Consider the following 238103-nt stretch of genomic DNA (forward strand, 5'->3'; position numbering starts at 1 on the left):
GATGCTGCCACCTCACTGCAGCAGGCTTGATGCTCCATGGTTGCCGTGGTCGCATGTTTATTACCATTGACCTGCTGAATGCTGAAATGTTGCGTCATTATTGCATTTTAATAAAAAAAATTATAAGTCACCGACAAGTTAAGTGACACACAAGATAGTAGCCATGTGTCCAATTCATATTGGAGATCGTTTCCTATTCGGGTCTTTAAAATGCTAAACAAACAAAAGCTGACTATCTACACACGATTATGGACTGGACTGCATTCACACTGTGATATATTGCTGTGGCGAAAAAAGGCTGAACTGTAAAAGAGCTGTCTGCTTTTTTTAGGTTTAACATTTCCTACAACACCCCGCCTCTTTCCGACTAAGCCCCCTGTATAAGACCTGAGAAACGAAGTGTCATCACATTGAGACGATCAAAGACGACACGATGAGGGGCTTCACGGTGACGACAGCTTTACTTCTCTGCAGTCTCAGTAAGTTCTTAGACATCACTCAATATCCACTGCTGTGATAAAACTACTGATTACAGCTGTTACTCATTCTCCTGTTGTGTGTTTCAGGCTGGATCTCTGTCTCAGGTTCTCAGACTGTGAACGTCCAGCTTGGTGAAGAAGTCACACTGATGTGCTCCAACAACTCTGGTTCTCCAACTCACACATTCTGGTCCAAACTGGACAACACAACCAAGATCAGCTGCATCTCTTCTATGTACGGGTTTAGTGGCACTCCTGAGTTCTGTACGGGATTTCATAATGGAAAATTTCACATGAGCTCCAACATTTCCGTTGTCTTCCTCAAAATCAAACAAGTGGATTTATCTGACTCTGGACTGTACCTCTGTGGATATTACAATGAAGGACACACAATCATAGATGTGAGACAGTTAAATGTTCAAGGTAAGAGTGGAGTCTTGGTGCTCTTTTTGTCCAGAATGTCCTTTTAAGTAGATTCACATTTGATTCTCAAAGTAACTCTAGGTAAAGGCAATGATGAACCCCCCAGCAATCATAATGATCCCCAGTGTGAAGGTAGGAATCTTAAAAATGTTTCCACGTAGGCAGATTGTTGTTGTGAAATGTCAAACTTAGATGAATCCAGTTTTGTCCATTTGAAAGTTCTTGTAGAGCCTGATGGGGTTACAATGCTGACGAGTGTGATCCTGGCCGCCCTGGCTGTTCTTCTTATAATGGTCGTCGTTGGTCTTTTTATCAAAGTGAGGAAACTTCAAAAAGGTACATTTGACAATCTATACGTGGTTCTGGTTTGGTTGGTTGTGTGGTTGAATTTTCTCAAACTTTTTCTTTTTGCCAAGACTGTCTTGATACCTAACTGATTGGAGATTAGATTTTTTGTCACTTACCTGTAGCTGCTGGTGAAAACCCCAATCCGGAAGAGCTGAACTATGCAGCGCTCAGTTTCCAAAAAAAATCAAGAAGAACCCATAGGCCTGCGCCGGAGAGACAGCTGGAGCCAAACGTGGTGTACGCTGCCACCAGATAGACTCAACTGCAGAAGAAGAAGCTCTGAGCAGATCTCAGGCTTTCTCACATCAGTCTGGAAATGCAGTGACTGTTGTCGGATTTGTTCAACCTGTCCAACAATGAGACTTTCTGTCATTTTTTTTTCTTCATATTTTTCTTATTTTATCTGAGGAGAAAACACCATGATTGAAGTAGGTATAGTCGTTAGATAGTTAGATAGAGGAGAGACCAATGTAAAGATTATTTTCAACAGGAAGCAGAGCTGATATATGCGTGCGGGTAATAATGTGCATGAAGAAATACTCATTTTCCATTGTGGTGATAAACGTAAGTGAAGTTCCAACCGCAGGCCTTCAGCTGACTGCTGCACAACCACGAACAATCGAAAAAACAAAAGTTTTATCTATTTTCACCATCTTCACCTGAATTTGATCCACTTGATCTTTTACTGCGCATGAAAGATGTCTGATGGAACCACGACTGAGCACGTACAAAACCACAACTGTGTGCTGCTTTGAGGCTACTTTGATGTTTCACCACAGCAGAAGGTGAAGGAGTGCACATGTAGTACGTTCGTGTGTCTCGATTTTACAGATTTTACGCTATTTCATTTACATACACAGATCAGGCATAACTTTACAATCACCTTCCTAATATTGTGTAGGTCTACCTTGTGCCTCCAAAACAGTTGTGACTCATCAGAGAATGGACATGGACCTTCTGAGGGTGTCCTGTGGTGTATGGCAACAGATTCTTGCTAGTGGGGGGCCTCTGAGTCCTGTGGGTTGAGGGAAGGGGCCTCTGTGGATCATACCACAGATACTTGATCAGTTTGGGATCTAGTTCTGTTCTTGTTCTTGTGTTTTGTTTTTAGTTGTTCATAAAGCGTTTTTGTGTGTGTATGCTGCTGAGTGTCATTGCTATGGGGTACTTCATCTGCTGGCCTACAGTGGTACCTGAAGACAAAGACAAGACTACTTGTAAAAAATATATATAGTTTTTCTATGTTTTTTTATAAAATTATTTCTGAATGTGATTTGTGATAACTTGTGTGATAATGTGATAACTTTAAAAGAAAGCTATCAGTGTTTAGCTTCATTTTTAACCATAGCTGGGTGTAAAACTAAAGCCCTTTTATGGTAGCAACCAAAGTGTGTTCCTATGTTGTGGAATCCTCAACTGTAACATTAAAAATAAATCTTGTGGTGGAACAAAGGAGTGGAAATGTCTTTTTTTTTTTTTTTTACAATTTGGTTGATATTTTTAATCTGGATCCTTTCTATATGCAGTCTTATTTTCAGGGACTTAAATAAAATGACTGTTAGCAGAGATGGTATTCAGAGGAAGCAGGCTACCTCCCACTCTCTTTATTATTAACACATGATGAAAGCATAAACCACTAGGCATTCACATTTCCAATACATGACATCAAGTATTTTTTCCCTCAAATAATAGGATATTTGAATGTAACCCTAACCCTAAGGTTCAAGCTCGTGGGTGATTTTTCTTTAACTCCGCCTCTTCAAAGCCCTTTATAGAGAACACTCTGTTGTGAAGCGGCATTACAGACAGACAGTCATTGACAGAATGAGGAACTTTATCTTGGTGACACTTCTCAGCCTCAGTGAGTACTAAATTGCTGCACAGAACTGAGTGCATTGACTACATTGATATGAAAGCATTGCTTTGGATTTTGTTGTTTTATCAGCCAAAGGATCATCAGGTGTTTGATGGTTGTTTCAGGTTGGATCTCTGTCTCAGCTTCTGTGTTTCGCACCATGGAGGTTCAGTCTGGTGAAGAAGTCACTCTGCTGTGCTCCAACTTTACCAGTATTCCCACACAGATACACTGGTTCAGAGTCGTCAAGAGATCCAACCTCCACTGTGTCGCTTTCATGTTTAACTCTGTTCGCTCCGCTTCACATTGTGATGGATTTATAAATGGAAAATTTGACGTTAGTTCCAACATGACCACTATGTTTCTCAGAATCAAATCGCTGAATTCATCTGACTCTGGACTGTATTTCTGTGGCTATTACACATCGATGGATCCTGTTATTGTGGAGGCAACTAATTTAGAGGTCCAAGGTAAGAATTTTATCTACTTTCATTTAATATTGTCATGTGGACATGAATCCCAGTTTAAGGTTTTACATTCATGAGAAGATCTAGATTCTTCCTTTCCTCACATTAAAATTGCTCAACTGTATTGTTCAATTTTTTTCATTAATTACACTTAAAGCTAGAAGACATATAACATTTAATTTAATTTAACAATTTGTCTTGTAGAGGCAATTCAGGAGTTAACATATCTGATGAGTGTGATCCTCGGAGCTTTGACTGTTTTCCTTGTTGTGATCGTCATCAGTCTGGTAGTTAAAATCAAAAAGCTTGAGAAAGGTACTTTAGTTTTAGCTGATGTTGATGATTTTGATGTTTCACATCTCTTTTTTAGTATTACTGACCAATCCACAACTTCCTAACCAAATCTATGACTCTTTACAGTAGCTCACATTGAAGAACGGGAGTCGCACGAGACACAGGTAAAGTTCATTAAGTATCTACATTCATGTGTTTCAGCAATCACGACACTAATCACTTTGTCATTTGTCATTGAATGTTTTTCTTGACTGAAAATGCTTTCTTTCTTTCCACAGAGGCAGAGCTCAGACGACCTGAACTATGCAGCTGTGACTTTTCATCCCAAAACTGAAAGACTCTACATACATGCCTCAGACAGAGAAGTGGATCCAAATGTTATTTATTCAGCCACAAAATAGTGTCAGGAAGCACCTGGAGCTGCAGAACAGAGTGGAACTGCTGCTTTGTCACAAGTCCACTGGTTGGTGTGTTCCACTGCATTTAAACAAAAAGTTTGACTTTTGACAGAGTTTCACACAAAGTGGATATTACTCTTTTTATGTTCCTGTCTGCTTCTGCTTTTCATTCTGTACGTCATAATCTTGACATTTTTTTTTAATACGATTGATGTTTTGTGGATACAGTTGAACAGTGACCTTCTGTATATTCTCTTACACTGAGAGTGTATGCAACGGTGCAGTTTCACACTTAACTGTCATTCAGCCATAAAATGCCAACTGTGGTCGACGGTCATCTGTCATACAGACAAAAAAAGAGCAGACTTTACAGCCGGTCTAGAAGCACTGCGGAACTGTAAATGCATTGACACTATGGTCAGAGACACTCTTGCGAAATTTGTGAAAATATTCTGCACAGGCTTGCGGGAAACTTATTAACTGAATGTTGCATGCTTGAACTGGTAACAGCAAAGCCACAGCAGAAGTACTTAGCATCCATCTCTACGGAACAATGCTGAGGTGTGTTTGCAGCTATGTGGTAGATGTCTGTCACACATAAATAGTGTGAAATGTGAAGCACTATTTATCTGCAGCTTCATATTTGTCAGAATGCCTGACAGTATATAATGTTTAAACCTGCCTATTACTGTCCTCTGGCAGCTATAAGCAACATTTGAAGCAAAATATATAATATTTTTATCGCTTTCTTTGAGCCGATTTATGGCGATAAAGATATTGGTTATGTAAGAGAGAGTAGGACAGTGTAATATTAGGTAAGGCAGCTTAGTCCTTGCTTAATTTTGTTCGAATAAAGGTCCGGCTTCAGTCCAAATTGGAATATGTGGTTTCTTACGACCTTGAGTACCTTTGTTTTGTTTGTTTGTCCATGTCTTTTTAAATTGGGGTTTTCCAAGAACTAAGGCAAAAAGCTGCTTTACACGGGGGTTGGTGTTTCTTATTATCCTAGTTAGAAGAATTAAGTGTCACAACACTGAGGAAACAGCATGAGATGGTGAATAACATCTGTGCTCAGCGTAGTGTGAGTGGGAAGCTGTGTCTGGTTTTAGTTTATCAAAAATAGATCTGCATTCTGGGAGGGTCATGAAACTTGCTGCAGTGGAAGTGGATCCCTAAGCCTTATTGCATTGTGGCCAGCATACATACTTCACTGCAACAAGACAGTCCATCAATGGGCAAAGCATGTTGCATGTCTCACCTATTAATTGCAGAAAATACTTCATAGAGATATGATGTTGAAAATATCATAGGTGTGCCAGGGGAAAGGGAGGACCTAAATGCAGGCCACACTCACAGACACAGAGCTAAGAGAAATATTAAAGTGCAGTTTAATGAGACGTACAATGAAGGTAAAAAAAAACACTGCAGAGTGACGCAAGGTAACCCAAAAAGAAAACAAAAGACAGAAAAGAAGGGAAAACAGGTAAGGAATAACAATTAATAACAGAAAAACCTCCAGGCAAGAGCACAGGCCAAGTGGTAAAGTGAGAGGTGGGACTATATATAATGTACACTGAGGACTAATGAGGGAAGGAGACACAGGTGAGATCAATAAGGGAGGAGCAAGGGAACGTAGACAAATACAGGAAGTACAAGTAACTGAAAGACACAGGGTAAGAGACCATTTCAAAATAAAACAGGAAACAAAGAAAACCAAAACTCAGTACCCTGAAGGAGCAGAAAAGGTTCAAAAGTCAATATCGTGACAGAAAATGGAAGCAATGTTTTCAAAGCTTCCGTGGCTCATGTCAGAATATTCAGGCCTGACTTTTATGCAGAAGGGAAACAATACGTTTTTCTGTAATATTCTGTAAAGTGGGATCATGTGGTTCAAGTAAAGAGATTGACTCTTTACCAGCAGAGATTGTCACAAAATACTGTGTAATGTTGGAACCACGTCGCCATCCACACGGTTCCACTTTGGATGCAGACATGTTATACAAGTTCACTGAGCAAGTTGAAGATGACTTACCATCACCCAAATGTTGTGCCAGTGGAAATAAATCTCTATAACAGTTTAAAAACCCTCACCAGTTGTCTCCCTTTGTGGTGAGGGGAAGATGCAGCGCAGACTGACTGTTAAGAGTAAGTTAAGAGCAATTGCTGCACAAACAACCTAATAAGGTATATCCTTATTATTCAGGATAACAGACACTTATGGAGAGTGGGAGTTCCCACTTCTTATTGAGGTTTTTCCACGAAAACAGAAAATGTACTTGTGGACAACTGGAAGATCATTCTTCAGCAGTGTCGACTAGCTTCTGAAAGTAACTTAAAGCTGAAAAGTTAGAATATGAGGGGTCTGATAGCAACTTTTAAGATTATTCTTTAATGTTAAAATGCTTGTGTGATTGTTGTGTGAATGTTGTGAACAACGAAATAGGCATCAAAGACTCCACGACCTCTTTCGACGTCTTCACAACGTGTGATTGCAGTGACACCATGTAATGCAAAAACATGATCCTCCCTTTGATAACAGCTTCACTTCTGTACTGCCGCAGTAAGTGCCAGCACTGAATTACTGTGAATTACTGTACAATGTGTCTTCTTTGATGATTATTGAAATAAGGATTTTGTGGAATAACTGTAAAAAATAGTATCATATGATTTCATATCATAACTCTGAAATGAGCTCTGACCTGTCTTCCTCTTCACAGTCGTCGTTTGTCTGGTTGTAAAAATTAGATTGCTTAAGGCACGTGTTAGTCAATATGAGCTTTCTTGTATATTTTATCACATTTGTGCATCCTTTTAACGCTGTGCAGTTTGTCTTTTAGCTCATGGAGAACAGAATATACACAGGATAGAGTACTTCAAAAGTTTCTTTAAGAGTGAACTGCGACAGACACAAATGGAGCTAAATGTGAGTTATACTGCCACCTCACTGATTCAGGAAGCAACTGGAATTGCAGCTCAAAATAACTATCACTCCCTCAGGAAATACACGGAACCAGGGTTGTCAATTACTGATAGATTTAATCGCAGCTTCAGTCATCATCCATGAAATCCACCGTCGAACTACATGAAATACATATAATCGCACACAGAATATACTTATTACACACACTGTAACGTTCAGACAGACACGCATCTGCTAATTAACTTAACGAGCAATTAAACATTCGCAAACAATGCGTGACCGGCATATTCAGACATAAAACACATATACCTCGCTAGCTGCAATTCACCATGAGGGAATGAGAAGCAAAACGGAAGGAACGGGCTTTGTCTTAAACTTCTTCTAATCAAGGCGTAACAACTGCTGCCATTCATCAACTTGGTTGTGTGTATAACCATTGACTGTATGCTGTATATGCGTGTATAACGTAAACTTCCTGGTTGTTACTACTTTAAGTGTCCCCGTGCAACACAGAAATACATAAAATAAACGTTCCTCTCATATAATTGCATCAAAATCGGTCAGTATGCATTAAACAATAAACAAAAAATAATACATGCAAACTAACAAAAAATAACAACATAAATAATATTTATGGCAGTTAAAATAACTTTTCATCCCAAAACTGAAATACACTACATACGTTCCTCAGACAGAGAAGTGGACACAAATGTTGAGCTGATGTTTAATCTACTGAATCCACTGGTTGGTTTGTTCCTTCGCAGTTCTCAAGCCAAAATGGAGCAGGATCCAGCTGAACTGTGGCCTACTGTAGATTCTCTTACAGTGAGTGTTCACTTGAGGTCTGCAACAGTGCAGTTTCACATTTAACTGTTCATCCACTCAGCAGCAGCTTAATGCAGTGCGACGTGGTGTAGCATTAATATGAGAAACACCCTAACCTCTAAACACACAGTGTATGAAACCCCCAGAGCAAGGGCCTAAGATTGTTTGGTCTACATATTGATATACCCATACTCCAGTTTTGTCTTTGCATTTCAATTTCTTGACGTTGCACTTTGCAGTCTTGACACAAGCCCTGTATTTAAAAATCCTCTCCTGGAGGCTGTCTGATGGACTGCAGCAAGAGATCATTTTGGGTGGGGAGGAGCAGCCATCACCTGAAGCTTATGTAATTTTCTTCTTCTCTGTCTCAGTTGTACTTATTTTTTATTTTTTATTTTTTTTGCTTGAGATTTCAGTCAGATGACAAAAAAAGCATGGTTTTCTCTGTCTTTTCAATGTGATTTGTGTTTGGCGGGAGAGAGGCTCTGAGTGAGGCTCATGTCACTTGTTGACAGGAAGAGACAGCACAGTGTGGTCTGAGGTGAAGGTTGGGTGGTCAAAGCTGCCTTTAAAGGAATAAACAATGAAGCAGTAAATACTGTGTGGCTTTCTTCGATAATGGAAACTGAATTTTCAAAGTACATACATTGCCAGCAGCCCACGGTGGAGTGCTAAATTGAACAACAAAAGATACAGCTTATAGGAACTGAGTGCGTGATTGAGTGTAAACACAGTGAAATCTAAACCACAGGAAGAGGTCGTGAGCTGCATGGTATTTCTTCCTGTGCATTAAGTTCACATTGCAGCAGCCTCAAAGTAACCTTCATCAAACAGCTAGTGAACTCATAGCCTCCCTGCCAGCCTGACTATTCCCACTCACAAAACTTTTAAAGATTGGTCTGGAGTCACTTTGTTGGGAACTGATAATACTCCGGCAAAGACCAATCAAATTGTTAAAATTGTTTTGGCGGGCTTTATGAGGTGAAGGACAAAAAAGCAACATCAGCACACATGACATCTGATTAGTTTTCAACTGGATTGCTCTGACTGGCTGTAAGAGCATCCCATTGCATGCAAAGATATATATGTTTTTCCAAATCCAAATGATGTGTTACCAGACTCATATTCATGTGGACTTGTTTGTTCTGTTGAGTTGCACTGTTGCTTCCTGCAGCAGCTTTCAAACATTGTACATTGAGATTCTTTAAATTTTATTTCATCACAGTCATAGTTCATATTTAATGTAAAAATTTGTGATATTTGTCCCTCTAGTTTAGCCTTTTAAGGCCTGGACACACCCACTCAAAGAACTGACGGAGACAAAGGCCAGTGTTACCTAACGTTGCTTATGTCTGGACTAAAAAGTTCCATTCGAACACAGGGCAAAGACTAAAACCAACTGCCAGCGAGCACTTGTGGTCTGCACCTGTGCAAGAGGAAATAACTCTCCATACCAGCATGTGGCAGCAGTCTGTACTTGTCATTCAAATACACTGCCAGGCCAAAAGTAAAAGAAAAGTTGACATAAAAAAAAAGGTCACACACTAATATTTCGTTGGACCGCCTTAAGCATTACTTTTTGCACACATTTGCTATGGCATTGTTTCTAGAAGCTTCTGGAATGTTGCAAGATTTATTTCCATCCAGTGTTGCATTAATTTTTCACCTCTGTACTGAGGCAGCAGGTCAGCATACAGGCTAAGCTTTGAACAGGCGTGCACCAAGTCCAACTTATTCTTTAGCGTTAAATATTAGTTGTGTATGTTGACCATTTATTTGTAGTTTTGTAAATTATTTGACAATTAGAGAAACATTAGATGCTCAAATACATCACAGGCTGACGTATCCCTCAGTGCAGAGTATGTGCTGTACTTAAAACAACACCCCGCCCCTTTCCAACTATAAGACTTGAGAGAAAGTGTCAATGAGAGGACCAAATGCACAATGAGGAGCTTCACAGTGACGACAGCTTTATTTCTCTGCAGCCTCAGTAAGTTCTTAGACATTACTCAAATGCTGTGATAAAACTATTGATTACAGCTATTACTCACTCTCCTGTTGTGTGTTTCAGGCTGGATCTCTGTGTCAGGTTCTCGGACTGTGAACATCCAGCCCGGTGAAGAAGTCACGCTGATGTGCTCCTTCTCTGGAACTACAACTCACACATTCTGGTTCAAACTGGACAACACAGCCAAGATCAGCTGCATCTCTTCTATGTACGGGTTTAGTGGCACTCTTGAGTTCTGTGAGGGATTTCAAAACGGAAAATTTCACATGAGCTCCAACCTTTCCGTTGTCTTCCTCAAAATCAAACAAGTGGATTTATCTGACTCTGGACTGTACCTCTGTGGATATTACAAGGAAGGACAGATAATCATGGATGTAAGACAGTTAAATGTTGAAGGTAAGAGTGGAGTCTTGTTGTGGTTTTGCAGTCCTTTGTTCTAATATGTTCTTTTATATTTAGTCTCCCAATTGATAAACTAAAAGACAGTTCATATGATTTTTATCTCATCAAAGGCATTGGGGATTCCTGTAATAGTAATAAGGATTATATTGAGTGTGAAGGTAAGAATGTAGTTATTATCTTATTGTGCAAATGACAGGTAAGAGTGGAGTGTTGGTGCTCTTTTTGTCCAACTTCTTGTCCTTTTGAATAGATTCACATTTCAGTCTCATAATTAACTCTAGGTAAAGGCAATGACGAACCCCCCAGCGATTATGATGATGCCCAGTGTGACGGTAGGAATCTTATAAGTTTCTATGTAGGCAGATTGTTGTTGTGAAATGTCAAACGTAGATAAATCCAGTTTGGTCCAACACATTGTGCAAACTGTTAATGTAAAATTTGATGTTATTTCTAAAATAAAACGGACTAAATAATTAAATAAATGTATCTTCCTTGTAGAAGAGTCTGATGTAACAGCAAGGCTGACGAGTTTGATCCTTGGTGGAGTGACTGCTCTCCTGGTACTAGTCACCGTTGTTCTGATTGTTGAAAACGGGAAACTTCAAAGAGGTAGCTTTTCAGTGCTGCTGCGTCTGTCTGCACATCTTCATACACTGATCAGCCACATAATTATGACCACAGACATAAGTGAAGTGAATGACACTCATTATCACGGCACCTGTCAGTGGGTGGGATATATTAGGCAGCAAATGAATGTTTTGTCCACGTAGCTGATGTGTTAGAAGCAGGAAAAATGGCCAAGAGGATATGGGCGACTTTGACAAGGGCCAAATTGTGATGACTGGACGACTGGGATGGAAGATATCCAAATCTGGAGGGGGGAGGGGTGATTCATATCGGAATAAAATCCACATAAACACCAGTCCCCATGTTTCCCAGAAGCACAGTGCATCGTAATGAGATCATCTGTGTTATTTATTTCACTAGTTGGTGGTTTTAATGTTGTGGCTGATCAGTGTATATGCTGTCTAATCTAGTCATGTTTATGTCTAATTATCTCTCTTTTAGCCAACAATGAAAAACAATATCCACAGAAAGATCCGGTGAGTCCATCTGTCCGTTTCAGGATCATTTGTGTTCTGTACATTCAATCACCTGAAACTGTTTGTCTCTGAGTGTGAGTTGATTGACTCTTGTTCACAGGATCTGGACTCTGATGAGCTGAAGGCTGCAACCATAAGAAGGAGGATGAGGCCTGCATCAGAGAGAGAGGTGGAGGCTCATGTCATCTATACTGCCAGCAGATAGACTCAGGCAACAACTTCTTCAGCAAAGCTTTGTCGTATGGTTTTGTGTAACCGAGGGGAGGGGTTACATGTTGTCCAAACAAATCTGAAACTGCAATAAAGATCCATTTTACTCTTGAATGGTATGGGAGTTTTAATTCTTCCTCATTGTCTCTCTTTCGCTCTGTCGCAAAAAGTCGTATTGTATAAAGACTGTGATTGGTGCCTGATGGAGGAGGAGGTCCAGACAGTGTTGCAGTCAGAGCGAGGTGGACGTGTGCAGCAGTGGAGGAGTGATTGTCGTGCAGAGCAGCTTCTTAGACAGGAAGAGACAGTGCAGTGTGGTCTGAGCTCAGACGAGTTGAAGATCATGAGGCGGTGAATCTGTGCCCACTGTCTCGTGCACAAGGAGACCAGCATGTGCACCTATCGACCCCAACAGCAGAAGATGGAACTAAACCGATGCAGAAGAATCAGAAAAAGTTTTTCTGTCCATCTTAAATTAAAAACCTGGTCATTCAGTATATTCAGGTAGTCAGCTGACCTCATTCTTTGGGCACATAATGTTGCTGAACCTAGACCTGAGCAACTGCAGCAACCCCAGATCATAGCACTGCCTCCACAGGCTTGTACAGTAGACACTAGGCATGATGAGTGCATCACTTCATCTGCCTCTTTTCTTGGTGATGGTTCCTCTACTATCCTTCCAGTTTTTAATAATGTGTTGAACAGTTCTTAACCCAATTTTAGTAGTTTCTACAATCTCCTTACATGTTTTCTCTGCTTGGTGCATTCCAATGATTTGACCCTTCTCAAACAGACTAACATCTTTTCCACGACCACAAGATGTGTCTTTGGACATGGTTGTTCAAGAAATGAGAAGCTACTCATTGCATCAGTTGGGGTTAAATAACTTATTGCCAGCTGAAAGATAATCACCCATGCAGTAATTATCCAATAGGAGGCTCGTACCTATTTGCTTAGTTAAATCCAGGTGGCGACTTCTTTCCTGGCCAGGCGGTGTATTTCTGAATGAAAATCTGTTGAAGCCGGCCCCTAGTGACCATCAGTGGTATTGCACCTTAAGACACTTCTTCATTAGATTCACTCTTCAGATTTAGTGACTACTGCCATCTTTTACATACAGTCTATGAAGCCAATATAACCTCATACGCAGTAGCTTCTGATCAAAATGCTGAAAAGCTCTTTTAAGCAACAGATACATGGGTGTGCACCATTTGTCGCTCGTGTGATCACTTCTCACCTTCACCTCTGTACTGAGGCAGCAGCTCAGCATACAGGCTAAGCTTTGAACAGGCGTGCACCACATTCACTTTATTCTTTTGTGTTAAATGTTAGTTGTGTATGTTGACCATTTATTTGTAATTTTGTAAATGAATTGACGATTAGAGAAACATCAGATGCTCAAATACATCACAGGCTGACGTATCTCTCAGTGCAGAGTATGTGCTGTACTTAAAACAACACCCCGCCTCTTTCCGACTAAGCCCCCTGTATAAGAGCTGATAAATAAAGCGTCACTGCAGTGAGAGGATCAAATGCACAATGAGGGGCTTCACAGTGACGACAGCTTTACTTCTCTGCAGTCTCAGTAAGTTCTTAGACATCATTCAAGATCCACTGCTGTGATAAAACTATTGATTACAGCTGTTACTCACTCTCCTGTTGTGTGTTTCAGGCTGGATCTCTGTCTCAGGTTCTCAGACTGTGAACGTCCAGCCCGGTGAAGAAGTCACGCTGATGTGCTCCAACAACTCTGGTTCTCCAACTCACACATTCTGGTCCAAACTGGACAACACAACCAAGATCAGCTGCATCTCTTCTATGTACGGGTTTAGTGGCACTCCTGAGTTCTGTACGGGATTTGGAAATGGAAAATTTAACATGAGCTCCAACATTTCCGCTGTCTTCCTCAAAATCAAACAAGTGGACTTATCTGACTCTGGACTGTACCTCTGTGGATATTACAAGAAAGGACACACAATCATGGATGTGAGACAGTTAAATGTTGAAGGTAAGAGTGGAGTCTTGGTGCTCTTTTTGTCCAATATGTCCTTTTGAATAGATTCACATTTGAGTCTCATAATTAACTCCAGGTAAAGGCAATGACGAACCCCCCAGCGATTATGATGGTGCCCAGTGTGAAGGTAGGAATCTTATAAGTTTCTATGTAGGCAGATTGTTGTTGTGAAATGTCAAACTTAGATGAATCCAGTTTGGTCCAAAACATTGTGCAAACTGCTCATGTAAAATTTGATGTTATTTCTAAAAGTAATTTTTATTTCCTTGTAGAAGAGTCTGACGTAACAGGAAGGGTGACGAGTGTGATCCTTGGTGGAGTGACTGCTCTCCTGTTCCTTGTCACCGTTGTTCTGATTGTTGAAAACGGGAAACTTCATAGAGGTAGCTTTTCTGTGCTTCAACGTCTGTCTGCATATCTTCATACATTGATCAGCCATAATATTGTGACAGGTGAAGTGAAGAAGGTGGCCTGGTCTGATAAAACGCATTTTCTCTTACATCGTACAGATGGCTGGGTGCGTCTCCACACAGCCCCTCCCCCCATGCCAGTGCCATGAGGGGGAGGGGGATAGGTGATTCATATCAAAGTAAAATCCACATAAACACCAGTACCCGTGTTTCTCAGAAGCATAATGCATCATAATGGGATCATCTGTATTATTTACTTCACTAGTTGGTGGTTTTAATGTTGTGGCTGATCGATGTATTTGCTGTCTAATCTATTTATGTTTATGTCTAATTATCTCTCTTTTAGCCAACAATGAAAAACAATATCCACAAAAAGATCCGGTGAGTCCGTCTGTCCGTTTCAGGATCATTTGTGGTCTGTACATTCAATCACCTGAAACTGTTTGCCTCTGAGTGTGAGTTGACTGACTCTTGTTCACAGGATCTGGACTCTGATGAGCTGAAGGCTGCAACCATAAGAAGGAGGATGAGGCCTGCATCAGAGAGAGAGGTGGAGGCTCATGTCATCTATACTGCCAGCAGATAGACTCAGGCAACAACGTCTGCAGCAAAGCTTTGTCGTATGGTTTTCTGTAACTGAGGGGAGGGGTTACATGTTGTCCAAACAAATCTGAATCTGCAATAAAGAACAATTTTATTCTTGCATATATGTGGTAGAGTTTTAATTCTTCCTCATTGTCTCTTCCTCTCTCTCTCTCTCTGTCTCGCTCTGTCGCAAAAAGTTGTATTGTATAAAGACTGTGATTGGTGCCTGATGGAGGAGGAGGTCCAGACTGTGTTGCAGTCAGAGCGAGGTGGACGTGTGCAGCAGTGGAGGTGTGATTGTCGTGCAGGGCAGCTTCTTAGACAGGAAGAGACAGTGCAGTGTGGTCTGAGCTCAGATGAGGTGAAGATCGTGTGGCGGTGAATCTGTGAATACTGGCCCACTGTCTCGTGCAAAAAGAGATCAGCGTGCGCACTTATTAACACACATTTTAACATCCTAAAAACTCAATGAATAAACAGCAGAGATCGTAGACGGCTGACTCTTCTGGATGAGGGTATTACCTGGAGAACTGAGTGGCAAAAGTGGGAAAGATTACGCATTAGACAGCGGTAGATGGAACTAAACCGATGCAGAAGAATCAGAAAAGGTTTTTCTTTCCCACCTAAGTATTCATCTCCCTACCTTCCTTACAGTGCAACCTGAATGCTGGCAACTCTGTGTGTGTCACATGCAGCGAGCGCACAATCGACTCATGTCTAAAGCAGAGGTGTGGAGCAGACCACAGACACCTGCTGAGATCATTTCTCATTTCAACACCACCCTCACTCCCCTGGTTGTTTTCATTTTCAAACCTGCCACATCCACGTTGCACAGCTCCCTCTAGAGCCAGCAACGGTTCACACAGCTCTGTTCACATGCAGCAGTCCCTGATGTAAACACCTCTGCATGTACTTTAATATTAACTGTGGTTGCCTCACATTTATATGCCTCTTTGTTTGACCACACTCAAAAGATACGGCATGTGCAGAAAACTTTGAGGGAAATGAATAAAAGTGTTTTTGCAGACGGTCATAATGGTGCAAGTGAAGTTGACCTTTGACCTTTTGGATATAGTTTAATTTTTTTGTCATTATAAGTTCATGAATGCTTGACTCATGGCCAGACACATGTATTATGAGGTCACTATGACTTTTGACCTTTGAACACCAAAGTCAAACCACTTCCTTCTCGAGCCTAAGTTTATGGGATGGACAGACAGCGTGTGAATGCAAAGCCTCCAACCACATGTGTTACCTGTCGCCAGCTTTGAGTCATCAATGTGGAAACTAAACATTGTTTTCTAGCAGTGAGAATAAAACTACAGGTCTCATGGCCTTAAACTTTTCTGCTGGTCAAGTTCATTGAAGACCAAGGGAGCCCTCACTACACCACCTCCACAAAAGGCAGGAAATACCAGGAGATGCTGCCACCTCACTGCAGCAGACTTGATGCTCCATGGTTGCCGTGGCCGCATGTTTATTACCGTTGACCCGCTGAATGCTGAAATGTTGCGTCATTATTGCATTTTAATAAAAAAAGTTTATAAGTCACTGCCAGCTTAAGTGACACACAAGTTAGTAGCCATGTGTCCAATTGATATTTTAGATTGTTACCTATTCGGGTCTTTGAAATGCTAAACAAACAAAAGCTGACTATCTACACACAATTATTGACTGGACTGCATTCACACTTTGATATATTGCTGTGGCGAAAAAAGGCTGAACTGTAAAAGAGCTGTCTGCTTTTTTTAGGTTTAACATTTCCTACAACACCCCGCCTCTTTCCGACTAAGCCCCCTGTATAAGACCTGAGAAACGAAGTGTCATCACATTGAGACGATCAAAGACGACACGATGAGGAGCTTCACGGCAACGACAGCTTTACTTCTCTGCAGCCTCAGTAAGTTCTTAGACATCATTCAATATCCACTGCTGTGATAAAACTATTGATTACAGCTGTTACTCACTCTCCTGTTGTGTGTTTCAGGCTGGATCTCTGTCTCAGGTTCTCAGACTGTGAACGTCCAGCCCGGTGAAGAAGTCACACTGATGTGCTCCAACAACTCTGGTTCTCCAACTCACACATTCTGGTCCAAACTGGACAACACAACCAAGATCAGCTGCATCTCTTCTATGTACGGGTTTAATGGCCCTCTTCAATTTTGTAAGGGATTTCGAAATGGAAAATTTAACATGAGCTCCAACATTTCCGCTGTCTTCCTCAAAATCAAACAAGTGGACTTATCTGACTCTGGACTGTACCTCTGTGGATATTACAATGAAGGACACACAATCATAGATGTGAGACAGTTAAATGTTCAAGGTAAGAGTGGAGTCTTGGTGCTCTTATGTCCAGCATGTCCTTTTGAGTAGATTCACATTTGATTCTCATAATAACTCCAGGTAAAGGTAATGACGAACCCCCCAGCAATCATGATGATCCCCAGTGTGAAGGTAGGAATCTTAAAAATGTTTCCACGTAGGCAGATTGTTGTTGTGAAATGTTAAACTTAGATGAATCCAGTTTTGTCCATTTGAAAGTTCTTGTAGAGCCTGATGGGGTTACAGTGCTGACGAGTGTGATCCTGGCCGCCCTGGCTGTTCTTCTTACAATGGTCGTCGCTGGTCTGCTTATCAAAGTGAGGAAACTTCAAAAAGGTACATTTGACAATCTATACGTGGTTCTGGTTTGGTAGGTTGTGTGGTTGAATCTTCTCAAACTTTTTATTTTTGCCAAGACTGTCTTGATACTTAACTGATCGGAGATTTGACTTCTTGTCACTTACCTGTAGCCGCTAGTGAAAACCCCAATCCGGAAGAGCTGCACTATGCAGCGCTCAGTTTCCATAAAAAATCAAGAAGAACCCATAGGCCTGCACCAGAGAGCCAGATAGACTCAACTGCAGAAGAAGCAGCTCAGAGCAGATCTCAGGCTTTCTCACATCAGTCTGGAAATGCAGTTTCTGTTGTCGCATTTGTTCTGTGTGTCCAACAATCAGACTTTCTGTCATTATTTTTTCATAGTTTTCTTATTTTATCTGAGGAGAAAACACCATGATGGACGTAGGTATAGTCGGTTAGATGGATAAGAGAGATAGAGGAGAGACCAATGTACAGATTATTTTCAACAGGAAGTACAGCTGATATATGCGTGCGGGTAATGATGGACATGAAGAAATACTCATTTTCCATTGTGGTGATAAACGCTGAGGTAAGTGAAGTTCCAACCACAGGCAGACATGCCTTCAGGTCACTGCTGCACAACCACGAACAATCGACAAACAAATCTATTTAATCTATTTTTACCATCTTCACCTGAATTTGATCCACTTTATTTTGTACTGCGCATGAAAGATGTCTGATGGAACCACGACTGAGCATATACAAAACCACTACTGTGTGCTACTTTGATGTCTCACCACAGCTGAAGGTGAAGGAGTGCACATGTAGTACGTATGTGTGTCTAGATTTTACGGATTTTACGCTAACATGACTATTTCAATAACCTTTACCTTTGGGTCTTATGGTTTGAGGGAAGGGGCCTCTGTGGATCATCGCACAGGTACTTGATCAGTTTGGGATCAGCAAAGCTCGTTTCTGTCCATTCATACATTTTATTCAAAATGACTCAAAGATTTAAGGAATAACGTAGCTGGTTTCAAGAGAATTCGACTGAGGAAGCTTTGCTCATACACATGAGCATCAGAACTGGACCACAAAGCAACAGAAGAAGGTGTCCTGGTCTGAAAAATCACATTCTTTCTTAAATCGTAAGTATGGCTGGGTGTGTCTCCAGCCCCTACCCCATACCAGTGCGGTGGGGGAGGGGTGATTCATATCAAAGTAAAATCCACATAAACACCAGTACCCATGTTTCCCAGAAGAACAGTGCATCATAATGGGATTATCTGTGTTATTTACTTTACTAGTTGGTGGCTTTAATGTTGTGGCTGATCAGTGTATTGCTGTGTAATCTATTTATGTTTATGTCTAATTATCTCTCTTTTAGCCAAGAATGAAAAACAATATCCACAAAAAGATCCGGTGAGTCCATCTGTCCGTTTCAGGATCATTTGTGTTCTGTACATTCAATCACCTGAAACTGTTTGCCTCTGAGTGTGAGTTGATTGACTCTTGTTCACAGGATCTGGACTCTGATGAGCTGAAAGCTGCAACCATAAAAAGGAGGATGAGGTCTGCATCAGAGAGAGAGGTGGAGGCTCATGTCATCTATACTGCCAGCAGATAGACTCAGGCAACAACTTCTACAGCAAAGCTTTGTTGTATGGTTTTGTGTAACCAAGGGGAGGGGTTACATGTTGTCCAAACAAATCTGAATCTGCAATAAAGAACCCTTTTATTCTTGCATATATGTGGTAGAGTTTTAATTCTTCCTCATTGTCTCTTCCTCTCTCTCTCTCTCTGTCTCGCTCTGTCGCAAAAAGTTGAATTGTATGAAGACTGTGATTGGTGCCTGATGGAGGAGGAGGTCCAGACTGTGTTGCAGTCAGAGCGAGGTGGACGTGTGCAGCAGTGGAGGAGTGACTGTCGTGCAGAGCAGCTTCTTAGACAGGAAGAGACAGCGCAGTGTGGTCTGAGCTCAGATGAGGTGAAGATCGTGTGGCGGTGAATCTGTGAATACTGGCCCACTGTCTCGTGCAAAAAGAGATCAGCGTGTGCACTAATCAACACACATTTTAACATCATAAAAACTGAATGAATAAACAGTAGAGATCGTAGACGGCTGACTCTTCTGGATGAGGGTATTACCTGGAAAACTGAGTGGCAAAAGTGGGAAAGATTACACATTATACCCCAACAGTGGTAGATGGAACTAAACCAATGCAGAAGAATCAGAAAAAGTTTTTCTTTCCCACCTACATATTCGTCTCCCTACCTTCCTTACAGTGCAACCTGAATGCTGGCAACTCTGTGTGTGTCACATGCAGCTAACGCACAGTAGACTCATGCCTAAAGCAAAGGTGTGGAGCAGACTACAGACACCTGCTGAGATCTTTTCTCATTTCAACCCCACCCCCACTCCCCTGGTTGATTTCATTTTCAAACCTGCCACATCCACGTTGCACAGCTCCCTCTAGAGCCAACAACAGTTCACACAGCTCTGTTCACATGCAGCAGTCCCTGATGTAAACACCACTCCATGTACTTTAATATTAACTGTGGTTGCCTCAAATTCATATGCCTCTTTGTTTGACCACACTCTTAAGATACGTCTGTGCAGAAAACTTGGAAGGAAATGAATAAAACTGATTTTGCAGACGGTCATAATGGTGCAAGTGAAGTTGACCTTTGACCTTTTGGATATAGTTTAATTTTTTTGTCATTATAAGTTCATGAATGCTTGACTCATGGCCAGACACATGTATTATGAGGTCACTATGACTTTTGACCTTTGAACACCAAAGTCAAACCACTTCCTTCTCGAGCCTAAGTTTATGGGATGGACAGACAGCGTGTGAATGCAAAGCCTCCAACCACATGTGTTACCTGTCGCCAGCTTTGAGTCATCAATGTGGAAACTAAACATTGTTTTCTAGCAGTGAGAATAAAACTACAGGTCTCATGGCCTTAAACTTTTCTGCTGGTCAAGTTCATTGAAGACCAAGGGAGCCCTCACTACACCACCTCCACAAAAGGCAGGAAATACCAGGAGATGCTGCCACCTCACTGCAGCAGACTTGATGCTCCATGGTTGCCGTGGCCGCATGTTTATTACCGTTGACCCGCTGAATGCTGAAATGTTGCGTCATTATTGCATTTTAATAAAAAAAGTTTATAAGTCACTGCCAGCTTAAGTGACACACAAGTTAGTAGCCATGTGTCCAATTGATATTTTAGATTGTTACCTATTCGGGTCTTTGAAATGCTAAACAAACAAAAGCTGACTATCTACACACAATTATTGACTGGACTGCATTCACACTTTGATATATTGCTGTGGCGAAAAAAGGCTGAACTGTAAAAGAGCTGTCTGCTTTTTTTAGGTTTAACATTTCCTACAACACCCCGCCTCTTTCCGACTAAGCCCCCTGTATAAGACCTGAGAAACGAAGTGTCATCACATTGAGACGATCAAAGACGACACGATGAGGAGCTTCACGGCAACGACAGCTTTACTTCTCTGCAGCCTCAGTAAGTTCTTAGACATCATTCAATATCCACTGCTGTGATAAAACTATTGATTACAGCTGTTACTCACTCTCCTGTTGTGTGTTTCAGGCTGGATCTCTGTCTCAGGTTCTCAGACTGTGAACGTCCAGCCCGGTGAAGAAGTCACACTGATGTGCTCCAACAACTCTGGTTCTCCAACTCACACATTCTGGTCCAAACTGGACAACACAACCAAGATCAGCTGCATCTCTTCTATGTACGGGTTTAATGGCCCTCTTCAATTTTGTAAGGGATTTCGAAATGGAAAATTTAACATGAGCTCCAACATTTCCGCTGTCTTCCTCAAAATCAAACAAGTGGACTTATCTGACTCTGGACTGTACCTCTGTGGATATTACAATGAAGGACACACAATCATAGATGTGAGACAGTTAAATGTTCAAGGTAAGAGTGGAGTCTTGGTGCTCTTATGTCCAGCATGTCCTTTTGAGTAGATTCACATTTGATTCTCATAATAACTCCAGGTAAAGGTAATGACGAACCCCCCAGCAATCATGATGATCCCCAGTGTGAAGGTAGGAATCTTAAAAATGTTTCCACGTAGGCAGATTGTTGTTGTGAAATGTTAAACTTAGATGAATCCAGTTTTGTCCATTTGAAAGTTCTTGTAGAGCCTGATGGGGTTACAGTGCTGACGAGTGTGATCCTGGCCGCCCTGGCTGTTCTTCTTACAATGGTCGTCGCTGGTCTGCTTATCAAAGTGAGGAAACTTCAAAAAGGTACATTTGACAATCTATACGTGGTTCTGGTTTGGTAGGTTGTGTGGTTGAATCTTCTCAAACTTTTTATTTTTGCCAAGACTGTCTTGATACTTAACTGATCGGAGATTTGACTTCTTGTCACTTACCTGTAGCCGCTAGTGAAAACCCCAATCCGGAAGAGCTGCACTATGCAGCGCTCAGTTTCCATAAAAAATCAAGAAGAACCCATAGGCCTGCACCAGAGAGCCAGATAGACTCAACTGCAGAAGAAGCAGCTCAGAGCAGATCTCAGGCTTTCTCACATCAGTCTGGAAATGCAGTTTCTGTTGTCGCATTTGTTCTGTGTGTCCAACAATCAGACTTTCTGTCATTATTTTTTCATAGTTTTCTTATTTTATCTGAGGAGAAAACACCATGATGGACGTAGGTATAGTCGGTTAGATGGATAAGAGAGATAGAGGAGAGACCAATGTACAGATTATTTTCAACAGGAAGTACAGCTGATATATGCGTGCGGGTAATGATGGACATGAAGAAATACTCATTTTCCATTGTGGTGATAAACGCTGAGGTAAGTGAAGTTCCAACCACAGGCAGACATGCCTTCAGGTCACTGCTGCACAACCACGAACAATCGACAAACAAATCTATTTAATCTATTTTTACCATCTTCACCTGAATTTGATCCACTTTATTTTGTACTGCGCATGAAAGATGTCTGATGGAACCACGACTGAGCATATACAAAACCACTACTGTGTGCTACTTTGATGTCTCACCACAGCTGAAGGTGAAGGAGTGCACATGTAGTACGTATGTGTGTCTAGATTTTACGGATTTTACGCTAACATGACTATTTCAATAACCTTTACCTTTGGGTCTTATGGTTTGAGGGAAGGGGCCTCTGTGGATCATCGCACAGGTACTTGATCAGTTTGGGATCAGCAAAGCTCGTTTCTGTCCATTCATACATTTTATTCAAAATGACTCAAAGATTTAAGGAATAACGTAGCTGGTTTCAAGAGAATTCGACTGAGGAAGCTTTGCTCATACACATGAGCATCAGAACTGGACCACAAAGCAACAGAAGAAGGTGTCCTGGTCTGAAAAATCACATTCTTTCTTAAATCGTAAGTATGGCTGGGTGTGTCTCCAGCCCCTACCCCATACCAGTGCGGTGGGGGAGGGGTGATTCATATCAAAGTAAAATCCACATAAACACCAGTACCCATGTTTCCCAGAAGAACAGTGCATCATAATGGGATTATCTGTGTTATTTACTTTACTAGTTGGTGGCTTTAATGTTGTGGCTGATCAGTGTATTGCTGTGTAATCTATTTATGTTTATGTCTAATTATCTCTCTTTTAGCCAAGAATGAAAAACAATATCCACAAAAAGATCCGGTGAGTCCATCTGTCCGTTTCAGGATCATTTGTGTTCTGTACATTCAATCACCTGAAACTGTTTGCCTCTGAGTGTGAGTTGATTGACTCTTGTTCACAGGATCTGGACTCTGATGAGCTGAAAGCTGCAACCATAAAAAGGAGGATGAGGTCTGCATCAGAGAGAGAGGTGGAGGCTCATGTCATCTATACTGCCAGCAGATAGACTCAGGCAACAACTTCTACAGCAAAGCTTTGTTGTATGGTTTTGTGTAACCAAGGGGAGGGGTTACATGTTGTCCAAACAAATCTGAATCTGCAATAAAGAACCCTTTTATTCTTGCATATATGTGGTAGAGTTTTAATTCTTCCTCATTGTCTCTTCCTCTCTCTCTCTCTCTGTCTCGCTCTGTCGCAAAAAGTTGAATTGTATGAAGACTGTGATTGGTGCCTGATGGAGGAGGAGGTCCAGACTGTGTTGCAGTCAGAGCGAGGTGGACGTGTGCAGCAGTGGAGGAGTGACTGTCGTGCAGAGCAGCTTCTTAGACAGGAAGAGACAGCGCAGTGTGGTCTGAGCTCAGATGAGGTGAAGATCGTGTGGCGGTGAATCTGTGAATACTGGCCCACTGTCTCGTGCAAAAAGAGATCAGCGTGTGCACTAATCAACACACATTTTAACATCATAAAAACTGAATGAATAAACAGTAGAGATCGTAGACGGCTGACTCTTCTGGATGAGGGTATTACCTGGAAAACTGAGTGGCAAAAGTGGGAAAGATTACACATTATACCCCAACAGTGGTAGATGGAACTAAACCAATGCAGAAGAATCAGAAAAAGTTTTTCTTTCCCACCTACATATTCGTCTCCCTACCTTCCTTACAGTGCAACCTGAATGCTGGCAACTCTGTGTGTGTCACATGCAGCTAACGCACAGTAGACTCATGCCTAAAGCAAAGGTGTGGAGCAGACTACAGACACCTGCTGAGATCTTTTCTCATTTCAACCCCACCCCCACTCCCCTGGTTGATTTCATTTTCAAACCTGCCACATCCACGTTGCACAGCTCCCTCTAGAGCCAACAACAGTTCACACAGCTCTGTTCACATGCAGCAGTCCCTGATGTAAACACCACTCCATGTACTTTAATATTAACTGTGGTTGCCTCAAATTCATATGCCTCTTTGTTTGACCACACTCTTAAGATACGTCTGTGCAGAAAACTTGGAAGGAAATGAATAAAACTGATTTTGCAGACGGTCATAATGGTGCAAGTGAAGTTGACCTTTGACCTTTTGGATATAGTTTAATTTTTTTGTCATTATAAGTTGATGAATGCTTGACACATGGCCAGACATGTACTATGAGGTCACTATGACTATTGACCTTCGAACACCAAAGTCAAACCACTTCCTTCTCGAGCCCAAGTTTATGGGACGGACAGACAGCGTGTGAATGCAAAGCCTCCAACCACATGTGTTACCTGTCGCCAGCTTCGAGTCGTCAATGTGGAAACTAAACATTGTTTTCTAGCAGTGACAATAAAGCTAAAGGTCTCACGGCCTTAAACTTTTCTACTCATCAAGTTCCTTGAAGACCAAGGGAGCCCTCACTACACCACCTCCACAAAAGGCAGGAAATACCAGGAGATGCAGCCACATCACTGCAGCAGGCTTGATGCTCCGTGGTTGCCGTGGCCGCATGTTTATTACCGTTGACCTGCTGAATGCTGAAATGTTGCATCATTATTGCATTTTAATAAGAAAAATTATAAGTCACTGCCAAGTTAAGTGACACACAAGATAGTAGCCATGTGTCCAATTCATATTGGATATCGTTTCCTATTCGGGTCTTTGAAATGCTAAACAAAGCAAACAAAAGCTGACTATCTACACACGATCATGGACTGGACTGCATTCACACTGTGATATATTGCAGTGGCGAAAAAAGGCTGAACTGTAAAAGAGCTGTCTGCTTTTTTTAGGTTTAACATTTCCTACAACGCCCCGCCTCTTTCCGACTAAGCCCCCTGTATAAGACCTGAGAAACGAAGTGTCATCACATTGAGACGATCAAAGACGACACGATGAGGAGCTTCACGGTGACGACAGCTTTATTTCTCTGCAGCCTCAGTAAGTTCTTAGACATCACTCAATATCCACTGCTGTGATAAAACTATTGATTACAGCTGTTACTCTCTCTCCTGTTGTGTGTTTCAGGCTGGATCTCTGTCTCAGGTTCTCAGACTGTGAACATCCAGCCCGGTAAAGAAGTCACACTGATGTGCTCCAACAACTCTGGTTCTCCAACTCACACATTCTGGTCAAAACTGGACAACACAACCAAGATCAGCTGCATCTCTTCTATGTACGGGTTTAATGGCCCTCTTCAATTTTGTAAGGGATTTCGAAATGGAAAATTTAACATGAGCTCCAACATTTCCGCTGTCTTCCTCAAAATCAAACAAGTTGATTTATCGGACTCTGGACTGTACCTCTGTGGATATTACAAGAAAGGACACACAATCATAGATGTGAGACGGTTAAATGTTGAAGGTAAGAGTGGAGTCTTGGTGCTCTTTTTGTCCAGCATGTCCTTTTGAGTAAATTCACATTTCAGTCTCATATTTAACTCTAGGTAAAGGCAATGATGAACCCCCCAGCAATCATGATGATCCCCAGTGTGAAGGTAGGAATCTTATAAATGTTTCCAACTAGGCAGATTGTTGTTGTGAAATGTCAAACTTTGATGAATCCAGTTTTGTCCATTTGATAGTTCTTGTAGAGCCTGATGGGGTTACAGTGCTGACGAGTGTGATCTGGGCCGCCGTGGCTGTTCTTCTTATAATGGTCGTCGTTGGTCTGTTTATCAAAGTGAGGAAACTTCAAAAAGGTACATTTGACAATCTATACGTGGTTCTGGTTTGGTTGGTTGTGTGGTTGTATTTTCTCAAACTTTTTCTTTTTGCCAAGACTGTCTTGATACCAAACTGATCGGACATTTGACTTTTTGTCACTTATCTGTAGCCGCTGGTGAAAACCCCAATCCGGAAGAGCTGAACTATGCAGCGCTCAGTTTCCAAAAAAAATCAAGAAGAACCCGTAGGCCTGCACCAGAGAGACAGCTGGAGCCAAACGTGGTGTACGCTGCCACCAGATAGACTCAACTGCAGAAGAAGAAGCTCAGAGCAGGTCTCAGGCTTTCTCACATCAGTCTGGAAATGCAGTCGCTGCATTTGTTCAACCTGTCCAACAATCAGACTTTCTGTCATTTTTTTCTTCATATTTTTCTTATTTTATCTGAGGAGAAAACACCATGATTGAAGTAGGTATAGTCGTTAGATAGTTAGATAGAGGAGAGACCAATGTAAAGATTATTTTCAACAGGAAGCAGAGGTGATATATGCGTGCGGGAAATAATGGGCATGAAGAAATACTCATTTTCCATTGTGGTGATAAACGCTGAGGTAAGTGAAGTTCCAACCACAGGCCTTCAACTCACTGCTGCACAACCACGAACAATCGAAAAAACATTATCTATTTTTACCGTCTTCACCTGAATTTGATCCACTTGATCTTTTACTGCGCATGAAAGATGTCTGATGGAACCACGACTGAGCACGTACAAAACCACAACTGTGTGCTGCTTTGATGCTACTTTGATGTCTCACCACAGCTGAAGGTGAAGGAGTGCATGTGTAGTACGTTCGTGTGTCTAGATTTCACGGCTTTTACGCTAACATGACTATTTCATTTACATACACGGATCAGGCATAACTTTATAACCACCTTTCTAATATTGTGTAGATCTAGCTTGTGCCTCCTAGGTAGTTGCAACTTATCAGAGAATGGACACGGGTCTTCTGAGGGTGTCCTGTGGTGTCTGGTAACAGAATGTTGTTAGTGGGGCCTTTGGGTCCTATGGATTGAGAGGAGGGGCCTCTGTGGATCATCCCACAGATACTTGATCAGTTTGGGATCTAGTTCTGTTCTTGTTCTTCATGTTTTTTATTAGTTGTTCCTAAAGCGTTTTTGTGTGTGCATGCTGCTGGTGATGACTGCTGCCATCAAGGATGGCATGGGGTGGGGGTGCCTGGTCTGGTCTAGGTGGGTGGTTCATGTCTAAGTAACATCCACATTAATGCCAGGTACAAAAGTTTCCCGGCAGAACACTGTATTGTCACAAGATGGTCAATGTTATTTACTTCACCTGACAGTGGTTTTAATGTTGTGGCTGATGTGTGTAAAACTCTGTTAGCATTATGTAATAGGTCTTATCAAGAGCTGGGTTATCTCACAGAAAATAACAGATAATTAGAAAGCAGGAGGAAGTAGTGTATAATGACCATACTCCATCTGCTGGCCTACAATGGTACCTGAAGACAAAGACAAGACTACTTGTATTAAAATATATACACTATATTACCAAAAGTATTCGCTCACCCATTCAAATGATCAGAATCAGGTGTTCTAATCACTTGGCCTGGCCCCAGGTGTATAAATTCAAGCACTCAGGCATGCAGACTGTGAAACAAGACATTTGTGAAAGAATGGGCCGCTCTCAGGAGCTCAGTGAATTCCAGCGTGGAACTGTCATAGGATGCCACTTGTGCAACAAATCCAGTCGTGAAATTTCCTCGCTCCTAAATATTCCACAGTCAACTGTCAGCTCTATTATAACAAAATGGAAGCGTTTGGGAAAAACAGCAACTCAGCCACGAAGTGGTAGGCCACGTAAAGTGACGGAGAGGGGTCAGCGGATGCTGAAGCGCATAGTGCAAAGAGGTCGCCGACTTTCTGCACAGTCAATTGCTACAGAGCTACAAACTTCATGTGACCTTCAGATTAGCCCAAGTACAGTACGCAGAGAGCTTCATGGAATGGGTTTCCATGGCCGAGCAGCTGCAGCCAAGCCACACATCACCAAGTGCAATGCAAGGCGTCGGATGCAATGGTGTAAAGCACGCCGCCACTGGCCTCTAGAGCAGTGGAGACGCGTTCTCTGGAGTGATGAATCACGCTTTTCCATCTGGCAATCTGATGGACGAGTCTGGGTTTGGAGGTTGCCAGGAGAACGGTACATTTCAGATTGCATTGTGCCAACTGTGAAATTTGGTGGAGGAGGAATTATGGTATGGGGTTGTTTTTCAGGAGCTGGGCTTGGCCCCTTAGTTCCAGTGAAAGGAACATTGAATGCTTCAGGATACCAAAACATTTTGGACAATTCCATGCTCCCAACCTTGTGGGAACAGTTTGGAGCGGGCCCCTTCCTCTTCCAACATGACTGTGCACCAGTGCACAAAGCAAGGTCCATAAAGACGTGGATGACAGAGTCTGGTGTGGATGAACTTGACTGGCCTGCACAGAGTCCTGACCTGAACCCGATAGAACACCTTTGGGATGAATTAGAGCGGAGACTGAGAGCCAGGCCTTCTCGACCAACATCAGTGTGTGACCTCACCAATGCGCTTTTGGAAGAATGGTCACAAATTCCTATAAACACTCTCCTCAACCTTGTGGACAGTCTTCCCAGAAGAGTTGAAGCTGTAATAGCTGCAAAAGGTGGACCGACATCATATTGAATTCTATGAGTTAGGAATGGGATGGCACTTCAGTTCATAGAATGAGTAAAGGCAGGTGAGCGAATACTTTTGGTAATATAGTGTATATATATTTCGTGTTTCTATGTTTTGTTTTGTTTTTATATAAATTTATTTCTAAATGTGATTTGTGATAACTTGAGTGATAATGTGATTAGCTTCATTTTTAATGAGTAGGTGTAAAACCACAGCCCTTTTATGGTAGCAACCAAAGTGTGTTCCTCTGTTGTGGAATCCTCAACTGTAACATTAAAAATAAATCTTGTGGTGGAACAAAGGAGTGCAAATGTGTTTTTATTTATTTTTTTTTATTATTATTATTTTTTACAATTTGGTCAACATATTTTTCTGGATCCTTTGTATACAGAGTCTTATTTTCAGGGACTTGACACAAATGAACACAGTCAAAAATAAAATTACTACTCTTCAAATAGGATATTTCAGTGTAAATTAGATTCAAGTTTGTGGGTGATTTTCTTTGACTCCGCCTCCTCAAAGCCCTTTATAGGGAACACTCTGTTGTGAAGCGGCATTGCAGAGAGACAGAGTCATTCACACAATGAGGAACTTTATCTTGGTGACACTTCTCAGCCTCAGTGAGTACTAAATTGCTGCACAGAGCTGAGTGCATTGTTGACTACATTTAAACGAAAGCATTGCTTTGGATTCTGTTGTTTTATCAGCCAACTGATCATCAGGTGTTTGATGGTTGTTTCAGGTTGGATCTCTGTCTCAACTTCTGTGTTTCGCACCGTGGAGGTTCAGTCTGGTGAAGAAGTCACTCTGCAGTGCTCCAACTTTACCACTGTTTCCTCACAGATACACTGGTTCAGAATTGTGAATAGATCCAAGCTTCACTGTGTCGCCTTCATGTTTGACTCTGTTCGCTCTGCTTCATACTGTGACGGATTTAAAAATGGAAAATTTGACATTAGTTCCAACATGACCACTGTCTTTCTCAGAATCAAATCGCTGAATTCATCTGACTCTGGACTGTATTTCTGTGGCTATTACATATTTAACAATAAACCTATTATTATGGAGGCAACCAATTTAGAGGTCCAAGGTAAGAATTTCATCTACTTTCATTTGATATTGTTGAACGTCATGTGGACATGAATCCAAGTTTTACATTCATCAGAAGATCGAGATTCTTCCTTTCCTTGCATTACAATTGCTCAAGTGTATTGTGCCATTTTATTTATTAATTACACTTAAAGCTAGAAGACATATAACATTTAATTTAATTTAACAATCTGTCTTGTAGAGGCGATTCAGGAGTTAACATATCTGATGAGTGTGATCCTTGGAGCTCTGACGGTTTTCCTTGTTGGGGTCGTCATCAGTCTGGTTGTCAAAAAGTGTGAGAAAGGTACTTTAGTTTAAGCTGATGTTGATGATTTTTATATTTCACATCTCTTTTTTAGCTGTTTTTGTGATGACAGACCAATCCACAACTTCCTAACCAAATCTATGACTCTTTACAGTAGCTCATACTGAAGAACAGAAGTTGCACGAGACGCAGGTAAAGTTCATTAAGTATCTACATTCATGTGTTTCAGCAATCACTACAATCACTTTGTCACTAAATGTTTTTCTTGACTGAAAATGCTTTCTTTCTTTCCACAGAGGCAGAGCTCAGACGACCTGAACTATGCAGCTGTGCCTTTTCATGCCAAAACTGAAAGACTCTACATACGTGCCTCAGACAGAGAAGTGGACACGAATGTTATTTATTCAGCCACAAAATAGTCCCAGGAAGCACCTGGAGCTGCAGAACAGATTGGAGCTGCTGCTTTATCACAAATACACTGGTTGGTGTGTTCCGTTGCAGTTATCAAGCCAAAAATTTTCACACAAAGTGGACATTACTCTTTTTTTATGTTCTTGTCTGCTTCTGCTTTTCATTCTGTACGTCATAATCTTGACCGCTTTTTTAATACGATTGGTGTTTTGTGGATACAGTTGAACAGTGACCATACTGTATATTCTCTTACATCGAGAGTGTATGCAATGGTGCATTTTCACATTCAACTGTCATTTAACCATAAAAAGTCAACTGTGGCCGAGGGTTATCTTTCATACAGACAAACAAAGAGCAGACTTTACAGCTGGTCTAGAAGCACTGTAGAACTGTAAATACATTGACACTATGGTCAGAGACACTCTTGCAAAACTTGCAAAAATATTCTGCACAGGCTCGTGGGAAACTTATTAACTGAATGTTGCATGCTTGAATTGGTAACAGCAAAGCCACAGCAGAAGCACTTACCATCCATCTCTACGAAACTATGCTGAGGTGTGTTTCCAGCTATGCGGTAAATGTCTGTCACACATAAATAGTGTGAAATGTGAAGCACTATTTATCTGCAGCTTCATATTTGTGAGAATGCCTGACAGTATATAATGTTTAAACCCACCTATTACAGTCCTCTGGCAGCTATAAGCAACATTTGAAGCAAAGTATGTCATATTTTTATTGCTGTCTTTAAGCCAGTTTATGGCGATACAGATATTGGTTAGGTAAGAGAGAGTAGGACAGTGTAAACTAATATTAGGTAAGGCAGCTTAGTCCTTGCTTAATTCTGTTCAAATAAAGGTCCAAATTGGAATATGTGGTTTCTTACAACCTTGAATCAGTACCTTTGTTTTGTTTGTTTGTCCGTGTCTTTTTAAATTGGGGTTTTTCCAAGAACTAAGGCAAAAAGCTGCTTTACACGGTGGTTGGTGTTTCTTATTATCCTGGTTAGAAGGATTAAGTGTCATAGTTATTGTCAATGAAAGGTTGTCTGGTCTTACAAAATTGAGGAAACAGCATGAGATGGTGAATAACATCTGTACTCAGCATAGCGTGAGTGGGAAGCTGTGTCTGGTTTTAGTTTATCAAAAATAGATCTGCATTCTGGGAGGGTCATGAAACTTGCTGCAGTGGAAGTGGGTCCCTAAGCCTTATTGCATTGTGGCCAGCATACATACTTCACTGCAACAAGACAGTCCATCAATGGGCAAAGCATGTTGCATGTCTCACCTATTCATTGCAGAAAATACTTCATAGAGATATGATGCTGAAAATGTCATAGGTGTGCCAGGGAAAAGGGAGGACCCAAATGCAGGACACACTCACAGACACAGAGCTAAGAGAAATATTAAAGTTAGTACAATGAAGGTAACAAAAAACACTGCATAGTGACGCAAGGTAATTCAAAAAGAAAACAAAAGACAGAGAAGAAGGGAAAACAGGTAAAAATAACAATTAAAAACACAGAAAAAACTCCAGACAAGAGCACAGGCCAAGTGGTAAAGTGAGAGGTGGGACTATATATATGTACACTGAGGACTAATGCGGGAAGGAGACACAGGTGAGATCAATAAGGGAGGAGCAAAGGAATGTAGACAAATACAGGAAGTACAAGTAACTGAAAGACACATGGTAAGAGACCATTTCAAAATAAAACAGGAAACAGGGAAAACCAAAACTCAGTACCCTGAAGGAGCAGAAAAGGTTCAAAAGTGAATATCGTGACAGAAAATGGAAGCAATGTTTTCAAAGCTTCCACGGCTCATGTCAGAATATTCAGCCCTGACTTTTATGCAGAAGGGAAACAATACGTTTTTCTGTAATATTCTGTAAAGTGGGGTCATGTGGTTCAAGTAAAGACTAGACTGACTCTTTACCAGCAGAGAACCACGTCGCCATCCACACGCTTCCACTTTGGATGCAGACATTTCATAGAAGTTCACTGAGCAAGTTGAAGATGAAGGCTTACCATCACCCAAATTTTGTGCCAGTGGAAATAAATCTCTATAACAGTTTAAAAACACTAACCAGTTGTGTTCCCCTTGTGGTGAGGGGAAGGTGCAGCGCAGACTGACTGTTAAGAGTAAGTTAAGAGTAATTGCTACACAAACAACTTAATAAGGTATATCCTTATTATTCAGGATAACAGACACTACATGGAGAGTGGGAGTTCCCGCTTCTTATTGAGGTTTTTCCACGAAAACTGAAAATGTATTTGTGGACAACTGGAAGATCATTCTTCGGCAGCGTCGACTAGCTTCTGAAAGTAACTTAAAGCTGAAGGATTTAGAATATGAGGGGTCTGATAGCAGATTTTAAGATTATTCTTTAATGTTTAAAATGCTTGTGTGATTGTTATGTGTGAATGTTGTGAACAACGAAATAGGCATCAAAGACTCCACGCCTCTTTCAACGTCTTCACAACATGTGATTGCAGTGACACCATGTCATGCAAAAACATGATCCTCCCTTTGATAACAGCTTCACTTCTGTACTGCCGCAGTAAGTGCCAACACTGAATTACTGTGAATTACTGTACAATGTGTCTTCTTTGATGATTATTGAAATAAGGATTTTGTGGAATAGCTGTAAAAAATAGTATCGCATGATTTCATATCATAACTCTGAAATGAGCTCTGACCTGTCTTCCTCTTCACAGTCGTCATTTGTCTGGTTGTAAAAATTAGATGGCTTCAGGCACGTGTTAGTCAATATGAGCTTTCTTGTATATTTTATCATATTTGTGCATCCTGTGCAGTTTGTCTTTTAGCTCATGGAGAACAGAATATACACAGGATAGAGTACTTCAAAAGTCTCTTTAAGAGTGACCTGCGACAGAGACACAAATGGAGCTAAATGTGAGTTATACTGCCACCTCACTGATTCAGGAAGCAACTGGAATTGCAGCTCAAAATAACTTTTCATCCCAAAATTGAAATACACTACATACGTTCCACAGACAGAGAAGTGGACCCAAATGTTTTTTTATACAGCACCTGGAGCTGCAGTACAGAGTGGAGCTGATGCTTAATCTTGAATCCACTGGTTGGTGTGTTCCTCCGCAGTTCTCAAGCCAAAATGGAACAGGATCCAGCTGAACTGTGGCCTACTGTAGATTATCTTACAGTGAGTGTTCACTTGAGGTCTGCAACAGTGCAGTTTCACATTTACCTGCTGTGTCACTCACTCAGCAGCAGCTTAATGCAGTGCGACGTGCTGTAGCATTAATATGAGAAACACCCTAATCTCTAAACACACAGTGTGTGAAACCCCCAGAGCAAGATTGTTTGGTCTACATATTGATGTACCCATTTTTTATTTTTTTTTGCATTTCAATTTCTTGACGTTGCACTTTGCAGTCTTGACACAAGCCCTGTATTTAAAAATCCTCTCCTGGAGGCTGTCTGATGAACTGCAGCAAGAGATCGTTTTGGGTGGGGAGGAGCAACCATCACCTGAAGCTTATGTAATTTTCTTCTTCTCTGTCTCAGTTGTACTTATTTTATTTTATTTAGATTTCAGTCAGATGACAAAAAAAGCATGGTTTTCTCTGTCTTTTCAGTGTGACTGGTGTTTGGCGGGAGAGAGTGTAATAACTCGAGGGCTCTGAGTGAGGCTCGTGTCACTTGTTGACAGGAAGAGACAGCACAGTGCGGTCTGAGGTGAAAGTCAGGTGGTCAAAGCTGCCTTTAAAGGAATAAACAATGAAGCAGTAAATACTGTGTGGCTTTCTTTGATAATGGAAACTGAATTTTCAAAGTACATACATTGCCAGCAGCCCACGGTGGAGTGCTAAATTGAAAAACAAAAGATACAGCTTAGAAACTTAGTGTGTGATTGAATGTAAACACAGGTGAAATCTAAACCACAGGAAGAGGTCGTGAGCTGCATGGTATTTTTTCCTGTGCATAAAGTTCACATTGCTGCAGCCTCAAAGCAACCTTCATCAAACAGCTAGTGAACTGAGATGAGTGATAGCTTCCCTGTCAGCCTGACTATTCCCACTAACAAAACTTTTAAAGATTGGTCTGGAGTCACTTTGTTGGGAACTGATAATGCTCTGGCAAAGACCAATCAAATTGTTTTGGCGGGCTTTATGAGGTGAAGGACAAAAGAGCAACATCAGCACACATAACATCTCATTAGTTTTTAACTAAATTGCTCTGATTGGCTGTAAGAGCATCCCATTGCATGCAAAGATATATATGTTTTTCCAAATCCAAACGGTGTGCTACTCTTCTTGTGTGTTCTGTTAAGTTGCACTGTTGCTTCCTGCAGCAGCTTTCAAACATCATACATTGAGATTCTTTAAATTTTAGTTAATCACAGTCATAGTTCATATTTAATGTAATTTTTAATGTTCCTAAATGCCAAAATTTGTGATATTTGTCCCTCTAGTTTATCCTTTCAAGGCCTGGACACACCCACTCAAAGAACTGACGGAGACAAAGGCCAGTGTTACCTAACGTCGCTTATGTCTGGACTAAAAAGTTGCATTTGAACACAGGGCAAACACTAAAACCAACTGCCAGCGAGCACTTGTGGTCTGCACCTGTGCAATAGGAAATAATTCTACATACCAGCAGGTGGCAGCAGTCTATATGTGTCATTCAAATACACTGCCAGGCCAAAAGTAAAAGAAAAGTCGACATCAAAAAAAAGGTCACACACTAATATTTCGTTGGACCGCCTTTAGCATTAATTACAGCACGCATTTGCTATGGCATTGTTTCTAGAAGCTTCTGCAATGTTGCAAGATTTATTTCCACCCAGTGTTGCATTAATTTTTCACCTGTATATTGAGGCAGCAGCTCAGCATACAGGCTAAGCTTTGAACAGGCGTGCACCAAGTCCAATTTATTCTTTAGCGTTAAATGTTAGTTGTGTATGTTGACCATTTATTTGTAATTTTGTAAATTATTTGACAATTAGAGAAACATTAGATGCTCAAATACATCACAGGCTGACGTATCCCTCAGTGCAGAGTATGTGCTGTAATTAAAACAACACCCCGCCTCTTTCCGACTAAGCCCCCTGTATAAGAGCTGATAAATAAAGCATCACTGCAGTGAGAGGATGAAATGCGCAATGACGAGCTTCACAGTGATGACAGCTTTACTTCTCTGCAGCCTCAGTAAGTTCTTAGACATTATTCAATATCCACTGCTGTGATAAAACTATTGATTACAGCTGTTACTCACTCTCCTGTTGTGTGTTTCAGGCTGGATCTCTGTCTCAGGTTCTCAGACCATGAACGTCGAGCCCGGTGAAGAAGTCACGCTGATGTGCTCCGTCCCTGGAACTACAACTCACGTATTCTGGTTCAAACTGGACAACACAACCAAGATCAGGTGCATCTCTTCTATGTACGGGTTTACTGTGGCACTCTTCAGTTCTGTGAGGGATTTCAAAACGGAAAATTTCACATGAGCTCCAATATTTCCGTTGTCTTCCTCAAAATCAAACAAGTTGATTTATTGGACTCTGGACTGTACCTCTGTGGATATTACAATGAAGGACACACAATCATGGATGTGAGACAGTTAAATGTTCAAGGTAAGAGTGGAGTCTTGGTGCTCTTTTTGTCCAGCATGTACTTTTGAGTAGATTCACATTTCAGTCTCATATTTAACTCTAGGTAAAGGCAATGACGAACCCCCCAGCGATCATGATGATCCCCAGTGTGACGGTAGGAATCTTATAAATGTTTCTACGTAGGCAGATTAATGTCGTGAAATATCAAAGTTCGATGAATCCAGTTTTGTCCATTTGAAAGTTCTTGCAGAGCCCGACAGGGTTACAGTGCTGACGAGTGTGATCCTGGCCGCCCTGGCTGTTCTTCTTATAATGGTCGTCGTTGGTCTGCTTATCAAAGTGAGGAAACTTCAAAAAGGTACATTTGACAATCTATACATGGTTCTGGTTTGGTTGGTTGTGTGGTTGAACAGCCTCAAACTTTTTCTTTTTGCCAAGACTGTCTTGATACCTAACTGATCGGAGATTTGACATTTTTGTCACTTACATGTAGCCGCTGGTGAAAACCCCAATCCGGAAGAGCTGAACTATGCAGCGCTCAGTTTCCAAAAAAAATCAAGAAGAACCCATAGGCCTGCGCCAGAGAGACAGCTGGAGCCAAACGTGGTGTACGCTGCCACCAGATAGACTCAACTGCAGAAGAAGAAGCTCAGAGCAGATCTCAGGCTTTCTCACATCAGTCTGGAAATGCAGTTACTGTTGTCGCATTTGTTCTATTTGTCCAACAATCAGACTTTCTGTCATTTTTTTTCCTTTATATTTTTCTTATTTTATCTGAGGAGAAAACACCATGATTGAAGTAGGTATAGTCGTTAGATAGTTAGATAGAGGAGAGACCAATGTAAAGATTATTTTAAACAGGAAGCTGAGCTGATATATGCGTGTGGGTAATAATGTGCATGAGGAAATACTCATTTTCCATTGTGGTGATAAACACCGAGTTGAGTGAAGTTCCAACCACAGGCAGACAGGCGTTCAGCTCACTGCTGCACAACCACGAGAAATCGAAAAAACAAATCTATTTTATCTATTTTTATCGTCTTCACCTGAACTTGATCTTGTTTTACTGTGCATGAAAGATGGAACCACGACTGAGTATGTACAAAACCACAACTGTGTGCTACTTTGAGGCTACTTTGATGTCTCACCACAGCTGAAGGTGAAGCAGTGCACAAGTCGTGTGTCTATATTTAAGGGGTTTTACGCTAACATGACTATTTCAATAACCTTTACCTTTGGGTCCTATGGGTTGAGGGAAGGGGCCTCTGTGGATCATCCCACATCAGTTTGGGATCTAATTCTCTTCTTGTTCTTCATGTTTTTTTTTTATTATTATTTTTGTCTATGGGTTGGGGGTGCCTGGTCTGATCTAGGTGGGTGGTACATGTCTGAGTAACATCCACACAAATGAATGCCATGTCCAAGAGTTTCCCAGCAGAACATTGTATTGTCACAAGATGGTCAGTGTTATTCACTTCTCCTGTCAGTGGTTTTAATGTTGTGGCTGATAACTGTGTAACTGTTTTATGTGATAGATCTTGTGAAGTGCTGGGTTATCTCATGTGACACGGCTAATAACTGGTAATAATTAGAAAGCAGGAGGAAGTTGTGTATTATGACAATAGTCCATATGGTACCTGAATGACATCTGAAGACTAAGACTACACCCACTGATTTGGTATCAAGAAAAAAGGGGACGCTCTTATCTGGATAAAGTTATAAATATTAAAAAGGAATTGATTGTTTTGAATTATATTTGTACATATATATATATATATACACTATATTACCAAAAGTATTCGCTCACCCATTCAAATGATCAGAATCAGGTGTTCTAATCACTTGGCCTGGCCCCAGGTGTATAAATTCAAGCACTCAGGCATGCAGACTGTGAAACAAGACATTTGTGAAAGAATGGGCCGCTCTCAGGAGCTCAGTGAATTCCAGCGTGGAACTGTCATAGGATGCCACTTGTGCAACAAATCCAGTCGTGAAATGTCCTCGCTCCTAAATATTCCACAGTCAACTGTCAGCTCTATTATAACAAAATGGAAGCGTTTGGGAAAAACAGCAACTCAGCCACGAAGTGGTAGGCCACGTAAAGTGACGGAGAGGGGTCAGCGGATGCTGAAGCGCATAGTGCAAAGAGGTCGCCGACTTTCTGCACAGTCAATTGCTACAGAGCTACAAACTTCATGTGACCTTCAGATTAGCCCAAGTACAGTACGCAGAGAGCTTCATGGAATGGGTTTCCATGGCCGAGCAGCTGCAGCCAAGCCACACATCACCAAGTGCAATGCAAGGCGTCGGATGCAATGGTGTAAAGCACGCCGCCACTGGCCTCTAGAGCAGTGGAGACGCGTTCTCTGGAGTGATGAATCACGCTTTTCCATCTGGCAATCTGATGGACGAGTCTGGGTTTGGAGGTTGCCAGGAGAACGGTACATTTCAGATTGCATTGTGCCAACTGTGAAATTTGGTGGAGGAGGAATTATGGTATGGGGTTGTTTTTCAGGAGCTGGGCTTGGCCCCTTAGTTCCAGTGAAAGGAACATTGAATGCTTCAGGATACCAAAACATTTTGGACAATTCCATGCTCCCAACCTTGTGGGAACAGTTTGGAGCGGGCCCCTTCCTCTTCCAACATGACTGTGCACCAGTGCACAAAGCAAGGTCCATAAAGACGTGGATGACAGAGTCTGGTGTGGATGAACTTGACTGGCCTGCACAGAGTCCTGACCTGAACCCGATAGAACACCTTTGGGATGAATTAGAGCGGAGACTGAGAGCCAGGCCTTCTCGACCAACATCAGTGTGTGACCTCACCAATGCGCTTTTGGAAGAATGGTCAAAAATTCCTATAAACACTCTCCTCAACCTTGTGGACAGTCTTCCCAGAAGAGTTGAAGCTGTAATAGCTGCAAAAGGTGGACCGACATCATATTGAATTCTATGAGTTAGGAATGGGATGGCACTTCAGTTCATAGAATGAGTAAAGGCAGGTGAGCGAATACTTTTGGTAATATAGTGTATATATATATATATATATATTTAGGGTTTCTATATTTTTTTTGATGTGAATGAAGCATTTAACTTTAAAACAAAGCCACCAGTGTTTAGCTTCATTTTTAACCATAGCTGTGTGTAAAACCACAGCCCTTTTATGGTGGCGACTAAAGTGTGTTCCTCTGTTGTGGAATCCTCAACTGTAACATAAAAAGTAAATCTTGTGGTGGAACAAAGGAGTGCAAATGTGTTCATTTTTTTTTCTTTTACACTTTGAACCCATTTAAACTTAGGTAATGATTTGCCTATACCTCCCAGAGAGTGTTGTTCACTCGGCTGGGTGCTGTGAGTCGACTTTTCTTGTGGTGCCCTCAAATGTCAGATGATTGTGTGATGATTGTGAGGTGTTGTAATTCTCAGAAAAATCACCAGAGGGTGATACAATATCATTAATATGATTTTATCACAATACTTAAGTCACAATCGAGTAATATTTAAAAAAGTTTAAAAAAAATACATTTCTTAAATGCAAACTTCATCATGTTTTACATAATAAAAAGTATAAGTAATAAGCAGTCTGTTAATCTAACTTTAATCCAAAAAAGTTTCATCACTTAGCTCTTAAGCACTGTGGGATTGTACAGTACCCCCCCCCAACAAACTGTCATACATACTTGTCATAAACCAAGTGATAAAACACCCCTTACATATTGAACAGTTTGTATTAGAGCCTCCTCTAAATGAATCGAAAAGTGATGCAACAGCACCACCTACTGGACTAAACGGGCATGTCACACAATATCCAGTTATTCCAGTAGATTTAAGTTTTAAGAAATGTTAGAACTGACAAATGTAAATTATTCTCGTCATGTCCGTTCTCTTGTAGAAACAGTTACCTTCCAAATACTATGAGTGGCACAGAAAGAAGACAACACAATGTGATGTGAATAAAAGAGGTCAACTTGTTCAGCATATTACTCAACAGAGTCCATTTTACTGTTTGAAATATTTTATTCGTGCAGGTCAGAATCCAAAACTGACAATACAATGTGAAGTACTGCCATGTCTATAAAAACAATGTGTAATATAAATGTTTTATTGCATTGCTAACTCTGTTTAAATGTATATATGCAAATCAACTTGTAGAATTTGGTGCTTTCTTCAGTCTAAAATATCAGCTCTTGTGCAGCTTAGCCAAAACTATCTACACTGGATGCACAACTAATTTATTTTTAAATTTCATTAAAACATTACTTCCTCTAAGGCTCAAACATGGTCTTCATAGTCTACTGACCCTAGCCCCGCTACCGGTATCTTTTTACTGGCCTTACTAAAAAAAATAAAAAATGACCGCTACACCGATCAGCCACAACAATAAAACCACTAAGAGGCAAAGGGATTAACATTAATCATTTTGTTCTAATGCAACGTTCTTAAGGGAAACCTTTGGTCTCCCACCAAAAACACTTTCCAACAGCAGGAGCCATTCTCAGGACAACTGCACATCACTAAAACTGCTCAAAAACATCAAAAGTAGCCCACAGTGTTGTCCACGCCTCCAAACTGATGGGACTAACATCAATAACAATATCAATGTACTGGTGCCAGACACCACGAGACACCCTCGGAAGGCCTGTGTCCACTCTTCGACTATTTTTGGAGGCTCAAGGTAGAAAAATACAATTTTAGTAAGTTTGTTGTGGTTGATCAGTGTATGAAGAGGTCAAAATAAATAACTAACGAGCAGAAGATTAACAGCTGCATAGTGCTAGCTAACACTCCTGGACCTGCAACTAAACACACTTCCACTTCTACAAACCTCTATATTTAACAAAATTAAACAATTAAGTAGTTGCATGCGCTGTCTGCATCAGTGTCTAATCCAGTATTCCTTGACTTACCTGTAACCTCTGAAGGTCTCCAGCAGCCTCTGATGTGATCTCCCCCACCCAGATTCAAGGTAAACTAGTTCAAGCTAGGTCGTCTCACCTGGTTGCGTGCACAACGCTTACTAGAAAGGGGTTAAACGTTCGAAAGGCCCCGCTGACGAGCACGTCACACAAGATCAAATACGACAAACTTTTTTAAATCAACGAGACGATTTTAATGAGCTGCCTATACGTTGTTTTGTCACCAACAAACGGATGATGATGATATTTTCTTTTTCGAAAGACAGTATTTGAATCAGTCTGAACGGTCACACTGAGGCGCTGGACTTCATTCGGATCACATCTGCGAACAACACTGCTGCACAAATCGGTTTTATTAAAAATGAAAGTTTGACAGTGGTCATATAAATACGCTTTGTCCGGCTAAAAACTGTTTTAGCGTTATCAAATCCTTCCGCTTAGTTTACGTTTTCACAGCAACGCCACAAAGAGAGATTAGGGGTTTTTTTTTTACGATTGGGAAAGTTTCACATGATGGAACCAACGTGCAGATTAGGTTCAATACCAAACATAATTCAGATCAGCTAAATCTACAGTCACAAGTAGATCGCCTTGAAACTGCCGCTGAAGCGGTTTCAGCTCTCTAAAGTCACACACAACATCCAAACGAAAAAGTCCAAATAAAAAAAAATACGCCTAACTCAGACGTCAAGCAATAAAAAAATTCTACAGCACAATTACATACTAAAACAATCAGGAGGAGGAAAAAAATAAAAATGTGCGAGTGTAAAAACTATCTCCAAATTATATTTATAACAAAAACAGACGAGGACGTCGGTCGGCAATTCGGTTCCTCCTGTGAGCGCCGCAGGGCGAACGTAACGCGCTCAGCCGCAGACAGGAAGAGGATAGTTTCACGTGCATCAGGAGGCGGCGAGCGGCGACGCAGGCGTTCGACAATCCTGAAAAAAAGAGCAAATGACACACATGAACGATCTGCAACTGTTGAAACACAGCACGTTGTTCCATCTTAGTTGCCTGCACGGCTTTTTGAGTTCTGCGTCTCCGGACCTGAGATCCATGTGAACGAGGAAATTATATTTACTGAAATTCCAAGTTTATGCATCGACTTGCAACAGCACCTTGTACGCGTGGTTTTTCAAAACCTTGTTTACCCCACGAGACCTAGAGCGTGTTGTACAACTCACAAGCTGCCTCTGCAGGGACGATGGGCAACTTTGGGAAAGATATGAACACCAGGTTACCTCAAACCTATTCTCACCTTCACATGCCGAGGCCTTTGCTTAATAAGCGTAGCGTGTAGGCGGTGGCGGAGGCAGACGCTCGGCGTAGGGGTCCCTTGCACGTGGAACTCCGTATGCAGGGACACGGGAAACCGGGGATAGCCGAGAGCGCTCGTAGGAGTAGCCATTACTGGCAGGGGGCATCGGTGCGGTCGGCGCCCTCCTGAGGGGGCTGCGTTCTCGAGCGTAGTATGAGGACGGAGGAGGAGGAGGAAGGGGTCGACGGTCATACGGGTCAAGCGACGGGTTCATAAGACGGTCTCGGACGACGGATGCGGGAGGAGGGGGAGGAGGAGGAGGGGCGCCAGCACGCTGATCCTCATAGGAGGCGATGCCATACGGACGGGCTCTGTACTTCTCATAGTAATCTACCACGCCGTATCTGTCCCTCTCACCCTCATAAGGATAAACGGCTCGTCTAGGGGGAGGGGGCGGCAGAGGAGGGGCAGGGTAACCTGGGGGTATGTGGCCGATACGGCCCCTCATGTAGCTGGGTGGGGGAGGCTCAGGCCTCTCTCCTGGATAGTGTGGGGGCCAGTAGCCGCCCCTGTCTGGAGGGGGAGGAGGGTAGTCGTCCCGTTCATCGTGTCTGGGTCGGCTCTTGGAAATCTGGACATGGATCCGTTTCCCTTTTTTAAAAAAAACAACAACAGCAAGGATTAAAGATAAAATATCAGGTTTAAATCAAGACTACTTAACTAGTTTCGCTTATAGATCTGTCGTACCTTGAAACTGTGAGTTGTCCAGTCCCTTGATGGCGTCCATGGCCTCGTCTGAGTTGGACATGTGCACGAAAGCGAAATTCTTAACAACCGCACACTCCGTGACGGAGCCGTACTCTTCGAACAGCGCGCGGAGCTCGTCGTCAGAGCCCTTCTCGACGTTTGCCACGTGCAGCTTCACCGAGCCCTGGTTCTTCCCGCGGCTGGCCTCCACGTTGATCGGCGTGCCGTGGAGCTTGTAGAGGTGCAGGTTCTTGATGGCTTTGGTGGCGGCCTTGCGGTCATCCATGTGGACAAAGGCGTAGTTCTTGATGATGTCGCACTCGGTGACGGTGCCATACTCCGTGAACAGCGCCTTGATCTCCTCTTCGTCCGCTTCCCGGGGCAGGTTCCCCACAAAGATTTTGACCATTGTTGAAGATCTGTTGCAGACAAAATTGAGAGACAAGAGGGAAATGAACAGCTGGAGGAGACAATGAAATATTCAACAACACGAATGTGATTATATATTGTTTAAAAAAAAATAAAATAAAAAGGAGTCTGCTTATATAGGGTACAAAATAATATGCCCATTTTTTCTCTGATAGGCTTTAAAGGCCTGCTCATTGTTAAATGGCTGACGGTGCACTAAATTATTACAGAAATAAATGCAAATAAAATAAATTCACTTGAACAATAAAATGTATTTGCGGTATCTTTACTCTTATACGTCTTCTGTGAGTAAAATTACCTAAATAAGTCCAGGTCATGCCTTTTGGAAATGTGCTACTGCTAGCCGTTAGCTTGCTAGCCAAACCACGCTAATACACAACGTTACTACAGCCGATGCTAGCACACGGAGGCAAGAAACACATTAAACAAAATTAAAAAATACGCTGAATTTGTGATATTTAAGACGATAATGCTTACCTTTTTTGTTACCGTTTAGCCTGCGGCCTTCACAGAGTATTCCTTTTACAAAGAGTTCCTATGGCCGACCTCCGTTTGCTGTTTTTTTTTTTTTTTTTCCCCGTTTACCGCAAAGCTACTAAGCTAGCCAACAGCAGAGCGCGACTCTTCTTCTACGTTTGCTCTTTCCCCCGGCGTGACAACCACACCGCCACCAACTGCCCAAGCGGCGCCATGACAGGTGTGTGATAAACGACTACCAAGTTTGTTTACGTTGTTTTTAGAATACGTAAATAATTATTTTACACATTTTTATACATATATATAAACATTTATATGACAGTATTACTATAAACTATAAAATCCTTCCAGTAACCCACACCCCTTGTCCAAGTGTGTTACACTCACCCGGTCTAGTATTTATCAACCAGTCTCTTTTTTTTTTTACTGCCGTATTCTCAGGGAACGAAAGGAATGCGTGTTTACGTGGGTTAATGTGTAACAGGGTCATTTTACGGGCACCGTGGTTCTCCATTTACGGTTGTCAACTTTCTAATAACGAATGTGAAAACATGCAGTTGACTTCCTACTTGTTTCAGGTTGTGTTAGAGGGGAGTTTCCAGTGTTGTAAATGTGGCGTTCAGGAACCTACCAGAAAATAGTTTATTTTAAATAGGCACGCCGTGCATTAAATATTTACTTGAAAGTAAAGTTAAAAGTTAAAAATAATAATGAAAAAAGTAGTAATATTAGTGTTAGTGTTGAATAATGTGTTGGCTATGAGTCCAAAAAACAAGTCGGTGAGAGGCGAGGGGCAACGCTTTCACACTCTTGAGCGACACCAGCACAAATAAATAGACTAGACCATAAACTGGCTAATAATAAAATGTCCTTAATGATGATGGGACATGCCTTGTGCGCTTTTTTTTTTTAACAAATATCTCGAAAACGTGCGCTACAATTGCGTTTACGTCATCCACAACATGCAGCAGTGACATTTCCCAATTTGTACCTGAAAGCAGCATTCCTGTTGAATGTCTTGTGAGAGGATGACGACGTGAGTAACAGATAACAGCTTTCACTGAGCTGCAGAGACCTTCCTGTTTGCCTTGCCAGCAGCAGCAGCACCGTTACTTAGTTCCTCCTCGGTGCTTACAGCAGGCGGTCTCTCGTGCTTCTTTCCTGTGTACAGAGTAAAAGAAACTTCATCTTCAATTTAAAAACCTTTAGGTAAGGCATAAACATTTAACAGAGAGTGTGTTTTGTGTGTGTTTTGGTATGTTATGCTTTTGGCTGGCTGGTGTGGTCATTTTCTTGCATCCCTAATGTGTTTGTCTCAACAGGACTTCATCCCTGGACGTCAACTCTTAGTCATGAATGTGTCTCAGACAATAGAGACAGAGGAGGACCTCCTGACTTGTCTCCAGATCAAGTTTTACCACCCGCAGCAGCAATGTAAGGCCCCTTATGGTTCCCTTCCTTTGACTACCATCAGACACCAAGCCAGTGACCCTCTGAGGTTTGGGCGTGACGCCCAGGCCTGCACCTACACCCTCAACGACCTCCGGGTGTCCCGCAAACAGCTGGCCATCCAGGCCTACCGCACGCCCCAGAGCCCAGACATGCTGTTCGGCATCCAGAACCTGAGCGAGAGGGGGCGGCTCTTGGTGAACGGCTCGCCGCTGGGGTTCCTAGAGAGGATGGACCTCCCTGACAAGGCTCTGATCCGCTTCGGGGAGTACGAGATGGAGATCGTCCGCAGGGCAGGCGAGGCCAAGGCAACCTTTGAGGTGGCGTTTGAGGTGCTGGTGGTGTCCCCCTACAGGGAGACGTGCATGGGCGTGCCAAGCATGGCCCCCGTCATGGACACGGGCTCGAGTTTGATGAACAGTTTCCCAGCTGATGTCAGAATGCGCGCCCCCCAGGAGACCGACGAGACTCTGACAAGCTACTCGTAGTGAACTCTCTGTGGTTATTCAGACTGTTTCACTACTCCTACTGAACTTTCATGACAGTTGTTACATTCCCTGCAGGTCTGGGTAAGATCCCTCCATGTAATGTGAAATCATAACAATACTTGGTACATATCAAATCATGTCCACAAGCTGTGCTCTTAATTATACTTACTGTACATTTTATTTTAAAGCGTAAATCTCATACATTTTTAACTAAAGCTGTTGTTTCTGCCTTTCTAACACGAACAATTAAATGAAACATTTTCTCTACCGTTTTGTGCATATTGTGGTTGTTTTGACAGCCAGTTTAGTTCAAGTGGATCATTTCTTGATCATTTCTAAAGTCTTTCTAGAGCTCTGCTAAATATAATCACCTCTTATAATGCTTCAGATCACATTTCAAGGAAAAAGTGACCTGCACAATACTCATGAACCAGGGCATCAGTGTTACTCACTGGCGTAAGGAGCATTCAAGTATATTCTTAACACAAGTTAACATGTCCACGACTACATTACACCTTAAAGCACTTATAGTTGGATAAAGATAAATTGTTAATCTTGGAACAAAGCCCAGCCTGTTTAGAGATTTATAATCTTACTTTATTGACTTAACAAACAGGAAAGGTGATGTGAGGTATTGATCAGAGTTGGCTTTATCAGAATCAGCTTCATTTTACCAAGTATGTGTGCACATACAAGGGTTAGGGTTACTCTGGTAACCTTTGCTATATTGTACAAAAACACACGAAACTTAAATAAGCGTAGTAAAAAAAAAAAAATCTGTACACATAAAAGACAAAGAAATTGAAAAATAAAGGATAAGAGCAGATATATACAACGATCGAGCGACAGCCCGGGGGAAGAAACTGTCTTTGTGGCGGGTGGTTTTGTCACGTCACGTCAGACCATGATGAATGTGGTCAGGACAGACTAGATTATTGCACTGTAGAAACTGAGACAGGTTGAACTTCCTGAGCTGATGCAGAGAGTACAACCTCTGCTGGGCCTTCTTCCGTACAGAGTCTTCGTGGAAGGTCCACTTCAAGTCGTGTGCGATTGTGGACCCTAGGAGCCTGAATGAGTCTACAGTAGGGACCGTTCTGTTGAGGATTGTGAGAGGAGGGGTTGATGGGGCGGCTCTTTCTGAAGTCCACTGTCATCTCCACAGTTTTGAGTGGGTTTATCTCTAGGTGGTTCTGACTGCACCAGAGGACCAGCTCTTCCACTTCCCCTCTGTATGCAGACTCGTCGCTGTCCCGAATGAGTACAGTGACGGTGGTGTCGTCTGCAAACTTCAAGAGTTTCACAGAAAGGTCCAGTGAGTTGCAGTCATTAGGGATGTACCCGCATGAGAGTTATCATGCAGGCAGTTGTTGGACTGGTCAAGCAAACATTATAAAACCACCCACGTCCACCATTTCCCTAGAGGATTTATTTTAATTGAGATAATGTTTTCTCTAATAACACTATTAACTCTCACAAAAGGCACCCTGGGGTAAACTTGAGCCAGGTAATCTTTAAGTCTATTGTTCAGGGATATGCAATACCTAAGGAATGCAAAGTTATTTACTTTGGACAATGATCGTACACGGTCACCACCACCTGGATTTAACTAAACAAATAGGTACGAGCCTCCTTTAGGATAATTACTGCATGGGTGATCATTTCTTGATCATTTCTAAAGTCTTTCTAGAGGTAGGTATATCACCTCTTGTGACCTGCATAATACTCATGAACCAGGGCATCAGTGTTACTCACTGGCGTAAGGAGCATTCGAGAATACAAGTAACATGTCCACGTCTAAATTACACCTTAAAGCATTTATAGTTGGATAAAGGTAAAGTGTTAATCTTGGAACAAAGCCCAGCCTGTTTAGAGATTTATAATCTTACTTTATTGACTTAACAAGCATGAAAGGTGATGTGAGGTATTGATCAGAGTCGGCTTTATCAGAATCAGCTTCATTGGCCAAGTATGTGTGCACATACAAGGGTTAGGGTTAGGGTTACTACGATAACCTTTGCTATCTTGTACAAAAACACACGAAACTTAAATAAGCGTAGTAAAAAAAAAAAATTAATCTGTACACATAAAAGACAAAAAAATAGAAAAATAAAGGATAAGAGCAGATCTATACAACGATCGAGCGACAGCCCGTGGAAAGAAACTGTCTTTGTGGCGGGTGGTTTTGTCACGTCACGTCAGACCGTGATGGATGTGGTCAGGACAGACTGGATTATTGAGCTGACGCAGGGAGTACAACCTCTGCTGGGCCTTCTTCCGTACAGTGGGAGCTCCACTTCAGGTCCCGTGCGATTGTGGACCCGAGGAACCTTAATGAGTCTACTGTAGGGACCGTTCTGTTGAGGACTGTGAGAGGAGGGGTTGATGGGGTGGCTCTTTCTGAAGTCCACTGTCATCTCCACAGTTTTGAGCGGGTTTATCTCTGGGTGGTTCCGACTGCACCAGAGGACCAGCTCTTCCACTTCCCCTCTGTATGCAGACTCGTCGCCGTCCCGAATGGGTACAGTGACGGTGGTGTCGTCTGCAAACTTCAAGAGTTTCACAGAAAGGTCCACTGAGGTGCAGTCATTAGGGATGTACCCGCATGAGAGTTATCATGCAGACAGTTGTTGGACCGGTCAAGCATACATTATAAAACCACCCACGTCCACCATTTCCCTAGAGGATTTATTTTAACTGAGATAATGTTTTCTCTAATAACACTATTACCTCTCACAAAAGGCACCCTGGGGTAAACTTGAACCAGGTAATCTTTAAGTCTATTGTTCAGGGATATGCAATACCTAAGGAATGCAAAGTTATTTACTTTGGACAATGATTGTATACGGTGAAAAAAAAAAAAAGTCGCCACCTGGATTTAACTAAGCAAATAGGCACGAGACTCCTGTTGGTTAATTACTGCATGGGTGATTACCTTTCAGCTGGCAACGAGTTATTTAACCCCAACTGATGCAATGAGTAGCTTCTCATTTCTTAAACAACTATGTCTAAAGACACATCCTGTGGTTGTGGAAAAGATGTTAGTCTGTTTGAGAAGGGTCAAATCATTGGCATCAAGCAGAGAAAACATCTAAGGAGACTGTAGAAACTACTAAAATTGGATTAAGAACTGTCCAATGCATTATTAAAAACTGGACGATAGTGGGGAACCATCGTCTTCCAGGAAGAAATGTGGTCGGAAAAAAATCCAGATTGATCGTGATCGGCCATCACTTAAATATTTGGTGAAATCGGATTGAAGAAAAACAACAGTAGAACTCAGGGCTATGTTTAATAGTGAAAGTAAGAACATTTCCACACGTACAATGTGAAGAGAACTCAAGGGATTGTGACTGAACAGCTGTGTAGCCTTAAGAAAACCACTAATCAGTGGCTAACCAGAAAGAAAGGCTTCAATTTGCTTGGGAGCATAAAGATTGGACTCTGGAGTAATGGAAGAAGGTCATGTGGTCTGATGAGTCCAGATTTACCCTGTTCCAGAGTGATGGGGGCATCAGGGTAAGAAGAGAGGCAGATGAAGTGATGCACCCATCATGCCTAGTGTCTACTGTACAAGCCTGTGGGGGCAGTGCTATGACCTGGGGTTGCTGCAGTTGCTCAGGTCTCGGTTCAGCAACATTATGTTGCCCAAAGAATGAGGTCAGCTGACTACCTGAATATACTGAATGACCAGGTTATTCCATCTATGGATGTTTTCTTGCCTGATGACATGGGCATGTTACAAGATGACAATGCCAGGATTCATCGGTCTCAAATTGCGAAAGAGTGGTTCAGGGAGCATGAGACATTAGATAAGATAAGATAGGACTTTATCCTCATAGAGAAATTAGGGCGGCAACAATGCAAGATACCAAAAATAGACTAAGGTAGGCGAGAGAAAACTATATAAAAGTAAATACACTATGGTACAAAACATATTTACATATTGCACCAGGTTTTAAGTAGCAAACCTAAAGTTGAAAAATCCAACAAGTGTAAATTGAGGGTTGAGGTGGTAAGGAGGCTGAATGTACATATTGACATTCATGAATATTATGTATAAAACAAACTCCAATAGTCATCATCTTCACATGGATTGGCCACCACAGAGTCCAGACCTTAGCCCCATTGACAATCTTTGGGATGTGCTGGAGAAGGCTTTGAGGAGTGGTCAGACTCTCCCATCATCAATACAAGATCTTGGTGAAAGATTAATGCAACACAGGTTGGAAGCATAAGCTTATCAAAACAATGCCACAGAGAATGCGTGCTGTAATCAACGCTAAAGGCGGTCTGACGAAATATTAGAGTGTGACTTAACAAGCAGGAAAGGTGATGTAAGGTATTGATGTACCCATGCCCGCATGAGGGCCATCACAGTGTTACTGGCGCAGCACAAGAACAACTGCAACAAAAGACGTGAATCTGGAATGTGGCCACTGTTATGCAGGCAGTAGTTGAACCAGTCCAGCAAACTTTAATAAAACCACCCACGTCCACCATTTCCCTAGAGGATTTATTTTAATTGAGTTAATGTTTTCCCAAATTACACAATTACACTATGTTATCTACCCACGATCTAAGATCCCTCTCGTAAAAGGCACCTTGGGGTGAACTTTAAGCCTGTTGTTCGGGGAGATGCAACCCTAACCCTAACCCTAAGTAATGCAAAGTTATTTACCTATATAAATGATCGTATACGGTAAATATACGAATTAAGTTATATAAATTGAAGAGATTGGTGATTTATGGCACAGTGGAAAAAGTGCTTTTAAACTGATGTATTGTGTTTTCTGTTATTTTTGTAGTGGCTGTAAGAAAAAGTTTACATTTAATACTTGTAATTGTAGTCAAACGGCTTTGTGTTAGTCACCGCTGAACAAGAACATCTGTGATCTTAACCAGGAAACATGACAGATTAAAATAAATCAGATGAATTTCCCAATATGCCACCTGAAGGAAACCCTAGAAGGAAGTTGCTCAGATAGAAACTGGAAGAGTTACTCAATAAAGGTTTGACGCTGTGGTCATGCATCGATACTAACAATAACTCAGCGAGTGAAGAACCCTAATAAACCACAAGATTATTGCTCAAGACTTTGCACACTGTGTATTTTTATGTAAAGAAATTATGTAAAAATTCTTATTAGAAACGCGCAGCTTGAATAAAACAGGATCCGAGATGTTGTTTCCAAATGCAGTTTATTCACCGATATCAAAATCAAAGACAAATAACAAGAAAATACAATTTATTCAAAATAAATCAAGTACTACGTATGTTAGTACCGTGCAGTCCGTATAAAATAACATCACACGAGTAAATATTCCAGGTCTTAAACTGCATGACATGATTTTATAGCGCATCTTTGGGCAGATTTATAATCCCGCCTCACTCTCCTGACAATTTAGGACTTTTCTTGGTACCGTCCTTTGGCCCAGATTATCTTGTAATGTGAGGTGTGCGCAGATCTCGTCTTAACTCTTATGGACCGCACAAATTAATAACAAACATGTTCGACACTTAATGAGAGAGAGAGGAGCCTACAAGGACACGGAGCATCCGACAGTGACGTCGAGCGAAAAGTAAACACGCTAACCCTTGAGGCTAAACATTAGCTTGCACAGCACTGTTGACAGATCCCTGTTGGTTGCACGCCAAGTCTCATCAGCCATTCTTTATCCTCCTGCTCTTATCTTTGTCTCGTTGCACAATTTTAGTCTCGGTTTTGTTTCCAACCACTTCCCTGTGAGATCAAATGAGGCTGCTCCCGGATCTGGATCTGTTTTTTTTTTTTTTTTAACCCCAGCTTCAGGAGGAGAGGTCAGGTTATAGTCCGTCATGTCTGAGACGACGTGAGACAAATCAACCACATGGTTTTTGGTGACATCAGCTGCAGAAAACAAAAAGGTTCAGTCCAGCTCTTCTAAGAAACGAAAGCATCAAGAGGCCCAAAATGCACCACCTGTAAAAGCACAAGTACATAAAATCAATGTTTACACACGGGACAAAGCTCCGTGGTACTAGGATGTTATGAAGCGAAGACATGCTGCTTTACCTTCACTATGGGACAGTCTGCTTGCGTCTTTCTCAGCGTGTAATGTCCAGAGGGCGCAACATCTTTCGAGGAAGCCTGTTAAAGACAATGACGTCAATGCTTCCCTGACTATTAACACAACAATACGTTTATTTTTTTATATCTTTGAGTCAAGCAATATTAACAAATTCTAATAAGATACAATCAAAGCATCATAGGAGAATGCATTAATGGGGAATAGCTGACAAAAAATATATTGTTTCTAAATATTTTTTATGGCTTTAAGGGTGGAAAGAGGAGCAGCATGAGTCCAAGAACATAAGAGCAGGATATTATTCATAGTTAGCAATAGTAGAATGGTAATAGTTGCACAATATCTACCTCTTTCCTTCAGGATGCTGGACATCTTCCGAGGTTGACTTACCATGAGCTGGCATCTCCTGCTTAGAGTCTAACAACCTACAAAGAGCACAAATACTAAGAACACCAAGACTGTGCGCAATTTGTGCTTCACATACACACACACACACACACACACGAGGCAAAACAGTGATGGAGAGTGTGAATAAACACGTGGCGTGGACCGAAATGGAGAATGCAATTCGTGACTTTTTTTGCACCGTCACGAGACGACAGAAATACGGGTTCATCGTAAATGCTCGGGTTAATTATAGAGCCGCCCGTAAGGGGCTCGACACAGGGTAGGTAATGGGAGATGATCGAGAGAAGATGCAGCGTCGCCGCGTGCCAAGCGTCTCTCGGCGCGCTGCAGTCGGTGAACGGCGGCTCAAGAAAACCCGCAGTGTAGCCCAACACGGGAAGCGCGAAGTCATTCGTTTGGTCGTCACTTCTCGGTCTGCGGACACGTTTTGGGTTTCAAACGTGGAAATCAAAATAAAAGATTTACTTTTAGTTAATAGTCCTCAGGAAACCGCAAATGTGATTCAGGCTGTAAAGAAACAAAACAAAAAAAACATATCACCTACCATGTGTCAAGCTGGTAACTATCAAGGAATGTGAAGAATGAAAGTGAAAGTGTGCGTGTGGAGGTGCGGTTAAAATGTATCAGTCACCGGGATCGAAGCGCAGCGAGGAATAATTTCACAGTTAAATGTGTTGTGTTTGGTTTCATTCGTTTATTAAAAAGCCTTCAAATAAAAAGCATCTTGTGAAGGAAATAAAGTCATACATAACGATGCTATGGATTCTACTGTCGCAAGAAAAGATAACACAAAGTGTCAAAAGAACAAAAACCACACTGGAGCCTTTTGATGTCATGCCAACATGTGTTTCGCAAAAAAAAAACCAGTTGCACAGCCTCCCACAAGGATTATATTAAAGCAATTCTTCACCGACTGTTAATTTTAATTCCTTTTGATGAGCAATCAACAATCTTGGTTTGAATACAATAGCTGTGTTTACAGAGACTACATATATTCCTATTTAAGTGAATTCCCTTGTTATGAAAAGTATGTCACAGTTTCCCCAGAGGCCATGTTTACTTAGAAAGATTGAGTAGCAGGGTGTATAGCTTCTGGCCACAAACAGTATCACACTGGAATAGCCTAAGCACCTGCCCTGCAAAAACATTTTTTTAAGGATTTGAACAGTGAAAACAAGCAGAGGAACAGAAAAGGCATGACCAGCTCAGAAGAACTGTTGACGTGGATTCGTATGGTTTTTTTAAGTACGGGGGTCTGTCCGCAATAGAGTATCTTCCAGTTAGTCTCAGGCGAACGCAACGCAATCCGCCATAGACGTGTGGGGAGAGGGGGGGGTGTGTATAGCGCCACGTGCATCAGCAGACAACGACGATCTTGTCATATTCTAAACCTGGAAAAAGAGCACACCACACATGTCAAGGAGCGCGTTTTACTCAGGGTTTCGCGCAAGACTGATCTCTGATGTCAAAGCAGCAATGTTTCAGGACTTTAGCAGCAACGTTTAATGGCTGTATGTTATCTTGGGAGGAATTAGGAGCTCTGGCTGATGATTTAAAAGCGTGACTCCCACTTCAATTTACGGCTTCAGCTCTGATTCATTTTTGATAAACAGTTACGAGCAGTGTTTGTTTCCTAATCCTGTCTACTTGTCATCAGTGTGATTTATGAGGTCATGAAACAGCCACTCTCTGCGCTCACCTTGTATTATACTCTCGGCGACTAATAGCCCGCATAGCGAGGCGGCGGTGGAGGCGGTGGAAGCACTCTGTCGGAAAACGCGTCCCTGGGCCGGGCAGCTGCGTACATCGGGGCCCTGGACATTGGGGAGAGCCGAGAGCGCTCGTAGGAGTACCCGTTGCCAGCCGACGGAGCAGGCGGCGGGGGGGCTCTCCGGATGGGGCTTCGGTCCCTGCCCATGTACGCCGACGGAGCAGGGAGCGGGCGGCGCTCGTACGGGTCCATCGACCCCATTCCGAGACGCTCCCTAACCAGCGCCGGGGGAGGAGGCGGAGGAGGGATGGCGCTGGGGCGCCTGTCGTCGTAGCCCGCCGCCCCGTAAGGGCGGGCTCTGTATTTCTCATAGTAATCAACCACCCCGTAGGCATCACGCTCGCCGTAGCCGTGGTCGGGATACGCTCTTCTCGGGGGAGGAGGGGGCGGCGGCGGCGGCGGAGGAGGATACGCGGACATGCGGCTTCTGTAGGGAGGCTCGGGCCTCTCCATCGGATAGCGAGGAGGATAATAGTCTCCCCTGCCCGGCGGAGGTGGATACTCCTCCTCCTGAGGTGCCCCTCTGGGTCTGCTTTTTGATATTTGAACGTGTATGCGCTTCCCTGAGAGAAAGAAAAACATTGTCCCCTCAAATCTAAATGCCTAGACACTGACAGCTCAGATACGCCCCAAGAAAAAAACTTCCAACCCAGGCCAGAATATCACCTCTACATACCTTGAAACTCCGTGTTATCCAGGCCCTGCAACGCGTCCATGGCTTCGTCCGAGTTGGGCATGTGCACGAAGGCAAAGTTCTTGACGATGGAGCACTCCGTGACCGTGCCGTACTCCTCGAACATGTCCCGGAGCTCCTTCTCGAAGCCCTTCTCGACGCTGGCCACGTGGAGCTTGACGGGGCCCTGGTTCTTCCCCCTGCTGGGCTCCACGTTGATGGGCCGGCCGTTCAGGTTGTGGAGGTGGAGCTCGCGGATGGCCCTGGTGGCGGACTTGCGGTCGTCCATGTGGACGAAGGCATAGTTCTTGTACTTGGCGCACTCCAGCACCGTGCCGTACTGAGTGAACAGAGCCTCGATTTCATCCTTCTCCGTGTCCTGAGTGAGGTTTCCTATGAAAATCTTCACCATTGTTGCTCCTGTGTCCTTCTCTGCAAGGGGTAAACACGGCAGATGAGACACCAGCGCACACACACACACACACACACACACACACACACACACACACACACACACACACACACACACACACGCGGCGTAGTAACTGACAGAAACCAGTCAGGTGGCAAATAGTGAATCAACAACGTCATAATCCGGAAATAGAACTAGAGCGACTCTTAGTGGACTTCAGAGGCCCGCCAAACCAAAACCACAATTAAATCCGTCACTAGCTAACATATTTATATTTAATAATACTCCAGTATTATTGGCATTACCCCTAAACATATAATACTCAAAATACAGCAGGTTTTAGAAACGCTTAAGTCGAATAAGTTTCCGTGTTTACACTTCCTGCCAAGGGAACCTGCTAGCCCGGTTGCTACTGCAATGCTAACATCAGCTAGCAAACAAACCGAAGTGGCAAGATAGCATTAGCTACCAAATAAAATCCGGTTCGGCCACGGGCAGCGTGTGCAGTTGCCCGTTTCTTTTCGCGCAGAAGTTAAAAAAATTAAATTCAAGAAACGAAATAGAGAAAGTCCCCGGGAGCAACGCTACTCACCGTTGCCGACCGGCGCAAGCGAAGTCGAAACTAACAAAGAGGAGGCTCCAAGGATCCCGTATGGCGGTATGCGCACATGTAGCAACCTCATTGGTGGACAGAGCTGTCACTCAAAAAGCTCGGGCTGCGATTGGCTGATCACGTGGAAACGACTTTTATTCGGACCGGAAGAGAATTTCCTCTGCGTGGGTTGGTCTCACTGTGTACAGGTTTTGTAATACGGTTACTTTCACCTGTAGAAAAACGAATAAGGTTTATGCTATAATATAATTGAATACTAATAGGAAATTGGGAATATTACATACTATCCACTCTTTGATAAAAAACGTAATTACAACTTAATTATTAATTCAGAAAGTGTCTTTCATTCAGAAAGTTTATTCCCATATGTGGGCTGTTTTTTTTTAAAAGTACATTAATTAATTTCATAATTCATACAGTATAAAATGGCTGGCAGTTTGCTGATATAGTAAATTTATAAATTTCACGGTCAATTTCCTTTTTGCATCTGTGAAATGTGTGTAAACGTGTGCAAGGGAGAAAAAAAAACTAATCTTAAAACAAAACTGAAACAAAGGGAACTGGTCATGTTTGAGTTTGGCTTTGTTCTGGATAAGTCATGACTTGGATGAATGATAATCTTCACAGGCAAAAAGCTTTTTATAAAAAGAAGCGCATGCACGATTCATGAGCTGTGACTGACTAAGTTTGTAAAACTTCAATCTTGATTGATTTAGTCGCGGAGGGAGTGGCCACATGTCTCATGGCTGATGCAACCTGGATGCAATCCATGAAGGAAAAGTATCACACCAAGGCGCGAAACAACAATGGTGTAAAACACCATAAAATGAACGACCAGTTAAAGAAATCGCAAATTAAAGTCTTATGTAATGACAAGTAATGACAAATCAACTCTTCTCAAGCTTCTGTTTTTTAAATGTACTTTATAATGGATCGTTGCTACTTACTCATATAAAGTTGTGACTGTTGTGTTGATTGGTTTACCATGGACTTCAAAAGACAAGTCATTTGTATTTGCCCTTCTTAACAGATAGAGTTAAGCCCATTTGGTTAACTCTTCCTATTTTAAAGCACTTTTTTGACATTGAGTAATGTCTTAGTGACATTAAATGATATGAAATGAATTCCCTTTAAATGTTTAGTTCAGTGGCTCAGTTTTATCAATATGTGTATAATATATGCCTTTTAACCATGTTTACTACATTTTTATTTGATGAGCCATCAAATGAGCCAGAAAGGATTAACAGCAGTAGGGAAATACTTTATAAATCTCCCTTAGGGGAATATCCTTAATCTATTAAAAGTCACTCATATGAGCCTGTCTCTTAAACTCCACGCGACTATTTTAGTCCAATTTTATGGCCTTTAACCAGGAACTCATGACTCACTGAAAAATTACAATGTGAATCATAACAACATTAACTTACCTAGAAAGCCTTACAGACCGTGCTGAACTATTTAAAATGTAAAGCTGCATTAAGTGGTTTTTGTCGTTATTCTTTCTGTTTCTATATTTGAGATTAGGCGTGTCACGGCCTTGTAAAAACACAAAAGTGCTTAGCAGTTTCTACAGAGTCTACAATAATTATTGTCATTGACAGTATTACATTAAGCTCAGTCCCCACATACATTGTTCATGTAAAAACAGATACAAGTGCAGCTTTAAACGCGTATTGCCGGATGTAATTTATGACAGGTTGTGTTTTTTGATCAGAAACAACAGATATAAAAAGTAATTTTACCCTTAAATATTACTATTAAAACTTGAACAAATGCAAATATTGTTAGAGCAATTAACTAAGCGGATTGCATTCACTTAAGTCTAGAAGTTTATGGATTATTATTATCCAACTACTAATGTAAAGGTGGAAATTAGGAATTTGTGTGTACTGTTTCTAAAAACAGGACTTCACTGTCTTTAAAGACATATATTAAAGAGATATATATTCAAATTGTTCTGTTCAAGACATTTTTTTGTGCCAAATTCTAGAGAATTGAACTCATTGAAGTAAATGTCCAGTAGGGGGAGACACAGTCCAACAGAAGAAGACTCAACAGGACGTCCTCCAATTCAACATGTTGCTTCAAGTTCACATCAATGGTTCACATCCATCTCCTAATTCACTTCACCAGAAAATAAAAATCTAAGCTCTAAGCAGAATTTGATGCATGATAATTTTATGAATACTCATGTGAAGTATTCATCAATTTAATTAAAACACACATTGGTCACATGTCTGGGAACCTAACAACTGCATTCAAGAAAGCATCAAATAAACCAAATAAAACAGTTTTGATGCTCAAAGAAATGAACTACCAGGTCAGCAAATCAAATAAATACAATATAAAAATACCTTTTCTTGGTTTCCCTAGAAACCAGAGAACAAATTAATGAAATTATGTTAATTTTACTTAACGTTTAGATATTATTTTTGCTAATTACTCATTAAGCTGTGGCATTAATTGGTGTACCACATCAATGTAAATACTGTTTATCCTGAATTTCACAAGATATGTCATTTTAACGTTATAATATATAACTATTTGATTTCACCACTCATCCAAGTAGCTTCTATAGCTTTACTAGTACAACCAGTTTTGACAACTAAATATAACATGATATTTTAAGTGTTTTATCCCCCAATGAATGGTATTCTAATAACACATTAATGGCCAGAAACTCCAGGCTGAAGATATGAACAGACGGGTGACCGGTGTTGAGACTGTGTTGGGAGTGGTTGGTCACCTTTGTAAAGTTTTGCAAAGTCCCTAGCGTACAGGTCTGTACATCCTGAACCACAGGAACTACTCTGCTCTGCTTTTGCTTGGATGTTTTGTCTTTAGCTGAACTAGTTTCTGCCCCAGTGTGTTGATGGGCTTGAAGTGTGCGGGGATATGTTAATTGCAGATCCTCTTGAGTATCTCTGATAGAGCCAGAGAGTTTATTTTGGTTTGTTGTTCTCCTCCTCCTCTCTGTTCCAGCTTTTCTTTGAATGCTTTTGACAAAAGCCCAGTTCGGATATTAACATGTTCTGAGTGTTTGTCTCATGTTGACAACGGTCTGTACCCACAAGGACAGAAGGTAACAACGCATCCGACAACATCTGTAGATTATCTGAGGCAAACTGACCCTAAGCTTTCCATTTTAGGTTTACACACACTGATATAAACACAGCAAATGTCATGAGTCTTGGAGGCTGCATATGGGTTTTCCCCCAATTAATCCACAAATTAGCTCAAATTTCCCTCTGCCTTCCCAGGACGGCTGCAGGGGATTCCCCACGACATGAAGCAGCCACCGCTTAAAGTAGCAGCAGTAGCTATTTGACTTCCAGGTTGTGGAATACGATGCATACAATGACTGCCTCTCTAGCATCATGTTCTAGCACAGGGGTGTCAAACATGCAGCCCACGGGCCAAAACCGGCCCGTCAGCGGGCCCAATCTGGGCCGAGGGATGAATTTAAAACGGAAGAGAAGAAGACAAGGGGAAGGCGAAAGACAGAAAAGAGGATGAGGAGGAGAAGCAGATGGGGGAGGAAGAAAAGGAGAAGAGAGACGAAAAGGAGGAACAAGATTAAATTAATAAGAAGAAAGAGGAAGAAGAATAAGAAAAAGGGGAAGAAAGAAGAAGAGGAAGACAGGAAGGAAGGAAGGAAGGAAGAAGAAGCCGGAAGCAGAAGAAGAAGAAGAAGAAAGGGAATGAGGAAGATGAAAGGGATGAGGAGGAAGTTAAAATGAGAAGGAAGGAAGGAGAAAGACAGAAAAGAGGATGAGAAGGGGAGGAAGATGGGGAGGAGGAAAAGGAGAAGGAAGAAGATAAAAAAAAATGAGGAGGAGGAAGATTAAATGAGAAAGAGGAAGATGAAAGGAGTAGAAGGAGGGGAAGGAGAAAGATGAAAAGGAGGAGGAGGAAGACAGAAGGATAAGGAGAAGAAGTAGATGGAGGAGGGGTGGAAGAACAAAATGAGGAGTTAGATGAAAAAGGAGGAGGAGGAGGAGGAGTACAAGAAGAAGAAAGGGTGAAAAATTACATAGAAAACATTAACCGAAAATCTTCAAACTGGAACCTATTCCTAATTTGTCCACTAAGAGTTGAAGACATGACACAAAGCTGAGAGACCCAGAACTAAACAGCAGGGGGCAGCAATGAGTCAAAACCACCACACTTACTTTTCTTAAAAAAAAAAAGGTTCTTCATTAATAGTTTTAGTAAAATAATAGTCCATTAAATGTAAACATCTCCATAAAGTATGTCTTTGCACTAAAACAACAGGGAAATATCTGGAGCTGTTGTTATTTCTAGGCTATTATGAAATTATGGGATGTGGATCCTGGACTAATACGTTTTTTTCTGTCTATATAATTTCCAAAACTGAGAAAAAAGTGAATTCTAAATTTCTATGTGGATTAAGTTATTAATGAAGCCTGTACATCATTTAGCAATATCAGAAAGAATAATATCCAGACTTCACTGACGCTTCTTTAAACTCAAAATCAGGACTTTAGGTTTAAAAACAGCTCGGGACAAATTTAAATTAAAATCACAAGGAGTTTTTAGATCGGTTACGCACCAAAGACGACAAACTGTAGCGAAAAACGTGTACCAAACAATGAAAAGTCCTTTATTGCCATCAGAACATGAGTGAGAAAACCAGAGACAAAATCTGACAAGAGTGAGGAGTCGACTGTACAACCAGCATCCAAACACACACACATATCCGCAAACACACACACACACACTTCCACAAACACACGGCAGCCTTTCAACGGGACGGTGAGGCGGCGGGGGGGTGGATACAAGATACATAGGGGGGAGTACAGTACTCACACAATGAGGTATAAAGGTAAACACAAACATACCACGCAGGGCTTTTTTTTTTGTTTTTGTTTTTTCTTATTCCCACTCGCACACATGCAACTGAACCGAGGTACAAATACTCCAAGTGCTCGTTCACGCGTTAAAAACACAACGTACAGGTGAGCAGAAATGTATAACAGCAGCATCTGGGTCGTCTCGACCGCACCCCCCATTCGTCTGTCTGACTCTCAAAACCTTTGGTCACGTGGACGCTCGCTTGTCATGCACAAATGTTGCCCTTTTAATACTTTGCGAGGCTCAAACTTCCTCGACTACGTGGGGGCGGGGGAGGAAATGTTGCTTCAGTCACAGAATAAGGTTTTTGTTTTTTTTTTTCTTCCTTCTCTTCGCGGTAGAGTTTCTACATCAGTTGGACATTCAATGTGTACATTAGCAGCAGTTCTAGTGAATGAAACAATGGCTTCGTTAAGTCGGATTAATAATAAACACCCCCTTTTTTATTTACCCCTCCCCTCCCCTCCTCCTCCTCCTCATGCACAGGACAGGCACCACCTACGGCTCGGTAAACTAAATGCCATGCAAGTTAGAAAAATAGACTGCAAACCCACAAGACAAGAGAAATCAAGGTTCGTCTCCACAGAAGAGGTTGATTTCACTTCAGTTTTTTATTTCATATTTTCTAAGATGTGGAAATAGCAACAAAAAAAAAAAAAAAAAAAAATTTTTTTTTTTGAGAGCGGTAACCAAGACAGCAGTAACAACATGAGCAGAGAGCCACTGAGGTTTTTCATTTTTTTTTTTTCCTCTTTTCCTCGAGTCCATCTCTTACTCTGTATGCCAACCCAAACTGCCAGGTACAAGACAGACACCTCGCCTCTTTTTTATATTTTTTTGTTTTTGTATTTTTTGTGTGTGTGTGTGTGTGTTTTATTATGTTTTCCTTTTTCGGTCCTGTTCTTTTGCGCCACGCGGGCGACCACGTCCACTTGCACGCACTCCCCCCGCCGCCGGTGTGTACGCCTCGGTGTGTTGTGTACCTGTAAGTCATGTGGCTCTCATGTCATTTGAAGCTGTCCCAATCCCACAGTCTGCAGTCTCCAGGCCCCTACCTACCTACCCCCCCCACAACCCCTCCCCCCTTCCACTAGCAGCACCCCGTCCCAGAAAGGTGGTCGCCCTCGTGTGCAGCTGGAGCTGCGCGCTGCAGTGGTTTATCAAGACACTAGTGTGGCTGGAAGCTAGCACCGCCGCCCCCCTCCTCCTCCGCCGCCCCCCTCCTCCTCCTCCTCCCCGTCCTCCTCCTCCTCCTCCTCCCCTTCCTCCCCCGTGTCAACGCAGAGAAAAGAGGCACGGTTGTAGTTCTCTTTTTTTTTTTTAAGTCGAAATCTAGAGTTCCAAGTGTGAACTGTCTGGTCTTGGCCCGTCCCGTTTACAAGGCCGCACGGGTGCCACCCCGGTACCCTCGACGCGCCTAACGCAGGCAAGAGGAGGAGGAGGCGACACGTCACGTGACAAACACCGCCCCCCACGTCCTCCCGGATCCGCGCCTCCGGCCCCGGCCAGTTGATAAACAGAGATGCCTCACCATGTGACCCCCCCCCCCCCCCCCCCCCCCCCCCGTTCAGGGCTACGTTTTTGTGGTTGCCAAATATCTCAACCGTGCACACACAAACACACACATACACGCGCACTGACCCCTCCCCCGATATACACCTTCCGCCTCCGCCTCCGCCTCCACTTCCGCTTCCGCCTCCGCCTCCGCCACTAATCATCCATTCTAACGCGGAATGAGGACAAGCGCCTTGAATTTTGTGTTTGGCACCAGACTTTTTTTGTGTTTTTTCTCCTTTTCCACCCCCCCCCACCCTATCACATTGGCCGGCCACTCTCTGTTTCTGTATCACTCATCACTCCCTCACAGGTCTGTTCTTGCCTTCAAACCAAAAAAACAAAAAAAAAACAAAAACAAAAACATAACAATCAAAAACAAAACAACCTGGAAGAACAACGCTCCTTTCTCTTCTTCCTCCTCTCTGGACACAAGAACAAACTTAATGGAAAAACTAAAAAGTCTTTTTTTTTTTTTTTTTATTTTATTTTTTTTTTCCAAATTCAAGGCACAATGTCTATCAGTATTCCAATCTGTCCGTCCATCCGTCTGTCCGCCCGCCCGTCCGTCTCTACGCCCAGGTTCAGTGTGCGAACATCGCGTCACATAAGCTATTGGACCGTCTGCTCATACGCCACTACTCCCTACAGCTCACGTCTCTCCTGTCTGCTCGGTAACACTGTTAAGAGACGTTTTGGTTGAGAGAGAGAGAGAGAGAGAGAGAGAGAGCGACCGCCGCCGAGTCCAAACCAGTGATAAACAATGAACAAAATAACGTTAACGAAACAAACAAACAAAAAAAAAAATAATAAGACACAAATAAAGACAACCGTTTCGAAAAACAACGAAAAAAAAAAAAAAAAAAAAAAAGAAAGTCTCGTCCTGTTACTCGTGTTTCTCAGTATTCTTAAAAATCAAGTCATTATCCACCAGCTCTTTTTTGGCAAGCTAGTTGTTTTTTTGTTTTTTTCTTTAAATAAGCACTAAGTACTGATAGATAGGATAGCATACACCGTTACCGTGTGTTTTTAAGTAGATGCGTTTGTCGTTTTTTTGTGTACTTTTTCACTCTCATAGTATGAATTCAGGTATTTTTGTCAGGTACTTTTCACTCATCTGTTTAAGGTTTAAGTTAATGCAAGCAGGGACAGAGTTTGCCATGGAGTCTTGCTCTAGACTTGGGTTTCGCGCGGGGCGGGGCCGTCTCTTTATGACACCCCGTTGACCAAGGTCAGGGTCTCGCTGGCGGAGGTCACGCCATTGCTGGGGGAACGCTTGGAGGGCGTTCGCTCGTCCTTTTTGGCACTGGTGCCGTTCTCCTGTGGGTGCGACGGGTTGAGAATCATCATCACCTTTCAAATTTTTGATTTATAAAAAGTAACGCCGGGGGTCAGTGTGTGTGTTGCTTCTATCTACCTTGGGCTCGGGGCCAGCGTGGTTTTCTTTCTGGGGTAAATTCTGTCTGCTCTGGGAGTCGGCACGGGATATGTAGTCGGCAACGGTCACTGCAAACATTGAAACGTGTTAACAAAGAGCTTGAGGTTATTTTCATCCTTAAGGGACAAAAATACTCGTAAAAAAAACAAAACACGGTGACTCACCACTTTCACCTGGCTGCCTGTCACGGCTGGCCGAGCCTCCCTCCGGGCGGTTGCCGCGGTTACGGCGGCGGCGGCTTCGGTTGCGGCGCTGGGGTCGGGCGTCCTCGTCTAGTGTCAATGTCAGAGATTAACGTCCAGTTATGAAAAGCAAAGCGACAAATTTGCGAGTTCGCGAGGCTCGAACGGGGACACTGAAGCGCTCACCCAGGCCGTTCTCGCTGGGGCCCGCCTGGCTGTCCGACTCGGCGGCGGCGTCCATCACGCTGGGCTCCTGGTCGTTGCGGCGGCGCCGGGATCGTCTGCGGCGGTCTCCTCCCGCGCCTTCACCCACGTCGGTTTCGGCAAGCTCTCCCTCGCCCTCCAGCAGGGAGTATGGGTTAATGTCTGGGTCCCTCAGCACTGGACAGGACAAAAACGGACGTTATGAAGTGTCCAGAAGAGGATTACGCTTATTTTAATTTTGAAAAGCTCTCAAATCTTAAGGGGAGTAATGTGATTTGTTGATTTAGAGCAGAACATTTGTCTACCTGAGCTGATGGAGTTGGAAGGCTTGGCTCCTGGCCCTCCACGGCCCCGTCCGGAGTTAGAGCCTCGGCCCCTGCCACCCCGTCGGGAGCCCCTCTCATCGCTGCCTAGGCCACGGGGCCTCTGGTCTCGGTCATTAACGTCCTCTGACTCAGAAGCGTTGGACAGCTCCGAGTTTGTGCCTGCGTCAGGCAGAGAAAAATGTCATAAACGGCGATTACACAAAGCCTACGACTCAAGTCGACGTCACTATTCGGTTCCGTCATTCTCACCGTATCCAGAGTACTGGCTGTTGGAGGCCCTGCGTCCCCTGCCGCGGCCCCCGTAGGTACGAGAATTGTGGAGCGAGTTGCTGCTCTCATCCGTCAGGTAGCCTTTCTCCCGCTCCACACCGGGGCCCCCGGTTCGGCTGGGAGGCGCGCGGTACCCGACCCCGATCTGACGGAGCTGCTCGTCAATCTGGAGACGCTCGAGGCGCAGCTGCTCCACTTCCTGGGGGACGGGGAAACGGATAGTAGGGGATTAAGCCGAAATATTTCAACAGCACACAACGAAACACGCTCTCCCCCGGCACGCCACCCTACACCTAGATGCCCTCCTCTTATTGACGTACATGTTTGGGAAACAATTGCGCAGATGAACATATACAACTTGTTAAATTTGTGACCATTACAACACAGAACCTATTTTATCCGTGACTCAAGATCATGCCAAAAGATTAAAGCAACATCGAACGCTATAATGATTAAAGTCATATTTTTATCTGCTCCCTTTCAGACTCCGAACGTAAGAAGTACAGCCGTTGACATGGAAACTGTCCCCTCACTTCTTTAAACCTCTTTAAACTAGGGTTGGGCGGTATGACGGTATTACACCGTGTGACGGTATAAGAGTGTCTACCGGTAGAGATTTTGCAACACCGTTTATACCGGAGAAAGAGCAGATGTCTGCGGCGTCTCTCCGAGTCACTGTAATTACACCGCCTCGACACACGGGGCACTGCGGGCACTGCAGCAGACTGCTCGGCGCGGTCGCATGAGCACGAAGAAGAAGAAACAACTTTACCTGAGTCATAGACATATATAGATAGACGCGTCATTGAGCGCTGCCGTCTACTAGAGCGGCGTGCCTACAGGGCGGCCATCTTGGAACAGGGCCACTCGCTCCTACAGTGCATTACATCCATGGAGGAATGGGGTTTCTACACAATAAAAGTGATCATAAATCGCTCAGTTGAAGTCCGGCATCTTTTCTTTACAATCCTCTGTCAGAAGCTAGTCTGCTGATAACATTAAGTAAAAATTGTATTTGGGTAGTAAAACCATATTTTCAGTTCAATACGTTTTGAAATCGGTCCAAAATTCGGCGAATAGTTCTACTTTGAGATTGAGGAGTACCTCTTTCCTTCGTATGTTCATGCACCGCTGCCTCTGCGAGCCCTGTACCAAGATGGCGGCGCTGTAGGCACGTCCCTCCACAGTCAATGACGCGTCTATCTCTATACATGTCTATGACCTGGGTGGTAACAATCATGGCGGAGGCGGAGAGTGAACGTCACGAGGAAACGGAGGCAGCCCGACCCACCCATGTGGAACGGACAAAAAGTGCAAAGGGTGTTGCGCGACTGTTGCTTGGAGGCGGAAACACCAATAACCTCTTCCACCACTTAAAGTTAAAACATGCGAAGCAGTATCATGAAAGCCAAAAGATATTTTCTTTAAAAATAATGTTATGCTGCTGTGAGCAAATAAAAATAAAAGAGGAAAACGATCAAATGCGTCAGTATGGTTATTTTAAAGGAACCGTATGTAGGATTGTGGCCAAAACTGGTACTGCAATCACTTTCTAAATACTGTAGAACGGTGTATCCCCTCCCCCTCCCCCCTGACTCGAGGTTGCCAGCTAAGCTGCAGGATCCGGCAGGAACGTAGGCTGCTACAAGGAGCTTCCAATGGCAAGTGACGAGTCCTACACAGTAATTTTTTTTTTTTCTGTTAATAAAGTTTATGCTTCATGAGAGATGTTTTGCGAAGTAATTACGTATCGCAAAAATTTACTAATGGCGATTAGCCAAATATTTCGTAAAGATGTACTGTAATACCACATTTCAGTCGGAACGTAGATTGTTTTCATACCCTGCTAGTGGTGCGATATAAAGCTTTTTATGAACGCATTTAGCACGGGCGAACATGGAAAATCCACTGTCTATATGTACGGAAGCACGGGGCTTTTAGCCTACACCAACAAACATGGTAGAATATAGCATCCAAAAGTCGAGGGTCAATTGACCTTTGGCTAAGCCCCGCCCTAGAATGTAGATTGACCAATCACAGCTCCCACAGGGGTCCGACACTTTTTCCACAGCGCTCCATTGACTTTAACGCAGGCGTCTCATATTTTCGGTCTCGGCAGGCTATACTGTCGATATATATCCAGGGTATGGATAAGCCCAATGATGTGCGCGCAAAACCCTGTGGAGCTAACCAAAACATCACCGTTACAGCTTAAGTTGCATAGTTGTTGATACGCTAGCACACGCTGAAGAAATACAACGTTATACGTGCGTAACGTTAGTCCGTTTGCTTCGTAATAACGATTATAGAAGTGAATAGAGACGTACCCAGCTTTGCATGAACAGTGTTGCTCCTTGATATTGTCAGTCCCAGCCTCCGTCTCGATTAATAGGATATGCGGTGGTTAATTTTTTGACTGTGACCGGTAGCTTTTGCCTCTGTTTGGATGCCTTGTTGTTCGTTGCGTTTCACTTGTATGTCCTGAATATAGCCTTCGAACGCATATTGCAGCCCCTTTTGCCTACTTCTATCGGACACTTTATTTGCTGCTTTATAAAAGTTTGACAAAAGTTCAGCAGGAAGAGCTGTCACAGCATAAGCCATGTTGATACCAGAGCCTTATAGATAACCAGAAAACCACAGCCCAGAAGAGAATGTCGGACGTAGCAACAGTAACTAAGGGGGGCGGGGCTTAGCCAAAGGTCAATTCCATGCCATTCCGGACTTTGTCACGACGTAGTTCGGATTCATAACGAGGTCTTTTAGGTTTAGTAACGTTACACATGTTTTTATCCGACACGTTCGTAGCTGCAGCTGCGGTAACTAGAGCAGAGCTGGCAACCCGGAAGACGAAACTCTACTGACCGCGACATATACCGTTACCGTGATATGAAATTACTCATACCGTGATATAAGATTTTGCTCATACCGCCCAACCCTACTTTAAACAACAGACAACCCTTATAGCATATCGTGCGGTGTAAGAACAGCTACGAGAGCGTCACAGCTCCTTTGAGTCAAAAGGTTTGGACGGACTACTCATCTGGTTAATTCACCAGCTGAACCAAGGGGAGGGGGATAATGACTAATGCTAAATTGCAGTCATATAACACCGACAACCAGTACTATCCGTCATAGGCCTCTAACAAACAAAACGGAAGATTAAGGATAAAAGTAATTGTAAAAAAAAAAAAGGACAGCAATTAACTTCTGGGGGTATCATCATTCCACATGAGGCAACTTCATAAATGAGGGGAGTGAGTAATGGTGTCTAATGGCAGCAGAGCAGTGACAGCAGCAGTTTCTATGGTGGTTTATTGGTGGGAGATTTGGAAGTGGATGGGATAGGGGGTCTAACTTCACGTCGTGACAGCTGTCTCCACCAATGACAGCTGATCCTCAAGGGAGGTGTTGGAGGCGGGGGTGGAGGAAGCGAGGCCCCGAGCAGAGGGGTCCAATGTTATTTTAGGAAGCCGAGGGTCCAGATAGCTGGTAATCTACACTCCAGCGTACCCTTCACCCCACCCCAAAGAGAGAGAGGAGAGGAGGGGAGGGGAGGGGGGCTATTTATAAAAGCACATGAGGTAAGGGCAAAATGAGGCGCTCTCAGCAGCTTTTCCTCATGTGGTGCTGGTGGGAGGAGACAGGTGACCAATATGAGACGACCCCCGCACGTACGCCCACCGTGCCACAAATCACATTAACGGGAATTGTGCTTCTAAGAAGTATACTTCTTCTTCTTCTATCAAGTGCACACAGTTCAAATGGAGTAAAAGAGGATCCAGTGTAGATCCAAAGGGTGGTGCTGCCATCTACTGGTGAAAGCGAAAGGCTGTCTTACCTGCAGATAGGACACATGGTACTCCAGCAGAGCCTGAGCATTGCTGATGTTCTCCTTGGTGCCCACAAACACGAAGGGAACCATGCCCTAATAAGGCACAAAGAAGAAGAAATTAAGCAGGCATGCAAACTGGTCAGGGGTCAAAAAGGTGAGAAGAGTGTGAAGAGGGAAATGGCCACGAACACCCCCCCCCCCCCCCCCCCCCCTTGGTAAACAGAGATTTACAAAGACAACAGACTACAAATTCACTAATTTTTACCAAAAAAAAAACTTTTGAAACTGTTTTTCCTCGGGCCTGAAGGGCATATTTCACTGCCGGGCCTTTATTTTACTCAAGCACATCGCGGTCCAGGCCTTTATTGGAAGGAGGCCAGAATTAGAGGCAGGCCTTAATTTCTATTTGAGCAAAACGAACTACGAGTAGAATGAATAAAAACAAGATTTTGTGTCTATTTGAACCTATAAAATACTAGGTTCATTTATTGAAAACGTACCGTTACCATAACATGGTATGCATACAGAATATTAACAACAAATGAGCGGCGCGACGCGGTCGGAGCGCACTGAGGACAGTGAGTCCGCTGCCGGTCGGCAGTCGCGCCGGGAGCGAGTGGGACCCGTCCCTCCCCGCACGGAGAGAGGGCGCAGTGAGCACTGATTCCACGACCCCAGGGACCCCAAGTGAGATGCGGGGGGTCGCTGTAAAGCTCGCGGCCGGAGCCGACGAGCCACCTTCGCCCCGAGCACTTCCAGGTCGACCCAGAGCCGGTCGCGGCGCACCGCCACGGAGGAAATGCGCCCGGCGGGGGCCGGCCGACGCCGGGGAGAGGTCCCGCTGAGGGGATCCTCCCACACCGTGCCGCCGAAACCCTGACCCGCCGAGATGACCGGCCTTTATTTACCTCCGCTGACAGCGAGACCGGCAAATGTTGGAGACCCGGCCGCTAATGGAATACAGGCCAATATTAGAGGATTTACGGTATATAGAACATTATATTATTATATTATTAAAATATATTAAAATAAAAGTCAACGAGTAGGCTACCCCCCCCCCCCCCCCCCAAATATTTTCTCCTCGGATTTGCACGAATCACATAAGTCACCCAATTTGGATTGAAAACGGCGAATTTCGCCGAAAGGTGAGGAGTTTGCATGCCTGTTAAGAGTTTAGTCTCTAGTAGTTTATTTATTTGTCTTTCAGGAAGGCTGACGATCAACATTTTAAATATTCAGAGCCAGTGTCGGGGGAGATTCAGTTCGGAAACAGTTCAGATCACAAAAAACATTATTGTTAGTGGCGACTTACAGACCATTTCTGGAAATGACTGCTTAAAAACTACATGGAGCACACTCACAAACAGAAACAACGGTTAGGTCAGCTAAGGGCCCACACATCCTCTATAGGCGACACACGCTGTGCGGCGGGGGCTGTGTGCGCGCCGAAAGCAATGAAAACTTAAGTGCTCGTGACAAAAAAACAAGAGAGACGAAGCAGCAGCATGGAAGAAGAGTGTCAAAAAGCAGACAGCACATGGGACGTTTACACTCTGCTGCAGTTAGACGGCTTTGTGTTTTAGAGTGTGGAAGTGTTGGGTGGGGGGGGAAGAGAGAAGAGAGAGGGAGGGGGGGTTGTAGGAAACTGGGAGTCCGGCCGAACGGTCCATTCACCTCTTTGCCGTTGGCAGTGTCGTCCCTGCCAGCCCCCTGCCTGCCTACCTCCTCCCGGGGAAGTTTTTTGTCGTTGTCTCCCTCGATCCTGACGCGAACCACGCCCGACTTGTCCACGATCTCCTGGATGACTTTGCCGCTCTTGCCGATGACTTTTCCTGGGGGTGGGGGGGCGGAATAAAAAGAAAACGGGCGTCACAACGAGGGAGGGAGGGTGGTGCGGCCGTAACGGGGAATTTGCGGCGTGGCGACGAAGCGAGATGTCATCGCCGAGAAAATGAGCTCTCTCGGGAATGTTGCGCCGGGCTCACTCACCTACGAGATTCCTGGGTACCTGAAAGTAGTCTTCCTTAAACTCAAGATACTCTCTAGCTTGCTTCACCGCCTCTGGGGTCTGGAACACAGAGCACGCAACTTCAGGCCGGGACAAGAACAAACGTAGCCAGGAAAAAAAAAAAAAACAGCAGAGGCTCGTTAAGAGGCGTACCTCTCCGTAGATCCTAAACGTGCAGCTTTCCTCCTCCAGCTCGATGGCGGTGACGCCGGCCACCTTCCTCGCCTGCTGGATGTTGGCGCCGTGGGAGCCGATGGCGAGGCCCATCAGGTCCTCCCTGACCTTCACCTCTTCTTGGTATGCAGACGCTAGCTGCTTGCTCGTCTGGAAAAGTGGAAAACACATAGTTGTTGTTGGGTTTTTTTGTTTTGTGCAAATCCAAGCTACGGGTGTGTAGAAAAAGAGTAAGCTCACCTCCAGATGTTTGGTGGCCTCTTCGTTGCGGGACATTAGCATAAGCTTGGTACGGATGCTGCGGAAGTGCATGTCACTCAGAAGTGTTGCACGCTTTACTGTGGTTTCATTTGTAGACTGTGGAAGAAGACGACAGTAAAGGAATTCAATTTAATTCATTTACATTAAAGTAAACATTACAAAACAAGTTAAGAGTCTTGAATGTTTGTTGCTCCTTCTTATAAAAAGACCTCAGAGGAACAGGTAGAGGGACATAAAACTGGGTGCACTGCGTCATCTTGCATTCTCATTTATACATCTGAAGTGTGCCTCTCCAGAGCGCGTCTGCTCCCGAGTACTCACCAGCACAATGAGTTCGTGTGTTTGGGTACTGTAGAAGATGCAGTTGGCGCCGATAGCTTTCCTGAAGTCTTTGTGGATGTTGTCGTTTGCGCAGCTGTCGACGAGAAAAAAAAAACAACAAAACGGGACAGTCAGTCGCTTCGGCTTTCGTTTGACGTTCAGAGGCAGAATTAAAGTCAAGCATGTAACTCGATAACGCCAAGACTCACATGTCCCTCAGGTCTTCCGGGACGGGTATGGGGACTTTGTGGAAGGAGTTTCGAGAGGAAGGGCTGTTGGGGTTGAGAGGCCTGATGCGCTCCGCCGTGACGATCTCGTTGTACGTGGCGTCGCACGCCGCGTATTCGATGACGTAGAACTGGAAATGGCGCAAAGGGAGACAGATTTTTTTTTTTTTTTTTAATAAAAACACAAGAAATATCAGATGAAAACATCACCGTGCCTCAGTCAAATTAATATTTACTGATGTCTCTCGACGCATCTCTCACTTTGAATGAAATACTTTAACTAAAATGTCTTTTTTACACTCCTTTCCCATCATCAGCATCATATCCTGGCAACCGTCTCCAAAGAAACACGTGCCAGAGGATAAGATGCAGGGAAAGATGAAAAAAAAATAAAAATAAAAAAATGTAGACAAAGAAAAAAAAAACATAAGAAGAGCGCAGCGGCGAGATGAACACCGCACACTCCGCGGCTCAAAGGACCGAATTAAAGCCATCAGTCAGTGCTAGACATTCCTGCAGGCTCTTATCAGACTGCTCCAAATAACAGCAGCGACTCCCACGGCACGTAGTACCGCAAAGCCGTCCTTTCCATATCCCACTGACCCACTATTCAACCTGCAGCTCATGCGAGTCAGTATTGGTTGAAATGATCAGGAAAAAAAATTAAAAAAAATAAGCCACATGTACTTACTGGACAGAGTCTAGTGTGAATTCATTTTGACACAACAAGTCAGCGTGAAGAGGGAGCATGGGTGTAAAGGCTAGATTATGCTTCCGCGTAGTGATCACGCAATGGCCACGCAGTTGCTCGGACGCAGTCGTGAGACCGTGATGGTTCTGCGTGGGGTTTACGTGTCGAAATGCAATTCAATGCCACACCGGTAGAGGGCGCTATGGTTTTTTGTGACCGACCGACCGACCAAGACTCTTGTGACGTATCTCGCTTCGTTATTTACCTTCCGGCTTTTGCCGTAGTCACAGTGAACGATGGACACCGAGACAGAGAGACTGGCGTTGGAGCTCCAAATTATTCAAGCAGAGGAAGAAATACTTCTATTGCAAATTAGGGCACGACAAAGGAGACAATTATGTTTATGAGTGGAAACCGGAAAAGCGGTCTCCAGCGGATGTAGTTAGCGGACCAATCACAGCCAATGCCGCTGCGTTGCCGCTGCGTTGCTGCTGCGTCGCCTCGACGCGCGTCGAGGATTTTTGGGAGGTGCACGTCTGGCCCTTGCGTAGGACGCACGGGGGTCCGCAAGGACGCAATAGGTCCGTAATAGGTCCGTACGCACGGAAGCGCTGTGTCAACGCGGAAGCATAATTTGGGCTTAAGAGACGTGTCATTTGAAGGCACAACATGAGAGACACAATCAGGACTCCTGATGCTACCGCTAACCACCTGTACTCACCCTACACGGAGCACACTGCAGCACTCAGAGCTCAATAAACACTTACTGGCAATGCAACAGAGAGAGATAGTGAAAGGTGACTGCTTAGCCTCTATTAGGGATTATTAAATACTGACAGCAAAGAGGAAGCTAGCGCAGCCGGATCTTATCACCGACAGAAGGCATCGTGTTCTCAACGATGTTAGTTCTTTTCAACTGAATTGCTCGCGTATTTCCAACGCCGAGCCGAGTGGAGACTGGGGGGGGGGGGGGGGCGAACGAGGAGCGGATTAAGTGACAACAGTGCGGGTTTTAAAAGTATTTCTGCACATGAAAAGCCGGCTTTAGTAGCAGCAGCATTATCTTAGCGTAGTTTGGTGGCGTTTTAATTAACGGGGGGAAAGGGATACGCTTTATTTTCCCCCGACGTATTGCGCATTAAAGCGGTTATCTGAAAGTCCCCTAAAAAAAAAACCCAGGCTCTTATAAGAGAGCACTTACCTCGCCCTTCATCATTCTGACCCGGGCCAGCCACCAGCCACATGGCTCCTGCTCGTTGGCCCTGGAGTAGACCTGGAAGGAGACGCACTGGTGAATGAACAAAGAAACTGCTCGGGGCACATTAAATTGTGGCGGAGAGGAAGACGCGGCGACAAGAGGAGAAAGCCGCTGCGAAGTCAGCAACCAAATGACCATTTCCTGTTGTAAATTTTATCACCACTGAGTATTTAGTAAAGCATTCAGGATGCATAACTAATATGGGCATACTTGCAACTTCTACAACAGACAATAACATTTCACATCATCATATTAGGTTCTAATCTGCTGCCGTAAAGCACCAGAAAATGCTGAAAACATGGATTGTTTTGCCTGCTGCTTTTAAAAAGCACTACTCAACAACACCCTGTCTGATAAAGTGCAAAGAGAGCAAGGCCCCGGCGAGACGAGGCGCGCGCAGTGACTCAGACAGATGCAAAAGCGGCAGGCCTCACCTCCACCTCCTCTCCTTCGCCGATATCCTTGTTGTAGTCGGCCGGCGGAGGCAACCGCACGTCGCTGAAGGGCAACTGTCTCTCCGGCTGCCAGCTACGGCGAGAGACGAGGGAGACAAAAAAAAAAAACACTTGTCAGCTTATCAACACAGTCGCAGGTAACGCAATTAAACGCCGCCGCCGCCGCACGGTTCGAGCGCTCTCGTGTTTTGTTTCTTGCTTCTGTCATTGTGAGATCGGATCGCCGTGTTTACCCACTCACCGCCGCGCAAGCACACATTATCAGACGTAATGAAAATCAGCGGAAAAATGGCCCATTAAGTTTAATGAAGAAGTTCAAGAAATTACGTCCGGACAGTTAGTGGCTATGTTCATCGTACGCCGTCCTTTTAATTAATTCTTTATAAACTGGAAATAGCTCAAAAGGGCGCCATAAACGTCTCCTGCTCGTATTGAAGACTTTTAATTTAAAAGCCTTTCTTTCCTGACATTAAAGACCCAAAGTGTGGTTCATTCATTCATTCATTCATTATCTTATCTTATCTTATACAACACGCTAGTCTGACACCTCCATGTGCTCGGGGGAAAGTAAAAGGAGAAGGAAGGGGGGAACGAACCATCCCAAAAATGACACAGGCCGCCGCTGCCACCCCCTCCTCTCCTGCCTCGCATACCTCGCTTCACTATTTTTAGGAAGACCCTGATCTGCACTCGGAGCCAAGTAGATAAAGAGGGACCAAGAGGGTGGATGGGTGGGTGGCAGAAAGGGACAGTAGGTGGGACTATCGGTATAGGAAAGCATGCCGACCAGGAGGGGTGAAAAAACCGCTAGAGACGTGTATGGACAGCTGCATCCCAAGCACATGTGCTGAAGGGGACAGTTTTAAAATGCCTGGGTACAATCTGTGACGAGTCGTCGGAAATGTTCACTGAAGTGCGGGAGGAGAGATTAAAGATTGAAACAAAGAGCAAACTTACTTGTTTTCGAACACGATCGTGAGCGAGTCTTCGTGGACATCTTTGATATAACCCTGAAAAGAAAAACCAGACGGAAACAATTTTATTATCCCTCGAATGCACAAACAGAGAGACGGGGGGGGGACGTTGGTTGGGGTGCGGCTGTTGATTTTTTTTTTGTGCGTGTAAACAACAGCTGGTTTGTAAAGCCAGGCTAGACCAAACACTGTGACGAGACAAAAAAAAGAGCATCTAGGGGCTCTTTTTTCAGAAGCCAAGACATCACATCGCTGACACTATTCTCTGGCTGTGAATTGTGTTGCCGGATAAAGTGACGAGGAGGAACACTGACTCCTCCTGACAGCGCAGACAGCCTGGAAATCTCTCTCTCTCTCTCTCACTCGGTACACAAGCGGGATTAAAAAAAATAAATACAAAACGCACACAAGCCTCCTCTATTTTTGTTCGGGAAAGCTGGAAGACAATAGTTTAACACGGGGAAAGGTTTCATGAGAGCAAAGGGGAAGGCAGGGGCTCGATCCTATATGGACACATTCTGCGATAGTCTGCAGACGGCTATTACGAGAGATGTCCATCACGACCGTCCACAAATCTGTCACGGCGTGCTATTAACTTTTTTTTTTTACTAACACCCCCCGAGCAAAGTGCCGAGCAAAAGACGAGACAGGAGGAAACCGGTGGGTGTGGCAGGTCTCTCGGTGTGACACCGCCATATACGGGACAGAGCGGATTGACGGCGTCTGCAGCTGCAACCGTGCTCGGGGGTTTTAGAGGTGGTGGTGTAGGTGGGGGTGTGTGGATTCACCTGCTCAGAAGGTACCGGCTTTGCACCCGGAGAGAGCGCAGCAGTTGGGTTTTTACACGCTTTTAAAACAGTCGAACAATCATAAACTACGATTACGACTCACGACTTCCTTCGTGTTCTAAGAGGATTCAGGTTAATGTTCACGGTGTGCCCCGGCGCCTACGCCAGTGGCGGAGGGCCCGTCTGCTGCTCACATTGCAGAGTCACGCATTTGAGCCGACCGGCTTCTGGAAAAAGCGGTGACAACAGGTCTGACTGAAAAAAAAAGTGCTCATCCTCCAATTATTTCCTTGGGGGGGGAGGGAGATGGGGGTCACGTTAGGAGAGGAGACAGCTGCCTTGTGCACGGTCCCCGCCAAGCTAAGCTAAGTTTCGCTTCCACCAGGGCAGGGGAAACTGCCAGGTTAAAGGGCAGGCAAGCCCTCCTTCTAGCAAGACGAGGGGACAGAGAGCGGCCGTCCGCACAGGCCTCTCGTCCTCCGCGTGCCGTCCCGCGCGGTGACCAACGTCTGGGACCGAGATGTCGACCTTATTCTCTCCCAAACTGATAAAACGCACGCTTTCAAACACAAGTGGCCAACAAAATACACAATAACTTGAGGTCTGCATCAGAGTTAGCCATTAAGCAGAAGTGTGGAAACAAAAAATAAGACTCTTAACTTTCTCGTGTCCTATAAGACAGACTATAAACAGACTGTGCTGCCCTAACAAGTTCCTAAACATGATCTTGATTCATGATTACACAGGAAAAAACGGTGACGACAAGTCGAATGAGGCAAATTAATATCCCTTTCACACCTCGCATCAAGGACAAAAGGTATATCATGACATTTAGGCTCAACGCGTCCACAGAACGAGAGGCCGTGACACTAGGGGGACGAGTTAGTGGAAAGTGTTCATCCACGCCAGAGCCAAACTGTCACCCTGTTAAAAAACAGAACAACAGGTGAAGCAGCAAGAGAGAGAGAGAGGGAGGGAGGGAGGGAGGGGAGTAAATATAGGGTCGCTGAAACCGCCATGTGGTTCGGGGGGCCGACCGGCCTGAAGGGCTGAAGAGAGAGGAAAAGACGGAGCACACGGCCGTGTATAGGTGTGTTTTAAAAGGAGGAATGAAATAAAATAAAAACAGCCTAGAAAGAAAGAAAGAAAGAAAGAAAGGGAGGTGGTTATTTGCAAATTCATCGACAAATTAAAGGGTCAGCTCAGGTTGCAAGCAACTTTCTTTCTTTCTTTCTTTTCTTGAACATCATCTGCACGGCCCACTACTAGGCAAACATGTGAAGTCATCATAAGGCCACCTTTACAGGGTTATGTCTTGAACAAGCAGTGACACAGCAGCAACAGTGGCTTTAAACAATGTGCCTGGAGGTTTAAGTATTGGTTTCTCCCTCAGATCTGGCAGAATTGAAACAGAAAGTGTCCCTTCTAGTTGTCTCTGTCCGGGGCAATAAACAACAAACAAGGTACAATGGTGTAGCTAAAAAACAAAAAACAACAACGTGGGCTGGGCTACAAAACAATCATGAAGTCTGGTGAGCTTCTATGTAGCATCACATCACACTTGCACGCAGAAAAAACTGCTATCTTGGTTAGCTGCTGGTCTCCTGCTTTCACAGCGAACCGGTGTGTTGAGAGAGCACGTTAAAAGCTACATAACCTTGTTGTGACAGTCGCTAAAAACGAAGAAATACAGGCCATGCACGGTGATGACAAGTGTACCTAGCTTCGCTGCTAGCCACAGCTAGCTGCCCACCCTACAATGGCCAACCCCTGATGGAAGGCAAAACCATCCCCGCTCGCCAGGTCCGGACCCAAGCTAGCGTTAGCCGAGCAACGGGTTAGCAAAGGGCTGGGCTCGGAAGAGCGAAACCTAACCGCCGCCGCTCGCGAAAGAAAACTTTTTCAACGTGCACGAATGGAAGCCACGACCCGTTACCAGGTTACCTTGTAGAAGGCCCCGTTCGAGCCGCGAACTTCAACGGCCAGCCCGTCCATACTCGTCGGCAGCTCCCCGCGGCTGTGCGCGTCCGTCGCCGGTAAGACTCCCGGAGAGTCCGGCAGCGGTACGAGCCCCAGCTTCGCCGGCTCCTCGCCGCTCTCCGGCCGCTTGTGGATTTCCAGTGTGTCGGGTGGAGGAGAAGGGGGCAGAGGTGAAAGGGGTTGGGGGGGGAGAGAGATGGGTGTGATGGTGTCAACTAATGCAACGCAGACGCTGTCTCCAGCTACGGCAGCAGTCAGTTGGTGGAACCGTTGTCCGTTTTTTTTCTGAACTGGAGGAGGGGAAGGGGAGGGGGGGGGGAATTCGGCGCTCGCGACCTGGAAACAGGCACCGCCACGAGCTGTGGTGAGGTCTCGACGTGCGCGAGGAGGAGAAAACGAGCTAATGATGCTAGGGGGCAGGAGGATGCTAGCTGATGGGCAGTTAGCTGGGAGGCTAGCTATCAACACCTTGATTCCCGTCAGTTTTCAAGGGGGGGATGCTAGCAGGCTAGCATTTGATAGCCCGGCTGCGTTTTGCTGGTCGTGCGAGTGGCGCAGTCGCGGCGTTGAACAGTTTCACAGAAGTCGTCACCGGGGGCCGTTTCTTCAGTCTGCGGTGCAGTTGTCGGCGTCTCCAAAAAAAAAAAAGCGTCGGTGATGCACTACCGCCCGGCGACTCCTTACTCCAACTACCCGTCCCCTCAAACACACGCTGATAGAGTGAATCAGAGAGGGACTGAATGACCTCGAACACCCCACCCCTCCACGCTAAGGCCCGCCCACTACAGAACCTAAGCTTATGATTGGCCGAAAGCAGCGTCAATCAACTTTGGCTGTCGCTGATTGGCTCAGAAAATAAGGGCTGGTCCCACAACCGTGACCAATAAAACCCAGAGAGTCGCGTCCTAACAGAATCCATAGGCCTCATCCCGTGTCAATTATAATTTCACTCAAAGTGACTGGCTCCCATATCTGATTTTGCCCACTCATTGATGACTGAGGACCACCAGCTATTGTGTAAACAGCACTGGAGTGAAGTTACTATACTGAGAAAAAGTTACATCGCATCATGGCAGAAACACACATGTTCACGCTGAGGAAAAAAAGAGAAGAAAAACATTACATTTACAGGGTTTTCTATGTGTGGAAAATTATATCACCTCACGCGAGTCCACAAAACTACTGCTGGTCGCTTAGGTAAGGGCACCGTTGCAAAACAGCAAAAAAGCTGCACCGAGACCGAGGACCACATATGGACAAGGACTGTTGCGAGGAAACAGCTGCGAGGAGCACTCACGAGAGGCCAGAGGTCACGGGGGAAGGCCCACGCAGTACAAGAATAATTGTAGCACCCCAGATGTCATATCATATGCAATGTGTAAGGATCCTTTCTCCATCAGGAGTACAAGGGGTCTGATCAGATGATTGAGCCTTTGCACAGTGTCGCTTGACTTGACAGTCCGACAAATAGCGAGGCATCCAAAGTAATTTGTCCCCCGAGCTGAAATAATCATTTCAAACACATGTCGTAAAGAATAAAAAAGGACATTACCACTCGATCAGTTTTCCTTTTCGTATCAGCAATGACGGAAACAAGTGGAACAAATTAAGAGGAGTGCAAAAACTTTATTGAGATCTTAATAAAGCAAAGCAAGACATCTGCTTGAGATATTTACCTAGTCAGCGTTTACCTAACAGCAAACCAACATGCCAGTGCCAGGTGATGCTCCAAGCCAGGGGCATGAAAACATCAAATTTAAGATTTGTGGACGAGGAAACGAATGCAGGGAACAAATGCAGCTTAAGGTCTATGAAGGGTGAGATTTAAAGAGCACGTTTCAATTCCTTGGGACCCGAAATCTCCTCACATCGATCCTAAACATCTCCTTCATCCAGTTTGTTTTTAAAGAAGCACTTATTTTTGTGTGTGTGTGTGCTTCTGTTCAGTCTTATTTTGGAGCAGTAACAGTCAACGCAGCAAGGCCCAGATGGTTTGGGTTAAGAACAATCTGAGATTTACATAATATGGATGAGAACATGCATCAGAAACGACTTTTACTGCCTTCGCACGCAGTACAACGAGGAATACACGGTCTGATCAGATGATATATTATTAATTTGCAGCTCCAGAACTGACAAGACTCAAAAAATGAGAAGTTGTTTGACTGGAAAATGTTTGAGGTGATGAACGCCTTTACCTCCTCCTGATCCTTAGGTACTGATTATAAGTAGCTGAGTGTTTATGAGCAACCACACATTTCCATGTTGTGTGTGGAGGTAGGATAAGCTACTGACATGATCACAAGTGTCAAAGGAATATGAAAATATCTGAGCTGATCTGTGAACGCAGTTTTAAATAATTTGTTTTTACATTGGATTGTAGTTATGTTGTTGTTATATATATATATTTTAACATTTATAGGAACATTGGCCACACTTTATTTAACCATTATTGATTTCAGTGAAGATTGTATTGTGCATTAATGAGATGATATTGTTATTATAAGGTAGTTTTCATTCATCGTTTTAGAGAAGTTCTGGATTTTCGTGTGCGCGCTCCCCGGTGCGCGTACGTCGAGAAGCTGTAGTGACCACGTGGGCCAGCGCCAGCAAATGGGAACGCCTCCTGAGAGACGCGCGCAACTTGATTCAGGAAGTGCCCGTTTTTTCGTTTCTGGCGTTTTCAGAGCTTTTCTTTTTATTTCTCGACTACCGGGGTGGAAACAGTTAGACCGAAAATGTCAGGTGGCGCCGAGATAACGTCGCTCGGGAAGGGAGACAGTTTACATCAGCAGGGTGAGAAAATAAAAAATAAACTGTTGCTTTACGCTTCTGTATTTCAGAATTAGAGCGAAGTTACCTTTTGTTTTTTTTGCATTTCCATAGCTTTTAACTAACGATGTGACGTTTTGAACGTATGTTTTGTAGTTTAAGTTGTGCTTTTCTGTCTGAAACCCCTGACAGTGACAGTGTAGTCTAGCCCCTGTTGTATATGTGTGATAATAAGTCGTATTATTTACTGTCGTCCCGGGTCAGTTCTCGCATCCTTCCCGCTGTGTGACATGACAGAGGAAGACCTGACCCAGAACCCGCAGCTCTGTAAACTCCTGGCCACCCTGGCTCAACACGTGGACCAGACCGGACTCACCGTGCCCCTGCAAACAGAGCTGGACAAGGTAGCCGTGGTTATTCACCTTCTACGTTTTCACCATAGAAACTCAATCAAAACAGTAATCTGTGATTTACTGACCTCTAGTGGCGGACAACGAGAGCTGCAACAACATTTAGAGAACCCTGCTACTGCTGCTACTACTACTACTACTACTTGCACAGTGCACAGGCTGACTTCAGTATGTGTGGCTGCCTCTTCTCTAGGCTGAACAGAAGCTGCAGAGCCAGAGGTGTCGCTGGCTGCGCTCCGAGAGCCTCCACCGGGGTCTGCAGGAGATGATCCAGGATCACTGTGTCAGGAAGCACCACACTACTGTGCCCCCAGACCAGAACATGGTAGGTACTTTCTTGCACAGGGGTCGCGGGGGGTGCTGAAGCCCGAGAGGCGGAGGTACACCCTGGACGGGTCGCCAGTCTATCTCAGGGCTAACACAGAGAGACAGACAACCATTCACACTCACACCTACGGCCAATTTAGAATCACCAATTAACCTAACAAGCATGTCTTTGGACGGTGAGAGGAAGCTGGAGTACTTGGAGAGAACCCACGCAGACTCAGAGAGAACATGCAAACTCCACACAGAAAGGTCCCAGGCCTGAATTCGTATCATAGACAACACGTTTTTATTTTTTTTGCACATTAAAAATATAGTTCCCAGTTGCAGCCGGAGGTCACAATTTGAAATCCTTTTAAAGAGCAGCTATATCTGTTTCCTTGGCTAGATTTTTAAAATAAAAACATAGGTTGCAGCCTACAAGTATGGGATAGAAGAAGTGTTTTAACTGATGACGCTTACTGGTGGTAAAAGAAACGAACACAACCGTAACAAATCACTTTGTGTTTAGTTCTTTGAGACGATGGAGAAGTGTCTGCTGGTGTCTCAATGCGTCAGGCAGCTGGATCTCGGCAGCACCACAAACCAGGACCAGCCCACCGTGCTGGGGCTGACCGCTCGGCACGTGACGGACCTCGTGCCATCGGAGAAAGTGAGTCATGGACGCAGAAGTCCGTCGGCGCGCAGAGTTATGATCCAATTAGCCGTTTTTCCCGAGATCTCCCATAAAACCGTTGGTGCTGTTCTTGTCTTTACCAGAATGTGCAGAGAATGAGGCAGAGTCTGCCCAGACAGCTGGAGAAACATCTCAAGGAGAAGTGTCTGAGCCTCCTGTCGTACTGTCAGCCAGAACGGGGTACAGTAACCGAAAGCAGATGAGGCTGAGCCGCGGTGAAGTGTGAAATTCGACGTCTGTGTTCGCTTTCAGAAATATTTTATCATTCTCTGTGCTGCGTTGAGACAGCGGCTGCAATTACAGGTCGCATTTCACTGCTAATATGATAAAAATGCCTTAATAAGACTAGACTGACCAGATCTGAACCAGTTTTGTGATTAAGAGCGGTGGTGATAAGACATTCATAATCAAAATGTTAGTGCTAGTGTAATGTTACTATTTTAGTTTGGCAAAAATACGTTCTTTCTGTGCGTGTTTTTTCCAAATATGGCATAAAACAACAAGTTGTTCAAAAATGACGTGGGCAGTGAAGTTGAAAACATCTAATTTTACTCTATTAATGACTTCAGTGCTGTCTATGGTGTTTGGGAGAAAAGAACTTCTTATTCTATTGTGTTCTTGAAAGATTCAGTACTCGTTGTGTAGAACAAGTTCTGTTCTCATTGAGGTTCTGGTTAAGTCAATCTGGCGTCTCCGTGTTCAAGATGCTGCACGGTGTCTTTTAATCTTGTCTAGAGAACGAGAGCGAGGGTCTGAAGACCAGCAAGCTGTTTCATCTGTCGGCCCAGCTGGACAAAGACAAGAAAAGGGCAGAGAGCCTGGAGGCGAGCTGCCGGGAAAACAGAGTTCTCCTGCAAAGACAGACGCAGCTCTACCTCTCTGTGAGTGCTCCTATAAACTGTTATCACAAACGGGTGCGAGGTACAATCTGAAAACTGAAGCGGAAATTGCTTCTAAGCTAAAACATTCAGACGAGCTCAGCCCACAACCGGTGTTTCGTGTTCTTTCTCTCCCCGAACCAGGAGCTGACTAAGTGCATCCGCCTTCTCCAGTCTCTCGTCCTGGACCACAGGCTGAAGGTCCAGACGGAGTTAGACGGGAAGAAATTGGATTACTTTGAGGGCAAATGTGAATTAGTCTTACAGAAGATAAAGTAAGCTCTTCTCAGGTCTTTTGCCTGCTTAAATACATGCGTCAGTGACGTTGCTAAAATGCTCTGGTTACATTTATAAGGAGCATAAATACAGAATGAAAGGATTAGATGCTTGGGAAGTTCTATTTACTGTCCAACATCTATCTGTGGACATAAAAACACCTCATAATGCATTGTTATCAACTGCTATTGCTAACGATGGCTAGCCTGGCTAGTGAGCAAGCCCCCACTGCATTCTACCTTGGTTTCTTTTTGTACTGAAATACATTTATTGTCGTAGTTCCCAGCTCTAACATCTAAGATAAATGAATGTTGGCATATGCAAGTGTTGACAGTCAGTAGTATTTCCTTCCTGTAGTGGTTTAAATTCAACAACATGACACACAAGCGGTCCTGTTCCTCATGTTTTATTGTTTCCTTCCTCCCAAGGGCTGAGATGGTGGAAATCCAGCTGGACACGTACACACCCGACTCCATAGCCGCTCATAGAAAAATAAGGTGACGTCTGCGTTCCTGTTTGATTGGTTTTGAGACGACGTTCCTGCAGCTCTAACGCGCTTTTTTTTGTCGGTTGCGCTCCAATCGCAGGGAGGCGCTGGAGTCCGAGCTGAGGGCCTGCAGAGCGGAGAAGCAGTCCGTCGAGCTGAAGCTGGCCTCCTTCGAGATCCTGGGCAAGGAATTCGAGGCCCTGGCCGAGGAGTACTGCAGGTTACGGCAGGAGATGGAAATGAAGGACTGGGCCCTGAAGGAGTTCGCTCAGTACAGCGAGAAGTAAAGATGTCGCGTCTGATGCTGAGACAAGCGGCTCGCGTTTAAATGTCCACAGTGTGTGAGAATGAGATGCTAAAATGTTGTTTAATAAATTTTCTTTAAGCTCCTCAACATATCTGCTTTATTTACGTCCATACAAACCGAATTAGGGATCAAGGCAGTTTTATCTCACGTTTCTCAGATGACAGAAGCATCTGTTTAGAGATTTGTCTTATAAACACCTTACCTCACTTTATACATGAATGTACAATATTATTAGGTGAGAAAATTAATAAAGATCACGACACCTTCAGGGCTCTGAATAATATCCTACTTTTATGGGACATGCTTCTTCTTGGCTGACTGCTGTTCTCACTGCATCTGTACGGAGGGAGTAACGCATACAAGACAGGCCCGGGCACGTCGGTCCTTTCACATACTGTAATGGGTGTCGTTCAAGTGCATCGGCGCTCATCCGCTCCCTCCAGGAGGTGTAAATGATGCTGCTAATACGTTTTCCCCTTAGAAGACACAGTGCTGTATAGAAGATGAATGAAACTGTGTCCTCAAATGCTCCTATTTTCTTATTTTCCAGTCTTTTCTGTTGCTTATTTTTAGGGATTTTATCCGTGACGTCACAGTGGGTGCGCTCGGTGTTTGGAGAAGAAGCTTTAATAAGAGAAAATTTAGGACGTATTTGTGAAAATGGAGCATGTCCTACATCCTCTGCCTTCGGCGCAATACTGTATATGTAGGCCAAATATCTGAGAGTTTCTACTGCAGTTTGCAGCCTCGCCCACTAGATGGCAGTACACTATCAATTTAGATGGAGTTCAACGGCAGAATTTCTCACATTTTTATCATTTGCTGTGGCTTTTAACCACACACATTTTATTCATTAATAACTTTCAGTGTTGCACAGAAGTTGCAGCTGCCACTGGACAACACCAGTGTTTTATAATTGAAATGATCAGCCACTGATCAGGCATAACATTATGACCATATATCCTAACATTGTGTAGGTCTCCCTTGTGGCTCCAGAACAGTTGTGACTCATCAGAGAATGGACATGGGCCTTCTGAGGGTGTCCTGTGGTGTCTGGGAACAGGATGTTGTTAGTGGGGGGCTACTTCGAGGGGAGGGGGCCCTCTGTGGATCATCCCACAGATACTTGATCAGTTTGAGATCTAGTGAATTTGGAGGCCAGGTCAACAACTTGTGCTGTTCCTTATGGTTTTTTGTTTTGTTTTTAGTTGTTCCTAAACCGTTTTTTTGTGTGCCTGGCTCCCATCAAGGAGTGTCAGTGCTATGGGGTGGGGGTGCCTGGTCTGGTCTAGGTGGGTAGTACATGTCTAAGTAACATCCTGGACACTCTATCTTCTCTCTACTGCCATCAGGCCGGCGTTTCCGATGCCTGAGGACAAAGACTGAGAGGCTGAAGAAGAGTTTTTATCCTCATGCCATCCGCCTGCTCAACTCTGAGCCTTAACTGGACTTAAATATCACTGCACTTTATTCATGTAGCTGCTAAATACTGTAAATTTATGTACATATACAACTACCCCCCTCTAAGTTTACACTTGAGTCTTACAGTCTATATTTTATTTTATTTTATTTCTCTCGGTGTACATTACACTTATATTGCTTACCTTGTGTGCATACTACTGTTTACTGTAGTACTTATATTTTTTTACTACTGGCTGCAGGTACAACAATACATTTCACTGTGCATTGTACTATGTATAACTGTGCATGTGACAAATAAAACCTATCTATCTATCCATCTATCTATCTATCTATCTACCTACCTATCTATCTATCTATCTATCTATCTATCATCCACATGAATGAACGTCAGGTCCAAAAGTTTCCCAGCAGAACACACTGAATTGCCACAAGATGGTCAATGTCATTTACTTCTCCTGTGTCGGTGGTCATAATGTTGTTGCTGTATCGGTGTGTATATATATATATATATATATATATTTTTTTAAAAATCAATGTTACACAGGACTTGCAACTACGACTGGATGTTGGCTCCTCTTTTAAATAAAAACAAATACCATATGGCACACATATACAGTATCTTCTAATTTAATTAAATTAACTTTTATTTTTTAATAACTGGTAAATTAATCTTTTTCATAACTAGCAGAGGCAGTTTAGTTGGAAATTGTGTAATTAAAAACAATGATGCACAACCTATTGTAAGAAAAGGTGCTTTTTTAAGTTATTTGCGTATTTGCTGCGTTTGCAGAGAGTGACTCCTCCCTCGTTGACGATCTTTGATGAGTCTGCCTCCGCCGGGGAGAAACGGAAGTGGGTAGGAGTGAAGCATCTCGCTTTGCTCCCCGCACCACCTCTCTCTGCTCTCCTTTCATCATTACCATCATCATCACCAGCAGCAGCAGCAGCAGCAGCAGACCCGGCCCCTCCTCGCCTCGCCTCTTGAACCGCTGGCTGGTTCACCTCCCGACGCACTGAACTCCAAACATCTGGCCCGTCACCAGACAAGCGCCGCCGCTGCCTGCCCCTGCTCCGTCCGGTATATACACGCGCGCGCGCGGCATGCGCTCACACCCGCGCGTCCTCCGGTAAAGAAGTGGATTATAACCGAAAAAAAGGGGGGTGGAGGAGGAGGAGGGAGGGACAATGTCCGAGGTGCGAAAATTCACGAAGAGGTTAAGCAAACCCGGGACGGCCGCGGAAGTCCGGCAGAGCGTGTCGGAGGCGGTGAGGGGCACCGTGGACCTGGTGGTGAGTCTCGGTCGTTTTTAAGCAAACGTGTGTGGTGGAGTGGATGTTACTAAGTCCCCTTGTGTCTGTCCCCCCCTCAATGAGGAAGGCGTTTAAATGTCTAAATGTCAGTTTATCCTCACATAATCCACACTTTTATTTCTTATATGAATTAATTCCACACTTTTTTTTATTCACCTATCCCGTTATAGCTGCATTATCCCGTGCGCTGTTAACACACAGGGGTCATTATGGAGAGATTATAGGCTACACCACGAGTTCAACTCCCATATGTTTTTTGGTTTTTTTTTCTTTTTTGCCGCCATTACCAAATAGTGTGACATTGTCCACGGCCACACATGTTTTTCTGTCTTTTCTTTCTTTCACTGCTGTGCTTCTCCTTTTGTGCGCTGGCCCGGCTGCCTGGACGGATGAGGAGCAGTGCCAGTTGGACAGCTGCAGCATGGCTTCCCTGTCCTCGCCTTGCTTTGCCTTGAGGAGAGAGAGAGGATGGGAGCTGTGCTGTGTCTCTTTATTGGCTGCTGGAAATTGCAACACCCTGCACAAAAAATTAAAATAAAATAAAAAACAGCCCGTGCATTGTTTGTGCAATTCATGCACGGCGGTTGTGCAAGACAAACGCTTTGAATGAATGAGTGAGTGAGTGGCAGCTCTCCTGGATGATGCTGGAGCCGGCTGCAGTAATGAGGAGGAGGAGGAGGAGGAGGAGGAGGGGGGGGGGGGTGGATTAGGAGCAATGGCTTGATATGAATATCATTTAGGAGCCTCCCGGGGCGGCATCCGTGTGTGGGTATTCGTGCATTTGCCGGGGTTGACGCTGGCCTCGAAACTTCACCACAGTGATGTCAGGGCACGTCGCTGACATCTTGTTTTGTGTTTTATATATATATATATATATATATATATATATATATGTTTGCATATAACAGAAACCATCTGCCATCTCTCTCATTCTGTGACAGCCAAGAGCTGCGACTTAAACACAGCGCTCCCAATATATCTTTGGGTTGTTTAGAGAGCAGAGCAGGGCGAGTTTGTGTAAGAGATAAACTCCGGCTCCCCCAGGGGACCCGTCTGCAGTCTTATGATGATCATCTTGAGGAGTGTGACGCAAAGAGTTTCCCTCCCGCCACCCCAACCCCGCCACCGCCGTAACAATCTTGTGATGAGGCTCTAATTTCCGTAACAGAGGTGGGAGCGCTTGCTTGCTTGCTTGTGTGTGTGTGTGTGTGTGTGTGTGTGGTGTGTGTCCGTCTCCTTGCAGCCCCGTGTGACATGTTCCAGGGAAGTGAGGATGGGGGCCGCTCATGTTGTGCGCTGCCAGCCGAGAACAAATGCCGTTTTGTGGTGGGTGCGTGGCCTGTTTTCACCCCCTCAACATGGGGATTCCCTCAGGCGTGCTGTGACCACGCTTCCTCCGTGACTCCGGCCGGGTTGTTCATTCGTTATTGCCTCCTTCGCCTCTGTAAACTCGGCGGCTACTGGAAGAGGAGTCCGCTTCCAAGACGAGAAAGGCGACTACTTGTTTCCAAGTAGAAACCAAACACCAAAGCGGAGAACACTTGTGTGTGTTTTCTTTTTGTTTTTTTTCCCTAAACGCTTCAGACAACCCCTTGAGCCACTTAGCACTGAGTTGATTTAATGGGAATTACTTTCAGCTGATGTGTCAGTGATTATTTGTATTCCTCTTAGTCATAGAAGGTTGCGTCTGTGTTTAGTTTTCTGTTAACTTACAATTGGACACTAATGGAGTTTATCTGCACATGTATTTGAAGAATCAAGATCCTGGAAGCCTTCTGGTTTCTTGCCTTTGCGTCGTTGCGTTCGGGTAATCAGTCCGTGTGTGAAGAGCAAATGTCTTCCTTTGTCGAGAAAATAGCCCTTGTTGTGGTTTCTGTCTGATCACAGACGCTGCCTCTTGACTCTATTCTTGCGTCTCGAGATGCTAGTCGGACCGTGATCATTAGCCCGGATATCTGATCGTACCTGTTGTACGGATGTATGTATGTGTGCAGGCTGCTACGTAGGCTAAGGCGTCAAAGAATAGTGACGGGTTCCTAAAATCTGTGAAATCTCTCGTCTGGGCTACTTATGCACAATGTGTTTCTGGTGTTTTCCCACGGGGAAGCCTGCCAATGAAGCTTTACTCTGGTTTAATTGTAGTTTTGCAGGAAGTCCAACAGCAAGCTGCTACACATAAGAAACAAAGCTATTAACCAATAAGACCAATATGAGATTCTCATCCAGGTCAGAAGCCGCTCCAGTGAGTAGTCCAGCTGCCTTTGTCTTGGCCTTTGCCTGTCTTAGCCCATTAACCAATTCTTTCTGATTTATATTCATAGACCGATAGAGAGATACTTTATTTATCCCGTGGGAAATTCGGTATTAGAAAAACAAACTAGAGAGAGAGAGCTACCGGGAAGGCTTCCACTTGCGTCAGCGCCTAAAGAAGATACCCATCTAGCATTTGACCTTACAAAAGCTATTAAAATTATTAACCGATCAATCATTGTGTTCATTAGCAAAATGGGAACCATGTGAATAATTGATTAAAAGTAATTTTTCAGTAAATTCAAACATGTGCAAGTTACAGATTTTCAAATTTCTTCATCTTTATGACAGAAAACTTAACATGTTTTGGAACAGTTTCCTCGCTGTTGGTAAAATCAAACAAGGACTGTGTTGTTTTGACGATTTTCTGACATTTTATAGACTAAACCTTAAAATTGAGTAACTGAGACTCAGACTAACCCATAGAAAAATACACTTCAACCTTAAATGGTTCCCAAACAGAGGAGGAAATGACTAAAAAAGGTTTGGGAACCACTCTGGAGGAATGCGCTGTTGACGTTGACAGTGTAGAGGACTCAGAAACTCATGCTGCCGTCAAATGGAACTCGTGTGCTTGTGGTTACGACATGGGAAGTCACATACAAAACAAAAAAAATGTTTGACATTCACATGGTCCGCTGCTAGGCAACTGGGGCTAACAGTTAGCAAAGCTGATGACCGGGTAACTTAATGTAGGGAACATAAAGGCATGAGGAAAAGCTGAGGCTGTTGGGATTATCAGTAAAACTGCTGAACACCATGAAGAAACCTCTATTCATTCATTCATTCATTCATTCATCTTCTGTAACCGCTTGTCCTGTGAAGGGTTGCGGGGGGGGGGGGGGCTATCCCAGCTGTCATTGGGTGAGAGGCGGGGTACACCCTGGACAGGTCGCCACAACATGACCTCCTCAAAAATGTCCAGTCCACGAAGTTCAGTCTGTGTATTGATATTGTTTGCGTTGTTTAATGTTTTGACGCCTCAAGTTTGACGTTTGGCCGTCGCCATTTTGTTTCTTTTGGAGCCAGTGGAGCTGGGGAGGAGCTGGGGTGGAGCGACGGGTGGCTCTGACCTGAAAACCCCAAGTCCCGTTTGACCAGGCATATTAATCAAGCCGGCGGCACAGTGGCGAGGTGGTAGCACTGATGCCTCGCAATGAGAAGGTCCTGGGTTTGAATCCATCGGCCGACTGGGACTTTCTGTGTGGAGTTTGCATGTTCTCCCTGTGTCAGCGTGGGTTCTCTCCGGGTACTCCGGCTTCCTCCCACCGTCCAAAGACATGCTGGTTAGGTTCATTGGTGACCGTAGGTGTGAATGCGATGCCCTGCGATGGACTGGCGACCTGCCCAGGGTGTACCCCACCTCTCACTCCACCCTGCGACCCTTCACAGGAACAAGCGGTTACAGAAAATGAATGAATGAATGTTAATCAAGCCAGCACGCCTATGAGAATCAGAAATTCATTGACTTCAGTGGAGGAATGGACTACTATTCTTCCGCATTGGCTTCTTTCTTTCAGACCTGCTGGCTGCGTCCATATTTACGTACAGTCTATGCATTCTAAATATCCATGTATCAGAAATTTGTCTCTGCCACATTACTGTCCACTGAATATTATTATATTATCCCTAATATGAAAACATATTGGTGAGTGTGGCAGTGAGCTCTGTTTAAACATTAATACATCTCTTTAGGATAGTCCTGGAGCGATACAGGGGCGTAAGAGGCTTGCTAGCAGTGAGCCGGTGCAGCTCATTCGCGCACAGATTGGAGCACTTAGCCGGGGTCAGCCACGGGACATCGATGCCGTTTTAAACTGCGCCCCATCCATTCTGTGTGTAACGTGTCAGCTGCCCTAGCCCATGTAATAAAATGTTTTTTCTTTTTTTTTTTGTCGGAGCTTCACATCTGCAGACCCATAACGGGACGCAGACATCTGGAAACGCACCCTCGCTCACATCATCACTATCACCATCGCCGCGGTTCCCTGGAGGCGTAACTTGTGGAACTTGTGCTTTGTACTCGGCGTTTGGCGTTTGAGTGTTCCCCAGCCAGAGTGATAGTTGAGAGAAGGAGGCGCGAGACGTAATGGGAGCTGGCGACACAGATACGATGGGAAAGTGTCTTGGTTGTTTTCTAGTTACACCCAAGTGTTGTGCCACGTCCTTTTTGGTGTTTTACCACCTCCGGGCCTTTCTCAATCGGCGACGACTTTGGTTTCACAGCAGCATGACTCTGATTCTCTGCTTCTTTCTGTGAAAGCAGAACCCACTCATCTGCCTTTCCTCCTCTTACTTTGCTTCCTCTCACTCCCTCTGCCTCGCTGTAACGTGATCGGCGTCGCAGCCTCCAGCCCTGCATCGCTGCCGACAGCCTCCTCCGACGCGTAGCTCTGCGGTTCGGCTCGTTGCACATGACAGGAAGCAGAGCTGCTGTGCGTTGGGTGCAGGGGCGGTACAGCCATGTGTAATGGTTTCTGCAGACTTGTAGCTGTTGCGTTGTGCTGCTGCTGCTGCTGCTGGTAGTAGTCCAATAAGTAGCGGCTCTGTGTGGGAAAAGATTGCAGTGATTCCACACACCACAGAGAAGTAGGAAAATATTCAGACTCACTCGTACCATTAGGAAGTTTTTATTTAGATTAGTGGTTCAAAAAAAAATAATAAATAAAAAAAATGCGAGACAGAGGGTTTCTGTGGAAAACAGAGAAAGTGAGCGTCTGGTGGAAAAATCTGCAGAGAACACGAGCATGTAACCGGCTTACTTCAGCGGTCGAATGACTGGTTACAAAACGTGGCTTGTGCACAGATACTAGTGTGCTCAAGAAGGAGACGTTAGCCTCTTAACACACATCCCTGCAGCCAGATACTGTTTAAGTACCCCGAGATAAAATTTTCGTAAAATTCAAACGGAGCTGAAGATACAAAATTTCTGCAAAAAGTGCATAAAATGATGCACAACACAACTTGCATTGTGGCTTTAAGGCTTGGCTTCTGTGGAGCTGTCACAAGTTGATAGACGACATACAGAATACACCGATACAGCCACAACATTATGACCACTCACAGGAGAAGTAAATAACTTTGACCATCTTGTGTCAATCCAATGTTCTGCTAGAAAACGTTTAGACCTGGCATTCATTCATTGGTGTGGATGTTACTTAGACATGTAGCACCTACCTAGACCAGACCAGGCACCCCCACCCCATAGCAATGACACTCCTTGATGGCAGCACACACAAAAACGGTTTAGGAACAACTAAAAAAAAAACATGAAGAACATCTCAAGGTGTTGACCTGGCCTCCAAATTCACTAGATCCCAAACTGATCAAGTATCTGTGGGATGATCTACAGAGGCCCCTCCCCTCAAAGGCCCCCACTAACAACATCCTGTTACCAGACACCACAGGACACCCTCAGAAGGCTCATGTCCATTCTCTGATGAGTCACATCTGTTTTGGAGGCACAAGGGAGACCTACACAATATTAGGAAGGTGGTCATAATGTTATGCCTGATCGGTGTGAGTGTGAATCGTTGCAAACAATAAACTGTGCATCTAAACAGTCGTATTGACATTTTCAGATGGCAAGGTGAAAAAAACAAAAGGTGCCTTCCGGGTTCACCAAAGGTGCGATACAAAAACAAAGGTCCACATCTCAGCTGCAACACTTCAATGGAAACATGACAGAGTACAAGGTGGAAAATCACTCAGTCACACTCCCCCAGCTGTAGTGCACGGTCAGCTTTATAGAGCCTTTCTCCTCCTCCACCGTTCGTCTGCCCTCCCTGCTTTCAGACCCCGGCAGCGGTTCACTAATGTGGCACCAGAAGCCGATCAAGTCCACACGGTCTGATTTTCCTCTGCTCGGCTAAGCTATTCATCACCGTTTTCTTTTTTTCCTTTCCTCCTGCTCAGCTTGAGCTTAAAGTGGCACTTTTTTGGAATTAACTTTGAATCCTTCCAAGTGGTTTAGGTTTATAGTCGAGATCGCGTCCTGACCTAGTTGTGGGAGGCTGGCATTTAAGCCCATCGGCCCCTTTAAGACACAACGGGGGAAGATGATTTCATTTCATCCTACTTCTCTATGAAACCTAAAACAGGAAGTTTTGATTTTTTTTAAAGCTGCAGCACGGGATCCAGCCCTTTTGTTTCATCATCACACATTAACATTATCCACAGTTGAGTTGTATTTCATTGCATACACCTGTTAAGTCACGCACCATGACTTTTCTGCTTTATCTCACCTGTTTTTCTGTGTGAAGTTATTGTCGGCCTCTACCCCTTTGTCATCATGTTGTGTTTTTTTTGTTGCCTGAGCAACAGTTTCCCTGAACTGTGACATCCTCTGAACTTTGTGGTTGCCTATTTTATCTCGCGCGTATCCGCTGCTCTGTAGGTGAACGCTACTCTCGAACAGCTGAGAGGGGGCGGGTTGAGGCCCTACAGTGTTTTTGTTTTTTTGTTTTTTTGTTTTTTTTTACGTTGCAGTAAAGGCAAAAATATCCCAACCTGACGTCAAATTGAAACTGCTCTCCTTTCCCGTCTCCCCACCTCTCAGGAGCAGCCAAAGATCATCGAACCGCTCGACTATGAGGCGGTGGTGTTTCAGAGGAAGGCCCAGATCCACAGTGACCCCCACCGAGACCTGCTGCTGTGCCCCGTCGACGATGTCTCGGTGAGTCCCCGCCTCCTCCGTTATCAACGAGATGACACCTCTCTGAGTGTTTTTGCAATGTCAGCAATCCTCTATATTTGTTTTATTGGATAATTAACTTGTCACTGCTCTTTAGGGTGAAACTATGGGATGGAAACACGGCCCTTGAGTTACATTATGTCTCATGTCTGGCTCTATTTGTGCTGTATTGTAACGGTCAGGAGCAGAATCAGTGGATGTAGTAGCATAAGCACTTCTCACATTTCTATCTTGACAGTTTTTTTGCACATACATATATAATATATATATATTAATATGCACTCATCTGACAAAATATTAGGTACACTAGTCAAAATGAATGCATTCCAGCGTTACAGTCCTGCACTAAATCCCCTAAATCCCACCTGCTTCAGTTCAGAAAGGTGGTAATTATTTCAACGGGATGCAGTTTGTGGATTGAATTAGACATAAAAATGTTTCTGTAGGACTCCAGCTTCCTCCCACCGTCCAAAGACATGCTCGTTAGGTTAATTGGTGATTCTAATTTGGCGACTTGTCCAGGGTGTACCCCGCCAGTCGCCCAATGACAGCTGGGATAGGCTCCAGCGCCCCTTGACCCTTCACAGAACAAGCGGTTACAGAAAATGAATGAATGTTTCTAAACCACTGACGAAAATGAAGTTGCCAAAATGATAGAAACATGTGTCAGTACAATGCAGTTTAACAGCACTACCAACCACGGCCTCCAAAATGAAATGAAAACACAGTTATATTAAACAAATGCTTCATTTAGCTTCATGCCCACTTGAAAACCCCAATGACATGCTGCATACTGCTGTTGTTTAGGCCAGGTTCCTGATGTCTTCATATTGCTTGGTAGCTATGGTTAGCTGCTGAGCGGGCCATACAAGCTTATGTTTCACAATGTTTGAATTATCCTCTGCTGGTGTGTGGGCCTACAAGCCAGCAGCACTTACTTAGTTCATTTAGATTTTAGGTTAAGCTAGCCAGTAGCATTTGGTTAGCTTATACTTCACAAGGTTTGAGTTAGCGTCTGCTGCTGAGCGGGCCATACAAGCCAGCAGCATTTACTTAGTTCATTTAGATTGTAGGTTAAGCTTCATATCACATGACTGTAGGTTTGTTAGGGTTTCTCATCTGGACAGGGCCTCTAATTGTGTTTTGCCTGGGATTTTGGCACAAGGGATTGTTTCATCTAATCCTGTGTATTGATGAAAAACATAAAGACAAGATTTAGTGCATGACTGCTGCATTAGAATGCATTCATTCTCACTAGTGTACCTAATAAACTGTCCAATGGGTGTACGTTTCACATACGGCGCACATTTTTCTTGGACGGATATATGAAGACATCGCCGCTCACTGAATCAGTGGGAGCCCCGGGCTGTTTCTCACTAGGTGTTAGGGAAGGTGTTCAGTGTAATTAGCACACTAATAGCTTTTTATGGCCTGGTGGCAGATGCTTTTCAGCATGGGGCTAATCCATGAAGCCCGGTGGCTCAAAAACATTGTTTAAAATACATAATGTTAAATGTCAGTTTTCTCTTCTAAGCTGTTTATTTGGACTATGAAATTGGCTCCACCTTTATTCCAAGCTTATGCGCCCATCACCTCTACCACTGGAGCTCAGTAGCTTGTAGCTGATGTACAGATGCTTCATGCTTTCGGGCGCTTGTGGTAAAATCTCCACAATAAACGGCCGAATCAGCAGCTTATTTCTGTCTTGAGTCAGACTGAAACAAGGTAGCTGTAAAATATCACTTCCTAAAGAAAGGCTTCCCATCGTAAACAACTGCTCATCCACGGCACGGCGGGGCACGGGAGGCTCAGTTATTTATGGGTCAGACAAGTACGATCCAGCCAGGTACCTCTGCTCTGTACTTACCGCTCCTTCTTCAGACACATGTGGTTCCGCTTAGTTGCACGTCTTGCTTCTTGCCTACATGTTTTTTCCCCCCGTCTTGAGAGAATTTGTTGACTCTGCCCCCTGCTTTCACCAATTCAGTCCGCTCCTCTGACCCAATTCCCTTCTACTAAGCACCTTTAAAGATTCGTCATCATCAGTCATTTCACGTCCACATGTGTGACTCGCTGTGTGTGTGTGTGTGTTTTGTGAATCATGCAGGAGTCTCAGATCTCCCGGCAGAGGAGGACCGTCGTTCCCTCGGTGCCCCAGAATGCCGAGCGGGAGGCCAGGAGTCTGTTTGCCAAAGAGGTACTTATAACCCCAGCGCGCCCACGTCCATGACACAGCCCACCTGGTGCCAAACGCTGCGCTCACCAGCAGTGACATGAAGTCGGTTCTAAAAATAAACGGGAAGTTTTGGAGTGAAACAACCGAAGCTTGGCGGTTCAGAGTTGACTTTTTTTGCTTCCTTATATTAAAAAAAACACGGTGCAGCGTGAATTCCTCCCTTTAGCAAACATGCCAGATGACTCCCTGATTATTTGACACCGACGTTTGACCGTCACTTGAAGCTCTTAGAGGAACACTCTCCAGCAGTAAACACACACTGTTCTTATGAAATACAGACTCCTCTGCTACTCTGCCAGGCTCTAAATCTGTGTTCGTCAGCCAGGCCTCATGACTGTGATGTAGCATGGAAACAACTGTCATAGGGATTGTCAAAACAAACGCTGCCTCGCTCGGGATTTATCGAACAGAGATCCGTTCGGTACGGTGGCCGGGAGGTGCAAACCAGCGTTACAAAATGTGAAACACTTTTACAAAGCTTGAAGTTACATTTTAAAAAACATTTTTACTTGAGGTGGGACTTTAACGCGTTAATTCTGATTAATTAATTACAAAAAATTGACGCGTTCATAAAAATTAACGCATTTAATCACAGTTTTCATTCCAAACAACGCAGAACTTTTGTCAGTGCACGATTTCCTGGTACACCGATTACACTGATGCATACGTCAGAGCTCGATCGGATAAAAGCACGTTGCTAGGACTGATGGAAGGCAAATTTTATTTAAAAAAACTACCTGATGGAAGCCTTGATAAAAGCGGGGTTTTGTGCAAATTGTACAAAAAAAAGTTTGCATACCACGAAGCACTTCAACACTACGGTACCATCGAAATGCAAAACATGTGAGCACAGAAACCGACGGCAACCCAAACATTTTTTTTTTAACCATATAAAATCAATACTGTTCTGAAAAACTACTTAAAGTTCTTCCAGTGGCACTTTAACTTTAGGGCTGTTCAGTGTTGGACAAGGATATTTCTTTCTTTTTCTACTGTTTTGATTTGAAATGCAAATAAACGCATTGTTCCAGACTTTAAAAGAGCTTGAGTTTAGAATATTCATGTCTGTGTCTATTATTCGATTCAGCCATCCACTAAAATCCATTTAAATTAAAAAATGTTGCTAAAAAAAAAAAAAAAAAGTTGCTTTTTGGGCCAAATTTTGTTATGCGATTAAAATGCGATTAATCGAGATTAATTAATTACAAAGTCTCTAATTAATTAGATTAAATTTTTTTAATCAGTCCCACTCGTAGTTTTTACATATCATAAAACAAAATTACATTGCCAGAACACATTTACAAGTCCCGAAACAAATTTACAAATATCAACCGTCAACCGAAAAGGGAATGTACCAACTCTGGGGTTGAACAGGAAGTGATAACGGGAGCGGCCAATACAGGTTGTTGTTGTCGTTGATGGAGTTCATTTTGTGGCAAACACATGAGCAGCGTGTTGCAGAAGTGTTTCGGTGTCGTGTTCATTTGTTTTCTGAAATGTAAATTTGTTTCGGGACTTGGGCGGCACAGTGGCGAGGTGGTTAGCACTGATGCCTCACAGCGAGAAGGTCCCGGGTTCAAATCCATGGGCCGACTGGGCCTTTCTGTGTGGAGTTTGCTTGTTCTCCCTGTGTCTGTGTGGGTTCTCTCCGGGTACTCCAGCTTCCTCCCACCATCCAAAGACATGCTGGTTAGGTTAATTGGTGATTCTAAATTGGCCGTAGGTGTGAATGGTTGTCTGTCTCTCTGTGTTAGCCCTGTGATAGACTGGAGACCTGTCCAGGGTGTACCCCACCTCTCGCCCAATGACAACTGGGATAGGCTCCAGGCTCCTTCACAGGAATAAGCGGCTACAGAAGATGAATGAATGAATGAATGTTTCGGGAAATGTGTTATGGCAACGTAATTGTGTTTTATGATATGTAGGAATGTTTTCTAAAATTTAAATTTGTCTCAAGCTTTGTAAAAGTGTTTCACATTTTGGTAAAAGTTTTGCACCTCTTGGCCTCCGTAGCTCAGTTCACCGAAGCGAAAGTTTCGACTCGCAGTTGCGTCCTGAATAAAAGTTTCCTGAGCCGAAACGTTCCCTGCAAAATCACCAACTCAGAGCTCAGTCCTCTCTCTTTCGCAATTCCTATTTAGACGGGAACAGATTTAGGCCTGTTCCCTGGCACGGTTGTTGCATTTGAGTGTGTCTGCCGCTAATCCAGCTCTCTCTCTATGCGTTTGACCCGTTTGGCAGTGCATCAAGATGTACAACACCGACTGGCACGTGATCAACTACAAGTACGAGGCTTACTCGGGCGACTTCCGCATGTTGCCGAGGTAAGGATTGAAGTGAATTAAAAATGTTCTTTGGATGTGTGGACCTGTCTAGATGTTAGGGCTCAGAGCTTGTACAAGGGATTTTCTCTCCGCTCGCATGGATCTGCGGGATGATGAGCGATCACTGGATGCTAATGCGGCTCTCTGATGCTTCCCCAGCAGAGATTTGCAGATTTTCATTTCCCTTCCGTTTATGTAACAGGTGTAGCCCAGATGTTTTTAGTTTATTGTGATGAAGAATGATTTCGCCAGAGAAACATCACGGTTAAAAAATGTCAGAAAGCAATGATGTAAGATTTAGTTGCAGGACTTACTGACCTACACGGTGCTCATGTAAGAGGCAACATGTTCAGTTGATTTATTTCTTTTTTTCTCTTCCTGTGGTTTTTAAAGCAAAGGCCTGAAGACAGATAAGCTGCCAGCTCACGTGTTCGAGGTCGACGAAGACGCCAAAGACGAGGTGAGGAGAGGGGCGGGGGGCGTCATTAGATCACAGACATCGATCCCTGCAGGGGAGGGCGAGCTTCCCGCCCCGGCCATTTATGCGCTTTTAGCGACGTTCTATAAATCTTGAACAGAAATGAGAACGACTCTGCCGCTCGTGCTGTGGGTAAACGAGTCGCTCAGGGAAGAATACAAGGTGAGTTATGGCCCCGGTCGTCCACCGAGTCTCGTCACTCCTCGGAGACTGAGAGCGGGGAAGTGAAACCAGAAGCCTTATATACGTCCTATAAATAGCTCTCATCGATCCTCCTCCCCCTCTGTCCTCTGGCCGGAAGCGCATAAACTTAGAGAGAAGAGAAAAGGTTCAGTTGACGGAAGATAAATGCTGTTCTGCTGTCTTTTTTAGCATCACCCCCCAGATTATCATTTGGAGCCAAGATGGCAGGTCTAGTCGCACCTGTATGCGGCGATGCCTGCAAAAAATCCTTGCTTTTAAGTGTCCGATAACTGTAAATCAATGCTAATGCAGCCAGAGATATTACATTACACATGAGAATACAAGTACCTATATATATATATATATATAGGGTGTATGTGTTCATGATGAGAATGAAGGAGGACAGCAGCCAGCCAATTAGATTACAGGACGAAGCCAGAGAGAGAGGGAGAGAGAAGGAGGTTGTGTGGATTGACTCACAGAGGACAAAACTGTGCCTCAGTACGATGAGGCTCACCTCGATTGTGACGAAACAAAAAACAAAAACACACACACACGTCTACCCTCTTCACTCAGTGTTATTATACGTGTGGCATTAAGTAAATTAGGCTTCCTATCAAGCGGCCGGATGCATTACTCCCGAGAATTTCTGTGTGTGTGTTTGTGTGCGAGAGCGCGCTCGCTAAGAGACGGCGATCCCTTGTGATGAATGTTTGTGTTTTCTGCGGCGATGATGAACAGTCCCATGACAAGTATGGAGCTACCCCCCCCTCACCCCTTTATGGGAAACCGAAGAATTCCTTCTGGTAAATTGATTTGAGTGGACGGCGGCTGGAGAGCGGTTAGCACCGACTGAACAACGCTAACACGCTGCAGCTTAGCTCAGTGAATGTTTCATGCTCGCTGTCATTAGCATCTGCCTGCAGCAACACGACGCTATTGAGGTTGCACTTTCTGCAGTTTTGAGCGAGATGCACGGTCCATTAACCTGGATTAGCCCGTCTTAATGAAGCCTGACTCTCATTGTTTGTGTCTTGTCAGGACACATCGTCGCTGTGCTCCCAGAGGGGCGGCATCATGAAGCAGGGCTGGCTTCAGAAAGCCAACATCAACAGCAGTCTGTCTGTCTCCATGAGGGTGAGTCATCGCGCCAGGCCTCCTGTCTGTCTGTCTGTTAGCAGAGCATAACTCCAACCATAATCATCTGCATTATCCAGTCCCTCATCCTGTGCGCTATAATCTGGGATGTTGTAGATGTACGACTATTGCTATTGCCGAATTCCGCTAACGTGCTCTCTCTTGTCGTGCACCGCAGGCATTCAAAAGGAGGTACTTCTACCTGTCCCAGCTCCCCGACGGCTCCTACATCCTCAACTCCTACAAGGACGAGAAAAACTGCAAAGAAACCAAAGGGTCCATCTACCTGGACTCCTGCATAGATGTCATTCAGGTACGCCCACAGCTGAGATCGCGGCCGCTTGTTGTTCAGTTTAATTAAACTCACAGCGTGTGCTCCCCCTCGTGAGCTCCAGCGGCCTTTAGCTGCTGGATACAGATTTACTGCATGCCATTGACTCGGGCAGAAGAGAAAAACGCCTTCCAGCGGATTATGAGGAGGCTGCTGCCGTTGGCTCATGGCACAGGCTGGTACTTCTGGTTCAGGCCTGCTGTGAATGACAAGGCTGCCAGGAGGCTTTCAGTCCGATGAACTCTCTCAGGAGACGAATGAGCAGAGTGAAGAGACTCATTCTGGCTTGGGTGTGTTTAATGTAGAAGCTCGTGTTTTACGTGCAAACCAGATTTTGCACCTGAACGGCATTAGTCCTCTAAATCACCTGCATTGTCTGGCTTATCACCTAAGCCCCTCAGATAAGTCTGAGTCAGCAGCTTTTACTTTCCTTCCATTCATAAAACATCCTCTGTAAACAAGTCTGAATCCATCAGATGCCGTTTGCTTGGCGCAAAACTAATCTAAAACAGTGTATTTATCTATCTATCTCCTTCCTCAGAGTCCTAAGATACGGCGCAATGGCTTCGAGCTGAAGATGCAAGACCGCTACAGCCACTTCCTGGCTGCAGACAGCGAAGCGGAGATGGAGGACTGGGTGGCCACGCTGAAACAGGCTCTGCAGGGCGGCACAGACGCCGGACAGGACCGGAGGAATGGTGCGGAGTCGCTGGACTGTGTCTTAGGTGAAGCTATACTCTTAAACAACTAACTTATCGTACTTTGGATTAGAGCTGGGACGATTAGTCGACGTAGTCGACGTAATCGACGTCATAAATTCGTCGACATGAATAATTTGCGTCGACGCGTCGCCCCCCCTTTTTTTTTGGTTGAAGTCTCCATTCCAAACAACAACCTACTAGATGAACTCTCACTCCAGTCCAGTGGTGGCAGTAAATATGCACCAGAACGCTAGTCGCCAATCGCTGTAGACGCCTTAGTTTAAAACGGAAGAAGAAGAAGAACATAACAATGGCGGCGGCAAGCAGTGGTGGGAGCGAGGAGCAAGTTAGAGCTGTCCCAAACGATTATTTTTCAAACGGTCGTTTGGGCCCGCCACAGTCTCATTTGACCATAAAAAAAAATCATTACAAAAATTAAATAAATAATAATAATGATAATAATAATAATAATAATAATAATAATAATAATAATAATAATAATAAACAGTATTTCACCATCTCTAATCACAGTCAGTCAGCCCATCCCGGTGTAGGCCTACTCGGTCTCTCCAGCCCGCGAGTGAGCGCACTCGCACTCGCACTCACACTCACACACACATACACACGTATAGGTCGCGCTGCATTGTCTGAGCTTTCCTGGCTGCACCTGGCGCTATCCAGTCATAAATCTGAGGACAGCAGGACGGCATTTGAAGAGAATTTGAGAATTTTTTGAGGAGAGAAACGACGAGATGATCTGTGACTGGGTGCTCATTACGTCGGTCGCGATCGACCGTTAGATCGCGAAGGTAGTGCGGTAGATCGCGTGCCGCCGTTTTTTGTTTTTTTTTAGATGTTAGTCTAAAACATTTATCTGTTGCAACTCCAAAACAAACAGCAAGACAAATGTTCATCTTTATTTATTTTTACTTTATATTTGCAACATGCCCACAGTTCAGCGGCACACATCCACAGCCACGCACAACTTCAACAACTCAAGACTAATCTTATAATTAGTCGTTAGATTAGTCGACTAATCGAAAAAATAATCGCTAGATTAATCGTTTGAAAAATAATCGTTTGGGACAGCTCTACTTTGGATACGCACACGCTCAGGTAATCTGCTGCTCAGCCTAGTGTTTACAGTCTTATTGAGATGTTCCCGTGCAGTCATGGTTCATACAGCCATGATAATAGTGTGTTTGAGCGTAACCTTTGAGCTTAGGTAAATCTTCTCCCTGACTGTAGAGGGAGTTCAGATCGTCCCAGAGGAGGTCACCTCTAACCCCAACCCCAAACATTTTAATTACTTCCATATTACAATGACGCATGCACAATAAACAGGACGCACATGGAGGTAGAAGTTAAATCTGAAGCTCAGCTGCCGTACTTCACTCCCAAATTCTCCGTGATCTAAGCGAAACAATGGCAGCAGTGTTGCGCAGTTTCTCCTGCCAACCTCCGCACACCTCTTGTTCTTGTGTAATGGATCGCTCTCTGTAGACTGTTCCAATAAAATCCAATAGGGCTTTCTCGGCCACAATTCTCCCAGATGCCGATGTGAGACTTGGAGGCCGTCCAGGAAGATGGAGGAGCAGTTAGAGTTCACTCGGTGCATTATCAGTAGCCTGGGAGTCAGCAGAGCAGCGGATGATAGTGGAAGATATGAGTCTGTCCGTCAGAGAAGATGGAAGCCTGTTGTGTGGTTGCGTACTTAATGTGTGTTCTTTCCTCTTCAATCAGATGACGACACTGCCAGCCAAGGTAAAGGCGAGAGCGTGCCGGAGAGCCTGGGGAGGAGCTTACACACCGAACTCATGAAGGTACGAAAGATGGATGGATCTGGAGAACATTTAGATTTCTGATATGGTAGTCGTCTTGGCTTGTTACATACTCCGCGAGAAGCAAGAAATTTGTTCTTGCTCATAGGGCTGCGAGAACAAGAAAAAAGTCTGTTCATACTTCACGAGAAACTCAAGTGCTGAACTCCTCATAGGACCCTCCCACTACAGAATACGTTACATGCGCTAAGCATTGTGGGAGACGGAGGACATATTTTCGGATGTTTGTTCGGATGTTGGGATCACGCCGCTCATTCAGCGTGCACCCACACACAGCATGCCGATCTCTACCCGGGAGAGACTAGCGAATATCAGCATCTGTGAGCTCACAGAGTTGCTGCTAGCGTTTCCGCATTAACCACGCCCACTTCCAATTTCTGACCAATCGCACGGCAGTAACCGGACACCAACACCCGACAAACAGAAACGCTCGCTTCCCGCGGACTATGTAACAGCCTTTGGACTTAAATAGACTTTATTCATCCACAAGAGAAATAGCTTGGTCGCAGTAGCTCAGTTGCACATAAAAGAAAAACTGCTGAAGACTGATAGTAAAAGAAAAAATAGGTGTAAGGTTTAAAAATAAAATTAATTAAAATAAAATAAAAATAAAAAAAAATATAAAAAAATCTATTAATAAAGATTAAATTCATAAAAAATATTATTAACAATTACATTAATAACAATTAAATTAATAAAAATAAAATCAAATAAAATAAATAAAAATTAGATTTATAAAAAATAAATTAAATTAAATTGTAATAATAATGAAACAAAATATTATATAATAGTATAAGCAAAAAAATAAAAAGTACAAGACTTGCATTTGTGCAGTGTGGACAATTTTACTAAGGTAATAATTTATTTTTATTTTTTATTTAGTTTTTGTCTTAGTGCAGATACCATTAATAACATGAAAGAAAGCCGTCTCCCACTAACAGAAGAAATTAATGAAAAGCTTTGTAGCTGAACAAATATATATATAATCTCTCGCTCAAAACGATAGTCTGAGAGAGGGAAACGGCTCTGCCTCTTAAGCCTGACAGCTACCAGAGCGTCTATTCCACAGATGCTCTGGTGCTTTATGAACCCAGAGCTACACGCCGACAACAAAGCCCTCTGTGCTGCAGCTGTTACTCTCTGTTTTGCTCTGGGCCACTCCAGAACAGCCTTTCCATCTCCACGCAAAAGATCACTTGTCTGCAGGCCTGACGAGACGAGAGCAGAGACGAGGGGAGGAGGAGGAGGAGGAGAAGAGGGGAAGGAGACGTATTAGGCCTCTTACAGTGACCTGAGGGTTGTTTGTCTCCATTAGATTCCCTTCTTTCTGCTCGCTGCGGATCAGTCTTCCTCTATGTCTGTGTTGGTTTTAAAGAGAAAATGCTAAAATGCTTCTCTGTGAACTGTCCATTACTGTTTGAGCCACCGGATCTAGAAGTTGCTTTGCTTTAAAGCTGCGGTTGGTTTCATGCGTCCTGCTAATAGACACTACAGTTGACCCCACACATGCAGCCATGGTGGATACTGGACTGAGAAAGGAGGTTCTCCAATCAGTTGATTTAGTGGTTGCCATGGTGATTCCTGCCTCTCAAGGGGAGGAGAGCAGGAGACACGCTGGAAAGGACACATTCTTGTTCTGAAGACACTAATTTAATTTCATGTACCTACTATGTGATGTATCATAAAGCAGTTATTGCAGGTTAAACAGAAAACTTACCAGAAATGTAAGAGCTTAGATATAATGGGTCAATTGTTGAGTTAGACTTAGACTTTATTCATCCACAAGGGAAACTGCTTGGTCACAGTGGCTCAGCTGAACATGAAAAACACTCTTGAGAACCAAAAAGAAAAAATTAAGTCAAGATAAAAATAAAAAAAAAGATAAATAAATCAAGTATATGTACAAATCTAGTAAAATAATAATAAATATAAGTAAGAATCTAGTAAAATAAAATAAACAATAAAATAAAATCTAGTTTAAAAAATATATAAAAATACATCAATCTAGTAAAATAAAATAAAATTTAAGTAAAAATCTAGCAAAATAAAAATAAAACATAAGTAATCATCTAAAATAAAATATAAGTACAGTACAAATCCAGTATAATAAAATAAAAATAAAATATAAGTAAAAGAGTAGTAAAATAAAAATAAAATAAAATATAAGTACAGTAAAAATCTAGTAAAATAAAATATAATAGTATAAGCAATAAATGTACACAATTTCCTTTATTGATGGCTCACTCTACGGTCTAAAGGGATTATTTTTAGAAAACAGAAATTCCTATTGCAAAGGGAGTCACACTGAGTAAAAAAAAGGACTTTTATTTATATTATATCTATTAAATGGATACACTTTGAATGTAGAGTGGAAATTATGAGAAAGAAACAAGGTTGAATTCACACACCTTGGCACTAACATTTATTCCAATACATGCTCAAAGAAACTCAAAGAAAATCCTAAAACCTAAACGTCCAATTTAATAAATCAAAAAAGCATTGTAAAAAAAATAGGCAACTGGACTTGTAGAGTTCAGTTTTTTTTAAACGTTTTTTGGATATACCATGACCTGGATGACTGAGAGCCTTCACAGACATATTGCGCCAATTTAATAAAAACCATTAAAGAAGCAGTTAAATATAGTCCGAAACCTTGTGACCTGTTTGGAGTTTAAATCAAGTTTGTACTGTAAAGTATGCTGGAGCAACAGGGCTTCAAATAAGGATGTTTTTTATTTCGCTCTGGTGGAAAAAAAATGTTTTTACAAAAAAGTCTGCCTTGCTTACACATCGACACTGATGGAACAGTTATTAAGATGTATTATGTATAGGAGCATGATGTAAAATTAAAAGGCGCCATAAGATTGGTAATGCATGAAAACTAAAGTCTAGATAATGATGACTGGATAAATGGATTTCTACACCTGAACTCTGTCTTGTCTCTGTGTGTCTGCAGTACACCAGGGAGACGGACCAGCTCAATAAGATGAACAGGAACGATGGCAGACAAAAGCTTTTCTCTCTGGATCCTGAAACACAGGTAGAGAAGATTCTTCTTTTAACGCTCGGCCTTCTTCTGATTTATTTATTTCACTATTGATTCACACTCTTTCATCTCTCCTCCCGCCCCCTTTTTCCCTTTCTCCACCATTTACACCGTTTCCTTCTCCACCTTCTGTTTTTCCACTAACACCTCATCCCCTCTCCTCTCCGCTGGATCAATCTTTCTGTTTTTATTTTTTTTTGTTTGTTTTGTCTTTCCTGTCTGATATCCAGAGGCTGGACTTCTCGGGCATCGAGCCAGACGTGAAGCCGTTTGAGGAGCGGTTCGGCCGACGCATCGTGGTCAGCTGCCACGACCTCACCTTCAGCCTGCAGGGCTGCGTTAATGAGAAGGGCGACGGAGTCCTCACCAACGTACGTTACTACTTTAAGTCCTTTATTTATTTCACTCTTTCAGCTTAAAAAGGATAAAATAAGATTGTTAAATTCAAGATTAAACATAGCGACTTTTACACACACTAAAGAAAGATAAGGGAAAGAGGAAGTTAATGTGTTATAGCGGTTGAGCAACACAGTGCAAGAATAAACAACAACAATACGCTGATTGAAAAAAGGAAATAAGATAAGAACCAGCATGTCTTTGGACGGTGGGAGGAAGCCGGAGTACCCGGAGAGAACCCACGCAGACACAGGGAGAACATGCAAACTCCACACAGGAAGGATTCAAACCCAGAACCTTCTTGCTGTGAGGCGTCAGTGCTGTGGCCCGCCCCAAATTAGAGTATTACTCTTGAGAAAACCTGTGTGTACACTGTTAAGAATTTTCCTGTAAAATAACAGTAAAGAACTGGCAGCAGGGTTGCCATTATGTTACTGTTAAATTAACATTTTTTTACTGTCACTAAAATGTACAGTTTTGTACTGTTATTGAAAAATACAGTATGGGACTGTTTTTTTATTACTTTGCTGTATAAAAACGGTAAAAAACTGGCAGCAGGGTTGCTATTATGTTACTGTAAAATTAACATGTTTTTACTGTCATTTTACAGTTTTGTGCTGTTATTGAAAAATACAGCGTTTACTGTTTGTTAAGATTACTTTCACAATACTTTACAGTCAGTACTGGTTTGTTTAAAAATACATGAAGGGTCACAGGGTCTGCTGGCCCATGGATTCAAACCTGGGACTTTCTCGTTGTGAGGCATCAGTGCTAACCACCTCGCCACTGTGCCGAACGAACAGATCCAGCTTCCCATGTGTAGTTCGGGTTAAATTTCCCAGAATGCAAAAAATACATCATGATACTGTGATTTAGAAGGTTTGGATGAATGATAAGCGGTAAAATGCTGTATTTTAGGAAAACAGCATAGTTCTGTTAAAAGAACAGTAAATCACCAAAATTTCACAACTTTTTTTGTTTGTATTAACAGTAGAGTGATGTATTCAAAAATAACAGGTTAATACTGTTGAAATTCTGCTGTAAATTAACAGGAATTTCTAACAGTGTATCTATGTGTATTTCTAAATACAGATCTAGGTCGGCCACTAAAAGGCCGTCATTGAGACGTAAACAGACATTTATTAAAGTCTGCTGTAAACAGACCTTTCTGGGGATTTAGTCTGCATCCTTTTGAGCTTTCCCTTTTCACACCGCAGATTTTCCACCGCCTTCAGCCCTGCCCCAGATAAAGTGCCTTCATAATTCATGCAGGCCTGAATGAAGCAACCTGGCCAAAAGAGCTTGATATTGCTGCTACGTCTTCTTCCCTCGCTCGTGATTAAAGTCTGATAACGAAACAGCAGTTTCACACAGTGATACTTTCATTTTCTTTATTCAAGTGAGAACTAAACATGAACTTATGGGGAAAAAAATACTTATCATGGGTGAACGAAGAGCGTGACCCAGCAGGTCAGGAGCATGTGAGAGCTCCCACTTAGTCATAGTGTGGATTGCTGTAGTCGTATAACCTCCTCCTCCTCCTCCTCCTCCTCCTACATTAGAGGGGAAAGGAAGGCAAAATTAACTGACTCATGATTGTGGTCTGGAAGGAGCAGGCGCTCTCGTTGCCTTCTTTCCACCCACCGTTTAAGAATGGATTTAATGTTCAGTGGAAGGGGGTGGTCCCTCATGCACGCGTCCATCCATCCAGGCATAAATGAAAGGACATCTACTTGTTTTTAAGGCTTTTAGGCTGAAAGAGTCCATTTTTTTTGCGTGAATGCTTGTTTTAAAACAGATAAATGTTGTGTTTTAGGGAGATGACCGGCTCTGTTGTGCGGGGAAAGTTGGTTTTACACACTAACAAGCTGATGCATGAGAATACTATAAGCAATAAAGTACATTTAGTCAAGTACTGCACTTTTATAGGGCTGGGTTAGTACTTTTAGGGACTTGAACACATCAATTTGATGTGATTTTAGATTTCCAGTCCGCTTAATTTCAGGTTTTTTACCTCAAAGATGACGACTTTACACAAAGGAGAATACAAAAAGCTTTTAAAATGCAAGACTGCGGCTTTTTCAGCTTTTTTTTTTTTTCCAGCTTCATTCCAAAAAGTGGTGTAGTCATGAGTGATTCTGTTCTTTCTCACATGGTTTCGTTTTAGTAAAGATCCCACATATGCCATATTCTCATAAAAATTAAATACTAGATAAAAAAAAAGTTCTAAAACTCTCCCACTGATCATCTCATGACCCCTTGGATCGATCTGCTCCTTCTAAATATAAAACCTCAAGTTCAAACTTGCTCCGCCTCCATCATTTTTGGTAACCTAGCAACACACTGTGCCAGTCTTAACCCGGGGATAACCATCTCTCTTGCTGAACCCCAGGTGGAACCCTTCTTCATCAGCCTCGCCCTCTTCGACGTCTCCAAGAGCTGCAAAATCTCCGCCGACTTCCACGTCGACCTCAACCCGCCCTGCGTCCGGGAGATGCTGCTGACCGACGCCGGCGGCAGCGGCCAGCTCTCCCCGTCGTCCGAGTCATCTGATGGCGGCAGAGGAGGAGGCGAAGGAGTCATGATGAACGGAGACTCGGGGAAAGGGTACGGCCTGCCCGTTCTCCTCAGGGTGTCGGAGGCTCTGCTGCGCTTCCCCACGCAGGTAGAAACTTGATTGTTGCTGAATCACGGATCGCAATGTGCGGCCCCTCGGGGCGCAAACCTGAATAAGTGTTGTGTCAGCCTCTGAGAAACACAATGTCCTTTTGCAAAAACTTTGAAATCATCGTCTGCTGACGTAGAAAGGGAAATTATTTAGAGCTAAGGCAACAAATATAAATACAATTGTTCACACGTTTGATGAGATAGAGGATAAGGAGGAGCTGTGTTGTATTTCTAGGGCTGCACGGTCACGTCACTTAGAAACAAAAGTCACCGTTTCCGGTTTATGAGACAGAGATCTGGCAGCTCTGTCATCCTGTTGGGTCAGAGGTTTCGCTGATGTGGCCTCTGCTGTTCGTGATTTTGTTGAGCTCTTATACATCTTATCTTAACATCCAGGTTAATACATCTCAAAAGAAACACTGAAGCTGTTCGTCCAGGCTGCAGTTTGGTCGTCCTTGGACTCAGATATCGCTGTAGGATTGTTTCCTGTAGTTTGTCCTGACAAAACTCTCTTAAATCAGAGTCAAAACTAAAACTTAAACCTGACCTTTGTGCCATTTCAACAAGGAAACGCGAATGAAAGTACTTAAGGTTCAGGTGAACGCACCAAAAATAAAGAAGAAGAGAGACATCATTCATTTGAAAGACAGGAAATGACCCAGTTGACAAAGAGGAAACGCTTCAGTGTGATGTGTCCTCAGAAGGCCTTTCAGTATTTGTGGCTTCTGAAAACGAGGCAAGTTAAAGCATGAATATAAAGAGGAATCCTCACAAGACGCAATTAATAACCCGCAAATTTGCTTTTAAAACATCTCAGGGAAACCGTTCAGTTTGTTGTTTACTTCTCTTCTCAGCTCTGATTGCAGCCACAGCTCACTTTAAATCTAAAACCCCATTTTATCTCCCTTTTTATACCTTAGTTTTTCCACATGCTGAGTTTGTAGCTTAGCATTTGCAAGTCATTGCACAACTGCTTCGCATTGCCAGTTTTTGGGGTTTTTTCCGATGAGCTTGGCGGTGTAAGTCCCGGTGTTTATTTAAGAAGGAACCGTGCCCGTTGCTGCGCTGCGCTGCTTCTGGCTTCGTGCAAACTCCTGCAGGTGCCGTGAGCTCGGCGGAGACGCTGAAATCCGTCTTCCTCGCCGTTCGTCCGCTTGGCCCGTTGACGCGGTTAATCCGATCGCTCAGCCAGACCGTCGCCTGGTGTGAATTAGCGGCGGTTAGTGAAGGATACTCACGTCCCACGGCAACAGATTGGAAACAGAAGCAGCACTTCTAATAGAAAACTCTTTTTTACTCTGCAGACGTGAAATAAAAACGTGTTTAGTTTACGTTAAGCCTTGCCGGCCGACATCTGTGAGAGCTTGTGTGCATACAAACATAGCAGCTTCTACCTCTGTGATTAGTGCGCTGTTATAGCTCGGCAGACCACAGTTTAATTTAGGTAACGTTGGGTGTGGTCCAAGGACACGGCCTCCTCCACCTCCTCTATCTCTCCTACTACATCAGGAGCAGCTCCGGGGAGGCCTCGGCCTCTCCGCCAGCTGGTTACGCAACCCTCCAATAAAACCCATCTGTCTGAGCACGAGCGTTTAGTGATTTCTGTGGTGGGATGATAGTTTATGTTTGCAGGCATTAGCTTTTATAAACTGCTGCTACGCATAATAACACAATGCTGCATTTACAAGGTTTTCTTTTTGTGCGACGGTGATGATGCAAGCAGCAAATCATAACGTCAGATTGAAACCAGAAGAAGCCGTGTGTGGTCGCGTTAACACAGAGAGAGATCAGAAGGTTATTACGCCGGTGTTGGAGTTGGCTTTCCAAAATTTTCTTTTCATCGCCGCTTCTGTTTAGATTTCCCCTTCCAAGAAACCTCTGTGGAGTTTATTTTTTAAAATTATTAAAGAGCACGAGCAGCATTTACAGTTTAGTTTCTCGCGAGCCGACGTTTCGGTCTCATCTCGTCAGAGCAGAAATAGATGTGAGCCCCATGCGGTTTTCCTGTATAGCTTCAGCTAGCGTCGGCCACTTCCTCCCACTTGCACTTGCCTTGTAGAGGAGCTGGGGATGAGTGTAAGAGTGAAAAGGCATTTTCCAAGTTTGAATTTCCTGTTTATGTGAGAGTCCAGAAGTTCTTTTCATATTCCCACTGGATCATTTCCTGCAAGCGGGCTTGTAATAACACAATCCACATTTTATTATCATTACAGTTCTTGTTGAACACTATATCACCTCTTCTCCTACGCTGATTACCCTCCTTCTTTTCTCCTGCAGGGTATCTTTTCGGTGACCAACCCCCATGCCGATATCTTCCTGGTGGCCCGTGTGGAGAAGGTGCTGCAGAATGGCATCACTCACTGCGCCGAGCCGTACATCAAGGCCTCTGATATCAACAAGGTGCACTTCCTTATATTTTTTTCGCCTCGTTTAAAGTGATCTTTATGTGTTTGGCGGCACCTGTGGTTAGATACGGTAACAGCAACCGCCGCTATACCACAGTAACTCCATCATCAACCCTGAGCGACCGTTAACTGATTAAATAATAAGGTCACAGTGAAAGGTACTTATCTCCGCCGGTGGTGTGCAGCTCTTCACGTAGCAGCTCACTGTGGCTGCTCCTTCTTGTTCCAGTTATCCCTGCAACATTTCAAACCGATCTGCGGCTACAAAATGACAAAGATAACCGATGTCTTGTTTCATAGACTCACTTCTGATAGCAGTCAGTGCAGTGTATTCCATTTCCTGTGTCTACTTCACAATAAAAGCCCACTGCTCTGCCACTTAAATGCTTTTAAAGGGGAATTACCAGTTTTTTACAACCTGGACCTTATTTCTGGCATAAAATACGATCATTTACTCACCCATATAACTTTGGTGTCATTTGGAGTCATTCAGACGATATTTAGATCCACGTATATCCATATAGTGGGAGTGAATGGGGCACCGAAACGCAGCCTCTAAATAACGCATTATCTGCTGCAAAACTCGTTCATTTCACTAATATTTTGTTATGATACGCTAGTGCTTTTCCCTGTTGAGTCCAGACTTACCTGTTATCTATTCGCGGACGTGCAGCGGTTTGTTGTTCTTTGGCCAGCTGTTTCTCTCTCTGCCTCTGCATCTTCCTTTCAACAAGCTCCTCATCCGTATACTCTTTCTCAAAACGATAAGGACGTCCATCATAAACAAAGTCGTCTTCCACAACCTCAGAATCGTAAAAATATTCAGCCATGTTGCAAAAAACTAGCAGTAGCAAATTACAGATAAACAAGCCGACTGTTGTGCATGGTGCTCAGAGATGACATCATCCAGGTCAGAGGTTAGCAGGTCAATCTACAGACCCCGGATGATGATAACAGGTAACTTCGGACTCAACGGGGAATAGCACTAGCCTACGATAACAAAATATTGGTGAAATGAACGTGTTTCGCGGCAGATAATGCGTTATTTAGAGGCTGCTTTTCGGTGCCCCATTCACTCCCACTATATGGATATATGCGGCCCTCTAATGGATCTAAATATCGTCCGAACGGCTCCAAATGACACCAAAGTTATATGGATGAGTAAACAGTCGTATTTTTGTCTTGTCTAATGTGCATTCAGCGTTCTGCATCCATATCTGTTTATATGAACAGTAAATGTATGACATCATCTTGTTTGCAAAAGTTGTGGTTTATGATAGAATCGGCGATAGCGTCAATCACAGTTTACCTTCACAAATAATTGAAGTCTTCAACATTTCCTCTTTAAAGACACTTGATAAAAGTAGCAGTGAGCTTCTCTCGGTGTGATTTTGTGCTTACTGTGCGTCTTCTCCCATGACTCTGCAGACTGCTCAGAAGGTGCTCAAAGCTGCCAAGCAGACGTGCCAACGCCTGGGCCAGTACAGGATGCCTTTTGCATGGGCTGCCAAGTAAGACAAAGTCAAAACATCACCCTGTAATATAAGTATGTTTGGACTCACGCTTGAAACGGGCACGTTCGTTCAGGGACATTTAGCGATTTTGACAAAATAACCACTCATGTACAGTTTCATGCATGCTTCCTGTTTTGGGTGCGTAGTAAGGTTGAGCTGATATGTTTTCTGATCCTGTTTAGTCATTTTATTATCCACGTACAATCTGCAAAACAACCATTTAGACTGCATTTAAAATGTGTGAGGAAGACAGAGCCTTCTATGTAGGCACCGGGGATAACATGCAAACTCTGTACAGAAAGGCTCCAGCCGGCCTTCGAACCCAGATAGTTCTTGCTGTGTGTCACGTTGTGATTTTCCAGATGTTGAATATAAGAGTAGAAAAGTAGAAATAGTATTTTGTGTCACTTGAATTGTAAAAACTTGAGCTGTGTCCATTTCAGTGTAGTGTTAAAGCATTAAAGTGGTTCAACTACATCAAAATAACATGGATTAGTTTCAGAATTACAATGGCAACGTCGATTTATGAAACCCAGAGTGAAAATGTGAATATTTTTCCAGTGTGCGCGCGAGAGAACCACTGAATCCACGTGTGATCTGATTTCAGGCAGGTGTTCAAAGATGCTCAAGGCAGCCTGGACATGGACGGCAAGTTCTCTCCTCTCTATCGCCAGGACAGCAGCAAAATCTCCACCGACGACATATTCAAGCTGCTCGCCGAAATCAGGAAGTGAGTCATCGCTGTCGCTGCTCCTCTTCTGTTTAAGCCTCTTGGCTACAGTTGTGCTCAACACAACTGTAGCACTTCTGTGGAAATTCGTTCGTGCCTACTGTTTATTCAGGTTTTGCATACGAGGCAACGACGCGCGCTGTAGCTCAAATTTGATATTTGCTCGGGATTCTTTTTCCCCGTGGAGGCGATCGCATGAATAAATGCGAGCGGTTACTTGCGTGTTCTTATTTCGCATCTGTTTCTCTTGCAGACCTGAGAAGAGCAAACTTCAGACCATCCCGGGGCAGCTGAATGTCACCATTGAGTGTGTCCCGCCAGATTTCTCAAGTACGTTATTATTTCTATGCATATTCTATCGATCTCTCATTTATTTACTTAATACTGTAAGGCTGCTGCAAATGTATTCTTATTTTTTAATCTTATTTTTGGCTTAAAAGTTGAAGCTTTGTAAAAACCAAATAATTTTTCCTTTGTATTTGTTTAAACATGCACTACTGACTTGTGCATGCCTGCTGTTCTTCAAGAAACTGTCCTGCTTTCCCTTATATCTTCTTGTGCATCTTCATTCATTCATTATCTGTAACCGCTTGTCCTCGGGAGGGTCTGGAGGCAGAGCTGCATCTGCGGTTCTGGCCCAAACAAAGCTGCCCATTGTTCACTTCTTACTGTTATCACTTTATCACCTGTTTTGTTTAACGCCTTTATGCTTCTGTTTATTCTGACATCTGTAATTATGAGCCTGGTATATAGTGTATTGAGACAGTTTAGACTGCTCCAGACGCTTTATAAGTGAACAGGAAGGACGGTAAATGGGAAAAAGAGTAAGGAAGTATTTCGGGGAACGTGATATAGTCGAAGTTTGGGAAACCACAGCATTTTCCGTCCGCCGCAGCATTTGTGGAAACACGTCGAAGTCTTGCCAGGAGGCTTTTGAGATAATTCTAAATAAGACGTTGCTACGGCTTTATTTGCACCACCTCAGCTGTTCTTTTAATCATTATTAATAAGCGATCCTGCACAGAGAAGCACCTTGCTTCGAGGCTTTGTTCTCTAACTGGACGCGTTATCGCATCTGTGCCCCAGATACCGTGACGTCCTCCTACGTTCCCGTCAAGCCCTTCGAGGACGGCTGCGAACGGGTTTCGGTGGAGGTGGAGGAGTTCCTCCCCGAGGAGGCCAAGTACAACTACCCCTACACCTCCTACAAGAACCAGCTCTACATCTACCCGCTGCAGCTCAAGTACGACAACCAGAAGACCTTCACTAAGGTGGGCGACTCAGAGGCTGGGTTAAAAAAATAAAAAAATTAAAAAAAACGTGATTGGGGGATGACGGCGATAAATTGAATGCGACTGACACGCTCATTAGTTATTCGCTGGTCATGTTTCCTCCTCTCCAGGCCAGAAACATCGCAGTCTGCATCCAGTTCCGGGATTCAGATGAAGAAGGTGCAGCCTCTTTAAAGGTGAGTTGAATATACTGTATTTATTTTTTATATTTTACATCTGAATATTTACAAAAAGGCTAATCCGATGAGAGTAACTGAAATATTTTGAGCATACTTGAAAGATCACAACAAAAAAAGATTCCTAATCATCTTTTATTACTTGTAGTTTATCTGAAGAGATCACTTTTACCAGCGTGGAAGATTTTGAACAATTTTTCAAAATGGAAAACCTTTACTTGCGCATGAATTTCTAATATAATACGCCCCTGGACGATACATGCCGTATATATATGTCTGGTTGTACACCTGTTCCAAATGTGCCTTTTCACTGCATGTTCCTTTAAATGCTAATGAGCTGCTGCAGCTGCTGCTCACCCGACCCCCCCTTTCCGGAAGTGCCATTGCCATGGACACCTCAGCAAAAATGAGGCAGGAGAACCAATATGGCCGCTAATGAAAACACAGCGGTACACGTGAACCGGCCGGGGGGGGGCTTATCCCCTCGTGACGTCTTAGTGGGCTGCAAATCTGAACGACACATTTCGTTTTTTTAATCAATGCAGAGAAAGGTTTTTAGACACACTGTTAGGTTAATGCTCGTTAGGTTAATTTGTGATTCTAAATTGGCCGTAGGTGTGAGTGTGAATGGTTGTCTGTCTCTCTGTGTTAGCCCTGTGATAGACTGGAGACCTGTCCAGGACACAGCGGTTACAGAAGATGAATGAATGAATGAATATCATGCTTTAGGTGATTACGACTTTCCCATAAGGGAGAGAAATGTGGAGGGGGCAAAAATTACTTGGTTAAACAAGCGTCAGGAATGGATTTAATGCCGTCAGTTGCAGTTTTCTTTGGCCTTCTTTTTCTTAAACCTCACGAAATCCGCCACCTTCTCGCTCAGCCGACACCGTTTCCCCTTCTCCCCTTCGTTCATGTGACCATAACCTATGTGGACGGGGTATAATTAGGAGTTAGGAATTAAATTTCAGAAGTGTGTTGGGTCAAAACGTGAAAAATGTTGGTATTGCTTCCCGATCATTAGCCGGTATAAATAATAGATGGATGGAAATAGCAGAACATAACTAGATGCTGTACTCCATTTAAAGTTTAAAGAGTGTGTAAAGGAAATTGAGAAAAAGGAGGCAGATAATAATAAAGATGTTTGGTTAGAAGTGGTGCACCATATTCCCATCGGATTAGAAGAAGCCCCGCATGAATGACCCAGAGACGATAATCGTTAAGTGAGGGCACGCATAGTGTCCCGGGAGACGAATTTGATAAACGGCATCGGCCTCAAGCGCGATAAACTATTTGCTCTATTGCTTTTCACAAACTCGGCGTGCAGCCGAGGGGCCGGAGAGGGAGAAAGGAAACTCCTGCAGCAACCGGTTATTACAGCTGGAAAGAGAAGATAATGACCGGTCACTCTTTCTCTCTCTCTCTCCCTCTCTCCCTCTCTCTCTCTCTCTCCCCCACACATGTCAAATATTTGAGGTTGGAAATAGCCATCAAAGCACCGTGGATTGTTTTCACTTTCCACTTTTCCACAGAGGGTGGTGGGGGGCAAACAGAAATTCTTTGACTGCGACCGCCAAAACATTTGCGCCCGATGCCCTTGATTAAGACAGCATCAGACAGATCAGCGAGCAGCCATGCGTGTTATATCTCAGTCTGATTACACACACACACACACACAGACACGGGGCTTGGATCAGACCACGGTATGTGTCAGACAATGCTTGGGGTACAGTGAAGGCAGAGAGCTGTTTTCAAAATAGAGAGAGCGGGACCCACCTCTCGGGAGATTAAATCGGAGGTAGCGGAAGTACAGGAAGGCTCTGGGTTTTAGTTAAGATGCAAATCTGTCTGGGAGGAAGTACTTTAGAGCGGGAATGCGAAACGTGAAGAAACCGAAACTTGAATTTAAAGAAATACATCAATTTCCGCTGCCTCAAGTTTTAATTGATGTGTGCGCTCTCACCTGGAATTGGGCTTGAATGAGTGTCTGACAGATAAGATCCACCCTCATCCAGAGTCAACTAATCGTGACTCTCATCGGCCCTTCTGCTCGCCGTGAAGGCTACTGAATGTGTTGTTTTCCCGAAACTATGCACCACCTGCAGCACCGTACCTTGTGATCTGCCACAAAAGATCTCGGCTGAAATCTGCCACTTCCCCTCCCTCCCTCCTTCCCTTCCACCTCCTCCTCGTTGCGCTTTATTCCAAAGACTGAGCTGGGAATTTAAACCTCTCTCTCTCTGTCCCGTCCTCCGGGCTCGTCTAGCCCTGATGGTTGTTTTTTTTTATGTTTCTTGATTCCCATCCGGGCTCAGTTTCAGTCATTTGGAGCCTCTGTCCGTCCTCTGACCAGCCCTGCTCATTATTGCTCATTAGAAATGACTGCCGTTGTTAGCGTCCAAATTACGTCGAGTCGAGCCACCGGAACTGGTGTGGATGTTCCTCCTCTCCTTTGTCGCCCCTCATTAGGAACATCCAGACCTGCTCAAGCTTGATCTCGCTTATTTTTTCCCACAGTTCTTATTGCAGGGGCTGCTGCTGCTCTGATGCGAAACAGATTAATGAGCGATATATGCCATGCAGTGTTCGAAAATATTAAGTCTATCAGTCAGTCTATCGCATAGACTGTATATAAATATGGACACCACTTCCTTGCATTAGCCAAACTGGAGATACGGGTTATAATATGTTATTATATTAATAATATTTATTGTTTATTATTATTTATTTGTCACATTTAAGAGTCAAAGTGATGTAATTGCTCTCAATCCAGCAGAAGGATGTAGCTGCCCGTTTAAATAAGTCAAATATTGCTGTGCAAGGCCTGAAAACCCTCATGAGGCATGTGTCTAGCCAGAACCCGTACTTTTTTATAATTTCAGGTCTTGCGTTTTCTAGTTTTCTTTGTGCTTTTGTCTAAATTGTCGATCTTTCAAACGGCAGCCACAGACTTCCACTCTCCTCGCCCTCGTCCTTTCTCCAAACATTGTTCGTCGCCGCAGATTGCTGGGCGCTTACTCACCGTCGCGCAGCCCGACATCAAGCGGCCACGACTTCCACGACTGACGCGTTTGCTTGCCTTTTCAGTGCATCTACGGCAAGCCGGGCGACTCGCTCTTCACGGGCAGCACCTACGCGGCCGTCCTGCATCACAATCAGAGCCCGGAGTTCTACGATGAGGTCAGATATCACCTTTTTGACTTTCATTCACCCTCAGTGCCATCGTCACTTATTAATCATGTTATTAACGCTGATAAGCTGTTTGTTTTTACAGGAACATGACTGATATGAGTGAGAGAGTTAGATATTAAGGTGAAACTAGGACTCTGGACCTTTTATTTAATTGGCCGCCCTTTTGTGTTCAGTGCTAAAATTCCTCACCAGAGATAATCCCGTAAATCTGTCTCGAGATAAGGCGGCGATCTCTCACTAGACTACAAACAGTAGCAGGCTCAAGCAAAAGAGGGTACGGTCAAAGTGCTGCGAGAGTAGACGGGGGTCCATATGGTCTTGGTATCGCACGGATTAGGATCTTAAGCACCCTCATGTACACTCACATGAACACACAAGAGCACGCTCTGTGGGATTTACCTCCACATGCTTCAGCTTGCAGACAAACAGTGATTACAGAACATTTCACAGTTTTGTAATCGTCTCACCTGATTTACAGCGCACAGACTGGGCAGGTAGGCTCTGTTAGCCAAGAGAGGAAAGTTTTGGCAGGATGATTCGTGCTTGTGTCATAAATGTGAGAGTCACGATAATCATTTTGTGGCGTTCGTAAGCACTTCTCTGGGAGCTACATCTGTACTAGTGACAACTCACCACAGAGTCTGTATATAATGTGTCATTTCCTGTGATGAACTCAGCATGTGCCAAGTCACAGGGGGAGAAAAAGAAATCATTCCTGTGCTTCTGCTGCCATCTGGTGGCTTCATTAGGTTTGTTTAGAGCAGTGGTGTCAAACTCGTTTTAGTTCAGGGGCTACATGCAGCCCAATTTGGGGCGTATTCACACCAGGAAGGTCCGTTAGTTCACTTGCTTTGGTCCGGACCAAATTTTTTTTTCTTTTTTTTTTTTTTGTGCGGTTCGCTTTCACACTGTGATTAATTGCAACCGGACCAGAATTTATAAACAAAAACACATGTGCTAAGGTCGTTCAGCCATTGGCTGGTAAACGTATAGACGGGGTAAAGAAGGAAGCCAAATGTCCCACGTAAATAGGCTACAATGGAGACTTTGCGTACTGTAGGTCTACTTGTTATTATGCTAGCAATATGATTTATAAACTTACAGCTTGTGCTCGAGCGTCAAGACCGTTTGATGCAACATGAGTTTAACCATATCATGCTCGTTATTTTGCAACGGCTCATCTCTGCCTAACCTACCTGCGTTTGTTTGCTTCACGTGTCTCTCTCTGTTGTGTGTGTCACTGGGCTATCCTACATTTCCCATAATGCGCGAAAACTACGGGAAACTACGGGAGCTCGTCAAATCCAAAAAGGTAGATTTTTGCAACTTGGGTCGGATCGAGGTCGGGCTGCTTTCACACCATAAAGGAACCGCACCAGGGTTCGGTAGGAACCGCTCCGAGACCACCTCCTCAGCTGGGTCTCGGTCCGCTTGTTTGGTCCGCACCAGAGTTCGAGTGATTGTATTCACACCAGTCAAAAAGGTCCGAACCAAGCAAGGAAACGAACTTGAGTTCGTTTTAATCGAACTAAACAAGGCAGGTGTGAATACACCCTTGATCTCAAGGGGGCTGGACCGGTAACACAATAGGGTATTAACCTATAAACAACAACAACTCCAGATGTTTCTTTTTGTTTTAGGGCAAAGAAGAACATGATGAAAGTGTTTACATTACAACTGTATGAAACCTAGGAGTAGCAGTTACTTTTATTGGAAAATTGCACTTTGCAAATTCATCCCACGGGCCAGATTAGACCCTCTAGTGGGCCGCTTTTGGCCGTCAGGCCCTATGTTTGACACCTTTAGACAAAAAAAATAAATAAAAACAATCCACATGAAAATGATCATCATCAGCACTAATACTTGACCAATAAAACAAGAAAACGTACACCGATCAGCCACAACATTAAAACCACTGACAGGAGAAGTAACTAACATTGACCATCTTGGTCGTGACAATACAATGTTCTGCTGGGAAACTTGAAACTGGACCTGGCATTCATTCCTGTGGAGGTTACTTAGACATGTAGCACCCACCTAGACCAGACCAGGCACCCCCACCCCATAGCAATGACACTCCTTGATGACAGCAGCCATCCCCAGCAGGACACATACAAAAACGCTTTAGGAACAGCTAGCTACAAGTACCACCAATAACACCATCAGAAGGCCCATGTCCATTCTCTGATGAGTCACGACTGTTTTGGAGGCACAAGAGGGACCTATGTACACAATATTAGGATATATGGTCATAATGTTATGGCTGACCGGTGTATGATAACCCGTTCCACCGTGCGCAGGTCAAGATTGAGCTGCCGGTCCACGTGCACGAGAAACACCACATCCTCTTCACCTTTTACCACATCAGCTGCGAGTCCAGCAGCAAGACCAGCAGCAAGAAGAAAGATGGAGTGGAGTCACTGGGTGAGTCACCTGCTGAGGAATCATGTCTGACTGTGTCTTTGTATCTTTACTCAGTCTGCTAAAAGTCTCCTTTCACGTCTTTCAGTGGGCTACTCCTGGATGCCTTTGCTAAAGGATGGGAGGATGCAGTCTCTTGATTTCCAGTTACCTGTAGCAGCCACCCTGCCTGCAGGATATCTCTGTCAGGACACCAGGAAGGTACGAACCCTGACATCTCGTTGCAGCTTTAATGAAAGTAAATCAGCAAATGACGTAAACAATAAAATGTATGCGAGCGAGATGTCTACAAAATGAACCTGTGCCGTTGTCGTATTTTAACAGTCTCAACCAGATATCAAGTGGGTGGAAAATGGCAAGACGCTGTTCAAAGTGAGAAGTCATGTTGCGTCAACAATATATCCTCAGGTACAGCTTCAGTCGTAAATTGATCGTATCTAAGCATGCATGAAGGAGTCCATGATACTGATGTTACGCTGTTTTTTCTTTCCGAAAGGATCTTCATCTACACAAATTCTTCCAGCACTGCCAACTGATGAGGACGACATCGGAGGGCAACCCAGCGGAGCTTATCAAATACCTGAAGGTTAGATGCCGTGGCATGCTAACAGAGTTCATCTACTGTATGCCATTAATATACGCAACTTTCAAAATCATAGCTACAGAGAAACAGCATTAAACATTTCAAGACTGCAATGAGGCAAATAAGTCAAATAAGGAATACAATGCAATAATAATATGAATAGTAACCAGTAAGACAGGCTGGTAGAATAACCGTGTCCCAGTTTTAATCAACATTCGTCCTTTCGAGAAGCTATTTAAAAGTCGGTGATTCCTTATAGCTCAGTTCTTCAGGTCACTTCCACAGCTGAGACCCTGACTTCAAAAAAATCTTCTTCACCCAGGACTTAAAAACAACCAGCCAAGCTCGGCCTCAAGTTTATGGAGGTGGAAGGAATGAGAAACTGTTTAGTCTGAGCAGTGGTGGGCTGTCAGGGCCAGCAAAGCCTTCTCTACTGGCCTTAACTTTATCAAAATCACCAACTTACCTTTTAATATTTTCCCATTAATCTTATTAAATTAATCCCAATAACCTGTTACTGCGGTGCTTCTGGCAGTCTAACTTTGCATTAGAGCTTTTATCCAATCATATTTCAGCCATCATGTGTTGCCAAAGTCAAAGAAATCTTCCTGGGCCTTCACAATTAAAACTGTAGACGGCTGAAGCTTGAAACACGTCGTAATGACGCTGTTCCTTTAACCAATCACGTTTCAAGTTCATATTCTTAGGCCTTCTCTGTCTCCTACGGCAGTGTCAGAGTTTTCGCGTCCTCTGATTGGAGGGTCAGAGAGCCGCTCCGTTTAAGCCAAGCTAGGGGTTCATGTTCATCTGTTGCGAGCTGCACAAGCGAATCGTCCCCGTTAACACTTTGATAGTTATTTGTTAAACCCACGATAGCGGAGGGAGGAGATTTGGCTGCAGATCTTCTTAGAAAGACATTTTCACGGCCGACTTTGAAGAAAAAGCTGGATATTGTGAGGAAAGGGCGCCCAACCCTGGAGCTAGCTAGCCGAGGAAACTTTCAGGTCAGCAACTATGAGGACTACCCTTAGCTGACAGGCTCAGAGGAGAACCCTAAATTGTTTCTTAAGTTCTGGCAAGTAAAATTAATTATATTTACATCTTTTATGTATATTTTTGCCATTTTATTGGATCGATATTGAAGTTTCTGCTGGATTTGACGTATGTGAGTGAAGGAGACTTGGTGAATTGTTCTAAGTGAGTTTCTTGCTTTAGTAACGGCGTTCATCTTGCTATATGAGATACGACGCAGCGTCCTGTTTTATTGCGTATCCGTATGTTGTTGATGGTTTCTACAGCAGTGGCGTCAAAATGATCGTATTAAGAGGTGTTTTGAGTAAGGACGGAGGTCATTGAAGGCGTGATCATACTTGCTGTTCCTCAAGGATCAGTCATAACACTTGTGTTGCTTTCCCAACTAAATAGAACAACAATTCAGATGTTCTTGTTGGTTTTAATACAGCAAACAAACAAAAACAAAATCTACAGTGTTTCTTCCATCAGGGGAATTTTCCTGGTGAATTTTGCGGAGATTCCCAGAAAGCCAAAGTCCAAAGTTTCGGTTTCACGATAATCCTGAGAAACCCCAACATCAGTTGTCTTGTTTGATTGTCATGACATCCAACCTTTCCATATTCTCGCTCCATTTCCTGCTTCATTCAATTTCGCATTTATTTTTTTATCGGTGTGCCGCCGTGCCAACAATAGTGGGAACAATAGCTGCAGCTGGAGGGGAATGTGTTGAATAAACCCCCCGATGGAATTTCTCTTTCACTTTGGCTCGAGCTGATTACGCTTCGGGATCAAATGTCACAGGTCACTCTGACTAACATGTTTTTGGCCTTAAATTGGGAATTCCTTTGCTTAGTGAGACAAAAAGTCAGACTGGGATTCTGAATTGGGTACATATTGGGTATATTTGGGTTTTATATGAAGGTGTGATAGGATAAAATTATGGAGTGATCCAAAACGTCCACATATGAGTCAGATATGGATGTAAACTGCAACTTGACTGGTTTAGCAAAGGCGTACAACCACCAGTTTGTAACCCTACTTCCTTCTGACTCCCCTCTCTTTCTCCCCCATCCCCCGCCCACCATATTTTCCCCACAGTGCCTTCATGCCATGGAGACTCATGTCATCATCACCTTCCTACCTACAGTGCTGATGCAGCTGTTTGAGGTGCTCACAGCAGCCGCCAAAGAAGGCCACGAGATTGCCGTCAACTCTCTGCGGTCGGTTTTTGACTCTTTTTTTTTGGTCGGTTTTCGACATTTACCGCCGATCAAGGTGTTTGCGGTGTGTAATAATGATTTCCCCCGCTCTCTACCTTCAGTGTGATCATACACATTGTGTCCAGATGTCACGAGGAAGGACTGGAAAACTACCTGCGCTCTTTTGTTAAGGTAAAAGTAATGTCTTCTCAAAAAAAAAACCTCTACGAGTCCAGTTAATTTTTTTTTGGAGAAATCAGAAAACACACTTCTGTGTATAAATTTCTCTCTCTCTCTCTTCTTAGTACGTGTTTGTGACCAACAATCCAGCATCGGGAAACTCGGCGACCACTCACGAGGTGCTGGCCACCGCCGTGACAGCCGTCCTCAAGCAAACCGCTGATTTCAACACCAGCAATAAACTGCTTAAGGTGTGTTTATATAAATATCTGCCTCTCAGCATATACTGCTGCTTTGTCAGTACAGTTGTAGTACCAGCATTGATCAGCAGGTGGAATACTTTCCCACAAAATGACAGTTAAAATCTCTCGGCGCTGTTGGGGCCCGTTTCCAGGTGAGAAATCCTGGAACGTGTTGCCGCTTGTGTTATCTCCGTGACGTTTTTCCACACCATCTCATTTGACGGTTTGTCAGCTCCCCTTTTCCTGGGAAGCCCTAACAATAGAAAGTATCCACATCCCACGGTTATCTAATTTATCTCTTATCTCTTTCCACAGTACTCCTGGTTCTTCTTTGAAACCATGGCTAAATCCATGGCTCAGTACCTGCAAGAGGGAAACCGCATGAAGGTTGGTATCGAGCGCGCTTTCCCTCGGCCCGAGGGGTTTGTCAAACGTGACTATTTGCTTGTTGCCCGCCACCCAGAGGTCAGATGCCCTTATCTGGCATGGATCTCCCCCGCAAATTTGCACAGCATGTGATGTTGGGAAACATGCCGGCACATTTAAACAAATCCCACATACAGTCAACAAGAAGAGAACAGAAGACAGGCTCGTTTAGCTGTGTATACTTGGCGTCCTCACGCAGTCTGCTGTCATAACCAACGGCCGTAGAAGTTAAACTCTTTAGAGAGGATGCGTGCCTTTATTTATATGTCGCTAATGTGTCTTCATAATGGTTTTTTTTATGCCCGTACTCATGAGTCTCGCCCTTATCTTTAGATGCCGCGGGCCCAGCGCTTCCCTGACAGTTTCCACCAGGCGCTCCAGTCTCTGGTGCTCTCCATCATGCCCCACATCACCATCCGCCACATGGAGATCCAGGAGGAGGCTCGCTGCGTCAACCTGAGCCTGGCGAACTTCATCAAGGTCCGACCCCCGGATCGCTCAAGCCAGCCTCGTTCATTTCATGCCACACCTGCACAGTCTCGTTGTTTAGTAACCTCAAGTTGAGCAATCGCCCCATATCGCTGTTGTGTTGTGTCAGTGTTGCAAAACTATAGTTTAACACAACAGCTCTGTTTGTGCAGTCTAGCATGTCTTTTTGATTTGCTTTGGGTCACTCTTGACGCTTTCTCTCCCCTCAGAGGTGCCTGACCTTCATGAACAGGGGCTTCGGGTTCGGCCTGGTCAACCACTACATGTGCCATTTCGGTCTCAAAGATCCCAAGGTACGTGCATGGCAGAGCAAGGGCAATACACAGCTGCAGGGCATCGCGCCGGAGGCACAATTCCTCAAAAGGGCAACCCAAACTAAAAGTCGAGACTCGCGCACATACTGAGCAGCCGCGATCAAAGAATTTAAGCGGGAACTCCTCATCAAAAACATCTTTCACTTGCCATGCAAGTGCACAGGTGTGACTCTAATCATTACATTGTGGCTTTTTAATCACCCTGCTCTCGTGTGACAAGCTTACACCCTCCGCCCTTGCTACGCGATACAGTTGTGTTACCTGTTTCTTCAAAGACAAACATGTGTATTTAATCTGGACGTAACAGACATGTTTGTTCTGTTCGCCCTGGCGCCGTCACCTGTGTAGAAGCGCCGCATTTGACTATCAAATTCGAGCAGAGCAGGCAACCAGCGGGCCTTCATTTTATGAGAACAATGAGGAAGACTGTATTTATAGCCCCGCGGTGGTTGGCAGGAATTTGCATAAGCACGCGCGGCTCTCACGATGTCCGTACGTTTGCTCCAGGTGCTGACCGAGATGAAATTTGACTTCATGATGACGGTGTGCAACCACGAACACTTCATCCCCCTCAACCTGCCCATGGCTTTTGGGCGCACCAAGCTGCAGAGGGTCCAAGGTGAGCGTCCGTCCTCCGCCGAGCGCAACATACGCACCCGGCTTTCACACCAACCCGACCCCTGATCTGCACCCACCACACTGATCCCATTTTATTAACCCCTCCCCCTCGCAATTGCCTGATTGTTCGCCCCCTCCCCCCCACACACACACACATTTGTAAGCGAGCAGCTGCTAAATCCTCAGATCAACACCAGCTTGACAAGTTTGTCCAACACGTGTTGATGCAACATGTTTTACACAACCACAGGTGCGGTGCGGAAATGCTGCATGGATTGTTTACAGTTTTACCCCAACATTTCTTTATTTGTACACCCACCCACCCCCTTCTCTGTTTGTTTTTTTTTCTGTGTGTGTGTGTCTTGCTCGTGGTCAGATTTAATTCCGTATGCGACGGAGATTTTTGGCCCTGTAGGTAGGTGATGCTCACCGCACCACACCGTACATCGACGCCAACTCGTTTGCCGACGCCTTGCACACTGACTTGCTCCCTGTCCTCACTCGCACTAACCCGCCCGCACGCCGCCAACCAACCCCCCCCCCCCCCCCCTTTCCCCCTCTTTTTCTCAACGGGCACTCATTTCCACTCACAGAGAACGGCGCTAATGCTAAGCTACTTTCTCCAATGCGCCCGGAGAACTGTGTGTGTGTTGCAGAGGAGAGGAGCTTGGCTGTCATGGGAATGGACTGGCCCCTCTTTTCTTAATGCTTAATAGACTCAATCTCCGTAAACACTCGACAGAAACATCTCTGGTGGAGCTGCGGTTCCGCTTCTCTGCCGTCTGAGTCCGTGTTCTCCCTCTCTCTGTCTGCCTGTGTGTCTCCGTCATTAGAGAAGATAATTGCACATGGTCACTTAGTTCCCGGGGCCGCACCGCCTGTTTCAGTGCATTATTGTTAAACACTGTTGTTTCTGTTGAAACAGACAACTTCTCATTTCTAGAAGATTGTCTCTCTGATTCCTACTACTCTTATCTGACTATACAGTTTTTAAATTTTCATTGCAATGTGTAATGACTGAGTTAGATTCCTCTCTGACGTGTGTGTGTGTGTGTGTTGTGGAAACTCTGATGTCTGAATGAACGCATTACAAGGTTTTGTGGAGACTCTGTTGCATAGTGGTTTGCAGTCTTGCATTTTGAATATCTTTATGTCATTATTGCTATTATAATAATTCATTTATTTATAGTGTTGTATGTGTTTGGTGTCTGGTAAAACTCTGTTGTCTTGTTTAAACGCCTGCTTTTGCTTACTCTGTGCTTTTAATTTGAAAGGGGCTTTAAAAGGAAACTCTGCTTACTTACACAAACACTGGTCATTGAAAAACATGTGTAAGAAGTACACCGATCAGTCACAACATTAAAACCACCAACCGGTGAAGTGAATAACTGGGTCCTGGCATTTTATTTGGATGTTGCTATGGTTTGTCCATCCACTTGAACACTGTGCAGGCCCACCACACCCCCATGGCAACGTCAAGGAGGCGTTCCTTGCAATCTGATGCCATGTGTTCCCCAGCTAAGCGACTCACAGACATCCAGCCACCCACGTTATGTGAAAGAGAACGGGATTAATTAAACCAGGCCACCTTATTTCATTGCCCCGTGGTCCAGTTCTGATGCTCACACACACCCTTTGCAGTGGACAGGGGTCGGCATGCACATACCACACGGGCCAGCCTTCAACCCCAGTGTGCATCAATCACCCTGCAGCCATCTCACACTCCTTGGATGACTTTAGATACTGGTACTGACCACTGCAGACTGGGAACAACCCACAAGAGCTGCAGTTTTGGACATGCTCTCACCAAGTCGTCTAGCAGTCAAAATTTCCCGCTCTTCAGAGTCGCTCAAAACTTCTCAGCTACTCCCTAACGAGTCCCGCCGACCGGCAGGTTCTGTGATAACGAGACGATCAGTGTCGTTCACTTGACTGGATGGTCGTAATGTTTTGGCTGATCAGTGTGGGTACACTTGGATTTCTAACTGCATGCACAAATAGTTGCGGCTTCAACAAAAAGACTAATTTTGCGGGATGTCACCAATCAGCCACAACATTATGACCACTGACAGGAGAAGTGAATAACACTGACCATCTTATGACAGAACAATGTTCTGCTGGGAAACTTTTGGACCTGGCATTCATTCATGTGGATGTAACTTAGACATGTAGCACCCACCTAGACCAGACCAGGCATCCCCACCCCATAGCAATGACACGCCTTGATAGCAGCAGCCATCCCCAGCAGGATGCAGCCTGACACACAAAAATGCTTTAGGAACAACTAAAAAAAAACATGAAGAACAACACAAGTTGTTGACCTGGCCTCCAAATTCACTAGATCTCAAACTCATCAAGCATCTGTGGGATGATCCTCAGAGGCCCCTCCTCTCAAAGGCGCCCCACTAACAAAATCCTGTTGCCAGACACCACAGGACACCCTCAGAAGGCCCATGCCCATGCCCTGATACACAATATTAGGCAGCTGGTCATAATGTTGTGTCTGATCGGTGTATCTCCCACTGAGCACCTCAATCTTTATTAAACTGATTCCCCCCAAAAAACAGACCTATTGATATGAGCATCAGTGCAGCTCGTGCTAACCTACTGACTCTTCCTGTCTGGCTCAACCACAGAGCAGAGTCTGGAGTTCAGCCTCACCGAGGAATACTGCCGCAACCACTTCCTGGTGGGTCTCCTGCTCAGGGAAGTGGCCGAGGCCCTGCAGCAAGCGCCCGAGGTCAGGCAGCTGGCCGTGAGCGTCCTCAAGAACCTCCTCATCAAGCACGCCATGGACGACCGTTACACGGCGTTCAAGGTGAGGCAGGGTGGGGCAGGACCGATGTCGACATCTGATATAACCACAGCTGTGATCGAGAGTGGTGATTCATTGCTTTGAAGAATTGAAAGTTGTTGTTTTGGCACCAGTTGTATACACCTAGATATCCCTAGCTTCATAGCGGTGTATTATTTAAATAAAAAAATAAAAAGTGGGGGGTTATTACACACAAGCAGGATCACACCACACACATAAAAGTTAATGTTTGACGTGACACCATTGGTCCACGTCAAATAAATTTCTATTTAACAATGTGTTAACTTCTACAGAAAGATACGGATGTCTGTTATGCAAACAACGCAGTGTGAAGACCACATATCTCGCTGATAAGAGGCGCTGGCCAGATGGCGTCCCGTTGTTATACTGCAGTCATGTACCCTTGCTGTGCATCATTTCTTTGCATTCATTGTTTCAGAACCAGCAGGCCAGGATCTGTTTGCTGTACATGCCGCTTTACGAACTGCTCTACCAGAACCTGAAGCAGCTGTCCGCCCAACCCAACACCTCCAGCCCCGGGCTCGGCCTCAATGTGAGTCGATCCCTTGACCTTGTCAGCTGTGTAGTTTCAGACAGGGGCATGAAGAAAAGTTCAAAAGATAAACTCTGATTCGTGAACAGAGTGGTTTTTTTTTTTTCAGTCATGAGTCATGATAAGTTTCTGCGGAGACGTGAGTCATGCGCTGTGTGTTTTCACTTTTTCCAGTCAAAAAGCAATAAAAAAGAGATAGCTGGAGTTAATTCAGTGGAATTTGAACACCTTATTGTTTATGAGGATCGTTCATCTCCGCATCTCCGAACGCCGCATCGATTTACATCTTGTTTTGTTTCCTCTCCTTCCATCTCGCGGTCGGCCAGGGCTCCAGAGACGACCTGATATCAAACACTTCCACGGACAGCAGGAGAATCAGCACCGCCATCGACAGAGACCACGGTGAGTTCCCGAAAACCGCAGATGCACTGTGTACATATGGCGTTCGGCCTCTTCCTGTTTACGTCTCGTTTGTTATCCGAGGCCCTCGGCGCCGCGGCTGCACAGAAATATTTTCGTTACGCACGACTTTGTCCATTAGCAGCACTCTGAAAGCGGACAGCTGCGAACCAGACACGAGTTCCCTGTACATTATTGTTTATTTCTTCTTGGGATTTTACACCACTTACCCGGGCCGGGCTTTTTCTGTTATGTTAAAGACTTTTTGATTTGAGCATCACTCACTTGTGACACGATGATGGTGTTAAAATGAAAGTGGTGCCCGAGACTGGACGAGGATCTCTCGGCTATAGCAGAATCAAAGGGGAGGGGGTTGAGGGGGGAGGGGGAGCGCGGCATACGTGGCATTTTTTGATCCTTTTCAATTTAAATGGCTTGTGTTCACCATCAGCTTCTTTCATGGGTGTGGAGGGAGGGGGGCGGCTGCTCGTCAGACGCTGATTGTTGGGGCTCAGAAGATGTGAGACTGAGAACGCTCAGACCCTTTGAGGTTAAGATATTCCCATTATGCTTAAAAATGTCAAAGTCAAACTCGTACAAAGTTCACAAAAATCAAAAGCAGTAGTCATGTTGACCTTTAGTCTCAAGTAGGAATCTTCACAGACATCCCACCATGTTGTTCAGTCGTTTCTGTTCCCTGGCAACATGACAAGAATCATGTTCTCAGACTTCGGACCCACGGAAGTCTTTACACATCTGGGTTCACAGGCCCACAGTAAGATATGTTTATCCGCCAGCTATTATGTTATGACTAGGAAAATATTTTTCAGATCATATACCATACTGCGCTTGAGAGAGTGATATCATTGTGCCAGTGATTCGTTTTCTTTCTGTTGATATTCTGCACTGACCCTGCAGGTCTGCCCGTCCAGAATGGCCACATTGTGAGGAGAGAGGACTCCAGAAGTTCTCTGTTCATGGACCCAGGAACCCCGGACAGCAATGAGGTGAAGACGCTTTTAACAGACTCGGCGAGGCAGGTGGTGAGCTGAGGAATTTGTAGAGTGCAAACAAGGACAACGACACCTCTGGGCAACTGAAAGTAGACTGAAGCGAGCTGTGAAAACATGTCAAGGCACTTTTTGTTCGCGTTTCCGCTGTCTGAGAAATCATTATGAAATCCATCACAGAGAAGGTGCAGCTGATTATACACAGATCAGCCACAACATTAAAGCCACTTGCCTGATATTGTGTTGGTCTCCGCAACAGTTGGGACTCATCAGAGAATGGACATGGGTCTTCTGAGGGTGTCCTGTGGTGTCTAGTGGGGGGGCTTTGAGAGGAGGGGCCTCTGTGGATCATCCCACAGATACTTTATCAGTTTGGGATCTAGTGAATTTGGAGGCCAGGTCAACACCTTGTGCTGTTCTTCTCGTTTTTTTTAGTTGTTCCTAAATCGTTTTTGTGTGTGTGTCTGTGTCAGGCTGCATCCTGCTGGGGATGGCTGCTGCCATCAAGGAGTGTCATTGCTATGGGGTGGGGGTGTCTGGTCTGGTCTAGGTGGGTGCTACATGTCTAAGTAACATCCAGACCAATGAATGCCAGGTCCAAAAGTTTCCCAGCAGAACACTGTACTGTCACAAGATGGTCAATGTTATTTACTTCACCTGTCAGTGGTCATAATGTTGTGGCTGATTGGTGACATCCCGCAAAATTAGTCTTTTTGTTGAAGCCGCAACTATTTGTGCATGCAGTTAGAAACCCAAGTGCACCCACACTGATCAGCCAAAACATAACGACCATCCAGTCAAGTGAACGACGCTGATCGTCTCGTTATCACAGAACCTGCCGGTCGGTGGGACTCATTAGGGAGTAGCTGGCAAGTTTTGAGCGACTCTGAAGAGCGGGAAATTCTGATTGCTGGACGACTTGGTGAGAGCATGTCCAAAACCACAGCTCTTGTGGGTTGATCCCGGTCTGCAGTGGTCAGTGGTCAGTCCAAGGAGTGTGAGATGGCTGCAGGGTGATTGATGCACACTGGGAGTGAAGGCTGGCCCTTATGGTAGAAAAGTGTCAGAACACACAATGCATCACAGTCTGTTTTGTATCAGCGCATGCCGACCCCCTACTGCAAAGGGGCGTGTGAGCATCAGAGCTGGACCACAGGGCAATGAAATAAGGTGGCCTGGTTTAATTGATCCCATTCTCTTTCACATAACGTGGGTGGCTGGATGTCTGTGAGTCGCTTAGCTGGGGAACACATGGCATCAGACAGCAAGGAACGCCTCCTTGCTCCTTCCCTGCTGTTGCCATGAGGGTGTGGTGGGCCCACACATGTCTAAGAAACGTCCACATGAATGAATGCCAGGTCCAAAAGTTTCCCAGCAGAACACTGAATTGTCACAAGATGGTCCATGTTATTTACTTCTCCTGTCAGTGGGTTTTAATGCTGTGGCTGTCAAACAGTGTATATGGGGAAAAACATTAGAAGTAGACTCTGTGATCACAGTCACCAACTGTGGGGTTCGACAAAAATTGGAGCAGCATTTCACAAATAGTTGTGGTAATACTTTGGATTATATTTCAGTGGCACAGAAAACATGGCACACTAAAACATAAGACTGCCTTCAACCAAATATGATGTTAAGAGTCCTGCAGTCACTCAGTTAAAGGGGAACTACTGTTTTTTACAACCTGGACCTTATTTCTAGCATAAAATACAATTGTTTACTCACCCATATAACTTTGGTGTCATTTGGAGTCCTTCGGGAGATATTTAGATCTGCGTATATCCATATAGTGGGAGTGACTGGGGCACCGAAACGCAGCCTCTAAATAACGCATTACCCGGGTTGTGTAGATTGACCTACAGACCACGGATGATGATAACAGGTAACTCCAGACTCAACGGGGAATAGCACTAGCGTATCATAACAAAAATATTGGTGAAATTAACGAGTTTCGCGGCAGATAATGCGTTATTTAGAAGCTGCGTTTCGGTGCCCCAGTCACTCCCACTATATGGATATACGCTGATCTAATTATCTCCTGAAGGACTACAAATGACACCAAAGTTATATTTTATGCCAGAAATAAGGTCCAGCTTGTAAAAAACAGTAATTCCCCTTTAACTGAGTGACTGCAGGACTCTTAACATCATATTTGGTTGAAGGCAGTCTTATGTTTTAGTGTGCCATGTTTTCTGTGCCATTGCAGATTGTCCAGGTTGTAAAAAACAGTCGTTCCCCTTGAAGCCAGTGCAAAGCTGATCTCAAAAACCATCATTAACTTCTTTAAGAAGCTTTTAGAGAGCCCCAGACACTCACTCCACTTGAACATCATTGAAAATCCTTGGGAATATCTTAATTCCTAAACAAACTAAACTGGCATTAAAGAACAAAGCCAGATTGCGACACGCCTGGGTCTGGACCAAAAAGTTGCCTTTGATCCCGTAGAGTAAAGACTATAGTCAATGGCCCACAAGAGAGAACCCTGCTGATACAGAGTACTGCCACCTCATCATACAAAGAGTGAGTTCCCTTAACGCAACATATTCTTTGCAGTGTCTACCAAGAACAACTTTTAAAACCAGACACAAGCGACGCCACACTCCAGCTTTGTTGCCAGTCCCGGCAGAAGACAGTCCAAAACAAGCCACCTTCCCGCCACTTAAAGAGCCGTCACAGATTTTATACAAAGATTTGTACTTCTTGTAATAACCAGGGGGGTAAGGCACATCACGAGGTCACGTACACACTCCATTTTAGATCGACATCAACTTTGGCGCGTCGGATGAGTTGGAACCATAATTTCCATTGTGCTAAGTCAGACCACGTCAGGTTTATTCATGTGAACACAAGCTTCTTCATGTTCCCCCGATGAGCTAGTGTGCATCTGTATTATGCACAGTTGGGTTTGTGGTGATCTGAAACACAGTGGTGAATTTTTTTCTCAACGCTGCACAACACTGGGCAGATTTCTTCACTTTTAAAAGACCAAATAAATTATGTAAATGTATGAGTGCTGAATCTGTGGGCATAGCATTTTTACACAGGCTTTGTAAGCCTGCATGTCACTTTCCTGCTGTAGCTCTGAAGTTAGAGGGACGCTTTCATGTGTGTTAGTTGAAAAGATGATGGTGTGATCTCCAGTTTTTCTTATACACAGGTGCCCACCAAGCCAATGGTTTCCATATATATCATTTTTTTGAGTGTAAGTGATGAAACAAAGAAGAAAAGCTGGAAAAGTGCACTATGTATGTGATAATTTTTTGAAAAAATACATACTAGTTCAATGGGAATACATTGGATTGGGGTGCTTCAGGCAAAGTCGAGAATTCCAGATGAACTGAGAGATGAACAAACGCCAAAACAGAAAAGTACAACATAAATGCTTTTAGGTGTCTTTGCCAGCCGCTACAGTTCCCTACATTGTTGTGTTTTACGTGCGCGCTCGCTTTCAAAAGCAAAGACATGAAACAGAGTCTCCCATTTGCATCCGTGCGAAAACATTTAACGTGTCAAGAGACTGAGAATGTGTTCCCATCTGTTGCAATCGGTTCCAGCTGCAGAGACGCTGCTCCACCATGAGCTGCAGCACCACCAAGCCTCCCGTCAGCAGACTGGGGCCGTATGAGATCAAGGGCCTCCTCTTCTGTTTCCTGCACATCGTCAAGACCTTGTCGGAGGGTGAGTGATGACCTGTCGCCCTGCTGCACGGTCAAGCCCTTCATCATCATCACACCCGAGATGCAGCACGGCAACAGATCCTTATCTTTTCTGAGAGTTTATCTAATAAAAATTTGTCTTGGCTATTGCAGAATGAACATGAATAGGGAATTGTCAGAATATGTGACACATTTTAAAAGACAATTAAGGAACTGTTTGCTCAAGGCAAACCGCGCCTTCTAAGAAAATAATTTGAACCTTTTTTGTTTTATCCATAGACACTTTAATGGCCTACTGGAACAAAATCAACCCTCAGGACATCATGAACTTCCTCAGTTTGCTCGAGTGAGTGGCGTGAGAATGAACCTATGCATCGCCGTGTTATAGCCCGTTGTAAGGGGCTCAGTTTGTTAGTAACGTTTTGTCAGGACACTATTAAAATAAACACTGACATCGCTGCAGACGCCTTCTCGACAGTCCTCTGTCGAAATGCAATGCAATATGAACTACATGGATCACAAATGACATTGCTGTGTTTACTCTCCCGGCAGGGTCTGTCTGTTTCAGTTCCGTTACATTGGAAAGAGGAACATTGGCAGGTAAGGCTGGAAAACGGCTGCAGCTCTTCTGTCTTCCTCGTCTTACCTGACTTATCTGGCAGTATCTGAAATGTGTAGCCAGGCTGTTCAGTTTAGTTCGGCTGCAAAGAAGCACGATTCTGGGTTTTATTGGTAAATTTAGTAGAAGTTTTTGCGTTGTGTGGTTGATACTGCTCGCGTTTAATAGCACCGTGTTTGTTTAAAGATACCGTGTATTTGCCTTCTTTCTTTGTGTTCCATGAATTATGAAAAGTTTCAGCAGCGGGGCCTTATCGACCTTCGTCATTGTTCTCTCTGCCTTTCAAATGCTTATCTCTCTCTTTTTTTCAATTTATTATTCCCGTACGTAGAAGCCAGGAGGTGTGTGTGTCGAAGCTGTTCTCCTCGGACAGGAAGTCTCAGACGATGCCGGCCATGCGCTGCAACCGTGGCAGCCTCATGCAGACTAAGATGAACCAGTTCAGCACCATGGAAGCCTCCTTCACTCTCAACATGGGTAACGACACCCGCCGGTTTATATGCAAAACTTTAGACGGCACAGTTTCTTTTGGGTTCATGTTCCTAATAGCGTGTCCAATAGAAAGGAACTGACATTTAACTGTAAGATTGATGAATAGGACTAGGCCTGTCAGTGCAGGTTGGAATTATGGGTAGGCGGGTAATTTAAACAATGTTCTGCCAGAGTGATGGAAAGAAAAAAGATCCTGAAAGTCATTATAATGACAACCCTTATTGAAATAGTAATTTAATAAAAAATAAAAAGAGGTGAGGAAATAATGAGTTAATATCATGAAATAATGAGTTAGTATCGTAAGATAATGAGTTAGTATCATGAAATAATGAGTTAGTATCCTAAAATAATAAATAAGTATTATGAAATAATGAGTTAGTATCCTAAGATAATGAGTTAGTATCATGAAATGATGAGTTAGTATCCTAAAATAACGAGTTAGTATCCTGTAATAACGAGTTAGTTGCTGCAAATAATGAATTAGTTGCTGGAAATAATGAGTTAATATCATGAAATGATGAGTTAGTACCTCAATGAATTAGATGCTGCATATAATGAGTTAGTTGCTGCAAATAATGAGTTAGTATCGTGAAATAATGAGTTAGCATCATGAAATAGTGAATTAGTACCTCAAAATAATGGGTTAGTTGCTGGAAATAATGAATTAGTATCGTGAAATAATGAGTTAGTACTTCAAAATAATGAGTTAGATGCTGCATATAATGAGTTAGTATCTTGGAATAATGAGTTAGTATCTTGGAATAATGAGTTAGTATCTCAAACTAATGAATTAGTATCCTAAAATAAGTTAGTTTCTCTAAATAATATATTAGTATCCTAAAATAATGACTCAGTATACTGAAATAATGAGTTTGTATCTCAAAATAATGAGTTAGTATCGGAAACTAATTAGTTTCTTAAAATAATGAGTTAGTGTTTTGGGCTTAAGAGTTAGTATCTCTAAATAATCAGATACTCAGCCAAATCTGATTATTCAGATTATTCTGACAGTAAAGGTCACCCACAAAAGGTGTATGCAATTAAATGATCATTATCTCTTCTTGTCAGTGCACAAGAAGTCTTTCAGACTCTTATCAACTTTATGACAGTTTTCATTTAATTTGTTCCGCCGTGCAGTAGTATTTGGCCTGGATCAGTTTTGAAAGAAAACAATGTTTGCAGGTGGATTTTGAGAGATTAAGTGAGGAGACAGATGCACAAGTTGAAGTTGAGGTCAGCCGGACTTGTGCCTTGTGATTATCTTACACAAATGTTGTTAGAGACACACACAATGAGCATTTGTAATATTTAGAACAAATAAACCTGCACTAAACAACAGTGCAACAGTAGCTTTGTATGTAAATGGGCACCAGGTAGCACACGGAGGCACCTGCTGTAAGACTGAGCAGACGGTTAAGCGTCACATTTTCCGAGGTGCCACCCAAACATACAACCATGTCCCTGGCCGCACTGTAACTCAAACTCGGTGAACTTTGTGTAATGGATACGGGGCCGTGACAGATCCGTGCAACGGCGCGTAAAATCCACAGCGACACTGAGCGCTCTGTTGCAGACAACAAACGGGAAGGTTTGCATGCGTGTTGACAAACTCCGTGCAGACGTGACATCCAACCGTGACCCTAAATAGGCATTAGGGCGGCGGCAGATCTCTGCATGCAAACGCACGGCAAAATGTTGCAGAGATAGGCCCCCCCCACACACACACACACACACACACACACACACACACACACAAACGTTGCATTGCTGCGTGTCTTTTCTTTACTAGTGCAGTGCCCGTCGGAAGTATGTATTCCTATAGTGGGAGCCTACAGGTGCTGTGTATGAGGATTAGTGGAAATATTAGAGCGGAGAAAACCTATTTTACCGATATATTTTACATTTCTTATCCAAACAACGTCAAACTTAGCAGTGCACATCTTCGTGCCCGTAGCGAGACACCTGCCCAGTTTCAAATCAATCGGGCCAACGGTTCGCGAGATATGCGTGCCACAGACAGACAGACACACAGACGCTTCTTGATTTATAGATAGATAGATAGATTATGCAAGTTAATGAGAAAACAAGGTGCTGGCAATCGACACAAAGACCTGCATCAAATGGCGAGTTGTGCAAGCTGTTCATCAGCTACGTTAAACAAAAGCTAATTAATTTTGTTTATGCTATCAAATCCAACGATGCATAATTTGCCTGATGAACTATATTCAAATGAGCAAATCAAAGCGGTTCAGACATCAGAAAAGGAGCCGCGCTGATACTTAAGCAGAACATGGCAATCATTAGCTTTTCCTGCACGAAACAAAGTCATTAATTACTTGATTGCACTTTAAACCATTAGCATTCCTGCGCTCTAATTTATTTATTCGTTGTGCGTGTGTGTGTTCTAGGCACGGGGCCGTCAGAAGCAGAGATCCACCATCAGGCTCTGCTGGAGGGCAACATCTCAACCGAGGTCTGCCTGAGTGTCCTGGACGTCCTGGCTCTTTTCTCTCAGTGTTTTAAGGTCAGCGCAAACCGCAGGGTCGTATAAATCACACTTAGTAGTCAGGTGACTCAGGCCTAAATAAACCAGAGCATGTGTACACTGTCTGCAGAATGTATTCCCGATACTGTGAGTGTGTTTGTTTGCATTACTCATGGTCTTGGTCGAGGTATGAGTGAGGCAAGCAGTCGTTTTAGGAATGTCTGTCTCTCTGTCCGTGCGTGTCTGTGTGCGTGTCAGACCCAGCTGCTGGACAGCGAAGGTCACAACCCCCTGATGAAGAAGGTGTTCGACGTCTACCTGACGTTCCTTAAAGTCGGCCAGTCGGAAGCTGCCCTCAGACACGTCTACGCCGCGCTCAGGGCTTTTATCAACAAGGTGTGTCCGTGCACTCATACACACTCACACACGTTCACGCAATGTATGTATGTGTGTGTGTGTGTGTGTGTAGCAAAGCTGCTGCGCTAGTGAAATCTGGATGCCTGAGATAAACGGCGATGGAGATAAGCTGCAGTGTTGAAATGAGTCATTTGGTGACGAAATCTGATGTAGATTCGTTGTTTGGGCTTCGCTCCCGACATTTTCCACTTGAAATAAAAGCAATGAATGCTGCCGCCCGCCTGGCCTCTCGGGGCATTACAACGCTCATTTATTTCCCCCCCACTCTGTTGCTAAGAAACGACGCGCACGGCTTCGTCGTAGTGAAGCAACCCTTGAGAAAAGTGGCCGTACGCGATAAATATTCCTAGTTTCCTGTGTTTGTCTGTGTCCGCTCCGGCCCGGTTTCCACATTCGCATGTTGCACTATTAGAGGCGTGTATTTTTAGATTTCCTATTTACATTATTCAGTTGCGGGGCAGAGAACAAGCTCGAACAAGATTCGATCTCAGAGCCGCAAGTGAAGACATGTAGCTCCCGAGGGAAGCGGCCACTTCCTCGTGTTATTCTGTGATATCAACAGCGGTATCGGTGTCGAATGCCTGCGCGATGAATCAGAGCGGAGACGCAGGAGAGACTCTGTTCTGGCATGTTTCTTCTGTTACAGTAAGAGCTGGCGTCTGCACACGGTCACAGGCTGTCAGCCGCCTCCAGAGGTGAAGAGCATTACCGAATGGAAAGTAATCCCCATCTGCGAGGTGTCACACTTAATATCCATAATATCTTAAATGTGTGCTAGAGCTGCACCGTGTTTTGGCTAATCTGCACACTCATAGCAAGGTGTTAATTCAAATTTCAAAGGTGTGGCTTGTTAGATTCTGCCGTTTTAAGATAAGCAAATCCCCTCAAAAGACCATGAGCAAAAACCAAACGATTCCACCTATATATTCTTCTTCTTATTCTTATTATCATCTTGCATGGATTAACCAGCGACTGAGACTAGTCCCTCAACAAATGCACTACTTGCACTTTACGATGTGATCTGTTAAAGCTTGCAAAACAATGGCTAAATGACTGTGCATTGTGTCAAAACCTGAAATTCACGTGGGAACGAGAGAACAACCGGCGGTTTTTGGTGTTTTCTTGAGGCTTCTTCGCTGTAAACACAATTAAATGTTGCAACGACTACAGTGTCCCCAGATCTGACCGCAACATGTTGCTGTAACGTATTTGCATGGTTCTGAGATGTTTCGAGACGTGATCCTTTGATGCGTTTTTTTGCGGAAGTCCCATTTCATGCTGTGCACGTACACTGCACCGCCAAAAGTATTCAGTCACCCATCCAAATCATTGCATTTGGGCGTTCCAGTCACTTCCACGGCCAGAGGTGTATAAAGTCAAGCACCTAGTCATGCAGACTGCTTATACAAACATTTGTGAAAGAATGGGTGGCTCTCAGGAGCTCAGTGATAAGAACAAGTCCAGTCCTGAAATTTCCTCACGACTGAATATTCCACAGTCAACTCTCAGTGGTGTCATAACAAAGTGGAAGTGATTGGGAACACTGGGGACAGCAACAGGCCACGTAGAATGACAGAATGGGGTCAGAGTGGGGCGCATAGTGCGCAGAGGTCGCCAACTTTCTGCAGAGTCACTCTCTACAGACCTCCAAACCTCATGTGGCCTTCAGATTAGCTCAAGAACAGTAGAGAGCTTCATGGAATGGGTTTCCATGGCCGAGCGGCCGCATCCAAGCCGTACATCACCAAGTGCAATGCAAAACATGCCGCTTTGCCATCTGGCAATGTGATGGATGAATCAGTGTTTGGCGGTTGCCAGGAGAACGGTACTTGTCTGACTGCATTGTGCCAAGTGTGAAGTTTGGTGGAGGAGGGATTATAGTGTGGGGTTGTTTTTTCAGGAGCTGGGCTTGGCCCCTTAGCTCCAGTGAAAGAAAATCTGAATGCTTCAGCATACCAAGAGATTTTGGACAATTCCATGCTCCCAGGTTTGTGGGAACAGTTTTGGGATGGCCCCTTCGTGTTCCAACGTGACTGCGCACCAGTGCACATGACTGGCCTGCACAGAGTCCTGACCTCAACCCAACTGAACTAGAGCGAAGACTGCGAGTCAGGCCTTCTTGTCCAACATCAGTGTCTGACCTCACAAATGCACTTCTGGAAGAATGGTCAGAAATTCCCATAAACATACTCTTAAACATTATGGAAAGCCTTCCCAGAATAATTCAAGCTCTTATAGCTGCAAAGGGTGGGCCGACATCATATTAAACCCTATGGATTAAGAAATGGGACGTCACTTAAGTTCATATGCGTGTACAGTAAAGGTAGATGAGCAAATACGTTTGGCAATGTAGTGTTAAAATAATGTAAAAATAAAAATCATCCTACATTTATTTCTCCAACAAGAACAGGTAGCAAAGACGGGTAAAAGAAATATTTATTCATACACCGTCACAGCCATCAGCCATGACATTATACCCACTGACGAGAAGACGTAAATAACATTCTTCCACCTGGTGACAGTTCAGCTTTTTTGCTAGGGACCTTTTGGACCTGGCGTTCATTCGTGTGGATGTTACTTGTTAGGGAGGTATTTGTGGTGATGCCGATGAAGAAGAAGAAGTACCAGAGTCCTGTATGTCTTATGCCTGAAGGAGTTTATTTAGGCTCGATCGAGGAGAACAGAAGCTTCGTCATCACGACATAAGTGCATGTCCGCCTCAATTCTAAGGGTCAAACAGTAAAGCTCAGATTCTTATACTAGAAAGGTGGGCCGAGGCAGCAAAGGGGAGATGTGTCAATATCCCATTGGCTATTATACATGATGACACATGATATAAACATGAAGATAAGGACTCACACCAACTAGGAAATACAAATTGTCAGACAGTGACGAAGGACATTATCATCCAACTCCACAGCTGTGCCTGCAGACAGCCAGGCAGTGAGACTGAAGGCGCCAAAAGAGGAACCACGGCCTTGGCATGTTCCTCAGAGAGAAAATAGGGCAGATAACTGACCCCAGCAGTAATCTAACATTAACTACACAAACTATCTATAGAGAAGAGAAATTATTCTTAGAATAATTACATTACTTAGACATGTAGCACCCACCTGGACCAGACCAGGCACCCCCACCCCATAGCAATGAGCCATCCCCACGCAAAACGGTTTAGGAACAACTCAAAAAAAACATGAAGAACATCACAAGGTGTTGATCTATCTTCTAAATTCACTAGATCCCTAACTGATCAAGTATCTGTGGGCCCCTCCCCTCAACCCATAGGACCCAAAGACCCCTACTAACAACATTCTGTTACCAGACACCACAGGACACCTTCAGAAATTCCCATGTCCATTCTCTGATGAGTCACAACTGTTTTGGAGGCACAAGAGAGACCTACACAATATTAGGAAGGTGCTCATAATGTTGTGGCTGATCGGTGTAGGATGGTTGAGCGGTCCAAGCCGATCTTACACCTTGCTAACCCTAACCCTAACCCTAACCCCTCACAATATTTTGTCCCAAACCCAGAATTTGACTTTAACACGTCAACGCTTTGTCCCCGCCAGTTCCCGACGGTGCTGTTCAAGGGCCGCGTGACGCTGTGCGAGGCGCTCTGCTGCGAGGTGCTCAAGTGCTGCGTCTCCAAGCTGGGGTCCGTGCGGGCCGAGGCGTCCGCCCTGCTCTACCTGCTGATGAGGAACAACTACGAGTACACCAAGAGGAAGACGTTCCTGCGGACACACCTGCAGGTAAAGCAGGGGTGGGGATTAAAAAAAGAAGAAGAAAAAGAGGAAGGAAGCGCCGTCCCTCCAGAGCGCCCGTTAACCACTCAAACGAACAAAAGAATCATTGTACACATTCAGTACTTGGTGGTCCCTTCACCCTGATGTTCACTTTTTTTTTCTTTTTTTTTTTGGTAAAACTCAAATCTCCGCGTACTTCACTTGCTTTTATAAGGGAGATGAAGAATGTGAAGAGTTGTTTAAACAGTTTAAACACAGGTGGCCCTGCTGAGTTTCAGAGCCTCCTGCTTCTCTACTTACACGGTAGCAGAAGGCCGTCCAGCTTTTCATTAGCCCTCGCTGGATTCTGTCAATACATGCACCATTCACACACCATTCATCTTTCTGTTTCTCCTCGCCCACTCTGCTTCTCTCAATCCCTCCTTTGTTTTTTTCCCCCCCCCCGTTCAGATCATCATCGCAGTCAGCCAGCTGATCTCCGACGTGGCGCTGACCGGCAGTTCCCGCTTCCAGGAGTCCCTGTCCATCATCAACAACTTTGCAAACAGCGACAAGGCCATGAAGGTACAGCAGACCTGAGCTAAAGAGAGAGAGAGAGAGAGAGAGCAAACCCAGTCGCGCTTATGACTCCCAATACAATTCAAATGAGACAGATAAATCAAGAAACTGCGAAAGCGAAGAGAAGAGAAGAAGAAGAAAATCAGTTTGTGATCCAAATCCCGGTGTTTATTCACTCCTTAGAGCGGCCAGCCACTTGATCTCACCCGTAAAAACTGCAGGGTGAGATCAGGAGATTTAATTTGGAGCTTGGCAATAAAACCTCTGTGGTTTGTTTGCACTGTAAATAGCTGTAAATTGTAGGAGATTCCAGCGTTACCGCATACATACGTACACACAGGCATTATACTGTGAAACATAAGGTAGTGTAGAAAGGTGTTATGTAACAAACTGATCGTATCTCTTTGTGTTTTACGGGAAACAAAAACCTCACGTGCAGCGTCTAACAGAAATCAAAGCGTAGCTGGGCTGGACTGAAAGAGATGATTTTGACTCTGTTAATGTCCCATTTGCTTGCGTCTTCTGATATTTGTCCGTGTAGTCCACAGCGTTCCCCTCGGAGGTGAAGGGCCTGACCAAGCGGATTCGCACGGTCCTCATGGCCACGGCCCAGATGCGGGAGCACGAGAAGGACCCGGAGATGCTCCTGGACCTCCAGTACAGCCTGGCCAGGTCCTACGCCAGCACCCCCGAACTGAGGCGCACCTGGCTGGACAGCATGGCCAGGGCGCACCTCAAGAATGGAGATCTCTCTGAGGTAGATTAGTTTCACTTTGTGCCATCCGTCCATCCCTTTACTGTCGTCTTATGACGACAAGCGTCGCTATTAGAACAATGTGGACGAGCAGGTCTCGTTTCTTCTGTTTGCCTGACTTGTTTGATGCGTCTTATCTCTCACTTCGGTGGACCAAAGATAAACACCTCATGGAACGTTAGTCCCTCCGTTTTAGGCTTTGTATTACAAATAATACTGGGCGCGAGGAGGAAGATTTGTTTTAAAAAAGGCTGACACTCATAAGGGCCAGGTTTCCAGGAAGTACTACTCACTTCAAGTCCCTCAAGGACAGAGAGCTCTGAATTAAAAAGGGGAGCCGTAACGCTTGTAATGTTATCAAACATCAAAAATGTATGAAGGGTGATTGATTCATTTCGGGCCTAATGTAGAAGAATTTGTTTTTCATTACCTCCAGAAATCCATTTGGCTTTCGTACATGCGTGAGTTGTTCTTTGTTCTGTCATTTCTGAGGCCGTCACGGTCACGTGTTGTGTATGACAGCAGGCACGCATTCCTGGATGACGTGTTGTCCGCCGATCTGTCGGTACGTCCTGAATCGCAGACACGCGCGGGGTAGGGCCTTTCCCGACTGGCCGATTAGTCGACTTTACTGCTGTGTCATGGCGCTTTTAGCAGGAAGTCGACTCGTCTCCTAGAGTAGACGCCTCCTAGGAGACAGGTGAGGAGCCCAGTGGGTCGTTGCAGCAAACTAGCAGCGGTTCATCAAGTGTGTGGAAATACTTCACTAAAGATGAAGCCCATTCTACCGTGACATGTAGAATATGTAAGTCAGCCCTGAAATACAACAAATGTACTACTGTAATGCACACTCATCTGAAAGGCTAACACTAGCAGAGGAACGACCTCTCAGCAGCAGTCAGTTAACTGCTTCACCAAACGTCCTGCGGTTAGGGTTAGGGTTAGGGTTGGGTTAGGTTAGGGGACAAGGCAGTAATCTTCCTCGTTAGGAGGAAGTTACTAAGTGCACAGGCGCAGGTTATCTCTTTTATAAATTAAAACCAGACAGTTTGAGATGCTCCTCCTTCCTTCACATGAAATAATCCAAATACATTTTTATAAATTTAATTTAGGGACCCTCAGGAAGGGTCAACCAACAAAGGCCATCCAGTGTACCCACTCCAATAGTTTAAAAATAAAGTTGGTTAGGGTTAGGCATAAAGTTCAAAACGTGCTTCTCCGGGGACAATTTCCTTGTGATGAAAACCCGGCCGCTCTGTTCACTGCCTGTTGCTGGTAACGACACCCGAAACATTCCACAGACGGACAGATACTATTAGACCAGCGGGGGTGACAAAAGCAAGGCCTCGCGTCATTGTTCATGTTTTTATGGTCATTCTTATCTTATGCAAAAACCTGCTGTCAAGTAATTCTCCAGTCAAATGTGAGATAGTTATCTTTGTGGGAATATCAGCAGGCAGAAGAGAAGATCTGCAGGGCGCATCAGGAAATTGTCTTGATGGCTCACCCTGTGTCCTCTCATGATTTCACAGTTAGGGTTAGGGGTTAGGGTTAGGGATAGAAGAGGGAGAAGGAGAGAAGGAGGCTGCACAAGAAATATTTGCTGTTCATTGCCTAAAGTTATTAGACCTTTAGCTGCCATACACGGAAAAGCCTACAATATATTATCTTACAACACCCTATCAAGTACTATTAAACACCGATTTATGTAGGCTAAACAGAGCTGCAGCGCCCAGTGTTGATAAGCTCGTGTGTTTATGATGTGGAGCGTGTGTTTGTTTTGTTTGTTTTTTTTTTTTGCCGCATAAAGCCTCATATTACAAGCGCCAGGCTGTCGGTGTTTATGGTGTCGACGTGGACTACGCCCGGCAGTACTCTGTGTTCAAGCTTCAATAAACTTGCAGGCGCTTGTGTGAGACGCTACAACATGTATTCAGGTCATGATCATGGATTTAATTGCTGCAAAGCATTACTCTCTACTGTGTTTTCATGTGTGACGTCATCGTCAGTTGAAAAAATCGTAACCCCCAGCACGGGGTCATCTCCTGTTCTCTCTCTGCCGTGCCTCACGTTCAACAGCCCACTTCTTCCCCTACCCCGAAAGAAGGAGCAAGCCTCGTCGCGTCCGGCCACTGTGTTCTCACGGACTTCATTGGAGGATAGCCACTTGATGTGAAGTAGAGGAGCATAGCACCAAGGCCAATGCCCATTCTCTCAGACGGAGCTTGCTTAAAACAAAATGTAATTACTGGAGGGAAAAATAGAGCTGATCTGCGTCTGCTCGTGTGACTTGAGCCCAAATTTATAGATCTCCTCCTGCCTTAAGCCACAAACGTATCAATCACTCCTCATATATACTTATACGGTTCAAATGAAGTATCATGAAAAGGATTTTATATGATAAATCAATTTACAGTGGTTTCTTAATATCAAACTGAGTTGGAGGTGAACACGATTAGAAGTAAACCGACACAGTGAGCTACTCTCGCATGATCTGACGTCACTTTGACGGCTGCGATGCCTCCGCAATGTTTTCCTTGGTTGCTCTCTGAGGAAGTTCAAAGGTCGGGACTGACTCGCGGCTTGAACTTGGGTGGTCCGGTTGCATGTCTCAGTTTAAGTTCATTTTATTTATTTGTGGTTGCTATTTTTAATCAAGGCTGGGAGGACAGCTTTACAAACAGGATGAGACAAGATGATCTACCAAACACTGAGGTTTAGTTTTTATTGTTTTTCTCGTCAGTTTTCTGGATTTTTGAAATTTTTTTTTATTGAGTTTTATCTATCTTTTATTCTTTAGAGTTTTATATATTTCTTTTTATTTTATTTTATTTAAAATATTTTTTTTTTTTTTGGTTCATTTTATTTTATGATTTTACAGTTTTATTTTATTATACTAATTTAATGTTTTTCCAATTTTCCAGATTTTTTTAATTTAATTTTTATTTTATTCATTATTTTTTTATTGAGTTTAATCTATCTTCTATTCTTTCTTTTTTCTTTTTTCTTTTTTTTTCTTTAAAATTTTAGTTTTCTGGCTCATTTTATTTCATGATTTCACAGTTTTATTTCTGTCATCATTTTATGATAAACCGTAAAACAATAAGTGGAACCAAGTTCCTTCCAGTAAATCCAAAGTAAACAGTAGGCCGTCTTTTGGACCAAATTAAACAAAAGGAAAAAACATAAACATGACAGTGATTATAAGTAGGCAGCTCAGTGTGCTTCAGTGGGAGAACAAATGCAGGAACAACAGCAGGTGAAGTTTTTCATCCCGAGCAGTTGTTTATATTCCACACTTTATGGGATATATCCAGTCGGTTTAGATGGAAGGTGCGGCTGCTATGGGCTAATTTCACAGCTGACAAGTTGAACACAAGGACTGATGCATTCCAGCCACGCCATGACAACCAGAATACACCATAAAAGCATGTAATGTCACGGAGTCTGCAATATAATGTATCACCTGAACTTTGACTTTTGCTTCACTGTAACTGTACACATATGTACCATGTACTGTAAAGCTGCATGAGATGTTCGCCCACTCCTCTGACGTGTGTTCTTCTTCCTGCAGGCTGCCATGTGTTACGTCCACGTGGCTGCGCTGGTTGCGGAATACCTGCACAGGAAAAGTAAGAAGACCCCTCTGCACAGACACGCAAACAGTGGCTCGAATTTCTTACTTTCTTACTTCATTTCACATGCGGCTTACTGTAACCAAACGCCAAGCACCGTGCTGACAGGACGGTAGTTATCTGATTTAAATTACAAGCTTAACTGACACCTTGAGGAAACAACCATTGTATGGTCCTACCGGGAACCGTGCACGCTCTTCAGAGAGTGTCGTGCTTCTCCGAGGACAATTTCCTTGTGATGAAAACCCGGCCGCTCTGTTCACTGCCTGTTGCTGGTAACGACACCCGAAACATTCCACAGACGGACAGATACTATTAGACCAGCGGGGGTGACAAAAGCAAGGCCTCGCGTCATTGTTCATGCTTTCATGGTCATTCTTATCTTATGCAAAAACCTGCTGTCAAGTAATTCTCCAGTCAAATGTGAGATAGTTATCTTTGTGGGAATATCAGCAGGCAGAAGAGAAGATCTGCAGGGCGCAGCAGTCCGTTCATAGACGGGGCTTATCTCTATATTTGTTTGGCGTCTAGACCAGAGTCAGCAGCATGGGGAACTGTCTGCTCTCGCTGTGTGATCTATCATTTATCCCTCGCAAAACAACAGGCCTAAGAATGACACACGTACCCGCGCGTTGCCGCAATCTCGAAACTTGCACAATTTTGTTTTATATTTTAATATATAAACTATTTCTTTGCTGTTCGTTTTCCAGAGCTGTTCCCCAGCGGCCTCGCTGCTTTCAAGAAGATCACCTTCAACATTGACGAGGAGGCCGCCATGAAGGAAGACACTGGAATGCAGGACGTCTATTACACTGAGGTGCGGCGTACTGTCATAAGACATTATCATCGTCACGGTTGTGAAACTTGAACGTTATCTCGCCGCTGACGTGCTGCGGGCTCTTCTTTTACATGTAAAAATTGTAGAAATTTGTTTATATTTTCATAAAAATTGGTACTGTGAGCTGAATTATTGAGGTACTGAAAATACCCTGCGCCACCTGGATTTAACTAAGCAAACAGGTACAAGCCTCCTATTGGATAATTAATGCATGGGTGATTATCTTTCAGCTGGCAACAAGTCATTTAACCCCAACTGATGCAATGAGTAGCTTCTCATTTCTTAAACAACCATGTCGAAAGACACATCCTGTGATCGTGGAAAAGATGTTAGTCTGTTTGAGAAGGGTCAAATCATTGGCATGCGTCAAGTAGAGAACTGTCCAAGGCATTATTAAAAACTGAAAGGATAGTAGAGGAACCATCGTCAAGAAGAGAGGCAGATGAAGTGATGCACCCATCATGCCTAGTGTCTACTGTACAAGCCTGTGGGGGCAGTGCTATGATCTGGGGTTGCTGCAGTTGCTCAGGTCTAGGTTCAGCAACATTATGTTGCCCAAAGAATGAGGTCAGCTGACTACCTGAATATACTGAATGACCAGGTTATTCCATCAATGGATTTTTTCTTCCTTGATTGCACGGGCATATTCCAAGAGGACAATGCCAGGATTCATGGGGCTCGGATTGCGAAAGAGTGGTTCAGGTAGCATGAGACATGAGATGAGATAAGATAAGACTTTATTTATTCTCGTACGGAAATTAGGGCGTAGGGGAACAACAGTGCAAGATAAACCATATTGCATCAGGTTTCAAGTAGCAAAAACAACTAGTGTAATAAATAGAGGGTTGAGGTGGTAAGGAGGCTGAATATACATATTGACATTCATTGAATTGAATATCATGAATAAAACAAACTCCAATAGTCATCATCTTCACATGGATTGACCACCTCAGAGTCCAGACCTTAACCCCATTGAGAATCTTTGGGATGTGCTGGAGAAGGCTTTGCTCAGTGTTTTGGTCAATATAAGATCTTGGTGAAAAATTAATGCAACACTGGATGGAAATAAATCTGGTGACATTGAGGAAGTTTATCGAAACAATGCCACAGAGAACAATGAACTATTAGAGTGTGTGACCTTTATTTTTTTTTTGGCGCGTTATAATATTTTTCCTTTTTACGCCCTTTTAGGAAGTCCTGGTGGAACACCTCGAGGTCTGCGTGGACGCGCTGTGGAAAGCCGAACGCTACGAGCTCATCACACACATCGCCAAACTCATTATCCCCATTTACGAGAAGCGCCACGAGTACCAGGTACCGTCACGTCCATGTCTTCGGTCGAAATTGCTCACAGGATGCTCAGCCTCTCCCCGTTTCATTTACTTTCACTTCCTAGCGACTACGGAACACCTGCCGCTCCACCTGCACAACATGATACCAGTTCAGATTACTGTCAGCTTCGCTTTTGCACGCACTCTCGCGCACTTTCACCTCCGTCCTCAATGGAGGAAGTTGTAGTGTCAGTCATCCGTCCGTTCAGCCGTTCACGCAGACTGAGCTCCGAGTCAACACGGTCCTGTGTGTCTCGGTTGACAGTCTTCCATCAAAAAGGACGGGTGTCAGGTCTGATCCAGAGAGGATCCAGCTGGACGCACCAAAACAACATGACGGGGCTAATTGCAACGGAGGCCTCACGCCCCTCGCGTCCTGGCCAAGAATTTGCACTTGAACACGGCCAACAAGCACTTACGCACCTGTGGAAGAACAACTGGCAATAGAAAAGAGATGCTGCGTCTTCAGCGTCTTCATTCCAGATGATAACGCTGTTGACGGGCCACCAGTTCAACATTCGGAATTGGCGCGAAAGCTGCCGCCAGGGGCCCAACTCGTGCCGGGGGTGTGGGACGGTTAGCCGTCGTGTTTGTACAACATCTACTGCTAATGTTTCTGTGTGCCTAATACCAAAGGGCTCTTTCAGAAGTCTTGTAGAGCCGGTAACTCAGCAGTTTTTTTGGCACGTTTTGCAGCAGACGAGGATATTTATCATATTTTAATAGGGCTGGTAACAATCGTTGTGACTCATCAGACACACCTTCATACATACAGTAATTGCGCCCCATTCTTGTGCATTGTATTGTCATGTGCGAGCTATAAATGGACTTTAAGTACCGCTTTCCACGAAGCCTGTGATGTTGCATTGCTGAAATTCTTGCGCTTGGCTTTCAGAAACAAACAATCATGACACAGATGAGATGTGATGGATGTCTGTCCTGTTTTTTTTGTTTTCAGAAACTGAGCCGACTGTACGACACTCTGCACAGAGCCTACAACAAGATCATGGAGGTGATACACTCTGGCCGCAGGATGCTCGGGACTTACTTCAGGGTGGCCTTTTATGGTCAGGTGAGGACAACGGCCTGCTGCAAGTGCACCTTTATTTAGGATGCAGTTGCTAACCGGAGGGTTCATGCCACAAGCCAAAGTGTCCTAGAGCGAGAAACTAGTTCCCCAGTTTCTCCCGGTGCTTGTGCATGAGTGAGCGAATAGTTGCTTGCGTCACTGTGGCTGTAAACCACTTTGACTACCGAGAGGTAGAAAAGCGCTGTATAAAAACACTAAAGCGGCAAACAATGTGCAGCACAGAGTGCGTGTTTGGTGTGCACAAACAGAAAAAAGGAAAACGGCAGGGTAAATTGGAATGGAAATGGAAAGGGTGCGGTAATGAACCGTTTCTCTATCAGTTAACATCTTGATTGCATAAAAAAAATAACACAGGAGTCTTAGATTATCAAAATATATCTCAAAATAAAAAATAAAAAAGAACTGCCTTCTCAAGAGAGCTTTAAAAGAGATGAAGATGAATGGATTTCTGTGACGGAGGACGGTGGCGGGATCTGTAATGACCGCGATTTCCATTTGCACGGTTAAATCAAGGTAATTGTGGAAGCTGCACGTTTATCGCGCGCATCTGCCCCGCCGCTGTCAGCCGAGACCTAATTAACTGAGGGGATAGGCTTCCATAGAGTGTGCAGCGGACAGATAGTGGTCGAGACTGACCACTTATGTCTAGCGCTGCGTGTTTTACGAAACATTTAAATCGCATCTCGACAAATCCTTGCCCTCAGGTTTAATTTGCACCAAAGGAACCTCGTAGGGCTCGGTGCAGCTGCAACAAACACAGCTGATATTAAGTGTCTCTTGTCCAAAAAAACAAACAAAAACATTACAACTGGAGGTGTAAATAGACATCATGGTGTATGACGGTGGTTTAAATCTCTAAAAACACAACAACACAACGACAACGCAAAGGTTTGCGTTTACAGCTCTTGCATGCGACGGCGACAGCAGCCAAGGTGGAAGCATAAAAAAATTGGAGCAGATGTCTGGTACGAATTTAGACGAGTTCATTGATCCCAGGGAGGGCAATTCATCCGTGCACAAATCCACACCCAGTAATTTATTACGTCAACATCGCAGATAAACACAGAGATCGATAAAGGACAGAGGGATTAAAACAAACGAGATCTATCTATTTCTATGTAAGGACAGAGTCATTAAAAACAACCTGAAGGCCTCACTGTGAATTCACACAACAAAACACGGCTGAATGGCTGAATATACTCTCTTGCCGTCTTTTTTTTTTGTCCTTCACGGATAATCCATTAAACCAAAGATTTTCAATAAATAAACAATGGAAGTACTTAAAATCCTCTTATTAACACTAAAAGAGTTCAGATTCCTCGTCACGCGGATTCCCGGCCATGCCCGTTAGTCTCAGAGGTAAGAGGACGTCCGAAAACTTGACAAGAAATCTGTTTTCTTAAATGGGAACTACTGTTTTTTACAACCTGGACCTTATTTCTGGCATAAAATCCGATCGTTTACTCACCCATATAAATTTTGTGTCATTTGCACTCGTTCAGGAGATATTGAGATCCGTGTATATCCATATAGTGGGAGTGAATGGGGCACCGAAACGCAGCCTCTAAATAACGCATTTCACCAATATTTTGTTATCGTACGCTAGTGCTATTCCCTGTTGAGTCCAGAGTTACCTGTTATCATCATCCGGGGTCTGTAGATTGACCTTCTGACCTGGATGATGTCATCTGACCTGGATGATGTCATTTCTGAGCACCGTGCACACCCGCGATGGTCGGCTTGTTTACCTGTAATTTGCTAAATATCTTCCAAACAAATTACATGAAAAATATATGGGTGAGTAAACGGTCGTATTTTATGGCAGAAATAAGGTCCAGGTTGTAAAAAACAGTAGTTCCCCTTTAGGAAGTCCTGAAGCTATCGGTGTACATGATAAACACAAGAGGTGACATGTATCCGGTCACAAAAACCCGTTGACTCCTGTCCGTGAGAAAATTTAAGACTGGCACAAAAAAACGGTCTGGGAGAGTAAACTAAGAGGCAAATCAAATATTACACAGTGCCGCTAGACATAAGCAAATACAAAGTAAAAATCTTGCCGCACCTTCTTTTTAATGAGAGAGAAAAAATAAAAGTTACACTAAAGCAAACATGTTAAGATTTATTGAGCTAAACAGTTATGTTAAACTCCGTTTGCCTCTCTGTGACCTTGTGTATTTTGAACAGTGCTTCTTCGAGGAGGAGGACGGGAAGGAGTACATCTACAAAGAGCCCAAACTCACCGGCCTGTCCGAAATCTCTCAGCGTCTGATGACGCTGTACGGGGAGAAGTTTGGGCCGGAGAACGTCAAGATAATCCAGGACTCCAACAAGGTGCGGTGGAAAAATGGTGGAAAGAAATTGTGGGAGACATTTTGAGTAAATATGTGCCGATAATGTGCCGTGGGACTTTTAAATGGCAGGTTGCTGCATCAGCTGAAATGCAGTAAAGATTATGAACAACTGACTTGGAATTGTGTTTATTTGGAAAATATGATATGGCCAAAATAACGTGGGAAATGGTCAGTTTCCACCACATGCCGTGTTTGTGAAGTCTCAGTTGAGAGGTTTCTTTCATTGTTTTGGCTTTAGACGTTAGCGGCGCATTGACGAGTTGTGGGTCTTGGCAGCGTGTGATGTCGTTGACAGATGGGAATCATTCACTTTGGAAATACTACAAACGTTTGAATTAATTTTGGATGAAAATGGTATTATTTTATCTTGGGAACCAGTCCAACTCGCCTTCCCACACATTTTTAAGGTTGGTCTGGAGTCGCTCCGTTGGGAGCTGATTATGATCTGACCAAGCGGGTCTGAGCGGTGAAGCCCACGCAGAAGTGCAAAAAAAAAAAATGCAGTTCATCGAGTGGTCGCTGGAGGATGGCTCCAAAAGAGAATAGATCCTCACAGAACCCCACGTTAGAAAAGCCCAACTTTACAGCGATATTAAAGGAGAACTACTGTTTTTTTGTTATTTCTGGCATAAAATACAATCGTTTACTCACCCATATAACTTTTGTGTCATTTGCACTCGTTCAGGAGATAATTAGATCTGCGTATATCCATGTAGTGGGAGTGACTGGGGCACCGAGACGCAGCCTCTAAATAACGCATTATCTGTCGCGAAACTCGTTCATTTCAATATTTTGTTATGATACGCTAGTGCTATTCCCTGTTGAGTCCAGAGTTACCTGTTATCATCATTCGGGATCTGTAGATTGACCAACAAACCCCAGATGATGTCTTCTGACCTGGATGATGTCATCTCTGAGCACTGCGCACACCGGCGATAGTCGGCTTGTTTCCCTGTAATTTGCTACTGCTATGGTTCGTCCACAACCTCAGAATCAGAAAAATATACAGCCATGTTGCAAAAACGAGCAGTAGCAAATTACAGGTAAACAAGCCGACCGTCGCGGGTGCGTGCGGCGCCCAGAGATGACATCATCCAGGTAAGAAGACATCTTCCGGGGTCTGTAGGTCAGACGGATGATGTCTTCTGACCTGGATGATGAAAACAGGTAACTCCAGACTCAACAGGGAATAGCACTAGCGTATCATAACAAAATATTGGTGAAATGAACGAGTTTCACGGCAGATAATGCGTTATTTAGAGGCTGCGTCTCGGTGCCCCAGTCACTCCCACTATATGGATATATACGCAGATCTAATTATCTCCTGAATGAATGCAAATTACACAAAAGTTATAAGGGTGAGTAAACAACCGTATTTTATGCTAGACATAAGGTCCAGGTTGTAAAAAACAGTTGTTCCCCTTTAAACATGTTTACAGCCTTAGCCGGCTGCTAGCACCTCGGTAGCTAGCTCGGTAGCCTCAGCTAACACGGTAGCGGAGGGTTAGGTGGGCAGGTTTCGACGACCAGGCTTTCTTTGGTCCGCCCCAACGAATTATGGACAGACTGAAGTGCAACCAACATGGTGACCACTTGCTCCGCTCGCTTGGGGCTTCATTTGGCTCTGCAGAAATTCAATGGGTGACGTCATGATGGGTTTGTCCATAGTTTATACAGACAATGATCTGCTAAGACAATCAAATTATTTGGGCGGGCTTTATGCAGTGATGGACATCGCTCTGATTTGTTGAAACACCCCAGAATAAATAGGCTAATATTATTTCCCAACAACTCACATTTCTGGACGCGCACATTTGACATGACTGTACTTCATGTAGACATTTTATTGACGTCGATCGCTTGGCCCCGCAGGTGAACCCCAAAGAGCTGGACGCCAAGTTCGCCTACGTCCAGGTGACTTTCGTGAAGCCGTACTTCGAGGAGAAGGAGGCGCCGGAGAAGAAGACCGACTTCGAGAAGTGCCACAACATCAACCGCTTCGTGTTCGAGACGCCGTACACGCTGTCCGGGAAGAAGCACGGCGGTGTGGAGGAGCAGTGCAAGAGGAGGATCGTCCTCATAAGTAAATGGAACGCACAGTTTGCTGCAGCTCACGTTGAAAACGAGGAAACACCGTCTCTTTTACCCTCTCTGTCTCTCTCAGCCGTGCAATTAGAAAAAAAACAAACCTGTCATTTAGTGTAAATGCCTCATGTTTAACTTCACCACACCACCTACCGCAGTGCATTCATCTTCATTATCATGGTAACATTTCAAAGGGACTTAATGTCTTAATGTTTGTGCACAGAAGCAGAAATCTTCTCCTACAGGGCAGATGCACTTTCGTCTACTTATTTTTTTTCACATCTTATCTGCTCAGCCATGTGGGACGTGACTTGCTAAATAAATAATGATAAACAGAAGAAGAAGAAAAAAAAACATTTCACATTAACAGCTGGCTACTGTTGCAAAGCCCTCCAGCTATACCGAATATCTCTTGTTGATCTTGTGTCGCTGGCGGTCCCCCTCGAGCAGTGTGGCTCTCGTTTTTTTTTTGTTAACTTAACACATGTAGCTCTCGTGTAAACAGGAGACTCTCTGAATGAGCCTGCACCAAAGAGCAGAGCACCAATTCATTCTGCCGATACCGTACGAGTGCCTTCAAAACAAACACGACAAAACATTTGCTATCACATTTGATCGCTTTGACGCAGTAAACAGCAAGTGATCACCTGCAGGTAACCTCGAAAAGGAGCTGAAGAAGATGTTTTTGTTCTGGAGAGTTATTTAGGCGTGCGTGCCAAGACCCAACCAGTTATGCCTGTCGTCTCATCCCCAGCTGCCAACACTTTCCCGTACGTGAAGAAGCGCGTGGAGGTGGTGGCGGAGAAGCAGGTGGAGCTCAAGCCGGTGGATGTGGCCATAGACGAGATGAAGGCGCGGACGGCGGAGCTGACCAAGCTGTGCTCCAGCCAGGAGGTGGACATGATCCAGCTGCAGCTCAAGCTGCAGGGCTGCGTCTCCGTGCAGGTGCGGGTTCATGTCGCCCTGACAACAACACATCAAAGAAAGAAAATCAGATAAAATACTTTATTTTTGTTTTAAAGATTCAGAAGTGATTTAAAGTCATGTGAGTCGAGTGAAAAAGCAAGGTCATGTTCAGCCTTGGGTCGGGTTTTAGGGTTAGGGTTTCATTCATTCATCTTCTGTAACCGCTTGTTCCTGTTAATGTTCGCGGGGTCTGCTGGAGCCTATCCCAGCTGTCATTGGGCGAGAGGAAGGGTACACCCTGGACAGGTCTCCAGTCTATCAGGGCTAACACAGAGAGAAAGACAACCATTCACAACTACGGCATGTCATTGGACGGTGGGAGGAAGCTGGAGTACCCGGAGAGAACCCACGCAGACACAGGTAGAACAGGGAGAACGCCACACAGAAAGACCCAGTCTACTCATGGATTGGTTAACAGATAGACACCTTAAGCAGACCCCAGCTTATAAGGGGTGGAGCCACAAGTGAGATAGACTGCAGTGAAGGTTTTCTTGGCTTCACAGCAAGAAGGTTCTGGGTTCTAATCCATGGACCGACTGGGGCATTTCCATGCAGAGTTCTCCATGTTCTCCCTGTGTCTGCGTTGGTTCTCTCCAGGTACTCCAGCTTCCTCCCACCGTCCAAAGACGTGCTCGTTAGGTTCACTGGTGATTCTAAATTAGCCCTGCAATAGACTGGCGACCTGTCCAGGGTGGACCCCGCCTCTAGCCCGATGACAGCTGGGTTTGATATCCACTTTTACAATTAGCATAAGTAGAACATTTTTCCAGCTTCATCTTTTTTTGTTTTTATACTACGGTAAATGCGGCCCGCAGATAAAAATACAAAATACATGAGAACAAGACACGAACACAAACATAAACACCTCTACCTCAGAGCTTGTTTGAACAATGCCGCCTTCAGCTGCATAATCACCGCATGTAAAGGCAAATATTAACATTAAGCAGTTACGGTACATTACGTCCTCAGGGCTTACACGAACACCAGACGTTGGGTTTATCTTCACGGGTGCCTCCGGGGTATTTGACGAGATAGGTCACCTGGAGTATCACCTTTTCATCGCCGCTTTACCCCTTCTGCTTGATAAATAAAATGCCAGTGGGGTGAAGACCATGAGAAAAATGGAAAAAAACAAAAGCTGATTGTCATCTGTGTGTAAGAATGCCTAACAATTCCAGGCATGTTTCGCTGCAGGTGAATGCAGGTCCGATGGCGTATGCCAGGGCATTCTTGGATGAAAGTAAAACCAACCAGTTGGGCAGCAAGAAAGTAAAAGAGCTGAAGGATATTTTCAGGTATTCTTTTTCATTGTACCAAGTGATTTGTGTGCTTTAATCATTTAATGTGTCTCTTCATACCTGATCAGATGAATACAACTTTTATTTTTCATTTATTTATTCATTTATTTATTAATTGCCAGGCGCTTTGTGGAGGCGTGCAGCATGGCTCTGGACATCAACGAGCGCCTGATTAAAGAGGATCAGTTTGAGTACCACGAGGGCCTAAAGGGCAACTTCAAGGAAATGGTGAAGGAGCTCTCAGAGATCATCCACGAGCAGGTAATCTTTCTGTGCCCGGCGCCGCATGACAATGCAATGCAACCGTTGCTGCCCTCTACGTCATATTCAGCGCTTTGATCCTTTTTACCACAGGACTAGTTTGTACCTGAGGGATGTCCTGTGATACAGATATTACCCACCCACGTCTGCGTTTCATGTGGCGCCGTTCATTCGGGATAAGCAAATAATGCGTTTTACTCAAATTCACCGTCCATAGTTACGGCTCTGCTGCTTTCCGCCTCACTTTACTCTGCATGTCAGAGGTCAATTTACGCAGCGTTTAGCAAATTCTAGTCGATAATTGATCCCTATGGCAGCATTTAAATCAGCCCCCACCTTGAACCCATGAACACGTCACTGCTTGATTTAATAATTGTGGGTGAACGGGGTCAGCAACGTCTCGCCTTAACATCTGTCCAAAAATTTAAATTCTCAAGTGACAAGAGGCAGAATAAAAGTCTGGAAAAAGTCAAAACCGCACCCTCAGATCACAGAGATCAATCTGATTTGCACTGGATTATTTTTATCACGGGACCTCTGTGTTAGGAGATACAGGGCGGGTAACTTTCACTATACAAATTACGGACATCACACGGGATTAAGATTCCAGACGACCTCTGAAATTATTACAAATTCCCAGAGGTCCCCCGGGTCAAACTAGAGACACTCGAGCCACCTGAGTCAGCAGGCCTCCGGCGGAAGGATGCGGCCGGTTTGATGCCAGACTCGCGTGTTTACAAAAGCGCGTGAAAATAAAACCTAAAAGCATCCACACGGAGCCCGGTATGCAAAGTTGCCATGGTCGCGAGTGGCATCACAGAGCGCTTCCTGTTGCCTGGTAGCGAGCCATGCTCGGTATCAAAGGCCGTTTTGATTATCATTTGCATTTTCCAGCTTCAAAACACACTGTAAACAGCGTGCGTCCTGTAACTGAAGAGTCATAGTTACCGTTTTTGTTTAAATCCACCACTAAACACACAAAAAAAAAAATCACTATTTTCTATAAGTGGCTCTTATGTACGGAAGCCGAGAACGGCCATGGATTTTTTTTTAATGCACTGTTATATCGTCATAACGACTTATTAATTCGTTATCTCGAGAAAACAAACTTTGTTATATCGAGATAACGAATTAATAAGTCGTTATCACGATATAACAAAGATCGTTATCTCGAGATAACAACTTAATAAGTCGTTATGACGATATAACAAAGATCGTTATCTCGAGATAACTAATTAATTATTTCGTTTTCTCGACATAACAAAGATCATTATCTCGAGATATTGAATTATTTCGTTTTCTCGACATGGAAGCGCATTAGTTTGAAGTCAAGATGAACACATTATCAATTAATTCGTTATCTCGAGATAACGATCTTTGTTTTCTCGAGATAACGATCTTTGTTATGTCGAGATAACGAAATAATTAATTCATTATGACGATATAACAAAGATCGTTATCTCGATATAACGACTTAATAAGTCATTATGACGATATAACAAAGATCGTTATCTCGAGATAACGACTTAATAAGTCGGTATGACGACATAACAAAGATCGTTATATCGTGATAACGAATTAATAAATCGTTATCACGATATAACAGTGCACAAAAAAAATAAAAAATCCATGGCCATTCTCGGCTTCCGTACTTATGCACCCTTAATTACAGTTCACGTACTTTATACTGCGAATGTAACGTCATTTTTTATGTATAGCTCTCTGTGCAAATGATAAGAACGGGACGTTAGGGCGTAAGGACAGCGACCTGACTGCTCCACTCTGACGCGAGGACACATTACTGGCAGTGAAAGGGCTGTAATCGCCTGCGCTAACGGCGGTCATTAGCAGAGGCCCTGATTTCATACAAACGTCGGCCACATGTCATAATTCCTTCTTCCAGTGGCACTCCGCTATGGCTTTCAGAGGCAAAAAAAAACGCTCAGCGCTGGTCATGATCGGACTTTAATTGAATCCTAATGAGCTGCGATGGGAAGCCGCGGTAATGCAACGTCTAGGAATCGCTGGTCAAACTGAATTTCCTCTCGAACATTTCCTGAAAGAACGACTCCCAGCGTCACCGAGGACGGCTCACACACACACAAACACACACACTCATTTGTTTATCTGCCGTGTTGTGAATGTGTGAAGGATACACACATTCTCGGTCAGGTTGTTGTTGCTGCTGCTGTTTTTTTTTTTTTTGTTTGCCAAACTAACTCATTTGACTTTTTCTCTCCAATGTGCTGGCCTTTAGCTTTAAGGAAAAAAACAGGTAATGTGATCATCAAGTGTGTTAAATCTCATTATTTTGTCCTTTTTTTTTGTCATGAATATGATTTTGCACCTTCTTCAGTTCATTTCCTCCACGCGCTTTGCGGTTAAAGTGTCCGGGGTACCGAAAATGAATTCCAAGCATAGTCGGCGTGTAAGAGAAATGATTTGGGCAAATGTGGCAGTTTGATGTCAAATAAAATGCAGTCAGCTGGAAAGATTTCTGCAGAGCATTCAAAGGCTGAAATCGGTTTGGCAGCCGCGGGAGACATTTGGCAGTCACCGATTTCCTCCTTTGACAAACTCGTCCGATCAGTCCGAGGCACGGAAAGCTATTTGCGCCGCAGATCACAGCGAACACTGGCACCACTCATCGCGTTCAAAGCAGTGCAAATGGGAGATGCCTTTAATCAAATAGTGCTTACACTCACACACACACACACACACACACACACACATGCGTTGGTGTTATGGTTAAGGTTTGAACATTTGCATGAACGCACACATGAAAACTACATCCTGGTAAAACATCTATCGATGCCTCACTTATTCCAAACCACACGGGGTTTCCACGTGTCGTCGGGCTTTCTGCCTCGGTGGCGGCAAACCAGAAAAAATGAAGTGACTGAAAGTTTGGAACAAGATGACATTATGATCTTGTTCTGTGTAAATCTGCAGCAGAACGACTTCGACCGCAAGTCAGCCACAAACTGACGCTGTCATAAAGAACTGGGTGATAATTAAAGAAGACGGCGCTAGTTGATGCTGGACTGGCAGCTCAGTCACTTGCAGTGTGTGTCACAAAAAATAGTCTATGCGCTACGATTAAGTCAGCAGGTTTTTGTGCAAGTAATCGAGATATATACCGATCTGCCGTAACATTATGACCACTGACAGGAGAAATAAATAACCATCGTGTGACGATTCAATGTTCTGCTGGGAAACTTTTGGACCTGGATGTTGCTTAGACATGTAGCACCCACCTAGACCAGACCAGACACCCCCACCCCATAGCAATGACACTCCTTGATGGCAGCAGCCATCCCCAGCAGGATGCAGCCTGACACAGACACACACACACAAAAAAAAAAACGCTTTAGGAACAACTCAAAAAAACATGAAGAACACCTCAAGGTGTTGACCTGGCCTCCAAATTCACTAGATCCCACACTGATCAAGTATCTGTGGGATGATCCACAGAGGCCCCTCTTCTCAAAGACCCCCCCACTAACAACATCCTGTTTTCCAGACACCACAGGACACCCTCAGAAGGCCCATGTCCATTCTCTGATGAGTCACAACTGTTTTGGAGGCACAAAAGGGAGACCTACACAATATTAGGAAGGTGGTCATAATGTTACGCCTGATTGGTATATATCAGAACCACCTATGCAATGCCACAGAAACAACTTCAGAGGGAAAAAAAACTACAACTGCATACCCTTTTACACCTTCTTGGTACTTCGGGAGTTTGCTCAAACGCTGAAAATGAAGCCAGCCCTCAGCTTTGGGCATGACAGCACTCCGAACGACACATCCACATCAACAAACGAAAGGCTTCAGCAATAATATTTTTGAATGCTTTCAGACCTAAATATAGAAAATCTATGGGGAGACATAAAGACGGCTCCATCCCCTCCCAATCTGACAGATTATTTTGAGTTTTTGCTGAGAGTCGTGGGAAAATACTGTCATGTCGAGATGGGCCACCCCGACACCCTCTTATCCAAACAGAAAGACTGCTTCAGCTTAGTCCAGGGGTGTACACACACTAAGTTTGACTGTTGCATTGCATGGGATGTCACTTTTAGAAAAAAAAAAAGTTCAGATGTTCTGCAATTTAGTTTCGTTTTTATCAAAACCCCAGATGAGTCACTTTCACCCTACGATCCCAGTTCTCTGGTGTCAGACTTCCTCGTAATGTTCAGAGGGTGGTCCGTCATTCCCAGTTTTACTGTAAATGACGTAGCGGTCCGATCACTGCGGGGATGGATGGCAAGTTGTAACAGATTCGGCTTATGGTCTGTGGGTTTCTGTGGGATCTGTTTTAGACAGCGTTCTTTATGATTGCAACCTGCTATTTTATGTTTGACTTGTTTTTAAAGCAATCCTGGTCTGCAGCACATACCTTAACTTTGTTCTGCCAATCAAATAATAATAATGATAAAAGAATGAAAGAAAGTCGGTCAATTATCAGGCCGGCATGGTGGTTAAACCGGCGGGGGAAACCGGTCGTGCCAACGAAAACAAACATCAGACCTCGGATAAATACTGATAAGGAAACTAAACAACATGCCGCGTCTTTGAACTTCTTCATAATGTCTAGGTCTGTTGCACTCTTTTGTGCGGCTTTTGCTTTTAACGTTCCATCATATAAATACATGTCACATCCTAGCGGTAGAGTGTATGACCAGAGCTGATCGTAGCTCCTGTTTGCTCCTGCTGCCGACACTCACCCCCGTCTTGTGTCTTGCTCTGATCCCAGATCTACCAGGAGGAAATGATGCGCTCGCTGCTGCAAGTCAACTCCCTCCACGTGTTCAGTGCCATCAGCGGGATGTCCGCCGACCTGGGCTGACCTCCCTCCCCCCACTGCTGCCCGCGGCCACCCACCCTCGTCTACATCCTTCTCCCCCGACCGTCCGAACTGGATGATAACAGGGCGGCTCTCAATTTTACGTCTGCCCTGCTACGCTTGCCAAAAAAACATGCCACCGGCGAAGAAGATGCCATTTTTTTTGTGTGGTCTTCGACCATCTCTTCTCGCTGCTGGTGCTGGTGGTGGTTGAGGGTGAAGCCACTGCAGCACTGCAGCATATTTCACATGTACACAGTATTTCAGCAGTATTTCTGAGAATGTATTACGGCTGCACCAACTCAACGTCTGCATGTCAGGAGTAGGTGTTAAGCTGAGTCATGCTAGGCCGCATTGCACTTTTTTTTCCTGCCTCGGCAACCACCTGCAGGATTGACTGTTAGTTAAACGTAGCAAAGCAATTCTCCCTTCCCGTCCTCTCTTTGCAAGGTTGCCTTCCAGATCTATGCACACACACTCCAGAACAAACTTTTACTACTTGAGTCAACATTCTGATAACAGTGTCACCCTTTTTATGGTGGCGTGTCATCTTTTTGTTTTCCTTTAGGCCCGGGCCTTTCGTGCCAGGCGAGCAGGCAGGCCAGCGGGCCAGAGGGCGGGCGTGGCGAGCAAACCACAGACTCAACCGGTTCTGTTTCTCTTTTTTTCTTTTTTTTTGCGACAAACTGAAAGCATTGAGGTCCTCCGCGGAGCAAAGGTTTAGGGTGTCTGCGCATTCCTGCCAGGTTACAAGGCACGCGGCGAGCAGATAAGTCGCGTCTAAAGAGCAGCAGAGCGTCAGTCCAAAGTCACAGAGCTCAGGGTTGTAATAAAGCTGTGTGATAATGCTGCTGTTATGGGTCATTTGTGTTGCGTAATAGTAGGTGTTAAATTGTAAAGGTATAAAAAATCTTATCAGCGTCCTAGACTATATTAGATATCGCAAATGAAACCAGGCAAAGACAAAAACGCGATTTCGAATTCTATCTATCGAAGACTTAAAACAATCATGGAGAGCGCGTTATTTTTTATTTTTGACGTTTGAAATCGAACGCTCAAGCGAGCTCCTCATCTGGGTTCAGATCCTGTGCCTTTGTGCTCTGCCTTCTGAAAAAAAAAAAAAATGTCTCAATGTATCTCAATAAGAAGCATCACACGCTGGTCAATTCACCCAATTTCACAAGTGCTACACTGAAAATTAGCAGATAGATGAATGATATTTAAGCGGATGTACATAGTTTGTCGACACGCTGTACATTTTTAGGTCTGTATCCCTGTATGTTTGTATGTATGTATTATATCTGTGACTTTTTTGGCTGCTTGTTAAACTTACTTTTTTTTTTTTTCCAATAAAACTTGTTGCAGAAAAAAAATACTGCATTTCGTCAATCATTACTCGAGCTCCAAGATAGCCGTTGAGAAAATCTCACAGCCGGGGGGGGAGTTCATGGGTGTCACTCTCGACTTTAAAGTGAACGCAAACAAGGGATCTGTGAACTGCCAAGAAAACATTAACGTGTTTAACTGGCAAACTCTTTCTCCGGCTGCAGAGACGTAAAGCTGTTGATTTCAAAGCCCTCATGCATTAATCTGATAATGTTTTGACAGCACCTACTCGTCTGGTTTCCAGCCTCTCACGATATGAGGTGTTGAAATGTGACTTAAGTCAGGATCTGGGCATGAGTGGGAAAAAACCTATATCTTAGACAAATAAGACGGGGCTGTCTTACTTGTCTATGTCCTATTCACGCTGCTACTGAAGGATTCCACTAGGGGGCACTCCAGAGAATTCAACCATGCCTTGTTTACTTATCGTATTATTGTTTCTGCTGAAACGTTTGCTTTGGCAGCTCAAGCGTCAGATGACTAGCTGACCACACACTGTCTGATTTTCCACTGTGAGCATCTTTGCACGTTCACACCGAGCTCTGTCCGGCTGTTTCGTCCGACATATTCGTCTGTGACTCATTGTGCAGGGGCGAAGAGTTGGTGCTTGTTGCATGCTGTAGATGCGTAGCCTTAATGTCTTGGACTTGAATGAGACAGTAAGCTAGAGTGATGACAATTGCTCTGCACATGCTCAGGAGGATCCTTAGCTAGCTTAGGTCAGTAGCTAGCTAAGAGGATTGCTGGGGCGTTCAGTATTTTTCTTCTGCTGTTTAAAGTTTAAATGACTGAACTTACTTCAGTTTCATCTTCAGGTTGCGGATGAACAAGAACAGCCTATGCTAACATAGGTGTTGCTACATAGCATCAGAGGTGTATAAAGTACTTGAAAAAAAAAAACAACCAAGTAAAAGTACAAATACCATAACTGAAAATGACTTTGGTAAAAGTTAAAGTCGCCCACAAGAAAATCACTTGAGTAAAAGTCTTAAAGTAGCTCACATTAAATGTACTTAAGTATCAAAAGTACAAGTACAAGTAAAGTACTAAGTATTTTTACAGTACGCATAAAAAGAAGCAAAACAACCAAAACTGGTTCTTCCCTTGTTCTCTTTATTTCACTTTCAGGTGAATGAAATAGATGTGGTATGATAAAACAAAAACAAAAAAAACACTTGTTGTGTCTTCCTCATCAGCGTTAACTGCGGAGGTAGCCATGTTGATGTCCGCCGCCCTTACCTCTAAACCTCGTGAGAGTACCGTACGTTGTTCCTCTCGTCCTCTCAGACACGCCCATTCCAATAATCCTTCGATGATTAATTATATTTCTATTTTAATTTGTAACGAGTAACGAGGTGGCAAACGTCACAGCAACAGAGCGAAAGTATATTTTTTAACTTTTAAATGTAGTAGAGTAAAAGTCCTGATTAAAAAAAAAACTCAAGTACAGATCTTCAAAAAAACTACTTAAGTAGTGTAACGTAGTACATCTACTTCTTTACTATACACCTCTGCTTAGCATGCATGATCTAATTATAATTCTCCGTTGATGTCTATCTCGTGCTATTTTGTTAAAACCTAGTTAGACTGCTCCTTCACGTTAACTGAACACTTTTAACTTTCATAACTTACATCCAGTTACCATTACTTCTGTTGAAATAGGAACTACCTTGTTGTTAGTGTGGTTACAGTATTTTTATTCGAGATAATGGCTTAAAATTACTTATTTCTTCAGTGTGAAACACTGACCTCAAATGCTGGCCTCAGCGAGGGGGCAATTATAACTCTCTGCATTCAGTTTGGAAAAATGAAAGAAATTTGTCTGATTCATGAATGCAAAATGATGCTGGGAAGGGGTGAATCAGCTGAAAGGACACAGTGTTTTGCAATACTGAAAAATATTGCAAATGCAGTACTCTGAACTGAAATTTCTGAATCGCATTACTCACATGAAGGCATGCCAGTAAATGGCATGTAATGGAGCTGACATCCGGTCAATGAAAGAAGCTGCAAATGCGTAAAGCTGCAGAAACTGAATTTGCAGAAAAGCTCAAAATGCATGGCGGTGCTTTTGCTGGAAATAAACCTGGAAGCTCAAATGTGAAAACTTGAGTTGCTAAAGTGCATTAGCTAAAAGAAACAAAAAAAAAAGAACAAAAAAGAGAAATGCTGAAGCTAGGGATTGAGTAAAAATCAGTAGTCACACAGTTGGCACATGTACGGTATTAGTTCCTCTTATATACCAGCTGAAATGTGGACCGTAGATTAAAACTTACAGAAGCCTGCATTCCAGTGATGGGACGTACTGTGCCGAGGCTTTGGAGGAGTGTGTTTCGAGAATCCCTGGAAGCCTCGCTGATTCAGAAACAACATAAATAAAGCAAAGTGAGTGTTCGTGTTGGAGTGGCGCCAATTTGCCTGTGACACAGGGGAGCTTGTTCTTCTGGAGCCTTGCAAAAAGGAGAGTTTCCCCCGAATGGCGCCTAGTGATGGCTAATCGAGGCTTTGCAAAAAATGGGTTGCAAGCTGTGATAAGTAAAATAATAACAGCCCGTAGCTTAAAAGATCTCGAGTAGTGAGTGTTCACTACGCCAGATGTCATTTCACTGTTTAATTGATGAGCTTTGAGTAGAACTCAGCGTTGAAAGGAAATCGAACCCCGGCGACGCTGATGCAAGAGTGTGGTTTTCATGACGCATCGCAAGTTCCGATCAGAACACCTTTTGGTCATTTCAGGCTATACTCGATGAGTCTTCATGGCCTCCCACCGATGTTTATGTCACAGCGCCAACGTCAACTATTTTAATTTGCTCTGGGTATCGTGGTTTAGCAGTGTTATGGGATCTTTAGAGATGAATGCAGCACTGTCACACCAAACCTCCGTCGGCTCTGTCTCAGCTCTTTGACGAAACCAATGGCTGAACCACAGAAAGTTAAATTGAAGTGTTTTTTATTCCTGTTCTCGTCTGGGTTTTTTTTCCATGTTGACGCTGCGGCAAGACAAGTTAGCCAAGAGGCCATCACAAACGGTTGAAACAACAATGATGAAAACAAACGGGGGTTTTGTGCGCGGAAAAATTTTCAAAGCAGTTTCGATGGAAAGCTTCAAGGCTCCATCTGCCCATCACCGATGCATCCCAAACTGAAAGTGTGTGATTTGAACATGGGGCAGGACATTGGGTTCTGTAACATCTGATCTGATCTGATCTGACAAGGTACGATATACGGTACGCTTACGGATTCCAAGCATTCAAATAAATAGAATAAGAGATAATGCGTTGGAGTGAAAACACTGGTTTCCAACATGAACCCGCATGCACAGTGAAAGCCGACGAGAGTTCAATTTTGGTAAAGTCACGTGAAGGACGCGGCACTGGTCGACAGAAACCAGGACGTACCCCCGATACAACCACAACCTCCCGTTTTTATCATTGTGAGGACCTTTATCATTTATTCCCTGATATATATATTACCCCAACCATCTCAACTAAGTGCTTAACCCTAACTCATTTTAGTTAAGGACGGCCACATACAGCCCAATTTGATCTCAAGCGGGCCAGACCAGTAACGCAACAGAATAATAACCTACAAGTCACGACGACTCCAGACTTTTTCCGTTTGTTTAAGTGCAAAGAAGAACAAGTAGATTAGGAGGATGTTTACATTTAATAAACTATCCTAAAAATATGTGCAATTTGGGCACATTGCTGTCTGCTGTTTAGTCCTAGTGTTGTGTTCTGTCCCCTTCTCTTACTAAAGCAGTGGACACATTAGGGATAGAAGTTTTTCATTCAACCGCTTGTCCTGTGAAGGGTCGTGGGTGGGGGGGGGGGGGGGCTGGAGCCTATCCCAGCGGTCATCGGGCGAGAGGCGGGGTACACCCTGGACAGGTCGCCAGTCCATCGTATCGGGCTAACACAGAGAGAGACAGACAACCATTCACACTCACGGCCAATCTAGAAACACCACCATGTCTTTGGACGGTGGGAGGAAGCCGAAGGAACCCGGAGAGAACCCACACAGACACAGGGAGAACATGCAAACTCCACACAGAAAGGCTGTGAGGCATCAGTGCTAACAGCCACGCCACCGTGCCGGAGCAGCGGTTGTATTCCTAGAAAAAAAAATTTGCAGTCTTCTGTGTAGTTTTCTCACTTTGCAAATTCATGATGGCTGCCGGCCAGATTAGAACCTGTGGCGGCCCGCTATTGGCCCGCGGGCTGTATGTTTGACACCTGTGCCCTAACCCTTGCCATAACTGTAATTAACTGTGCAAATGTTTTAACCCCCTTTAAGTGTTGCCCCACAACTTTAGTATTACTTACGAAATTGCCTCCCGCAACTTGACAAAATCGACCACACAAACACACTCTATGTGCCTCCCATCCACTGGTCTTCTACCATCAGCTTGTCCACTCTGCGCTGTTTGTTGCTGCGCGGACCCATTAGCATGCAGATAATCAGCTTAATGACTCGCAGACTCATTTGAGGCCCTGACGACTTCCTGGAGGAATGGATGGATGCGTGCGGTTTACCTTATCGAGCTCAGGATCTCGCGCATGCGCGGTGCGCCCTGCTTAAAAAGATCCTGCTGCGCCGGTTTCCTCGTTCAAACTCTGCAGGAGTGGAGGAGGCGCGCGGTCCGGGAGGAGCAAGCTGTTTACGTACACACACTCAAGTGACCGGCTCGTCACAATCTTCCTCCCACTCTCTCCCCTCGACTCCTCCCCTCTATTCCCGGTAGACTCGACACACCTCGAGCCAAAGGGACTATTAAGGTACTTTTTTTTGGTTGCGTGTGGAGCTTTGGAACTTTTACCGTTTTTCCTTTTTTTTCTGCTTCTTTAACCTTGACAAATTAACACCGTTTATCTCGGAGGTCTTTATTTTACTTTCTTTTCTTTTTTTTTTAAATAAATAATAAAAAAAAAAAAAATCTACTTGGGACTACATTAGGAATCCAGAGTTGCTTCCCAGATGAAATAAAGCTCCGACACTTGAGGACAACATGACTGTCACTCGGGACTGCTTCGTCTTCTTCTGCGCCGCCACAGTCATGACACTCCGGTGTACGGCAGGTAAGCTCTCCTTATTTACTTTTAAAGGTTTGTCTTATTTGCTGTGGTTGTTGTTTGGACGAGCTCAACCTGCCCAACCAAAGTTCAATTAGTAGGTTTTTATTGAAGCACGCGCTCGCCATGTACGGTCAGTTCAAGGAACCTGATTAAGAATAGTCAATAACTGTTTAAAAGGCACAAGTTTTCTTCTGTTTCTTTATTTAATAATAATAATAATAATATAAAGTATATTAATTCTGTGTGCCATTATTTAATTAAGAGAGTCCTACCTGCCTGGTTGCTTTTCTAATTATCATTTGTACCGGAAAAAAAAAATAATAATAAATAAATCAAAATTTTTGCTAATGTAATTAAGTAAAAAGACAACAAGATTCCCAAATGCTTTTCTGTCGAGTTTGGATTCAAATTATTAACTTCAAATTTTTATTTATTTATTTATTTTTTTACTTCCCCAAAAGCACTTACGTCTGTGTTTCGTAAGTACAGGTGTTGAATACAATAACCACAGTCGGGAAGTGGTAGAGCAGACGCATCACCATTACGTAAAAAAAAAAAAAAAAAAAAAAAAAGGAGGGGGAGATTAAGGGGAAATTTTACGTTTTATTAAAATGTTTTCATTAAAATGTGACATTTGATTCCTTGACGTGATTTTTCCGCAATAGATTAAAATCGGTTTGACGCAAAAAAAAAAAAAAAAAAAAAAAAATTGACGCACTCACAAGTGAAAGCAAAAGCATTCCAGCATATCAGACTTTCATTAAAATTTATTTTCGTTAAAGTGATGCTATTTAGCATTTGTTTAAAATACCTGAGATCCTGGATATTTTGTAGTCTGTGGTTTGTAGTGTAACTGAAATTGTGCTGTGTTGCACTGACAAATGTTTCTCACTATTTTTGACAACTCCATCTTAGGGTCTGCGTGCTCGGCTAAATAACAAACTAGACCCTCGCACACAGTCACCACTACAACGTCCATTAAGGGGGGTTTAGTTTCAGCACAACATTAGAATGCAGTGTCCAGGAAAACTAGTTCAGACTGATTTAGATGTCCGTTTGTGAGCGGCACACCACAATTTGCTGGAAAAGATCAAACAACACCAATTGCTGGTGTTATCCAAAGAAGAAGGATCAAAACTAGATTTTAGAGAATGTCTCCTTGCACCGTGGTCCTCGACAGAAGCTCACAATAGTGAAGGGACCTTGACGAAACCATTTCTGAGATGTGCATGCTAGGGTCTGCGTGCTAGGCTAAATAATAAACTAGACCCTTGCACACAGTCACCACTACAACGTCCACGAAGGGGGATTTAGTTGCAGCACAACATTAGAATGCATTTGTTTTCACTATTGTACCTAACGACTTGGCAAGTGAGATGCATTCACCTTCATTTTTCATATTGAAATAATACACATTTTTATTAATTAGACGATTAGATTAGCTGGTTCTAGTTGTAGATGCGTGTGTTTTTTTTTTTTTTTACCAAACAGCGTGCGAAAAGGTGATATTAACTGCTCTCTTTTGGAAAATTTGCCTCGTAGATCATCACCTTCCTGCACCAGTGAATCTGTCATACACCTGGTTAGATCCGTTTGTCGTGAACGTGACCTGGTCGTGGAACAAGCCTCGTCACCTGCCGGACAACTGCACCATCAAATATGGTGTGAGCTGGCAAAGGAAAAAAGAACCGGTGAGATTCGGAGACTCTCAGGTTGGAGAAATGACTGATGTAACACGTTAGCTAAGAGTGACTTCTGCTATTGTAAATTTGCACCACTCGCAGACATATTGTAAAATGACGCTACTGCCAACCAGTCAAAACACATGTTGAGTTCTTGGACCGGTGCTTCTCTTTTCAGCGGTGTCCAGAAAAACTAGTTCAGACGGATTAGGATGTCAGTTTGTGAGCGGCACACAACAATTTGCTTTGCAAAAGATCAAACAGCACTAATTGCTGGCGTAATCCAAAGAAGAAGAATTAAAACTAGACTTTAGAGAATGTCTCCTTGCACCGTGGTCCTCGACAGGTAGCATCCTGTTTGAATTAGCAGGAAAAGGAGTACAAAACAACTGGTTGCATGGATGGAGTGCTCATAAGTCTTTTGGATGTGCATTTACTAGATAGGGAGATTTAAAAGAAAAGGTTCTTTCAAGTTGCATTATGGGAATTGTAAGGTAGGCACTTAGCTTGTTAACTAGCTAGCTAGCCTCACAACTTTAAGGAAGAGCAGTACTGAAATAAAAGTAAATTGTTTTTTTTGTGCCCCTTCAATGAATGCACTGTTTCTGTTAATTTAAAAAAAAAACAAAAAAACAAGTAAGTGCAGAAAATCAGAAATGTGTGCACATGCAAAGCTAGAGCAGAGGCGGGAAGTTGAGTAGTCAGTAAATCTGATGACAAACACGAGTGACTTCACCTCGATTTTAGTCCTTTGACTGGCAGACTTGGGAGATCCCCCTTAGGACATCCCCCTTAGGACATCCTCCACTTTCCTAAACGTCAGCAGTTATCTAAAATGTCAGAGATGTGTTGGCATAGTCGTCATTAATTACATCTGTTGTTTGTTGTTGTTGTTGTTTTTTTTCCAGGACGCATATACGCCACATACATTTTACATTCAGGACTATTTGACAGAGGAAATTGGTTCTGGTCAGTGGAACTTCACTGTTAAAACAAAGTCTTGTGGAGAGTGGAAAGAGAGCAAATCAGCGACTATAACCATCAGGACGAAGAAGCCACATGGTAAGAACCACAAAACTTAAATGATAACGCCTTCATTGTGTTATTTTATATCTTGCCTGCATGATTCTCCTTTAATCTTAACAACGGTACGTGCAATAATTGTACGTAATGGCCACAGTTTAGACCAGTGGATGTGGATCATCCCACAGATACTTTGGGATCTAGTGAATTTGGAGGACAGGTCAACACCTTATGCTGTTCTTCATGTTTTTTTTAGTTGTTCCTAAAGCGTTTTTTGGGTGTCTGTGTCAGGCCAGCACGCCACAGTTGTGTTTGCAGCAGGGATATGAGTTTTGATTTGCATGTTGAGTGAACGGGCACCGATGGAGAGTTAACATGTTTGCTGGGTTCAAGGGACAAGCCTGGACCAAAAAAAAGTTGCCGCCTGGATTTAACTAAGCAAATAGGTACGAGCCTCCTATTGGTTAATTACTGCATGGGTGATTATCTTTCAGCTGGCAACAAGTTATTTAACCCCAACTGATGCAATGAGTAGCTTCTCATTTCTTAAACAATCATGTCTAAAGACACATCCTGTGGTCGTGGAAAAGATGTTAGTCTGTTTGAGAAGGGTCAAATCATTGGCATGCATCAAGGAGAGAAAACATCTAAGGAGATTGAAGAAACTACTAAAATTGGGTTAAGAACTGTCCAAGGCATTATTAAAAACTGGAAGGATAGTGGGGAACCATCAGGGCAAGAAGAGAGGCAGATGAAGTGATGCGCCCATCATGCCTAGTGTCTACTGTACAAGCCTTTGGGGGCAGTGCTATGATCTGGGGTTGCTGCAGTTGCTCAGGTCTAGGTTCAGCAACATTATGTGCAATGAATTTTTTCTTCCTGATGTTCACGGGCATATTCCAAGATGAAAATGTCAGGATTCATGGGGCTCAGATTGTGAAAGAGTGGTTCAGGGAGCATGAGACATCATTTCCACACATGGATTGTCCACCACAGAGTCCAGACCTTAACCCCATTGAGAATCTTTGGGATGTGCTGGAGAAGGCTTGGTGCAGTGGTCAGACTCTCCCATCATCAATACAAGATCTTGGTGGAAAATTAATGCAACACTGGATGGAAATAAATCTGGTGGCATTGCAGAAGCTTATCGGATCAATGCCACAGCAAATGTATGTTGTCATTAAAGCTAAAGGCGGTCCAACGAAATATTACAGTGTATAAATAAGCTGTAACGAGCGATTAATTACTCCAAGGAGCTGAGACCACCTCCTGTATCTGACCTCAAATCGGTTGATTTGTTCTGGAGCAGAATGTGACTGGTGGACCAAGCTGGGCGGGGAAATGTTTAGTTGGTTAGGTTTAGGAAAAGAGCACCATGTGGCTTAGGTTTTTTTTTTTTTTTTGTACATCGATATGGCAAAGTGATGATCTCATGATCTCAAGATATTTACATGTACGCAATGCTGACACATTGTTGTTCTTCACAGCCAAAGTGGTGAAGGACTTCAAATGTTTCATTGAGCCCAACAAACTGAAGTTGTCCTGGATGCCAGTAAATACGTCTCTTGGTCTGAAGGTCTCTTACAGGTGAGAACAAAGTCGAGGAGACGCACACACTTACCTGCTTTGTATCTGTGCACAAATGTTCACAAAAGCACTTCCTGTTATATTTTTTAACTCTGCTCGACTCGTCTTGACCTAAATTTATAATTAATCACAACGTGTTTGGCGAGTTTTTTTGGGTTAAGGGGAAATACTTTTGACTGTGAAACTTCTGAACACTTCCTTCTTTTGTCATTACAGGTATTGTGGACGTGATAAGGAGAGTATAAACAGTTTAAAACTGTGTGATGCATCTGACAGAGGAACCTGCGAACTGGACTTTGATCACGCCAAGTCCATCTGTGTGTGTGCGGAGACCCATGCTGGATTAACCACCTTTACACCCAGATTTGGTTGGTCCTGTGTCTATCAAATTGTTAATGATGCAGATACAGCCGTTACAGCAGATACAGTTGAATATTAAACACTGGCTGTTAAGATCATTTGTTTGTTTTATTATCTTCTCAGTAATACCTTTGCCAGGCTTGCACATAGAACTCGAAAATGATCTTCTCCTGAAATTTGGGTTTCCACAAGTTGGACTGGGGTGCGTTTGGGATTTTGACGTCAACTACACAGAATGTGGCGTGCAAAAAGTAAGTTTTTTTTTAATCCTCTCTCTCTTTTATGCCATGAGGTTTCGCTACACTATCACTAATGTCGTATATGAGCATTTTAAAGACCGTTTGTTTTCTGTGCTTAACTATTTTTCAGAAACCCCTGACCTTCATGGTTGAAAAGAACGAAACCACACAAAAGACGATTACCTACAGTGATAAATGCCGTTACGAGTTTAACTACACCGTCAAGTCTGTTTCCAACTGCCGGGACGTGTTCGGCGATGGCATCAAAACTGCAGAGTATGGTAAATGTCCGACCAAGTTTACATGCTTGTCAGATATTCAAGCCATATTGTACCACAGGAACTGAAAGCAAAGGAGAAATGCAAATTGACGTGTGATTGACATTTTTACCCCATCAGTCAACCAGTGAGCGCTTCATACGCACACTTGGCTTTCATGTCCAGTGGCGCGTTTAAAACGGCCAGCTTCAAAGCTCTTTTGTGTAGCTTATGACATCTATGTTCTTGACCTGAATACATATTTTAGTGTCTCGCACAAAGGAAGCTATGGAGGCTTTTCTGCTAGTTTATTGAAGCTTGAACACAGGTTACTGTCGTCCGTAGTCCACATCAACACCATAAACATCCGTCAGTCTGACGCCTTTTAATATGCGGCTCTCGCTCTGTAAATAAAACAAACAAAAAAACAGGCTCTACAACCACAGCAACAATGTCAACTAATAGAACATAACAGAACTGAATATAAACACATGAGCTTATCAGTACTGAACGCTGCAGATATGCTTAGTCTATATAAATTGGCACCGTCAATAGCGTTTAATAGTACTTTCCAGCGTGTTGGATAGGATAAAGTAGCTGGGATTTAAAAAAAAAAGGGCTACATCTCCGAAGCTAGAAAATAGTTGTTTTGCAGCCTCCCTCTCTCTTTAGATTTGGACCGTTCCTCTGCTAGCGTTAGCGGATGCCTTTTCAGATGAGTGTGCATTACAGTAGTGCATTTGTTGTATTTCAGGGCTGACTTAGATATTCTGCATGTCACGGTAGAATGAGCTTTATCTTTAGTGAAGTATTTCCACACAGGCGTCCGTGACTAGTCGACTTCCTGCTTAAAGCGCCGTGGTACAGCAGTAAAGTCAATTAAAGCTGCGAGCAGCCTTGAACGGGCCCTCGCACCCCGTGCCCGCCAGGGATTGGCAACTGCGGGGCTACTTAGGTCAGGTCTTAGGGGATACACTGGAGTAACTGTGTAAATTGGACATATTTTGTGTTTGGGTTAGGACCAGCCCCTGAAGCCCGTTGCGCCTAAAAATCTGAAAATTTGCACACATATGTAACATCCCACCATGCACAAAAAAGTCAATTGGAGCCATATTCCAAACCCAAAAGGAAGTCTGTTATTTTGATGGAACAGTGAAAATTGGACATATTTTGTGTTTGGGCTTGCAACTCCCATTCCATGGCCCCGTTGGGTCTACTGCTACTTCGTTGCTCAGGCCCCAACTAGTCGGTACAACCCCTAGTAGAACCCCAGACGTTCAAAACAACTCAAAATCACCTTTTTATTCATTAGACCCCAGGTTTGTAGATGTGCATTGCCGAGAAGACAACTCTGAGCGAGAGAGCATGAGCCTGTAGAGCTGTTTTGAAGCTCAGTGTGGTGGTTTCCCAGCTGTTGCCATCTTGGCAGTATCTGTCTCTGCCTAACACCCGGCTAATGTAAAAAAAATAAATAAACAGCAGATTGCTAGCAACGCGAGAAGACACCCACCCAAAGTAACTATGCCCTAAAGTACATTTAACTTATAAAAAACTAAAACTTAAACTAATGTTATCCATCAATCAAGCAGAAACAGACACAACCATCACATCCGTCTTCAAGCCTTTCAACACCCGCCAGTGTAACCAAGGCGGATACGGACCTTTTCCTTCCTTTTCCCCCCCGTCTTCCTTCCCACGGTCCTACAAACACAGATGCTCCCGGTCATCGTCGCTAGCGTAGGGTGGGTCATCTGCTCCGGTCGTCTTTGTGTGTTTTTACCCCCATTTGCAGAGTCACTTCTGAGTGCAAACACAGACCAGACTGTGAGGAGATAATGCCGTGGATCGGTGCAGTATAGAATCTCTGGAGCCCTCCGTTGGTCATATCATAGAAATACAAAATGCACTGATCACTGCTAATAGGCTCTACTGCTAGTAATTAAACGCAGTTATCAAGTAATGCCTTTTATGAGAATTCACATGCTGCAATGGGATCTCTTTCTGTGCTACAACAATTTCCTGTCAGCTGATCTGAGCAAGCAGGAGTACTGCAGGATCAATACGAGTTGGACTGCTTTTGAGATTTGAGTGCAAGCGTTATTATTATTATTATTATTATTATTATTATTATTTTAAACAGGGAAACTGTCCTAAAAAGCTCAATAAGATTTGTCTTTCATTCATCACAGGAAAAAATGTCCCTCCTGACGAGACACTGACTGTCGTCGCCATTGTTGTCCCTATTATTCTGTGTGCCTGCGTCATCCTGTCCTGCTACTGCTTCAGGAGGTATGTACTGGAAAGCTCGCAAAAAACTAAATCTGTCAGTGTGTGTGTCCTTTACGCTCGCTGCCAAAACATTAAGTACATTGTTGTCATAAAGTCCACTTTTTGTGCAAACGGCATCAGAAAGGTGGTAATTTAACTGTGTGATCATTATGGAGAATTTATTTTGTGGGGCCGTTAAACCCAATTGAATTGTTTAGAAACGCATGTTTGTTCAACACATCACAATTCAATGGCAGCGCAAGAAAACAGCTTCCAAACATGAAAACACAGTTGAATCAGCAGCTCTCTGTTATTTTAAACAAATGCTGAATACCTCAACCTTCATGAAGCGTAAAGATTTGGCGCAGGGCTGCTATTAGAATGCGCTTGCTTTCATTAGCGCACTAAATGAACTGGCAAGTGGATCGGTAACAAATGTAGAAAACCATTTCATTCTGTTGTTGATGTTGAAAGACGTATCACCCCTCTGAGATGCCTTAAACGTCGCCCTCAGAGTTGATTTGGAGTCCCTCGGATTATCACGAGGTGAGAATCAGAAACACTTCGGCAAAAACTGTTTGTGACGAAGCCTCATTATTCAACAGCCGTAGGCTTTCGGCACAGGCAGGCAAATTCAAGTTTGTTCAGTTTTTTTTGACAGCACACCGATAAAAGCTGGGCAATGTTTAACCTTACAGACCTTTATTATTTGAGGCTGCATGAGAAGACTCAAACAGAGACCTTTGTTGGCGTCTAACACTGGATGATTCATTATTTCATCAGCAAATAAAATGTCAATGTGTATGAGAAGTCGTGTAAAAACTTGCCCTACCCTGCGGCATGGGTAGGTTGCAAATAGTTATACTCTCACACAAGGAATAACAAAAGGTATTTGAAACTACAAGTATGAGGGGCAAGTGTGTCACACTAAAATGAATGTGAATTGGGGGTAAGTTTGTTCTGTTTGGTTAGCCAAAGCGTCAAGAGCTTATGAGACTCAACGTAGCGCAGTGAACATCAGTGAGTTTTCTATCCGGCCCCCAGAATATTACATCAAATTAAAGTGGCCTGCAGCAGTAGTACAGGTAATATGAGTCCATTAAAGGGGAATTACCATTTTTTACAACCTGGGCCTTATTTCTGGCATAAAATACGATCGTTTACTCAGGAGTCATTCGGGAGATATTTAGATCTGCGTGTATCCATATAGTGGGAGTGACTGGGGCACCGAAACGCAGCCTCTAAATAGCGCATTATCTGCCGTGAAACTCGTTCATTTCACCAATATTTTGTTATGATACGCTAGTGCTATTCCCCGTTGAGACTGAAGTTACCTGGTGTCTATTGTTTGTTGTTCTTTGGCCAGCTGTTCCTCTCTCTGCCTCCGCATACTTCTTTCAACGAGTTCCTCATTCATATACTCTGGCTCAAAATGGTAAGGACGTCCATCATAAACAAAGTCGTCGTCCACAACCTCAGAATCGGAAAAATATTCAGCCATGTTGCAAAAAACTAGCAGTAGCAAATTACAGGTAAACAAGCCGACCGTCACGGGGTGCACGCGGCACTCAGAGATGACATCATCCGGGTCAGAGGTTAGTAGGTCAATCTACAGACCCCGGATGATGATAACAGGTAACTCCGGGCTCAACGGGGAATAGCACTAGTGTATCATAAAATATTGGTGAAATTAACGTGTTTCACGGTAGATAATGCGTTATTTAGAGGCTGCGCTTCGGTGCCCCATTCACTCCCATTATATGGGAGATAAATATCTTCCGAACGACTCCAAATGACACCAAAGTTATATGGATGAGTAAATGATCATATTTTATGCCAGAAATAAGGTCCAGGTTGTAAAAAAACTGTAATTCCCCTTTAACACTGTCAAAGGCTAACAAAAAAAAGAAGTACAATAATAAATGTGGAAGGAATATTATATTACTTATTTTATTTATATTATGAGAGCATCTGTCCCTCACAGTGTCGGTCGAGAAAAATTCTGGCTCTTGGACAAATATAGTTGCTGACCCGTGACGTAGAGGGTCCAAGACGAAGGTAGCACGTAGGGACAGGAAAACCTTGAGACTAGCCACTAATGGCGGTAGAGCAGGCAGGCTGATGGAGACCTCGGTTGAGACACCTTGAACCAACAAGAACTTTAGGGACTCTGGACTCAGTTGAGAACAAACAGACCCTCGGATGAGAGTGGTGACGTTGAAACTGAGAATAGTTTTGACAGCGCACTGAAGTAGAATTGATGAAGCCAATAGAGCAGCAGAAACAGCCGAGGAATAGAGACACTACTTATTAAAATGTTGCCTGAGCTTCATAATAAAAACATTGTGCTTTGACTAACTGACTATTTCACAATGAAAATGAAATTGACTGAAAATTACAAAAGGTGTTTTTACTTCTAATCAGTGAATATGCAAATATGTGCTGCACACAAAATGTGCTCTACGGCCTTGAACTCTGTGTTCTTGTACAGGAAGTTTAATGTCTCCACATCGCGCTCATGTAAAGTGAATTTGGGCCTGCAACCCAGCTAATATGTGACATGGTTGCGCTTGCATGCATCAAGCTTCATTTCAGAATGACCACAAAGAAACTTCCCCTCTTCCGTTTCCTCAAGTCAAACACTATGCATAAACCACTGTGTACAGCGTACGTCAAATATCCAAGAGAAGTAACCCAAACACTGCTACATTTCTTAGCAGAAGAGGGCTGTAAAATATGTTTCGAGCCAGTGCAGGGATGTGACCACAATAGTGACGTGATCATTTTTCCACAGCCCAGCGAGAACCCTGTCTAAAATAAACAGCCTGCCCGTTTGCAAAAGTAGAAACAACTGTTGCCTCTCACTGACTTGTTATTCTGTTGTCTTGCCTCTGTTTGCAGGCACAGTGCCATCATTTGTCCCGTCATACCAGATCCTTCAGCGATATTCAAGGAAATGATGATGAATGGAAACAAAGAACTTAAGGTATATATATTTTAGGAGACGTTAAAAAATGCCCATGCTATGTACACCTGCTTTATCAGTCTCCACAAACTCTGTGTTTTTATTTATTATCAGACCCCAGGGAATCTGTACGCGCCGGTGCCAGAACCCATCGAGCAATGCAGAATTGCTCTTGTACCTGAAGAAAATATTCCCCAGCAAAACTCTTGACATGCCTGAGGACATAGTGAAGCCTGCAGGACAGTTGGACTTCCACTGTAGGCGAATGCATCAGGAACATTTCACAAGGTAGCTCAACACCAGACAGAAAAGCTGTGTTTTACTGACCTCTTCTGGTTGAGGTGAGAAGTGTGCCGTGTGTGCATCCTGTCTCACTGCAGCCAGGCGACAACGTCAACCACTTGATGCTGGCAACAAATTGCAAAACAAACAACAACAACAAAAAAGCTTTTCATCTGCTAAGTTGCTCTTCAAGCTAGTGCAGATGCACGCTGATGCCACAGACAGGATTAAAAATAAATGCAACAAATCACCCGGGATATCGGGAGCTTTGGAGCTGGAATTGCAAAATGGGACAAGAATGCGCTGTGCTGATGACCTCGATAAAATGGACCAGCAGAGACTACTGTGTTGTCGGTGCCAGTGACCGGAGCTGGTACATGCCTGGACATCTGCTGTCCGAAGCTATGGGAGCAATAACCAAAGCAAATATTTCACAGGAAGACAAGAGCCACTTCTGCACCACTCCCCTGGAACAGGCCAACAGCTTGTTTTATCTGTTTGACACGGATATGTCCAAGGAACTGATGGAGTGGCAGACGACGAATCTGCTTGTCAGAGCTCTGAGTCATTTTCCGTGGAAGAATTCTAAACGTCTGATCTTGAGAAAAAGCTTAGCCTCATTTAATTTCCTCTGTTTGCCCATCCTTAGTGCATGTAAAAGAGGTTTTATAGTCATTGTACAAGAATGTACAAAGAGAGATTAAGGGTTCTACATTTGAAACGAAGTGAATGAAAGGCAGACCACGTACTATCTTAAGGTGTCAGTAAATAAAGAGTAAGTCTTTATTTATAGTTGTCAATCAGAAAATGAACTGATCTGCATGAACTATGCTAACATACTCCCGACTTCAGCACCTGCACTAATGTCTTGCACATTTTGGATGGAAGTAAACGAGTTTTCTTACGAGAGTCGGTGTATATTTAACGTGTGATTGAAAGTCTTGTGTGTAAAACTTTCATCCTTCCTGGAAAGAGACCGGTGATGGGAACTGTGTGAGCATCTGAGTGTGTATTAAACTGTGTATTAATCTTTTGTCAGTATCATGATTTATTTATTTATTTATTTTTTTTATTTTAAGCCTCTGTTTGCTTTAAATTTATCCACACAGCTAAATGCCACGTCATTCAATTTGCGATACCCTTCCATTAAAGAAAGAAAAACCCACAAAGTTCACTAAAACAACCTGAAACTGATAAAAATAGTAATAAATAAAAATTTGCTGAAAATTTACAAATGAAAATCAGACTTTTGGTTTAACAGAATTAAAAAAAAAACAAAAAAAACAACAACAAATAAATGAAATTGGCCTGGTAAAAAAAGATTGGTACCCTTATCTTAATATTTTGTTGCACAACCTTTTGCTATCAAGTGACTGCTGTAACTTTCAGTGAGACTTTTGCATCTGTCCACTGGTATTTTGGCCCACTCCTTGTGATCAAACTGCTCCAGCTGTTTCAGATTTGAAGGCGGCCTTCTCCACACTGCATGTTTCAGTTCCTTTTTCTACAGACATTCAATGGGATTTAGATCAGGACTCACAGAAGGTCACTCATTATACCATATCATCCCAACAGATCACTTCGGTCTGAAAGTGCAGGCCTACTTGTGGTTCCTAGAATTTCAAAAAGTAGAATGGGAGGTAGATTTTTTTAGCTATCAGGCTCCTCTCCTGTGGAACCAGCTCCCAGTTTGGGTTCGGGAGGCAGACACTCTCTCTATTTTTAAGGTCAGGCTTAAGACTTTCCTTTTTGATCAAACTTATAGTTAGGGTTGGACTAAACCATCCCTTAGTTATGCTGCTATAGGCCTAGGCTGCTGGGGGACGATGCACCAAACACATGTCCTCCTTCTTTCTTCTCTCTCCTTTCTCGCATCCTCCATTTTCTTTTCTCTGGCACAGAGCTCTTGCCCTCTACTTTCCTATCTACTACTAGTCATGCTATTCTGTGCTATTACTATGTAGAATGTTTACTGCTGTGTGTCACTGTATGTTTAGGGTCATTATCCTGTTGGAGGACGTGACCTGCAACTGAGAGCAATCTGACACTGGGCAGCACATTTTGTCCCAGAATGCCTTGATAATCTTCATTTGTACGCTGTGCCAGATGCAGCAAAGCAGCCCCAGAACATAACTGACCCTCCTTCTTTGTATGCTTCATTTGTGCTTCTGTAAACATAAAGCTGATGTGACTTACCCAAAATCTGCTCTAGTTTGACCTCATCTGTCCAGATCACATTCTCCCAGAGATTTTGCGGCTTTTCAATGCGCATTTTGTCAAACTCCAGTCTCGCTCTTTTATGATTTGCTTGTCTTCCATTAAGTCCACTTTGACTCAAACAGTGACGGGTGGTGCGATCTGACACTGTTGTACCATGACGTTGGAGTTCACCTCTAACCTCTTTAGAAGTTGTTCTGCTCTCTTTGGTTACCATTCATATTATCTGTCGCTTCAATTTGTCATCAGTTTTCCTCTTGCGACCACGTCCAGTGAGGTTGGCCACAGTCCCTTGGGCCTTAAACTTCTGAATAACATGAGCAACTGTCGTCACAGGAACATCAAGCTGCTCGGACATGGTCTTACAGCCTTGTCCAAGCAGCTTTAACATGTGTATATCCAAAAAAAACGTTTAAAAAAGGCAACTGGACTCGTAGAGTTTTTTGTTTCACCACTCATCCAAGTAGCTTCTTCAGTTCTAGGGGACTGGGGGGAAAGTTTGAGGTTTAAGTAGGAAACGTCTACTGAAACTTGCTTGTGGTGTAAACAACCACAAACCGGTGCCGATAATTTGAGGACACGTTTCACCACTCATCCGAGTAGCTTCTTCAGTTCTAGGGGACTGGGGGGGAAGTTTGAGGTTAAAGTAGGTAAGTACTGAAACTCACTTGTGGTGTAAACAACCAGAAACCGGTGCAGCTAATTTCCATTAACAGTTAGATACTTACCTGTCGTTGAGTGGGGTGACTGTTTGTGTCCCTGTCCTCCCTCCCTTTGACTGGGCTCCAGTTAAAACTGTATTGTAAACTGATGGCAGATTAAATCTCAGTCCACCTCCTCTGTTTAGACAAGGTTTTTCCAAACTGACATGGATGGCTTCCTTTACTCCTCTTTCAAACCGTCGGTCTTCTCTGGCTAAGATTTGGACGTTGTTATCTTGAAAGGCGTGTTCTTTGTCCCTCAGGTGTAGGTGGACCGCTCAGTCATTTCCTGATGAGCTGGCTCTCCTGTGTTTTTACATGTGGATGGGTTGTTTGGTTTCCCCAATGTACAACTCTTTACAATTCTCACTGCGCTGAACAGCGTACGCCACATTATTTTGCCTGGGTGGACCAGTTTTTGCCTAAGTGTGTTACCTGGTTTGAAATAACCTTCTGAAAATTCTCCACAGTCTCTCCGACACCCCAGCCATGTAGGGGATGACGATGTTCTTCCTCTTGTTGTGCTCCTCCTCTCTGTCCTTTCCGGGATACCTTTTTAAGCCTTTGACAAAGGCCCGGTTGGGATATCCACATGTCCTTAGTGTTTTTTTTTTTTTTTACATGTTTCTGCTCCTTCTCCTTGCCATCCCATCTTGTGGGTACAGTCTGTGCTCAGTGCTGAAGAGTTCTGATGACCCCAGTTTGTGTTCCAGGAGGTGGTGCCGATAACAAATGCCGATCAGTGTGAGTGGGTTACCTACACACTTCAGTGTTGAGGCTTCGGTCTTCTTCCACGTGCACCAGGCAGTCCAAGAAGGCTTCCGACTATCTCCGCTGATGTCCTCCCAAGTGAACTTGATGTTGCTGTCCACTGCACTGATGTGATGTGAGAAAGATTCCACCTCGTGTGACTTGAAGTGTTGTGCACGTACCTGAACCGGTGGACAGGGGTGGTTCCTGTGAAGGAGTTCAGGGCCTTGGTCCCTACCTAACTCCATGTAGAGATTGGCCACAATCGGTGACACTGGTGACCCCGTCGCACAGGAGTGTTTTTGCCTGTAGAATCAACCATTAAATTGAAAATAGGTGGTCTTCAAGCACAGGTCGAGCAACACGCAGACTTGGTCTGGGGTGACGTTGGTTCTACCGGCCAAGGTGTCATCCTTTCATAGTCTTTCTCGTACTGCTTTTGTGGCTTCTCTGGTGTGGACACATGTGAACAGGCAGGTTACATCAAACCTCAAACTTCCCATCAGTCCCCTTAGAACTGAAGAAGCTACTTGGACGCTTCTTTGGATATACCATGACCTGGATGACTGGGAACCTTCACAGACGTATTGTCTATAATTACAAGCCTCTCCTCAGCTTTCTGCGGTCCATGTTCAGTGTGGCGCATGGCATAATACAAAACGGCACAGTGACTACTTTTCACGCTTTAAATTGGCAGACTGACTGATTAATAGTTTGAAGAAGCCTGTGATGCTAATTACAGGATATACCTCAGTTTAGCATGCCCCTATGGTCAAATTATTTTCAATCTTTCCTAGGGGTACCACCATTTTGGCCTCCAGGCCAGTTTCATCAGTTTGTTTTTTAGTGTTCTTTAGTGTTCTGTTATCTATTTTGTCAGTATCAAGTTATTTCAGTGACCACTGTGGGTTTTTCTTTCTTCAAAGGGAGTGTACCAACAATCCTGTCCTCGGTGATTAGGTGATATTATCACAGCGAGCGGTCCACTTAAGTTTCAGCCTTATTCACAGTCACAATTTAAAAGGAAATATTTGGCTTGTCTCAGCTTGTAGGTGGATTTTTCTTATCTGTGAACATCTCAGCCACTCCTCAGATAAGAGTGGAACAAAATCATAACTGCATGATTAGCAAAACACTTAGAAATAACGTACTTTGCCAGTGGTGAAAAACAATAACGCCTGGCACCTAAACTCTTTCAGCAATTCGCTTTGTCGTTTTAGAATGATTTTAAAAGTTTGCCTAAAGCAGCTACAAAACTAGGAACGAGAAAATAGAACTGAAATTTATGTTATAGAATATTTTGGTATTTTATACTTAACTTAAAACTTGTTAACTTCTCTAATTAAACTAATGTGGATGACTTTCAGACACAAACTTAACAAACACTTAACTTAAAGCCTAGTGAAATGTGTTTCATTGTGCATACAGACACTGACAATTTAAAAGAGACAGACTTTTTTTATTTTAGTTTTGCTTCCTCAAAGAATTTGTAGTAGTTTCGACAACGTGTTTTTTCAAATTCAATTCAGATTTCTGAAAAATCAACAGTATAGATATTAAATAAACCTTCTTGAAAATAAATAATTAAATAGAATATTTAAAATCAACCCGATGTACAACAATGGCGGTAGTGCAGTATGGTGGCAACTTGTTGAGATGACGTATGGACAAAGGCGCAATACCTGTGAGTAACTGGGAAGAGTCGTCTCTTCTTTGGGAGCCGTATAAAAATGAGTTGGCTCTCAGAAACAGCTCCCAAAGAAGAGTCGACTCTTTCATCTCCCGAATGGCTCTTTATTTATTATTTAATATCGTTTATGGCCTGATATTTTAACCCAACACAGCAAATACAAATGATTTGTGTGTTGAGAAGCCCTTTTGCATTCAATATTTTTATGATGAGCCTAATAATTGTCTCATTTTGTGCAGCTATTCTGTTACAAAAGCATTCTTAATTTTGTTTAATATTTCAATAAAACTTGAAGTTGTGCAAATAAATGAACAAAACACTGCGATCAGATCCACACAAGCAAAAGCAGAACCAAACTCAGTAAACAAACGGTATAAACGTCCTTGTGCGGGTTTGTGGTGGAACCTGATCTTAATATATTTTACTCAGTCAGCCACGGCGTCTGTTCCCCTCTCTCTGCTTTCATGTAATGGTATGATCCTATGTGATTGGCCACATGGCGTGCCCGTCAAAACAAAGTTCTGACCCTGTCCTCATGCGAGCAGAGATGACAGAGCAAAAGATAGATACAAAAAATAGTGAGGGAGCCAGCTCTCACTGGATGGGAATCGGCTCTTCTGATTCACTACCAAGCATCGACTCTTAGAGACAGCTCTTGTGCGTATGACACATCGCTAGTGATGATCAACTCCTGAATAGAGGTCAGGAAGGAGTACAGGGGGAGGAGGAGTACCTGCACGGGATCCAAGCAATGCGCATATTTCAACCACCCAAAACATGTATAATAAGCTATATTTAGAATAGTTTCACCATTTAACCTAGAGCAACTAAAGCTGTTATATTGATCTATGATACTCACTGCCTGGCCAAATAAAAAGGTCACACACTCTAATATTACCTCGGACCGCCTTTAGCTTTGATTACAGCACACATTCGCTGTGGCATTGTTTCAATAAGCTTCTCCAATGTCACCAGATTTATTTCCATCCAGTGTTGCATTAATTTTCCACCAAGATCTTGTATTGATGATGGGAGAGTCTGACCACTGCACAAAGCCTTCTTTAAGCACATCCCAAAGATTCTCAGTGGGGTTAAGGTCTGGACTCTGTGGTGGACAATCCATGTGTGAAAATGATGTCTCATGCTCCCTGAACCACTCTTTCCCCATGAATCCTGGCATTGTCCTCTTGGAATATGCCCGTGAACATCAGGGAAGAAAAAAGTCCATTGATGGAATAACCTGGTCATTCAGTATATTCAGGTAGTCAGCTGACCTCATTCTTTGGGCAACATAATGTTGCTGAACCTAGACCTGAGCAACTGCAGCAACCCCAGATCATAGCACTGCCCCCACAGGCTTGTACAGTAGACACTAGGCATGATGGGTGCATCACTTCATCTGCCTCTCTTCTTACCCTGATGCCCCCATCACTCTGGAACAGGGTAAATCTGGACTCATCAGACCACATGGCCTTCTTCCATTGCTCCAGAGTCCAATCTTTATGCTCCCTAGCAACCTGAAGCCTTTTTTTCTGGTTAGCCTCACTGATTAGTGTTTTATTAAGCTGTTCACTCCCAATCCCTTGAGTTCCCTTCACACTGAACATGTGGAAATGCTCTTACTTTCACTTTTGAACATAGCCCTGAGTTGTTTTTCTTCCATTTGATTTCACCAAATATTTAAGTGATCGCCAATCACGATCAATCAGGATTTTTTTCCGATCACATTTCTTCCTCAAAGATGATGGTTCCCCTCTATCCTTCCAGTTTTTAATAATGCGTTGGACAGCTCTTAACCCAGCTTTAGTAGTTTCTACAATCTCCTTAGATGTTTTCTCTGCTTGATGCATGCCAATGATTTGACCCTTCTCAGACAGACTTTTCAAACAGATCTTTTCTACGACCACAGGATGTGTCTTTCAGCATGGTTGTTTAAGAAATGAGAAGCTACTCATTGCATCAGTTGCTGTTAAATAACTTGTTGTCAGCTGAAAGATAATCACCCATGCAGTAACTATCCTATAGGAGGCTTGTACCTGTTTGTTTAGTTTAATCCAAGTTGTGACTTGCTTTTGGCCAGACAGTGTATATTTTAAAGGAAGTTTGGTGGCACTCTAGCGCAGGGTGTGGTGCAAAAGCAAGCAGCAATAACGGGAAGTGTCAGGCTGGCCCTATACTTCCTGTTAGGGATACCTGCTCACACAGCAACAGCATTCCTGTCTTATTTCCCACCTCATGTGTGAGATGCAGGGGGGGCTAATGGCAAAAACTGTAGGTAACATATTTTTTAGTAAATGCCCCGCTTAAAAGAAACTGAACCACCATTTTGAATAGCGTCTGTAAAGGTGTTCTGTGTTTTTAACTTTTAAATAGCATGGCGCTCCTGTTTACTCCAAGAAGACGCGCGTGCGTGTGCGTTTCCGCGTGGGTCGTGCCTGCCTTAGAAAATAAGGAAGCTCCCGCCCCCTTTCTTCCAGCCTCCACGGTTTATATGTCGTCCGACAAAGGAACCGAAAGCAGTCTTACCCTACCCTTGCGACATCATTTTTCTTCCTTTTTTTTTTTTTTTTTTGAAATACTACTCGCAGGGCAGACTGGTATCAAACTAGACTATCGCTCCGGAGCGGGACAACTTGTTCTCTGTTTTTTTCTTCCTCCTCTCCCTGTCTTTAGAGGACTTTAAAGACAAAACATGAGTTGGATGTATCAGAGTTTGAACTTTTTCGTTTTATGCTGCCTGATTGCGGCAGCTGAAGCCATCACAGGTGAGACTTTGTAGTACATTTGTTAAGGAATTTGCCGTCTTTGTATACTAAGTTGTCATCGCCAAATGTGTTTTATGCTGCCTTATCCATTTTTTCCTTTTTTTTTTTTTTTTTTTTTTTTTCTCTGCCGTGTGTACAACGGCCGTTTCCCAGTTGTGGCGTCACGGTGACCGTCTGTGAGTCACGGTTTTGGCTCAGGATGAAAAAGAGCTCGACAGGGGCATTTAGTGGGGCGTACGTGAGTGAAGTTGGGATTGTTTCGTTTTGGATTTACTTGTATACAGTTGTGTCCATGGGCTCTGAGTTAGAGGTGACATTTTTCCATTTCCTTTGGGATGACCCTCCCAAAGGAAATTGTTGGCAAAAGATAAAGGACATAGTGTTAATAACGCAAAGCAGGGGTGTCAAACTCATTTTAGTTCGAGGGTGGGGGACATACAGCCCAATTTGATCTCAAACAGGGCGGACCAGTAACATAACATTGTTTCAGTGCAAAGAAGAACAAGTAAATTAGGAGAATGTTTACATTTAATAAACTATCCTTTAAGAAAAATATGTACAATTTGGGCACATTGCTGTCTGCTGCCTACTTCTGGGTCTTAGTGTTGTGTTCTGTCCACTTCTCTAACTAAAACAGTGGACAAATTAGGAATAGCAGTTCTTTTCACAGACAAATTACAGTCGTCTGTGTCATTTCGGCCATCTGGCGGGCAGCTTTCGGTCTGCGGACTGCATGTTTGACACCTGCGGTGCAAAGGAACACTTAAATGCGTTTTTCCAGTTACATTTGTGACCCTGAAAATGGCGGGCGGCCGTGCACACAAATACAATTTGAAAGGTGTCTTCAGATATTTTTCGTAAACTCCTGGATGTGTTAGTCTGCACTTTAAGCCCATGTTGATTTTAAAACATTACAACCTGGACCTTATTTCTGGCATAAAATATGATCGTTTACTCATCCATATAACTTTGGTGTAATTCGAATTCCTTCGGGAGATATTTAGATCTGTGTATATCCATATAGTGGGAGTGATTGGGGCACCGAAACGCAGCCTCTAAATAACGCATTATCTGCCGTGAAACTCCTTCATTTCACCAATATTTTGTTATCTGTAGGTCAATCTACAAACCCCGGATGATGATAACAGGTAATTCCGGACTGAACGGGAAATAGCACTAGCATATCATAACAAAATATTGGTGAAATGAATGAGTTTCACGGCAGATAATGCGTTATTTACCTCCTGAAGGAATACAAATTACACTTAAGTTACATGGGTGAGTAAACGACCGTATTTTATGCCAGAAATAAAGTCCAGGTTGTAAAAAACAGTAGTTCCCCTTTAATTTACAGCAGAAATAACAAAAATATGAGTTTCCGATTAAACTATAGATTATTTTCGGCAGTTAATCTGTTGACTATTTTCCGGGTAGTCACATTAAATAGTTGACATAATAATTGACTCTATTAGACTTTTATTTGAGCAGAATCAGAACATATTGTAAAATGAACATTTATTCACAGTTAAACCTTCTGTACATTTGTCCGTTGGTTCCATATAAATGGGGCAGAATTCGGACATAAGCCTAAACTATTGTATTGTAAGTAAATGTAATATGCAGTGCTTACATAAAAAACAAAAAACAAAACACAAATGACGCTGTTAAACTCAAATAGAACTGTACATAGATAAGATCATGCTTATGAATTAAGAGACTTATCTATTCCTCTAATAGTCTCTTCACTTTATACAGTAAACATAGGTTCAGTTACAGCACTGCCCTATCCTGTGCTTAAAAAACTGAGGTCTAAATGCACTTTACAATGTTGGGACTGTATAACACACAGTTAACAGAGTATGTGACTCTTTGCACATTAGTTAATTCAGGAGAATCGACGCAGGGGACGTAATCACTGGCTGGCTGTTTCCTATATGACACAGCATGCTCTGTTGTGAGCTAAGAATGAACCTATTTACTTAATGTGTTTGGGGAAAGGGAGCTTTTCCAAGTGAATGGCCAGATTTTTAGATGTCTCAGGATGGAGACCTATCCCAGTGGACTGCTGCAGACTAGAACTTTGTTTGTGATTTAATGTGAGCTGACTAAATGAAAGGAATGAAGGGGGGCAGGCGGGGGTGGGGGTAAAGATGTTAATTGGAGCCACATTAATATCAAATTTCTGTCTCTTCTCTTCCTTCCCCAAAGACAAAGTCTTACCACCGCAAAATGTGTCCATACTGTGGGTTAACGACTTTCAACCAGGGTTGTCCTGGACACCACCGCATCTAGTGTCAAACCATTGCACATATGAAGTGTCTACGAAGACCAGGAACAGAGAAATTTATTTTGTAAGTATGCGTGTATATGTCTATCTAGAAAAAAATGTTATTTAGTTTAACAGTTTGAGTATGCATTGTTTGCATATTTTTTTTTAAAATCTGACATTTTTAAACCAGATTTTATTACAAAGCTCGTCAGTAACTTTCGTGGTACTTTTCTGGGGGCGGTAATTGAAAATTGCAAGTCTTAGAAAATGGATAACATTGACCTTGTTGCAATAATCTACAGACAAAACTACACTCAAAGCTGAAAATTACATCCCAGAGCCTGTTCTTCAAGCCTGTGCTTATTTTGTAACAGACACTTTATTACGCTAATGGCTAAAATATCAAAAAAATGTTGTCCTGTGTAAAAGATATTTGACCTAAACTTAGCCACAAGTTCAGTCACCCCTCAGATTCAATTAATTTCTGATTATTTACCAAAGTGTTGTGTGTGTTTTAGTATTTCCTGGAAACTCACACCTCTTGCCACCGAGCACGAGAAATCTTGAGATGCTGTAAACAGAGGCTCATTATTTGTACATTGCCGGGAATTACTTGACAAGGATGTGACTTCTAACTTCTGCATGTGCCCCACGATTACAGACGGACGTTTTACCTCCATGGAATGTATCCAGGATTATGGAAGGAGGATTTTTGGAGCTGTCTATTAAAACTATTTGTGACAAAGCAGAAAGCGAGCCAGTGGTTGTCAGCGTCTCCTACCCAGGTAGATCATTTTATTTCACCAATACTCTTAATTAGAAGGTTGAATTCTTATGAGTGTGCAACCATTCCCTAGCAAAAAAACGGCTGGTTATAGCCTTTTGTAACGTTTATATGGACATGAAAAATGTCCACTTGTCTGTTTACTGAGTTGTGTTTATGTGTTCCTGATCCTCTCAGAAGTCAAGAATTTTGAATGCTACAGCACAACCTCGCGACACGCTTACTGTTCCTGGTCCCCGCCCAGTCCCATACAAGATCTACGTTTTTTCTACTGGTATGTGCTTTCTCCTTTTTGTTTTTCCAACAGCTCAGTTTGAAGCATAGACAGCATAAAGATGGATGGCAGAACTGCTCCTCAAGAGTGAAGCCAACGCAAGTAGAGCTCCCTCTGGTGGCTGGCTGCACTATAGGTCATAAGCTCCACCCCCTCCATGTTAGCGGATGGGACTCAAACACTAAAATACACGTCAAATAATTTTTTCAAGGATGGTTTTTGTCATTTTAGCTTGTCAATATAATGTTGATGAATGTTCAAGTGACAGTTCTTTGGCTAAGTTTTGTCTTAGTTATTTGACGATATGGAAATAGGATGTGAGCGGTTGACATGGCGACTACCAGTCGCCATGTCAACCGCTCCATAAAGCGGTCCTGTGGGACTGTGAGAGTTGTAAAAAAAGATAGTTTAAAAACAAGTCCAGTGTATAATCCAACATTTCCTTGTAACTGGTGGAGGTAGAGCAGAGAGTAGTATTAATTAAACGAAAACGCGAGTGAGTCTGGAGGAAGTGTGGGCGGGGCATCGATATTGCGGCTCCACGTGGCTCCACTCTCAGACAGGCTCTTGCTCCAAACTCGCAAGATGGCGCCGCCCGTATCCCCGGGAAAATAGCGTTGGTTTGACCAATGCAAGGAAGTGGTGACACGTTGTTCATATTTATATACAGTCTATGCTTTGAAGGCACCAACAGATAGCTTTCCGTCTTCTTTCCTCTTGTTTTCTCTTCTGAGTGCTAACCTAATCAACGACTGTTGCTTCATGAGAGTGGCTTTAATCTTTTCATCAACTCTCATAAAGAAAAGGCATTTTTTCAAAAATGTTTAAGTATTTCTTTAACGTCATTGAACACGGTTTTATTGTTTCATTTTTCATTTGGCCTGAGTAGCAAAGTCTGAGCAGATGTTGGGTTTATTTAAACATGTCTTTTCGTTGTCTTAATTCTTAAAAGTACTCTTCAGCATGATAGTAACCCACAATTTTCTTTGTGTTCCCAACGTTAAGGAGAACCGATGGTGACAGCTCATCTGAATTACAAGAATGCTCATCGTACAATTACACTGATGGCGTGAAGACTGGTTGTGATCTGCAGGAGCCCACCCATTGCTTCTATAACGTGTTGATTAATGGAACACTGAACAACACACTCATCAGGAACACCTTCAGTAGACTGCTCACAGACAAGGGTACGGTATATGTTGTGGACTCATCAGTGTAAATGTAGTAACAAAAGTCCTATTAAGGAAAAATTCTGTTGAAATGTGCTGCACTTCCCCTTCACTGGCTTATAATAAAAGGTCTTCTTCTTCTTGTCCTTTCTTGGAAATGTTTTAGCAGTTTTCATGGTGTCAAGATATTTGTGCGGGGGCACGTGTCTGTATTTTGTGCAGCTGCAGTTGTGTGTACGTGTCTGTTGTATGGCACAATTTAATGTTGTGTATTTTCTTTGTCTTCCTCTGAACAGTGAGACCACCTGGTCTTCAATGGACAGTCACAAAAGAGGCGGGTAAATTCAATATTAGCTGGATTCCTCCTAACGTCTTGGGCCGGAGCACGTGGGAATTTATTATAAATTACACTGAGTGTGATAAGAAAGAGGTAAGACACAGCAATATAATATTAGGCTTAAAACCTTGAAAGATTTTCTTGTTCGTCACACAATGGTTGTTCGTCAAATGGAAGACTAGGGTGGTTGTCCCCATCTTAAGAAAGCCTATGCCAGGGTGTTGGAAATGAGAAAGAGAGCCTATGGTTCTAGGAGGAGTGACGCAAATTCTGGAGAGCGTCAACCGCAGGGTTGCTTTGCTGCTATGCAGATGTTACTGCTGTCCTCATTGGGTTGTGACCTTCAGACTTCACTGGAGGTTTTTACAAGACAGAGTTAAGAACGAAGATTGTGACGGTCAACAGAAGTTCATGGTGCTCTGCCAGAAAACGGTTGAATTCCCCAGGCAGATGGGGGAGGCAGTTGCTTCCCCCAAGGGAGGGAGTGCAAATATCTCAGATACGCAAATTTCTCAGTTTTTGCATAATGGCAACCACAACAAGTTTCTTCTTAGGGTCTTCTGGTGCAGGGAGAAGATGAGGAGCTTGGACAGTAGAAGAAATTTGGGATTATACACCGATCAGCCATAACATTAAAACCATTAACAAAACCTGGACCTGGAATTCATGTGGATGTTACTGAGACATGACCTAGGCCAGACCAGGCACCCCCACCCCATAGTAATGACACTCCTTGATGGCAGCAGCCATCCCCAGCAGGATGCAGCCTGACACAGGAATACACACAAAAATGATTTAGGGGGGGAAAAAAAAAAAGATTTAGGAACAACTAAAAAAAACATGAAGAACAGCACAAGGTGTTGACCTGGCCTCCAAAGTCACGAGATCCCAAATTGATCAAGTATCTGTGGGATGATCCACAGAGGCCCCTCCCCTCGAAGGCCCCCACTAACAACATTCTATTGCCAGACACCACAGGACACCCTCAGAAGGCCCATGTCCATTCTCTGATGAATCACAACTGTTTTGGAGACCTACACAATATTAGGGAGGTGGTCATAATGTTATGCCTGATTGGTGTATAACCCTTGCTCTGAAAAATGACATTCATCAGAGGAACAAGCTTCCTCACTTTAGCGATCCCTTGACTTGTCCTCTTGCACCAAAAGCAGTTTGCTGCTTACAGCTTCTTTCTAAAATATCTCAGGTGATACTCTTTTGCTCTATTGCTGTATTCTTGTACTCTTGTCTAAAATATTTTATTCCCAATATTTTTCAGACTCAAACTATTAAAGGATCAACATACCACAGACTGGAAATTATTCCCAACTGTGCATACCGCATAGCTATTCAAGCACGGTCTGACAAAGGGGATACCCCATGGAGTGAAGAGAAGTATTTTGGTATGGTCATCCCCGTCTGCTTTTGCTATGTTGAGGACTTGTATTGTTTTTTTTTTTCTCTTGTTTTTTATGCAGTTCTTTTAATAGCAACACAGTGGCAGACAGTCGTATCTGTCTTTTTAAGGTTGATTTTTTATTTTTTTGTCTTGTTTTGTTTTTTACTTCTCTGTAAAAAATATTGTATCTTTAAACATAAAATACTGTAGATGTATTTGTCGGCCTAAGCTGAAAAAAAACAAGTTTGCTGATGATTTTGCTTGCAGAGGCAGACAGGGATTCTTATGCGTTTGTGTACGCTGCTGTTGTCATCCCACTGGTGATTGCAAGTTTGGCAGCTTTGGTTCTTGTGTGTTGCCGGAAGTAAGTTTATTTATTTATTTATTTTATTTACGTATTTAAAAATGCAGTTTTTCTTACTATGTTTGCCTCTCTCTGTACAGAAACAAGGAACAGATCTTCCCCAAAGTGCCGGCACCTCTGGATCTCTTGAGCGACATTTCCGACAACAACAACAAGGTGAGTTCCTCTTATCTCTTTATTTAATGCTTAATAGCTTAAATAACGTCACGCACTCACGTCACTTGTTAATGGCTTAAAGAAACGATTGTACCTGAAATACTTTGCATTGACTTTACAAGCGTGAATCTATTTTTTGAGCTCTCTTTGAAGAGAATCTGGTACAGTGTGAAAATAATAAGTTGCTTTCAATTTAGAGACGGGAGGCAAAGTTCCAAGAACTGCAAATGTTCTTAGTTACTGCAGTGTTGACACTTTTTCCAACAGTTACAGGAACTATGAAAAACTTCCTGTTACATGCAAATGTAAAGCAAATAGATGATTGGAATCTATACGCTGGCGCGAGGTTAGACTATAAAAGGAGTAGCAGGGCATTTGGGAGACATTTAGAGTCATGCGTTTGGTAAAATGAAATCTTACCCAAGTGGGAACATGACCTGTGGTGGGTTTGTGCTGTATTTTGAAGCGCCTCTCAGACCAAATGGATTAATAGTACCAACCTTTAGACTGGTGGCAAAAGGCCACACTACTTTGTTTTCTCTCAGACGCTAACATCTATCTATATCTTTGTTTTCTTTTGCTCAGAGCACCTTGTATGTCCCGAGAGAAGAGGAAGAAAACTGTAGTATCTCTCTGGTGATAGAGCCCCAAACCAACAAGTCGTTCTGAAACACATCTGATGAAGGGATGAAGAAACGGTGACAGCCGCTGCATGTCCATGCCAACTGATGCAGCTGAAATCTTATTTTAAATTTTTTTTAGATGGATCACTGTCATTTAGACAGGGTAATACAGAAGTAAGTTACGCTCATAGACATGTCCTTATCGGGACACCACACTTCTGGCTTAGTTCATGTACACATCGAAATAGTTGAAAAACGTCCGGTCCTTATCTCCATGTCATGTTTACCTAAAGCGGCTGTTCCTTTTTTGGAAATGTACTTGCCAAACAAGAACATGCATTACCCAAGATAGTATGACTCACTATGTTTTACTGAATAAGACCTGCTGCACTGCAGTGTCACGCTTCAGCCGTTTTCCCATGAGGCGGCTTCGGACACATGCAGTTGCTGCAGCGCTAGTAGGGAGCATTCTTGGAGAGGGACAGCCGTGGACTGAGCAGTAATGTTCAGCCGAATCCTCCGTACAACCACGTGTCCAAAGAGATGCTGAAGCAATGCAGTTTCAGATATATTCAAAAAAAAAAATATGTTGCTAATTAATTCATTTGTTTTTAGCGTTTAGCAAGCATTGAATGCACAAATGCTAAACATTTGCTCAAGCCAGGTTGAGAAAATATTTATTTTTTTGTTTTGTTTTTGTCTGTTTTATAACAGGGCATCTTTATCTTTATATCCACCTATCGCCCCAAAAGATGCCATTGTCCATTGTCACTGCTAAATAATAATTATCTTTAAAGAGGTAGTTTGGTATAATTGAAATTGCGTTGTCTTAGGTATTGGCTTTCCTTCAGATGGCCTTTTGCAATGGAGAAGTGAACCAGTGATGTCAATCTGTCCTATCTTAAAACCCACTAGTCGCCACTGACATGAACTGTAATTTTCCCTTTCAGAATAATGGTATATATTCAGTTGCCGCTGTGTGACTTTGCTAGTTTAACCACGCTAATCGTTAACAAAACCTCAAGTGGTAACATACCAAAGTTGCACGGTAACGGACCACAGGATGTAGGCAGTGATAGGCCACCAGCTCTCTTGCTCTGTGGGATAAAATTGCTGTTTTTTGTCAGCGTAGTGTTAGGTTGCATTGGAGAGAGTGATATTGTCACTTCCCCGTTGAAAAAAGTCTGATGATAAAGATAAAGCAGTGACAGCTTTCTAAGTGTACCGGTCTGCTTCTCCAAATTGGCGGCCACCTCCTTCTAAATTAAGCACGATGGAGAAGTGGCTCGTACAACCTCGAAATAGACGGGGCTATCCCTGTAGTACATTAAACCAGGGAAAAGATACTCATTTATACCGGATCTGTTTTGCTGTTGATCAGCAAGCATTGCAAAAAAAAACAACCAAAAAACACGAAGCAGCATTAAATGACAACCAGTTCTATGTATATTTATGCCTCAAGAGTAAGGTGCTAATCAGGGTTTCATGAATGTATCACCTGTGCAGCTGCATCTTACGGGTGTAAAAAAAAAAAAAAAAAGATAGATAGGTAAGAAATGCCTCTATAACTAGTGGCATATGGTGCAAAGGCTTGTTGGGATATGACCGCCATCCCTCACACCGATTGCTGTAAACGCACTGCAAAAGCTGTCGTAATTAGCCAGAATTGGTCAAACTTTACAGTGAATCCGGAAAGTCGTCACAGAAATTACATGTACATAAGTATTCACAGCCTTTGCTCAATACTTTGTTGATGCACCTTCGGCAGCAATTACAACCTCAAGCCTTTGGGCAGTTCCGCCCATTCCTCTTTGCAGCACCTCTCAAGCTCCATCAGGTTGGACGGGAAGCGTCGGTGCACGGCCATTTCCAGATCTCTTCAGAGATGTTCAGTCGGCTTCAAGTCTGGGACATTCACAGAGTTGTCCTGAAGCCACTCCTTTGATACCTTGGCTGTTTACTTAGGGTCGTTGTCCTGCTGAAAGATGAACCGTAGGCCCCCAGTCTGAGGTCAAGAGCGCCCCGGAGCAGGTTTTCATCCAGGATGTCTCTGTACATTGCTGCATTCACCTTTCCCTCTATCCTGACTAGTCTCCCAGTTCCTCGCCATGCATGATGCTGCCACCGCCATGCTTTACTAGTTGGGATGGTATTGTCCTGGTGATGAGCGGTGCCTGGTTTCCTCCAAACACGATGCCTGTTATTCACGCTAAAGAGTTCTATCTTTGTCTCATCAGACCAGAGAATTTTGTTTCTCACGGTCTCAGAGTCCCTCACGTGCCTTTTGCCAAACTCCGGGCGGGCTGCCATGTTCCTTTTACTAAGGAGTGGCCTCCGTCTAGCCACTCTACCGTACAAGCCTGATTGGTGGATTGCTGCAGAGATGGTTGTCCTTCTGGAAGGCTCTCCTCTCTCCACAGGGGAATGCTGGAGCTCTGACAGAGTGACCATTAGGTTCTTAGTGACCTCCCTGACTGGGGCCATTTTCCCCCGAATGCTTAGTTTAGACAGCTGTGCAGCTGTAGGAAGAGTCCTGGTAGTTCCAAACTTCTGCCATTTACGGATGATCAAGGCCACTCTGCTCATTTGGGGGCTTTAAATCAGCCTTCCCCGGATTTGTGCCTCAAGACAATCTTGTCTCAGAGGTCTACAGGCAATTCCTTTGCAGCTGAATTTACCATAGATGGACTCCAGTTAAGCTGTAGAAACATCTCAAGGATGATCAAACGGGATGCACCTGAGCTCAATTTTGAACTTCATGGCAAAGGGGTCGAATACCCAAGTACATGTGATTTCTTATTAGCGTTGTCACGTTGTCATTATGGGATGTCGTGTGTAGAATTTTCTGGGGGAAAAAAAATTAATTTAATCCATTTTGGGATGAGGCTGTTACATAACAAAATGTGGAAAAAGTTAAGCGCTGTGAATACTTTCCAGATTCACTGTAGTCAAGTCAAGTCAAGTCATGTTTATTTATATAGCACACTTAAACGCAATGTAATCTCTTTGGAGAGAGTGGAAAAACGGGTTCTCCTTGTGAGGACTGAAGGCTCGTAGTTCTAATCTTCTCTGAAAACAGGGTGGTCCAAGTGGAAATCACCGTAAAGTTGCACCTTTATTGTTAGAGTATCTTCGTGGCCAAAGGTCTGGGAAACACCTGACTGTTAGTTTTAGCAAAAGTGCAAAAACAAGATATAATTCCCCGGTCATTGTTACTCTGCACCACATATCTTATATATATATATCTATATATATATATTTTTAATGTGACCTGTTAGAAACCTTGCTAGTGTGTGATAATTCCTGTCTCAGTGTTTTGATGTCAACAAGCATAAAATGTTTTTTTGTGTGTTTGTTTTTTAACTGTTTATAGCTTTTAGTTGAATAGATGAATGTGACGTATAGATGATGTCTTGTTGTTCTTTTGAACGGACCTCGCGTAGTCTATAGTCACTGTTTACGGCCTATAGGTCAATGTCACACCGTCTTAGCAGCGCATACCAAAATCTGAGAACTCTGGTGACTATACTTGTTTTTATACATCTATCATAATGATGAATTTTCTTTGCACTATTGATCAGTTTATGTTTTTTTGATTTTCACGTACCTTACAGTAGTTTGTTGTGAAGAAAGCTCGTTCTGTATTGACAGTGGATCAGATCATTCACTGCAGCCCACTCGTTCACCGCTTTGGTTGTGTGTGTCGTGAGGCGTGAGGTGAAGTAAGCACTCATGTAAAAGCACTGTATGCCTCGATGTAGGTTTGTAACCTTCCCGTACGAATGTTTGGTGGACGTGCTCACGTTGGATAATGATGGATGCTGAATATGAATGGTTTAAAGTACACTTTCTTCTTCTGCTTCTTCTTCTTCTTATTTTTTGGGATGTTATTTTTAGTATATATGTTCAGATGCTACTTTTGCACAAAAAAAAAAAAAAAAAACAAGCAAATTAAAAAATACATGCTTCATTCAACATTAATTAACAGACATTTAGTGTTAGGAGATGAAATTGATGGATGTGTATCAGGAGCTAGAAGCAAGTTAGCTTAGTGCAAAGTTGGAAAATGGTTAAGCGGCTTTCCAGACGCCTCTAAATCTAACCCATTACCATAGCACGTTGGTTAAGTCTTTGCTAAATGAGTAACATAAAAGCATTAATCGGATATTTGGGATTTATTCACCTCTGGCTCTTTCCTCTTCATCTAAGCTAACTTGCTCCAGTTTCACATGTAACATATCGTTCCCACTTAACTCTCTGTAAGAAACTTAGTTAAAATAAGCTTATTTATCATTTTATCACCAGCATTCCTTTACTAATACTGTGTTCAGGTTTTTGTAAAAAGAAAATATCTGTTTGACCTGCTCTGTTAAAGTCAAGTTGTGGCTTTGTACATGTACCATAAAGTACTAAGAAATAACTCTGTAAATCTGATTTTAACCTTTTTGTTTTTTTTACATTAAAGACATAAGAGGCTTTTTAAGATGACCCCTGCTTCCTGTGCATATATTACACTCTGTACACTTTCCCATTCAGTAGTTTTTCTTTATTTGTTCTATTTTCTACATTATAGATTAATACTGTATGTTTCCCCCTCTCATCCCACCTCATAGACCAGGTCCTCTACCAGAGGCAGAGGGTCCTGCACTGTGTCCCAGCTGTTCCTAGTCCTGCATTCTTCTGATGTCGTTCCCACAGTCTGCATTTTTTTTCAGCCCTTGGTATTTCGCAGACTATTACTCATCTTGCATCTCGATTATTGCTAATGCTACGGATTGCTACCATAAGATGAGATATTACGTAATTTCCTTCATGTTTCAGGTAACATAAGAAAAAGTTTGAAATGTACGTAAGGCCTGTTGCGGAAATGGCAGCCGGCAAACGGGTAGCCTTAATCGAGGGATACAGTGCAAGGACATCATCACAACAGGCTAGTACGTGATCACAAACTAACAGACTGTACAAATTCCCACACATGTTTGGCTTGTTTTATTTTTATTTTTTTTTAAATTTGCGAAAAGAAAAAAAAAAAAAAACTTGCTGAACCTCACTCTGTTGTCATAAAATGCGTCCGATAGGAGTTTCACAACATTAAATTTCAATACCTTTCACAATGCACTTCTGCAAATGTTAACCGTCTGGTCATCCCGGTGGCATACAACCACAGGTCTGCAGCGAAAAACCAAACCCGGGCGCCAACTCAGCCTTTACGATCAACGGAACCGAGATAAAAACTCTCTGGTCTAACGGGTTTCACACTGCTGCGAGTAAATGTGTAGACAGAGAGGTTTCACATCCCCACATGTGTGTCACAGACAGTGTTAAGGACAACGAGTATTTCTTTAGCCAGAGGAGGAAGTTGCCAAATCCGGTTGCTAAATTTTGTGGCTCTGATATCTTGTCCACAAGCAACAAAACCATTTTACTTCTGAAAATTAATCTTTGTTTTTTGTTGCAATGCTGCTGACGTTCACTCACGGGTCACTTCATTAGGCACACTGAATGCACTCTAACATAACAGCCCTGAGCTAAAATCATAGCTTCGTGGAAGTTAGAGAGTCTGTTGATTCTACTGTGTTTTCATCTGGTAGTACTATTGAATTGAATTGTGTTGTCCCGACACAAGACGGGCCACAGTGGAGTAATGGTTAGCACTGATGCCTCACAGCAAGAAGGTTCTGGGTTTGAATCCTTTCTGTGTGGAGTCTGCATGTTCTCCCTGTGTCTTCTCCGGCTTCCTCCCACCGTCCAAAGACATGCTCGTTGGGTTCATGGAAGATGTCCCAACGCATGTTTCTATCATTTTGACGAACCCCATTTCCGTCAGTGGGCCGGATATAATAAAAGAACAATGATCATCCAGTTGAATCACCACCTTTCTTGCACAATTGTGAATCTCATGAAGGCGCCATGTGATGAAGGTGCTGGGTGGAGGTGGTGGTGACTCATAGAGAATCACATTGTTTGATTTCTTCAGAGCCTTCATCACCATCCGGCTTTTGCAAGTGGTTGAGAAGCTGCAGCTGAACGTATGTATGTATACCTAAGTGACATTACCCAGTGTTGGATCTATTCAGTGCAGAACTCTTATATTAGAATGCATTCCCTTTTCACTAGTGTACCCAATGATGTGGCCGGTGAACGTAGTCTAGATTCAGCAATAGCAAAAAGCAAAGGACACCTCCACAAAGTCACCCACTAACCGAAAAAGCGTGGGTGCTGCTCTCCTATAGTTTGTCTGCCCTTGACATGGACGAGCGCAGCGGATGACGTGAAATTAATGAAGGTGTCACGCCGTGGAGAGGAGCGCGTGGAAGGAGGTGTAGCCCCGTAATTGCTTTCTGATGCAATCTCGGTGTAATCCCGGCGTTTTGCACACCACAAGACCACCCCCCTGCACCATCTTCTTCAACAAAGACCCCAGCACCTCTAACCAACAAATGAAAAAAGAATCCGTGGCATACATGTAGCCTAAATAACTGGCAAAGTATATAACACCTGACATCTTTCGCTGAGCTATTTTATCAGTATTATGCACCGTTTTTATTTCTTTTTATTTAAGTTCATAATAAACTTACATGTGATTAATTTACTGATAAATAAAAACGCCAACGTTAAAACGAGAAACACAAAGCAGCGACAGGAATCATCCGAGCTCAATGGCTTTTTGAGAAACCGTCATGAAGCTAACTTCTACAAAACAAGCTTCCTGTCTGCGAGATTTCAAAATAAAATCTTTCATAGAGTATAGCTCTACGGAGGCTTTTATTCTCCGCGCTCACAATCTCGACTTCCGGTTAATACGCCGGCTAGCCTGACGACCCCACTACCGCAGCGTGCAGCGGCGGCGCCCTCTGGTGGCCGGCCTCGGCACGGCCAACATGGCCGCTCAGAGTGGTCCTGATGCTGCGGGGATGCGGCGAGCGACGATGCGAGGGGATGTGAGGCATGTAAACCGTGCCAGGCCCGGTTTATCCTGGCGCAGTCTCTGTGGCGCAATGGAATAGCGCGCTGGACTTCTAATCCAGAGGCTCCGGGTTCGAGTCCCGGCAGAGATGAGTCACTCTGCATGCCACACGGCAGATCTGCGGTGATATTTTTTGTTTTTTTTTCTAAATCTACAAAGATGCTCTGAAGACTTTATCTCTGTTTTTGTGGTTTTCCACGATTGTGTCGTATTAGCGAGCTCTCGCTGCACGTTCAGACGGCAAATGTTGGCCACGAGGAAGAAAACAATCGCATCCCCATCACCTTGATTTTCTTATTTTATTAATATACTAATTTGTGGTTAATTCAAACCTATAGTGAAAGATATATTGAGTATTCGCTGGTAGTAAAAAGTAAAAATTGCTGAATTAGTTTCAGCTCCAACTAGGTTTACATGAGACTTTTTATACAAATATCTCACTGGGATTTCTTCAAGTTTCCCTTTTTATTTTAATCTAGGCTACATTTCGTTGAATTTATGTCCATCCTGGCGTCTTTGGCAATCAGATAAACGTGCTATTCTACTTTTCCAGGAGAAAAAAACGAAATAAACCAACACATGTGTCACCTTAACAGGAGTATGCAGGGGAATAACTCAATAAAACATAATTTGCACATTTCCTGTACAGTAAATCTAGACATGGTGGCACATTTACATTATTTTAGTTTATTGCAATAATATTTATTGCAGTTTTTTAAAAAAAGATAACATTACAACGTGTGCTTTTTAGGGCTAATTTTCATATTTCACATGTTATTATGTTATTTATTCTGGAAAAAAAAAAAACATTCACACTATTAGAGGTGCATTCAGTGTAGGGTGTTTGCAGTCCCTACCAAAGGACAAGATAAAGCTTTATTTATTTATTTATTTATTTATTTACTGGGTAAATAAAAAGATGAGTATCTCAGGTTCAGGATTACATCTAAATCCAGCCAATAACAGTGGCTGCAGAGTAAAAATGACAATACTGTGATATTCTAGCTGTGGCACTAGAGTCGTTCTCTGTCGCGGCCGCTAGGGGGTGCTCCATCCTCAGTTTAAGCCCCCTCCCTCCCTCCCTCCCTCCCTCGGTGAGAGACGGGGAGGAACCGGCTCACTGTGGAGACCTACTGAGCTGTGACAGCCACAGTATCACGGGGCTCCATCACCAAAACCTGGAGCCTACATTAAGCGACAGGAATGAGGACACGGTCCGTTTCTTCATCAGCTGTCCCATCACGGTGACATCACTGCACTATCAAGAAGCAGTCAGTGTAGGCTGCCACACATACATGCATGCATGAAAACTCACCTCATGCACCTTCTCGTGGCTATGTAGGTGTTTCAGAGTAACGTGTGAGATTAGGTGGATAGAAGGTTGAGAGTTAACTTAAATTATTTCACTGCCACGCTGGGGATGGCACAAAGCAAACAGTCCAGACGACAGCAAATGTGTCAGAACGATTATGCATCTCTAAGCTGGTTTATTTCTTTATTTCATAATAGTTATTTTTTTTATTTTTTTTTTGCCGATGTTGGACTGTGTAAGATCCAGGGGGAGAGGGGAAAAGGGGGCAGTGCTGTGGGGCTGCTGACGTGAGAGAGAGACAGAGAGAGAGAGAGAGAGGAATGCGCCGCTAATGAGAATATGACGTCAAGTCAGAGACAGCGAGGACGACACCGGAAGTAGAGAGTGGTCACATTGGGTCAACTTTTATTATTATTATTATTATTATTATTATTATTTCTTTATTATTATTTTCTTATTATCATCACAGAGTATCGAAAAATAGTTAATTTGGATGTTTTTTTAAAATATTTTTTTTTCTAGTATCGCGTATTGCTCGATAAGAGATATAAATCAACTTTAATTTTATTTATCTAATTAGTTGCCTAATAGAAACAAAAACTTCACATGTAGAACAGACGTCTTTTTATATTAATCCGGCTTCATTTTTGTCTTACAATAAAAAAAAAAAAGATATCTTTACCAACGTAAACCCGTCTACAGTCAGGTTAGTATTTTACTTTGAAGAGCACAACCGGAAGGTGTGACATGTCATCGCCGCTCGCTTGCCGTCTCGGAGTAGAGTAGAAAACGGACTCTGCCGCTGGAGAGCAAAAGAAGAGGAGAGAAGAAAGGGGGGGGTTTCTTTTTTTTTTTCCTCCCAAGAAAAAAGAAGAGCAGTGAAATGGTGTAAAAGCTCGAGTAGTAGTGAAGGGGGGACACACGAGGAGCAACGACGCGGGAGGATTGCCTTTTTTTTTCCTAATTTTTCTTTTCTTGGTATAATTATTGCAAAAAAAAAAAAAAAAAGTCAGTGAACTCCCGCTTTTTGATGCTGTCCTCACGGAGGTCTGAGCCAATAACGGACTTATTGGTCGGCTGAACCATGCAGAGGCTGCTGCTCCTGAGTTTGGTGTTGAGTTTTCAAACTGGTAAGACCCTTTTTTTGTGTTTTTGCCTCTCCTCCTGAGCTCAGAGCAGTCGGTTCCGGATAAAAAAAAAAAAAAAATATTATGTGCAGCTATGGAGGCTTAAAAAACAGTCAGAGAGGCAGCTGTTGGTATTTATTCTGGTGTGTGTGTGTGTGTTGGGGAGGAAGGAAGGGAGGGGGGTGTTAAACGAGAAAAAAAGGCATTTAACGTGATTTCACAGCGTATATGAACCGCAGCGATGGATCACCTCAGGCGCACGTGCGTGTGTGCGTGCGTGCGCGCGCGCAGCTGCGTGCGAGAGAAATATAGAGTGTGCGCGTGCGTGTCTGCACCGCAGCAATGGATCACTTTTTTCTTCTTTTATTTTTATTTATTTATTTATTTATTTATTTATTTTTTAACAATGATTGTCGCGCGTCCATCCACGTATACGCGGTTACGGGCCCCCGGTCGATAGTGCGCGTGCGTCCGTGCGCGAGTCCAACTTGAATGCGACCGGTGCCCGCGCGCCTACCTTCACCAGCACCAGCACCACCACCGCCACCACCACCACCGGCCCAAATGACCTTTCTCTTTGTTGTTTTTTAATGCATGTGACGAACCCGACCGGTGCGGTTCTTCCTTCTTCTCGGTGTGAGTCGCTGAGGACGTGACGGGAATGACAGTGATTGACCAGCGCTGCTCTACACGCCAGCCAGCAGCACTGCTATAGCATGCATCTGAATGGCTTGTCAGTCAATGAGGAGGGCGCCGCTGTACCTACCAGCCCCCTGTAGTAGTGATCCTCTCTACCCCTCTCTCTGCGCACCTCTACCTGAGCGCCTGATCCCAAGCTCATTGTCGCCCTCCTTCCACTCTGCATTCCAGCAGAACAATGAGCAGCAGCAGCACATCTGTCCCCCGCCCCCCTACACACACACACAATCCCCTCCATCATACCTGTGGGGTACCAGGTAGGCTGCTGGCTTATGATAATCAACATCCGAGTTGCTAGGAGACAGGAGGCTGAACGAGAAGGAGGAGAGGATGCTTGTCTCTAAGCTACCTGTTTGATTGAGGCATCCAAGTTCCCCTATTGTTTTCTTCTCCCCCCCCCCCCGCCTTTGCCCATTGTCTACCTCGGATGACCGGGAGCGTGCGCGGCGGGGGGCCTCTGCCCAGCCAGTCGCCCGCACATCATCATAGGTAGGGGGCGTGTTTGTGGTTGTGCTGCTGCTGCTGCTTCTGGTGGAGGTGGTGGTGGTGGGGAGAGAGAGAGAAGGTATAGAAAAGGATGATGTCACCGTGTCTGCCAGGCTTTTGTATCGCTCCGCCGTGCTCGCCGTGCTCAGCATCCACCCGAGCGAGTGCCGCCCGGGGGGCTCCACGTACTGTAAGCCCACGGTAATCTGCACGAGGAGGGCAAGTTTTCTTTTTGGCATAAAATATATAAGCCACGCACACACACGAGACACAATCTGGCGACCGTCGCCGATAAAACGCGGACCCTCCTCGCCACCTCCTGCTCCGCTGGTAAATCGGTAACACGTGCGCTCGGAGACGTGCATGAGCGCAGCCTATTTACATGTGCGGATCCATGTGTCCCATTGTCTGCCGTTCCACTCTTACAACTGTATAATCCATCATTACTGCGCGTCGCGCTCTCGAAACACAAAGATATTTGCTCTCAAAGGCTTTCCCCAAGACAAGATTAGCAGGCTGTAAACGGGGCTGTATTCTGTTCTGTAAGATTTAAAATGATGTAATACACGAAAGGTCGCAAATGTTGCACTGATTTATTTTTTTTGGTTTATTTGTTTATTTTTTTTGCATTTGGCTCTGAGAACACAAAGAGGAGGAGAGAACACCTAATCTGGAGGGAGAGCTGAAATCATCATCACCTGAAAAGCATTTTTTCTTGCTCTTGCGCCACACACTCTTATCTCTTCATTACACCAGTGAAACAGTGTTTTCATGGGCCTGCAATTTTCACACGTGTAATTGCGTGCTAGCGCTAATGACTGGATGGTTATTAGCCGAGCAGCTAATTAAAGCTTTAGTGTATCAGAATGCTTCGAGTTAAGTCGGCGATACAGATGTATCCACTAGCAACAGCCGCACAAATGAATGATTTATTATCCCTGCGTCCGCACACCAACCTGGTTATAAGTCCCAGGCAAGCGACACCATTAACGCAGCTGTTAAATGTTACTGCGTAATCAATCACCGCGAACTCGCTCCTTTAACTTCCTATTAGAGCCGCGAGTCGCAGCACTGCACCTTTAGCCAGACCCCGGTCTGAAATGCTGACTCGGACAAGGGCTACGGTGCAGGTGTACCATTTGTCAGCCTCTGTCCTTTTGTGTAGATCCAGGGCCTTGAGCTGCTGCCACTGCTGCTGCTGCTGCTGCTGCTGCCGCTGCTGCTGCCCGTACTGTACGCTCTCCGGCTGTGAATCACACAGCCGAGCCCGTGAATCATAGACCTCAGACGGATTCCTGGGTTGTGCTCGGCAAAGGAAATATGCAGATGTTGGAAGGGTGAGACGCGTTTCGGTTGGGGGCTTTTACACCCGGAGAAAGAAGGGTTCCTCGGGGGTTGTTTGAACAGGGAAGTGGTGGTTCACCTACTCTCTATGTGTAATGGTAATGACTCAAAGTGGGCTGTAATAGTTCAAATAAAAATGAAGAATTAGGAAAGCCTCATAAAGAATCCAGTAAAAACACAGTTAAAACTGCTGATTTACAACATTTTGAGCCTACTTGCCAATAATAATCTGCGGCAATATTATTTGCATTCTACCTCCGATTAGGGATGCACCGAAAAGTTTCGTCCGGAAACCGAAAATTCACTTTCGGGCCATTTTCGGCCGACATTTGCTGCAGTTGTTGCTTGCGCATGTTGTTTCGGCGATAAAAGTCTGAAACTATTCGGCCGAAAACCGAAAATGCACTTTCAGGTCATTTTCAGGCGAAACAACACGGCTGAAGCAGGATGTTGTGATGATGCAAGCAACAACCGCCACAATTTCCGGCCAAAAAAACGAAAATGCGTGTGTTGTTTCGGCGATAAAAGTCCGAAAATTTTTGGCCGAAAACTGAAAATGCACTTCCGGGCCATTTTCGGCCGAAATTTGCTGCAGTTGTTGCTTGCGTGTGTTGTTTTGGCGATAAAAGTTCGAAAACTTTTTGCCGAAAACCGAAAATGCACTTTCGGGTCAGGTTGTTGTGATGATGCAAGCAACAACCGCCGCAATTTTCAGCCGAAAATGGCCCAAAAGTGCATTTTTGTTTTTTCGGCCAAAAATTTTTGGTGCATCCCTACCTCTGATCATATATGGTGACCCAAGAGACTTTTTTTTTTTACCCCATTTGAACGGGAAAATCCTCTACCGCATCCTTCCGATAAATAAAAGAATAACCGAGCAGTTAGCGCCGAGCTAATCTCACGTAGCCAAGCCTCTGTCTCATTAAGCTCATGCAGCTCATGCAGAAATCCAAGCGCTAAAGTTGGCTACAAAGGGACGGAGGCACAGCGAGCTGTAATAACCACTATAAAAAAAAGAAAACTGCACTTGAGAGAGCTTGTCTCTGCTCTCATAATGGCTAGGGGAGATTAAACGCGAGCCGTTAGCAGCTACCGGGGGGCTGATGAAGAAAAACAGTGGCACCTACAGAAATTCAAACTTGTCAAGATCCTGTGAGTGGATTACCACTTATAGAACTATTTATAGCGGCGCGATGCTTTTTTCGAAGGCTAACGAACCATTTTGCGGTGCAACGCTGAACCCTTCCCGGCTCAGAGCGTGGCTCCGGAGTGACGTGCAGCATGTAGCGAGGCACAAGTCTGTTTTTAATTTTGATCACAGCGAGCGGGATATAGCTCTGCAGCATCCTACTGTTAACAGGCGAGCTCGGGTCACGGTTTTTACGGGATCTGAATGAAGCCTGTTTACCGCAAAAGCATCTCTAATTGACATTAGCCACTGAAAGCAGTCGCTGAACCAGTTGTGAACTTGGGGATGGAGTCTGTAATGTACATCTACGCCCACTATTCCCGACGGGGTTCCACTCAATCAACAAATTCTTGGCATTTCTGTCCCGGCGGGGGGGGGGGGTTTGTCAACGCGTGACATGTTGATTGCTTCTCTCCGTCGTTTGTTTAAGGGGCATTCCTCTGGACGCAAGAGTCCCGCAATGCTCTCCGAAGTGGCGCTTGCGAGAAGAAAGGGGCCTCGCGTGCGTACAGACGGACCCCGGCGAAGCCCCCTCCCGCGGGAGCGTTTCAGTCGGATAACTCGGTATCAAACTCGTGTCCGGAGACGAATTCAGTTGTGGAAAGAAGTGCGCGCGTTCCCTTTGAGCATCCTCGACCAACTTTCTCAAGTGAAGCCCCAGGATTTAAAGGCCCCATAATCTGATTGTGTTTGACAGGCCGGGGGCATGCAAGTTATAAAAAGAAGGAGGGAGAAAAAAAAAAAAGAAAAAAAAGAAACCCTTCCCCTTAAAAATGTTTCTTTATGCAGAGTCCCCCGAGCAAGAGAGGAACACTTTATCACATCTGACTGAATCTATTGGCCTTGTTTTCCCAAACTGCACGGCCACGTTCTGGAGCGAGGAACAAGTCGTGGGGGTGATGGAGGCTGGTTACAGGAAAAAAAATAAAGAAAGAGAAAAGTCATTTGAAGGGGGGGGGGGGGGAGGAGGATTGGGGGTAGAAGAAGAGGGGGTATTCTTGCAGGCAGGTGGGTGAAGTCCGATTGAGAGCGATTAGACTTTTTTGTTTTGTTTGTTTGTTTTGGAAGCGGTGAGGTGGAGGGTGGACGGTGAAGGGGGGGGGCAGCATTGTAGTGCTGTGCTGCATGAAAAGAAAAGCGAGCCGGGAGAGACAAGAGAGGGACGAGGACGAAGGAGGAGGAGGAGGAGGAGTGGTCGGGAGGCCAGCGGCGGAGAGAAAGGGACTATTACTCAGGCTTGACTGCTCCCTCGGCGGGGACAGTGAAGCCGCTCATTCAGACAGAATATGGTCGAGGCCGGTTCAAAGGCTACGTTTGCGCAGGGATCGCGAGTGATTCAACCCACATCTGAGGTGCCAGCCCAGCTCTCCCCCTGCCTCCCCCCCACCCCCCCTCCCCCCGCCGAGGTTAATTGCCGTTAATCGGCGTCGCTGTTCTTTTGCGCTTCTTCTTCTTCTTCGACTTTCTCCTTTTTTTTCCGCTTACCAAAGTTCATTCCTTCCGTCTTTCTGTCCCCTCCTGGACTTCTTCTTTTTCTGTTTGGACTCTCCCCCCTCCCCCCCGTCCTCACCACCACCGCCGCCACCACCACTACTTCTTCTCTTTCCATCTACTCCTTTCTCTCTGTTGCTCTCTAATAACTTCCAGATGTGGTTCCTGCATTCCTCTGGTCGGTGGAGAGAGAAAGAGACGAGAGGAGGGGAGATTGGGGGGTGCGGGGGTGGGAGGGTAAGTTGTGTGAGTCGGGGGAGGCAGTGGGGGAGGGGACAGGAGGAAGAAAAGCACATGAATTAAAACAGGGAGCGCATGATGAGGAAGAGGAGCCCATGGACTGTAACACACGCACAGATAGCAAAACATGCACATGCACATTCACGTGCTGAAAGTGTATGTTTTTCGGGGGGTGGGGGTTTGTGTGTGTGTGTGTGTGTGTGTGTGTGTGTGTGTGTGGGGGGGTGGTGGTCCTGTAACCTCAAAAGTTTTGGGACATTATCCCTCCTCTTCCCTCTCCCCCCCCCTCTCCCCTTCCTCCTCCTCCTCCTCCTCCTCCTCACCCCCTCCCTCTGCAGGAATGTGGCTGACGCTGATGATGTCACTTCATTTTCTCTGCTTTTCCCACTTTCTGTTCCTCGGCAGGGACAGGGCCGAGAGAAAAAAAAGAGAGAGATGGACACAGAAATAAAAAGAGAGAGAGAGAGATTTGACTTTCTCCATCCATCTTCCTTTTATGATAACAACATTAGGGTCAGCCGTCTAACTGAATCGGCTACCGCAGCGCCACGCCGCGCCGCGCCGCCCGACCCTCCTCCCGTCGTGTAACGCAACAGCCTGCAGGCTAAATTATTGCGGACAACAAATAATGAGCGACTGAGCCGTCTCTCCTTAGTAGTAATAATCATCAATGGCTTCCGAGTAGAGTCATTAAAACGATGTTGTGCGTTGCTTTGTCAAAGACTGCGACTGCCAACTTAATTTTGTACCCCCTTCAGGGCTAGGCTTACCTTAACCGAGTGCACCCGTGTTCTTAGATGCTGATTAGACCTAATTTACATTCTAGCGAGTCATCTCAGGTCGAGGGAAGATACGATGCGTGGGCAAAAGTATGTGGACCATGGGCGATGACCTCCACACCTCAGCGAAGGCTATAAATAAGACTGCAGTGGACCTGACTTCAGTGATTTGCTCCCATTCAGCTGCAAGGTTGGGCAGTGACGTTGGGCGCCAGGACTGACCAGTTTAAGGCGCTTTTATTCAGTAGTACTGCGGGGCACAGGCGCCGTGACCTACGTACGTAGCCTACGCCGGCGCTCGTCAGTCTGGCTCGCTCTGTAGCAACGCCAGTCGGCGCTGTGTCGGGTTAATTTTTGTTTCTACTTCCTGGTTCACTTTCAACAACGGCGACTGAATCCTTCGCCGAAATTTCGCAAGTCATACAAATGTTTGTATCTCCGAACCTCCTCAGTTAACCTTTCCTCCACGTGTTCCATCTTTATTGAGCCAAAACAATCAATTGGAAAATGGCGGAGATGGAGAAGCGGCGAAGTGGTTAGCATTGACGCCTCACAGCGAGAAGGTCGAATCCATGGGCCGGCTGGGCCTTTCTGTGTGGAGTTTGCATGTTCTCCCTGTGTCTGCGTGGGTTCTCTCCGGGTACTCCGGCTTCCTCCCACCGTCCAAAGACATGCTCATTAGGTTCATTGGTGATTCTAAATTGGCCGTAGGATGTGAGTGTGAATGGTTGTTAGTCCTGTGATAGACTGGCGACCTGTCCAGGGTGTACCCCGCCTCCCCCCCCGATGACATCTGGGATAGGCTCCAGCAGACCCCGCGACCCTTAACAGGAACAAGCGGTTACAGAAGATGAAGATGCAAGATGAGAAGCAGCTGGAAATACTAAAGTGCTACTACCAAGCGGACCAAATAGTCAATTTCTGGGGGAAGTGCACATCGGAGCTAGGGTCTGCGTTGTAGCCGTAGCTTCTGCATCAACTTAACGCAGAAGTCTAAATCCACTCCATTTGATATATCGGTAAACCACTATTTCATTGTCTTTGTTGCAGCTTTAACTGCATTTCTTTAGCTGTGCAGCATCGCCATATTAGAAGTTAAGTAAATAAACAGTCGGTGACGCCAAACTCAATGAGATGATGTCACTGAACTCCAAAAACGGTGACGCAAATAGGACATTTCTGCGAGCTAGGGACTCTGAAAACAGTGCAAAACAACCTCAGTCGTCTGTTTCTACAGCGATGGAAGCACGCAGTTGTCTAAAAGGTCATTTTATTCTGCATTACTGGGAGTTTCCTTAATTAGAACAAGAGCCGAGGTCAAAAACAAACCTACGTTACAACAACCTGGGCCTGCATTTGGCCATGTAGCTAGGGTCATAATCAGTTCTTTTGTGAAATTATTTTTATCTGATGATCAGCTGGAGGTAAGAATCCACGATCGCTGCTTTCATTAAGTTGTATTTGCTGTCCACTCCACAGACACCTTGCTTTCTAGTCCTTCAGGGCCATAACCAAAGGAGCCCCCTCTTCGAAGCGACAGCACGCCCTGGCGGTGGTGATATTGGCAAGGGGCTCCGTCTGCATATTGCTGCACTCTCAGGAGGTCAAGGCCCCGAGCTTTTATGGGATGGTTTTTTGTGACGGATGACATTGCGAGAAGCTACAGTACATACCGATAAAATTAGATTGCACTGGATTGAATTAAAGCAGACCTTGGAGGAGGTGATTTATTGACGGGACGCCGCTTGTAAAGTAGTCCTGCTGGATTCCATCTCTGCGCCGAGCTGGGTTGAAGGGACCATCTGAAAGCTGTCACGGCTGATGGTTGCGGATGTTTACCCGCCGGGGTCACGCGGGCTTCGGGAGGCGGGGTGGCTTTAGGAGCGGGGGTTGCTAGCTGTGGCTGTAATCAATGGGGAACCACTGCTGGGAATTATGGATTCATTATGATATCGATTGTGCCAGTTGAATTCAGAGGCGACCCCGTGCGCCGCGAGCTACACGGGCGCACCACTGCAGAGTAGCAGCTTGATGTGTACGTATCCCCTTGTCCAAGCTTATCCAGAGGACAGCTATTGTTAGTTCTGGTCACCCTTGGTTACAGCAGAGTATTCTTTGTCAGCCGCTCGGCATGTTGGCCGCACAAAGGCTCGCGGATTACCAGCGGACGGGCCGCGGCTTTCCAGCGATTGAGCATATTCATGTGGCCGTAATGTGTCAGACGCCTCGTCCGTGAATTATCATATTACCCGCCGCTGATCCCCCGGGGGTTGCCATGGCCACCGTGTCTATCATTGTGTCAGTGGTCCTCACCGGCTGTAGCCATGGCAACAACGTCTGTAACAGAGGTTTGGTACAAATAAAGCTCTTCAGATGTGCATGAGAGGAGCCCCGGAGAATGGGAGGGTGGCACACATGCACGCCGCGCTCACGTCGTTCATAGAGGAGGAGTGTGCGCACCTTCGCAGGAGAACGCACGCACCCTCAAAATGGACAGACAAAGAGCAGGACATCCGCCATTTCCAAATAAACCTGTTTCCACAGCAACCATTTTGCTAGTAATAGAGGGAAGAGGCAAAGAGTAGGGGACAGGTTTAGGGAAAGAGAGGCAGATGTGTTTGTAGATAGAAAGGTGTCCCGGGAAGGGAGTAACGTGGCGAGAAGGAGTTATGATTTCTTCGGAGATGCCTCCCCGGACAAAAGGAAGTGGATGGGTGAATGAGAAGGGGGCAAGGCCACAAAAGAGAGGAAGAAAGCGAGAGGTCGCCACTTGCAAGTAAGGGGGAGGACGGCAAGGTAACATGACAAGAGGAAAGGGAGTGAGGGCAGGCGGACAATGCGGCAAACAAAGGAAAAAGGAGTCTCTCGGTCGTTCCCCATTCTTCCCTCGGCCCTAGTCTTACCCTCCGTGCTCCGTCCCCACCTCCGGGAGACACCTTTGTGTTTGACTGACACGGTGTCGGCGCGCTCAGTGGGTCGCCTCCTTTCACTCCTGCCCGCCTCTCTCTCTCTCTCTCTCTCCCCGTCCACGTCGCACGCTTGTTCCTATGGCGCCGTCGCCATGGAGACGGGTTATTATGGCCATCCTGCCCGGGCGGCCATGTTGTCGTGCGGAGACAGGCACAGGTGGTAGAGTTCCCACAGCCGGATAAATAGGATGGAGAGGCTGCGCGCACTTGTGTTGCGCATGGGAACGGATACAGAGAAAGAAAGAAAAGGGTTGATTAATCAATTAGTGTCTTAACAGAACAATATTTGAAGCAAAAATTCAGCTTCTCAAACATGAAGACTTTGTGCCTTTCCTGCTTTCATATGATTACAAACTAAGCGTCTTCGGGTTTCGAGTCGTAGCCGAGCAAAACAAGCGATGTGAAGGTGTCGCCATGGGCTCGGTGAACGGAGTGTGATGGGATTTGTCCCACTGCTTTCTGACATGTTATCAAGTTAATGGAGCTGAAAGGCAAAATAATTGTCAGTTGCAGCTATACATGTATTGTCCATCCAGTATTTGCTGCATGAATATGCACGCAGGCCGCATGCACGCGTGGCGTTTGCATACGTTTACATCGCAGGGTGCTGCGTGGCGTTAAAACCTCATATCTCACAACTTTGTCGGGGACTAAGACGAGCAGCTTCATCAGTGTTTACAAGTTTTTGTTGTCGTGTTTGCACGTGACGGGGAGATTGATCCGTGCTCTGACTGATGGACCGACGGCGGCACATATGTCATATACAGCAAACAGCGATGGAGGAGGAGGAGGGGTGGAGGGGGGGGTGAGTCAGTGCCGCATGACTTTTACGGCTGCAACTTTGTCCCGAAACAATGATGTCATCCTCCATCACACTTCGCAGCTCTGCGAGCGTGGACCTTGCCGTCTCTTTGTTCTCCTCATCCCTGCGTCTCGTCGTCAGGCAGCCCCTCTCGTAGCGCAGACACGCGCCGGCCACATGCGGCGGCGCCGATATGGAATTAGACAGATAACAGAATCAATTTGGAGCAGATTGACTAACGGCGAGGAGAGCGGGAGGAGGCGGTGGAGTAACGGCGGGCCGGAGCGTCCGTCCGACTATTAATTGGATAGGTGGAGGAGGGATGAGGTCATTGAGAGATGTTTTTATTTATTTTTTTTGTTTCTCTTTCTGAAAAATGGGTGTACCAAGCGCAAGGGAGGGTTTCATCAGACGCACAGATGCACATGCTCGCAGACACGCTCGTACAGAAAACTTTTTTTGGGCAGTTACTTTACACGTCAGCTGTTGCTATGGTGACGCAAGTCTGTGATCCAGCCAAAGCGGTTGGATTGGCTGGAGAGGAGAGAGGAGAGAGAGGAGAGGAGAGGAGAGGAGAGGAGAGGAAGGCAGGGGGACTTTGTTGGCGGGGTACAGGAGGAGAGGGTGGGTACGGGGAGGGGTCCAGACACAAAGATAATTAGATCGATGCATAACAATCCATACAAAATGGCATTTTATTTAATAGCCGCCGATTCAATGAGACTAAATGCCGCTGGTGAACCTTTTTCCCAGAACTGTCTGCGCTGCACGCAGCCGCCGCCGCCGCCGTCGCCGTCGTCTCCTGTCCCGTACGGCGACGCAGCGAGGCAAAAGGCTTTGACATTGACTACCTTGAAAACAGAGTCTGCATATAAGAAGTGCGAGCCGCTATAAATAGCCCCGAACATGCTGGCACGCGTACTCCCCTTCTTAATTTTCAGCAACAAATTGATGGCTCATTACTTTGCTATTAAAGCGGCGTCGCGTGGTGCCAGAGGTGCTCCCGGGCTAAACTGCTGTGGTAGTTCACACCATGGGGCAGGCGGCGGCGCGGCCCGGGCTTTTTTGGTGAGTCACCCGGCGAGGCGGCAGTGTGTGCTCGCCTTTGGCTTTGTGTCTGCTTTGACAGAACAGAGGTTGGTGTCTCGATGTCCGCCGGGGCTGTCGTCCTCGGCCCCAGATTAATCCTAATCCCTCTCCAAACTTTGACTAGGGCCCGTGCTTAATCCCAGACCAAACTGAGAGCCGTTCCCCCGATGGAGATGGAGATGAAGATGCTCCTCCTCGACTTGATGGTTTACTCCCGGTTGTGGCGGCATCCATGTTCAGGAAACCGCCTCTCCGTGTCTATTATATGTTTGGGGTTTGGAGTGGTTGTGTTTGTGTGCGTGTTGACAGGAAATGGTTAGCCCATGTGGTGAAGGTTAGGTCATCCATGCTGCCTGTTTTTTTTTTTTTTTTTGTGTGTGTGCATGTCCACGTGCGTGCGGTCATGGCCACAGCCGTCGTCTTTGTGTGGACAGGGTGCTCGGAGTCTCCCGGTGGTATCTTGGGGATCAGTGACTCAAAGAAATCAGGACACACTCTAAATTTGTCACTGCAGCATAACCCACATAACGGGAGGAACACAAGCTTCCTTTGCATACAGTCTCTTGCCTTACATTCGCCGCGACTACTCCCTGTGTGTGTGTGTGTGTGGATCTCCTTCTTTAAACACAAGCGCATACACTCGTGTTGACAAGTGTTAACCGGGTAATATGGAAATCAGAAGGCGAGGAGCACATGTTCAAATGAGTCAGTGTTTTCGGTGCTCAGCCTTTGCATGGGTGTTTTCTCTGCAGATTGTGGAGCCTCCGCTCCGGAGCGCTCGGTTTAGGATTATGTTTGTGGTTTACTGAGGCAGTTGAGGGAATACCTCCAGCTAGCATATCCGAGGCGGTGGAGTAAAGGATTTGCTTGCCCTCAGGCTACTGTCGAGGTTGCGGGGTAGTTTAAACCCAGCTAAACTCTCTTTACACCGTGTATATCTGGAAAACTAAAAAGCCTTTTCATGCTTTTTAAGATTGTAGAAATCCACACTGTACATGACTGTCATTAGCTTCACGCCACTTCCATGTCTATGAATTTAGGTTGCATTCAGAGAAATTAAAGCTGAAAGTAGCACAATTACATTTTGTTAATTATGGCAGTTTATTACATCGTGTTATTTGCACGTTCTCTATCTTAATTACCCGTGCATTATTCTCATATTCTCATTATCATGTACATACTGTGCCTTCACGTAAGGATTCTCAACAGATCTCGGCAAGATTAGCACGTGAGCAAAACCCTTGATTTATTTGGCTACGGTCGATATTTCTATATTTACACTGGAGGTGAAAGGGGTTGCTCGTAATGACGGTCCCACGGAGAATTATCACCCGACTCTGATTTATGGAGCATCTGAATGTGTTTCAGCCATAAACTGTGAATGAAACGTGGATGTAGCCACGTAGCAGAAGTAGTTTAACGTGCAATACCACTGATGGCCACTAGGCCTGGGTGTAAAAAGAAAAAAAATGCGTTAAATCTACAGATTCACTTCATCTAGTTCATATGTGTCAAACATACGGCCCGGGGGCCAAAACCAGCCCGCCAGAGGGCCTAATCTGGCCCGCGAGATGAATTTGCGAATTGCAAAAAATTACACTGAAGACATTAACTGCAATTTTGCCAATAAAAGTAATTGCTATTCCAAGGGTTCACACAGATTTAGTAAGAGTTGTGGACATAACACAACACTGAGACCTAGAACTAAACAGAGATTTATTTTTCTTAAGAAATATCCAGTTGTTCATTAAATGTAAACATTTTCATAATGAACATCTTTGCACTAAAACAAAGGAAAACATTTGGAGTTGTCGTTATTCATAGGTAAATACGCTATTGTGTTATTGATCCGGCCCCCTTGACATCAAACTGGGTTTATGTGGCCCCTGTACTAAAATAAGTTTGACACCCCTGATCTAGTTAGTATGCTGCTGGTGTTTTTTTTTATTTTTTATAAGATTTCTCTAATTAAGCAGATATAAGGACGTAAATTGATGCATGTCAGAGGTCGGGGTTGATTGACATGTTTGGTGTTTGATCCTCCCCTTTCTCCACCCCCTTCTCCTCCCTCTCGTTCAGATATGTTAAGTTAAGGGGCTGATGTAAGTTCCCCATCCGTCTTCTGTGTAAGGTCTATGCTTGACTGCTGAAAACAGTTGGCAGTTATACATTGGCCTGTAACAAACAGTAGATGAGCAGAGTTAGCAGCTAGCTACTGAACTTTCTGAAGGATTTAGCAGCTAAGAAGTTAGTGGAAACTAACCAGAGAGCTAAGAGGAAAGTGAATATAGGACTTGCAGCTGAGTGCATGGAGGTAGCTCATTTCAAATTAGCACAAAGAATATCTCGTGTGAAATCACCAAAACAGCAAAATTGTCAGAAAATGCAGAAAGCCTGAGAGGCTGAATGTCCTTTTTTCTTTTTTTTTAAAGAAGACAAATTTACGAAGATCCAATTACAAGAAATATATTTACTTCAGAGAGAAATGGGAACAGTCAAGCTTGCACTGAGCAGCCATTAGATGAATCATATAACTTTGAACTGATGTGGTTGGGAGCTAGTGGAAACATGCATTTTTGCAATTCCTTTTCACATTGTGACTTATTCGAAATGATTTTACGTCCCAGATTTTCCACAGTGCCTTATGCTGTTTACTTTCTTGATCTTAATTCATAAATCTGTTTAATTTGGGCGTTCCTCAGGGAGCATATTAGGGACTTATACAATTTTTCTTTTTTCGTTTGCCTCAGCTCTGAATTATTCTAGGTATGCACGCTGCAAAGCTCCATCTGCATCCGATTCCAGTCTTCACCGTGCATCCTCGCACATCCTCCTTTATCTTCAGAATATTAATGCGCTGCACTGTCAGAAGCCATTGTTGTGATTGGTACGGAGATCTTTTTTTTGTGCATGGCTGGGTTCTATTGTGTTATCGGGCATATTGTACCTCTGCGAATATGACACGACCGGGGGTAGAGCTCGTGTCTTTGTACGTGAAAAGGGAGGGGAAATGCGAGGGATGGGGGGCCGAGGGTCATGACGGGGGAGGCGAGAGGTGGGGTGCAAAGGCATATGGCAGTTGTTAAAATAAAAAAATAAAAAAAAGTGAGAGATGGGAACCTTTGGAAAAAGCGCTGGAGGGCTCTGAAGGGAGAATGTGTGAGGGAATGAGAGTGCGTAAGGCAAACAGAAGGGTGAAGCAAGTGACAAAAAAAAAAGAAGAAGTGGAGAGGACAAGTGAGAAGGAGAGATGGTAAATGGTAGGAGGTGAAGAAGAGGAAGTGAGGGGAGAGATAGACGGGTGAATGGGGGAACGAGGAGGAGAGGGAGGGAGAAAGTGCTGGAGGGCTGATATTTAATGTGATAAATGAGTTGTGACAGTGCGCCTCTAACCCCCTTCCAACCAGCAAGGAGGAGGAACACAGAAATAGAAAGCATTATGGGTAAAAGGACACACGCAGCATTATATATGTATATAGAAAGAAACTGACGTGTACTTAGTGTGGAAAAAGGGGAAGGAAAATCAGCGCAGGGCGAAAGGACATTTCATAGACAGCGTCATGGACGTACAAAGTGAAGGAGGCGAGCGGGGGCGCATACATATGGGCCCCGAAAGGAAGCAAGAGAGGGAAGCAAAGCAATTTGGGTAAAGGACATAGAACATTATGGAGGGAGAACAGAAGGAGAGAGGCAGTGGCAGAGGAGGAGGAGGAGGGGTGTACGATGCAGCAGTGGGTTAATGATCTACTGTACGAGATTCTTCGAAATAACAAGTGTGGATTGGAACGGGGAGGGGGGGTGGAAAGAAATTTAAAGTAAATCCTCCACAGTGATTGCTTCTCATCTATTGTACGAGTGTCATGTCTTCAAGGGACAGCTAATTACAAGTTGTCATCGCCCAGCGTGGAGCAGCAGCAGAGGGGCTTTATCTTTTACTTGTCCCCCACCCTCCACCCATATTAGATGGTCGGAGGGCCAGCGCGGCGCTGGCTACGTCGGCTGTGGTGGTGGTGGACTAGAGACTGGAGGGAGAGAGCAGACAATGACAGCCACTGTAGTTTTTGGTTGTGGAGTGGAAGCCTGGGAGATGACTCATAGGGAGGAATGAAGAGGGGAGAAAAAGGAAAGAGACGGGGAGGGAGAGGGCCGGACATTTTTTATTTTTTTATTTTTTTTCCGTAAAAATGAAAGTCAGGGGCCAGAAGGAAAGAGTTGCGAGACACCCTATGGCTGAAAGTTGTCTGTTTGATCTCCTCTCCTCTCCTGAGTCAGCATTAACCACCTCCACCGCTTCATTCTTTGCCTTTCCTCTTCCTCCAACTCTCGTCTGATTTCCCCCCCTCCGTCTCCGACACCTCGGTCTTTCCACGCCGCTCCTCGCCCCTCTGCGGCTCTCGGGTTAATGGCCGCAAGCCGCCGTGTGATCAGAGGTGGTAATTACGGCATTCCATCGCCGCTGGGGGAATGCAGTTTTTAAACAATTAACCATTAAAGACGCGGGCCGACGCGATAGCATGCTGTGGTTGTTTTTGGCGGGCCTGCCCGCTAGTGTTCACACAGTGGAAATGAGAAAGTCCCTAACTTCTCCCTCTCTTTTCTTTCCCCCTTTTCTACCGCCAGCGTGGACAGCGAGATTCTCTCAGGAGCCGGCAGACCAGTCGGTGGTGCGGGGCCAGAGGGTGATCCTGTCCTGTGTTGTCTTCAACTACTCTGGCATTGTTCAGTGGACCAAAGATGGTCTGGCTCTGGGCATCGGAGAGGACCTCCGGGGTGAGACATTATACACCTTCCTCAGGCTTCTTTCACGGCGTTGGCCAAGATGACTCTGATTCCTTCTGACTGGAGCTGCTGAAAGGCAGCGATATTTTTTTTTGCTGCATCTTCAAACCTATAGGAGCTGAATTTTTCTGAATGTCTTGAGTTTTTTCTGGCTCTTCTTACCCTACAATTGCTAAAATGGCTGACCATTTACCCGTGTACCACACTGTTTTTGATGGCATCCACAGCCTTTTCAGTGGGTTGGGTCAGAGCTGTTCCGTATTGCAGCACCAAGCTCAAAAATGGAAATAGGTGGAGGTGCTGCACTTTTGTAAAGTTTACTGTAATAGCACGCAAGACAATGACATCACAGTTACTGCCTTAGGTTCATTTAGGCGGGACATAGACGGTGTGAGCCATTTATACTTGTGCGCTCATCAGTCTGGCTCGCTCTGTAACAACGCCACCCAAACACTAGTCGGCGCCATGTCTTTTTTGGCTTGTCGGGTTAATTTTTGTTTCTACTTCCTGGTTCACTTTCAACAATGGCGACAGCAACTTTCGCTGAAGTTTCGCTGAAGACGAGTCCTTCAAATGTTTGTATGTCCGAACCTCCTCAGTTTACCTTTCCTCGATGTGTTCCACTGGCGCGTAGTTACATTTCTGGGGAGGTGCACGTCAGTTATAGGCGGTTTATACTCCTGCGTATAGTTGATGCAGAGGCTACGGCGACAACGCAGACACCTACGCAGAGACTTTGTAGACCCTAGCGGCGTAGCTGACGTTCACCTCCCCAGAAATCTACCTACGCGCCACGGCGACGCAGAGCACAAGAGCTGTGATTGGTCCGCTTGGTAGTAGCGTGCTTGCGCTTTAGTATTTCCGGCTGCTTCTCCATCTCCGCACTCGTTAAGGTCAACTGAGGTTAACGGAGGAGATTCGTAGATACAGACGTTTGTACGACTCGTTTTCGGTGAAATTTCGCCGAGAGTTCCAGTTGCCGTAGTTGAAAGCGAAGCAGGAAGTGGAAACAAAAACGAACCCGACTGGCGTTTGGTTGGCGTTTTTACAGAGCGAGCCAGACTGACGAGCGCACAGGTATAAATGGCTCGCACCGGCGTAGGCTACGTGCGTAAGTTACCCAAAGAGGTATAAAATCCACTTGACGGCGCTAGGGTAGGGGTCTGCGCTGTCGCCGTAGCTTCTGCGCCAACTTAACTCAGAAGCCTAAACCGCCTATTAGACTAGTAAGTCTTGCCCTAGGGGATATGGTACTCCTACATCTGCAAGCAGCATGTTGAAAGAGGGTGGAAGAAGTGAAACCAAACTTCTAACATAGCCTTTTAGCTAAATGCTAACATCATCATTGTATTTATTATCAATAATAACCACTAGTCTACCAGCGATTGACTTCACAGGACTTGCCTCCAGCCAATCCTAACACGTGCTTATTATATTTCTGAATGCCAGCCAAAGCAGACCTGCTGAAATAAAAAAAAAAAAAAAAAAAGGACTAAGCCTATGGCTGGAATGTTAAAATACTGATTTCCACTTTTGTATAATTAATTGCCATGAATAAATAACAGCCAGTTCAAAGTCAAGTCAGCAACCACAGACTTAAACCACCAAGACGTGAGAATGTCTCCTCGCTCCTGCATCTTACTCCTGGAAGGTTTTTTCAGTTCAGCTTTCTAACATTTAGTTACCGCAACTAATAATTCTGCTGATTATTTTTAATTTTTGGAATAATTAATGAGTCGCTATGACTGAAATACGGCAGTAATAGAGCGCCACATTCTCACATTTCAGCTAATTGATTAATCATCTATTTGTCCTTTCCTAAAACCACAAAACTATAATTTGCACGGCAGATTTTATTTCATATATTTCATTTAAAAGCCTTCAAACTGCGGTGTCTTAACGTACGCTGACAAATTGTGCTCATCCGCTGCTGCTGGACGTTTTTTTTTAGTCGCGTCTAGATTGAGTGAGCAAAGCGTTGCGCGTTTACCCGGAGATAAAAGCGGCTGCTGTCATGTTAAAGAACGTAGCGTCACCTCCTGTTGTGACAAAAAGGGGAGCGCGCGTATTTGCGTTGACGCTAAAGTCGCCCGCCTCCCTCGCTCGCCGCTCTGATGTTTGATGGGAATTTCCAGGCGCCCTCGGGCCAATTTTGCAGACACCCTTCATTTTTGGCTGAGGAGCATCACATCATCACATCTGCCGTGCGAGCGGGGGTGGGTGGCTCTGATGGTTTCGTTCAGCTAATATACACACAGGCCTCGTTCTGCGTTGTTTCTCTCTCTCGCCCCTACCCGGTTTGATTCTTTCTGACTTTGACGAAACTTGGGAGAGAAAGATGCGCCTCGCCACTCGTTCGGAATTGCGCCGATTAGCCCGGAGGGGTCGAATTCCCGGGGCTGTGCAATTACTGGTCAAAACAAGGGGGCATATTTTTAAGAGACCGCATCACTTGTCACACGCTGTTGCCTCGTAGCTGTTGTTATTTCCCATTCACGTCCTTTCTGTTTCTTACATTTCACCGATCCGCTCTGCTCTCCTCTATCTGTCGCGCTATTCCTTTGTGACCTCCTCGATCCCTTCGCTCCTTCCCTTTTCCTGTTCCCGTTCTCTCGGCTGCCTCTGCTGTACTGAGCCCTCTCTCGTATTCTTCTTTTAACTTGTCTGCCTTGCCTCTCATTAGCTTCATCGCCTGACACGCTCTTAGTCCGCGCACTCCCTCCTCCTTTCTCTCCTCTCGACTGTCCTTGTCGGGCCCCTTCTCCATTTTTTTTTTTCTTCCTCTTTCTGTCTCCTCCTTGCTTTCATTTAATCTTACTATTACTGTAATGCTCCGCTGTAGTGCTTCACGCTTAAAGAAAAACACGAACATTTGCCACTTCATGCACACATACACTCAGTGTGTGTTGATTGTGTCCCTGTGCAGCAGCAGCAACAACCCCCACCTCCTCCTCCTCCTCCTCCTCTCCTCCCCGTGACACCACCACCCATCCTGCTTCTCTGGGCTTTTCATACGCTTTCTCGCCCTCGACATTTCGCATGCAGATGCACGTATATGCAAGACACACACACACGCATGGACGGACGCGTGCGCCGGCAAGGACACGCAAGGTTAGGCGAGCGGCGGGGCTCAGTTCGGGAGGCTGCACATGTAGACGGCGGCGGTGGCGGCAGCGGAGGCCCGAGAATTTCACATGTGATCTAGCTCTGGGCAGCAAACGTGGATTCTGCGCCACGGACCGGAGTCGATTTGAGTCCTCTAAAACGTTGCTGTCATAATGCATTCATCTTTTTTTTTTTCTCCCCCCTGCTGGTAAAAGAGAGCGTGGACGCCACCTAATGGCGAGAATGTACAGCAGTGACACAGCTGGGCCGTGAGGTGGATGGGGGAAGGGAAGGATTGGAGAGAGTGTGTGTCGCGTGTGTGTGTGCATCGTTTAACTGTGTGAATGTGTGTGGGTCGGTCGAGCGTTCGGTTTTGTGCACATCGGTCACGTCATGTGGCCGCGCCGTCCCTCTGGTGTCCTTTAGGCTGAAGCTAAAGCGGTCAGAGTTTTGCCTCGTGTATGACACAGATTTCATGTTTTCTAATCTGCACAAACTGCACGGTGTCACCGAGGCCCTAGAGCTTTGTGTAAGTTTAGTATCTGATGGTTTTAAATATTTAGGAGGAATGACATTTAACCTTTGTATATGTCTGTGTGTGTGTGTCCCAGCCTGGCCCAGGTACCGTGTGCTTCGGGTCCAGGAGCTGGGCCAGTACAACCTGGAGATCCTATCAGCGGATCTGTCCGACGACTCCTTGTACGAGTGCCAGGCCCCTGACGCCGCCCTGAGATCCAGGAGGGCCAAACTCACCGTGCTCAGTAGGTTTTTACGTGCACATGTGTGTGTGTGTGTTTGTGCGCATCTCTAAGGAAAAAAGTACGTGAGGCCAACCACGCCAACCTTTCTCTCTCTTCCGCCTCAGTCCCCCCAGACGACCCGGTGATCGATGGGGGTCCGGAGGTGTTGCTGAACGCGGGGGAATCCTACAACCTGAGCTGCGTGTCCCGAGGGGCCAAACCGCCATCTATGATCGAGTGGCTTAAAGACGGTCTGCCTGTGGAGGGGGCTGCCAGCACCACTGTAAGAAACACACACACACGCGTGCACGCCGACACACACATTAAACGGCGTTCACAGTTTTAATATTGCCGCGTCTTCCTCCCTCACCAGGAGGTGCTTCCAGACAGGAAGAGAGTGACCACACGTAGCTATCTACCCATCCAGCCTGTTGACACCGACACTGGGAGGAACTACAGCTGTGTGGCCACCAACCTGGCCGTTCCCACCGGCAAAAGCACAACCGTCACCCTCAACGTGCACCGTAAGTGATGCTTGATTACACAAGTCAGTGCAGACGCCAGAATAAAACGGAAGCGCCGTATTAAACGTGCGCCGCCAGATAAACGTTTACAGCCCTTGTTAAAGTAATGCACGGCAGCCATTTTGCATCCTCCGGATTGCAGCGTCGGACGTGTTGTTATGCGAGTCTCTCTCTTCCAGATCCACCGACAGTGACCTTGTCCATTGAGCCTCGCTCTGTCCTAGAAGGGGACAGGGTCACCTTTACCTGCCAGGCTCATGCCAACCCTCCGATTATGGGCTACAGGTCTGCTTCCATTCTCATTTTCACATTAGTTTTCCTTTTAGGTCACATATGTTCCTCATTTTTAATATAAATGTGTTTTTTTTTTTTCCCTGTGCATAGGTGGGCAAAGGGCGGCGTGGTGCTGCAGGGCGCCAGGGAGAGCGTGTTCACCACCAAGGCCGACCACTCCTTCTTCACCGAGCCCGTCTCCTGTCTGGTGTTCAACGCAGTGGGAAAGACTAACGTCAGCATCCTGGTCGACGTTCACTGTGAGTCACGCGGCGCTCGCCTCACCTCGTTCAGTCGCCTGTGGCCCGCTTCACTCGCTAAAGTCGGGAGTGAAACGCGCCGCTGTTGTGTTTTCTCGGAGTAGCTTCTCTCCATTACGCAACCACGACAAAGTACATCTCTATCTCTATCTCTCTGTCTCCAGTCGGTCCGATCCTGTCGGTGGAGCCGCAGCCAAAGACAGTGGACGTGGACTCGGATGTCACCCTCAACTGCAAATGGGCGGGAAACCCTCCGCTCACGCTCACATGGTTCAAGAAGGGATCAAATATGGTAAGAAACTAAGCATTTCCTTCCCCTCTCTTCTTTTTACAGGTCATTCTTCTTTCGTGTTTAGAAAAGCATCCCGTCACTGGAGAGCATTATCTTTGCCGTTCACCTAGATCAGAGGTGTCAAGCTCATTTATTAGTTCGGGGGCCACATACAGTAACACAGCAGCATAATTAGTTTAGTTTATTTCTTACAGGGACCATGTACAAAATGCATTAATCACAGAGGAGAAGATACACTGTACCAGATTTAGCAAATTGCTAATTTCCATCTGCAGTCCCAGGGCAGGTAGGATAGAAGGTATACACACACAAGTATTATTTGAACTCATTAACATTTTGCAGTTCCTTTCCATCCACATAAATGTGTGGAGAAGTGCTTTTCATGTACACAAAGGACCGTGTCGTCAGCATACACAAAGATTTCCACACCATCGCAGACAGATGGAAGATCATTGATGTAGGTACTGAACAACACCGGCCCTAGGATGGAACCTTGTGGTATCCCCATAGCAAAGGCTCTTAAATAAACTATAAATAAACTATATTATAGTTTATAAATAAACTATAATACACTATAAATATTGACAATTCCAAATGTTTCCCTTTGTTTTGGTGCAAAGAAGAACAAGTGCATTTTGGAAATGTTTGTATTTAATGAAATATCCTTGTATAACCATTTATGGGGCAAGGAACCATATATGCTAAATTCATTAGGGGTCCATGAAAACGAAGTTGCAGGATCCCTAATGATTTTGTTGCAATTTTTCTTCTTCTTATGATTAATCTTATTCTGCGTAGCTGAAGTGTCTGCCCAAGACAAACAACAAGGGCGAAAGGCATCAAACCTGGTAACTTGGTAGAAGTCGTAGCATGTCACTTTGCCAAGGTGTCAATACACATGGCTGCAGCTGGGTGGCGCTGTAATAAATTTCGTGAAATTCGGCCTGTAGGGGGCACAACAACAACTACATGCTTATATCTCACAAACCACCACAGTAAACTGCTTGAAATTTGACAATAATAATCTGTGGATGACTCCTTACAAGCCCACCAAGTTTCGTGCAATACGATCTATAGGGGGCGCTACTGGTGACTTATACCTCTGCGTCCCACTTGGGGACGACTTTGCCACGACATGGATCCCTTTATGATAATTTGCGATCATCTAGTTCATCTTGATATTCTCCATGAAAATTAAAAATTTTGAAAATTTCACTAAAAGTAAAAAAGTCTTCTTGTGCCCTACAATAACACTCTAGCGTTGAAATTTTGAGTTTCCAAGTATTTCATTGAGTGCTCCATAGGGGTTGGAACGACTTCGGATTTTTTAAAGTTGACTAATATGTGGTGAAAGTCGAGTCGACTGGTTGACGACGTCAACACAATAGAAAGTAATGCTTTGCAACAATGAAATGTATGTTCTTAACGTTTCACACAAAAGAAGCTATGGAGGCTTTTCCGCAAGTTTATTGAAGCTTGAACACAAACTATTGTCGGTGCCGTAGCCCACGCCAAGACCATAAACGCCGCCAGTCTGATGCTTGATATGCGGCTCAGCAAAAAAATGAAAAAAAAACAAACATGCTCTACAACCACAGCAACAATGTCAACTAATAGAACACAACAGAACTGAACATAAACACATGAGCTTATCAATACTACACGCCGCAGATATGTTTAATCTATATAAATGGGCACCGTCAATAGTGTTTAATAGTATTTCACAGCGTGTTGTTAGCAATGATAGCAGCTAAAGGTCTAATAACTTTAGGCAATGAAATTCACCAACAAATAGTTGATGTGCAGCCTCCTTCCCTCTGTTACTGGAGGACGCTGGCAGATGTCTTTTCAGATGAGTTTGCATTACAGTCGTACATTTGTTGTATTTGAGGACTGACTCACATATTCTTGCATGTCACAGTAGAATGAGCTTCATCTGTAGTGAAGTATTTCCACACACTTGACGAAGCGCTGCTAGTTTGCTGCAATGACCCACTGGGATCCTCACCTGTCTTCTTGGAGGCGTCCATGTTGTTATTGTCACATGATCAGCGACTAGTCGACTTCCTGCTTAAAGCGACAAGGCACAGCAGTGAAGTCGACTAGTCGGCTAATGGACTAATCAGAGTAAAGGGTTAAGAAAATAAGTGCATTGCTGGCCCATTGCTGTCTCCTTTTCAGTTCTGGGTGTTGTGTTCTGTCCACTGCTCTTGCTAACACAGTGGACAAACCAAGAACAGCAGTTACCTTCACTGAAAAAGCGCATTTTTTGATCTTCTTTGTAATTCCTGCCACGGGCCTTATGTTTTTCCAAAATGTTGAACCTCTAGCCGTCAGGCCATGAGGACGTTCTATTCTGTTACCGACATTAACGTATTTTTTCCCTTCACCGCTGTGGTTGGCGAGTGGCAGTTCTTTGGTTGGCGCTCTCCTTAAGCTACAGTTTATAGCGGAGGAGAAACCAGAACTAAACACAAAACAGCGACACATCTGCCTTTGGCCAACTCCCACGTCTGTATAATCACTCTAGTTCAGGTATTTCTCTACTTGTCTCGCTCTCTCTCTCTCTCTCTCTCTCTCTCTCGCGCTAGGTGGTTACACATTTAGCCATAATTGTCACGCCGCAGCTAATTTTCTGATGGATGTGGTTGCCAGGCAACTACAAAGCCTTTGCGATTGGGTTAAAAGTGGAGTGGGGCAAGTAATGGCTCGAATAATACGTGCAAGTTTTTTTTAGATTACTATGGGATCATAGGCGTGTTCGCCTCTCTTGGGGTTATACGCGCAACATGTTGATACCTATCCTGCTGCTTTATCGACCTTCTTTTTTTACTCCCCCACAGGTTCTGAGCAACAGCAACGAGCTGTATCTGAAGTCGGTGAGCCAGGCGGATGCCGGTCAGTATGTATGCAAGGCCATCGTCCCACGGATCGGAGTAGGAGAGACCGAGGTCACGCTCACAGTCAACGGTCAGAATGCATCCACGCCATTTAATGTATCGCTTGCTTGTAGATGAAAATCTTGTGTTTTCACAATGGTCAGCTTGTCAGTATTTGCAAAAATCCCACAATTCCTCTTGAAGAGGCCCTTAATGTCAACATCTTTTTTATTTTAAAGAGTAAAATCAACCAGCTTGAATTTGATTTTTTTTTGCAGTTTTTCACTAACAAGACCACGCCTCTTGATATTCAAAGAAGTTAATTTGACCAGGTTAGGAGGGGGAAGGTTAGGAGATAGAACGGAGGGGTCAAGGGGAAGGGAAAGAGAATGGAATAGCGACTGATGGCGATCCTTGGAAGTCTGGATGTAGGAACCTGGGGAGAGAGATTCAGGGTGGGGACATATCTCTGGATTCGTCGACCCCTTGACCCCCCCAGTTCCTGCAGAGATTGTAAAGAAGAAGAGAGAACAGAGAGGGTTGGGGTGGAGAACCGAGTCAAATGGGCAAGGAGAGGTTAGATGCGCCTATATAGGCAGGTGCGGGTAATCGGGTGTTTGAGGCGTGGCCCCGTTCCTGAACCTCAGTTATTTAAACTTCATTAAGTGAAGTTTTTTTCACATGTTCTCTCCATTTTTTATTTTTTTTTGCCCTGCAGGTCCGCCCATCATCTCCAGTGATCCAGTGCAGTATGCCGTGAGAGGGGAGAGGGGAGAGGTGAAATGCTACATAGCCAGCACGCCTCCTCCAGATAAGATAGTAAGTGAAAAGAAACCTTTCAAATTTCAGCCCGGCATCTGTCAAATTTTAGCGCGGTATCTATTATTGAAGCGAGAAAAATGACAAAGGAGGAAGAGGTTCGGTCACAGAAGAGCACAAGGTTGTACCTTTTAGTCTGACAGCAGTTTGTATTTTACTTTTACCTTTCTTTTCCTGAGTAGCTCCTTCTCCTGCGTAGCTTTTAGCCCCTGTCCCCTTTTCTTTTTGAGTGGTGACTCACCCTTAAACTCTCCCAGAATGTTCCTCCTCCGTCCCATCGCATAAACAAACCAACACTAAGCCGGGGCCACTTTTAGCTCTGCGTCAGAAATCATGCTGGATGCTCTCTCCGGCTCGGCTGGTAGTTCCTCGGCTCCCCTGCCCGTGTGACTGATCCGTCCTGACTGGCGGTGCGCGCTCCTAATGCAAGCGGCGACAGAAAGAGATTTATAAAATATAAAAGACTGGAGACGAACAGTTGTCCCAGTAAACGCCACAGCCAGGAGATTCTCCTTCTCTGGAATAAGTGGGCAGATTATAGGAACATGTGGGCTTATGCATAATTAACTCACCTTCATACAGCGCTCCGGTGCTGAATAATACAGCTGCTTTTAGTGGCTTCAGACCTGGAGAATGTGCAAGATTCTCACAGGCTCAGTCGTCCCCCGTCCACCTCTTCAGTTTGCAGAAACATACAAACTGTTGCTGGGAGGTCATGCAATACGTGTTTACTTTGTGAGTGTGTTAAATGTACCGTATTTGTTCTACTCCGGTCGAGCCTTTTGGATGTTTGTCTTTGAGTCAGACTGGCCAACAATCTAAGACGTGTAATCACATAAGATTAATATTAGAACAAAATAGCATCGTTGCCCTTTGCAATTATTAAGCCTTTATAGGGCACTCGTTGAAATACTTGAGTGTTATTGTAGGGCATAAGAAGAAATTCTTCAAACTGTTTAATTTTTATGGATTAAGTCAAGATTCATGAATTAACCATATATTGTTTCTTGTCCTTAATTGGTAAACAAATATAAACATGTATTTAGACCAGGGGTCATCAACGTTTTCCAGACCAAGGACCCTCAAGCTGACAGAGAGATGGAGCGGGGACCCCCCTATTGATGTATATGTGCATTTAAAGACTTTTAAATTCGTGGAAAAAAATTGCAGGAGGGAATATAAAAAAAATGTCCAATCAACCAAAATTTTCACAACCCCCCTGCAGTACCTCTGCGGACCCCCTAGGGGTCACCGACCCCCTGTTAAGGACCTCTGATTTAGACCATTAGAACATAAATATGGGACTGCTCCTCAAAAGTGAAGCCGAAGCAAGTAGAGCTCCCCCTGGTGGCTGGCTGCAGTATAGGTCATATAAGCTCCACCCCCTCCATGTTAGTGGGTGGGACTAAAATACACGTCAAATAAAAAAAAATTTCAAGGATAGTTTCTGTCATTTCAGGTAGTTAATGTAACGTTGGTGCACGTTCAAGTGTCAGTCTCGCTTTAGTTAGTTATTTGACGCGATAGAAACAGGATGTGGCATAATGGCGACCACTCTGTAAAGCAGCCCTGTGGAGCCAGAGAGAGTTGACTCCAAATTCGCAAGATGGCGCCGTCCGTCCGGAGGTGGGGACGCGTTGTGCATATTTATATACAGTCTACGTTTCAGGCACTTGTCAGCGTACACATTATCACATTAGACAACATTAGGACACTTCTTCATGCAGAGGTGGACGTTACAGACCACGCTTGACCCTGATTTGACATGAGAGGCACCGGGACGCAAATTGAAATGTGTGTGGAAGTTACCAAATGTAGTTCCTCGCCCCATAAAGGGTTAATATAAAAATTATTTTAGAAGTTTTATCTACTGTATGGAGGGAAAAATTCCTGTTTTCTCTACACGTTGCTAACTGATTTAATCAATTTGTGTGTGTGTGTGTGTGTGCCTGAAATTTTATTTTATACTTTAACTCAGCATGTTAAACAAATTAGGATGAAATTATAAGCTGATGGTATTTTATGTCACATCATAAAATCCTGCAGAATCCCGCTTTAGCTCCCTTAAAATCTTCATTACGTATATATTAAATGTGTTTGGACAGCCATGGACGTAAACTGCTTCTTGACTAGTTGCCAGAGGCATAAATCAGCAAGATAGACTTTAGTGTTCGGGTGTGACATATACAGTAGTTTCATTTTTTTATTTTATTCCAGATGCTTTTATGTTCCCTGAAGAGTTCTGGAAAAAAAAAAAAAAAAACACTTAACACAGGCAGGAAATGTTGAATCGCATACTGTATGTTATGTATACGTGTGTTTATGCATGAGTGCATCGCTGTGATTTGGTAATTTACCGCATATAGTATTCATGAATGGATTCATTTTAGCTCTGTTTTACTGATACGTGGCCTCTTATAGTAAATAAAATATGAGAAAAATAAGAAGATGCATGTTTGGTTGTGTTTTACAGATAAGCAGAGATTCAGAAAATTAAAATTTATTGTCTGATATGTCCTGAATCGTCTGCGTTCGTCTCCTGCTTTAATCTAACACGGCCTCTCCTGTGCGCTGCAGGTGTGGGCGTGGAAGGAGAACGTGTGGGAGAAGGAAAAGGGGACGCTGCTGGAGAGGTACACGGTGGAGCAGAGCAAGTCGTCGGCCGAGGGCGGCGGCGTCCTCTCCACCCTCACCATCAACAACGTCATGGAGTCCGACTTCCTGTCCACCTACAACTGCACGGCCTGGAACTCGTTCGGGCCGGGCACCATGATCATCACGCTGGAGGAGACTAGTGAGTTGGAAACGCGTCTGATTTCGGTTTTAGGCATTTGGATTAACATCGTCTCTGTAGCTGTAATTCCACAGCGATCACTAGCTCACCATTTTTCTCACTCTTATCTGTGTCTCTGCCCCTGTCTCTCATTACAGAGAACGTTCCGGTGGGGAAAATAGTTGCTTGGACGGTGGGCATCATCATCTTTTTGTTCATCGTTCTGCTGGTCCTCGTTCTCATCTTCTACCGGCAGCGCAAAGGCAGTGAGTCATGCTCTCCATGTGCTTTCACGTACAATATAAAGAAACCTGCAAATCCGTTTTCCGTGAGGTTCTGAGCATTTTTTTATGATGATTAAATTCAAATCCTCCACATTGCTCCACGTAAACTTCCTCTCTACCAGTGGCAGGCCGTGCATTTTCCAGCTAGGCCTTCAGTGACCTCCAACCTTGTTCAAAACACGTCTTAATACGACGTTATGGCACCACTGCTGTAGAAACCATCGACATCTTACAGATACGCAATAAAACAGGACGTTGTTTCTCGTCTCATGCATAAAAGATGTAAATATAATTCATTTTACTCACCAGAACTTGAGAAACAATTAGAGTTCTTCTCTGAGCCTGTCAGCTAAGGGTAGCGCTCATAGTTGCTGACCTGAAAGTGGCGGACACGGCCTTTTCCCGGCTGGGTCAAGCTAGCTAGCTAGCTCCAGGGTTGGGCGGCCTTTCCTCACAATGTCCAGCTTTTCCTTCAAAGTCGGCCGTGAAAAATGTCTTTCTAAGAAGATCTGCAACCAAATCAATAGCCTCTCCTCGTTCCACCATCGTGCGTTCAAAGAATAGCTATCAAAACGTTAACAGGGACGATTTGCTTGTGTAGCTCGCAACAGATGTAGATGAACCGCAAGCTTGGCTTAAACGGAGCAGCTCTCAGACCGTCCAATCAGAGGACGCAAAAACGCTGACACTACCGTAGGAGACAGAGAAGGCCTAAGAATACGAACTTGAAATGCGATTGGTTAAAGGAACAGCGTCGTTACAATGTGTTTCAAGCTTCAGCCGCCTGCAGTTTTAATTGTGAAGGCCCAGGAAAATTTCTTTGACTCAGACAAGCCATGAAATGAAAAGAATATGTTTTGGGAATAATTTAATAAGATTAATGGGGAAAATATTAAAATGTAAGAAAGTGCTCACCACTGCTCTCCGCCGTATGGATGCAGGTTCCCTCTGAGTCTTCAGCTCATGAAAAACACACCGACCGACGGACGCGTGTCCGGCTGTATTCAACGTTTTGCCCGTGTTTTGCTTCCAGGTCGGCGCGGGGTCACGCTGGGTAAGCCAGAGATCAAGGTGGAGACGATAAACAAGGAGACCCACAGCTTAGAGGAGGACTCCGGCAGCGTGTCCACAGCTTCGCGCATGGTCAAGGCCATGTACTCGGTGAGCAGCAGCGGGACGTGTGTGTGTGTGTGTGTGTTTGGGTTGGACACTGTTTACACAGCCTGTAGCTGTAGAAAAAAAAAAAAAAAAAAAGATCCTCAGATTAACTCAGTAACCTCTCCTTACGCCACAATGCACCTTTTTACTAAAAAAGAACAAACTATGATTTACCCTTTAATCGCTCCTCTTTTAACACTTTTAATTCCATTTTCTCTTTTCCCGTCATACTCTGTTGCCTCCTTCCCTCTTCTGTTGTGTTACGGCACCTTTTCTCCTCCTTTTTTTAAAATTTTTTTTTTGTCGTTTGACGGTTTAGTTTCTCCCCTCTGTGTCCTTCTCTCCCTCCAATCAGCCCTTTAAAGATGACATAGAGCTCAAGTCCGACCTCCGCAGCGACACCCTGGACACCCGCCAGGAGTACGACCTGAAGGTGAGACCGCGCAGATGCAAGAAACTGTTATTTATATCTGTTAGTCGTGCCGAGATGCGGAGCTCGCTGTCTTCTCAGCAGAGATACGCTCATTATCCGTGAGAGTGTTAGAGCAGGGTATTTAGGATTTATAACTTTTGCGGTGCGGTTGGTTTTAATTGCCGGTCTTCTGCCCTTCATTTGTCTCAGTCAAGCTGTGAGGACGCTTGCTTCTCTGATTACTCAGCTCTCTCGCTCATTAAAAGACAGAACAGGAAAGAAAAGAAATGCTGAAATTGGTGAGAAATTTCCAAAAGAACACACAAAAGTTCACCTCGCCCCGCTTTGTTGGAATGAATTATTTATACATTTTGACACCGCAGGGCTGGGCTAAGGTGATAAATGTATTTTCACGCTTAAAGCTGCCAAAATCTTTTTTTTTTTTTCCCTAAACCCACACTCCCCCCATGAATATTTTGTGAGGGCAGACAAACCGCCCCTCTAGCTGGAGTGCTGCCTTGGATCACTTTGAAGAAACATAGACATGAATCCACCCCAGGAGGTGGTTAGATCACCCCGACAACATCCTCAGCCAGACTACTACTTTTTATTTATTTATTTATTTTTTTCCTTCTCCCTGCTGCCTGAAGCACCAAAGCAGTGAAACAAAGTCTGGGTAGACAGTGTGTGTGGCAGAATAACGTCAGAAAGCGCTATTAGAGCATTTAGCAGCTAGCAAGGGGGGGGCGTAGTGAGCAGGGAGGGCATGTTTTCTACACCCGGGCAGCCTGGGGTCAACCCTGCATGCTGGCAGGGATCTGGTCCTGAGCTAAAACATGAACTGCTTGAAACCATGAAAGCTTCAAGCAACAAGGGCTGAAGCAGAATTATTTTTGACCTGGTCAAAAAAATGAAGGCTGTGCCCTAAACTCAGAGCTGGAGCATGTAATGTGTTACCACAGGACACATAATGCACAGTCAGTTGTATGTATATGCATATGTATACCTACTAAAGTCTTCATATTTACCAAAAACTACCAAAAAGTTATGATATGTACCTTTATTCAGTCTTTTTCCACCTCTTTCTCTCTCTGTTCAGGACCCTACCAACGGCTACTACAATGTCCGAGCCTCCACCCACGACGAAGTCCGCCCCGCCTCCCGTTCCACCATGCACTACTCCGACTACCGCTCCCCTGCAGGAACACCAGGGGGCGCGGCGTCTATCAGCAGCAGCACTGGTGGCTCGGGAGCCACGGCCAGCGGCGGAGCCCCGGGCCCCCCCGGCCCTCTGACCTCCCCTGGCCGCCCGCAAGCCTGCTACGACCCCCGACCGCCCTCCAGACTGTCGCACATCAGCTACGCCCAGTTCAACACCTTCACCCGCGGCGGCCAGAGCCAGCAGCCTCCGGCTAACCCCGGCCCCGCGCCCAGCGACTTCCCCGGGGACTGTAGCCTCCTGGACTCCACTTCCCAGCTGGCCTACGACAATTACGGATACCCCTCGCACTACCAGACCTACCGCATGGGTTTTGCACCGTCCAGCCTGGCCCCTCTGGAGGCCGGCCCATCCTATGAGATGTACGGGGTGGGATCTGGAGTGGCATCCGGAGTGGGATCTGGGGTGGTGCCCGGGGTGGGGAGCCCCGGAGTCGGGGTCGGCCCGGGGGGCCCCGCTCCCTCCGGATCGGAGACTGGACTGGGGAAGTACGGCAGCTCCACTCGTTTCTCCTACACCTCCCAACACTCTGACTACTCCCACAGCCGACACACACAGAGGATGCAGACTCACGTTTGAGAAAGGAGACGCGAAACCACCTCACAGTCTTAGCTGAGCATGAGGAAAGCATCGTATAAATAGCGTCACACCTTAAAAAACAGAAAAAAAACAAAACGAATTTACACGCACACACTTTCACGCGCTGACACGAACACAACTACAGAACACAAGAAGCATCACACCCATGCACAAAGTCAGAAAACCATGCCCGTGAGACAGGGAGCGTATGAGTAACGCAGAGGCACCGAGAGGGAGAGGGGAAAAAAAAAAGGGAGAGTGGAAGAGATACTGAGACAGGGAAGGGAAATTCCACACAGTTTTGAATTCCCTCACTCCCGATGTGTTTATATCTGAGCTCTGAAAGAGCGGACAGCGCAAGTCACAATCAAGACTGGGGAAGAAAGCAAGAACCAGAGCAAGGACGAGATCGCAGATCTTTGGAGCCCATAGCCTTTCGCTATGGACAGACATTGTAAAATGATGAGAGAGAACGTCTTAAAGCAAACTGTTAAATATGGTACGCGCGGACTGGAAGGAACCTCAACCAGTGGATGTCATTTCTGGCCACCCTTTTTAAGTTTTTATTTGCTGGTTGTCATATTCATAGAGCACATATATAGTATCCCAGAATGCCCTTCTGTACAGCTTGTCTGTCGGGCAGGGTTTGAGGAGGGGGCGGGTGGCGTGTCGGGTTCTGGGTCGGGGTTGTCATCATTTTGCACTGCATCTACAGTATTCATTGCTTAGACGTCCCTGAAATATATCTGTGTTATGTCTTCTTTTTATTTGCACAGCACACTAGAGCTTTGTATTCTATTTTTTAAAACATTACAGAATTATTTTTGTCAATGTAAAACATTTAATGTGTATGTACGGACCAAAAGTTTGAACGCGAGCGCGCAGAGCTCGGGCGTTTGCCTGAGCGGGAATCCACTGAGACGGAGCGAGGAGCTGTGCCAACGGAGGAGCCTGGAACGCAGGGTGAAGGCTGTTATCAGTGTATAAAAGAAACATAGTGCCAAGTGTTCATGTTGTTATTCACCTTAGACCATGTATATGCAGTAGAAGCTCCTTCTATTGGCGACTGTTGCTTTACAAACCAGGCTGGGGAGCCTTGAGTCATTCCCAGATATTTTTGTAGGCCGGAGCGTTTTTTTTTTTTGTTGTTTTTTTTCTCTCTGAGCTCTTAACTACGAGCCTGGCGCAGAGGGAGATAAAAACGCAGATGTTGGGCTTAGAGTGGCCTTATAGGGGGAACATGTCACACATTTCCATTTTTGAATCATTCCTCGTAGTCTGTCTGTCTGCCAAAAAAAAAAAACACACAAAAAACAAAACAAAAAAACGGCCAGAGGAGAATGTGTACGGAGAGGTTTAACGAAGGCTTGTCCACAATATTGACATGTAGTAGTGTATGAGTGTGAGCGAGTGGGCGTGTGAGTGTGAGAGAGAGAGAGAGAGAGAGAGAGAGCGAGCTCAAGAGTGGGGGAGTGTGTGTGGGCATTGGCGCGCACATCGATTTGTACAGCGTGTTTGTATAGATGTGTGAATGGCTGCGCGCGTATGGGAAGCATACTGTAAACACGCAGTGCCCGACTATAGCGTGACTATTGTATGCATGTCGGTGTGTATACAGTATGTGTGTGTGCGCGTGTGCGTGCGTGTGCATGTCTGTGTCTAAGTGTGTGGGTGCGTGTTTCAGTATACGTCCATATCATTTCTCTCACAATCCTGTTACAGTACTTTTATACCTCTGGTAGGACTGTATCCTGTATTATTGTGTCTTTGAATTTAGGAAAATCCAATGTTTATCTTATTGTACTGTTCTTCGTAGCAGAGAAAACTGTTCAACAGATGTACAACGAACGTTATTAAACTCTCATTTTTTAATTTCATTATCTTCAATATTTTTTAAAAATGGTATGTAATTATTTTTCCACAGTATTACATAAATAAAAGCACTGTTTTTTATAAAACGCAGAGTTTGTCATGTTTAATCTTTAAAGACTGGGTGAAATCCAGTTCTTTATGGTTTTGAAGTACATTTGTGAATATATGAGTGTCTAAAGAGAGAGTTTGTCTTAGTGGGTCATTTGAGTTTGCGGCCCCATGTGGCGACATATGGTTATAAGCACAGCCTTCTGTCATACTGAGTCTCCTGGTTCATTTCCACAAGGGCATTTCTTTTCCTTGTATCGAACAAAAAAGCAAAAATACAAACAAACATGCAGCACAGCAATTAAGCCAGCAGCAAAACCAAAAATGTAAATCACATACATAACATATATTCGCAGCATGTAATTCAAGTTTATCATATCTGTTATATTCCTTTACAGCAAATGTTATATTGGCACCTTCGTATGTCAAACCAGAAGCAGTACAGAGACAACCTTGGTAGCAGCAGCTTGTTTACTTTTAAAACTACATAGACCATATGTGTCAAACATACGGCCCGGGGGCCAAAACCGGCGAGCCAGAGGGTCTAATCTGGCCCGCGAGATGAATTTGCGAATTACACTGAAGACATTAACTGCAATTTTTCCAATAAAAGTAATTGCTATTCCAAGGGTTCACACAGATTTAGTAAGAGTTGTGGACATAACTCAACACTGAGACCTAAACTAAACAGAAATTGCATTTCTTTTTCTTAAGAAATATCCAATTGTTCATTAAATGTAAACATTTTCATAATGAACATCTTTGCACTAAAACAAAAGAAAACATTTGGAGTTGTTGTTATTCATAGGTAAATACGCTATTGTGTTATTGGTCCGGCCCCCTTAACATCAAACTGGGTTTATGTGGCCCCTGTACTAAAATAAGTTTGACACCCCTGACATAGACTGAAACAGCCCGTTTAGGCCGTGGTTAAAACCACGCGCATACGCGCAGCTTAGAATTAAGGAACCGTGTTGTATTTTGAGCTGAAACGTGAACTACACAGCCCGGAGACACGTGAGCTTTAAAATTAATTGTTAAAAAGGGAGACCTTTTTTAACAATTATTGGACCTTTAATACACATTTGTTGGTATTGTAGTATTAAGAAATATCAAGAAATAAGAGCAGTTATAGTGGTATGTGAGTTCAAGGCCTTTAAAAAAAATAAAAGAACTTGTGGATTCATTCTTTAATAATAAAGCTAATCAGTTTTAATTGCAATTAACAGTATTATGCGTGATTTGAATGCAAACTGAAAATATTGAATTCGCAT

The 238103-nt window shown here is 44.1% G+C and overlaps 9 protein-coding genes across 15 annotated transcripts; 6 read left to right on the top strand and 3 right to left on the bottom strand.

Annotated features, from left to right (window-relative positions):
* Positions 1-39894: 39894 nt before the first annotated feature.
* On the bottom strand, positions 39895-44368 carry LOC311494130 (RNA-binding protein 4.1-like). Its single transcript, XM_084553023.1, has 4 exons — positions 43779-44368; positions 42873-43291; positions 42126-42776; positions 39895-41805 (listed from the first exon to the last, which is right to left on the bottom strand). Exons 2-3 carry the CDS (start codon positions 43279-43281, stop codon positions 42148-42150), a joined length of 1038 nt encoding a protein of 345 aa, XP_084409149.1. The 5' UTR covers positions 43282-43291; positions 43779-44368; the 3' UTR covers positions 39895-41805; positions 42126-42147.
* A 575-nt stretch (positions 44369-44943) lies between these two features.
* Positions 44944-45852, top strand: tifa (TRAF interacting protein with forkhead associated domain). Its single transcript, XM_084552907.1, has 2 exons — positions 44944-44987; positions 45101-45852. The coding sequence occupies exon 2, from the start codon at positions 45131-45133 to the stop codon at positions 45713-45715; it is 585 nt and encodes a 194-aa protein (XP_084409033.1). The 5' UTR covers positions 44944-44987; positions 45101-45130; the 3' UTR covers positions 45716-45852.
* A 6296-nt stretch (positions 45853-52148) lies between these two features.
* Positions 52149-55665, bottom strand: LOC311490471 (RNA-binding protein 4.1-like). Of its 2 annotated transcripts, none has more exons than XM_084547960.1 (4): positions 55641-55665; positions 54640-55068; positions 53892-54526; positions 52149-52209 (listed from the first exon to the last, which is right to left on the bottom strand). In XM_084547960.1, the coding sequence occupies exons 2-3, from the start codon at positions 55046-55048 to the stop codon at positions 53913-53915; spliced, it is 1023 nt and encodes a 340-aa protein (XP_084404086.1). In that variant the 5' UTR covers positions 55049-55068; positions 55641-55665; the 3' UTR covers positions 52149-52209; positions 53892-53912. The 2 variants fall into 2 exon arrangements, with proteins under 2 accessions (XP_084404086.1, XP_084404085.1); XM_084547959.1 differs by lacking the exon at positions 52149-52209 and adding an exon at positions 52867-53583.
* Positions 55666-62112: 6447 nt separating this feature from the next.
* fxr2 (FMR1 autosomal homolog 2) lies at positions 62113-78182 on the bottom strand. 2 transcript variants are annotated; one of them, XM_084549894.1, is made up of 17 exons: positions 77447-78182; positions 74698-74750; positions 73720-73813; positions 73229-73300; positions 71319-71467; positions 71110-71203; positions 70768-70884; positions 70507-70677; positions 70335-70413; positions 70068-70177; positions 68352-68438; positions 64490-64709; positions 64220-64399; positions 63897-64091; positions 63693-63800; positions 63508-63596; positions 62113-63410 (listed from the first exon to the last, which is right to left on the bottom strand). In XM_084549894.1, the coding sequence occupies exons 1-17, from the start codon at positions 77495-77497 to the stop codon at positions 63300-63302; spliced, it is 1980 nt and encodes a 659-aa protein (XP_084406020.1). In that variant the 5' UTR covers positions 77498-78182; the 3' UTR covers positions 62113-63299. The 2 variants fall into 2 exon arrangements, with proteins under 2 accessions (XP_084406020.1, XP_084406019.1); XM_084549893.1 differs by having other exon boundaries at positions 70020-70177.
* A 1897-nt stretch (positions 78183-80079) lies between these two features.
* Positions 80080-83945, top strand: haus4 (HAUS augmin-like complex, subunit 4). Its single transcript, XM_084552471.1, has 9 exons — positions 80080-80278; positions 80519-80658; positions 80858-80989; positions 81500-81640; positions 81748-81844; positions 82400-82545; positions 82687-82817; positions 83247-83315; positions 83406-83945. The coding sequence occupies exons 1-9, from the start codon at positions 80221-80223 to the stop codon at positions 83590-83592; spliced, it is 1101 nt and encodes a 366-aa protein (XP_084408597.1). The 5' UTR covers positions 80080-80220; the 3' UTR covers positions 83593-83945.
* Positions 83946-85855: 1910 nt separating this feature from the next.
* Positions 85856-163297, top strand: dock11 (dedicator of cytokinesis 11). Of its 5 annotated transcripts, XR_014699049.1 has the most exons (55): positions 85856-86324; positions 93214-93330; positions 95456-95545; positions 97826-97908; positions 98302-98368; positions 99611-99706; positions 99885-100019; positions 100579-100762; positions 102482-102561; positions 105536-105619; positions 105856-105996; positions 108414-108686; positions 110966-111088; positions 112522-112604; positions 113215-113337; positions 113591-113667; positions 114424-114608; positions 114740-114805; positions 117893-117985; positions 120298-120421; positions 120507-120619; positions 120743-120826; positions 120915-121004; positions 123114-123235; positions 123337-123406; positions 123520-123645; positions 123952-124023; positions 124396-124542; positions 124761-124844; positions 125373-125484; positions 125860-125898; positions 128120-128301; positions 128738-128851; positions 129178-129253; positions 130169-130257; positions 133815-133938; positions 134196-134262; positions 134469-134516; positions 134867-135012; positions 137436-137551; positions 137771-137908; positions 141502-141684; positions 142129-142242; positions 142778-142993; positions 146565-146622; positions 147336-147442; positions 148655-148777; positions 149753-149866; positions 152072-152218; positions 154111-154321; positions 155078-155268; positions 156484-156584; positions 156710-156848; positions 161608-162147; positions 162266-163297. XR_014699049.1 is itself a non-coding variant. In XM_084544083.1 (54 exons), the coding sequence occupies exons 1-54, from the start codon at positions 86220-86222 to the stop codon at positions 161698-161700; spliced, it is 6285 nt and encodes a 2094-aa protein (XP_084400209.1). In that variant the 5' UTR covers positions 85856-86219; the 3' UTR covers positions 161701-163297. The 5 variants fall into 5 exon arrangements, 4 of the variants coding, with proteins under 4 accessions (XP_084400209.1, XP_084400211.1, XP_084400210.1 ...); XM_084544083.1 differs by having other exon boundaries at positions 161608-163297; XM_084544085.1 differs by having other exon boundaries at positions 149753-149806; positions 161608-163297.
* A 4471-nt stretch (positions 163298-167768) lies between these two features.
* LOC311490513 (uncharacterized protein) lies at positions 167769-181031 on the top strand. The gene is made up of 10 exons (XM_084548039.1): positions 167769-168161; positions 169701-169849; positions 170749-170902; positions 172351-172450; positions 172667-172818; positions 172934-173061; positions 173180-173330; positions 175496-175595; positions 178476-178560; positions 178654-181031. Exons 1-10 carry the CDS (start codon positions 168092-168094, stop codon positions 178747-178749), a joined length of 1185 nt encoding a protein of 394 aa, XP_084404165.1. The 5' UTR covers positions 167769-168091; the 3' UTR covers positions 178750-181031.
* A 5687-nt stretch (positions 181032-186718) lies between these two features.
* LOC311490554 (interleukin-13 receptor subunit alpha-1-like) lies at positions 186719-199214 on the top strand. Its single transcript, XM_084548102.1, has 10 exons — positions 186719-186944; positions 189153-189295; positions 189875-189998; positions 190175-190271; positions 191277-191458; positions 191737-191870; positions 193057-193180; positions 193444-193540; positions 193621-193696; positions 194282-199214. The coding sequence occupies exons 1-10, from the start codon at positions 186872-186874 to the stop codon at positions 194363-194365; spliced, it is 1134 nt and encodes a 377-aa protein (XP_084404228.1). The 5' UTR covers positions 186719-186871; the 3' UTR covers positions 194366-199214.
* A 4274-nt stretch (positions 199215-203488) lies between these two features.
* kirrel1a (kirre like nephrin family adhesion molecule 1a) lies at positions 203489-236935 on the top strand. The gene is made up of 15 exons (XM_084545683.1): positions 203489-203728; positions 219434-219583; positions 223309-223458; positions 223563-223720; positions 223811-223961; positions 224141-224246; positions 224346-224494; positions 224659-224786; positions 227630-227756; positions 228384-228484; positions 231062-231278; positions 231416-231523; positions 232575-232702; positions 233055-233132; positions 234211-236935. Exons 1-15 carry the CDS (start codon positions 203683-203685, stop codon positions 234907-234909), a joined length of 2496 nt encoding a protein of 831 aa, XP_084401809.1. The 5' UTR covers positions 203489-203682; the 3' UTR covers positions 234910-236935.
* Positions 236936-238103: the final 1168 nt, after the last annotated feature.

Source organism: Chelon labrosus (assembly GCF_963514085.1).
Source record: "Chelon labrosus genome assembly, chromosome: 1".
NCBI lineage: Eukaryota > Metazoa > Chordata > Actinopteri > Mugiliformes > Mugilidae > Chelon > Chelon labrosus.

Bases quoted from the DNA above. Each gene is read 5' to 3' on its own strand.
- LOC311494130 (XM_084553023.1), bottom strand. From the start codon at position 43,281: ATGGTCAAAATCTTTGTGGGGAACCTGCCCCGGGAAGCGGACGAAGAG. The intron at 42,777-42,872 runs GTACGACAGATC...TTTTTAAAAAAG, and splicing joins GGACAACTCACAGTTTCAAG to GGAAACGGATCCATGTCCAG.
- fxr2 (XM_084549893.1), bottom strand. From the start codon at position 77,497: ATGGACGGGCTGGCCGTTGAAGTTCGCGGCTCGAACGGGGCCTTCTAC. The intron at 71,468-73,228 runs GTAAGTGCTCTC...CGCCATTTCCAG, and splicing joins TCAGAATGATGAAGGGCGAG to TTCTACGTCATCGAATACGC. The intron at 63,411-63,507 runs GTAGATAGAAGC...TCGCACCCACAG, and splicing joins ACGCTGGCCCCGAGCCCAAG to GAGAACGGCACCAGTGCCAA.
- LOC311490554 (XM_084548102.1), top strand. From the start codon at position 186,872: ATGAGTTGGATGTATCAGAGTTTGAACTTTTTCGTTTTATGCTGCCTG. The intron at 189,999-190,174 runs GTAGATCATTTT...TGATCCTCTCAG, and splicing joins TGTCAGCGTCTCCTACCCAG to AAGTCAAGAATTTTGAATGC. The intron at 193,541-193,620 runs GTAAGTTTATTT...CTCTCTGTACAG, and splicing joins GTTCTTGTGTGTTGCCGGAA to AAACAAGGAACAGATCTTCC.
- haus4 (XM_084552471.1), top strand. From the start codon at position 80,221: ATGTCAGGTGGCGCCGAGATAACGTCGCTCGGGAAGGGAGACAGTTTA. The intron at 80,279-80,518 runs GTGAGAAAATAA...GTCCCGGGTCAG, and splicing joins AGACAGTTTACATCAGCAGG to TTCTCGCATCCTTCCCGCTG. The intron at 80,659-80,857 runs GTAGCCGTGGTT...CCTCTTCTCTAG, and splicing joins TGCAAACAGAGCTGGACAAG to GCTGAACAGAAGCTGCAGAG.
- LOC311490471 (XM_084547960.1), bottom strand. From the start codon at position 55,048: ATGGTGAAGATTTTCATAGGAAACCTCACTCAGGACACGGAGAAGGAT. The intron at 54,527-54,639 runs GTATGTAGAGGT...TCTTTCTCTCAG, and splicing joins GGATAACACGGAGTTTCAAG to GGAAGCGCATACACGTTCAA.
- tifa (XM_084552907.1), top strand. From the start codon at position 45,131: ATGAATGTGTCTCAGACAATAGAGACAGAGGAGGACCTCCTGACTTGT.
- kirrel1a (XM_084545683.1), top strand. From the start codon at position 203,683: ATGCAGAGGCTGCTGCTCCTGAGTTTGGTGTTGAGTTTTCAAACTG. The intron at 223,962-224,140 runs GTAAGTGATGCT...TCTCTCTTCCAG, and splicing joins CGTCACCCTCAACGTGCACC to ATCCACCGACAGTGACCTTG. The intron at 227,757-228,383 runs GTCAGAATGCAT...TTTGCCCTGCAG, and splicing joins GGTCACGCTCACAGTCAACG to GTCCGCCCATCATCTCCAGT.
- LOC311490513 (XM_084548039.1), top strand. From the start codon at position 168,092: ATGACTGTCACTCGGGACTGCTTCGTCTTCTTCTGCGCCGCCACAGTC. The intron at 168,162-169,700 runs GTAAGCTCTCCT...TTTGCCTCGTAG, and splicing joins GACACTCCGGTGTACGGCAG to ATCATCACCTTCCTGCACCA. The intron at 178,561-178,653 runs GTATATATATTT...ATTTATTATCAG, and splicing joins ATGGAAACAAAGAACTTAAG to ACCCCAGGGAATCTGTACGC.
- dock11 (XM_084544083.1), top strand. From the start codon at position 86,220: ATGTCCGAGGTGCGAAAATTCACGAAGAGGTTAAGCAAACCCGGGACG. The intron at 125,485-125,859 runs GTGAGCGTCCGT...GCTCGTGGTCAG, and splicing joins CAAGCTGCAGAGGGTCCAAG to ATTTAATTCCGTATGCGACG. The intron at 146,623-147,335 runs GTAAGAAGACCC...TTCGTTTTCCAG, and splicing joins GGAATACCTGCACAGGAAAA to AGCTGTTCCCCAGCGGCCTC.